We start from the raw sequence: 285,238 nt of genomic DNA, 5'->3' as shown, positions 1-285,238 counted from the left end.
ATAATAAAAATAATAATCATCATAATAAAAATTAGGAAAAAAAAAAAAAAGATTTGGTGAATTTTGAACTTGCTAGCAGGTAATTATGCTCTAATCCTGTTGGATCTTGTATCCAGCCTGGCAAGCTAAATTTCTCTCTGCTGCCTACAGCTTGAAGCCACCTTCTTGCCAGAGGATTTCCTGGGTAAAAGAATAATCAGGTGACCAGGCTATTTCAGAAAGCCACAGCACAGCAGGCCTGAAAGAAAAAGATAGTTTGGCAAACCGCTATCACAAGTTTTTATTGAAATTACATCTGAGTACTCTAACAAGGGACCACAGCATCATTAAAGCAAGTGCTGAGCAAATGAGACGCACCAAGACAATATCTGCTCTGAAAATAATCTTCACGATTCGGAATTTACATAAGTGGACAAGTGGTCTATAAAAGCTGGAGCTTGCAGTGCAATAGGATGTATATTTATACCCATACCAGCTAGCAACTCCAGAAACGGAGAGCATCGCAGACAGGGCCACAGTGGTGTCGGAGGTAGGTTTGTTGGTGTTTTGAGGATTCAGCACTAAAACTGGCTCAGTAAGATGCAAACTGGCTCTTTGAGGGTCCTGTCTGTCCCCATGTCTAGGCCTCTGCCTCAAAATGCATTTATTGAAGTCACCCATGGAAAAATAATCAAGCACTTTCCCACTGGACTCCTCAATGCAGCAGAAAATATCAAGCAAGCAAGAAACAGAGGAGCCCAGACTGTCAAAAGCAAGCAAGGCAGAAGTCTGACCCACAACGTGGGGCACTTACCCCCAACCAGACCTCTACCTTCCTCTGCTCCATACCCAAAACACGTGTCATGGTCCCCCAGGAGCTACTTGCTGACCCTCCCCAGCCAGCTTCAGCCTCGACAAGGCACCGAATCTTTAAACAGCGGGACCTCATTAACCTGATTCATTTTATCTGAACCAATTAAGGAGGGCTCACAGAAGTCATTTCTGTGGGAAAAGCGGCTAGGGCAGAGGTTTTTGCTGGGGAGTGCTTCTGTGGGAGCGTGTCCACCCCTCCCAGGGGTCTGGCAGAGCACAAACGTGAGCTCTCCCCTGTGAACCACGGCCACGACTTTGCTCTGCAGTACCTGTGCCACCAACACCGTTCCCTAAAGGAGACTGATGGAGGATGAGAAATAAAACACGGCAGGTTTTGGTACTAGTCCAGTGACCTTTTCTGGGAGGCTTTTGCTGGGACCAAGCAAGCCGTGGGGCAGCAGTAACCGACAGCACCTCAAACTGCAACGTTTGGTGCAAGGCCTTGTTGCTTCTTAGGCTTAAAATAGCTCCTGATCCCATCGTGGCAGCTTGTGAAATTAAACCGAAGCCACGAAGTGTCCACTTTTCTCTGCATCTCTGCTCTCAGAGGGTAGGGTATGATCCCAGGGGATAGCTCAGACCCCCACGGCTGCAGCTTTGTTTCGAGGCATGTGGCACCTCCCGAAACAGAACCCCCCACAAAAACCATTTCTAGGAAATCACCAAGGAATCGAGGGACAAAGGACAGAGGAGGTGAGATCATTTAGTAGAGGTAGACAGGTGGCTTTAGCCTCATAACCAAATAAGCCTCATAACCAAAACGCAGCACAAATGCTAGAAAAACTGCAATTCCAGAAGGGGCTTCAGGGCACCGTTCACTGTAACTTTCACCATTCTTGCTGAGAATCAGGTGTGCAGCTGCCCTGTCTGTCGAGTTAAAAGCTGCCTCCTGATTTTACATGATGCTGTCTAGAAGACATTATTGCATCTAAGTACATTCTCTTTCATCCACACGCATTTTCTCTGCAGCCATTATTTTTTCCTAACTCATCTTCTGCATTAACAACATCTCTGCCAGGTGCAATTGAAGTAATAATTCAATCTGAATTAGGTTCCAGGAAGGACTCGTGGACTGGGTCTCTGACGGGGCTTGGGAAATTGATTTATTGGCTTGCAACAGGCACTAAATTTTCCTTATAAACCACTGAGCATCTTCTTACAGGACGTGAATGGCTGGTGTCACAGCAGGCGCCGTTCATCTGATAAACATGATCGCTCTCAGAGTTGGACAGCAGAGGCATTTGGACAGGAATCAACAAGTCCGGTTATTTGTTGATTTTCTGAGCTCGGGCTGTGTGCTTTGGAGACAAAGTGTGAACAGGCAGAACCAGAACAGGCTTTTCTTATGGCCGAGGGACAGAAGAAGGATGAGGGGGGAAGGAAGGAAAAAAAAGTTAACTATCACCTCCTTTCACAAAATATTTATGAAGAATCCAGCTTAGGAGATGAGGCTTTGATATGTAGGTTGGAAAGTGCCCGCTTTACCTGGAGACTTGCAGATCCCCAATGTTTTACAGGTTCTGCTCAAAACTCAGCCGAAGCTATCTTTATTCATGATGAAGCTCATCAAAGAGAAGCGTGGGCAACCCGTCAGATAAACCGGAGTTTCCCTTTGAATATTTTGAATGTAAATATATAAAGCCAATTAAGTTTCATGGACCCATTTCCCAAACTGCCAGATAAACTGGCAGATATTGTTAGCCAGCTAAGCTTGAATGATGTGGCTTCCAATAACCAGATCTTCAGAAAAAGCTTTTATTGTAGGTAAGACAGCTTTTGCCGCTTGAGGTGAATTTGTTTTAATATGCAGAGTGGAAGCTTACTTCTAATACCTTATAATGCTGCTGAAAAATATGTTTTGGACAACTACGGAGTAAAGGTCTTATCTTCAGAGAGATGACGGGTTTAGTTGCTTAAAACTGGAAAAAATGAGCTTACTCCATTCTACGGAATTTGAGCAACAACAAAGCAAAAGAAGACGATAAATTTCCCTAATAAACAGCTCAAAAATGCTATCAGGTTTCAAAAAAATGAAATACGGTGAATGTTCATCCTTTAATGAGATACAACTATTTTGAGGGTAGTACTTCCATAACCAGATAGAAAACAAAAAGGATTTGAGAATATGTCTGTACTTGGTAGCTTCTTGAGTAACTTGTTCAACTCCCTTGGCTTCAACTTTTACCAGACATGTGCATTTAAAGAACTGATCAATCTCCTTCTGCAACATCACTCTATATTTTCATTTCATCTTAAATCAAAATTATCTTTCCCATTTTGCAATCAGGCTTTATTTTCATTTATCTGCTTAGAACTAAGGACATCAAGCTCCGAGGTCCTGCAGAGGTACAGCGCTCTTCTGCCCACGTTACCAGTGCTGATTTAGCGAGAAATCCAGTATCACGAGGACACGTTTGTCCTACTGGATTCAGCTCAGGAGCAGCAAAAGAGAACGTTTCTCTCTGAACTGGAGAAAAGTAGAAACAGAAAGAAGGCGAGTGCTCAGAGGGGAATGCCAGGAGCCACCTGCTCAGGAGAGGGGCTGAGTTTCGCGATGCAGTGGAAGAACTAAAGCAGCTTTCTGGCTTTTAGCTCTGCTTTACCGCACTTTGTCCACAGAGAGGACAAACCTCACATCTCTTATTTCGCGCATATCTCTAAATTAGTTGCAGCAGTTTTTCAACGGGGAACAGATTCTGCTGGGCTGGAAGGACACGGGCTCGCTTCAGCCAGGGAAAAGCCAGGCTGGTGGTGGGGCAGCTCCCAGCTCCCAGCTCCCTCCTGCAGCCCTGGGAGATGCTCCCCTCCCGGACAGACAGCAGAGCACATACAGACTGCTGACGGCCCAAGAGGGAAGAGACCTCTCCAGGCTCTAGATACAATTCAGGGTGCCCTCATGAGGCAGAAAAGAAAGGCTTCTGGAGGCGGTTTAACTGCTGGTTTCCTCTAGCCCGTTAAATTAGCTTCTGTTTTAATGTGCTTCCAAACCGTAAATACTAGTGCCATGGATAGCTCACACTGTGCATTGGTTGCTTTGAAAGACAGTGCAGTGTTTTGACTGGAAAAAATATATATACTTTATATTACGAATACGTCTAGAAATTTTGAAATAACAGGGAGAAAAGAAGAGAGAGAGAGAGAGAGTAAAGAAAGAAAAGAAAGAAAAAGAAAAAGAAAAAGAAAAAGAAAAAGAAAAAGAAAAAGAAAAAGAAAAAGAAAAAGAAAAAGAAAAAGAAAAAGAAAAAGAAAAAGAAAAAGAAAAAGAAAAAGAAAAAGAAAAAGAAAAAGAAAAAGAAAAAGAAAAAGAAAAAGAAAAAGAAAAAGAAAAAGAAAAAGAAAAAGAAAAAGAAAAAGAAAAAGAGAAAAAGAAAGAGAAAAAGAAAAAGAAAAAGAAAAAGAAAAAGAAAAAGAAAAAGAAAAAGAAAAAGAAAAAGAAAAAGAAAAAGAAAAAGAAAAAGAAAAAGAAAAAGAAAAAGAAAAAGAAAAAAAAAGAAAAAGAAAAAGAAAAAGAAAAAGAAAAAGAAAAAGAAAAAGAAAAAGAAAAAGAAAAAGAAAAAGAAAAAGAAAAAAAAAAAGAAAAAAAGAAAGAGATCAAAATTGTCATTCATTAACAAGAAATCCAGAAAAAATCCTTCTATGTGCTGTTTCTAGTCACTGGAAAACATGCACTGTGAACTTGTAAAATACCTGTCCATAGCTATTTACCTCTCTCTACATACACATATGTATATGTTGCTGTGAATGTTTAGGGGAAGATTCCCTGTTATCTCCTGGCCGCAATGGCACTTCCCCATCGCTTTCTGTTGCTGCAGGAATTAAAACCAATTGCAAGCCTTAGCACCAATTAGAGTTATCTCGAGCACTAATACAGTGCTTGCTCCTGCCAGTTTTTACGTGATGCAGGGATAATGTGCAACAGCCTCGCAGTTAAAGCATTTCGGTGTCTGTATCTCTATTCTATGTATTTCTGTATCTCTAAATGCTAATGATTTGAAAGGCACTTCAGATTCCTGAGCTATGTATTTCTTAGTATTTCATAGATTTCTCTTAAATATAAATGCCAGCTTAAACTTTCCTGGGTTTATAATTCTTGATTATGAAGTGCTTACTGAACTCTGTAATTTAATCTGCTTTTCCTGGTTTCTTTGCTGTGTTTTCTTATAAACAAGATCCTCGAAAGAACACCCAGGAAACTTCAGACTTCACCTAGGAAAGCCTGGCGACAGATCATTACCAGAACAAAGTCACCAGAGCAAACACCCGCACTGAATTAGACCCAAAAAAAAAATTATGAATATTAAGATTAACTATTTCTGAGAGTAAAAATTTCCACACCCCTCTTGTTTATTGTTAATGACTTGCAAGTCATTAAAAACCAACAGTGGTGAGTTCCCCATGGATGAGAGGAAAGTCAGGACAACACACCCAAGAGAGGGGAGGTCTCAGGCCAGACTCAGCAGATGAAACAGCACGCAGCGTGTAGAGGGGAGGAGCATTATGCCTCATTTTCTGCCCTCTCCAGCATTTTTGGGATAGTTCATAACGGGCTGATGGAGGGATAGTGACTGAGGGATAGTGACTGGTGGCATCGGCATGGAGGCAGGACTAAGGATGCCCACTGTTAGACGGGAGGACTGTGAACAACCAGACAGCAACCCAAGGAATTCCCGACCTTCCCACGCAGGCACTCACCCTTCTGCTGATCAGGCAGCTCTGCACAATGAAGGATTCCTCAGCACCGCGTGCGCTTGGACTCAAACGCCAGCTTTGGGAAGCAAGAAGAACGCCTAATCCTTCCGTTGGAAGGCCCTGAGCATAAAATAGGGTGAGCAGCCAAGGGCCACCTCAAAAGCAGGCATTGCCCATGAATTGTCACCGCTGAAGAGCAGTGGCTGCCTGCTCTCCTAGCGCGGCTTGGTGGGGAGCTCTGGAAACGTGTGGCAGTGAGTATGGGCACGTGCACACCGCGACCCCACAGCACGGAGCAGCACCCGGGGTGTTGTTCTCGGTGCCCCCAACAGCACGCGAGGATTTGTGCCTGGGGCAATGGGCCCGGCTAACAAAATACCCGGTCTCGGATTCCCTACGGCAGAACAAACGCAATGCAGGGGCTGTTGTAGGAAAATACATATATATTTAAAAATAAAAAGACAATTTTCAAAGCCTCCCGGTAAGAATAAGAGCTTTTTCAGGAGAGGATTTCTGACTTGGCTGGCTGGTGCACAGGGAGCACATCTGCAATCCTCAAGCCACAGCATTTAATATTAAAATGTCATTTTATTTATTCTTCCTCTGTGATATCAAAAATGGTAACTAGGCAACACCTCAACTGCGGAGTGGACTCTAAATCTCAAAACACTTAAATATGAGATCAAAGAGAAAAATGGCAAACTAATTTAAAACCCGTTCCCTCTGTTTAGTCCCGCCATAGGCAGTCTGCTGCCCTCACAGCCCCTGCACCATAATCTTTGTGTGCACAAGGGCTCTAAAACCCACAGAAAGTGCAGAAAAGTGAGGGAAAAAATGAGGAGATGTGGAAAAATTTGGAGATTCCAAACATGGATACCTCTTTTCTCTACAGTGAAACCGTTTAGCACACAGCACACAGAAATGCCGCCTGCAATACCTTGAACGTAGCTCCTAACATTTTCATTTAAGAAATGAGTTCCTTCCCACGAGTGGACAAGGTGGCTGGAGCAGATTTTGTTTGCTGAAACGTTGGGGACAAGTGCCCTTAACATGTTTTATTTAAAAATAAAAGGAAAATCAGCTAGCTGTATTTTCTGACAGCCCCAGAGATGTCTATGCTAGCTTATAAATCAGCTACTGTAAAAGCTGCTTGGATGGATGGATCAAAACTGGTGTGAATCTGAGAGTCCCCTGTGGCAGCCAGGACAGAAAAGGCAGCTGTGTGGAATAGCCAAATGGCCTTTGCAGGACTGATGAGTTTTTGACAAATTAAACCTCTTTCTTCATTTGGTCATCTCCTAACAGAGCAATATGCACGTCAGAGCGCTTACCGTTCATGCGACATTATGAACAAACAGTGCGGGTGGCAGCACAGAAACCACAAGCACAAGAGGACATTGATGCTCTACTAAGCAATAAATAATAAACAGGTGCTTATAAATTATTGCCACCCTTTGCTCATCAAAAAGCATTTAAGAGATGGATTTTCCTGTTAGTATTCTTGCAATGAAAACTGTATTTCCTATGTGTTCGTACAGTGTGCTAGTTTGCATCTGACTGAAAACACGGTGTTGACAAACACTGAAGTGCAGTGAGAAATGCAGAGGAGCTCGCGAGCATCTGAACAAGAAGTCTTCCCCAGGCGTTTTTAAAAACTGAGCTCACCCTTCACGCAATGACCGTGCCCAGCACTTAAAATGTCCACTGATAATTCACAAACGAAACGTGGTTTTTTCCCACTTATAGAGTTCAGGTTATCTGTTAAACCTTTAAAACACAGCTTTGCCAATTAAGATAGTCTTCACCTATCTTAATAGTGTGGATATACATACTATATGCTATAGTATATAGTAAATAGTATATATTTGTAAATACTACTTGCATTTACAAACAGTAAATACACAGTGGCCCTTTTGCAAAAAAGCTACTCTTTTGGTGCAGGCACGGAACTGCTCCTTGCAGGTACGTGTGAAAGCACAAAAATTGTGTCTGCTTCTGGATAACACACAAAATCGAGAAAGGAATTAAGTTCACTCAACAGTTCACAAACCTTTGGCCGCAGCACAAAGGTCAGCGGGGTGCTAAGAACAGCAGTAACTCTGCTCACGGCGAGGACGCTCCAAAAGCACTGAAGGCATCCATCCCTCCCAGACCCAGACGATGGCACGGAGAGGTGCAAGGGAAGGGCAACGTCAGGCAGCGAACGTCCCTGCCCTAAGCTTGATTCATTTTGATAGCTCGGTATGAGCGGATCTTGAAGAATTTCATTTATTTTTATTTGTTTATAAGCTGCTAAAAATGCAGCCATCATATTATCTCTGGGTACACGAGCACTGCACCACAAAAATTAACTTGCTGCCAAGTGCAATTTCCAATTAATAGCTCAAATATTAATTTAAGTCCATAATGCATGCACATATCATTTTAAACTTAGGGACAGAAGCATGTATAATTGAAAATCTTTAGTAATTTTCTAAAGAGTCCAATATCGGCACGGCGGATCCATTTGTTAGGTGAGTTGTCTCTGGGAGGCACAGCTCATATGATGAGGGATTTTAAGAGCTCTGGCAGCTCAGGCAGCTTTTTACCCTTTAAATTACTCGAGAGTGAAAAACGTGCAGCGAGTGCATGAGGCCGCTTCTCTGATCCCGCTCCGGAGCAGCAATGCGGAGGGGGAGGAAGGCCAGGGCGTTATCGGGGATAATGACCTGACGGGGGCATTCCTGCAGGCGCCACCAGCTGCGGTGCTGGGGCAGGGGTTTTCCAGCACCCGTCACAGAAGAAGGCGACTTCTGCCCTCCGCACTCAGCCACCTACCCTCCTTCAAGCAGGCTCGCTGGGAAACCTCGGAGCAGGTGAAACGTTGCTGGGACCGGGAGGGATTTCATCCCCCGGGAGGTGGGGAAGCCAAGGCTGGCAGGGCTGGGCGCTCAGCCCCTGCCCCAGGGTCCCTCGCACAAACCACAGAGGTGAGCAATACCCCAACGGGGTGCTGCCAAAACCCTCCTGCAGAAAGGAAAACCTTGCTGGAAAAAGGAAAAAGGAAAAGGGAAAAAGGAAAAAGGAAAAAGGAAAAAGGAAAAGGGAAAAAGGAAAAGGGAAAAAGGAAAAAGGAAAAAGGAAAAAGGGAAAGGGAAAAGGGAAAAAGGAAACCTTGCTGGAAAAGGTCAGGCTGCCCAGGCAGCCCACCAGCATCACATCTTTAGTTGGGCAGGGGAAAAATCTGGGACATTTCTGAGCTAACAGCAAACCCAGGCACACCACACCAAACCGACCCCGCTGCTGCAGTGGGTTGGAGTTGCACGAATTCCCTCTTCCCAGCTCCAGCAGCCTTCCTTGCTGGCTCCGGGCAGGACCGAGGCCACCACCCTCCCCTCCCGGAGACGCCGCTTTTTCCTTTGCACTGAAATCATAACTTTTAATGCATTAAACCGTTTATACGCAATTAAAACCACTAACCCTCAGAGCACAGGAGACAATTAAATTGTTTCTTTGCCATCCGTTAATGTAACGGGGTCTAAGCGTGGCATTGGTTTCAATCTACAGCTTGCAGCGGTAGATCTAAGAGGCACGTTTCCACCTCGCATGACAAACATTTATTTGAGAATATCTCATTTGCCTATTGTACTATGGGCCAATAAAAAGAACTATTTAAAAATAAATCCAGAGACAGAAACTCTTCTTTAATATCCCCGCATTTTCTCCCCATAAACATACACCACAAGCAAATGACTTTAACACATCCTCCTGTTGATTAAAAAATGATTTATACTGAATTACACCTTCAGGGTTGATTGGATGATGTGTTTAATCCCACTCCCTGCCCTCCTCCAGCCTAATAATACACAACATCACCTCTGTGATAACGCGATTACATTAATGGACCCAGTATTGACGCCGGGTTCGAGAGCAATCACTGTTAGAGGGCTCGTGCTTCCCAAGGAGATCGATATTTTTAATTTTGGCAAATGAGGAGCAGAGGAAAGTTAAGTCTTGGAAACAATACAGCGCTTCCTATGGGGAACGGTGTCCTGCAGACTGCTTCCCATGCGGGTATGAAAATTCCAGCACTGCAACAAATAATCCGTTATACCCTGTTCCTGTCTACCACGGAGAGAAATAGGCGACAAGTCGCTGGTTCATCCAAGTGTGCTACAGCTGTAATTATTCTCCGCCGTTAATTATTTGTACCTGCTGGTCGTGTGCCAGTGGGACAGGTCTGGCAAGAAGGCGCTGAGCCAAAACGCACCCCGGGCTGGATGCGGCCCTCCGGCCGCGTCGGTGCTGCTCAGCCTGGAGCAGAGCAGGGAGGGGTCAGCGTCCTGCTCCTGCTGGACACGACCAAAGCTTTGGGCGTGAGCTGTTATCGGCTTGTGCGGCACAGCGAGCGCTTCCCGTGTGGTGCACACCAAAAGCTGGGAGGTTTTCAGCTAAATAGGGAAAAAACAGAGAAAGTCAACCCTGTCCTAACGCAAGGACTCACAGACAAGCTGTCAGCACCCGTTACATCCCAGCGCTTTCCTGTATGCAGTGCTGATGAAGATGACAACGTTATACCTATTCCCTGCTCTGCTGTGATACACGCCCTCGCCACTTTGGATTTTGGAGATTGCCTGAGAAAAATGCGCTGATTTTGCTGCTGTGGTTTTTGGCCACCTCTAACCAGATCAATTTAAATCTTCTGGAACCACTTCATTGCCACAGCAGAAAAAAATAAATTAAATTAAATTAAATTAAATTAAAAAATAGAATAGAATAGAATAGAATAGAATAGAATAGAATAGAATAGAATAGAATAGAATAGAATAGAATAGAATAAAATAAAATAAAATAAAATAAAATAAAATAAAATAAAATAAAATAAAATAAAATAAAATAAAATGAGACAAGAAACTTCTAATCCAGACCTCCCACCTTTTTGATTTTCGGTGACACGTCCAGTTAGATGCAAACCCCCCCAGTGCCATAATTCGGGCCGAGGAAGCGGCCACCCCACCGGGAGGTAAGGCCAGTGGTTACATCGGTGTCACACGGCGCGATGCTGCTGTTCAGCACTGATGGAGCCCTGCACAGACAATGCTTTCAGAAATGCATGTAAAAAAGGCACCTCCGCTACAAACTACCCATCGGTATGTTTCTTTGATGGATCCCATTTTTACTTCCAATTAATTTCCTTGCAGTAATCTCATTAATTTGTTTATAAACCACTTTCTGTGCGCGTTTCCTACCAGCGTTCGCTGAAATGTCAGGCCTTTTGTTAAAACGTACTGAGTTATAGATAACCAGAAGTCTGCATTCTGAGACTGGCGAAATAATGAAAAATGACTGTTTTACGGTTTGGAAACCATGTAAACATCGTCGCGCTTTTATTGCTGGGATGGTGGTGTGGGGGAAGGGTGAGCCACTGAAGTCAATGCAATCTTTAATTTAAAGAGTATTTTTATGACGCTTTCTCTTAATCTTCTAAAGCTGTTTGCAGAGTATAAAAATATGTTTGCTATAGGGAAGTCTTTATAGTATCAGTGATAAAATACTCTTATGTGGGTTTTGCATCCGTTGCATCATTTGAATTTAGTAAACCTTGGTCCTTATGAGCAGAGCAATTATGACTATTATGATATTAAACTGGGAAAATATTCTGTTTAATGAACAGCGAAGAATTACAATGCATCACCGCCCTTGGGAAAAGCAATGTGCTCGGCTCACAAATAGCACTACCAGCCTCATTGACGCCAGATGTCCAATTTTCAGAAGTAGCTTCCTAAACTCTAAGTGCAGCGCCGAGGTTTCCGCTCCAGTGCAGCCTCCGGTGCGAGCAGAAACGGGCTCCTCACCCGGCAGAGAGCCTGAAAAATCAGCTGGGTGGTTATACCGCAGCCTCCTTCTGTCCAGTAATACCGAGTTGGGGATTTTTGCTCTGCTGAATAAAAGGAGACGAGACTTTCACCCAGCATCTGCATGGTCCCAGACCAGCTCCTGCCCTGCGTTTGCAGAAGCCACCTACTTCACCACCCCCAGTCCGGCCACCACCACTTCCAAACCGTCAGGGCTCCCACGTATCAAACGGCAAATTAAAGCAGGGACCTGCAAAATTCTCCTTACGTCTGGGCTTGCTAGAAGGGAGGGTGCGGGACAATGCACTGCCCAGCTCCTTCTTCCCAGTGCAGCCCAGAGCAAGGTGGAAATGCAGCCTCCCCTCCTGCACCTGTGCCCGGGAGGGAGGAGGATGTGGTGCAGCAAATACAGACCTATATATAAAAAAAATAGATCTGGGAAAGGACAATCCAAGCCCAGTGGGAAAGCTGCTTCTAAAAGCATTGGAAAGGTGTGTAAAAACTTTGTCCTCTAGACCTAAAGCACTGCAGGGACATGCTGGTTTCTTTTAAGTGCATTAAATAAATACTAAGAAATTCTTTCTCGGGATTTAGTCACTTTTTAAGTGTCCTTCTCGGAGTTTAAAAGGCGACGTAAGAGGACTCTGAACAGGGTCAGCTCGTCGGTACTGCTGAACCCTGTCCTTTGCCTCCCAAATTGTGCCTCACCCCAGCAGCAGGAGCCCGGTTCTGCCACCTTATTTCTCGCCCATGGCACCCTTCTGCCTCCTCCGCCCCACTTGAGTGAGCTCAGCCACAGGCTCTTTCTCGGTGTGGCGTCATCAGAAACCCAACGACGTGCCACAGCTCCCGATCCAACAAGAGGGAAAACGCAGGAGGAGTGCAGCAGGGAGCTGCTGCGGGAAGGGAGACCAACGGAGGACAAAGCCCGTCCCGCTGGGACTCCCCCCGGCCACACGGCTCAGAACTAGGAGGAATATTTCCCATCATCTTTGCAAATCGGCACTTCAGTCCGCCAGGTCCAAAGGGACCCTTCTTCCATGCTGGCTCAGCCCTACTGCGCTTGCCTGGAAGGAGGATGGATGCAATGTTATTGCCGGGGGAAATTATTCTCTGCAAACCACGCTAACTTCCACAGCCCGACGCGTGTATAAATCCCCCTGTGGGACCCTGAGCAACTCCAGCCTTGCACCCAGCAGCGCCCTGCAGGACTGAGCGGGCTGACGGCAGAAGCGAGGTGCCACACGGAGCGGAGCTGGTGGCTGGGACTGGTTTTGTGCTCCAGGGACAGCCCCAGCACCTTCAGGAAGCCCTGCAAGGTCAGCACGGCCACGCCGGGGATCATCCAACCCTTGCTTCCCCGGGGCACCTTTGCTTTCAGGTATTTCAGCAGCGTTTCTCACATCTTAGCCAATATCTAAGTAATGCAAATAATATATATATATATATGTTTTTTATTATTTTTATGGGGAGGAGAGGGACAAAAAATATGCGATTGTCTTGGGAGTGAGGCAATTGCAGGGGCTGAGAACTGAGTCTTCAACCCACAATTTTTGGACAATTGTACTTCTGAGCTTTTCTTAGCCACAGCGCATTGCTGGCTCAGGGTTGTCGCTTAGTACGAACCTTCAGATGCAGGGAGAGGCATATTCCTCTACGCATTTATCCTTTTGCAATGTTTATATAACCTATCACTGGGATATTTGCACGTTGGTCTCGTGGAAACCAAATAAAGTAGGTATAAAATGTCCGAAGCAGTCGATGCAGCAAGCCAACAAGGAAGCTGCCTAGCTGGCCGTGTCTATTCCGTTTTTCAGAGTTAGCAAAATACACATCAAAGATACTATCCTGGAGATAGGGAAGAAAAACAAAGGGGGGAGGAGGAGGAGGAGGAGGAGGAGGAGAGAAGGAGGAGGAGGAGGAGGAGAAGAAGGAGAAGAAGAAGAAGGAGAAGAAGGAGAAGAAGGAGAAGGAGGAGAAGAAGAAGAAGAAGAAGGAGAAGGAGAAGAAGAAGAAGACACTGCAAAAGCCATCTCTTAAAGGTGGTGCTTTCCCCCCAGTTCACCTATTTTATGCATCACTTTTCTTAATCCCACACACTTTACACGCCCACCCAGCTAAGCACTGCCTCCTTCGGTGGCAGGTTTCCACCGCGGCCGTGTTTCGTTAGTAATGGCCATGTAGGAACCGTGCAGCCCTGCATTAGGGTGGTGCCATCGCCTCACACGGAGCCTGCAGAGCCTCAGCGGTGCTCTGCCCGAACTTCTCCTGGCCTGGCCGCAGCTTTCTCTCCCCGGGTTTAGCTGCGGCAGCAGTTCTTCTAATTGACCAGCTGCCCGTGGCTAATTTGTTGTACTTTTGTTTAGCTTGGTGTGGTACAACTCTGGCTTTATATGGGCGGCGGGAACAAGCAATTCTTTCGGGTAGAACGAGAGATCTGTCACTGATGTGGGGACCTGGGCTGCAGCACAGGGATGGATGTGCAGGAGGCAGGCGACAGCAGGTGGCACAGGATGGCACGGGGGACCCACGGCTGCGCACAGATCACCGCAGCCAGCTAAAGAAAGGCACAGCTAAAGAAAGGCACGGCTAAAGAAATGCACAGCTAAAGAAATGCACAGCTGGAGCTGGGCAAGGCTGGCTTTGGGGTTAACCGAGAGAACAGCAGCTGCATTTCTGATGTTCTGAAATAGTACCTGACATGTACAGGGCACCACGTGTAGTAAACTGTGATGTGGTGTGGAGGCGAAAACCCATGAAGAAATAAAGGTACAAAAGCACTCCAGCAAACAGATGAAAACGGCCCCGTGTGGGCCCTGGGGTGAGGAAGAAGCCGTCAGTGGACGTCCTGTTCCTGCCCCAAGGACCCCCATGGGGACACCCGGCCAGCCCCAGGGTGAAGCCCCCGAGCACAGCACTCAGAGGAGCAGGGGGAGCACAGCGCCAGGAGAAGGGGCAGGACCAGCAGCGTGTGCCACTATTCTACCTGTATTAGTGTTGTATTACTGAACGGGTTTCTGCATAGATGCCTTCTTTCTGTAATAAATACATCCAGCCTAACAATGATGATTCTTGGGTTGGACTGCTAAGATTTCAATTTTTAAAAAAAAATGAATTCTTGACTGCACAGAAGGTGTGCTTCCTCTTGGGCTGTAACTGAGGTTTTAAGGGCAGAAGTACCGTTCCTGGAGCCCAACACACATTTCCCATGCTCTCAGCCAGCACTCACTGATTTATGCCCAGAAGCCATCGCCCTGCCCAGGCTCTGGGGTGCGTCCCCATGCTCGCGATGCTCTCGAAGCACGGGTTGGAGGTAGGTGTGATTTCCTGAAGGGCTTCCTCCTTGCACCATAGCGGGGCTTACAGAGGAGAGAGAATAACACAATTCACAGCACATAATTATGGTCAGCATCTATCAGTGACAAACGTATGGAATTCCAACAGCATTGACTCCCCATGCCTGTTCTGCTGAAATGAAATGCAAAAGTGGAAAGAAATTTCCGAGGCTGTCGGTGGGCCACCTCCAAACCCCACAACTCATTGCAGGGAACTTTTAACCAGGAAATCCCTGGTGGACAGCCAGGAAATAATGTGCTTAAACACAGAGCACGCACTGTGGTTGCTTGGGAATAAAGGGAGCCGCTTTATCTGAAACGTTACTCACAGCACAAGTGCAAAAGCAAACGCTTGCCTTATGATTTTAAGCAGGAAAATAAAAACCCATATGAACAGCCTTCATCCTGCACCTTGCTGCTGCTGCTGAGGCTCCCGTGTACCTGCGGGGTCCGCGGGTGCTTCTTACTAGAGAGGGTGCAAATGAGCTAACTACCACGTCTCACTGCCCGAGCAAACATTTGAGGGGGGGAATCAACCCAGAACCATTCCTGCTCGAACAAGCCAAAGGGTTTGCTCATCCAGGAAGACTCCCCTGTTCCCAAAACACGGAAAGCTGCTGATCCTTCACCTTCCAGAGTCTATAAATGCACCAGACGTAAGCACACCACTCTGTGATTAGAGCACTACTCCAAACACCGAAACAGAGACATGCCTCTATACCGATACTTGCACAGGATCAAATCCTGCTCTCAGATTACACCCAACCCTGATCGAACCACTCACATGAGGGGTACAGGTGCTCTAGCTACTAGCTAAGTGGAAGTGAGCGTGAGTCTTCGCATGCCCACACGTCTCCGAGCAGGTTTGTGTCAGTCCCCAAAATGTTACCGCCGCGCTCATCCGCACTGCAGGGCTGTGTGGGTGCTGGCTCCTCTTTGCACGGTGCTGCACCGCCAGACGGGCCCTTCTCAGTCTGGGGTTTTGTGATCTAAGCACAGCAACTTGCCTGCGCGGAGTGCCAGAGCACAAGAGGCAACAGACAACAGCAGGGCGAGGAAATGCAAGGAGACGACAGTGCAGCAGCAGTCGCATGGGTGGTGAGGCTCCGAGGACACCGGCTGTCTGCTGCTGCCAAGAGCTGATCAGCAACACGGCCAGGAAGAGCTTCAAAGAGGGGAAGATGTCCCAAAACAAGGGTAAGTTGCCTGGTGCTCTGCGTTGCATTCTGCCTGCAAATTGGTGAGCTGCAAAACAGAACCTTAAGGGAGAAAGAATGGTCTCTTTTGCTCCTGCAACTCAGTTAGACTGCTAGAAAATCCCACAGGTTGCTTCCTTCATGCTGCTCAGTCTTGGTTTCAGGTCCCTATCACCCATGGCTAAGCGGATGGATGTGGCCAGAGCCATGATGCTCCTCACCAGAGCCGTGCCAGATCAGAGCACAGCGAGCCAAAATCTCTCTCCAGAACAGGAGCAAAACAGAAATCGCCCTCAGAGATCTGGCTATGGAAAAGGTTGAATGGAGAAAACAGAGGGCGCTGTCTGGTCAATGGTGGAGAAGTCAAAAGTGACTTCAGAGGAGCCACAAAGCCAAGGAACAAGGATGAAGGAGAGAGGGGGCTGCTGGGCCAACAGGCACGTCAGGCAGAAATGAGCTAGAAAACGGTGGGGGGACAGGAAGAATTTCAAAGTTGTGCCTTTACAAAAATAAATCAATGAAACAAAAGCCATCGCTGACCTCTCCAGACTTCACAGATTGCACTGGAGCAGTCACACAGCTTAGATGGTCTGAGTGATCCAACAGCTCTTCAGGGAGCAGAGGGTGGGCTGTGCGCTGAGACGGGGACGGAGCCCTGCGGGTCCTGCTCCTGGGGACTTACCATCGGCTGCGAGCAGGGAACGCGGCTCAGGCACATTTTAGAGCTGCTCGAGTCCGTGTTCTCTAAGCAGAGGGCTATTTTTTAAATTTAATTATTCCTCAGCCTTTTTTTTCAGCTCTAATTAACATAACTAGGTTTTCTTCCCACTTAATCTCCTTTCTAAAAAGACTGGTTATCTCTGGAAGATGCCACTGGCCGTGGGATTCACCCAAATCCCCCATTATATTACTCTACACCCAGGTAAATTTAAACTTGATTATATTATACAAATGCAAGATAATCCTTATTTTCTTTCTGTGTTTACTTTGGGCTCCACCGCATTGACGGTATTTCCTCCTCCTGAATTTATTCTGAATTTGAGCCAGCAGGTTCCTGTGACTGAAGCGAGTCAATGAATTTCAGTCCGGAGTTTCTCTGCTGTGAATAGCAAATTTACCACAGAGTGGAGTTTTGGTGAAACCGAAGCTATTTTAAACTCAGGTCAAATTCATCAGAGAGCTCCGATTGCAAATTAGCCAAGAAAACATTCTTCTTGTTGAAACATTTGATTTAATTTTTAAGTGAAATGTATTTCAGCTGAGATTTGTTCAATGAACAGGCTTCAAGCACAGGAAAGGAAATTAAGATTATGCATTGGGAAGAATACTTTTAAATGGCAATCCAAACAAAACACTAGAGTAGCTTGAAAAGCTACGGAGTGTTCATCGCCGGAGATGCACTACACGTACAGGGTGGGACGAGACCTCCCGAGGTCTCTTCCAGCCTCCTTCCAGCACCAAAACCAATACTTGCAGTGAGATCTCATTCGTCCTGCGTCCCCGTGCAAAGTTCCCTTCTGTCAGGCTCCACAGTGTAAAACATCCTGATCTCCATGGGAGTTTTTAATACAAATAAACCCAATATGTCACTATTTTGATTAAAGACCACGGTCTAGAGAACCAGGATTACAAATTGACCTTAGGGTTGTTCATCCCTACCACCAGAAGTGCAGCACCTACAAAGCACCCAGCAGGACCTGGATGGTGAAACCAGGGGTGAATCCTCGCCGATTTCTTCTCTTCCAACCTACACGCAGGCAGGAGTCAAGGGTGCTCTCCCTGATAAGATCCGATGGAGCACATGTGGGAAACGATGAAGTGCAGAGGTTTAGCGTGGAGTCTGCTGCGATGGTGGATGCTCGTGGGTGCTCTGAGAGAGATTTGGATACAGCCCTCCTTTCCTGCAGACAACGTATCCGTCAGGCTCTCCATGCTTAACCAGATTTGGGCTGCTGCCTTTTGACATTCGAAGGAATGAGGCCTCGGGTACTTCCCTGTGGATGTTCCCAACCTGTAATTCATGGATTTTTTTGAGCTTCTTGCAAACAGAGCTGAAATGGTGATTACTTATCCCAGGTGGAATCTGGTGGCTCCCAGGTTGGCCCCTGGGGCCACAGCACCAGGAGGGACCAGGACAAGGACCCCGGTGCTCCCAAGGGGTGGAGCAGGGCGCTACCTTCCAGGAGGAAGATTCGGTGCAGTGCAACTAACCCAATGCCAAATGCTTTGCGCTTTTGGAAGGAATGTGCATTTTTTTCCATTTTTCACAGAGTAAAGCACATCAATGGAAGCATCTTCCAGTTTGGGGTTTATCCCTATCGTCCTTCATTTTCAAGAAAGGTTGCACAGGAAGACGGCAGCAAAGATGGATGCAAGTTCCCCTGATTACATATGTAGTCTGCACAAAGCCATTGTCCTCTGTAGTCAGAAGAAACCCAAAGAATTTTTTCAGCCACCAGTTTTTTCAGATGAAAAACTGCAGGTTCAGACGCACTGAAATGCTTTGAAAACACATATTATCTTCTCTGAAACTTCTGCCTGGGAGGAAAGGGCAGAGGAAAAAATAGCAATAATAGGGGAAGCGGAATGTGTTTCATCTTCCCATTTCTTGAACGAAACAATTTTGGGGTATAGCTTTCATTTGAAACAACTGTGAGCTTTGGGTTTCTTCAGATTTATTTTAAACAAATTGCCCTTGATTGCTGTTTATTATTTTAGCCCTTTAGGAAAACACCAGACATAAGAAGTGTGCTCCTCAGTCTCAGCTAAATTAGATGTTCCATTTAACCCAGCTTTTCTCCAAAGCCACCAACGGACTGCGAAATCAGCTATTCACACAGCTGGAGACACAGGATCCCCTGAACCACTTTAAAACGATGCCAAGCTCCCCCGACACTAGCCACGGAGCAGACCAAGGTGCAAACCCAAGACCTGGAGCTGGTGCCATGCCTCTGCCCCTCGGCTCCCCCAGCTCACGGGGCCGGGAACGGGCATCACTGCACAAGCTGACAGCAGGGAAATACGTGGGGGCAGCCCACACGCTTCTTAAAAGCAGCTTTGTTTTGTCATACAGCCCACAGAGCTCCAGGGGAACGTGGCTCAAGTTTGCTGGGAGTATGTATGGTCTCTGCTGAAAGCCATGCATCATCCTCCCTTCGGTTCATTATGCTCCTTCCAATCCCTTCCAAATCAACCTTTGCCTTGACACCAACCAAAGAGCTGCCAGTTGCTTGCTGTTGGTAAGCTGCAAACTCTCAGTGTAGTCTTTGCAGCACACTGACTTTTTTCCCACTTGGATGGGTTAGCAATAAAGATCTGTATTTTTAAGAAGTGGGGTTTTCTCATTCTGCTTGACAATTTTTCAAGTTTTTGCTGAAACTAAGAACAATTATAGGTTTCTGCCTTCTTGACAAAAAGACAGAAATTTTCAGGGAAAATACTTCCAGTAAGCTTTCCCCAGCGAGCCTCAATAGGCTGCATGAACACAGCAGCAGGGCACCTACAGCTGAAATGCAGAGGGGACAGCAGAGCTAGCATCCTTTCTAGCTGGCAAGTCACAACTGGGGTCAGCCCTTTAAAAACTGGTTGTTCTCTGAAATAACCTTGTGAACAGTAAACCCCCAGGCATGGACATACCCCTCTGTGATCCGATTTGTGTCCTGCCTGCCCCGCAGGAGGCAGCACTCCACGTGCAGCATGGTCACCGCACATCAAACCCCATCACCTCATCCCTTGTTGGCTCAGACGTGCCGGTAAAGGCTTAAATCCTCTTTGGACTGAAGCACCAAAATCCCATCCCACGTTAACTGCGTTTGGAAGTGCGTGCCCACGGAGGCAGAGGCTGGGTGACCGGGTGCATCCTGCTGCCACGGGGAGCACGGCGCAGACACAGGTGATGAGAGGAGGGGAGCAGGGAAAGGTGGCTTTGCTTGATCTGCTTTTGTCCCCAGTGAGCAGCTCAGAAATCTGCAGTTGGTATTTTTGCTCCAGGGTGTAAAGGAAAACAGTTGTCCGGGGTGTATAATAAAGACAAACAGTTGGGGGAAGGAAGGTAGCTTCTTGTAGGGTCCTGGCTACAGCAGTGTATCATCCCCAAAGCCTCACATGTCACGTTCTTCAAATATACCAGAGAATTTTCCCACTAAATTGCTTCGTGCTTTCAGTCTGTGAGTAATTTCAGACAAATGCCCCTGCTCCAACACCATCCCCAGCAGCTCACGAGGACGCCCTGCCTGTGATGGACCAGACCCCACACTTTCAGGGTCCCCTCCTTGCATTGCCTCCCCACGCGGTGGCTGCGGCATGCAGCGGCATGCAGAGTATCCCAAAACTCTCACAGGAAGACGTCTCTGTCTCCCTAGCTGTGCTGATTTCCTCCCTCTGTGGAAACATATTATTATCATCAAGCCATTCTTCTTTCTTTTTATTTTTTCAATTCAAGATTCCTCATGTAATGGAAAATACATGATTTCCCGTGAAGTCTATAAGCAACAGAGAAAAAGCAAAGCAGGGACCTGTTCCCTTTTCTTTTTTTCATCTTTCCAGTAGTAAAAGAACAAGGAAAAGATGCAAAACATGATGGAAAAGCAGAGGCATTGCTTTCCCCATTGCTCCACACTCTCTCTGTTTAGTACAACGGGATTTTTTAATCCCTTCCTTTTGTTCTAGAACAAGGGAAAAAAAAAAACGGGTAAGGAAGAGAGGGAAAAGCAAACTAAACCAGAAATGTGCTATAACAGAAACATCATTGTTCTCAAAAGTAGGAATAATGTTGTGCATGTAAATCAGCGCCAGACCATTCACATTATATCTTTGATGTTTTTGTTCCAAACTTTAAAACTGAGATCAAAAGTCCCAGCTATGGATGTTTTGACCAACACATTCCAAAGAGAGGACATTGTAATGAACTCCGAAGGGTTTGGGTGGTTAAGGTTTGCTGTCATGACCATTTACAACTAAATACAAGTTTTGTTCCTTCTAAAAGCCATGTCGGTCCCTCGGAAAGCCAGCTACGTAGCACCCCAGCGCCTTTCACCCTGAAAACCAGACCAAGGCACCACAGCAGGGTGAAGGCAGCCTGCCGCAGTGCTGGCAAGCACAAGGCACTCCCAGGAACGGATCCCCATTATCAGCAAAGCAGGGTCAACAAGGGGGAGCTGAAGGAATATTTCGTTGCCAATTTGTGAATGTGAAGCGGGGCCAGGGACCAGCGACGGGTCCCCAAGGCCTGGAGTTGCCCCGTTCCTGAGCATTAAACAGACATGCAGCACGCCCAAAAGGGAACCCTCTGTGAGCGGCTTCCTCTCCTTCTGCCTCAGCCCTTGCTATATACCTGCCCTCACCACCAACAAAAAAATGCAGCACGGATTGAGAATATATACGATGCCTTGATATATAAGCTGTTTGAGCAGAGCAGCTCTTTTAATTAAAAACGACTGCTTGCTTTAAGCACATTATTTTAATAGATTTGCTCAAGGTGTGGGGTGCTGCTTCTCAAAGTGCTGAGAAATACTGCATGTTCCCATTCCGCTGTCAGAAAACAAATTGATTTTATTTGTTCTTCTCTTAAACGAAACATAATTAAAGAGTGGGAATGTTCCCAGTCAAGGAAAAAGAAAAGAAAAAAAAACTTTCAATTAAAAAACAATCTACTTTATTAAGTTAAAATTCAATTTCAGGTTTTCATTACATGCAGCTGCATTGAAGTACAATGCCAATAGTCTGCATCTGCTCTGAGATATTTGGATGCTGCTTTGCTTTTGTAGATGTAAATTCCTTAAGCTTCAGAGGAAAAAGGGCAGACTTTGAAATGTAATTTTATCACCTAATCCATTCTGTGCTGTAACCTCTATCAGCAATTAATGACCTGAAACATAAAAGCAAAGTGATGAGCCCATAATGAATTAAACCTTATGATGACACTTTCATTATGGAGAACACTACATATATTTACTGCAGACCTTTTCCATTTGTTGGTAGTTGGTATTTTATCAAATTACGTTTAAACAGTACACGGGGCTGTACAGTACATTAGCTTTTCTTTCTTTTTTTCTTGTCTTAAATGCATTAATGCTTTGTGTGTGCATCTGTAGAGCATTTGGGAGAAGCACCGCTGAGTCTTTACCCTGGTTAGGAAGGTGGAGAGGACTCTGTTCCCCAGGTGAGGGTTTCTGGCAAGGAAGGACTGCTCAGTCCTGTCACCCTGCTCAAACTCCATGAGGGTGACATGAACACAGCTCACTGAGCATCTCCTGAGTACCTCAGCCCAAGCAATGTGTACACCCTGACCCCACCGCCTGCAGGAGCTCAGAGCTGGATGGGCTTCAAGAAACCAAAAATTGTTCTATCATTCTCAATTTCGCTGAAATTAGAGGAGTTTGCATGCATTTCTACGTAAAATGTAATCCTTTTTGACTTGCATCACAAAAAACTAAGCAGCACGTCAAAGATACCCCACAACTGGACTTGGTCAATGGAGGAAGGCAGCCTCCCAAAGCAACTCACCCCTGGGGCAGGGTAAAGTTTCACCCCTGGACGTGCCACCCCACTTCTGCCGACCACCAAATTGGGTGATGACAGGAGTTCCCAGGAGCCAGAGGCAGCTGTACGTTGGGTTAAGCAGGATGAGCATCTCCTCACTGACTCCCTACAACTCCCTGGCCGCAGGCACTACTCCAGCAAGCTACAGAGGATTAATCCCTTCCTAAGGGCCCATTCACACTGCTGTAAGTGGCTGTATTTTCCCTGACTTCTGAAGCCGAAGCTAAAGAATTCAGCTTGGTATGAAACGATCCGGAGGAGCTTCAGGAGGGCAGAGCAGGAGAAAAACCTTCAGGCTGTAACCCTGTACGTAGTTACAAGTGGAAGCCTCTACCAACCTTCCAGAAGCGTGCAGGTTGCTTCACACCCCAGCTGAAAGAGGAAAAGAGGGAGGCAAAGCTGGAACGAGATCATTTTGCACCGGTCTTTGCCAGAAGGGATGTTGGTAGGTGCCTGAGAGCAAAGCCGAAGCATCTGCAGTGACTGGGTGAAGGCAGCAGAGGCTGGAGCCACCTCCACAGCAACAAGGTCCTGCCACAATTCTGGTCCCAGGGGAACATCCCAACACTCCAGCTCTAAGCCAGGAGGCGCTTCCTACCCAAAAACTTCCCGTGGGGAAAAATTTCCCCACGTCTGCTTACAGGAGGGCTCTTTTGGCCGCTCCCAAGGCATTATGCAGGCTGCCAGCAGCCCGTGGCACGGCTCAAGCAGCGCAGTCCCTACGGGGCCATGGCTGCGGTTCCCAGTTCTCCAAGCTCCCACAGCAGGAAACCCAGCACAAAACCCCCATCTGCCCCAAATCACCCAGCACTGGGGACAGAAACCTCTCACGGCAGCTTTTTAAGAGGCACTACCACTAAGAAATAGAATATATATATATGTATATATATGTATATAATGTATATATAGTATCTATAAACATATTTGAGCATTCTTTTCTCCAAATTTCTGCTTAAAGCTTGCAGTACCACTGGGCTCCTGCAAACTACCTGACTGCAGGCTTTGGAGAAGCCACCAAAATGGCATGAAATGAGAGTGAAAGCACAGAGACCTGCATCAAATGCAGCTTTCAATTGAAGGAATAATTCAACCAAGAAAAAAAAATGCACGGTTTGGTCATGGGAGAGCTGAGAACTGCATTGGGATGGGATAGCACATGATAACTCTCAACTCTCCCCAGGGGAGAAGTCCTTAGGAATGATGGTAAGGGGCAAAACTAAGCAAAGCAGCTTGAAATAAAGCTATGAAAAGTTTAGGCTGATAGGGGAAAAACCATCTTCCTGGCAGAGATTTATTAGATTAAGGAACAAGCTCGTAAGGGAAGGAACTGCAGCACCACTGCTTGGGGTATTTAAAGTTCTGCTGCAGGAAAAAGAAGCAGCAGGGGGAAAGGCAGAGCTAAAAATGCAGAGCTGAAGAAACTAGGTAGGAAGCGGTCTGTTCGACTAATTCAGCCTCTTCTGGATGGGGAAAGCCCAGGAGCAGCCTGCAGCTTCCTTGCGTGGATTTATTATTGAAATGCATTCGATGAACAGGCCTTTCAGATCCACTGCCCTGTGGGTTGGTGCTGAGCATCCTGAGCAGAAGCCTTCCCTGTCCGGATCTCTGGTACCATCCCCAGCAAGCAGTGAAGAAGTTTGGAAGCTGTCGTCCTTGGTTGCCTATGTCCTTGAAAGGCCATCTCAGCAGCATCACAGCCCCCTCCCTCCCTCCCAAATTTTGCAAGCTCTCTCACAAGGCAGCCCCATAGCCCTTCCTTCTGCCTCCCCTGGGGCACGACGAACGGATTCGTCCCCAGACTCGCTGTAAAACCCAAAAGCCACGCACTGGGTTGGCTGCTTCCTGCCAGCGGTGCCTTTCGGGGGAGAGCTCCTCGCATTAATGATTTAGCCAGCCTCACTAAATGCATTGCCTTCTTGACATCGGCAGCATTAGCAATTCATTGCATTTCATTTTATGCTCTGTAGGGTGAAAGAATGCTGTTGTAAATTGAATTAATGCTTGGTTTTCCTTTGAAATAGTAATACCAAATAAATAATTTAGTCTATGCGCAGAGAGAAAAAAAGAGATAATAGGAAGAAATTGAAGTCAGTTCTAGTCTGCGTTACAAAAAGGGGTGCACACTTCAGCATTCCTAACCGTGAAAATGTTTTGTGGACTTAATTCCAAGGAATTAAAACTTTTGTCCACAGTAGAAATGTTGTGTTAAAGATATAAAAAGTTGATGCTGTTAAAGCAATGTACCATTTAGCCTTCAGTTACAGCATTGGGAAGACAGGAATATTGCTGTGCAGTGGACTGAAGAGAACTTGAATTAGTTCAGTCAATTAAGTCATGATTAATTTATGTTAGATCTTGTTCTCTTGAGTCTATAAAAACAAAGACTTTAGTTAACTGGCAGCATTTAGTTTAATAAAAGTAAAGTCTTTAAAGATGACTTCAGGAGGGAAAAAAAAACATTGCTGACAAAATCAATAGACAGCAAGATTCCTGTTTAATTTGTGTCAACGCAAGTTAAAACAACTTCAGAGACTAACACAAAAGGGACGCTCTCTTCAGCTGGAGAATCCGATTCTCCAGATCCTGATTAGCACAACTAAGCTAGCAGTTCCCCGGGAACGTGTGGCAAATGACAAATGCAGAAAGCTCCTGTGCAGGCTTTCCTTTCGCTGTTTCCCTGACTTTCCTGTTGGGCTGCCTGTGCCTGATTTAGGCAGAGGAGGAGGAGTTTCAGGACTAGCAAGATGACATTAACGCAACCCCAGCCCTGTACCGAGGTTAGGAGCACCCTAATGATCTCTCTGGTCTCTCTCTTTAGATACAGATGGCAATATCAAGGTAGATTTCAGCATCTCAGGTGAGGACACGGGGACTATCCAGGGGGAGGGCAGCTCAGACGCCAAGCCCTCTCTCCTCACTTACCCATCTCAGAGGTGGTTTGGAGAGCCACCAGAACTGTCCCTCTTCCTCCCAGCAGCCTAAATTTAAGTGACATGAGATCTCTGTGAACAGTTTTACACAACCATAGAAGTTTGATGCCAGCTGAAATCACAGAAATTGAACTCGCATGCATGCAGACCTCTAAAATCCTCCCCCCTGTAGCCCAACCAAGGTAGCAGCTGAGCAGGAGCCCTTCAGCGAGTCCTTTGCTGCGGTGGAGTTACTGCACGCCCTCCAGAAGCAGCCATTGCCACGAGATGCTCCATCGCTTGGATGTGTATCATTAAATATATTTCTACTTAACTGCTGTCATTGCTACCTCTGAACGGGACAGCAGCACGGGATTAAGTAAACTGAACAGTGATGAGTTTATGTCTGTGCTCCAGAAACCAAGGATTCAAGGCACAACTGGGGAGTTTTCATGGTTCCTGGTTAGGGTTCTGCCTCCCTCCTGAGAGCAGATGAAATATCTGCTCCCAAGGAAGAAATGAGGACAGAAGCATTCTCCAAGACATTTCCTGCACAAATGCTTGTGCCATCCCTTGTGGAGCCCAGGCTCGCAGCAGGAAGGCAGCCCCGTACCCCATACGCTCCCAGGCACAGAGGAAAGCACTCTCCATCTCCGTGACACCTCTCCTTCCAGCTGCTGGTGTGAATTTTATTTTTTTCCCAAAGTCAGCCAGCAAAAAATTATACAGTAGCTTAAACTGTAATTTTGCAGCAGTAACTGCAGCAATTTCCAGTGGCCCAGAAACTCAACCACCTTTTTTTGCACGGGACTGGCAGACTGGTCCGTGAGGTTGGATAGGTGCCTAAAGCAGCGCGAGGGCTGAAGAACCAAAGCAGGTGGAAGCGGCAAATTCTCCGGCTGAAGGACCTCCAGGATCAGGAGAGCAGCACAGTGCGCAACAAGCTTTGGCTGGCTCACAAGAACACGAACAAAAACACGGGCAGGAGCTCAAATGCGAGCTGCTGGAGAGAAGGAAACCTGCCAGCGGCAGAGCGAGGTGGGAAAGGAGTCGGCGAGGGCACGAGTGCCGAGACAGGCAGGAGGCTGGAGGAAAACCCCTGCCATCTGTCTCCAGCGGTGACCTCAGGTCTTGGCTTTGGTGAGAAAAGCCCCATTCCTGCATGAGGGCAGGAATTGCTTGCTTCGTCCCACGCCTGTGTCCTCCCAGCCTCCTGCCCATCATGCAGCGTCAGTGAAGGCTTGTGGGGTGCGCGCCAGAAGGACGGATTCAGCAGTCGCTGGCAGCCAGTCTGCTCCCGTAGCTCAGCCTTCGTTACCAGTGCCCTGAGGACACCAGCAGAGCTTCGTGGCCCTGGCCAGCCTCACTGGGACCCCAGCCAAGCACCCACTGCCCTGTTGTTCCTGGGCACCCAGGTGTGCCTGTGCCCAGCTCTGGCCCCTGCCTTCAGGACTGGACCTTCCCGGAGATATCCCTGTGCTGTAGGCAGCTTCCTTCCAGCCCCGTCTCCTCCGTTAGCACCACATCTCTCCACAACAAAGCCCGTGATTTATGCAGCATTGCACACCCCGCTGCTTCCTCAGCGGTTATTTTCCTTATCGCAGGGGAAGCGGCAGGCGTGCCGGGATGCACCTCCACCACCCGCCTCCTGTCTGCCCGGCACGGGTTGGATTCCTCGAGTAAAGGCCCCGAACGTCCTCTTGCTCCCCCTCCTCGTGTCAGCCCACACGGCGTTTGGCTATCAGCTTCAGAGCAGCCTGGAAGCGGTGTTCTCCTCTGCAGTATCTCCAGTAAATCATTAGCTGGTAAGAGGTTCATGACAGGTCGCCGCTATTCCAGCCGAGCGAGGGAGCAGCGAGAGCCTTCCCCATGGTCAGGGAGGGATGGAGAGCCGGGGCTGTCCCCACGCACACCGAGAGCTGCCACAGACCTGTTTGCACGGCCCCACAAATGCAAACAGTGCCTCCAGGCAGGGGAGGGATGAGGGAGGATTTCTGAGAGCGCTGAGTTGGCTTACAAACGTAAATTTGAGCAAAAAATCACCAGCTAAAGAATCCCGCGTTGTGTCCTGCCACGGAGGGGAAAAGGCAGAGATTTTCCACCCCGGAGCCGGGCCAGCTGGTGGACCCAAAGTTTGAGGTCAAAGAGGCTTTTAGGAAAAGGCTGGATGTTGGGAACCTCAGGAAAGCCACGAGCCCAAGGCCCAGGCATCCAAGCCCCAACCATTTGCAGTGCATTTGTTACCAGAACATATTTACTTGCTCTGTGCTGAAATCAATACTTCCCACACATGCCCACACAGCAGAATCTGTTTTTGTGAATAACTGTAAAGAAATACCAGCAAAAAAAAAAAATAGTGTTTTCTCCCCAAACATATTGCACAAATCATCCTTGTGTGCTTACACACCACCAAAGAGGGTTTACAAACAAATGTCAACACGTAGGGACTACTTTCTCCTGCTGAGCCTCCTGCATCGCTCATTCCTCATTAAGAAAAATTCCCCTTCCAAAGGGATGTGCCTGCAATGCAGGCTTTGGTCGTGTCCTGGAATATTTTGAGCTCCCCTGCAGCACCCCGTGTTCACACGCTCCTCAGCGCTCCAGGGAGTCTGAACACCGGGTGCTTCTGCTTCTGAGAAATTCAGATCTGCTCTTTCTGGGGTAGTTTGGTTAAAAATATCCCTTTGCTTCCTTAGGGCACCAGTGCTTTTCAATTTTATTGTAGAAATGCTTTGCACCCATGCAGAACTGGTGCAGGAGGAGAACGTGTTTGGCGCTGCACAGAACCCACCAAGGAGTTTGTTTCTTCTCCAAACATCGTTCTGCAACACGATATAACAAGGCAGACACTGGCAAAGAAACAGGATTTCACTCCCTTTTACAATTCCTTCTATTACAGGGCAATACCAGCCTCTCCTTTTGCACAGAGGCCAGCCTTGCCCCATTTGCTCACACCTCCTCTCTACCCAAAACAGACAGACACTGAGCAGCGAGACTGAAGAGCAATAAATGAGATTTAAAGGCCCAGACCCGTGGGAAGGGGTTGCTACCAAGCAGCAATGTGCCCAGTTACATCCAAAATACAACAGTGACCCCAAGGGCTTGCAGAGAGACCGATTCTCCACCACCAAGACGTATCACCGTGCCCCTGGTGCCCCGAGCACCAGCAGCAGCAACCTGTCTACAGCCCAGCCAGGAGCTCGAGCAGGGAAGCACTGGAAGTTTCCAGCAAAGGCTGATGTCAATCAGCTTCATTTGTAGCAAGGGAGCTATGCTAGCACCAAAGTTTGAAGGAGGTTTTTTCCTCTCTTTCCTCTCTTACCTCTCTTCTTTGCCTCTCAGTCCCAAATTGATACAGAATGGAAAATAATGGTTCTTGAGCCACCGTGTCTTGCAGGAATACATGCCTACTGTAACCAGTGCAGCAATCAACAAGCACTTTCCCAAACACCTCCCTGTCCCTCTGTTCACGTCTGCCGCCATCTCCACCGGTGGGGTTACCTGGCCCAGGAGGAGCTGTTCTGAGTCAGACCCAAGACCAAAACCATCTCAGCCAAAGCCTTGTCCTTGAAAACAGGCTCATACGAAACAGAGCTGTATGAAATGACCAGACAAAACACAGCAGGCAGGGAGTATTCCTGCTCCTGGCCACCTCCTCCCACAATACTCAATCGATATCCCTTATAATACATCTGAGGGCCATAATATTCCTCTCTCTCTCTCTCTCTCTATGCCTGTTGGTTTCATCTACCCAAAAAGACACTTGCAGAAGGATCTGGTCATCCCCCGACACCAGCCTGCACAAAGAGCATGGTCACGTTATTTCACACCGGCCTCCTCTCCGGGCCCCTGCTCTTCCTGCTCCGTTCGGTGCCACCACCCTTTTCCTCCTTCCAACCTTTTTCCTCCTTGCCTCTCACACCAGCCCTCGAATGAAGCCGTGATCTCTGCCTGTAGGAACAGCATGTGTGAAACAGCCTGCGAAAAGCGCAGAGAGGAGGCACCCACCAGGCCTCACGCTTACACTGACCTGCACATGCCCCAGGCAAGAACCAGGAGCTACACCTGGATGTCCCACAAAAGATCCACCTCCGCCTGAGGTGCCTTCTAGGTCCACCTCCTCCCAGCCTGGGGAAATGGGAACCTCTGGGACTTGCTTAATGGTAGCTTCAGGTACCTGCGGAGTAAGACCCACATAAGGTGCCTAGGATGAATCCTTGCCCGTTAATGATGCGAGAGGTTCATACATTTCCTATCAACGAGCCCTGGCCATGCTGAGTGTGTGTGGCCAGAGGGACAGCCTCCTTCATCCCAAATTCCTGCTTCTGGGTCAGGCCCTGAAAGAAGCAGCACGCAGGAGGGACGGTGTGAATTATGGGGTGAAGCTTCAGCAGCTACTTGTCCTACCACTTTTATCTTCCATAGAAAAGGCTGAGAGCAATTAGTAAAATCCAGGGCCTGCAGCTCGGTGTCACCTTGTAAGGACCCTCAGGTCTGCTGCAAGTGTCCCGGAGCTGCTGGCGCCTGCCTTGGGAGCAGGCTGCAGTGGTATCACACAGGTTTGCTGTTTCACAAGAGGACTGATGTGGCTCCATCTGTCCAGCAGGAAACGTGCCTGTGTTTGCCTCTTCGCAGAAATACCCGTGCAGACCGTTTATGCTTCGCTCGCTACTTTGCAGCGACTGAGCTCCCAAAGCTGCACAGGGTAATCTCATTGACAGCAGCAACTGACGGACGGGATTACGCTTAATGAAACTGTATGGGCTATTAAACAAAAGGAGTCTTCCAAAATAGGATTATTTCAGCTTCAGAAGTGCTATCTTGCTTTCTTCTTCTGCCTTACTAAGTAAGGAGCTCTTTATGAAACCCAGAGCTGTGCAGTACCTGGCTTCAGATGTCATTCAGAGCAGATGTCATTTGTAGCAGATTGCTCTTTTAGTTCAGGTAAAAGAATTGGAAAGGGATTTTATTTATTTATACGTTTTCTTTAGAATAAGAGAAAATATGCTGCTCTAGACTTGACTGAAAGAGTGGATTGTTAAAAGAATGTTACTTAAATTAAATAAATGCATCTAACAGCTTTAAGCCTGCACCTAGGTTTTAACAACTTCACAGGAACAATCTGACCTGAAAAAGTGAGTTAAAACCTCTGTCTATTAATGTCCAAGCTCTTGTCTGGGGCAGTATCAAAAGCCAGATGCCTGGAAAAAATTATAAAAATGCTGCAGTTGGCAAATGAGGAATAATCACTTTCCATATACATCCTCATCCAATATCCTAAGAGCAGAGAAATAGCCTTCACGAGCTATGCTAAATAGAGTATAGCGTATGCCAAATATGCAAAGGAAATTGTACTCAGGACTGCAATTTAAATTTTAATGAAGGATTTTTTGGAAAAATACATATTGCAAAGACAAAACATGAAATATTTACACAGAAGATTCAAACCTGAAACAGCAGGAGCTAATAGCCAGAAGGGGCTCTGGGTTTTAAATCTTTCCAGCAGGAAAGGAAAGGAGGTAGCGCAGGAAAATGTTCCTATCGCTTAATCTTATATATTTTGTAAATTTCCAGATACGTTCCACAATTATGAAACAAATCTGGGTATTTGTGGGAAGTGCAGATGAAATACTTTGCAAAACAGGAGTTGGCAGTGACCTTTTTGCAGTCTAAGAGCATCAGGGTTGCTCTCTGCCACACTGCAGGCGTGCTCCGTGATGATTAACGCACGGCGATGAACATGGTATCACTTCCTATATCGGTATCATCACATCACATCAAGTCATTGCAGCTAGCCCCGCTCCAAACAAGGAGCCATTATACAGCTGTACCAGATGCTCACCAACAGAAACATTTTCTGTGAAGGGTGATGTAAATAACAGGCGGTTCCGGATGCTGGCCCGCAGGGACCCAAAGGGCAAAACAAGGTGGGAATGAATGGGTCTGGGTTCCCCCCGTTCTGTAACAAGGAGCCCGTAACTGGCCTGACGGAGCAACACTCAGCGATCCCAAAAACCGCTCTATGGCACAATTAGGCATTGGCTGGGGGGAAAGAAAAAGGGAAAAAGAAAAAAAGAGTTCAAGGTTATATCACCTGTGATCAAGTGAGGGAACACTGGCGCTAAGCTCCTCATCTCTCCAAATGATTTCATCTCTGGGCATATTATAAAGTCTCCTACTCCATAAAAAAGATCTCTTTGCTCAGGCACAAATTAATGAAAATTAGACTCAGCGCCGTACATTACCGTTTCCCTTCTGAACAAAAAGAATTGTTTAAAGGGTTCCATTAGAAATGATTGGTTCCTCTGCGTGGTGGAGCTAACGTTTTTTGTGAAGCTAATAAATCAACATAATGATAATTTGACAAAGATTCAAGATATCTGTAAGACTTCCTAGAAATTAAAATCTATTCAATTGGGGGAGAAAATTAAGTTAGTGACCTAGGTACAGAAGGAGAATATTTCAGATATCTGTTCTTTAGTTTCCCTTAGTTCATTACTTTCTTTCATTGGTTCTTAACTCTTTGTTACAAAGCAAAGCAGGGCCACGTGCACAAATATCCTGGTGTGCATATATTAGCATGTATTTGTATGCTTGAGGATATGATTATGGTCAACCATAAAGAATTAAACCAATTACAGCTCATCCAAAGTTGGAAGGAAGGGAGGAAAGGAGGGGAAACGCAAGCCAAAACTAACTTGCAGCCATTTCATTCTCAACAAATAAGTCCCTTTCCACGAACGTGCCCATGTGGTTTTGAGAAACACATGCACAAAAAATGTGCTAAAAAAATTTCTGAAAATACAATCTAGTATTTGAACTGGTGGAGTTCATTTTCTCTAAATCCAGCCTATGGTTAAGCACAAGACCTACGCAATTCAGGTAAAACTCTTTCCATAAACACCAGAAAAAATCACTGGAAAATATACCATGATGCTTTCTTTCTTGCATTAGAAGAGTTCAGAACATAAGTTTTTCAGAACATAAATTTCCACTTAGATACCCAATAAGGTGATTTTTTTTTAGATTCATTGTTTGGACATGAAGCTGGAGTGCTTCTGGGCAGAAAAAGCAGAATGCTAATTCAACTGAAAAGAGCCTGGGATAAGAATAAAGGAAGGAGGACGCTGGAAGAAACCTTACCCAGAAGAAAGATGGCATTGGGCAAGGGCTGGAGCGAAGGCAGGGAAGAAGAGGGGTGTGGGGGATCCTTCTGTGTGGGGTGTGAGGACCGGAGAGCCAAGACATGCTGCCAGCCTGACCATACTCAAGCGTCCCTCAGCCTGGATGATTTCACTGCACATCTCCACGCTAGACCTTGTTACACGAAATCTCCAGCCACAGAGACTATGGATAAACTTCCCTGAGTGCTGCATGGCTGGGGAGAGGGAAAGCATTCTTCACAATCACTTTTTTTTTTCCAGATCATCTCCCCCCGGGGGGGGGGTCAGAGGAGCACTTCACCCCAACAAACCTCTGCTTCAGCACTCGGTCCTGCTCACTAATTAGCGCACATGATCAGCTTCTAGCCAAAAAGAGCTGCACACACAAACACAATACAGGAAGAGAAACCAGACATACATAAATTAGGACTAAATTCAGTGTTTTCCAGAGAAACAGGCAGAGTTTCCAGCCTCAGCTCCCCCTCAGATAAGGCTCATAAGCACTACACTCTTCTTACTCCCATCCCTCGCTGTTCGTGCATCTGGGTGTTCACAAGGCTTTGATATCTGTGACAAGCAATGCTCCCAATTATCAATGAATCTTTATCCTCAAGTGTAATTAACCTCACTATCCTTTCATTTACAGCACCACCAAAATGAGAGAGGGGCTGCTGGAGAGCAGTAGCAGAGGTCTGTGCCTGCCTGCGATCAAAGCACCCGGGGATGTTATTGCTCTGATTATTCTAAATACCGATCTGCCCTCCTAAAAGCGATTTCAAGTGAGGGGGTGGACACCAATATGAAAAGATTGCTAAAAATTGGGCTGTAGGTCCAGTTCACTAAGAGATGCAGAGCTACTGATATTCTGTCTCCTGCTAGGAGGAAGTCTAAGATTTTAACATTACATTTCCACTTAAATTGGAATATAAAGTCAGAATCGGAGCTTTGCAATGAAATAAAACACTCTGAAAACAGTTTGGTACTATTCTTATGCCTTCTCTCCTGATGAGGTCAGAACATTTCTTGTAGGTCAAAGCTTTAAAAGCTTCATTTCAATCTCCTTTTCGCCCTGACTTTATCGGTTTGACTTTAACATCACATAATGCCCAGCCTCCCTGAAGAGTTAAAGTGAAGTTGAAGCAGAAGATCCCGGCGATACCCTTAGGCCTTCTCACAGAGTAAGAATTTTAAGAACAGCGTCAGAAAATCCTTCACGAGGAAATCGCCTGCTCCTGGTGGTACCAGCCCCACGCACTTGCCTCCCCGGGCTCTTGAAAATTGGCTGCCACTAATGAGTTTACGGAAATCCCACTTTTTAATGCACTGCACCAAAACACAGTTTAGCAAAGAAAAATCACTTGTGCGAGGAGCAGATCTAAACAGAAACAATCAAATACTTCCCCTGTACTTAATAGCAGAGATGTCAACGCAATACTAACAAGGTTTTAGCACGGTGACAGAACTGCCACATTCTGGGGGCATTTACAGCAGCAACGCAGAGCTTGATTGCAATTAAACGTACTTAAAGTTATAAATTCTTGCTTCATGCATCCCCCAACTCTAAATTCGTTACAGGTGAAACTAAGCCTTCTCATCCCCGCTTTGCATATGGGAAACTGAGGCAGGTATAGTTAAAGCGCCAGGAGGCTGGAGGTCAGAGGAGAGCTGAGGTTTCCTGAGTCCTAGGTCAGATCTCTGCACAGCAGGAATCGTCTCGCCAGCTGGAAAGCAAGGCTTCCCATAAAGGGGAACCCGAAAGGGGCACTGCGTGATCCGCCGTGCAGAACAGCGAGCATCGGACTGAAAAACAAACAAAAGCTACTGAAGGCACAAGCGATAGCCAAACATTTCTGCACGTGGAGTGGGAAGGCTGCTCTCATGAGCCCAGCAGAACTCAGCCTGAGCCTCGGCAGAAAGTCACAACTCAGCTAACCACGATGGGGTGCTTCTTTTCCCCCTGTGCAGGGTGATATTTGGGAGCAATCACAGTGCCCCCCTCCTACGTTGCTTGGTCCTTCTTAGACGTCCATTCCTGCCTCGCTCCACGCCACAGATCCCCCTTTACCAGTCCTGCTCCTTTCAGCTCTCCCGACCCCTGCAGCCCCCTCAAGCCAGCTCCTCCAGGCTGCAACGAGCACCCCACGTTCACACCAGGGAGGTGCAGAGGGAGCCCGGGCTGTCCCGTGGGTGACAGAAAGACACCCAAGCAGCAATTACCGCACATCTTACAGCTTATTAATTATGGCTCATCTTGCACGGATATAACCACCTGCACAGGGCAGTGAAAAGACCAGTGCTAACATTTTTCAATAAGCTGTTTTAGGCTGTTATATCCGTTAGGCACGGATGCTTGTGTGGTGGGAGCCAGGCATGAGCACCCCAGCCCTCGCACCTGCGGCACAGGGAGGCAAGCGGCACTGGGAAAGCGCTTTGGTAGCCTGGTTTGCCCTGAGATGCTGGCGAGACTTCAGCTCAGGAGGCTGCCACCTTTAACACAGCGTTTTTATTCTTCACAACACCAGGAACCAGCCCATGACTGACTGGTGATCAGGAGAAGCAATTTGAAACCAAAACCAAACATCGCTCAAAATAAATCGGGTGGGTGGCTACAAACCCAAGGCTCTCCCTGGGCACTGTCAACGAGGACGCAGCTACAGGAGGCGAGCGCAGGAACTTCACTTACCGAAAGCCACGCAAGGGTGGCAGAGCACAGAGCTGCCTTGCAGGTAACGCAGCAAACGCAAGCATCCAAGGGACATGTTTCTAAGGGATCAGGGATCTGACTACGAGAAAACACGAGGGAAAAAGTAAAAGAAGCCCTGAGCTACAAGGCCGGCTGATGAATCATTCAAAAACTAGCTGCTAAAAGCCCAGAGGATTTGTTCACCTGCTGCTCCTGAGAGTTGTGTACTGATGTCACCTTGAACCCAGACGAAGCAAGCCACATTACGTAAGGAAAAAAAGAAAAAAGAAAACACCCTGAGCCTCATAGCTCCGTTCATGCCTTCACTTTTACCTTGTGACATCTAACACCGCAAACTGCCAGAGCCAGGCCCTGCTCCCCTGCAGCACCCCTGGGCGATGCTCAGCTTCCGCTGGCAGCAGCCAGCCCGTGGTGGAAGTCAGTGCTGGGCATCGAGCACCTGCATTTAAATGCACAAACCGAGAAGCGGCTGTCAGGTTAGAATAAAGTAATTTAAACTATATGGTAGCAGAGAAGCCTCTCTGTACTGTCTTGTCACTCTGCTTGTTAAAAATTAAAGTTATTTTTATTTCACAGACCACATATTTTATTGAAGCTGTCTGTACATGAGACTTGACCAATTCACAGGGGAATGGTCTTTTCTTCATTCCTTAAGTTAGAAAAAATAATAATAATTTAATCTTCTGACAAACAATGGGCAGCTAACAAAGGAGTTCACTTGTGGAGAGAAAAACTGTGTTGAAAGCTCTCCCTTCCCGTCTGTGCTGTTAGTCGGTACCATGACTCTGTGCGAGCACAGCTACAAATGAAGGGTGAGTGTGGGATCAGGGCACAAAAGGTTAATTAAAATGCTCCGAGAAGAACAAGGAAGATAATTGTAAAGCAATCCCAAAGAGCAGAACTACCTTTAGTTTTGCAGGGTTTTCTAAAGCTGCTGCTTGCTAAACGAAACGCTGGTTTCTGCATTGCCATAAATGCCATTTCATTGTTCCCATTGTTCCATTCACTGCAGGATTCGCTGCATTGCTACCTTTTTTCCATTCCAAATTTTGCTGGACTTTCTCTGAATTCCTTGCAATGCCTTTTGTTTTTTCCTCTTGTTTGGCTGAGTTTTGCGGATCTGAATCCCTACAGGGACTACGCCAGCCGCTCACTTTGTGTTTATGGCCACGTGCCTCCTACGAAGGACACTGGGCAGACTCTGAGATCCTCTTTCAAAAGCCCTAACCAGCTGTCATCTCCACGTTTCTCTTCTCCAGCTGATTCCCTTCCCTACCTCCAGACTCACAAACTCTCAGACAATCTGTTAGAAAATTGTCGCTTGCTCCTCTGCTGCACAGTGCCCACAACAGGAAGATGCCGCAGAGCTAAAAGTTTGTTGTGTTTTTTTTTTTTCTCCACTTTTTCCTTGTTGTTGTTGCTTTGGTTTTGGTTTAAATCTGTGCAGAAGCCCAGTGGCACCCTGGGCTCCCTGCTAACGATGATGCCGTGGGGCTCCCACCTCACCAGAACAGCGCAGGGAGGGCTCGCTCCATCCCCGCAGAAATCACGTTTGGAAGTTCATTTTGGATGGTCCTGAGCCTTAGTTTTGGCAACAGAGCACATGCCCTATCCAAATGAGCAGTCCCAAAAGAGAACCCTGATAAGTCTCAGGCACACAAAAATTAAACTGCTCAACAAGCCACCACTGAATATCTAGATTGAATAATTCCCGTTTCTCTTTCCTCATCACTTCAAGGGAACAGGCTGCCACTGCTCCTTCACACCTGCTCTTATTAGCAGCATGGAGGCTTACAAAATCCTCCAAGATGGTACTGTCTCTTATTCTCACTCAGTGAGGTTACTACAGAAATACAGATCCTAAATCTAAACTACAACCTGTGAGTTCCTGTTGGCATTTCCATGATTCTATCCCTTTTTTTCCTCAGCACAGTTCACAGAGTTGGGGAAAATAACGCCTGCATACAATGCTATTTGAGCTCAGACTTGGGGCAACAACTGCAGGAGAAGGTCATTTCCTACAGGTCTGGACTGAGCTAGCTTCATTTTATTGCCTTTAAGATAGGAACAGGCTTTGTTATTTTTTTTTTTTTCTTTTTAAACACAAAACCGCATGTTGTGATCAGTTATTAAGCAGGACCTTCCCACTGGGCCATGTGCAAGCAATGCTAAAAAAATCCCAATGATATCTAAAATCTCAGTGCCAGCCACATTCTATGGGCTGGGACAAATTCCTGCTACTAAATGAAAGCACCAGAGGTTCCCTCCTGGTCCACGTGAAGCGACAGGGACGCCCTGAACCTGGCTGCACAGAAGGCTCATGTGCCTTTGCTGCATCAGCCCAAAAGATGATTCCTTTTGCTATGCCAACAAATTGGTCTGGGAACTGTAGCAAAACCAGAAGTTAAAAATAATAATTTTTAAAAAAAGCTAAATACCATGTAAATGGTTCAGCTCCTGCTCTCCAGCAAAAAAAAAAAACAATATGCTGAAATAATTTCACCCAGCTGCATTCATTTTGGGTAGGAAAAAAATGCATGCTCTGACAGCTCTTTTTCTTTCTGATCTTCCCTGATCAATTCAAAACCTCTCAATCCTTACATCATCATTTTGAGCAGTTCATTGCATCCATCACCTATAGCATCAACCTGGGTATCACAAAAGATTTCCAAAACTTTATCAAAAGCAAGCCAACAAGTCAGGTATATCACAGGCATGGTCCCACACGAGGACAACTCAAAAATCGGCTTGGGCAAGGCGCTCAAGAGATTAAGACATTCTTTTCTGTTAGAGCCTCCCTTTTGTTCAGAAATCTGAAGCCTTTTCCAGGAGGTATTCCCCCTTTGCTCCAGTCTGCTGACTGGGACAACGGAGTCCCCAACAGCTTCTGTGCAGTAAAAGGAGCATTTGAAGATTATGGAATGAGTAGATTAGGAAGCCGTACCGATGTGTAGGCTGCATAACAGCTTCTAAACAATTCAGAAAGGTGAAGGTGGTACTTCTGAGGAGCGTGGTAACGTGGGTCTCTGTCAGTACATCCATCTCACCTCTTGCAGTAATATTTACCTCCCGTGGGTAAAGATGTCCTCATTCGGGTGTAGGGGGAAGGGGCCTGAAATATCTCCCCACACCTCCTCATTGATGGCCCGGTGATGACTTCTGTACGAGAGCGCAGCAATTCTTGCTGTTTGTTTGCCATTGTGCCTTTAGCACAGCATAATCTAGAGACGGGATAAACCAACCCAGGCAGATCAAGTAATCCGCGTGAGATCACGCAGCAAATTGGTACAAGCACTGGGATTAGGGCTGTTGTTCTCCCAGGCCCACTTCTAAGAACACCTGAACGTAGAGGCTCCAGAGCACGCAATGCTTTTAAGGGAGAGGGAAATAGCCATGGGTGTATTAATTCTTAAGCTTTCATATCTATTTCACATGAGATTTCCTCTCCTGAAAAAAAAGGTTCTGGCATTTTTTTTTTAATTTTTAAAATTTTTAAACTAACTGAAGTTGTGTTCCGTAATACCACAGTCACATCCATGGAGTATCAAAACATGCTACTCGCTCCATTATTGTCAGTTTTGTTTGTCTCATTTGTATGAAAATGTCCATAATGGACATATTTCCATAAATTAGTTGATATTGTGCTAACAAAAGGTTACAGATTGGCACAAATTAAAAGACTTATGCCTACAAAGTCTCAATTCATCTTGAAGTTTAATTATAAAAATTTATTGTTAACTTTCTGGTCTTTCCTTAGTAAATGCCCCAAGACAAGAAATAATTATCATAAAATGCAAACATGGCTCCCAGAGGTAACCAGCACAAGGGTAATTTATTGGCTAATAGGGTATCCTAGCATTTGGTATCATGCAAATCCTTCATCGTTATCGAGTTTTAATTTACACCTTTCATTTCCTTTTGCTCTACTAAATCCATTTCTGATGTTGAGTGTTATCTGTAATCACAATAATTGTACCTCTTTTTTTTTTTTTTTTCCTTTTTGGATATGTAACATTGGCAAGAAAATAGCTTATCACTTAAACACATGAAGGGTCCAGGTTTTGCAGTGCTTTCTGCAACTCAAAGCCATATTAAATGAGTTTCCACAAGTGAAATCTCTGTGGGCACTTTGATCTTCTTTATGTCAGGGTCTCTGCAGCTCACCAGTTCTCACCCCTCCTTCCTGCAGCCCCAAAATCACAGACTGTCAGCTCTCCTTCCCCTGGGGAAGGTACAAAATTCTCCCCTTGCCAACAGAATTAACCCCACCAAGGTGGGGGCCCCTTGGTGTTAGCTAGGGGACTCCCAAAACCCCAGACTTGCAACTGCCTGACTCAGCTCTATCCACACCTAAGGGCTGAAATGGGGGAGTAGGCGCACGAGCCATCACCTCAGCATGGAGCACCAAAGCCAAACAGACGGTCAGGGCTTTGCACCAGCTGATGGCACAGGCAGTTCCTCCTTCCCTTAGTTCTTCCCAGGGAATATTTGGAAGACAGGAATCAGGATGATACTTCAGCTTTAAATAGAAGAGTCAGCTGCTTCTTCCAGCATGTAGGGAACCTTGCAAAACCCTCACGAATTTGCACTGAGACAGGGATCCCATAAGAGCAAACGCTGCTCAGCATTATCATGGTTATATTCCTGCTGCTGCCAATATGTCACTCGTGAAGGCCTGAGCTTGCTTCACTCTTGGCACAAAATCCCTAAGAGAAACTGAGCTCCACCCTCGCTGCTCGTGGGACCTGCCCAAGCCACGCCGAGCTAGCTCACAAGCATCTGCAGGGGCTTCAGATCCAGCTACGCCACGGGCATAGGCTGCACACCAGATGTTATGGACCACGGAGGGCAGCCTTGCCAGTGCCCAGTCTCCAAAATCCTGCTTCCAGTTCACGAGCAGGTCAAGGAAATTCAGCTTGGAGACGAGACTGCCACCGACTCACCCCAGATCAGACATCCAGCATCTCCTGCTGCCACCTGAACCTCCAGGGAGCATCGGCCCAGAGAGAAATCAAATGCCCCTGATTTCAGATCTTCCTTTCAGAAGATATTCAGATATTTCTTTCCCAATACAAAACTAGTTTGGTTACGTAATTATTTCCAGTACTTGACCAGAAGTAACTGCAGATGGAAGTGGTACATGCTCACCATCAGCCATTTTCTAGCTTCAGTGCAGACACTTGGACCATATTGCTGTCAGCGCAGTTCCCTGCCCTGATCTTGTATCCCAATGAAGCATGCAATGTGCCAATTTATGTGTGATGGGCTGGTAGCTTCATAAGGAGCCACTGTGGTGTCTGAAACACCAGTGTGCGCACTGACACACCGTTCAAGGTGAGGTTTCCTTTCCATTTTCCCACCAAAGTAGAAGGAACACCCCCAGGAAGCCCTCTGGACTGTGCTCGCTGCATCCCCAGGGTGTTGGCCACGCGTCTTCCAGCCCACAGCAGACCAGGGCTGCCACACTTGCTGCTCAGACCTCTTGTAACAGCCGTCTTCAGCAAATGGCCACTACGAACCAGCTTTGTCGATCCTGCGGTCTCCCTCAGCTGAAGGTCATTTTACTACGTGTAGCAAAAAGAAACGTGGCCATGGTTTAATGTCAAGAATAGGGGTCAGGACTCCTGGATTTCTATTTCCAGCTCTCACAGAAATTCTGGGTGTGCCCTAAACAAAACATTTGTGCCTAGTTGTCTGAGTGCCCACACAGAGACGGGGAGACTTGCAGAGGCTCAGCACTTCTGAAAACCACAACCTTGCTTTGTGCCTCCAATAATCTGGGCAAGCACAGCACTGTGCTGCCTCAGCAGGAACAGAGCGCCTTTTCAAGGCTTGTAAAGCTCCAAGATCATCTTTAAGAAAAAGTGGCACAGAGCAGTCATGCTTACACACCATGCAACATCCTCAGGAGCCTCCTCACGGACCTTCACCCCCAGCTTTGCTCTCCAGCACCAGCCACAAAGCCTTGCCATAGCACAGGAGCTGCAGTCGTTGATGGTAACTTCAATTTTTCTTTTTTTCTGCTTACAAAGCTAGGCAAATGCTTTTTAATTGTGGATTAATATTCACATCGAGTGCCGAGTGCCTGGAATTCCTGGGTATGGCTTTTCTGGGCTGGCAGCGACAGCTCCATGACAGTGATTCACTCGGACACGGCTGAGCGTGCTGCCAGCAGCGCCCAAGTTCAGCTGCTGCTGATGCAGAAATGATTCACATTTCTGATGTTGCTGTCGGACAGAGGGATATAAACTTGTGCAGTAAGAGAACAAATCCTGTGAGTCATCCTTTTTTCTTTCTCTTAGAGACATTTGTTTAGTGCTCTTAACCTAATTGCACCTGTACTTCTACACGTAGCATTCGGAAAGACAGACGGAAGAGTTTTGCTCTCTGACGACTTCAGCCCTGCCCGCTGCTCCTCCCGTGGTGAGCTGGAAATGGCACGAGCACAAAACCTATAGGCATGGCAGCACCTTCACCTCAAACCGCGTACTTTCATCAGTTCTCTGTGCGTTTAATGACCTTATATTGCTTAATACTCAAAATCAAAGTATACTTCAGATTCTCAACATCTGTGGCATCTGTTCTAGACACCATCACACATAACTATATGGGGAAAAACAAAGTTCTTTTGTGACTGCCATAAAAACTAAAACCTCAGAAATTTCCACGGGGGCAAGTCAGGTAATTACACAGTTCGGAGAAGGTAGATGGGAAGGTGTAGGTGTACAGCACATCTGCACTGCACAGACCCATCCTGCTCCAATTTAGAGTGGTGCAGTCATGCTGCTCACATCACAGTTAGTGCCCAGCTCTGTGGTGACTGAAACCAACAGGCACCCTTGGAAACCCCCGTCTGTGTACGGCCTGATGCTCAGACCTCATGGTTTCTGCTTCCAGAAGTATTTAAGCCATGGGACTGATCCCTTGCACAGATGCACGGAGATGCTGGAAGCATAAAACACAGCCAATAAATCAAGGCAAAAGCAAACGAGCTAAAATGGCTCCTTTAGAAACTTTCTCCAGTCCTAAATTTCCATAACCTAGTGAGGAGGAATTCATGCCAGCACTTCCATTAAAAGAGATATAAACAAATTCTTGTTTGAGGCAGGTTTTCTCCTTTTACTCTTTCACCATGATCACTATTCATAGCCCACTTCTCACCTTCCAAGCACATTCATTCTCAGCTCTTCTTGTGATGTAAGCAATTATTAGTCTCATTTTATGGATGAGGAAAATGAGGTAGAGAGGTTAACTGATTCATCCATAGGCCTGGCACTATAGAAACATAGACAAAGATATAGAGAGATGTTTTACATTTATTAGTTTTAATATCCTCTCAATCCTGAAGAGTTGGACTTGGGATAATTAAGGCAACTGGCTTTAACAGGCAGCGATGTGCGAGGTAGAGAACCAAGGCAGTTCTTCAAAACCACTACAAAAACACTTCAAAAATAACTTTTATAACTTTTCTCTGCTGTACAGGCATGTACAGGATGGGGAGCTTTTTATCCCTGCCCATTTGGGATCACAGATCCAACCTGCGGGGTGCTCAGGAGCAGCCTCTGACAGGCTTTCCCCAGAGGACATGGGAAAGCCCGGTCCGGGCATGGAGCCCTGCAGGGAGGCATCTCCTGCACTTCTCAATGGCCAGAGTGCTCCCCAGAGCAACACTTGCGTGGTACTTGGAGATATCTCATCTAATAATCCCGTTAATTCATGTTGTCCTTTCGTGAACTGTATTGTGTCAGCTAAGCCTTGCCATCTGAAAATCATCATTTCCTGCATAATCCTGTGTGCGCGCACCATTACTGAACAGCACCTGGAGAACTTCTTAACTTCAGATTCTTAAAAACAATGTGGGTTTTAATGTAGAGATTCCCAGAAGAGCAATTGAACAGAGATAACTTTAAAAGAAATCAAACTAAATCATAAGCTAAAAGCAAGCTGGCTTCATGGCTAATTTTCTCCAGCTGCACCCACTGCATGAGAAAAAACTCATCGAAACCCTGGGACAAGACAATAGGGCTGCCTGGCTAACATCACACCATGAAGGTGGTTGGGCTTATGCATCCTTTGGGTCCTGATAATAACACAAGATCGCAGCAATATCCCAAAGCAAGAGATCCCCAGCTCCTAGTCCATCATTACCCCAGCATGTGCTGCCACACCAAGCCCTCGGTGAACACAGAAACACCCAGAAACCCAGGGATCCAGAGGGACATGACAGTTATCAGGCAGGCGGTAGGTTTAAAAATTATATATATATATATATAATATATATTTATTATTTATTTGCAAACATAGATAAACAGTAGAACTTGCTAAATGATCTTGGGGATGCCAAAAGTTTATACCCCTTCAAAGGTAAGCTGGGGGGGGGAGGCTCTCAGAGAACTGACCTGGATTGTTATTAAACACCGAGACACCAATCTTGGGCAAGTAAGTGCCCAAAAGCAAATTCCTGGAGTTCAAAATAGTACTTTGAGGACAAACACCTGTTTGTCTTATTCTCTTGTTCCCTGGACTCTGCTTTTGATCACTGCCAAAAACAGGACTCTGGGAAAGACACCGCCCACCACCACCAACCCCAATCAAACGTGGTCAGTCTCCTGCTTTTGTGCTACATTACGGAGTCAGTCTGCTGGTAAAACACACAAATGGGCAGCCAACACGTTTGCCACCCACATTGTATGGTTCAAGCAAGCTACCACTAGCAAAATCCTTAGTTGGAAGGGACCCGGGGATGGCCAGTGGTGGTCAAAACAAGTTTTATGAGCAAAGATACCAACAGCCCTAGGAATTACTGTTCTGGAAAAACACACAACCCATTTCACCTCCCCTCTTGAACCGCCTGCATGAGTAACTTCAACTTCTCGCATGTAAGAATAACTCAGCAACCATTCTTGCTTGAATAACTCACAGCATGCCCAGAGAAGCTTGCAGCCTGCCTCTTGTCCTTATATTCACAAGCGGAAGCCAAGCACATGCCTTTTTTGCCTCTTCTTAAGCACAGGAATGAAATACAGCCCTCATGTACAGGCAATAATAAGCTACTTGAACTCAGCAACAGCCTCCTGCTGTTCTCCAGACCTCTGAAGGGACTGGCACAGCACCCGGCTGAATGTCCACTGGTGCTATTAAATTATTTCTGTTAAATACCTCTATTCAAGCCCTTCAAAGGCAAAGTGCCTCTAATTGGACTGCACTGGGGTGCTTTAAACACACGGTCCTGGTGAGATCTGAAGCAATCCAAGCAGAAGGAGAACATCCTCCTCAGGGAGCTCGCGTAGGGAACCATCTCGCACCAGGTAGAGACTCAACATGACAAGAGACAGTATCTATTAAAAGTGGCCATTCTCGGCAAATCGTCTTGTGCGCTGTACTTTCATAACTGTGGGGTTTGAGACATTACCACCTAACTTCTCAACGCAAGCTCTGGAATAAATAAATTTCATGGTCCCTGCCCCGCAGCCTCTGGTCTAATGACCCAGAGGTCAGTGCTCCCTTGTATTTTGAAGGCATGGTTGCCGCCTGATAAGGATTCTGGTTCCCACTAATTGTCCCTTGTAATGAGCCTTCATGAAATGTAACTTCTTCAATGCTTTTCTCTGATCTGACGGACTTGGACAGTCCGACACTTGGCTCTGTGTCAGCATTTATTAGAATGCCCACTCTTATTTTAAAAGAGAAACACCCAAGCAAAGCAATAGCGATGTTCAAACACAAACACAACCGTGATGGAAATGGGTTGGAGCGAGTCTATGAGAATGCCAAATCGGGGCAGGTCCAGTTTTGAACAAGAGCAAAGCCCTTCTCCACCCCAGCAGAAACGCCTTTTCCTAGCCATTCCCACAGCTCACCCCATCTCTCCTAACAGATTCAGCCTGCAGTAGGCACAATGATGGCAGTGATGACCACACATCGCATTAATTGAGCGAGTTTCTCTCTCTGCCTGGCTGTGATGAGCACCTCCTCTGCATCTCCATCAATGCCTCGACCGACATCCCCTTTGCACCCCTCAGCACATCTGAACAAATATTTCATTTACCAGACAAATCAAAGAGCTTAATCCAGTGTCTGAGCACTAGATTAATTTTTCCTTTAATATATATTTTAACTGGAGTTCCAGGCCCAAGGCTAATGAGGTCTGCCAGGTTTTATCCGGGGCAGGAGGGCGGCACAGCTGCCGACAGGGAGCATTAGCCTGCCTGCTGCACTACACGACTGTCAAAGACCATATTTGCTTGATGCTTAAATTATTAATCCATTCTCTTCAGGTTTGTTATCAAATCATCTCAATTGTTTTGCAGTTTATTAAAAATGTCCTGCACATCTGGTCTAATCAGCCAGAAGAGAATCGCCCAATTTGACTGTCAATAGCAATCGCAGGCTATCAGCTTGGTAATCACAGCACTTTCTACCTCAGCAGCTCCCTTTAATCACTGCTGATGCAGAAGGACTCCCCCAAGTGCTACAGGCACAGAGCAAGCCATCACGCCACTCTCCATAGAGCCTTTTAGGGTGGAAAATGCAGCCCAGCAGATGGAGATCCATCACCATCAGCAGCGCCTTGGTTAAACGTCCACCCACACCTGCCTTCACACACCAACCCCAGCTCCGTTCCTGGGACACGGGGTATCAAGACTCATGGCATCGCCTTTCCTATACACCACAAAACCCCTAAAGTCTGGAATTTCAGGTGCTTACATGTAAATCCATGGAAGCCTCGCAAAGACAATGACCCAGGAAGGCACATACTAAGGATAAGCCATCCAAAGAAGTCGACAATTTCTTCCTGGTACCTGGCTGGCTGCTGGGGTTAGCCCCCAGCAACGGGCCATAGCCTGTACATGTCTTTTCTTCTCACCAGGGAGAACCTCATCTTTCGTGACATATTCTCAACCAGTTCCCAGACTTAAAATTTCCTCAATGCTTTGAAGAGTTGGCTTGTGTTAAATACAGGTATAAGGAGTTTGTCCTAGGAAAAGTGTAGGGGAACGTGGTCCTAAGGAAAGTATGGGGAAACGTGGTCCTAGGAAGAATATAGGGGAACGTGGTGCTCCTGCTTGTTGCACTGGTGTAGAAACAAAACCAAGTTACAGGACACACTGATCCACCTCCCTGCCGGAACCACGAGTGTGCTGCCCAAGTCTTACCCGTTAATCCAAGACCTTCTTAAAGCTTGAGAAAAGGAGTTATCTGAGAGAACTGAGGCAGAACTATTTAAAGATATTTGTTTTCCACATACATTATCGTTGTTGGCATATGCACAGCAGTTATTTTACAGCAGAATTAACTGAGACAACTCCGTGGCACAAACAGAATTAGGCATAGCAGGCACAAAAGCAGTCAGCTTCGGAGAAAGCAGGTGCAGGAGCTGCTCGCTCCCTGCGCTGTTGAAGGGCTACAACATCACAACAAGTCACTAAGTACCTGCAAGTCAGAAATGGTCCATTATTTTCAATGCACAATTTAATTCATTAAACACAGCGTTTCTCTTTCTGCTCTGCCATCATATGATGATGCTTTTAAGCACGATTGCTGTTTACAATTGTCCAGAAAGCCTGTTGCTCCCACACTCCACATTTCTCATTATTTTCCCTCCTGCAAGAGTGTCACTCGGTGGGCAGGTTATTCTTCCCCAGCTGCATATTTTGAGGAAGAGGATTTATGAAGTGCCAAAGACCGGCAATTATGAGCAATTGTAAGGATCTGTTCTAGATCTAAGGTATAATAAGAGCTGTAAAAATAGCCATAAAAACACACTCTGTGTGACACCTCCTGTGTTACTGAAAGGGCTTTTGCCTTCTGTGGCAGAAAACCTCACCTCCCCAGAGAGTATTTGCTCAGGCCACTGTAGCACAGCTCAGGGACTAAGGAGGGAGGTGACAGAGATGGCTTGGAGCAGTGGACAAAGAGCTGGTGTCACACTCGGTGAGTTTGAGCCAAGAGCTGGATGCCCATGAAGAGATACTGGAGAGAGAGGCAAGGACTTGACAGGAACAGAGAGACCAGTCTGGACTGCAGCAGGTTGGTGAAACATCAGCATCGAGAGATTTAACTTGTACTGGAGGAGTGGGTAATTCATGAAGTCACGATTGGAGATTGGCAACACAACTCTCTGAGAACACGGGAGAAATCTTGCAGATTCTGAGGCGTGTGAGGTAGGAAGCAGACCGGGAGCAGAAAGCGTCCTGAAAGTGAGGAAAACTTCTCAAGAAGCACAACAATCCCCAGGCCTTGTGGCCAGCCAGGATCTCCCAGTGCTAGCTGCTGTAGGAACACAAGGCAAAAATCTTGTGCTTTTAGGGTTTCCTCAAAGTTCCCTGCTGAGCTAGGCTAATGGACACACACACTGACCATTGCCAAAGGAGCCCTGTAAAAGCTATGTAAGTGTACTCCAAAGAAAATAGGAACGCTCTGACATCTATTATTATTTGGTGACTATTTAAATATATATACATATACATACATACATATATATCATGACTTTCAAAGCAAAACAGTGACTCAGGTGGCCAGAGTAGGTCCCAAACAAAAATTTGACAAAGAATTCAATTCAAAAGCCAATTATCTATGGGGCTATTCTGGATTTCTTCAGTTTCTTTGGCCTTCAGAGAAACTATGATTGTACAGCAAAGGACTCATAAATCAAAGTGAAGGTTGCAAGAACAAATACCTCTGTCCTCAGCATGTCACCTGAGTCATGGACAGCCAGGCTGGTGACAGAGACCAGACCCTATCAACTCGAGTCCTTTTAGGCATTATTCTTTGCAAATTATATCAGACATCCTAGGGGATTGTATGATGAGTAGCCTACCTCGGCAGGGTGCAGGGCTCTGACACAGGAGGTTATTTCCATGAATTTATCTTTTACGTGAAGCCAATTAATCATCCATTAAGAACTGCAGATGCATGCAAGTTGAAAGCACATAGAAAATACAATGGGCAATGCAGCCTTTAAAAGACCATAGGGAGAGCTGAGCTTTTCAGGGTTCTGAGAAATATCTTTTTTGGTGAGGGGTATTCAACACCGCACTGCCAATTTGGGGGATTTGGGGTGGGACAGCAACAGGACAGGGTAATTCTGCCCTGTGCCTGTCACGTGGTAGAAGCTAGTTCAACTCCCTATATCCAGGGCAGCAAATAAGTGCAGCCACTTAAACAAGAAAGAGTTATCAGTGTAGATGCTTTGCAGGATCCAAGGAGAAGTTTCCTCAAGGAGAAGTTTCCTAGTTCATTTTCAGTTAAGGATGGGTAAAGAGTCGTCATAGAATGGTTTAGGTTGCAAGGAACATTAAAGATCATCTAATTCCAGCTCCTTGCCATGGGCCCACTAGACCAGGCTGCCCCCAGCCCAGCCTTGAACACCCCCAGGGATGGGGCATCCACAGCTCCTCTGGGCAGCCTCAATACCCTCAGAGTAAAGAAATTCCTCCTTATATCTAATCTGAACCTACCTTTTTCAATTTAAAGCCATCACCCCTTGTCCTGTCACCACACCCCCTGACAGAGTCCCTCCCCAGCTGTCCTGCAGCCCCTTTAGGCACTGGCAGGCCACTGTGAGGTCTCCTGGAGCCTTCTCTTCTTCAGGCTGAACACCCCCAGCTCACTCAACTACAGAAGTTACATACCAGGATCGGTCAAAGCGTGAACCTGGTTTCTCTATAACCCTTACGGTTTCATAACAGCCACTTTGCAGAAACAGACTCATCATCCCACCCAAGCACATAAAGGTTCCAATAATGACAAGAAAACTCAAACCCTTAATCTCTTCCTCCTTCTCTTTGCTGCCCATCCTATCCCTACCAGGGCTGGAAGTCTGCAGGAGCAGAGATGGCAGTGTTTTGTGGCAGTCTGTCACTTTCTGCTAATCTTCCAGTGCTGAAAATCATTTTAAATCCATTCCTGTCTTTTTGCATTTGCATAACTGTCTAGAAAGAAAACTCTAAAAAGGCAGAGCCTGATTTAGTGTGAATGAACATGTCATAAAACATTTCCAACTCTGCAGCACTTATGTAAATCTTTCATGATTTAAAAGTTGCCAAGTTACCAATACTGTGAGTATTATGAAGTACTGGCCTTCATGCTCAGTGTATACAAAGAGACGATTTCAAGTTAGGCTTCCCTTCGCAGAAGTAATGTTTGTTTCCCCCAGAAAATAAAAATGTTATACATGGAAATTATTTGCATTCATCTTCAGTGCCAAAATACATTTTGGGAAGGTTGAAAAATGTGCTGACCGTTTTGGTGAAGAACAAGGATGTTTATCATGGCATTTTTCTGTTTGGAAGGGAGTTAAGGTAAAAAATGTTTTCTTTTGGTACATTTAGAACAATTTTAAAGCACACCTACATCTTCCTCTCCTGAGCACGCATGTGGGCCCGCAGTGCTGCTCTAACCCCTGTGGGCTGCCCAGTCCCAGCCTGAGGTCAACATCTGCCACCAGCCATTGCAAGAAGGACCTGAAGCTCTTTTGAACAGAAGACGTCAAAGGAAATCTGTCCACAAGCTGCAGTGCAACATCTGTGAACCCCAGCTTGGCCTCCCCTGTGTGCCAGGCTCACAACCCCGCTGAAGTGCTGCACAGTGTGGAGGAGCACCACGCTGCAAAGAAACCTGGCAGCAGGAAGGAGCTGGAAGTGGTCACATCGCCAGAGGAGCCCCCTGCATGGAGCTGCAGCTCCTAAGCACCCAGCAACCTTCACCCTGCAGCAGACCACAACACAGCCCAGTAGATATTGAAGTACTGGCACCAAGTGCTGCGACTACTGCAAAACACAACTATGCCTCAAACAGAGGCACCCACCCATGCTGGACATCACACATTGGGGCCATGCAGGCGCTACACAAGGTGAACAAGGGGATGTGCCTTACCTCACTCCCCAGAACAAAGCCATCTCTGCCCCCAAAAGCAAATAAAAGGGTGTTGACAAAGGAGCTCCCTTCCCACCCTTAGGCCAGGAGCAGCCCTTCCCCTAAAACAAGAGCCTTAGTCTTCTCCTCACAAATAGGGTGGCTCAATACGCTTTCCCCCACCCCATCACTGCCTGCACTTTTTTCCACTTTTCCAAGAACACACCTTTTTCCAGGCGTCCCTCACCTCAGAAGCTTGCTGCAGGATTTATTTATAAGAACGATTCTTTTCCCTCAAATTGGCAGAACACCTCTGGCAGAGAAGCTGGGAGATCTCAGAGACTGATTTCCCAGGGAGATTTCCCACAGTAAGACTACCTCTGCTCCTGAATAGAAGATGATCGCAGTCTCTAAAGTTTCTCTGAGCACTTGAAGCATGAGTGATAACGGACAGCTTTGCTTCACATGCCAGTGCAGCAATATCAGGGAAATCGCCATAGTCCCCTGTAAGAGAAAAATGCAAACTGCCAGCACAGTTTGTTTCCTTTAGCTCCCGAACGCTGTCAGCATAGGTCCATCAAACCCTATTACCAGCTCCTAACACAACCAACGGTACAGCCTCAGCATCCCCGCTCCTTGCGCAACGTGCATTAGGATGTGCAGAATCTCTGCTTTATGCCTCTGAAGATTTATTAGAGAGACAAGGTTTCCAGAAGGAAGCAGCACCTAGTATTTAATCAACTGGATGCAGCTGAAAGTGTAATGAGCACGCTCACAGGCCCAGAAGCTTCTTTTCAAGTGTGACACAGGCTGAAAAACCTCAAGCTAAGCACAGATTAGGAACAATTGCTCCAGGTTTGAGTTAATTATATAAACCAATTAGGCAATCTAAGGGGAAAATGCACCTGTAACATAGTACAGAAATGGCGAGCACCTTTACTGCAGTACCGGGAAAGGCAAGAAGTTAGCATACATGATGCTGAAAGAGCTCACAGTGGGGGGGAAAAAACTGTCTTGAAGTCAGTATCTCACTTGAATTTAGGACGTTTTATATTCAGAGCTATAAATTTTTACCTCTCCGGATGCCTTTAGAAGGTTTTATAGCTCTACTTTGAAGAATAAGCTGCAAGTTCAAGTGTTTGTCTTTCTCCTGTAGGTATTCCCACTGGACTGGGGTCATCAGGAGGTTTACTTCAGCTCCTATCACACCATATTCCAGCACTGCACTGAATGAAGTCTATCACCAACCCCTGGGAACAACAGGAACCCAGCTGGCCACACCATGGTGCCGGAGCACAGAGCGGGGCGCTCCTTGCCCCTTCCAGCACCCCCTGTCTGTGGGCATAAGTGCTCAGCTGGGAATAGCCATGAGTTCGTTTCCTACATGAACACTTGCCTCAAATCAGTGCCGTTTAAATATAACCTGCAATGCATTTGTTCCACCTGCCATCAATCTCAGAAAGTTCTGTGAAATTCTCCAGAGATTCCTCTTTAATAAGTTTATTGACTTTATGCCAGAAGCACACCAAAAACAGAGAACGGGGTCTATTTAAGTGAGACAGATTTCACGGCAGAGCAGCTAAAAATAAAACCCAGAATATGAAACAAAAATGTTTTCAGCGTAAAGGAGTAGGCTCACCGTAAACATTTTTGAAGGAAGATCCTCTTCACAGCCAGCACTCCTCCTGTCACCCAGGCAGCACGGAGCGGGCTGCGGTTCAGCCCTACGAGGGATGCTCTGCTCCTTATGAGCAATGCAGAGTACTCCGAGAATGTAGTCAGCAGCAGCAGCTGCTCCTTTTACTCCAACAACATCTACTCCCTGGATAGACCATGGATACCCTACCCCTGAAGTGCAGGGCTGTCTCGTAGAGAAGCCATCCTTATGCTTTTTGACAACATTGCATTACTCACTTTAAAAACAAGGAGGTTGATGCAACATGTAGGCAACCGCTTCTGCATGCACAGCCAGAACTTTGTTTCCCCCACCAACCCAACAGGGGATGCATTACTTACGCACATTTCCTACAGCATCACAGCAAACCATGTCCTCCTGCTGCCCAATAAAATGGGAGCTCCACAAATGAGCAACCTGCTAGGATCCTGTTCTCCCATTCAGGTGCTGTTTCTCAGAATTAACGACATCGCATCTTAGGGCCAAACAGCACAGCAGTTACCAGCAGGGACAGAGAGACAGGCAGGAGCACAGCAAGAGCAAACAGTCACTTAATCTTTGTTTCGTTGGTAACCCTGGGTTAAAAAGACAACAAATATCAGGTTCATGCAGGCAAAGGCAGCCTCAGGCATGTGCCACCTGCGTCCCCAGCACACCTGTGCTTCTAAGCACATAGCAGCGCTGTTAGTGCTCGCTGCGTGCTCACCCCATCCCCTCACACCAACGGGATCCAGGCTGAGCCCATCCGGCTGGGGGCAGGCAGGACAGACAGACTGCACTGCCCTGAGGAGGTGCCAGCAATCCTTCTCCACGGCCTCTGGCTTGTCACTGACTGGAAAACACAGAGGTTTAGACATTGGGTTCAACAGCACAGGCTCAGCATTTCCCTCTCCTTTCCGAGAAGGAATCGGTGCACCCCTTCTGGTGCAATGGAGAAAAAAATGCAAAAGAATTCAGTAGAACTGTGAAAGGACAGATGCTAACAACTCATTTTCTTTTGCAGCTCGCAAAAGCCAGTGCAAGATCAGCAATTATATGTGCTGGCTTCAAGACAGCCGAGCACTGCACCGAGCTGGCCCCACAGCGCTCTTCCCCCCTCTCAGAGGCAGCGGGTGGCAAAGCTGAGCACCCCGAGTACCTGATCCCAGCCCGCTGGGCCTCCAAAGCTCCACAGATGCTTTTCGAGGTCTCTCCCTGCCCTCATCTCGTCCAGACTCCAGCTGCTGTCAGCTCTCTTCCTCCAGCATTCCCTCGCTGCTGCCCCCACCGCCACATTTGCTCCCCCCAGACACCTTGCAGCCACCCCAATAACCACTGGCACTTCCCAGCTCCCAAACATCCCCATTTCCACCTCAAAATCTCTTTTGCAACCATGATAAGTTTAGCTTTGCTGCCCAAAAAATCTTAAGTGGACAAAACCGGATTTCCTGAGGCAGGGAGGAAAGCTTGAGCTGACTCTAAGCATCCTATCAGATATTGTATCATATACCATCGGATTGCCAAAACAGGAGCGAGCTGGGTTTTGGATACCCACAGATATGAATTAGTATGGTACTGGTGTGTGTTACAACAATGCAGCTTCATACACAGAATTCACCAAAGGTTTGAGTTACCTGCCTTGACTGAGAACCGCAAAGGAGAAAAAAATGAAGCCTGCTTCCAGCCAAAGGGCAATAACCCACGGCTGTACTTTCAGAACAGGGCGATTTCCCGTTATATCACATTACTGTGGCTGCATGCTGAGACATGTCACGTTATATTAAAAACAACAAAACCTGCAATCTGTTTCCAGACCAGACATCAATAAAAACAACCGTAACAATCAGCACTCTGGGTACCTGTGAGAAAATTGATAATTTAGTACCTCCAAAGAGCTCTTTCCATTAGAAAGACACCAGTAAAAACAAAACCAAACGGAATCCTCCAAACGTGCTCACTTCAGAGCTTTATGCAGCACACAGGGACGAGAAAAACCAAATGGATCTGGAAACGGGGCTGCCCCCTTGTGCCCTGTAATGGGGAGGACAGGCAAAGGGAATTGGGTCTGCAGTGACAAAGGCACCTAGAAAACTAGCCCAGGTTCGGACACAGCTTTACCCACGCCTAAACACAAGGGAAGACGACACTTGTTCTTCGGCTGGATTAGTTCCCAAATCAGAAATTAAGTTTCCCGCTCAGCAACTCACTGTTTTGTGGCCCGTTTGCTGCTTGACTCACTGCAGACACCTCCAGTGGAGCTACCTGGATGCCAGCTGCCTTCCAGCAAAGAGCTGTAACGGACCAACACGGCCACGTGCAGAGGTGCAATATGGCACTAGTGCCTGAAGGGGGAAAAAAAAGAAAAAAACAACTTTAATCCCAAGCCACACTGGTGAATGATGCTGTGGACAGTCCCCTGCCTACTGGCACCTACCTCAAGAGGACAAGAACACAAAGACAGAGGACGCCCATCCAATTTGCTGCTGTGTGAGGTATGATCTACAGCCTACTTGAATTAGTACAGTTCTTTGGAAGAAATATAACCAAAAAGCAATGATGGTGATGCTGGTTGCCATCTCCTGCCAACTGGCCTTCCCATCCCAAAACTTAACCTTACCCCTTTCAAAGAAGTGCAGCTGAAAACACTGGGACTTTTCACACCCTTAGCATGCTCCAGCCTCATAAGTCTTTGATATGCAGCACTGGTAAAGTTCAATATCTAGTTGTAGAAGTGTTTCTGCAAGGCAAGCTAACCACGCCTCCACACTCTGCTCTCTTCGCATGACATTGCGAGGGGAGAGCTGAAACCCAGACCACGAACAAGAAGTTATCCCCAGTAAGGTGAGGGAAGGTTTCCCTCCAGCACCCTTAGCTCTGATACCTTGAGGAAAGCAGCCTCCTGCTGCAAGCACAAGCTCTCCTCCAAACCCTTGGGCTCGAGGCTCACCGACTCAGCCCTTTCAATGACTAGCACATGAGCTACCCCGAGATAACACCGGGGTAGCCAAAACCCAGCTCGCCTCCCTCTGGAGCAGGTACCTGTGGTCAGGAAGGGTTGCTCCTTTGGCTAATGGCTCGCCGAGTCCTGTTGGAGCAACTAATCCAAGGCCACATTTGTGCTAATAGCCCTAACCCCGGACACAGGTTTAATTTGTTTAATGTTAAATTTAGGGCTTCGGGGGCCTCTATAATGAATTTCATTAAACAGAAAAATTCTATGATGTAGTATTTTATGATTAATTAACTGTGCATAAAAATGGTAATTATAATTATGCTCATAATTCCACACTCTCATGTCATTATCATAATAATTGATCAAAATGTTTTACCCCACAAGCATTTTTAAAACTGCAGCGCAAGAGCAGAACCTCTCAAGCCCGCACTAAACACAGCTCTCGCAGGCAATCCCCAGATACCGTCTCTTCATCCCAGGACTTCTAACACAGAAGCCTTTTGAACAGCCATGACAACTTCACCAAAAAAAGCTGTTTGTTATGACGGGTAGGGAGAAAGGGAGATGAAAGTCCATTTGTAGATGGAAAAAGCCTGCTTCTGATCAGGACGCAGTCGAGGAACAGACTGCAGTTTCACTTTGAAAATGGCCAGGTGCCCTACTTTTCTGCTTTCTGTGCGTGGCTTCTGATCACAGGCTGCATCAAAAGCACCTATTGCCTGGTTTTGAAGATAATGGAGATTAGACAAGGGAGATCAAACAGATTAGATAGGCAGCTGAATAATTATCCCCCTACCTTTAGGGTTGCATCACATCACAGCCAGGGATTGGAAAAATGCTTTGAAAAAGAGGTGGAAAAGTATTACTGACCTAAACTGCCATAGCTGTAGCCCAGGAATAGAGGGATTAGACAACTGCCTGTAGCAGCCAGAACCCGAATCTCCCCATTTCAGCTATCTGCTCCAAGCCACATAAGAGATAGTGTTCTTGAATGGCTCAGCTGCCTCTGTTTTGGTCCTGACTCTCCTCAACACTTCTTGAGGAGTTCTGATCATGCCAGCCTTTGCCTGTGACATTCCTTACCTCTGCTGGCATCTCTACTGCCTTTCTGGATGATTTTGCTTAGAAAACAATAATATTCTCCAGCATCTTTCCCATGGCTACAGTGGCATGGGTCAACCATTCCCTAATTTCTACCAGAACTCTGGTCACACAAATGGGGGACGTTGTATTCACTGGCTTTAATAATCCACAACAGGCATCAGCCTTCTGGAATACCCCAAACATGGCCAGAAAATAGGACGTTTTCACGTCCCGGCAGCCACAGCTTGTTAGGGCCACACAGAGCTTTAACTGCGCGTTTTGCAGCCAGTGTGATTGTCACTTCAGCAAATCCCTTGCTGCAGAGACAGCAAAGCAAGTTTTGAAAGCCTGCAAGTACCAGCAAAACCTAGAGTCTTCCAAAACTGACATCACAGAGCACATTTCTTTTTTCCTCCTCACCATGTCTAGTTTGCTTTTCTACATTCCTCTCCCTTCAAGAATCTGCTTTTCCTCTGTGAGAGCTTTTTACCTCTGATCATTCCCACAGCCAGCTGTGCCAGCCTCCTGGTTTCTTCATCTCCCTGCGTCTTTCCGCTTCTCCAAGCAGTCTTTTAGGATTACCCAAACATCCTGAGAGCTCAGCGTGACAGGGATGCTCTCCATCACGCCGGTCACTCTTGCAGCACCCCTCCAGATCACACGCATTGCTCCCTCTCCCGCTGGCTTCCAGCAGGCTCTCAGGTCACTGTACGATGCTGCAGCTGTCCCCAGAGCACGGCTGCCTGCCCCACAGAGAGCATCGGTGTCGGTGTGGCAATCGTTCTTGCTGCCTTCAACGCGTGGACGAGGTTTTTGGGGTAAGTACAGCCCTGGGATTCCTGTGGAGAGATTGTTGATGATGTCAGCACAGAAAAGGCTCCTTCGTGTTCCCCACCAGCCACACGTCACACTCCCTCATCCCCAGCAGAGGCCAAGGCACGGGGTCCGTTTGTGTCACCTCTTGGCACGGGAAAGGAGCAAGTCCCCTTCCCAATGCTAAGGTGATTGAGGGACCCCCCGGCAGGCTCTGGCTGTCTGTGGATAGGTCCAATTTATTTCTTACCTTCAGTTCAGCTCGAACAGGGAACTGTTAACCACCTCTGTAGAACAGAGGCTCAGACACACACCACCACCCATGCTCACCGTGCCATGATCCAGGCAGAGTTTTGGTGAAGTGCTTTTCAGGAGCGAGCAAGCTCATGGTTCTGGATATTGGACACCAAAAGGAGCCTGTTTCTCAGCGAGTGGATGGGTTACTGCAAGCCCTCACCACCGGCAGATTTATCGGTTCTTCTCATATCAACTTCTTCCTGTACTTCTGACCTTAACTTCCCCCAGTGCAGCGTTCATCTTTTCAAAAATAGCTCCTAGACGCTTATGTGAGCATCCCAGTTAATTCCAGTTAATTAGTTCCTTCCATCTACACTGAGCACTCCCAAAAATCAGCTTTCCCCACTGAGGATACCCTTGGTAAATGGATGGAAACAACTCCCACCAGCAATGTTTTCAGTCAGCCTTAAAAGATGGAGCAGCAAGATGCGCCTGGGGAACTGGGGGACTGTGTCTGCACTGCTGCGACGTTGTGAGGCTTCCTGCAATTCCAGGCGGTGTCAACTCAGCACTAAGAAGGCCACTTCAAGTGCCACCTAGCCTGGCACAGCCCCTCTGACCCTTCCACCTCTGCCCCCGCTGCCTCTCGGGGACCTGCACGAGGCAGTGGATCAACAAGCAAATCTTGCTGCCCTAGAGCACATCTGGATACTTTCCAGAACTAAAATATCTTCAAATGCACGGGGACTGCAGCAGAAAGCCAGTGCACCTACCCGGCCCAGACTTCCTTATCCCTGCAGAGCAATAACCTGGCTTGCACTAACAGTTTTCTCCGCAGAGAACCAAGTGGGATGGCTGGCTGTAAAGCAACAGCAACAACTTCGATCTCAGCTCATCCAGTGCTTCCCAATTACAACTTGGGTGACGCAGGTGCACAGGAACTCACAGGACAGCTGACAACAGTCTCCTGCCCAACACAGTTTGGCAGCTATGGCCATAAAGCCCTCGGATATTTGGATGAATAAGGAAGCAGCTGGGCAGCAAGAGCTGCCCCTGAGCTGCCAGCCAGGACAGGACACCCTCTCCTTCCCTTCCACACAGGAGAGACTCAAGGACTTACCCAGAGCTCCACTGCTCCGTCCCAGAACAATTCTCTCTAGGTGTCTGAGGCCTTGTTATCCCTACGAAGCTTCGTGAAGCAAACACCTGTGGCGGGCTGCATGGGACAAGACATTAATCACTCACTAGGAGGAACAGGAATACCTGTCAAGTGCATTGCAAGGGACTAGGGCATGCTGAGATGATCAGTCAGTAGCAGCAGCACACGCTGGAGCTGTGCTCCACACGCGCATCTGGCTATTGCAAACCTCCAAGAGCCGTCAGATTTCAAGAGCCGCTCTGCAAACTGATCCCAGCCTCCATTCAAGAGCATTCAGCAATTTGCTAATATTTTGTGTGGCAAAGCTCCCTGCTCTGCATGCTCACTACAAGTTCTGAAGTGTGAAATATAGAAGTATACTTAAAAAATACAGTTAATACAGAAATATGGGGCAGTTGAATAGGACTGAAGATTGAATAGGACTGAAGAACAACCAGTATCAAGCTGAAGAGAGCAGTTTCACTCCAGTAAATATAGGCTAGAATAGATTTCTGCTTGCATAACAGGAGAGAAATCCAACTTGCAGATCTATGAAGATCTTCATAATGCTCATACATCCACCGCACAGCCAAAAAGGAGCAAAGACCTTCTACTGGCTGTTTTAATCAATAAAGACTTCTTGGTTCCCAAAGACTTGCTCAGGGCACACCTAGTGTTACCACAACTTTGGCAGGACTGAACAGTCCCACATATCCCCAAGCAATGCACAAGTGGAGAAAGCTGCAGCATCTTTTCCCTCTTTCCTGAGCTGCCCTTGTCAAGCCCAAAGCCCAGAGTCAGAACTCTATCCAGGGATCTCAGCAAAATGGGTTTGTTTCCTGGCAAAAACAAAGTTTGCCTCTTCCACATCACCACTTGATCATCATATGCGTAAGGTCTTCCTGGGGCTGGACTTCTCCCCAGTCTTTTAGAGCTGCTGAACCCTTTCAGCATCACCTAATTCGTCTGGAAGCCTTATGCCAAGCGTCCAACCCAGTGTTTTGGGTGGCTGTTTGGGCAGGAGGAGACACTCACTCTAGTTTCTATACCAATAAACATCGAAGAAATTAACACTGATCAAGTTTAAACAATTCCTTCTGCCAGTGGTTCATTCAAGGCACTGAATTCCTCAGGATAACAGGACTAGGAAAGGAGGAATGGGCCCTTCTGCACATCGAGTCACTGCCCGTGAAGGGCAAAGCTGTCTCCTACATATTCTGGGCACCAAGATGAGCATGAGGGAGGGAAGGCACTCAGACAACCCAGAGCATCTCTGGCAGATAAATGTTAATCCAAGTTATTGGACTCCTGGTAATGCTCAGCCTGTCTGCAGTTGACAGGTCTAATTTCTGTTAATGTCTCACAGCCATAGCTCTGGAGGGTATTTAAGGAACTAGGAGCTGAAAGCCAACCCTCCTCCAACACAGAGCTAATTTTAGACATGAGAAGCCGTAAGTGAGGTGCCCGACACAGATGGAAGATGCCCCAGAAGCTCGGTGAGGTACCAGACGGGAGGGAGGGGACAGAGGCTGCACATCAAGACCAACGCACACAGCGTCCTCAGCAGGCTTTGGTGGATGTTTGTAGGACAGACCCTACACACAGCTATCCTGCACTGCGTATGGACTCAATACCATCACCTTGGGCTTCTCTCACCCCTGACACCAACCTGACACAATGACTGTGCTCAGAGCCGGCAATTCCTCGTGCCTGCACGGTTCTTGGCACAGCCGCTGCTGGCCTGGAAGGGGCACCAGCAGGCAGGTGACTTCTGCACACGTGTCTGGGACATCACGAGCTGTAGCCTTACTCAGGCTCAAACAAAAACACGTTTGTCCTTCAAAATGAGAAGGCCACACACTTCCGCGCAGTCTATTCCAATTAAACAGCAACATGCTCAGAGGCTGTGGAGGAAGTCGTGTTGTAAGTCTGGATTTTGCATTGTAAGGGATCTCAGCCTCCTTATTCTGATAAAAACCGTCCGCTACCTTTCCTTTTTAAAGGCACCCTCAAAATGTAAACTAAAATATATCCATCTACAACACAAAACACTAGGAAGGGATTCCCTAATTTCAGGGAAGCTTCTGAAATACCTTCTCTACCTTCCTCACTCCTGAAGGCAAAAGAAACGCAGATGAAACAATGCATGTTGTATGTCGAAGTCTGTTTTGTTGGCTGCCCCATTCAGCTACACAGAGGGGTGCAATAGGGCCGTACAATTGACATATAGCTTGGCACCCAGCTGTAGGCATCCTGCAGCAAGGGAAGGTGCAACCATTTCTCATCAAGATACAGAAGACACCCTACTTCAGACTCGCTCCATCCATACAGAACTCTGTACCAGCTCTTTTTGGACATACGGTAGGTATACAGTTACATGACCTGGAAAAAAAAATCCTCCTTGTTGCCCAAACCACCATGAATACTACTTATAACCTCCCTGAGATGAACAGAGCCCTTGCTTCAAGGGCATTAGGTCTGAAAGCCATCCTGGACCACAGCCACAAACTGTCCAGGACTTCACATCCCCTGAGAAGCTGAAAACAAATGAAGAAACCTCAAACATGCCTTTTTTTTTTTTTTGCTTTGGGTTACTCACACAGATCTGTGCATTAAGTCAAGTCCCATCTAACACATGCACACTCATCACTGCTGCTGCATTCATCCAGCTGCCAGCATTTCAAGCCATGGAAAAGATGATAAACCTCAGTCAAGCCTTGATCACATTACAGTTTAATTGGCTTGATTTGGTTTACTTTTGGAAATTTTTGATTACTTTCACTAAGAGAACATTAAGCAGGGGCCAGATCAATCCTTAGCCCTGGTATTACTCAGAGAGGTAGCACAGGATGACGGTTTGCAGGCTGCGAGAGCATCTCTGCTCAGAGCAGGCACCGATGCCAGATGCTGGTGCTCCCAGGGGATGTGAGGGAGCGGATGACTGGGTTTGTGTAATCACTGTGGGTTTGATTCTGTTCAAAAGGGATTTATGTATATCCTTCAGTTAATGTACTCCTTAAATGGGCAGAGGCTTGATAGCTGGGCAACAGCACCATCTCTGCTGGTAACCAAAATCAAACACTAGATATTTGTTTGAGAAGTGCTTGAACTTTAAGAAACCTCTGAGAGATTTTGGCTGCATCATTAAGCAGCAGGACACTGCCTCTGCTTCTGCCTTGCATACAGGAGAGCTGGCCAGGGGAGACCATCAGAGAGGACCTCAGCAACTCAGGTCCGTGTGTCCCAGATCAAAGGAAGTGCCATATTTCAGTTGAATACCTGTTTGGGTTCCCAACAAGATATTGAGATGCCCTGAAGTCTTACCTCCACCTCATTTTAGCTATAAACCTCCACAAGCGTTTCTTTTGCTTTTCAGTACAAAGCAAAGCCTCAACAACCTCATAACATCACTGATAGAGAAAAACAATATGCATTTAAAACTGAGTGATTTGGGCATAAGAACAAGTGGTCTGAAAGCGCCTGTAAATATAGTTAATCTGGAAATTAAAGTTTTTAGCCATCAAAGCAGAGATGCTGCAACAGCCTCCCTGAAGAGCAGTAGAGTCTAAACCTACAGTCCGATGTTTTTCTGAAAGGGATTATGTGCCAGTCTCCTTGGCAGAGCTACTGGAGTCAGTGACCCAGAATAGATGGATGTTCCCATGACTTCCCTTCAAATCTCTCCCAGGTTCCCAACAACCCCAGGCCCAGTAACTGCGCTAAGGCTGCCATCAGCCCTACACAGTACATATAGATAGATGTACACCTTATATCCAAGCAGAAACCACATCCAGTATTACCATCCACTTTTCCGGTGCCTAAAGGGGGATATATCTCAGCTGTAGCTACTTTTTCCCCCACTATGTACTGAGGGAGCACTGGGAACTCAGCCCATGTGTGCACTCTAAACTGCAACCTCCTCTACAGCCAAGAGTCCATTGCTAGTATCCAAACGTTTTGGGACATTTCTGTTCTCCCCAAGGAGTCTGCAGGTCATAGGCCTGCAAATGTTAAATGCAACTAGTCGTTTTCATGGGAAGTGCAGAAATCCTGAGGCAGGTGTTAAAAACTTTGGATCCGTGATTAAGCGAATAGGGTTGTGCGATGTATTTTTGTTAGTCTAGAAAACAGGAGCCTTCCTTCAAAATCTATTTGCATAGTGTCTTCTATGATTCACTTCCAAATGTCTTTAATATGAGCTAAAAGAAGTTATTTGAACACTCCCAAAACTCACAAAGGCTGTGCAGAAGGGCACAGTGGGCACCTACTTGGAAATAATTATGCCTCTACAATATTCTTCTTTCTCACCAAGCTGTCAAAGGAGTAAAAACATGCACTTACAGAACTCAAAGGCATGGGAAAACATCACCCACCACCTCACAGTGGTGTTCAGCTGGGTCAGGTCATGCACAGCAAATCACTCCATGCTTCTTAAGTGTCCTTGAAGGAAAGGGCACACAAAACAAGATCAGGCTCATCAAGATCTTCTGTCCGACCTGGAATTCAAAACTGGTAGGAAAAGCTTATTCCGTTTCCTTGAGGGCAACTGTTCTCATAGCATGATCACCAGCTATTTCCCCAAGAAGGAAACGTATTTTAAATAACGCATTATTTGAAGTAGACAACTAAAAATTTCCCTGCTGTTTTCCTTCCTGCAGTGCTCCAGAGGAAAGGAGCATGCATTTAAGGGGGTGACGGACCTGAGAGCCCCCCATTTGCAGACTGCAAGAGCAGCAGACCCTGGACCTTCCCCTCCTGCACAGCAGTAACAGGAGCTGGACTTTTTCTGTTCCTCCCTCTCAAGTGAAGAGCCAGAATCACTTCCCCCTTCAGAGCCTGCCTTAGCTGGCAATATTATGGCTTTGACATATTATTACCCACTGTAGAGGCACAGCGTGGTGAATATGCCTGAAAACTGAGCTGTCTAGACAGTCTAGTCAGAGAGACAACGATTCCAAAGGGAAGGGCTATAAACACTCTTATCCTAGAAGAAGCCATTACTGCAGAAATAAACCCATTCCATATAAATTGGGCCCAATTCTAAACCATCTTACGCTCCAAACGGCAAAGCTCTTCAGCCTGTGAGTAATATCATCCCTATTCAGGAAGCACTGAAACAAAGCACTCGGAACAAAGCCACTTTGGCGGCTCCACCGCAGAAAAGCTGTTCCCTGCTATTCCCTGGTGGCGCTCCCCTCTCCACGGAGGGGCTCTGCACATTCGGCTGAGCTGCAGGAAGCACTCTCAGGACACAAATGCGCAAGCAAGACGATGCACGTGGATTGTTCCGGCTGCTTTCAGGGAGTTAGCATAGAAGAGTGGTGCATCAAACCCCAGGGCTGCTGCAGGTCAGTGCTGCACATCTAACGCCACTTGCGCCAAACGCTGCCCACAAGAGCGTCCTCAGCATTAGCAAGAGCTGTCCTTGGGTGCAACGGAAGGTTTTCCCTCCAGAACCTGCACAAAGTAGGAAAGCACGTATTCAGAGCTACTGAGTATTTATTGCTCGTAAACGACTGGGAGATCTGACTGAATCCCACTTTCCAGAGCACAAATCTGGTACATCAGTAGACTTCATTTTACTAGCACGCCATTTGGATTTTAATGAGCCAAATCTCAGGCGTTAGCTTCTGGAAATGTATATGAAGTCATTACGTGCATGGATTCTACATGGAGGCACTGAAGTTCACCAGCCACAGTAAAGCAAATTGCTGTTTGCACTGCTTGGCCTCCAGCAGTGGTAAGACTGACGTGTGGTGAACGTGAGGAGCACCCTGTCCTCAGCCACTTGGGACTTCCCAGAACTGAGGTTGTACCATTTCAGGACACTTTCTCATACCTTTCAGGCACAGACTAGTAATCACATTCTGGAGAAGCTATCTCCTGTACTGGGATTGTGCTGTGTGTTCCTAGCTCCAGAAGGGTCAAAAGCGTTAGCTTCAAAGTGTGGTAGGTGGATAGAAAGTTGGGAATCACAAAATGTTGTTCTCATGAGATCATTTCACCACGGGCAAAGGTTGTTGTTCATTGAGATGAATGCTCTGACTTCTCTCCTGTTGCTGTTCAACTGCTTCACAGAGCCATCGGTCCTTTGAGCCTACCACAAAACAGAGAATGTTTTTTGAGATGTTTTTTTTTTGAATTCTCAATTTTTTAAAGACATTTGAGCACCCGCTTCCTGCAGCAGCACAAAGACATTCACCGTTTGAAACAGCACCTAAACCTACTGCAAGAAGCTGTATTTCACAAAAGGCTTATTGGACATTTCCTTTTCATCAGCAAGATGCAGTTATCTCATGCCTTCTTATGGGTACCAAAGGCAGAAGGTGGCTAAAAAAGGAGTTGAGAGACAAGCGACTACTACATTAACTGGGAAATGAGGACATCGCATAAGAAACTAAGAGACCCGTGGGACAAAGACAAGTATGCGTGGGAAACCAGCAGAGAGAATGGGAGAGGGTGACACACCAGATAAGACAAGGAATGGAGGGGGGAGAAAAGCTTTGAAATGACTTGGAAGTGAAGATGGGATGTTCAGAAATGCGAGGCAAAGAGGCTGCAGCAGAAGAGCTCATTAATATTGTCACGGGGAATGGGCAAAGGCATCACAAGAAGCGGGTCTGGCAGGAGAGGAACACATCAGAGCAGCCAAGACATGGTAGTGGGGGGGAATGGTGGTAAGGAAAACAGAGAAAGAGAGGATGGACTTAGAGATATGATGGGATGAGATCAGATCTGGATCTTCTGGATGGGAAAGCAGGAAAGAGCATATGACGTCAAATCAAATGAGGAATGCAAGGGGAAAACAGGATGCAACATTTGGCTGAGCTCAGTGCACCCTTCGGTGGCATTTCCAGGAAAGTATCGGGGTGTGCTGTAAGAACAGAGAGCTCGCTAAGGAAAGTAAACAAGTGCTTGACACAAGAACTTAGTTATGGGGAGGATCAGAGGTCCCTCAAGGACAGGGTTAAAGAGAAAACAGTGGGCAAAGGGTGTCATGTGCTAATGTGTGTGTAGATGAATAGACAGATGTGTGCCTGTACATACAGATGCCTATATATAAGAAGCTTTATAGATGTAAAATCTTGAAGCCAGTGAAGCTGGAAGGAATTTTGCAATCAAGTCAGCAAGGTCAGGATCTTCCTCATCTGGGTGAGGCATGAGATTGTTTCCTTCTCCAGGGCACCTCCAAAAGAGAATTAATCTACCTAAAGACCACCTGTGGGACAACACTTCTTTGAAGGCCAGCACCAGGTAAGATCTTCCAGCCCCGTGTTCCCAAGAACAGCCCTGCACCAAGCACACACAGCCCTTCTGTGCACCTTCACCCCGCAGCTCCTGCTGGTTTGCTGTGTTGGCTGGAGGCGTTGGCTCCACGCACTCTGCCCGCACCCACCTCCAGGCCAGCAGGATCACACTGGCCATGGTCACATCCTCTTTTCCTCTCTCAGCTCTTTTGGCTCCTCCTCTTACTCTCTTACTTTCATATTCTTTGATGGATCTGTGCTTACTGCAACCCATCAGCCCCATTCAGAGAGCTGCTACAAGCTACAATTTGAAGATCTCTCTTTACGTTGCACAGTAAGAAAGATCGAGTGCGAAGGCAAGGACAAGCAGTTTCAGGCAACGTGGCATTTCCTAACAGCCCAGCCACTCAGCAGAGGAAGGCAGGAGCAGTCATCTCCACTGGCATGGCAGCCTTCAAGGGGGCTTCCTTCTTGTTAGGATCTCTTTGTGAAGCTACCTATGGAAGTGAACCTTTTTTAAGCCCCTCCAGGGGAATGAAACCTATTATGCTGATAACTCCGACTGAGAATTGGTAATGAATATCCGTCAGCATTTAGTAGGCAAAAAAATAAAGGTGTTCCTGGGTCATATTTGCAACCTTCACCAATCTTCTGCGATTAGCATGAAAAGCTCCTGCGTTTCTGCTGTGCGGGGATGAGGCAGCCAGGCGGGCTGCTCCACACAAAGCCCCGGCACCACTCCGGGGCTCCCAGGATGACACAGAAATACCATGCAGACCTATTTGGTGAACAGATATTCTTAAAAAGAAATTTCATTTGTCATCATTGAATAAAAATGAAGTCTCCAGAGGCCATGGAACATAATAGGCAATATTTAGAAATTGAGGCTGAAAATTAAGGCTGTCTTGCGGAAATTATTTCTGCATGAGTTTAACGTATATCTTCATGAAACTTAATGTCACCTGTAAGGACATTCAGTGACTCGATTTTGTTATTATTTACAGCCCATTATCTAAAGTACAACACATAATAGCTCCATACAGACTATGAGTATTTAGCAGTAGTCAATGAATAAAACTGTCAGCTCGCCGTACCTTACCGGCATCGGTGTCTTCACAGAGTAATGGGACATCGCGAGGTACGAAAACATCAAGCTTCATTATCCAAAAGGAGAATGCTTTGAAGTCAGCAAGTGATAAAATGAGAAGTACGATGGTATAAATAACCCTGCTTAATAGTACCATCATAAAACACACCAGCCTAATTAGCACCACCTGCCAGTCCCGCCTGAGCAGCAGCAATGCCGCACACTGGGGCTGAGCTCCGGGGATCGAGCAAGGCCAGAAGCGAGTGAGCTTTGTTTCACGCACAGCACATCTGCTCTACTATCATCACGCTTCTAGCCAACGTGATATTTTGAACCTTTATTCCCTGCCCTTGGCTGATAACATCTCTAGTTTGTTCCTTTCCCTGTTGCACCCTGCAGTCTGATCCTTTTCCAACCCTTTATCTCTAGTGGAGAGTCCCCACATCTCCCAGTCCCTGTGTAGATATGTATGTACACACAAACTCCTCCATTCAACCCCTTTCACATCTTGCTCTATGTACAGTTGTCTTCGCTCACCTGCCCTGTAAAGCTCCAATGTTCAGAAAACCCAAGCAGTAGGCTTACTTAAGTGGCAAAACCCAGAAAACAGAGAGGACAATCCATGACAAGCCTGATCCAGAGCCCAGGCAGACCAGAAGGAAGCTTTGCAGCAGAAGCACACAGAAAGCATGGCTTTTGCCCTCTCAGACATTATCCACAAGCTCCTAGAATTGGGCTTGAAGATGATGGAAACTCCTTGCGGGAGATAAAGCAGTGCAGAGCCAATGTCTCCATGCTGCTGAAGTTGGGCAGGACATGCAGCTGTCTGCAAGTGGGAACTCACTTCCACTCCTTCAACATTTTTCCCTCTAACTCATTACAGCTCCTACCTACAGGCAGAAAGACATCTTGAAAGAACAAGGGTGACAACAGATAGACAGCCACAGCACTTCAGTTCAACAGATGAATTTGGGTGCTTCAAGAATAAAAAAGCTTGCTCACACCTAAACTTTAGGTGGAAACTGCACCTTCCCTTCAACAACTACCTGTACTTGCTATCATGGCTTTTTTTTTTTTTTTCCTTTTTTTGAAGTGGCATGCACCAAGGCTTCCCCTGAATGGTTCACACACTGCTCTCCTCAGTGGGTTCCATTTAACAAAGTATGGGAGAAACCTCCTCTTAAACATTATATTGTTCATTTGGGGTTGCAGATCTATTCAAATCAGTTACTGCATTGCCTTTCAGTCTAAACCAAGAGGTTTCTCAGGTAATTTGTTTCACACATGGGAAAGGAAAGAGCAAACAGTGAGCTCTTCTTGAATCCGGGATCTTCCATAGAAATGAAATCTTCCTCCATTTCACTGGAAAATGCAGCACGTCTCACTTAGACCCTGCTTCCAATCATTATTCTATAATTCTATAACAGTTTGTCCCACTAGTCCTGGCCAGCAGAGAAGCTGAAAGAGAATTTAACCCGTTGTCACTTAATACAAGAATAAATCTGCCCAAGATTATATACACACAACCATCCTTTAAAAGAACCAAATTGGCACTTTCTCTGAGCAGCTGATGCATCAAGCTGCAGACCCCCAAACACAAAACTCAAACATGAATCCCTAGTGCTTCCAAAATGAAGAATAGAGACAAACTGTGGTGTTTATGGGAAAGCTCATAAAAATTTTATACACCTTCCCTCCTTCCCCCATGCCCTCAGGTGGCACAGATCAACATCTTTCTTGATAAAAAAGACCTACCTAGAGCAGCTGAAAAACTAGCCTGGTAGTGCCTTCCCTCTTTTGTTTTAGATTGTGTGGTTTATTCATCGGGGAGGGAAGGGGTTTCAGTCCATAGGCATATAATTGTTTTGCTTGCACATGCTCTTATTCTGTAATTTCTAGATCCATTCAAGCATCCCACTTCTGTGTTACCAAGGATTTGCATTCAATGTGGGGAAAAAAAGTTGTCACAGCGCTGAATAGTTTAATCAGATCATGATTTTGCTATGCCTACTGGCTCCTCAAAATTAAATCACTATTATATGCTCACTTACTAACTAAAAGAAAGAAAAAAATTTTTTTCAAGAAAATTTAAAGGATGTATTTTGAAACTATTAGAGAATTGAACTTGAATTTACTAAAACATCAGTAAGAATATGATAAATACTTTCAGGTCAAAGAAAAGAAATGGAAGAGAAAGAAGAACAGAGGCTTGGCCCCTTGCAAGGTGAAGGTGGTGACCACAGTCACAACAGCCCCCAGCCTTAGATCCAGTGAGTCAGTCATTATTACACTGTTTCCTCCAAATTAAGGAAAAAAAACCTAAATTCCAGGCTCTGTTCGTGGCGATTTCTGTTGCCTACTTCTTCTCCTACCCAAAACACTTTCCTCCTCCCTGAGCTACCAGGAATTCGGGGTACAGGCATGCTGTCGGTTTCCATCCTACCTGCAGGAAGCAGCCTCTGCTTGAGGTCTTGCTTTTTTCATCAGAGGTTTCAATCCCTACAGACAACCCAAAACAATATGCACAGCCGTATGCTCAGCTGAAATGCGATTCTTCACTTATTAACTCAGGGTCAGCAGAAGAGACCAGGCACGCACAAGCTCACCAGGTGTTTTTGCAGCAGTGACGGTTATCCCCATCCTGGGCACAGGGGCTCAGCTCCACGCAGGCAGAGGGACTTGGACGAGCATCTGCAATACCTGAGCAACTTTTGCTGCTAAAATACTGTGGGAAGGGATTTCTCCTTTGGCCACTTGCTAGCTTCAGTGTTCTTGATCCTTTATTAATAGCTTTTAATCTTCACAAAACAAAGCTTATACATATATATGTATAAATCTTTTGCTTGGAAGGATTATGTGAAATAAATCCTCTTTTTTCCCCTCAAGTTATTTAAAGGAAAAGAGAGGATCTAAATTAGTTTGTTCCTAAAGCTGATCATGATAGATTCCATCTGTTTTGATATTAAAAGCACTGCACATGAGCAGCAAGCTCTCATTTGCGCTTACTGCGTGCATTACAATCGAGGGTGCCGCACACATACACAAGACACTGCTCATAATCCTAGGCCTATTTCCACAAAGCAGACCTACTCAAAAAAAAAGCATTAAGTGAACCACAGACTATCACTCCACTGAAATCTTGTGCTTCAGGACTCGACCTTACAAAAAAAAAGATACGCACACACACCCTGACAACATTTTAATAGCTGCAAATGTCTGCCTTAAGCAGTCCCGGATCCCAAGCCTAAGCACAGGAGACAAACCCAGAGCTGAGCAAGATGGAGCAGAGCAGGTGAAAAATAAAGCACCTGGTCCATGGAGACACCCGCTGAAGCAAGGAAGATGCTACAGAGAAGTTAAAGTTCAGCAGCCCTAAACACAGGACCAGAGACTTCTGCCACACTAATTTGACAGACTCAGAGCCCTGCGAAACTCCAGGCTTCACTCTGTATCAGCATTTTCTAGCTCTATGGCTGGTTTATAACCAAAAGCAACGCATGATTGGTGTGTGTAATTAGTCATGGTCACAGCAAGATAGTCCCATAGATACATCAAGATTGCAAACATATGTTGGAACAACTGATTAAAAGCAGCCACTGTAATGCCTCCACTTGAGGCTGCATGTAACCAATTATCTCTTTAGTAAATAGCACTTGTTTTAAGCTGTATTTTTTCCTTAGCATTTTCATTTTGCTGCATATTTGCCAAGCCGTAAGTGATAAAAATGTAATGGTAGCTGCTCATTAATCCTAAAGAATGGGACACGCATCGTACGGCCTGGCATCACTCGAAGCACTAATTAAGGGAAGGACTGTTTGGGATGTACCACGTGCTTTTCTCTCTGGCACCTTCCTGAAAACCATTCAGCTGTTTTCACCCAATGCTCACGTTGAGCATTTCAGAGCCACTGGGCCAGGAGCCATCGATGCAAATTGGTGCAGCACCCACGAAGCTCTGCCAGCATGCGCCAGGGGAGGATGCAGCCCTTTGCTTTCCCTCTGACTAGCATCCAGGAGAGAGGAAATGTTTAACTCCAGAGAAAGAAGATTTAATGATTTGTCAGAAGAGCCATTCCAGCTGGTAAAAGTTCCTATCACATATTTATGCCTAGAAGGGTGACAGCAGAGAAACCTTAATGCATGCATTTCTTGTCCTCCTTACACCAGCCTGAAGTAAATGACAGCATTTAAAACTTCAGACTGATAGAAGAAAATGCAGTGTCCATTAATGAAATTTAACTTCTATATCAGCACAGCTGTCACCCAGATTTTTATCTATATACATGGAGAGAGCGCATTAAGTGCTGCCGGTCATGTGCGTGGAGTCGACCACCTCCAAAGCTATCGGTGAGGCTGGATTTTCTGCCAGTGTTTCTATAAATTCCTCATTTCCAGCAAGTCTATATCAGACAGCTTCCTGACCTGTGTGTGTCCCAATAAAACTGTCGCCTGCACTCTAGGATTTAAAACCTCTTCCGTTTCCTCTATGGCATTTGATATACAATGGTTGTTTACTGTTCACATTAAATCTGTTCCAGGGAGTGAGAAAATAATGCCCTTTGAGGTACAGCCGTGTTCACACCACCTCTGTTCCCCTTATGAAAGCACTGATCCCAATTGCGTGAATTCAGTTTACCTCGGTATCAGATTCGATAAATATTTTGTAGCTGAACTCCGAATGCAGCAGGTGTTCCTGCGAGCTGAGGGGGCTGATGAACAGGGCACACCAGCCCTAAAGGATGGCCACGCAGAGATCCTTAGGCTGTCCCATTAGTAATTCACAGCTTATTAGATTGCCAAATTGTGGTGGCATCAAGTCTGCAGCAAAAGCTGAGTCTTACAGAGACAATGGTTGTGTCATAAAAATGATCAATGAAAATTAGTATTAGACCATGAAAATTGCATCTCACAATGGCTCAAGTGTTTTAAATTCCGTTTGGTTAACAGGCAACATCGCACTGCTATAAATGCATAACAGAAATGCATTTCCAGTCGGACCCTTAGCACCAAGGCTTTAAATCTTCGTAACATTTATTTGACGTTGAGCCTGATAAGCAGCAGCACAATCACCAAGGTGGGGTCAGCGCTCTCCTCTGCTCCATTTGAGGTCATTACCAACGACACAAGCAAAGTTTCAGACCTACGCTTTGCTGCTGTTTCCTTCCTGCACATTGATGTTGCACTGAAACCAGCTGAGGTTTCCCCAATTCACGACTCAGACACAGGATTTTCTTATCAAGTCCATAATGATTACAGCATATTGTATGTGACTCCGCTGTTTTAACCTATTCTTTATTTCAAGAATGCCACAAGTAAGCACTCACTTGAACAAAACACAAACATGATTTTTAATCTGTATTACTAAAATCATTTTGTGAATTGCCTTTCCAATATCTTTTTTTTTTTCGGTTAGAAAGCTATTTTTCCCTACCTGGATCATACAATTATAGAAGCTGTAAAATAACATATGCTTCTACAAGCAACATTTAAGCGTTCGTGTTGTCCTTACCAGGAAACCTGGTATTTAACATTTTTTTAAAACTCCAGAACCACAGTTAAGTGAACAGTCAGTACAACATTAATAATTCATATCTCAGTCAAGTCCTGTTTTGGGGGCTTTAATTTAATTAAAGCACTCTAAGTTTTATCATATAACAGAGACATATAAGCATAAAATTGTTCATGAAGCATAAAAGCAAAGTGTTTGTGAGCCCTATACTCCATTACGTTATATATCTCTCCTACCAGCTCCTACCTTTCATCTGCTATGGTTTCCCAACAAGCTTGCTAAAAAAAGAAGTATCCGATGCATGTATCATTCCCCACATAATAGGTCCCAATTTTGACAGGACTCATGCAATCTAAGTAATGGATGCGTTTCATAATTGTCCTCGTCACAATTAGATAAAACTGTACTCCAGGAGGCTCTCACCGAGCAGGTGCATTAGGCTCTGGGAAAGCATTTCAGAAGCAATCACAACAGCTCGTGTGGTACAGATCCATTTGTCAACTTGAATTCTTGAAATTAAAAGACATCACTTGCAGGACAAGATGCTGAGTCTTAACTGTTGTGTTATCTATTCCTATCAGCAGGATTGCTTCCACCCAATCATTCAAGCAAGTTAATGCCCCAGTCGCTTTCAGTGACATATTTCACAGACTTTGGGTCAAGCATGTTCCTGGGACCCTTCCTGGCACAAGTCTCCAAGGAGAAACACACACATGTACTTATGAAAAACTGCAATAGATGCCTTGCATCAGTTTTGCATGGGTACTTAATTATTACTAAGTTTAAAAAACACACAAAATTAGTTTTTATCCCTCCAATATTTTCTTGCCAAAATCCAATTTTCAGGATGGTATCCCTACCAAAAAACAAGGGGTTGGGTTTTTTTTGTTTGACTGTTTTTTTCGTTTTTGTGGATTTTTTTTTGGTTGGGGCTATTGTTTTGTGGTTTTTTTTTTTATACATAGACAGCAGATAAAACCCTGCTATTACACTGAGTGTCCTCTAAAAATCTACCCCAAGGTAAAACACATCGAGTAGTAACAGCAAATATAGCCTCCACATGTTCAAAAAGGATGTTGCCTAGTTTGCTAGCATAGGAATAGCCAGATTGACCCACTGTATATTCCGATTTTACTCGATATTGATGTATTTTGTGTGATAAGACCATTGGCACAGTTTTTTGCTCTCTGGATATGTTATGAGGAGATCATTCTGCCGACCTGTAGGTTACTGACACTTTGTGCCTACCATTGACATTCCCTAAAGAAAACCCCCCCAAAAAATGCGTACAGAAAAATCTGCTTTGGGAAACAGATCCAAGTTCTGCCTTAATTTATAAGGGTACTACCAAGTATCAAGGTACCAGAGGGAGTGCAGGGAAAGGAATAATTGAGCCCTTGTGTCTTTTTACCTTTGAATGCTCCAAGGTCATCTGCTCCATCCTTTCTCTGCCCCATCCATCATTGCTAGCTCATAGTGTTTATCAGCAATTAGCCTGTCATGACATTACACTGCAATAATATATGCTACTGTGAGGAGAATATTTTGAGCCAAGCTCAGATTTCCTACTTAAAAGCTGAAGAATAACCTCAAAACCAAAGTTACAAGACTTGCCTAATCTTTTTTCCCCCGTCCGTAGGTCATCCCAAAGAAGATACCAAGAAAATCCCACACCTTTCATTTAACTTTATATCCCATCTGTTTTTGCTCAATATTGTGTGAGAGCTTTGAAGAATTCAGTTCACAAGTGAAACACATCACAAACTGTGTAGTGGAATTAACAAGAAAGAGCCAAACAACTGTCTTTGACAAAAGCACTGACCATGTCCACCCTCCCCAGGTCCCACATTGGCTGTGACTAGTTGGTATTCTTCTTTCCAGACAAGAACTATTCTTCCACTGCCTTAAGTGTCTTTGTTATGCAGTATCAGCCCCTCTGGCACCTCCTTGGGTGCAAGTTCATGACAGGGGCAACCTTCCAGCCATATCTGGATGTAGGGCATGAGGAAACTGTCTCAAGTTGTGCCTGGGAAGTTTATATTGGATATTAAGAAGAATTTCTTCATGGAGAGGGTTGTCAAGCATTGCAATGAGACACCAAGGAATTGACGGGGTCCCCTCCCTAGAGATATTTAAGAGAGGTGTGGATGTGGCACTAAGGGACAAGTCCCCACTGGGACTCAGTAGGTGAGGTCAACAGTTGAACTTGATCTTGAAGGTCTTTTCCAACCTAAATCATTCCCTGATTGTTCAAGTGAATCTCAGCCCTTCAGTGGGAGGCACTTCCAGAGTGCCAGATGTTGTCGTTGCAAAGGAAATCAGCCCCTCTTTGGTGGCTATGACACCTAGGCAGTCGCTTACATCCTGTATAATCCTTCCCAGTGTTCAGAAAACAAAAACGAAAGCAACATTGCTGTCCCAAGGCTTTCTGCCAGTACTTAACAGGGAAGTATGATTGCACTGACTGTGCCTCACTCACAGCTTGTCTTTCACACAGATCAAGCCCAGTCCCTTTGTTAGAGGTGTACAAAGACTAACTTCTTGGCTCCTGTAAAGAGGTTCTCTGGCCTCCTATGAAAACAAGCAGTTGTACTAAGACGTCTGACTTAGCATTAAAACAACTTTAAACAGCTGGTTTGATGTGGGAGTAGCTTCCTACTGCTCCTTAGATTTACTAATGGAATATATACAAATATACAAGACATTGTTAGTGTATGCAATGGCAATGTAATAAACACGTTCAATGCCTCTTGTCCAAGCTGAACAGGGAACTTCAGAGCCCACCTGAGTGTCAGATGCACTTTTCTTTTTCAGCTCTGTTGTCACAGAGCTGAGTGAGCATCAGGCAGCCACCACGGAAAAGATGCCCTCCTCTAAGAGGTGCTCTCTGGGACACACACAGAGCTGGACAGAATAAGTAGTGACAGTCCCTGGTAGCACGGCCTCGACATCCTGCCACAGGGGGAACCTGAATCCTCCACTGAAGGGGTATGTTCAGCTCTCCTTTGCTCTGAGAGAAGGACCCCCTATAATTATGTTCCCAGTTCTTTGAGGCTAGTAATGCCTCTGCTTACTCACCACCCAGCTGTTACCTTCTTTTCTTTATCTCCTGTTTTGTTCAGGAACTTGAATTACTCAGTGGCAGCTAATCTTCTCCCTTCTTGTTTTGCTCTGGGCTCAGTCATAGGTTACTCACGCTAACTGTTGCTTGGCTCAATTATATCCCAGTCAGCTCATGGACCCAATTTAGTGAGAAAAATGAGCCTCTAATAAGAGAGAGAAAAAACTTTGCTGATAATGTCTAGGGAGAACACATAAGGAGGGGAGAAGCTTCAGAGAAAAAAAAGATGTGGTAGGCTTTGATGCATTTTTTAAAGTGATGCTGTAAACCTCCATTGGTGCAAAATGCCATGGTACCTGTGATATTTATGGAACTTACAGAACAGGTAAGATGTATCTCAATTTCACATGACCAACAGTTACACTTCTAACTTCGCTGCTCTTCCTCACTCTTGGAGTTCAAAGCCAGTCACTAGCAAGAGGTGATTTATCTGATTTACCTTAGACGTCAGCTGGAAGAGATGATGAATCACTCTTTGAAGACAACTGTTCTACTCCATCGACTGTAAATGGACCCAAGGTGACTAGCCTACGTAGAGACACTTAAAACCTACCTAAGGAAGGGTGAGTGAATCCCACTCCATACAAGGATTTGGCTCTATTCAGAGAAATTGCGTCAGGAGCTCCAGGGGTGAGAACATCATCTTCTCCACACTCAACAGACAAATAGTCATGAGCTTTTAAAGTGAGTCTACCCTGCTGAGGTATGGAGATGCACTTCATTTGCACATCTGCGTAACTGCATTTCACATTGTCTCCTTCCCCTATTGCCAAAGGGGCACAGAAATTACGTCTGTTCCCTGTGGCAGGATCTGGGTCTGGTTTGAAACGATGAAAACAACTGCCAGCAAGGAAGAGAGACCTAAACACATTTTAGAAAGTCTTTTAAAGAAATCTTGTCAGCTTGGACTACTCCCAAAATATTCACAATCATTTTTGTCCTCAGAAGTGCTTTTAATAGAAAGGGAATGTGATTCTTTCTATAGGAATATGATGGAACGTGGTTGCAGTGACTATTAGACCACCACCTCCAGATGGACCATCGTGGTGCTTTTCAGAGGGTATTGCCACACAGCAGTGGAAAGCCAGGCTTGCTCATACCAAGTCCTCCAGTGTCCATGCTTACTATTAACATAGCTGAATTGACAACACTCAGCCCTTCTTTACTTTGGGGGTTCAGCCTCCGCTTTTTATTTAAGTGAGCCCAGGTGCAAGGTGGGTGTCACTGCCTTTGCTAGAGTACATCTGAAGCCTCTCTAGAAAGGACTACCAGACCACACGGCATGTCTGCTGCTAACTGGGGCCTCAACACTGCCCTGGCCATGACTAACCAGCACAAGCCACCCCAGCAAGTAAGCATGAGTTGACACGTGTATCTGGGGCACTCCAACCTACCAGCATGCTCCAGAGCTGGAGGAAAGGCCACCTCCCACTGCAGGCTTGGGGAGCACACTCCCCAAGCACACAAAGAATGTTGTTCAATGGGCACTGTAGGTACCTCTCAAGAAAAATGTCCTTCATCTGTCTGAAAGGACAATAGATACCAATAAAACTGAGTTCACCTGCGCAAAACGCAATTCCACTTCATGAGGCTCAGGCACAACTGACCTGAGCTTGTTAAGCTGAGTTCAAGAAGCACTTGGGCAGCACCCTCAGAAATATGGTTTGATTTTTAAGGTGGTCCAGGTGGTCCTCTGTGGAACCAGGAGCTGTGCTCAGTGATCCTTGTGGATCCCTTCCAACTCAGGACATTCTATAATTCTAAATTACCATATAGCTACTGAGTTGGTGTGATTTTCCTTTATAAGCAGCCTTGACCAACACTACATGAAAACCAATGCTGTTGAGCTTATCCTGCAGTGACAACGAAGTGGTATTATTTTGATTTTGCTGCACAGTAAGAGCACGTATATAGCCTGCTACCACACCTCAGCTGATGTTTGGTGACAGGTTACAGTATACTAAGAACGCTTACATTAATACACTGAGAACATGACATGCATCCCAGCATCCTGAGGGAACTGGCTGATGTCGTTGCCAAGACACTCTCCATCATATTTGAAAAGTCCTGGCAGTCAGGTAAAGCCCCTGATGACTAGAAAAAGGAAACATCACCTCCATCTTGACAAAGAAAAACCCAGTGAACTACAAACCAGTGAGCTTCACCTTTGTGCCTGGAAAGATCATGGAACAAATCCTCCTGGAAGCAACATCAAGGCACATGCAGCTCAAGGAAGTGATCAGAGATGGCCACTGTGGCTTCACCAGGGGCAATCGTGCCTGACCAATCTGGTGACCTTCTATGACTGAGCGACTGCATCAGTTGACAGGGGGGAAAAAAAATCAATGTCACCTGCCAAGACTTCAACCAGGGCCCATTATCCCCTCCACTTCTCACTCAGGATCTACTTAGATCCAGGCAGACGAGACCACTCAGGTGTCTACAATACAGCCTTTCTGTACAGTTCCTTCCAGGATCAGCTCAGAGCAGAGCACAGAGCTCCGTGTCGCAAGCAGATTCCCACCTGAGGAGATGCAAAGAATGAGAAGTGTGGCTCCAAACAAGGTTATTTACATCGCACAACAGGAGGCGGGGACATGAACTCTCCAGAAATGTTGAAAAATAGATCTGATTCTGGGCATTGTAGTGCCCCACCAACAGTGACCTCAATCAAAATCAAATAAGTAAGATTTCACACAGCTGCTGGTGTTACTTCTACTTTACCATGTCATTACTACCTGGCCTGCAGCCTACAAGAAAAATCCCTCTGCTGTGAGCTCCCAGGGAGCAAAGAGTTAAGAAGATTATCTCCAAAAAAACCTAAAAAGCTTTCCTGAAATGGAAAACCAGTAGGGTTTGCATGGTCACTAGCCATAAAGTGGCAAGTCTGGTAGAAAAATAGCTGAATCCAATACAAATGCTCCCCACGTTCCCCATCAGTTGGTGCTCTGCGCTGACAAGAGATGGCCCCGAGGTCCCCTTACAGCCCATATGAGGCATGCTTTGCCTACCACACATTAAGGGATGCCCTTCTTCTGCTGTGAGGCAGCTGAAGACAGCTGCTGGATCGTGACTTATCCCAGAAGCGACCCCAAGTAGAGACAAGGAGAGACAGAGCTGAACCCGAAGGAAGGAGAAAGCTTGTTGGCTGGGTAGATGTGGTGGTTTCGGCCTAACTCCTCCACACTGCTCTCACTCCCCCTCCTCAAAGGAGCTGTGGGAAACAATATGATAGAAAAGGGCTCACGAGTTGAGATAAGGACACGGAGATCACTCACCAGTTACAGTCATGAGCAAAACTGACTCAGTGTAGGGAGAATCTGGAGTTGTGGTCAGTCCAAAACACTTCATCTCCCTCACGGTCCCTCTCAGCCCCTGCTCCACGCAGTCTCTCCCTCACAAGATGCCGGCCTTCCCCAACTGAGCCTGTGGGGGCCACCTAGAGGCAGCAGCTCCTCAAGAACTGCTCCCACACGGCTCCGTCCCACGGGGTCCATCCCCCAGGAGCAAACTGCTCCAGCACGGGGCCCCCACGGGCGGCAGCTCCCCCCAGACCCCTGCTCCTGCGTGGGCTCCTCTCCACGGGCTGCAGCTCCGGCCCGGGGCCTGCTCCCGCGGGGGCTCTCCATGGGCCGCAGCCTCCTCCAGGCCACATCCACCTGCTCCACCGGGGGCTCCTCCACGGGCTGCAGCGTGGAGATCTGCTCCGTGTGGGACCCATGGGCTGCAGGGGGACAGCCTGCTCCACCAGGGGCCTCTCCACAGGCCGCAGGGGAACTTGTGCTGTGTGCCTGGAGCACCTCCTGCCGCACTGCCCTTGGGGGCTGCAGGGCTGCTTCTCTCACATTTCTCACTCCTACCTCCCAGCTTCTGTAGCACAGTTTTTACCCTTTCTGACATCTGCCCTCCCAGAGATGCAACCAGCTTTGCCCATAGCTTGGCTCTGGCCAGCAGCAGGTCCCTTTTGGACCTGGCTCTGATCTGGGGCAGCTGCTGGGCTCTGCTCACAGAGGCCATCCCTACAGCCCCCCTGCAACTAAGCCCTTGCCATGTAAACCCAGCACAGCAGAATTATCTGCCAAAACCAGTCCCGCTGAAGCATCAGTGTTACAGGTTTTGTCAGTCTCCTCCCCACCCCATGAGTCACTCCTGTGTTAGACAGAAGTTTCCAATTGCTCTTGGGATTAACATTACTCTTTATAATTCAGCAGACACAGCAGGAAGACGTACAAACCCTCCTCTGAACTCTGAGAGTTGGAGAAGAATTGCTAAAAATTTATAAATAATAGAGCAGTCCTAGAAGAAGAATACTACCAAGAGAAATTTGTCTTTTGGCAAAGTGCATTAGTCATCCAGGGGCAGTACCCTTGTGGAGAAGCACACAACACCATGAGGATGGAAGTGTTACAAACACTAGCCCCAGCTTGTATGTGATAGTTAACATGGTCTGTAAAACACAGAAGACACGCAGAAGATGCAATTCAACTGCCCTAAAAGAAACATCACAGGAATAATATAGAGAAAAACATTTTATCAGGCTGAATTAAATACTCTGCAGTACTGAACACCTTCCACACCATCTGGAAGAAAGACCTCTGAGCACATAAATGCAAGATTAACAGAGTTTCCTCTGTTGTTTTCCAGGCCACAAGAAAAAACAGCCTTTAAGCTAGTTATTATCCCGTGTCTTTTACCCAGCTCAGGCAAACACAAGTAGCATTTAATGCCCTGCATTTCAGTTCAGCTGGTGCAAGTCCCTAAATCAGCTTGCAGACAGACTCCAGAGGAGCTTTACTCTCACATTTGTCCTGACTTCACCATGCGCACATAGGAGCCAAAGTTGTATCTCCCATCTCCAGCTCACATTAGGAAATCCAGGTTCTTTGCTTTCTACAGCACACATCTGCCAAGCAGGTCTGGTTATGCCATTAAGTAATATATCAGCAGAAGGATGGCCTTTTGCTCAGAGTTCACACAAATACATCATTAAAGCTCCAGGGATCAGAAAGCTGCTTTTCTGATGATGTATTAATATAATACATCATCAGGATGTGATTTGGACCTGATGAGTTATTGGAATATATCATTTTAGGGATGCATCACTTTCCAGCAGGCCCTGGCAAGTCCAAAAGCAGCACAAATAACATTTTAAAAGATTTCCTTTAAAATATATATAAATGAGATGTGCGTTAATGAGAGCAAACTTAGAGTCAATAACATGCCTGAGGATCCACATGCCTTTTTTTTTGTTCCATATTAAGCATCAGCATATATCAGCTTTTTTCTGGTATTAGGTCAACAGGAGACTAGTGTGATTTGATCTGCTTTTGTTAATACCCAACCTGGCCTTGCCATTGCAGATGCTGAGCATAGACTTGGTTACAAACATGCAAAGGGCATCTTTAGTTTCTAACCATCATGTCTTCAGAGAGCTCAGCTATGAAAGAATGTTGGTGGTGGTTCAGCATGTCTTATTACTCATTTTTATTTCTCTAATTAAGCCCCCCTCTCTGGGCCATTACCTGGTAACACAGCAGCACCCAGCTGCTCACTGCTGTACTGCCAGATGCTGGCTGGTCTGAAACAGGAGATGTCAAACAGCCAATGGACACCTGATGTTATATTATATTCTTGGCCCAGGTCTAAGTGACAGATATCAGAAAATCTGTTCTGGATAGGGCAATGGCCAGTCTTCCAGATGCTGAAGCCCTCACTAATCACCCAAGCTGCAGAGGGTTATCTGACGGGACCCAGCTATATGGCATTGCTGTTCAGATGGGACAGGGGTGGTTGGGCTGCTGGAATGCAAAAGTAGTCAACCAGAGGAGAAGCTGGTGGCAGGAGAGGGGGATTTTTATTATTGCAGTTCTTGCTTAAGTCACAGCCCCCTCAACTCTCTCTGCAGCCAAGGTGGAAGTTCTCCATCTGATTCTGGTTGGGGTTGATGTGCCTTAAGAGGCTGGGGAAGTTCCCACGATCCCAGGACTCCCAAAGGATGGGTAAATCCCGTGGCCTGCCTGGTCCTGGACACCACTGCAGGGTTGGGAGCATATGTGGGGGAAACAAGATGCAGCTGATAGGCATAATCAGCTGTGGCCACGTTGTGCCAGTGCTCCAAATACTGCCAAGATACAGATAATAATCAAGGAAGAGGTAAGAATGCAGAAAGTGTTCTGATAAGCCATTTTGTGAAATAAACCATTCTAAAATAAATTTTAAAAGCCACAAAGGACAGATACCAAAGCTTCATGACAGAAAGTGGAGTTTGCTACCTACTAGTTCCAGTTCTCCCAGCACAGACCCTATTGCCATCTGCATCCCTGAGTACCATAAACAGAAATTTCTGTCCAAACTTTTGATGACCAGTTCTCCATTTGAAGCTGCCTCCAAAAATCAAGGGAGCTACAGATATCTGCTCCACTCTTCATTTCAGTTTGATACCAGCCTTTAATTGCATTTATAGATGTGATGTGAGCCATAGAGGCATTCATGGCATTCCAGCTCAACACACAATCTCTCAAGCACTTCATTATTACTACTATTGAAATTAGAGTGAAACAATTTTAATTTTCAAGACTTGGAATATTCACATTGTATTTCTGTCTTAAGCCCATTCCAACTCAACATCATTAGTTGCTTATTTAGTCATTATTATTGGAGCTGATAACCATAAACACATATTAAATGGGTTGACAAAGAGCGTGTATAGTATTATAAGTCTGCCAAGGCTGAGCTTGTTTTCTTAATTTTGAGCCATCACTGCAAGTGTGTGAAACTGGAGCTGATTTCTAAGTTTTTATTTTCATAATAGGTTAAAATTTATGTTGCTCAATGACTTAATACACAGGCAGAGGAGAGGGAATATTGCCTGTATTACAAAGCAGCTTTCCTAACGAATCTCCTATTGTCATGTAGGACATGCTGGCACTTGCAAGCACAACATCCACAGCTCTGTAATTAAGTTCCTTCTCCAATGCAACAAAGCAAAACACCCATTCATACAGCTGAGTATGGCAATAGTTAGCAATCATCGCTACGAGGCTGTGCAAAATGCAGTCTGATGCTCTAGCCATACCTTTGGCAAAAAGATATTCCACCATCCATTGCAATTAGAGTGACCATTAAGAAGTAGAAAGTCATCAAGAACCAAGAAGAGACAATGATCTCCCCATAGCAGATCAGTTCACCAAAGGGTGAATGTGAGGAGCCAATTAAATGCACAGGAGACAATTATTCTTCCAGTTCAAGTCAATATATCCTCATCTTTGTTAATGGAAAGTACTTTAGCCTGAAATCCAGGAATGCAGCAGTCAGCAGCACTGCTCTCCTACCAAGTCAGACAAAAATTAGCGGCTTAATAGTGCACAGCCGCTGGTGGCAGCAGACGGATGTAATTTATTGCCCACTCTGCTCTCACTGTTTCTCCAATGATAGTAGTGCAGCTGAGCCCTCTCCTTCCTATCCTGTACTGGATCATTTCAATACCAGAAGAATTAAAGCTGCTGATGGCACCACACAGTCAATGACATCGACAGGGTACTGATATACTCGGGGAGCACAGCATCTAATTAAGTTGCCAAATGATCTAATTTTTCTTTTTGTTTCTTTTCTCTGCAACCTAGACTCTGCTTCTCATTAAGGAAGAGTTACCTCCACCTTTGTTTGGGTCTTACCACGCACCTTCCAAGGCAATTCCTAAGCAAACCAGCAGCTGCAAAACAAAGGTGTGAGAGAAACTTCTCCCCAAAGCTTCTGGGGGGAACTGACCCCTGCAGGCAGGAGCAGACAGCCCCAGGCAGAGCAAGGGCCACCATCACACACCCAGGATGAAGGCAGAACTGTTCGGCCCAGAAACAGCATCCCCCAAATGCACCTTTTCCAATTTGCATGGCCAACAGCATCTCTGAAGAGCACTGCAAGATGCATCACACCCCTCCGTGTCAGCACCAGCTCTGCTGCTGGGTAGGGACACAGACACCTCCAGTGACACTTCCAGCTGTGCTCCAGCCAGCCCTGCCATCAGCATCATCCCTAGAGGGGGATGATCTGACCTTCCAACATGCTGCTGGGCACAAAGTCCTGCAGCAACTTTTTCCCAGCAGAAAAGTTTAAAAAAAAAGTGCTGTACAAAGAAAACACAAGATAGTACTGTCAGAAGAACCAGCATCCCTTCTTCTGAGGTTCCTCGTTTTTAAGCGGCATAAATATTTCAAAATAAGTACTGAAAAATAGATCAATGATAAGAGATATACCTTAATACAAGCATTTTTTCCACTGATAATGTATTATCACTGAAATAATATTCTTTTCCTGTAAGGTATTTTAGTTTTCCATTGACAACAAAGGCAAATTTCAAAGTTCTTCCTTCCCCAAAAGATCCCTTTCACAAAGCTGCTCCTCTGCTCTCTGCACAGCTGCACTGTAAGTCCCCAAACTTCCCTTATAACGAAGCACTGCTCACCTTCAGGAACTGATGTTCTGCTATGTAAAACTAGTGGAAATCACAATAGCCACAGCTATGCCTTGTGTTTAGGAATCAAGCAGTCACACCTCAGGTGATTCTAGCTCAGTCAAGAGATTTCAGTGATTACTCTCAACGGGTTAGAGCAGAATTGGCAAAGCTGAGACAGGGTGGGAGAAAGCAACTGGAAGAGCCCAGGATAATCTACAGACCCAAAGCTGTCATAAAGCCACACCAGCCATCCCATCCTCCCTCGAAAGCATATTGAAAGCAACGCAGCTGAGACACAAGGAGGCTGCAACACAGAGGAAGGCACTTTACTGAGCCCGAGAGCTATTCAGCTTGCTAAAAACACAGACTGTAATAAAGAAATACAGCACCGATACATCGGATCATACCTAGATACAGCACGCAACTGTTTCAAACAAGTATCTGGTACAGTTATAAGGCTCTGCTTTAGAAAGTGTTGAGTGCCCTTGTTTCATAGGATTGAGGAGTGCTTTTGCAGAGGGCATGCTGTGAGAGTAGGAGGCTGCCACGTGTAACGGAGCAGCCTGCTGCTGGGGGTGATCTGCTGCGTTACCGGACCTTGGATGGGGGAAGAAAACAAAAAGCACTTCGTGTCTCCCTCAAAACCATGAAGCCTTCATAAGGAAAACATCCATTTGAGAAGCCCAGGTGATAAAACACTGGGGGTTTGTGCCGTGAGGTTGTTATCGCACACAAAATGAAGACTTGCACAAATACCCATTGTGGGGTGGGTGGGGTGGATGGAAAGGAGTTACAGCTGAGCTCAAAAGAGGATTTGTGTAAGCTGATGACTCTGACTAGGAAATATCTCCAAGGCCAAGCAATTTTATAATCTCACATTTATAGCCTCAAATCTTATCCAAGCAAACAAGAAGTTAATCTCAAGAACAGGGGAAGCCACATGATAAGGGTATTTCTGGAGCCATACCTGCCAGAAGCAGGAACGGGGACAAGAGATGGCTGCTTCACATCTCAGCCCAAGAAAAGACTCTTTTTCCTCTCCTAGTACACTGGCCCAGACACCTATCTGCAACCAAGCTGTGCAAAAAAGTCATCAAGAAGGGGATGAAATTCAGTGCCATCCCCTACACTGATTTAAGGTTGCCTTGCCTAAGCTGTGCTCTCTGATTTTTGCTCCATCACAGAACAGAGAACTTGACACACTGCTCTTTAAACAAATCTCTTCCCTGCAGCAAACACTTACCTTGTGTAGGTTCCTATAAAATCTCTCCTCTGTCTTTTGCTATCTTCAGCTCTCCAGTACACCTCTCCCTCATTCGTTACCTGGTAATATATCCAGTATTATCCTAGCAATAAGATCCAGCTGCAACAAATGCTTGTCTGTGAGTCACCAATCCATCTCTATAACTCACCATCAGCCAGAACAGGCCAGCATCCTTCTAAATAATTGAGGCCCACCTGAGGGGCATGGACTTGCCCTTAACCACGGCAGCTGGAGTCAGTCTGCCACATATTTAAAAAAAAAAAACTCTCCAAAAGAAACATCTTGACAATAGATGCTACTGATGGCCACAGTTTATACACAACAACAAGAACACCACAATGCATTTTCCCCTGAAAGAGGAGGGCTGCTCTCAGGAATGTTTCGCGTGGGATTGCATTAGAGCAGAAGCCAAACCCTGGTATCTTTATTCTGGCAGCAGGAAAAGTTTCATGGCTGCTTATGATGTTCCAGCACTCTGCCTAGGTCTTCCCAGTTGTAAATAAGGATAATAAAGGCGGCATCCTTTGTCAAGTGCTCAGGCAATGACAGGTGAAAAGGGACTAGGCAGGAATCATCACTGACAAAAACAGAATGTGTTCATAGCTAGGCAAGACCTGGGCTCTGGCACTTAAAGCAATGCTGAAAGCAAGGGACTGCAGCTCTCAGCACCAAACAGCACTTCCCAACAGATGGGGAGTTCCTGCCATGCCAGGGAATTTGGGGTTTAGACAATTCCCGCAGTCATACAAGAGATAGCTAAGAAGATATAGCAAGTTCACATAGGGATCAAACATCTAATTTTATCTTGTCCTCAGATAAAAAGCAACACTGAGAAAATTGCTGAGATTTGTTTGGCAAGGAAATCTATGTTCTCATTCAAGCCTACAATTGCAGCCCTGTTACAAGACAAAATAGAACAGATATGCTAGAAAAAAAGAAATAGATCCCCTTGAATGTGCTTATCAAATCCTTTTTCACAAGACATCTTCATATTCCACACAATATTACACTTGTCCACGTTTAACCCATATACTGGTAGCTTGCGCTTCTGTACCAAGTCACTTGAAACAACACTTGAAGAGGAGCCTTCAGACAACTTGCAAAAGCTTGAATTCAAGCAGCTCCCAATAAAGACGACATTACAGTGCGGAGCCACAAGACAACATTATCCCCCAACTTACAGGCTCAAAGAGATGCAATGAAGTTATTATCACAGTCAGACCCTGGTCTGTGTTCAAAACTCTGGAAGTACACAGCTCAAGGAAAGCACAGCACGGCACCCAGAATGAAACCATGGTCACAGAAGGAGCCTTTTGCCCTTCCTGCAAGGACAGGGCAGCACCCAGAGGTGCAGAGGGTCACCAAGCAATGAGGGATATCCCCTGCATCCCCCCCACATCAGCACAGCATCCAACATCTTCACACAGAGCCCACAGCAGCACTCCAGGACAACAGCATCAAAGCTACAAGCACCTCTGAATAGAGGGTCCCAAAATGGATTTATCAGAATACTAGCACTGATAATTATCACTTAAAACAAAGACACGCTAAGCCACTGAGTCAACCACAGCACACATACAAAAGGTTTATAAATCTGTATTTTCCTACCACATGTCCCTGCAGAGGAGATTCTTGCTTGTAGGTTGGGTCTCACCATCTCTGCAGGTCCCCAAGATGTAGCAAAAGCTGCTCAGACTTAACTTTCCCCAAACACAGGCTACATTCCCACTCCCAGCAACCGGCAGGAGCTAACAGCTCACCCACCTGCCCTGAGATGGCACAAAGAAGCCCAGGTAGGGAAAGCCCCCACCTGCAGCCCAGCAGGACACATCCCAGCCACAACAAATCACCATCAGAGAGGAAAGCCCTGAAACCAATTTATACTCTCCCAGAGGGCTTTTGTGAGTCATTACAAGCCCATGTTGTAGCTGCAAATGCCCTGTAGGACATTTTCCCCTGGTATCACCAAACAGGTGGTCTTATGGGCTTAACAGGGGTACGCTATGTCATGATCTGAGTTCACAATCACCTACAGATATTAAGAAACTGGAGTAATACAGCACTTGTGTTTCTTTTTTGGTCTTTTATCACAAGAATACAGATTTCCCCCGTGTGTACTTTTCTGTGTGGTGTGCATGTTCCAGGTAAAAGAATATGAATTAATCAAAAAAAAAAAAGCACAGCAGCTTCTAAAGCTAGCAGCCTGAGCTAACAGCCTGCACTTTGGCTCTGCCCAGGCCATGACACAACACATAACTGGTTTATTCCACAGGCTTATTCGCTGTCATTTTCTCTCTTTATAGGCTGCTCTTTTCTTACCAAAGTGCTAAACATGATTTTTGTGCTCTGATGATGCTCTTTTCCCTGCTTTCCCATGCTTAATTCCCTGTTATATCTAAAGAGAGTCTCAGAGAACAGCAAATAGTGAAGAAGTATAAGTACTCCAGCCCAAAAAGCATTACTACAGGATTTATTGCTGCTCAAGTGAGAAAGCTGGTAATGATACTGAAAGCTCTCTGCACCTTGTGGCCCCTTCACTCCTACTAGCCGTGTCCTCATATATTTTTTTGCTGGTTTTAAACAGCACATTTTAGCATCCAAGCAGCTCTGTTGTTTTAAATGCATCAGGTATCAAAATACAGAAATCATAATTGGTGGCAAATTATATCACTCTCTCCTACTTCTTGACTTTCTTCTCCAGCATTTAATAGTAACTAATGAAATATAGATATTTGCCCCGTGGCAATTGGCACTTTCTGACATGTTGTCTCCTCTCAATTTGTTAAACCATGAAGGTCCTGCAGATCATTGAACCATTTTTATTATTTTGTCTTGTGTGAGATTTTTCCTCTGTACTTTCAGTGGTGTGCTCAAGAATAAGCTTTGATATTTTAGAACAAATACAAAGTGTCAATAATGAACTCTTGGCACTTACCAGCTGCGTGGTGCAGATATGTCAGTACCTATCTGCATTGAGAAAAGGGGATCGTTCCCGTACCTTATATTTAAATAATTAGCATGTCCAACTTCATAAAAGAGAGGCAGAGCTCTCCCTGGGTTCCTGACAACTGCAGGAAGACAAGCAGATAGCTTAGGTTTAAAAACCTGGAGGTGGGGCTAATTAAAGCAAAAAGGAAACTATGTGTTTAATTTTTTTTATTATAACCTAGCCCTTCCTAAGAAAAGAACGCCAACTGCATCAATCCAGCATGCTCCTCCTTAAAACCAGACTGACACAAACGGTGATAGAAAAAGGAGTGCAAATATCTAGGAAGACCGGATTAGGGAGAAACTCAAGCAGGCTGGCTACAATTTAAAGTAATTCTCTGTGCTTTGGATGCTTTCGAAAACTCACACGCCTGCACCGTGTTCAGAAATATCCATTTCAGCTCTCAGAGGCTGACTGATGGACATGTGAAGGAGGAGTCCCTGGGAGAGCGGCTTTCTCCATCACTACATGGTCACGCCTGTAGCAGCAAAGAGTCAAAAAATCTAAAATTCTTTCAATTTCACAAACGTTGCAAACCGATTGATTTATATAGGGAAAAAAAAATCATTTTGGTGAAGAATAAAACACACAAACAAATTGCTAGGGAAATAAAAAGCAACGTTTCTGACAGACATTTTGATAAAATCTTGTGAGCAATTAAGAGATTCTTTAAGCGTTTCTTAGAAAGCAACTTGTGTGTAATTAGAAAAGTCTGACATTTTTCCAAATTTCCTCCTCAAGAGACTGAGGCCAAAGTTTTCTGATCACCAGCTGGGGGAATATGCAACTTAGAAGGAGACTTTGGCTGTAGATCTTATGCCTGTGCTTCCCCGCTGCTGCTTCGCCGATAAAGCCTGAGGAAGGACGAACCAAGGACACCGTGACCTGGTCCCACCATTCCCAGGACCCTCCCAACGGCTCCGAAGGGGGCCATGGCACTGGGTTCACAGGCCAGGGAAAATCTGACTCCCGAAGAGGGCTCTCAACGAGCCATGGAGCCGCAGGAAAGGGATGAGAGGCTCCTCGGATGCCACGTGCAGATGCAGGCAAAGCCAGCAGCAACAAAACATCCAAACATCCTCACCTGGGAGCCCCCTCCAGCAGCACCCGGCCGTTATTGCTGGAGTAATGAGATTTCTTCCCAAAAGAGGAAAATGACTTGTCAGCTTTGGCCTGACAATATCTGTTTAGTTCCACAGTGAATATAAGTCACTTCAGGGATATCAGCAAGAATGTCATTTTCTGACAATGCACACTAAGAACAATCATTTCAATTACTGACGGAAAGGCTGCTGCCATCTAGAACCAGATGTCAGTCTGCCAGGGTACAAATTGGCTTTCTTTGACACGATAATTACAACTGGTTCAATAAAGCATCAACACAGGCTAGCAAATGGTGTGTTGAGCACAGGTCAACACTGCCCTGCTCAGGATCATCCTGTTTAGAAAAACTCCGGTGATTTCTGTTGTCATACTGCTTTGCTAAGGAGCAGATTCACCTAGTGGCTTTGAAGGCTTGAACTGCCCGTGCTGGCAGAGAGGCACCATGGCAGGATGGTTTGGGGTGTGTTTGCTCTGGGACTGGTCCCCTGGGTCAGGGGCTGCGTTGGTCAGGGCACACAACGTTGGGACAGTGACCCGCTGATGAAGCGTTTCATGGATGGGTTTGCTCATGTGCTACCTTAGACGTCTAAAGGCTGACTTTTAAGCCAAACCACTTGTGTCCATTTCCTCTGTGGTCAAACACGTGAGATACCTCAAAAAAAAAATATCATTTTTCCAAGATGCCTCTTAGCACAGGAAAATATTAATATTGTTGGGCTTGAGTGTAACTCAGATAACACCATTTTGTGCTTAACAACTTCATTTTGCATGAGAAGGTCATGTGCTGCGGTCTCTTACTCTCCCATTTAATCAGCAACACAAAGGAAGGTAGATTAAATCAGACCTTTGATTACCGTGGATGGGATGCTGTAAACAAACAAGCACAAAACAGGGCCACATACTGCTGTGGTGCATAGGCTGCCAAGCAAGAGGCACAGGAGATCCAGATACAGAATTTCCTCAGAGGAGAAGTTAAACAGAAGAGGAAACATAAACTAGCTTTAATTGGAACCCTACACAATAAAGATATTTACATGTGGTCAGTAAGATGGTACTGATATTGCAGTTTGGAAGGAGAAAGAAAAACACAGAATGAGAAGCTGAGCACAAGCAAGCCAAACTATCCCAAACACTGCAGGAATGCCCCTTGTCTGGAAACTGGGAGCCTAGCCAGGGCATCAGGGACAAGGAGCTGTCCATGCCGTGTGTGAATTTGACTTAATCCAGTTGTAAACCAGTGTGTCCCATATAGCCAACATGATCAGGGCTCCTAGTAGTGTTTTCTGTGCACGCATCTACAGCTGTTGGTACAGCAAGGAACCACCTTTGAGTGAGTCATTGCAACGTCTCCCGCTGGAGATCCCAGTGCAGACACGACATGGAAGGAGTGTTCCCCCGACTGGCAAAATTAGATGAGCTATAACCTGCCCCCATGTCAGTTTTTGTTAGATATGAATTGCACCATTGCTCTATCCTTATCAGATCGGTGCTGCTTAAGAGTCCCAGGGATCTCATCCACCTTTGCCTTAATGTCCAACAGAGCTATAAGAAGCTTTGTGCAAAATTTTGAGAAAACTTTCTCTGCCCACACTTACCCCACTCAGAGCCCAGGCACTGCATAGCCATGCAAGACTGACTCTGTGTGCACACTGATTTGCTTGTAGGCATCTTCACTTCAGGCTCGAACAGATATTTAGTCCCCCAAAATGACTCACAAACACAATGACAAACTACAAATCATCCCACGCTCAGTGTATGGGATGCCGTCACTTCCATTACATCTATCTGCACGCTCACGAATCAGATCCTAGGAAAACTCTGTCAGCGGGGATAAAGTACTTGTAGAGACCTTAAATCTTCATTAAATGAGTTATACTGAAAGATATTATATATTTATATAATACATAACACATAATACACAGTATATAGTATATATATTTATATAATAATTTAATTTATATTATGTTATGTTGTGTTATGTTATATTATATCATATTGTTATATATTATTAATATGGTTTATATAATATATATAATGATACATATTATATTGAAATATATTTATATATCATACAAATGAATTAAGAAACCCCCATCCCGGCTGTACCCAGACGCAGTTCTTGTTTTCCCCGTTCTCCCTCGGGACACAGCAGGCAGGTGCAGCAGCAGCGAGGCTCCCTGTGCTGAGTGCTGTGGGGCTGAGGAGCCCACCCGGCCGCCCAGGGCTCCCCGGCACCGCTCCGTGCACCACCGCCTTCACGCCTGCACCCGGCACGTCCTCGGGAGGAGGCGGACGTGTTTCATCTGTCTGCACGGGGTGCCTCGTTTGAATCACAATCCACCCCGAGACAAGTTTTGTATTCAAAGATTTGCTCACAACTGGATTTTTTTTAAGATCTATTATTTGGATCAAGCCAGTCGGCGCTTCTTTAATGTTTCTCCACCACGGTCGGCTGCTGTATCCATTAGTTACACCAAGACAAAAATATAAATGGATGCGGTAGCAGAAATCATTTTACACAGCCAAATCTTTTTACATAAACACGTTCCCCACACCCAGGTGGATTTGCTCTGAAGATATTAGACAGCTCCTTTCACAGATGTTTCTGGAAGCCGGGAATTGCGGGTCTCTATAGCACCTTTTGAGGAGCAGGTTCATTATTTTTCAAAAAAAAAAAAAAAAAAAGCCCTATGTTTGTGTCTATACGTGTGTGTCTATGTGAAGGAACAATTTATCTGGATGACTAAAATTCCAATATGAGTTGACAAAGGATTGACTGCTTGTATATTTAAAACCATGACAACTCTGACATTTTATACGCTTTTTTGCTCCAGGCATAAGATAATTTACATTACAATTTTAATATTTTGAGAAATGAAGGCCCGAGAGGTTTTCCTGCTCAATTATTTTGTTCAAAGTATCTTGGAAAAAAACTTGATAGGCTCTGATCGTATTTCTTCACGAAGATCAAGCTCCTGTTTTGTAAAGACAATGCAACAAACTTTGTTCTTGACTCCTGGTGCAATTCCCCACCTTCTTAATGACTGGTGGGGCTGAAATGAATATTCCTACCTCGTCTGGCCCAGCAGATATTATCTTGATGAGAAATTCAGCAGTTCTGAACTACAGCATGCAGGAGATATGTTTCCTGCAGAGCTTGCAGGAGCCGTAACCTCTCCCAGGGTCGGCTTGCTCGCAGGTCCCTGCAGCAGCAGATGCGATGAGCTTCGTCCCCAGGGGTGTCTCTGGCATGACCTCACTCAATGCACGAGTAAATATACAGCTCAGAAAGAGCTGTTCCACGTAAGTCTTGTGAGCGTCACTTTTTCTCGTTTCTGCTGTGACACTGCAGAGCTGCTGACCCGTACGAGGGTGCAGCTGGGCCGCATGTGGAGGGAGCAAGGAGTGCACAGAAGAGAAGGGTTTGCGAGGCCTGGAGGATCCGCTTCCCCGGGCTCTGCCTTTCCCTCACAACACAACCACTCCACGTCCTGTAGCACGGGGCCTCCTGTGGCTGTGCCCGCCCTTCTTGCTGGCCCCTGGCAGGAATGGGGTGCTGGGTTTTCATCTGACCCATTATAGACATTTCTGTATATAAAACATATTTCTGGATGCTGAATTGGAGTGCTTAAAGGCAGCTTGGGATACCTCCATCGTGCGCTATAAACACGGGGTGCAGACATATGCCCATGGGGTTCAGTGGGGCTGGGACCTCCATCACAGCTGCAGTAGTGCAGAGCAGGATGTGGAAACCGCGTCACACCCTGCAGCTTCAGTGCATGTTCAGTGTTGCATTTTAAATTCGTCGTTTGGTTTGTTTTCAATAATTACTGCAGATTTCAGAAGGACGCACCTACAGGTTTGCTGCATCTGCTGCAAAACCTGCAGCGGGCTGTTCTTGCTCTGGGTTTGTGTTCTATGTTTCTATAGATAAGGGCGGATGTGAAAACAATGTAAGATGCTGTACCAGAAATAAACACGTATTTAGAAAACACTGCTGGCATTGTGAACGGATATAGGAAAAAACAGACCCAGCCTAACCTCTTGGAGTGCATTAGTTTTAGCTGCTGTGATGCCAGACTCAGAAGCCTGCTGAGTGCTAAGGCTTCTGGTTACTTATTAAATTATAAAAGGTCTGAAAAAGGAGTTGAACCGAACATCAGAAAATAGCGCTGAAATAATGGATCAAGGACTTGCTGCACGGGTTCATTTATGATGAAAGCCAAAAGGCAGTGGGCAATTCTGTCATATGCATGGATCTCAAGAACATCCAAAAAAGGACATTTTTCACCTGGCACTGATGAAAAGGAATGGGAGCAAAGACTGGAATAAAATAATTCTCTAAATAGAAGGCTACAGATGTATTGTGGCTGATAGCAAGAGAGAATTTTCATAGTCTACATCACAAATAGAATAAATGGGGATGCTCCTGCTCGTGACACCCTCCTGTCCCATCCTCCTCTCCTGGGCCACCTCCCAGGTGGGTGCTGCCTTCTGCATCAGCGTCACCAGGACTCCCAGGGTGGGAGGCCGTGTACGGCACCATTCAACACATCCAAGTAAAACAGGCACCCCTGAAATGAGCCAGTGACCTAAAAAGCAGTTTGAAACCCCAGCGATACCTGCCTCAAGCAACAAAAAGCAGATGAAATAAGAAACGAAATATTCGAGAAGCACCGCGAGTGCACGACCTAGCCAGTGCGCTCTGAAGGCAGCAGCTCAGCGAGAAAATCCATCACCTTGGGTCTCCGCTGGAGCAAGAGCAGACAAGCAAGTTGAATGGCAGCAGCTAGAAATCGCTCCCTGAGAGCCACCCACCCTCTGTCCATAGCAGCCTGGTCCCAAACCCAGGGAACGGCACCGCAGCTTTGGGGCTTCACCATGGAAATGGCAACCACACGTCAGGCGGTGAGATACGAGCACGGTCCCCAAAACCCCAGGCGCACGCTGGCTGTGAAGACACAGCAAAACTCCTCTGTGGGCACTGTGATTCCTGAAGTGCTTCCAAAATTATGATCCAAACCTGGAACGCAGCCCAGGCAATTACTGGGGCAGACACCTCGGCGTGGAGACTCCTGCCTGACAGAGCCCGAGTGCAAAATAAGCAAGAATAAAAAGAAGTGTGTGTGTTAAACAATTACGACCGGAGAAAAAAGTCTGGCATAGGAACTTGAATATTAGCAGAAAGGACACCAAAAAAAAAAAGCATTAAAGAAGCTATAAATAGGTGAAAATAGCAAGAAGGCTGAACCTGTCCATAACACAGTTATCTCAGCTGAATGCTGGAAGTGGCATCTGCAGGCCTGAAGTTGCTAAACGTGTGCAAGTCTCTCACACTGGTAGCCCAATTTTCCTAGCACCAGAAGAGACAGTTTATGCTGAATACTGAAATAGATCAGCTACTGCCAATGGCCTGCAGAGACGATCCAAGGTCTTGACCAACATTGTGACTCAGCATCACTTGCAGACGCGATTTCTGGCACCGAGACTGTTGTGAATCTGACCTGGGCTGAACGTGACCAAGCTCCTGTCCTTGGGGTCTTCTGGTGCCCTGCGGATACATCTATCAGCCACAGTGAGGCAGTGGGCACCACCACGTACGGTGAAATATTTCCTTTTCCTGCCTCTGTCCTACCTCCTGCTGTGTGGTGGGAACACCCTGCTGCGGTCAGGGAGCAAGGTGTGTGCGTGGAAATACGCACACTCAACAAATGACTTAAGGCACCAGCTTATCTGCAGCAAAGCTCCCAAAATGTAGATGTTCGGCGTTCCCTGGGGTGCTGTGGTGAGCAGGATGTTTCCCTCCACCTTTGGAGTGGACAGGGACGGTGGCATGGTCACCCCTGCAAAGGGAGAGACCCGAGGGAAAACGGTGGTCTGGGCCAGGCTCTGGTAATACAGAGTAAAAACTCCACAGGAAAAAAAAATAATAGAGACAGAAATGAAGAAAAAAAAAAAAAAGCAGAAGCGAATTAAATGAATGCAACTTTAGTGGATTCTCATGCAGTCATTATTTCTGTGGCAAGCTGTGTTGGATCGCATGCCACATTTCACATCTACAAACCGTCCCGGGAGGGACAAAGCACTCTGGGCCCCTCACACAACCCCTGGAGCAGCCAAGCCCACGGCTGCAGTATGTCCCTGCAGCACGACAGCTTGGGATATCTAGCTCAGGTCCTCTTCCCTGGGAAAGCCAAGTTCCTGCAGGGAAGAAGGTCTGGAATAAGCACATCACCTCCAAAAAATGGAAAAGTCTGATTTAGGAAGAAATTGGGAAAAAAAGTATCTCACCACGATTCTCTATTTTGCTGGCACTGCTTCTAAGGAAAGCACTGCAATGCTGTGGGGAAAAAAAAAAAAAGAAAAAAAAAAGAAAAAAAAGTTTGGATATTTTAATATCAGCCCTCCAGATTTGTGAGCTTCCCAGGTGAGATCCTTGGAAATGGTCAGGTCCGTGCAGTGTGCTTTGGATTCTTTCTTAACCTGCACATGGGAATGGATGTGTGCTTTCCAGAAATGATAATCACATTGAAGGATGAGCAAGGACTGCACGTAAAAGCCCCATTTTCCAAGGCACTGCACTGTTTATGGAGGTCTCAGAAAGCAGGAGGAAGCTGGGAGCTGTCGGAAGGCAGGGATCGTGCAGGTTCTGGTGGGAAGTCAGGTTGAAAAATGAAAAGGAAACTTCAGGAAAGAGACGAGAAATTGTCTTTGTGGGAACGTGTAGAGCCGCAGCTATCACTGAACGCCTTGTGGGTAACAGAGTTCGGCTGGGCTCTGTTCGAAGCCCTTTTTTATTTTCTATATAAATGAGCTAGACCTACACTTCCAGAGCGTTAATTTGCATTTTTATGGGGATGAAGCCATTCTGTATGCCAGTGGGCCTTCTCCAAATAGCGCTCCGGTTACTTTTTAAAAGGCGTTTAACATAATGAAGGGTAGACTGCTGAATATTAAGCCACAGAATTTAGCGAAGGAAATGTCAGAGAGTGTGTTTCATCTAGATGCATTAAAAACGGCAAGCAGCATCACATCCGTTCCTTATCAAACGCAACGCATGCAGCTTGCTGTTCAAATGCCCAGAAGACGCAGCCAGGTTTCCAAATTTCAGCCCTGCAGCGCCCGGGTGTACTGACGTCCTCTCCGAGCAACAGCTCGCCAGCTCCAGAGACCTCCTCAGAAACAAAAGTGTTTAGAGATGGACAAGCAAAAAGGAGAAGGATGGGGACACCACAGGGCTGTGCGCGTGGACTCTCTCAGCAGGTGACTTTTTGGGGAAGAAGCAGCTGGGGGCCGCCCTTTGCTCAGACACAGCTCACTGCCTGCAAGGGGTAAGGCTGACCTTAAACCTAACCCTGCAAACCCCGTTGGGGACACTGCAGTCCTACAACGAGGACAGCTCCTTGCCATGCAAAGTCCTGGCATCAGTGGGCTCCTCCCCCGGCCACAGCCCTGCCTCGGGCAGCAGAAAGTGAGCCCAGGGCCTCCAGAGGTGTTTCGTTCAGGCACCCCCAGTGAACAGCCTGATATACATACGTACATGTAATGTGCAGCAATATCTCAGCAAGCTAATTGTCTATAAAACCGGGGACTAGTTCACAGCTTTTATATTTATATTGCTATTGCTCTTCTAACTTTTGATCTCTTTAAATAAAAAGTAGTTACTAAAGCCCTCAAGAAAAAAAAAATAAACAGCACACATAAAATGCCCTCACGTTTCTATAATGTGGAAAAAAAATGTTTTAAAGGATTGATAGTCAGTATTCTGGTCAAAACAGGGCTCTGAGTTAATGGGTGACATGAGACAACAGTTTCCCAGTGTTCAAATCCAAACAAACTGGAATGCAGTTACTGCACCCATCGGCTCCTGTTTCCAGTAGACAGTGCAAATCGGATGGTCGCATCTTCCTCAGCGCTCTCAAATACATTTCCATCAATTTCAGCAGAACTGGTCCGGGTTTACTCCAGGAGACAAAGCCCAAACCAACGGGCTGCCATTTCTGCCACGTACCCCGTCAGGATTTCAAACCTGGTGAACAAAAGGGGGATGGGATGGGATGGGATGGGATGGGATGGGATGGGATGGGATGGGATGGGATGGGATGGGATGGGATGGGATGGGATGGGATGGGATGGGATGGGATGAACAAAAGGCAGCCAGGTGCTGCCCGCCAGAGCTGCAAGTGACAGCAGGGGATGGGATTTGGTAGCCAAATATTGGCTGCAGAACCACCTTCAGAGGGTGCAGAGCAGTCTGGCAGGGGCAGCAGGGTTTGATCGGTTCGCCCGTGCCAGAGCATGCCAAAACGCCTCCAGCAAACAGGTTGTAATATCCACATACGGCTCCGTTCTTCTGAATTAGCATTGCAGATGATTCTGCACAGAGTTGAGCTGGGCAACACCTGCTTCTGGTAAGCGCTGGAGGAGCACGAGCGCCTCGCAGGGAGAAACCCAGCCCTAGCAGCGGGACGGGGTGGGGTCCGCAAAACCCCATGGTTAGCAGGTACCCAGTGCCTGCTGCCGGTGCCAGGGATCGACATCCTCCTCTCGGCAGACCTTATAAAGAAAGTCTGAGCTCTTATAAAATTGCCAGGGAGTTTTTGCAGAGGTTTTCTTACTGTTCTTGCTTTGGGTTGGTTATTAGCGAATTGCAGAATTTGGACTGCTGCACAAGGCAAGTTTGGGAGGGGTGAGGAGGGTGCCAGCAGGAGCCAGGCAGGGATCGAGCTTTGAGGCTGACTCAGCGCCCCAAAACACAGAGCACATCGCACCAAGCGCACGTCAGCAGCAAACTGGGTGAGTTCCCTGCAGTTTGCACTGGGTTTTCTGCAAGAGGGGCTCGGATCCACGACTCAGCAGAGCAGCTCTGGGCCAAGTGCTCAACACCCAGCTGAGCAGCAGGCACACGGATGTGCAATGCCGAGGTGAAAAGTGATGCTCAGTGTATACAGTAGGGGTGAAAAGCTTACTGGCTCTAATTTGATGTGCTTTGCACTTCCGCTTCTGTGAAATACGGGAACTTTATAGTGAACAGAGCAGATGGGTGGATAAAGGCCATCCCAGGCTGCCCAAAGCAGCATGGATGTGGTGGTGTCATGGCTCTGCCTGGCGGCCCTTCCCACGGCCTGGCTCACCCTAAATTCTGCTCACACCAAATCTCTTTAAAGAAAAGCCTGATCAGCATCACTGGCCATGCAGCAGGTTGTGGCATAGCGCAGGAGCCCAGGCTGGCCAAGGGATGGAGAGGAGGGCAGCAACCTGGTGAAGGGCGTCTGCTTAAGGCGCATCCTCCCTGCAGCCCCGATCCCAGTCAGTTCCAGGAGAGCAGGAGGAGAAGCACTGATGCACAGTGTTAACGTCAGGCACCGCCAAGCCTTGGGAAGCTCCCCAGCCACCAGAAGCAGGGCTCTGGGAGCTGCGGGAGGATGGGGACCGAGGCCTTCCAGGACGATGCCATCGTGAAGGAGCCGGGGCACTGCCGAAGCACCGCAGAGCGCTGCCTCTCCCCGCATTTCGGCATGCTGCTCATCTAGTTCTTTCTCCCACTGCAGATCAATGAGCACTGTGTTTGCTGCTCTGATGTGTTAATTTCTAGAAAACGGACACAAGTCCATTTAATTTAAACTCCAGACTTGGTGGATAACTTCTCCACTAGAACAGAGGAAGGAACGGGAACAAAACAGGAAGCTTCTGGGGGCCCAAAGGTTGTTTGTTTATCTTTGAACTTTGTGCCAAAACAACAAAACACAATTATCCTAATTTCTGCATGCAATTTCCAGCATTGTAAATCCTTTATGTAAGAATACATCAAAACCCTTCTGCCTGCCAATCCCCTCTGTTGCTAAGGAACAGGCAGGCAGAAACCCTGAGCTGGGAGACTTGAAAGTCCTCATTAAAAGGCTTTGTGCATCACTACCAGTAAAATGCTAATTCGGTAAGGCTGATTGATACCCCCGTGTTATCAAGTTCCAGCAAGGAGGGAACCGCTCGGGCTCACCTTCAGTCACTGTTGCTAACAGCAAAAAAAAAAAAAAAAAAAGAAATGGTTCTCACTTAAGCAACTGGAAGCATTTGAAACCTAAAAAGCAAGCAAAGATCTCAAGTTCTTTGTACCTCGTTTCTGCCCATCGTGCACAAGGCTTGGGCAATTATTTACATACGCTTTAAATTCACTTAGCAATCCAGGCTGCATCACTTAATTAAAATGTTTCCAGTTGTATAATCATAGGACATCCTTTTAAGCATCCTAGCAGGCTGATCAGCACTGGCTCGGAAGGAAAGCTGCTGATCCGGACAGAAACTTTCCGCCAAGCCCACATCTCCTTCCTCCAGGACTCCCAGTCTCAACTGGGGTGTAAATTAATGCTCTTAAGCCATTATTAACTTTCATTTCAGTCTCCCATCTCTCTCATAGCTCCTGGAACAGGGCTCTGCGAGCACTGACGGTATTGCCATGTTCTAGGAAGCAATATTTTAGCTTCTTTGCCAAACCTCAGTCTCCATTTTAAACCTAGACTACAGACTTGAATTGCTGTGCTTTTAAAGCAAAAAAACATACATGCATCAAGGAAATACTATTTAAAATCAATCACTTTGCACTGCAGATAAGGGAGGTGCAGGACCAGCCTTTCCATGCATACTTAAGGAAAAGAAAATTTATCCTGAGTACTTCTATAAGGGACATTTTTTCCACTTGAAAAATAAAGGAGCAGCTGGTTTTGGATCTGTTTGGAAATGACAGCTATCTGTTTTCCACTGCCTGGGCTGGAGGTGAGCATGGCAAGCCCTGCCCGTGCCACCACCCGACCATGGGCCGTCAGTGACATTGCAGTCCCAGCCACGGAGACACCCCCCGGGAGCAATCCTGAGCTTTGCATTGCCACCAAACAGGAACAGCACTGACTTCCCAACAGACTTTGTAAATGCTTTAACTTCCTCTTTAAAAAAGAAAACTGTTGTTGCTGGGAAAACACAGGGAATAAAGAGGAACTCAGTTATGTCCGTATTTAAAACAAGGGACACATTTTCAAATACATCAGCACCTCAAATGCTTCCCAGTAATGGCCCGTGGTTTGCAGAGGGAGCTTGTTAAGAAGTGGTGGAGACGGGGGGCTTTCACTGCTGCTGTATGGTGTGGGAGACATTCAGGTGTAGGGTGCCAAAACCGCTTAGGGGTTGCAGGGCACAGGACAGTGCCCATCACCCCATCCTCTTAAGACAGGGAGTCACCATCACCCCGCGGCCCCCCAGGAGCAGCAGCAGCAAATCAATGCCGGACGATGTGCGACTGACTGGTCATCCGCTTATTAGTTCGTAAAGCTCAATTAGGAGGAGAACTCTGTGCAGTTTAAATGAAGCTACAACAACACGGTTAATGCACGGGGAGGTTAGAAAGGATTGACCCAGAAATGAATTCCCAACAGCCGGGGCTCCACACCAACACTAAATGGAGGGATGTGGTGGGGGGAGGAAACCAGCACACCCTGGGAGCTCAGAGACATTTTCACACTGATGGCATAAAGAATTTCACCAAAACACCACCAAACAACCCATAATTCTCTGTCATGCACCAAGCAGCGGAAGGCATTTTTTGAACTCAGCTCGAATGAATCCATGCTTTGGGAGGGGGGATTGCTGGCTGCCGACCTGAGCTGAGAACTGAGGCGGTGCCACCATGTCCTGGGGCATGCCAGGGACCTTCCTGATGCAGGGAGGCAGACCTGTGGCAAAGCCGCTGGAACACACTTTTCCCGGCTCACAGTTTCACCTGGGGAGTCTTCTGGTGAGCTTTTCCCCACTTTGCCTACAGCAAATGAAGCCAACTTGCAGCTCCCAGTCTGGGTAATGAGAGGACACGCGTCCGACCTCTCTCCCTTCCCAGCCCCACACGGAGGAGCACGACCTGAGTTCTGAGCACAGCCCTGCCATGAGGCAGCATGTGCTTCGTTTTCATATAAACAGCTGTGCCAGGCTCTGGCCAGCGGCTGGGATGGGATAACTTTCCTGGAGGACACACAGGGTGACCCTGCACCCTCCTCCCTGCACGCCTGCACAGAGCCCAGCACGGGCTGCCCTGCATCCACTACTATCCTGCTGCTTCCAACCCCCAAATCGCATTAAAAGAAGATGGGCAGAAATCAGAAAAGGAGAAAATATTCACAGAAGTCCCAAGCCCAGCAGCCTCTCCCTTCCCCGCAGTGGCACCGTGCTGCAGCGGTGCCCAGCCGGTGCCCCAGCCTCCTCGACCCAAAACCCCGCAGCAGTGCCCGTGGAGGGGAAGGAGCCTTGGCCTCGCGCTGCCTGCCATCACACGGCTCCAAACTGTTAAGGTTTATTAATATTTCTATTTACTCTGGATTTTTCCATCATCAGTTCATGCAAAAAGATTAATATTTACCTTGGTGTAAAACCCAGAAAGCCGTTTACACAGCTCTTAATGCACAGCAATAGTTCAGCTGGGAACTCTGATCTCGGGTGCTGTGCATATATGTCTGGGCTGTTCTCCATACAACCAGTGACAGTCACTTGAGAGGAACAATAAAATAAGGAGAGGCAAATATTACCAGCCAATGCAGTCGTCTGCCAGAGCTGCAAGTGCCACAGAGCAAATTGCTTGTTAGCAGCACACACAAAAGGGGGGGTTATCTGAGGCAATTAAACAACAGAAGTTGTGCAGCTTGGGGCCTCAAAATATGTTTAATTAAATGTTTTTATAAGGATAAGGGAAAAATCAGGTCAAGCAAACATAGGCACAATTCAGAACAGTTGCCAGATTTCTGGAGTTGCTCGCTGTCCCACTTTCTGCCAGCTTAGACTTTTTGAACAGTTCTTGGGGTTTTCGGTCATGGGGAGAAAATGAGGGAGCTCAACTCCTTTTGTTGTCCTTAAACTAATATGTGGTTTTGAAAACACTGTTTGCAGCAGAAAAGTTGGAAACCAGCAGGAATTTGTCCACTTGATAAGTTTTTATGGACTCTCAGGACCTGGCAAGAGCCCCCCCGGGACCCTGCCTGGGGCAGACATCTCGCAGACAACTCCCTGGGGTCTGCCACCAGGGAGATTTCTGTCCTGGGGAAGCCACCGCCAGGTCCCTCGACCTGCAGTTGTGCCAAGCTGCACCTTTCAGGGAGCCAGCGTGCATCCTGCTTTGATTTTTAAGGCTCCAGGTGATGATGCTTGTATCACTTCCCCTATAAAGCGATGTGTTTGATTAATTACTCTCACTTTTTAACAGTTGGCTCTTAAAGCCAGGTTCATTTTATCTGTATCTATCAATAATCAGGTTCATTTTATCCATATCTATCGATAATCTTCAGCCTCCACCTACTGGGGTGTGCTACGTTCCTCCTGTCTAAACGAAGGAGCAACTGCGTTAGATGTGAAGCTGCAATACAATGTCATCAGTGTACATCCCTGCTGATGAAGCTGTTGCACTTTGCCACAGCATTTCCCTTCACGATGGCACCGGGAAGCCCTTGTACCCAGCAAGGAAATGTGAGCACTTCTGGAAGCTGCAGTGCGGTTCATGCACAGGCACCCCATAAACATATGAAAAATATATGAATATAAACAAAATTTAGTGCACTTATCCAAACAGGGACAATTCAGTCTAACAAAAATATAGTGATTTGTCCAAACTTCCACAAAAAAGTCATGTTTGCTGAACTGCGGCCATCAAGGGGCTGTCTTATAAATGCTGAAGCCCAGCTAGCTCGCAGTCCCCACAGCTATCTACCCTCACTGCCTCAGTTGAAAACAAAATCATATAGCAGAGTATAAAATGTGAATGTTAGAAGGAGATTAAACATACCCATTAACCAGTCCAAAACCCCAGGAAATAAATGTCTGCCTGTCCCCTAGCCACAGTGACCCTGAATGAATCGGATCCAAAGACTAAAACTGGCTGATGCACAAGGTCCTCGAGGGACTGTGCCCTCCCTCCCCCACAACCCCAAACTGGGCGAGTTCAGCTCTCACCATTATCAGCACCTTCCTTTCTGATATATCCCAGAGAAAAAACATCCCGTCATCCCAAGCAGACCCAAGCATCAGATCTGAATTCCCTTCACATTTCCCTCCCTAAGTCAGCTCTGTGAACCTAGGAATTAAGAAACAGACTTTGGGAAAGAAATGCAAGTCTCAAAAAAGCCGTATGGTTTCACTAACAAGCGGTGGGAGGAATTAAATATTCTGACCCTAATCCTTGCTCCGTACCTCTTTTCCTCAGGAGCAGAGTCACGGGGCTGATCCTAGCCTGCACAACCAAGCTGGACCCCTCACAGCAACCCTCGAGGTTCCCCCAGCCTCACTGGAGCCCTTCCAGCATTTACTGGTGTTTCGGAGCAGCCAGGGAAGTTTGCAAAAATTAATGTCATAGGAAGATAATCCTTCACCTCGCGTGAGTATCTTGGCTTCAAACCCAAATCATATATAACACAGTCCCTGTAAATAGATCCTCTGGTTTTAAATCCAGGTACTGTAAAACCAAGAGGTGCATGGAATGAAGTTACTTTACAGCACTGGCTGAATAAAGGTTTGAGAAGGGACTTGGCTATATCTAAAGTCTGCCTGACACTCTTTGTGGAAGAGAAGTTATGGCAACAGCCACAGAAGCGGCTCGTGATGCATTTGATACTGAGTTAGATAGCAAATTAATATTTCCCCACTTTTCAGAAATTTAGCCTGCTGCCATAGTCAGTCTTGCTTCAACTGTAAAGCTGACTCAGGCATTTACTTTCTTCCAATGCAATATATATTTCAGTTTTCCTACTTGAATAGTTATGTATCTCAATAGTAAAACTCGGGGAATTTATGGTTTATTTTAAAAGCCCATGTAGAATAAGGCAACAGTCCAGAGCCACAAAGCTTTATTTAGCTAGCTATAGCTTTATTTCCTAGCTATTAAGAAGTCATTCATTACACTCAGCATTATTCTAACATATAGATTTTTCACTAACCTATTCGCAGAGTTGCTCTGGAGCCTGAATTTCAAGATGAAATCAAGCAATGAGAAAAGGATGCTTCTCCAACAGTCACGCAACATATCTGAGAAATGCCCTGGGATCATATTGCATTTCCCAAAAAGCCTGTTCCTCACCCAGCTGTGAGTGGTCATGACTTAGCAAGCCTAAAACCCCATTTCCCAGCTGGAGCAGCTTGCAGGAGGAAAACAATTTGGGGAGCACTGAGGACGGTGGCTGCGTGCAGCGAGACCTGGGTGCTCATGGGTTGGGTTTGCTCTTGGAAAAGGAATATAAAATGAAATGACCTGCTCCCAGAGGTGGGCAGTCTTCAAAGACACCTGAGCATCTTCCTAAAGAGTGTAACTCCTCTTTGCTACAAGTTCAGCAGAGGTTACTGCCAACATGCAGAGAAGTGTGATTATTTAGCAATTGCAAGCATTTTTCACCCTCAGCGCTATTTATCAGTGTCATCTTCTTAATCCTCGTGGCATAAATATTCCCGGTTTATTCATGGGAAGCTGACACAGTGCAGTTGTGAACACACTCTGCGTGAAGCAGAGTCTGGAGGAACACCAGCACCAACCCCTGGCCACACTGACTCCCGGGGGGCTGACTTTTCCTTTACTCGTGAATTAGGAAACAGTCACTTGAGAACAAAGAAATGGAAGAAACTGGGGATGGGGGGGATCAACATTCTGTCTCAGGTTTTCATTTTCAGCCTGAATATTTTTATCAGCTTCACTAAAACACTTTTGCCCAACTTTAACGATAACAAAAGCTGACGTCTATCAGCTATCAAGCCTCATAAACCACTGTTAGAGCATATCCTATGTAAAATCCCGGCCTTTGTTAACTTACAGGCACTCCCAATCTTTTGTAAACCTTCTCTCAGGTGCACAGGTAAGACCACGTAGCCAAAAGAGATATCATCCTGGAGAGGACAGCGTCTCCCCTCTTGCAGGACATTCAGCAGGGCTCCTGAATAAAAAGAGGAAAATCAAATCAGAATAAGGCTACAGTGATTTTAACAGGGCTATAAAGGGACACTGTACGGAGCCTTAATCACCGCACCATGAGTCAGAGCACTGTCTTTAATCTGAGTTTAAGTGTCTATAGCTTGATATATCTCTTGGAGAGCATGCCAAGTGAGTGACCACACAAAAGCAGCCCTGAGCTTATGGTTGTCTTATGGTGAGGTTCAACAGGAGCAGAGAAGAAATTTAAATCTTATTATGCGAGATGAGTATTCATCATATTAAATTTAGTAATAAAGAAAGAACTCAATAATATTCTCACAGGCTGGCTTTCAGGTTGGCTAGTTAATGGATTATTAGATGTTTTTTATAGCTAGTGGAAGATCTGCCAAAAGCATGTGGATTGTTATATCTGCATAAGATGAATGTTTAGTGTCAGTTAAACTTTCATATAGATTATGTAAGACGTAAACCCTTGGGTAATACACAGTTAGGCATGTTAGCACAAAAAAAAAGAAAAGAGGAAAGAAAGGGAAAAAAAAAATGTTTCTTCTGATAATAGCTCTAAATTCCCAATATTTAAAAGCACCATCACCTGTGGGGCAATGACTTTGCTGTTTAAACATTCCCAAATGTACATTTCCACCTTAAAGCTCCTGTGCTGGGCCCCAAAGACTGCAGATGTATACCAACAGCAAAGCACTACCAGCCCAGCTGAACTAATGCATTTGTCTCCTGAAATTTGGCATGAAAATGGATCATTGATGTAAGAGGGAGAGACAGGAAAATTACAGGTTTTCAATGACACTTTTCACAATGGCTTTCTAATCCACCATGCAGTCTTTTCAGCCCGAAAGCCGTAAAGTCCATTTAGCTGGAATGGGAGCATTAAATCCTTAATTTTACAGGGAAGCTGTGATCGGATCAAAATATCATGTTTGAACAGAACTTTTAAATTATGTACTTGAACTGGTCGATTTGTTTAATAAAGGTTGCTCAGCACCGAGAACACGGGTTTGGAGACGTGATGAAGGTGAATTTCTGACAGTGGTGCGGAGTGGGCTGCTGCCGAGCATCCCGCGAGCCACCGGCTGCAGGAAACTCACGCTTATTAAAATGGCTCAAGTGACACACTAATTACTTAGGCAAATTTGAAGAGCAAGCAAGCTAAGGCTGGCGCTAGTTCCCACACTTGGCCCACATGGCAAGCACATGTCCCACAGCTGTGCACCCCACTGTCACACGCCGTGCAAGCCCACGTTCCCCAGCTCCAGCAGGTTCCACAGCAAACACTCAACCATTGAGATCCCACTTCAACCCAGTTTTATCCCATACTTATGCATCCCAAAATTGGGATGTCCAGACCCACACGATTCAGGAGTTAGTTTTCACATTTTCCAAAAGGGAGTCAACAGTATGGTCTCAGTAGTGCAGAAGTTCAGGGAAAACGTGGGTTTGTTTTTCATCCTTTGTTCTTCCCCCCTTTAATCCACGTTGCACCTCCTTTCAGGACCACACGACCCACATGTTCAGTAACGTACCCAGAGGACCAAATTACCAGCTGTGCACAAAAAAGCAGCAGGCTACCAAGCAGTAGGTGGAAAATTATTCATCAAAAGTAGCTGGCAGTTGCTTTCAAATAACAAATGAGCACACGCAAGTTATCAAACCTGTGAGGCAGCTGTTTCCAAAAAAACAAAAGAGCATGCAGAAGTTCTCTGATCAGAAAGGACCCTGGGAAACCATTGCAATAAGTCATTCAAATGCATACAAGGGTTGCTCTGTGTTATTAAGTGCGTGCGGTGTGTAGCATATCCAGCCAGCAACCAGTGGTTGGAGCCCAAGCTCCAGCATCACTGTCACGCTATGCGTAATTTAAAGACTTTTCACACTTTCAATCTTATGCGGCGGTTCGGAGCCCCCGCATTTGTGCTTTTGAGCCAGATTTGTTCAGTGCTGTGTGATTTACTGGGCTTAGCCACTGAGACACTAACTCAGGATCTCAGAGCAGCAGTGCATGTCATGCCGTGTTTTGTGTCCAGGAATGCGAGTGTGAGGCAAAAGAGGGCTACAAAGCCCAGGTGTCTGCATCTGGTTTGGGACAGGATTCCTGTTCAGCCAACTCTGTGCAAAGCACTAGGTCCTCAGGCACCAAAGAGATCGTTTAGTACAAGCACTACATGGCAGAAGGAAAGAAAACCCTTCTTGGGGGACTTCTTTAAAGACCATATTGAAGATTAATCCATCCTTTTTCAAGGGAGAAGAGAAATGGATTCCCTGGACCTGAAGATTTAGCTTTGCTTCCACACAGCCAGGCAAAGCTTTATTTAAGCAATAAAACATGGCCAGTGTTTGTGCCTTTAGCACTTAATCCATCACTCAGGGGAACCTCTTCCCTGTAAAGACCAGCTCTGAACCTCCCCAGAAAGCAGCACTGGATAAGAAACATCCATACTCAGAAGGTTTCATCCCCATGCATTGGGACACTTTCCCTGGGGAGAGCAAAATACAGCTTTGAATCAAATGCACTCCTTGTGCCCAAAAATGGCTAAGAGCATTTAAAGACAAAAATAACATTTATAAAGTTAAAATAAATAAATAAACCTATACAAATGACTCCTGCTTGTCTGGACTTTTAACAGAGAGCTGCTGTCATGGTGTTCATTTGTTTCCTTGCTTCCAGAGGAGAACAAGGTAGATTAGAGACACAAAGTGGAGGTGACTGTTGAGACTGAACAGCAGGAAAACAATTTTCTCTCCTTCCAAACCTTCCTAAACATAACTCCTGAAATCTCCCTTCAGTTGCCGTTCATTTCGATGTGATGTGGGGAAGGTTGAGCAGGTTCAGGGACCTCTCCTGATCGAGGGCAGTTATGGAGTCCCAAATCTCCTTCCCTGCTTTCTAACTTTCCCATGTTCAAGGTAAGCTGCACCAACATGAAGCTTCCCAGTGATTCCCCCCAGTGCCCAGAGCAACTGTACCTCTAGTAAAAGGAAAAAGCAGCTGCCTTCCCTTCTCCCAAGTGGAGAAAAATCACCCTATTTCTGCTGTGTTAGAGACCGGGACCTCTGAATTATCCTACAGCAGCGGAACAATTAGCTAAACCAACACAGGCAGCAGGAGGTTTGGCATATTACAAACATCGCTCCAACAGCTAATGAAATGACTGCAAATGCAAAATTTTTCCATGATCTGAAAACTACAGCTGCATGAACCCATACATAGAGAATCTATATATAAAAGGCCTGAAGCAGATTAATAATGCAAGAATTTGCCTACTAACAGAGCACAATATATATATATATATATAATAAAACATTGAAATATGCACCCTGGGACAACCTGAGAGAGCTATTAAGTGGCAGAGTTCGTCCAGCCCTATTTCTGACCTTCCTTCTCTGCCTACCGGCCAGAGAAACCTGCGCAGTCATGCAGGAAAGGGCTGTATCCAGGTTAAAAACAAGGGCTTGTCTACACAAAGGAGCCATCCCAAGACAGCAAGGATATGAAGCTAAAGCACAAAATTATTGCAGCTCATTTTGCCAAGCAACAGGCTAACGCCTCCCCGCCCGCGCAGCACGCAGACGCGTTATGCGTTACCTGGGATTAGTCACTGCAAGCAGAGCAGGAGCTCTTCGTCCGGGCGGTGTGCTCGGATATAGAACATTACCCAAGACTGATGGAAGACAATTCCCTGTCCTGAACGTGTTGATGGCCTAATATGTCACACAAGCTCTCCTTTCGAGCAACCTCGTGGAGTTTCCCTTATCCGCGCTGACACATCCATAATGGCCCTGTTCTGCTAGAAAAGCCATCAGAGGAAGGAGGTTGAGCCCGGGGTGTTTTACAGCCGGCAGAAGGCGAAGCCACAGCTCAGTTACACCAGGTGTGATGAGCTATCACCTCTCCCTGGCTCCTCCGTCCCTGCTCGTGCTAGCAGGATCCACAAAATTAAAGGGGATAAAGAGAAGCAGCCGCTGCTTGTGAACCCCTTTTGCAGCCAGAAGCACCACGCAGACAACTTACCCGCTTCCTCCTGCAGCCGAATTCGGATCTGCGCATCATTAGCAGTTTCCTCTCTTCCTGGAAGAGGGAATCAGATATTGCCTTCAATTTTCTAACACTTGCAATCACTGTGTGTGTCCCACACGTACTGGCTCATCCGCTGGCCCAGCAGCCTGGTATTGCAAGTGCTGGCATGCCCTTCGACGGTGCAGCAGAGGTCCACCTTCTAAACCAATAAACCCAAGAAAGGAGGTTTTCCTTAGGCACAAGTAGCATTGAAGTGCTGCAGCACTGCTCTGAGGGAAGTGGGAGCTCCAACACTAAGTTTTTTCTCACCCAATCTGTCATTGATCAGGATCAGTCCAGGATATTTTCTTGGAACATCGCGACGGGTCAGGGACCTCTCTTCTTTCTGCCAGGGGCAGATTTCACTGTGTTCCTCACTATAAACTGTATTTCACGTACTTCTACATTGCTGTCCCACCAATCCAGCTCAGGACATCCCCTCCTCTACAGCTATGACAGCTCAGGTACTGTGGCTGTGCCGTGGGAGCCAGCCTACGTGACTGCCTCACACTCTGGGTCTTTTCTTCAAAGCTGTGACCTTGCTGGCCAACCCAGCCCTTCTGCAGGACCTTGTATTTCTCCTTAAAAAAGATTGACCTGTTTTTCAGACCATTTCTCTCATTTTTCTTATCCATATAGTCTATCCCTGTACAGTCTATCCCTATATATATCCCTATAACATATGCCTCTAGCAAAGGTTTATAATGCATGGAGTTAAGCCTTTCTATTTCTTCATCTTGCTTCAAAATTTCTCGGAGCTACCAGACCCAGGGGAGGCCTCTTGGGACCTCCAGTTACTACATTCACCCCGCTTGATAGTGAAACATCAGTAAGGAAACTGAGGACCCACTTTGAGGCAATCTCCACCCACCTCACAACTAGCTTTGCCCCATTGTCTACCGCAAGACTTCTTCAATCTTCCTGAATATCAAATTGTTTAATACCTTCAGAATAGGACACAGAGGGAAAAGGCTGTGCCCCCCACCTCCTCACCCCATCAATCTCATTTTCTTTCATCATAAATATGATCTGTTCTTATTTAAAATGACTTTGACATGAAATGTTTATTTTCTCTCAATGTGCTGCCTTCAAAAGCTTTAAAAACACAATTTCCACTTTTATTACATTGCCTCCCTTCATAATTCCCGCGGAGATGGAAAATACCCAGGATTAGCACTTTCCTGAGTGTTTGTGTGGGAGGAGAGGGTCTGCGTGAATCCATGAAACCTCCTTGGCAGCAGGATGGGGAGATCACGCTTGAGTTCATTTGGCCCTGGGGCCACAGCAGGAGGAAAACTGAGGAGCCGAAGGATTGTTCTTCCTCCCAGCCCTCAGGTACTCCAATCCTGTACAGGTGTCCGGGCTGATCCCATCTGCAGAGCTCAGAAACCAAAGGAAAGGGTGCTCAGGTTATGAAACCACGGAGCTCCTGAAGATAAAATAACCACTAGGTCTGTCCAAGAGACAATCAAAATTATTGCATTCGACTGAGCTCAGTGGCCACTTCTCTCCTGGGAGAACGTGTTTGCTGTGCTCCCCCTGAGCTCCCCCAGCCCAAAGAGCCCCCACTACGAGCTAGCGGGGCCAAAAAGAGAAGAGGAGGACCCCAGGCCATCCGAGGTCAGTCCTTGATGCTCTCTCCTCCACCCTTCCCCACCTGCTCTCTTTTGCCTACGAAGTGGTCTTGCAGCACAGAAAATGAATTTAGTGCCATGACAGAAAACGCTATTTATTAATTTCTGCATCTGTGCTCTTATCATATTGAGTTACTTATTTTTAGGACACTTCTGATTCTCCTACACGGCAGGTAGATTATTATTATCTCCATATGTAATTGCAGCAAATGCTCATTCATCAATACCATGCTGGACAGAAATTTCCTGATGAAGCCCTGTTTTAGATGGCACCTGGGATTCTGAACGACTGTGGGACAAACCTAATTAACCCCTTAGCAAGCAGGACCCACATGCTTTAAAACTGAAAATCACTTTTTTAGGTAAGACCATTTTAATGGTGGAAGCTTGCAAGTTGTGATGAAAGACCCAAACACAACCCTCGTCCACATCTTGATGCCGTTATAGGAAGCAAAGCTTGGCATACACATTTAATATTTTTAAGTCAGAGAGTTGACCAGTGCTGCTAGAAAATACCAGATGGGGTAGGTTTTTACCTGAAAGCTATTTGATGACGCTGAAAACACACACAGGAGTCTTATGTTGGTTTGGTAAGTATGGGATGTCTGGAAGTGTTGTGTGTGTCACATGCAACTGGAGATTTTGGGGCCATGGCAGTAACAGAGCACAGGCTGATGTTCCTGCAGCAGGCACACGTCTGAGGTTTTTCCTCTCTTGCCCTCTTTGTTTCCACATTAGTGCATGCTGGCTCCTGCTGCTTGTCCTCCCCACACGTGGCTGGTCCCCGGTTCACAGCCAAAGCCCCCGCTGATGCTCCTGGCCAGGTCTTGGCCGGGTCTACCGCTGCCCAGGCTCCTTCCAGACATCCCAGGGATGCTCCAGGCCACAATACCTTCAGTATAATAAATCCATTTGGGTTTGTGGCCAAGACAAGGAGCATTTTCACCCCAGTCTGCATGGTACAAAGAAGAAAGTTCTTCTGCACCCATTTTGCACGCCGAAGGCAGACACCCCAACGTGTGCAAGCTTGCACAAGAAGCCTGCGACAACCAGGCTCTGTGCTCAGCCCTGACAGCTGCCTCCTGCTTTTACCACATGATGGCCCACCTTCTCCAGGGGAAAGCGCACGATAAACACAGGTTTCTTTCAAAACCAAAGACCTTTTGCCTCAGTCATTTAACAAACTGGCAGCTAAATGCAGTCACACACATCAGGGCGTAAGTGGTTTACTGTTGTTACAGCTGGTTTTCAGCAAACAAAGTACACTTTATTAGAGCCAAAAAGGAAAATGAAGCTGTGTTAGAAAAGCAACCAAATGTTTGCTTGATTTTCTTTAAAGAACAGTCATTGTGGCCGAGCAGTAATTTCTTATCCAGCTAATGATCCCTATTTTTGGCCACAAGCTTGCCTGTCTCCCATCAGATGGAGACAGGATTTAACTTGCAGCAGAGCAAAAGTCCAATTGCCACTTTAGAGCTGCTATTAAAAAGGGATATGTATTCCAGCACAGTGTCAGCCAGTTAGTGAAGTTGTGTTGCATTTTGTATGAGCAGAAGGCAGTTTCACAGTGGTTCGTGTTCAACAGTGCTATAGGCAGCGTTGAGATGCTTGGGCCATACACAGAGACTCTCCAGTCACGTCTATCGCAGTACTAAATCAACCACAAAGAAGGCAAAAAAGCTGCAAGTATTAAGGATCAGAGTTAGGAATCAGTAACAAAAACAAACAGGCTCATGGGTTTGAGGAATATTTTTGGGGATTTGATTAATTGACTATAATAAGAGGGAAATTGGGACACAGGGAGCAAAGGGAAGGAACCATATCTGTGGAAGAATTAAAGTGCCATTGCAGGACCCAGAGACAGAGCTGAACTGCTCAGACACGTTGTCCCCATCTGGACACTGACAGGGCTGCTGGTTGTGGTGGTGAAGGCATGCACAACTTTCGAAGACAGAGAGCAATGGCACTGCAAGGAGATGAGTCCGAATTCACCCACGTAGCATAAACAAGCCCAGGTTCAGAATATATGCATCAGTTCCCAACAAGAGCAGTAGGAACTGGAGTTTTATGCAGTTTACTCTTTTGACACAATCACACAATGATTCATTTAGTGTGCATTACCTAATACAAATTACTGCAAAGTTCTGATTCATTGATCTAGACAAAGAAATGAAAGAGCTGAGCCGTAGGAAGAGATGTACAGTCATTTGTCCTCTGCAGAGCAGTGACATTAGTGTACCCATTAGGTATAGATGTAGAAAATAAAAGTGATGGACAGACGAGGGTGAAGAAAGAGCTCCAAGCAACACATTAATTGCAAGCCCTAGCAAAATACAGGTCATTGTTAGTGCACAAAAGCTATCAATCTGGACGAGCTGGTATAAATCAATGTTGTGTCATTGATTTCAATGGAGATGTGGCATCTCTGGCCAGCTGGCTGAGAGCATGGCGAGTCTGCACCTTTCAGGGGTCTTCTTCAGCTGACAAAACAGGGTAAGCAGAGAAGTGAAAGTGCTTTGCCCAGATCCCAAACTCAGCCACAAGCCTGAATCCTGGCAGCAGCAGCACATCTTTACTGGGGTAAGTCTTCAGGACCAGAGCAAGAGAAGACGGAGATCCAGGGGAGCAGGGGAGAGCAGTCAGTGCCTAGTGCTGGACCTCTGAAACGCCAGCGCCCAGACCTCTCGAAAGAAATGGAGTTGGAATAAGAAAGGCATTAGAAAGCGTGTGATGTTCCTCGTTCTGCCGAGCAGGAACCCTCCCTACCTCGCCTCTGCAGGACGCGTGATTCGTCACCAGCATGTTTTCTCTACCTTCACACCCTCTTGTATTTCCAAAAAATAATATTTTAATGCAACCTTTACGATTTTAATCAGAGTGGAGATTTCACATAGGCCATCCCAAGGGCTGTTAACAAAGGTTCGAGAAAGAAAAGAAGGATAGACTCCCTTGTCAAAGGGCCTGGCTGTTTGCTCCTGTTTTCTCCTAAGACACATAGAGCTGTCAGGACTGTGACCTTCTCAACAGACTGGTGATTCCTAATGACTGCAGTGTGAGCAGCAAAGCTGAAGGAGTGATGGATAGGCCGTGTCACAGATTTTAAAGTGTTCTTCATTTTTATTGGAGGACGGGGGTCAGATCAATACACCTCTGTAGTCCATTCTCCTCGTGATTTCAAAGGGTTTCAATTGAAACTCACAACAGACAGCTGTAAAAGCACAAGCTAAATACACTTGGAGAAACAGGTTACTTACCCATACACTCATGGAAGCCAAGTACCAAAATAAGGTGTCACAGTGATGGAGTGTGTGCAAGACAGTTTTCATTCGCCTTGAAGAACGCCCTTCAGAAAAACACTAATACTCCCATGATCACTGAAGTTGAGCACTTCTGTGTCTCTTGGCCTTCTCTCCGTGTTAAGGAAATAACTATGAAAAACAACCCAAGCAAGGGAGCTAATAATTATACCATCGCAGGGTATTGATTGTTTGTATCTGTGGAAGGAACCACAATGAGCTGCAGTAGCTCTCTGAATGAGGTACTGCTTAGGTCTTAGGAGGGGAGCCGGCTGGGGTTTCCATGTCCTTCTCCACATTCTCAGGAAATGATGCATCAGAAGTTAGTGAAACACTGCTGTAAGTTAATAACAGGGTCTTCTCCACACCCCACTACTGTCTCGTTCCACTCAATAAAGAAAAAGAGCAGAAAATATAAGGACAAAAACAGCAGCTGTCAGATGTTCCTGAGACACCATAATTATGAAAATATTATTTCGTGTTTTGCAATAGTATTTTCCACAAGAGAGACACTTGCTCAGAGCTTTAAAGTCTCATCATATTACAAGAATTTGTGATCGTGAGGCACTCCAGTAGATAGATGAATAAATACAACCCTCCATAACTTTACATCTTAAATATCTTTCTTGGCTCCTCTCTTATGTAGCTATGGAACATTAGAAGGGGAGCATCATTACACACAGAAAAGCACCTACACAACACAGCCATTTGTGCTGTGCCTCTTCCTTATCATTTCTCTTTTGTGACATCCAGAGATGTCTGTTAGGCACAGAAAACACTATCCTCCATTACCCAACAAATGAAAATACCAATGACTTTTAAATTACAACCAGAACACAGGGAAGAGTCAGAAAAAGCTTGTTTAGGCTAGCTGACAGCCCATTTGTCCTTCTCCAAATACGCCACGCTGCCCACACGGAGCACAGGAAGGCAAATAACAGACTAATGGCACCTAAAAAACATGCGGGACTGGTGCACACCACGGGTGCAGTGCTCTGAAGGAGACCTGAAATCCCCCTGAACTGGGGGCCTCCACCCGACCCGAGGGCCAGGCAACGTGGTCCATGTGCCAACACCACACCACTGCATCCAAGCGTCCTGGATCTGCAACAAGGCCTGAATAAATAAACCTCAGTTTGCTAGGCCGGAAAAGGAGGCTGATGGCAGAAGCAATGAAGATATTTGGACAAGGACACATCTACGTGGCCAGGGACTGGCAGTCCACAAGCCAGTAGGATGCAAACAAAATCATTCCTGAAGATCACCCCCAAACCTCCAAAAGCAGATTCAAAACTGATATTCCACAAGAAACTGTCCAGAAAGGGCAGGGGGGGCACCCCGGGGCCAGCTGCTCCTCTTGGTTGTGGGTGCACCCACAGATGGAGCCCAGGTGGAGCCTCTTCTCATCAGCTGTGCCAGGCCTATTTGTGGCAAGAGGCAAAAATGGCAAGATAATGAGAGGAGCACAATTAGAAATAATTAGACGAGTGGGAAATCCGTTCCCAGCCAATTAATGGTAAGAGACAAGGACTGCACGATAAAAAGTCAAGGCCATATTTAACTGTTCTCAGCTCATCCTGCTTCCAGTAGCAAGAAAGCGAAGGAACAAATTGTTTTTTCATTAAAAATAATTGGATAATAAGTATCGTAGCAGCCGTGGGAACCCGAGAGAGGAATTGGACTCACATTCCTCTGGACAGCACAAAAAATTGTCCTGAAGTGGCTCTTTCCACAGCACGGGGAAGGGGTGCTTGGAGCAGAGGGATTCCTGCACCTACCCCTGCCCACAGCTGCCTGCAGAAGGTGGGCACAGGTCCCACAGCGATGGGAAGTTGACCCTACTGGCTTGTGTAATAAAGCTGTAAAAAGATGGCCAGCCTGGTGGCAAAATGCTCACATCGATCACATCCCTGGGAACTGTGCAAACATATGTTTGGTGAAAGACTCCTGCAGCGTGGAAATTTCTTCAGGCTTTTTTATGGGAGTTGCATCCATCCGTTCGGTGCCCAGCACAGCCTCGTGGATTGCCAGGTGTCCGATCACACGAAAAAAAAAAAAACTCTGGTATCATTGGGTAAAGCTGCCTCAAAATGGCTTGACGTGGGTGTCTGCATGGCATTCATCATCACAACAGAAGAAGCCAATGTTTTTGTCAAAGTACCCAAGCATCTCACTGGATAATTCACAAGTGGAAACAGAGACCAAATTCATCAAATAAATTGTCTATGAGGGACAGTTTCCCCTGAGCATGGGTAGGAAAAGTTGCTGGAAACGGAATAAACTGTTCGCATCTCACTTTAAGATGTGAAACGTGAGCTGACAACACTGTGATTTATGGAGAAACAAGGCTTATTTAGGGACAGATCGGTACACAGGAGCTGTGCCAGCAGAGGTGAAAGCAAGGGACTCGGCTCTGCTCATCATCAAATTGCAAGGGCTAATATTCTGTAAGTCCAAGAGATAGGCAATGACCTTCCCCTTCAGAGTCTAAAATTGTTTCTGGGTTGAGCCTTTTAAAAACAAAAGGTATATTTTCATCCGAGTACAAAATGTCCAAGATCTTATCTACAACCTAGTAATTCACTGGGAGAAAACTTGGGTGAAAAGATTTAAGAGCACTGCTTGCCATGTACGAGCCTGCGCTTACAAATACTCATTTAGGAGCTCAGAGTTCACCTTGACCTAGAATATATAACAACGATAACAAGACATTAAATACGAGGCTGCTCCAGCACACAATGCAGCATGTTTCTCCCTTGGATGAGTGTGTTGAATAAAGATACGTCAAACCATCCCACTTACATGACATATTCCTGAAAATTATGGCTGTTTCCTGAATTCGCTAACTTCTCCTCCAAGCTAAGGCTGTGCCATGAATATGGATCTGGTGAGATCTGACCAGAGGGACCAGACTTTTCTGGGATAACAGAGGGGACAAGATGCCCACGAGAATGTTAGCAGTGCGATCGCCTCATATATTTTGTGCCAACCTGTTGTATTAACCAGCAGTTTCTTCGCCCGTGTGGGTTATTCCCAGCTGTGGACACGGTGCCTCGACATCACTGAGGCAAAGAAACCACATCAAGCAGTCGGGTCCCTCACGGGGCTCTGTGTCCCTCTGGCCTGGAAATACTCCAGCCTAGGTGTGTGGTGGTGAGCTGTGATTTTAGTGTCAGTGCCAGAGGAGAGCCTCAGGGTCACAAATCCCAGCTGGTCCCCAGGTCACAAATCCCAGCTGAGGCTTCTTCCAGCTACGGAGCTTCAGATTTGTCTTGGCTAAGGCTATTTGGAACAGGAGGAACATTTAGATGCCATAAAACTTCCCTAGAGGAAACATGATCCTGAGCATCTACACAGCTGGGCATCACCTTCACACCATAAAGCTCTGGACTGGCACTGGCACCGGCCTCCTAGCGAGGTGGTTGGTGCCCCACGCCTGTCAGTGTTCAGGAGATGTTTGGACAATGTCCTCATTACTATGCACTAATTTTTGGTTAGCGCTGAAGAGGTCAGGCAGTTGGACTAGATGATCTTTGAGGGTCCCTTCACACTGAACTATTCTGTTCTGTTCTGTTCTATTCTATTTTACCCTAAAAATGCTGTCCTGCCTGGCTGAAGCACAGTTCTGCAGCAGATGCAGGTGTCTCAGGTGGCCTTTAAGGAGGGAAGGAGAGGAGCATTGAAGCAGCCTCTGGCTCCTCAGGGGTGGGAGTCAAAAATCCTGTTGCTGGCTCTTTATGTTTGTCTGCTGTTGCAAAACTCGCAGTATGAATTTAAAACTTCATGTTAGCCCCAAATCTGCTTGCTGCGGCGGTGGTGATCCCAGCCTCCCCCCTGTCCTGTTCTCTGCAGCTTCAGTTCTTCTTCTTCTGCCCAAGAAACATTATGGTAGGACAAGCGTAAATCTTGTTCTGGCTTCAGAGAGGGGATTTCTCTTTGAGCTGGAGCCTGCGAAGCACTACGTCAGGGTGGATGGCAAGATATCAACGCTGGTACGTCAACATTGTGGTGGAAGAGTGATGGAGGAGTTGACACTGTCACACACCATGATGAGTCAGGGCGGGGTGGTTCAAAATCAGTGGGGAAATATATATATATATATATATATTCACAGACAATGAGCAGCGTATATAAACTAGAGAATGTCATGGTGCTCCTGGTAAGATGGGGAGGTTGTGTGGCATCTCAAAGTGCCGGGGGCAGAAAATAGATTTGGCCATAGGACATCGTGCCACCAGGTAGTTAATGTGCTTTGTGGCCCCAGAGTTTGGTGGCAGGCTCCCACGGTGGCCTGTCCTGGGACATTTACGGGATACACTCCTGCAAGGTGGTCTTTCTTTGTCCTGTCCAGACCCCAGTACTCTTTTTCCACCTCTCAAGTGAGAGGAGGATGGAAGATCTCACACTCAGATATTTACAAACTTTCTGGGAAACTGTATCACTGTTTCTGGTTCCTTAATCACTTAAGTAGTGACAAGAGTTAATGGTCCCTGATGCTTTCCTAGCAAATGTTCCTTGACATGCCATTTTCTGCACATCTCAATGATAGATGGGGAGCAAGAAGTCACTTTATGACAACCCTTCTCAATTATTTAATAAGTCAGATGCTAATAACTTGGGGGAGTCCACTAGAGAAGTAATAGAATAAATGCAGTTTCTCTTTTATTCTGCAAATAGCTAGAGAGGAAAGTGGATTGTCCTCTTTCCGATTGCCTGCCAGGTGGGGCACTGGGACGGTGGCTTTCTGTATTCCTGTCTCCATAGTTCTGGTAGTTTTTTGAACCACAAGTAGTTTTTTGAACCACAAGTGAAAGCAGTAAATGAAAATAAGGATGCTTATGTACAGCAGTGTCACCACTTCTTGCATTGCAAACATACATGCTTATGCATGTTAGAGAAAGTAGGCTGCGATTTATGCTGCTCTCGGTCCCATACATCTGTAGCATCCCTCCCTATCTCTTGAAAGGAACACCAAGCTGAGCATGCCAAATGCAGAGAACATAAATCTGAGTGCAAGGGAAAGCCACTTGCACAAAGCCAAGGACACTTCAGCTGGCTCCTGATGCCAGCCCCAAAGCCAGTTGCTGCCCAGCCTTCCTCTGCCTATTTAGCAAATAGGAGCAGGAGCTGGGAATGCTAAATGGTTAATCCAGACTGTTTGTTGAAGATATGTCTCCACAAATGTTATACCATCTGGTGCTCTGTGCAAGCTGGAGGAGTGGGTGCTGTATTTTCATAACAATACGCCCTTCTACTCTCGCTGATTAATAACATGAAGCTATTTTGTCTTTGTTCTTTTGTATTTTAAAATATTTGTATGAAGTCTTCTCAATGTGAAATCCAGTAATTATCTTAAGAGCTGAGTCAATAGGTTCTTTGGGCAGAGAAATTACACATTCAACTGAACAGTAAAAAGCTCAATGGGAAGCATCTCCACACCAGCCCCAAGATCACTGAAGTCCTTTTCCACCCTGGTTCTATTATTCCCATGAGCCTTTTACCAGATGCTGTCTGGGAGTAAGAGGGGCTGAATGCAATCATTGAGGAGCTGCTACAGGAAAAGGATTGCATGGCTGGCTCGCCTCCACCTGAAGTCACGGGATGCTGGGTTACACCACCCCAATGCCCACCCTAAGGCCAGGGTCACATCAGAGCAAGGTGGGTGCACTGCCTGCAGCCCCCGCCTTGAATCTGCTCCAGGAGGGACAGTGGAGACCCACAGCCCTGCACCTCCTGCCCTGACATCCCCTTTTCCATTCAACTGGGGTGAGCTGCTGCAAAGCCTGGGGCAGGAAGGGAGGTGAAAATGTCTGCCTTGAGCCTCCTCCGTGGGGTGGTGGCCACGGACTTGCTCTCCCATGAAAGGGACATTTAGGGAACAACACAGGGGGACAAGCTTCAAAGCAAACAACGTGCATGCTCCCAAGTCAGGAGAAGTCCATAGTCCACCAGTGGTCCCCAAGCCTGCACAGGAACAAAAGCTCCTGAATTATCTATTTGTTTATTTATTTATTAAAAAATAAAAAAGGGGGAAAAAAAAGGTTAAAAATAAAAGGTCATTCCTAATATGAACTGAACTGAGAGCCAATCTATGTAATGCTGTATGTTTGCAAGTGTGCTAATGCCAGCCCCTCTTTAGCTATCAATAAATCCGAAACAGAGATTTAAACCTAACCGCAGACACTCTGCTGTCAAAGGCACAGTCCTTCTTTTATTTAACATTGGGAAGATCCAACTCATCCAGGCAGAACCTTTCTGGTTCCAGAAATGAGCAGCTTGTGAACAGGGAGCATGGTTAAAAATGTGCAACCGGAAGGGAGATGATTTAAATAGTGCAGTTTGTAACGGATACAGTTAATAGGCAATTTCTCATCAAGATAAAGTCCCTAGAAAACTTTTTTTTCCCCCCTGCAGGAAGCTTTATGACACCAAGCAGCTCCAGTTCTGTGCTGGAAGACCCAGTGAAATGCTTCCACCCTTCCACGTGGTGCCCATCGTATTTAAAGCAGTGGGAGGAAATCACGACAGCACAGCACATCCAGCATCGGGTTTGGTTGATTTCTGTCCCCAAAAACGCCCCTACCTGCCTCCCAGCAGCCACCTGCAGAACTTTCCCCTCATTTCAGAGTTTGGCTTCCCTTCTCCCTCTTTTACCTGCTGTGTCCATGACAAAGTTCCCAAGTACAAACGAAGTGACCCCAATCGAGCAATAAAGAAACAAATCCTGCACCAGCTATTTCCTATCTGACAGTTGGTATGCGAATGCTTCACTGGCTTTACTGTTTAGCCATGAAACCTTCATCATAAGTGTCATTTGGCTTTAACTTTGCAATAAGGTAATTATAGCACCATGCTTATTAAAAACAGACTCCATCACAGCCGACGTTGACTGATGTTGGTTGGAGTTCGAACTTGACAGCCAAGTAGGATGAGCAAGTGCATCGGGGTGCTAACGACGTTATATTGCAAATGCTGTTTATTTTCTGTCAGCTCTAAACTATGCAGTAAATAACACATTATAAAAAAAGGAGATCCAGAAATAACATTAGGTTAAAATGGAACCATCAATTATCCCCCTTCTTCAGCGTTTGGAAGATTTCTTTCCCTTTTTTTTTTTCTTAATTTTTCTTTTTTTATCTTGAAGCATTTGTGCAGGGTTTTTTTCTTTATTCATTAATTGCTTTCTTCTGACTCCTCTGTTCTGCTTCAGTGCCCATAAATCAATGTAAAAAAGATAAAATGCTACTATTATGAAATGAGTGTAAAACAGTATTTAAATAAATTTCCTTTCGCACACAGAGCCAAATATTTCTCTCCACCTTGGCTCCCAAAACATCCGCTCCTGCTGAGAATGAGCCCAGTTTTCCTACCCCAAAGCAGACCTGGGCTCTTAAAACCCTCCCGGAGCAGTGTGCCAGAGGGCAAGCCCCCAGTCCTGTGAGCCATTTTCTCCTAGCACCCAAAAGGAGACTGCAGCACCCGCTTTCACCAACACCAAATACTCAACATACAGCGATGGTCACAGCTCCTTCACCCACCCCTGCAGCTGCACACAGCAGTGCTGGCATGGTCCGCCTGGCAGCCCAGAATATTCCTTATTGGAAAAGTGGGCATTTCCAAAAATCAGCTCTTTCCCAGGAGGGTGTTTGGAGCTGGAGTTTTTTTTGTGATTTTAAATTATGAGTTTTTCACTTTTTAACAGTTCCCATCTGGGAGAAGCTGGGGCATGAGCAGGGGAACTAAGAAGGAGCAGTGAAACACCTTCCCTTCTTCCCCAGGCATCCAGAAAGAGAAAAATGAAACTAATTAAAAAAAAAAAAAATCAAACTTGGTATTTGTTCTCAGAGTTTCATACGAAAGTGTTTGAAGGCTTTGCAAATTAAATCAGGCGGGGTGGGGGGCCCTATTTGGGCAGTGGGACAGAAGTTGGTTTTAGTGAGGCTGAGCCAGAAAATTTGCATTTTACAGGACCAGTGCTGGAAGCATGGGACAGCTTTACAAAGATCTTAGAACAAGTATGAGATTTCCCAGCTGTCCCCCTCTGAGGGACAGAGGCTGGTGTTGTGTGGAGACCCATGGTTTGGGGTGGCTTCTGAAGATCAACGTCCACCTCTCAGACAGAGGAACTGAGTTCCGTGGACTGTCTTCAACACAACCAGGAGCACTTTGTACACTCCTCTCAACTGGGTTAAAGGGTTGTGACACTGGCAGAGAAACACCAGGAAAAACGCACTTGTCACTGGAGTGAGCTCTGCACGGAAATCCTTGCAAGTGCTGGGATGAGCAGTGGGCATTTTCACCCATCTGAATGTCTTTGGAACCTCACTGATGCCAGTAATATTTTATTTAAGCAAAAGCATTTCACTAACACTGGCATGCCCTATTCCACCACTGCCAAAATGATTTGATTTCTCCTAAGTATTTAATTTTTTTAATATTAAATTTTAATTTTTGAAAAATTAAATACATTTTCTAAGGAAAAAAATAATCCAATTTGAAATAAATAATTCTGTCCCCTAAAGCATCCCTAAAACAGATGGGTTCCTGGAACTTGTGCCAAAAAGCTTAATTTTTACTCCATTTCATTTCAGAATGGAATTATTTAAAGCAGCAGAATTTCTTGGAAAACAGTTTTGTCATTGCCAGCCTAGTGTAAACTAAGTGCCAGCTGATCGCAGTGTCATTTATAGACCCAATCCCTGCCCCTTGAAGATCTCTCCCGCTTGTAGATCAAGATCAAAGGGCCAAGGGTGCTAAATATTCATCACAAAAAGTTTATTCGCATGGGAAGTACAGCCCAGCAAGTATTCAACATTACCCAGCAGCTTTCTTCAAGATAAAACAATCGGGGGGTGAGGAGGGGAATTCTTTGCTGTTAACAATACAGTGCAGAAGGTCAAGAAGAAATCCAGCTGCAAATTACCCAAGTGACCATGAAATGTGCCCTCTTCAAGTCCCCATTCCTGCGAGTGGCTCGCCATCCTCCCCCTCCGCTCGCTCTGTTATTTAAGATGAATCCAGGCAAAGTTAATGTCGAGCTCTCTGACCTTTTGGGGCAGGAGATGGGGAATAGTTAGGCTGGTGTCTGACACGCAGTCAGCTCTAATCAGAATAAATTACTGCTTCTCATCTGAAGCATTCTTCTGGCAGCTTCTAAGGGCCAGGTATTATTTTAATTCAGCTTAATTTGCCACGGACAGAACATGGGATGAGAGAGGTGTCAGATCATCTCAAAGCTCACTCTGCACTCACGGGTTTCATGGCCACGACACCAGGCACAAGGCTTGGTCCCAATAAGTGCGAAAGGGTTTTCGTTGAAAATCTGTTTTGGGGAAACTTTTGTTGTTTCCTGGAAAACTGTTGGCTTTAAAACCTACTTCTTACAAAAGTGTTTTTGAAGATATATTTTTCTTAATGTTAGAAACATCTCAAAGTACTAATTGATGAAGGAAATTATTTTGAAATTTTTATCCCATTAAAGTAGGTCAAGTTAAGACTTGGAAACCAAATACAGGAGCTCTTCAGCTGTCTCTGTATTGATTCTTTCATGAAATACTTCAACATAAAATATAGAGGATACTCTAGAATTTGTTGTTTCAATGCATCTCAGCAGCCAGTGAAGCAGAGCACTCAGCTGCTCGTGTGATTTCCCATGATAGACCATGTCCTATCTGGGCAATCCTGACTCACCATCAAGAGAAGTAGTACAAACAGGAAAAAAAATGTTTTGTTTTTTTTTTCTGAAATAATTTTCAAAATGATGTTTTATACTTTTTTTTTTGTGGGGAGATTAAGCCTGATTTCATTTCAGCTCAGAACTGGAACAGCTGTTGGGTTGTCGGCATCTCATGTGACATAGAAATACAGACGCATGAGTCCTGACCAAAATCCAAGCTACCTGTTAGCAAAAACATCCCTAAAAGCACCTACTCTGAAAGGTGACTCCAGAAAATGGTTTGTTTCTCATTCAGCTCACACAGGAACATAACATACTCCTCGCAACACCAGGGAGTTGTTTGTTGGTCCATCAGAGCCACTAACCAAAAGGATGCCTGGGCTGAGTCTTCTTCATTCTTGACAATTCCTCTCCCACATGCCTTTTTTTTTTTTTTAATTTCTGACAGCCCCAAAATTGGATCCACCACATCATCTCTCCATCCTCTTTATGTAAAGTTGCTTAAAAACTTTGCTCATTTTTCCTCATAGAGAAATGATAAAATACCAATCACTGAAAGCAGCACGCACAATTGTGCAATCTACTCCTCCTTGTCTTCAGAGACACTTAACATCTATGAATTCTTAACCAGGAGCTAACTCTTCATTCATCAAATTCATCAATCATTTCAGTTGATACAAAATATTTTACACGAGTATATTTCCATATTCTCTCTGACTGAATTATTTTAAGAAATTATTTGAGCTGCCTACTAATGCCTTTCTTTTAAGGAAGAAAATCCCACCACTTGTAAGAAAAGTCCTTTTCCTTCCTGAATTAGACTACGCTGGATTATTTCTGGAGCTGCACTGCTAAAGGAGACATGCAGCCCAGTCAGAGCATCGCTCAGATAATTGCAGAAGGGCCAGCTCAAAGGCACGCAGGAGTCCACATCCCACCCATGTGGATATCACCTATTAAAAATCTCCATTCACCTTTCCTTTCCACTATCCTGTTACACACCCTTTCAAAGCTATTATGATAACCTCCAGCCTGGGACCAAAATCTGTGTATGTTCTTACGCAAGCAGTTTACATCTCCTACAGGCCATTAGTTTCTGTATATTTAACTTGAAAACCACCCCGTCGTTTGGATCCAATTCCGTTCATTAAAATCTCATTTCACCTTCAAAACTGCCAAAACTTCTTGCAGTGGAGACCTGGGATCCTTCCCATCACTGATCAGAATTTACAGAAGTACTGCAAAACCTTCTTCCATTAGGGTTGTAAAGCAGTAATTCAGTATTTCTACCCAACTTGTATTTAAAAATATGGAAGCAATTGAGAATGTTTTCAAACTCCTACTTCAAATATTTGAAAGTAATATTCATAGATCATCTCCCTTTTCTCTCATGCAATTACGTTAGCACTGTCTAGGGAATATTCTTGATCTATCGTGTTTTAGATCATGAGAATTTCTATATAACTGCTGTTGTTTGCATTTATTCATCAAAAGAATAGAGTTCAGAAAGTGTTTATATTTTCTCCTTGTTAACTCTGGCCTTAAAGAATACATCTGAAATTCCTTTTTCTGCAGGCAATAATGCCACATATCTTCCACTGTCCCCATCACCTGTCCGCTCTGCGAGGTGATTAACTCTATGATCACTATAAAAATGTTTTATTTAGTGGATAATTGTAAGTACTGGTATCTACCATTTCTAAATCTCTTGCTTTATTATCCTTGTTCAAGAAGGTCTTAATATTTAAGTGATTTACTGATCACTTAAAATGCCAGCCTACCCATTAGAAGGTACATTTCACTATGCATTGCCTAATTTTATAGTACATTATTTCTTTATAAACAGACACATTACTCTGAAGCATTAATTAAACCTCTTTGCCCATTATGAATTCCATTTGGAAGACAACAACGTAACCAACGGCTCGTCCTGATGGATGGGTCTGAGACTCCACTTTTGGCTCACACCAAAGAGCTTCCCGAAGAGTGGTGCTACTGGGGAACATTACGCCATGGAAAGCAGTGATTTGTGGAAAGAAAGTTTAATGAATAATACATGGCATTTGCACTTCAGCAACCCAGTTTGCTAAACTATTTTGCATCAATAACCCGGTACTAAAAGGCTCTGTTTATTATTGCAAGCCTCTAAGGCTTTTTGAAATAGAATTACATCAGCCACATTTATAATACTTAAAGTTTGAAGCAAACTGCAGCTTGTTACATCACTGGAGAGAGTCCTCTCCCAGAAACGTCTTCTGAACACATCTCTAGAGAAACTTTGAGGCTTTTCATGTTTCCAGCACACAAGACATTTAGTGCAAAGTTGGACAGGAGTGGTCCATCCACCATCTCCTTACTTTTTTCTCCTGGATTGGAAGTCCTCAGGGCACTAACACTCAGGATGAAGGAAGACTACCCCAGAAAACCATCAGTAAGCACAGCCTGTCTCCTCATTAGGCCTTCTACATGAGATTAATTCAACCTTCCCTTCCCCTCCCCTCCTAGCACCATCACCCCTGTTACCACCAACACTCACAGAGTTTCTTGCAACACAGGTACCCATCCCACAGGCTCAGCCCATTTCCAACATCTGTGGGCTCCCAAGGCTGGAGGCAATCCCAGACTTCATGCCTTACTGCTCCCAACAGCGCAATGCCATCTTGCCCTGGAGCATCCCCCCTTCTGATCTTCTCCAAGAGAGATAGCCTGATTTAGGAGATGGCCTGCAAAGAAATAAAAATCCAGTTCTCATTACTGGCTCTTGGGTGTTTCAGTCTTTACATATTTTCTTCTCAGGTGTGCATATCCTGAGTTATTTTCTCGGACAGCCCCCTCCTGCATCACTTCAGAGGCCACGACAGCCACTGCACGATTCGAGGATTCGAGCATTCAGGACAGCATCGTGCCCTGCTGCATCTTAACATCCCCATCAGGAAGTCAACATTTACCTACAGTAACACTGCAGGTGTATGCATGGTTTTTCCCTATATTTAGGACGGGAAATAACCATGGTTTCTCAGGTACCACTGTGTGGAGCTGACTGGGAAATGATTTAATGGTGCCCATTATAACTGAAAAAAGCCAAAAAGCTATTAAAGGTTGTAGGAGAAGTGCTGTCACAGCTGGAGGACTCTTGGCTGAGCTGAACCAAAGGCCACCCCACAGGGACTCGATTTGTGACGAGCACAGATAATGCCAGGAACAGCCGCACATGCACCAGAGGCAGAGCAAAGCTTGACTTTGACTCATCGGAAACTCAACCACCGCGCTGGGCACCTCACCCTGTGCCCGCAGAAAGCAGCCCAGAGGGCTCCCAGTTAGCAAAGCCACCTCTCAGCTACACCCAGAGCTCCATGCAGACCTGGAGGAAACACAAAATGCATTAAAAGACGAAGGCAATGCAAGCGGGCTGGCAGCTCACGTTGCTTGCCAGCTATCGGCGTGCTCCAGAAGAAACGAGCTGACAGAGAAGGATGTGCTGGCAGGGCTTGATGCAGACCTCAGAGGAGGTGGCTGAACTTCTCACAGATTTACGTCTCGCACACGGACAGTGGGCAGAAGCACGTGCATGGAGCGCACAGAAGCCATCCCACCGCCTTCCCCACCATCCTCACTGCCCTGGGTCTGGGTGCGAGATCACCAGCTGACGGGTATTCACAAATGAACTCTCTTAACACGGAAATCCCCCCAGGGGCAAAGGGAACTCATTTGGATTCAACAGGAGAGCGATGAGAACAGCTGCAGAAAGCGATGGCTCGGGAGGGAGCTGGAGGCTTGGAACAGAGATAACGCCGGGGGACATTCGTCTTCTGGCGATGAGAGGAAGACACAGGGGAGCAGCGCCAGGCTTCTGCAGAGGTGGACAGAGCTGCTCCAGTGCTCCCCAGCCCTCCCACAGCACCCCAACTGGTCAGACCCACACCAACCAGTCCTACCAGCACCCCAAGGCTTCCTCCAACCTCCCAGTGTGTACAACCATGTCAAAACAATCCAAGTGGAATAAAACTCCCCTCTTGTTTTCAGGCTTTATGTTTACAATGCAAAAAAAACTCCACAAATTGCAGCCCTCTTTCATCAGTTACATAATTACTCTGCTGCTGCTGCTAATTAGCAACCGACTGTAAGCATAACTTTTATCCCAGAAGCCGTCCCCTGTTCGGAGCAGGGCTGAAGGCACAACTCAGCACCACACTGGCGCTCAGACCGGGGCGCTGAGCAGCCCTGCGGACACATCAGCTGGCTGCTGCCCTTCCCATATTCAGAAGCTGTTACAGGGGCGAGCCAAGAGAAACACAGAGCAATGTTCGATAGAAAATTAGGAGGAAAAGCAAACGCTTCGGAAAAACCCGCTCAGCTGCACAAAAAAGCTTACCTGGGCCAAACAGTGACAAATTGCTCTCCCCACTGTCAGACCTGGAGACCTTTTCAGCAGAGATAGAGGAACACGCTGAGAAATGCCAAGTTACGCTCAGCAGAAAGATCTGGGACTGATGCAATTAAATCCCTAAAGGTCTAAGGGTAAACACAGCCGCAGTAATGAAGGGGGACATCGGACTCCAGATAATTAGATGTTCATTTTGGTGCCAAGGGGATCAGAGTCCAGAAGCAGAAACCAGGATCCTGCCTGCAGCCAGCAAAGGGAAGGGCAGTGGGGAATGGAGCAAAGCGATGGCGAGGACGGGGCCAGCCTCACCCCCAAAACACCCGGCTCCAAGAGGCACCACAGGGAACGGAGGGCAGGTGGGAGGAGGTCTGCAGGGACCTCACACCATGGAGCAGGAGCAATGTTTGAGGGGAAACGACAGAAATACCACAAAAGCCATGCGGCATCATACCTCCAGTCGGCACACAGGGAAGAGCACAATTCCCCGCAGCACACTGCGAGCAGCTGCGGAAAACTGGGGATGTGGAGGAGTTTTCTCATTCCCAGCGACAGATGTCAGAGGTTGCAGTAATGCATGGAAGACGGACAGCTTAAGAAGGCATTTAGCAGAGGTGAGGGACAGGAACATCACTGTAATTGGATATTTCAGTCACAGGTGCATAGCCCCGGAATTTCCTGAGCTATTCCTTCCAAAGCTCAACATAATTACAAAGTGTAGGCATTGTTTGCTACAATAATAATAATAATAATAAAATGCAGATCCCTGGTATTTGGATGGTGACATCGCCTGAGCATCCTGAATTACCCTTTTCCTTAGGCTCAATGCCACGACTGTACCCTGGGTTTCAAAGTGAACTCCAAAACAGATTTAACTTCATCACCATCAGAAGCTGGGGGCTTCTTCATTGTGCAAGAATATAAGACAACTGTATTTTCCTTTCAATGGGGGAAAAAAAAGGCAATGGGCACTGCTGGATTTGGAACAAGTTTCCAAGGAGATTTTTCCATCGCTACATGAAGGGGCTCTGCCAGCCATTGCCTGCAGTGCCCGAACCTACAGCACATCGATAGCATCTCCTTCCCAGATAAATAAAAGTTAAAAATATGTAAAAATTAAGAAGATACTATTAAGAGAGGACAGCTTCCACTGCAAATGGGCATTTTAATTGAAATGATGAAAAACCAAACAGAAAAAAAAATGTATGGATCAAAGTCACTGAAGAGTAGTCATTAGTGACCACTTCAGGGAAAGCAAGTCATCAAATCACCCCTTTCTTCCCCCTCAAAAAAGCAATCTTGGGCAAATGGGGATTTTCCTCCCCGAGCACCCGCCGGCACCGCTGAGCAGGGGGCGCAGAGCAGGCACCGACCTCTACCAGCTGCCTGCCGATTCTTCCAAAGGCCCCAGCCTTCAGGAGCATCCACTGCCTTCAGAGGGGCCTTGAGCATCAAGTGTGCTGCAGAGAGCGGCCGTGGGGCAACGCCAGAGCTCACTCAGAGCTGGGGCACACCCGCAGCCCTTACACCCGGCCCTTATCAAGTGTGCCAGCCACGATTTACAAAGTCGCGTCACTCCCTGCTGCGGCCTCCTCTCAGAGGGTGCGCGGCCACAAGACGGACCTTCCCGAGCCGGCAGCGAGGTCGAGGTGAAACACCCTGAAACACCAGCAGAAAGGCGATGGTTTTCTCCTCTTTAAGAATTCAGCATCTAGAAACGTGCGTGGAAAGGGAGCGCTCGCAGCAAGGCTCCCGGTCTATACTTAGACTAATTACTTGCATCTTAACTACTTTGCAAACCCACAGAGAGAACCAAGTTAACTATTTCCCCGTCTGAGGCTTTATTTTATTAATGAAAGCACTGCCAGAAGAATGACATGTTTGTTTTAATGATCCTGTTCCCCTAATTTACGCAGCGCAGTCACTCAGGCCCTGTGTAGATTTGCAGATCAGCAAATGAACCTTGTTAGTGTGTATGTGCGGCTCACGCGGGCAAAAACACTAACTAGCTTGATTTGCTGATCAGCAGATTTGCGAGATATTTAAATGCCTGTACAGCTCTAATTCATTAAAGCAAATCTAATGATTTTCCTATCATCATTTTCACACCACCCCTTACCCCCCTACAGAAACGGTGGCTCAGTAACGTGACAGCTCTGCCAACACAGAGCCATGGGACAAAGACTTCAGCCTGCAGCACAGCAGTAATCCTGCAGCACCTGCACCCTGTCAGAAGCACCAAGAGGCAAACACGGGTCCCACACGTAGCTCAGCCCCACCAGCATCCGCCAACTACCACAGGAAGGCTGAGCATCAGCTCTTGAGGATGCATCGCCCAGTTTATACACTCCTTTCTACTCTATTCCTTGCATACTCTGCTCAATGCTCTGTGCAAGCTAGTTCTCCTCCATCAAACCTCTAAACTTATATTTTTGACTGTGAGCATGCAGCTTCCTTCAAGTACACAGCCCCAGGTGGTAATCTCAGCCCTCCACTTTTGTCCCAGGTATATATCTATCACCTACATTGTGTGAGCAGGGGGGGTGGGGGACAGGACCCAGAGCCTTGCAGAGCTCCAGCAACCTCACTTCAAGAGGCAGAACCTGGTGAAAAGGTAAGAACTCCATTAGGGAAAGCTGCAACTTCCCAAACAGGCAGGCAGCAAACCTGCACAGAGAGAAGCGGTGCCAGTCGGAGCAGCAGCAGTTGGGAAGGGTTTTTTCTTCCCCAGAAAACAAACAAACAAAAAATTAAAAACACAGACACTGAAGATATGGCTAATCAATACGAAAAGATTTTCCTGAAATTGTGATTACATTTTCTTTTGCTGTGACGCGTCCCACTCTTTTCATGATTTATTTCCTGGAACAGTGAAAAGTTTTGACCATGGGGAAAGCATTCCCCGCATCCAGAGCTCTCCTCCGAAAGCATTGCTTTTTAGCCAACATGAGCAAAAAATAGCGACGCAGTCTCACCTCGTGGAGCTCCACACAAACACTGCCTGAGGCTGCCCAGCACAGCAGCTCCATCCCAGCGCAAGAGGACTGTGCTCTTAGAAGGCACACAACCGTCCCATCCCTCCTGCTTTCCCCCAGCTTGCTCACAAGCTCTCCTGCCCCTCCCAGGCTGCCTGTGCCAGGCTCAGCCTCCCCAGGTCCTCACCTCCACCCCAAAGGACTCGTGTCCAAGGCCAGTGCTCACACTCACACTGGGCATTTCCCCAGGCTGCTCCAGAGTCTGGAGAAACCAAAGCCAAATCCCCTCCCCAGCCATTGGCGGGTGCTCCATTTGGCAGATATCTGGGCAAACCAGATGGATAAGTACCCGTAAAGGACACTTAGCTCAGCCCCGGCATTAGCAGCTATACCTTGCACACAGATGGCATCTGAGCGGGCTTATTTGCAAAAGCACACAGGAATCGGCCCTGCACGGAGCAGGCTGGGTTTTGGGGACCACTGAAGCCATGAGTGAAACCCAAGCCCCAGGTTCACATACACACTGGAGCAAATATACAACAACAGGATCTGTGTTAGTGCCTTCAGGTGGGCTGAACACCTGTCCTTGCCCTGCCTCGCCCACCTTTCCCTTCCCACCTTCCCTTTCCTCACCCTTCCCTTCACCCTAATTCCATTCTACTGGATCCGCACGGACATCCCTTCTGCAAACCTTACCCAAGCGCATGCACAGTTAGGACGGAAAATAGTTGTGCAGGTCCCGAGGAAAAGAAAAAAATTCCCAGTCCCCAGAGAGAAAGACTATTCATGCACAAAGTGCACAAAGTGTTCTGGTTACCACGGGGTTCATCAGCCCCTGACGTGGCATATCGGCAGGGACAGTGGTGTGGGCACTTCTCGGAGTCATTTCACAGATCCCACATCCCTGGTTGGTCCACAAGGAGTGGGCACTGCGCAGGAATTAAAGCAGAGCTTAAGGAAAGGAAAAACACCCACCAGCAGGCACCAGAAGCAAGCAGTGCCTGCACAGGACACTGCCAGGCTTTAGGTCCGACCCAAACGACCAGCACTTCTCGCACTTGTTTTGAAGCAAGCCTTCAAGTGAGCAGCAGCAATACAGCTGCTCGCACGTCACTGCTGTGAAATGCATTAAGCCATTTGATTTAATAAATGATGCAACTACAATTATACATATTAAACATGACTGGCCGGTGTACAGCCAGCTCCCAAGCAGCGTGTTTCAGAAAAGCTGCTCTGTCAGCGTACGCCGGGCGAGATGAATTAACCAGACACACCGAGTGCTTCTGCGGGGAAAAGCAGACGAGGCACGTTCACGTGTCCGTCTCTATTAACTCAGCCCCTGCTTGGATTTCTGCCTTTGTGCCAGGAAATGGGATTCCTGCAAGGGAAGGCACAGAGCACATCGCCGACAGACACGGGTCTTCCAGCGCATATACCTCGCTCATACAATGCACATTGCTAACAGAAAGTCTTGTGGCATCCCTCCACCAGCACTGCGCTTGGTCCTTTTAGGTACTGAAAGGCAAGAGATGCCACATGGATAAGTGTAAATGTAACGAGGGACTGAAAATGCACTCTCCTGTTCCTGCCCCAAATATCATATCTAAATGAACAAAAGATTTTTTTTTTTAATGTCCTGAATTTTGCAAAGATACAGATAGGTAGGTATAGAGCACAAACCCCCATGAACAAATGCACCAGCCTCCTGCAGAAGCAAACTAGAGATAAACAAAAAAACTCGTGCTATAGACTTGCACCGGCCCCTTGCCACGTGCTTGCTGTCGCTGGGTGCGTGACCGCTGTCCTAGTGGTCAGAAGTGATCGGGGTGATTGTGATGGTCAGTGGGAAATGGTCTAAACCCCGAGTGGGCCAGCTCAGCTTGCGTGGCTTTAAGGAACATTTGGCTCTTCCACAGCCCACCTCTTCCTCCCCTGGGTCAGTTCCTCTCGCTTGACCCAATGATTTCAACTTCTGAGCCACAAGTCCAACAGAGAAGGAGCCCCAGAGCTTGTTCCTTCCTATAGCCCAGGAGAACCCACCCGGTCAGTGCGTGGAGACTTCTCCCAAAGCAGAGGCCAAACAAGCAGATGCTCCCTTGCCTTCGAAATAAACAGCACTAAAATGCCAGCAGCTTGGGTTGCCCTGTTTGCTCAGCGTTTGGTTTTGTCTCGTGCTCCATCTGGGTCCCTTGCGCTGCTCCCAAGAGGCACTCTGTGTCGACATGTTATATTTGGGCATGGGGAAAAAAAATAAAAATGAGCCGCCTCTCTGGAATTCCTTCGTTTGCCATTTTATCATCTTTAAGAGCACCTACTTCCAGATGGAAATGCAGACTGGCATGAACTGCGAGCCTTCCCTGCTGCCTTCTGTTCACTCCTGCTTTGCCAGGAGAGATTATGTCCCTGGACAAGCTGGAGCTTCACACCCGCAGCAGACAGCCCCATTGAATCACTCCTTCCCGGGCTCATTTTAGCCATTTGCATTAACTTTTGGCATTTGTTTACAAGCCCATGGTCTGGGTCTGACAGATCTATATTTACCAGACTACATTAGGATGCAGTCGGATTATTTCTTTTTAAATGGAGAAATAGGGTATTAAGAATCACTTTAAACAAGTGCCTTGACAAAAATGTCATTGCACTTCTCTGCAAGGGACTCAGTGCCATCCCCTCGTGGCAGCGCTGCCACTTTGCAGAGTTCTGAAACCAGCTGCGCCCGCTCCAACTTCACCCCGGTGCCCCCAATCCCAGTAATTACTGCTGCAGATCTCCCTGTCCGCCAGCACGCTGTGCAAAATGAAAAATATATTTCTGCCTCCCAGCCCAAAGCTTCCTCGCTAGCAGCCAGCAGCACAAATCCTCATTGTGGAGCGGCGCAGAGCCAACGCGCACCGAGCGCTGCAGCACCGCGCGCAAATGAGGGACGGAGCTAACTCGATTTTAACAGCACTGGACTGAGAAGCCCAAATCTAAAAAAAGGTAAAATAGACAGAGAAGGATAGCCAGTTGTCATGGCAACAGCGAGATATGAAAGCAAGAGCTGATGGAACCTTTACAGTTATTTAAATGCTTATTATAACATTATGCAAAACGGATGAGTAAAGAAAGCGGAGAGGTTAACGTACTTATAAGAAAAACAGTCATCGTAGGATGAGCAAGGTAACAATTTATAAGTCAAAAATAAGGCCTTGTTTAAATAGAGACATTTGAAATAATGATATAATTATGCCCTCTTAAATTAAGAAGGGAAATTTGTTTTGAAGAGTAGAGGAAGGAGGGGATTCTTGTTGGGCCACAGCGCTGGGTGCTAAACCACAAGTCCTCCTCCAGCATTTGCCTTTCATGGCCCTCAGCCCCAGAGGGATGGCTCGGGGCGAGGCAGAGCCATTGCACCTTTTTTCCTCCTCTTCCTCATCAGCCTCGCCGTAGGGCTTTAGTTTTGCAGCAGCTCCATTTGGGTTCCTACTTCTCCCCCCAGAGCACGCTGTGCTCTGAGCAGTGACACAGCATGAGCACAGGTCCCATCATGGCAAAGCAGAGATTTGGGGCCAGGACCTCCTCTGAAACTCATTTTGTGCAGAACCAAGATATTGCCACACACGGGCAAAGGCAAATCAAGGCGTGTCAGAACGAGCTCAGCACCCACAGAAACCTGCTATGTCCCCCTGTTTTCCTGGTCACCCACCCCCTGTATGAGCTCCACAGGCCCTAATGTCCACCTCTCATAGGGCCAGAAGGATTTATTACCCTTCTTCCTGGGAAGAAAGGAAAGAGATTCTTGTGACTTACCCCTGTGGCCCCCATAATTCACCCAGAGCCTGGATCGGGCCAGCCTGGTGGGGACTTTCTTCTGGCGAGGCAGGCAGGAGCTGAGCAGTGTAAATCCCAACACATCTGTGCCCGGGTCTTCAGGCTCGGCTCCTTCCTACAGTCATTTGTCAAGCGCTTTTCATCTGAAACATGATTCTGGGATTCAATTACTTTATAAAGTCAATATTTTAGGTCACAGCTTATGCATCAACAAAGACATCTCCTGGGATTCGAGCTTAGCGCGATGCAGCTCAAAGTAATGTTCCCTGCACTGCTCCAGCTAAAAAGTCAATAAGGTGCGTTTGTTCCCCCCACATTTCACTCTCAGAGGCTGCAAAATTATTGTTCACTTTCATAAATTTAAAGCATCAAGAAGGAGCAAGCATTCCTGGCCGCATTATTTCCAAGGAGATAAAAGAGGATTGCTCCCCTGCTTCCTCTCCACGTTCTTGGCAGGTTTTCACTCCCGCTGAGCTAATAAACAGGCTCCGGTCAAAAGATTTGCTCAGGATGGGTTTGCCCACGGGAAGGGTCAAAGCAAGGTCTGGAGCATCACCAAGCCCCCGCGCTGAGATGAATTTCTGGTATCAGAGGTGGATTTTCAGCACTGGAGAATCACCAAGCACCCAGCCCATGGCCTCAGTCTGAACCCCCCAGCAAGGCAGAGCCCCACCTGCACCCTCTGTTAGCTGAGGCGTCCCAGGAACATGCAGAGGGGCCAAAGATAACCCAGGGTTGGAGACAACGAAAACCTGAAGAGTTTGGGCACAGGGGAGAGGAAGGCGCCCTGCTGAAGACCAAACCTTGCACAAGGAACCAGAGCATGGCACAAAGCAGAGGTGTTAACGAGGGGAAAATATCAGGATAAGCTGGTCGCAAACACCTTCAGGCTGGAAACCAAGGGAAGGTTGCTAATAAACTAAAGGAGAAAGGCTAGGAGAGCTCTTTTGGTGAAGGGGTAGGAGAGAGGGAGGACATCTGCCTGGTTTTTGGGTGGCTCTGGATGGATTAAGGAAGGTGGCGGGCACAGCCCTGCAGCAACAGCAGAGGACAGGAGCTGGAGCCTCCCGCCCCCTGCTCCACTATTGCAGCTTTGTCACCAAGCAGTACAAATATAACTCCTCAGGATGTTAATTAAATGCTTCAGGCAGTCTAGGAATAAAAGTTCCACATTTCATTTAGGATGGGGGCTCTGTTCCTCCTTGTTACAAAACTTAGCTCGATATTAAAGACTTCAAATTATTTTTTCCCCCCTGAAATCATCCAAACAGTAAATTTTGAGTCTTTGTTTAACAGGCTATCTATTGATCTTTGCCAAGGCCACAGCACTTCATAAATCTCCACTGAAGCCAGAAAAGCATCAAAAAAAAAAAAAAAGGAGGGGATTAGAAGTTAATGCAATTCAGATTGCTTTCTGAGAAATACTTTCAAGCCCAGAAGCATATTTTCAGCAAACAGACCCCAAGGAAGCCTTCCTGCTCAGCACTCACCAAGGCCACAATGCTCAAGAAGACCCAGGAGCACGACTGCACCCATTGCAAGCTCGGGGCTGGTTTTCAGCTGGCCCCCACCACCCCTGCCCTCCTGCCTTCAGGCTCAGTAGGGAGCAAAAACGTGGTAAAGGTGCCTTTATGCCCTCAGAAAGAGGAAGAGCTTTCACCACCAATATTCATCAGGAATGTTCAATTTGAGCTCCTTAGAAAGGGAGAACTGCTAATTAGCTTAACAGCTAATGAGGATTACCCAGCCTGGGCACCTTACTGGGTTTGCTCCAGCTGGGGCTGGGGCTGAGCCCCCTCCTGGTGCTGAGCAGAGCTCTGAGGGTGGTCGAGGGAGGTGATCACCCACCCAGGGCATCCCCCCAAAACTACCCCAGCCCCAAATCAGCCCCAGCAGGAAGAGATGGAAATCCTCAGGCCCTGCAATGGGTCTTTGTACAGGTTTTCAGACATGCTTTAGTAGCTTGTTATCACCAAACAACCATGGAAGACTATTCAATTAACAGAAGTTAGTAAAATGATAAGACCAAACAGCAGCAGCACCATGTTTAACACCAGATAGCACAAACACCCTCCTTTGACACTCCTTACCCATTGATAAGGTTTGATAAAGCTGTTAGCTTCACAGGCATTTTCTGGCAAATGAGCCATAAAATAGGAGAGTTTAAGTACTATCCCTAAATGGCAAACCTTCCAATTATGCTCGAAGAAAAATTACTACATCCTGCTAATTATAGCATCCATGGCTTGGGTTTGTTTGAAGAGAAGCTCACTTCATTTAAAACAAATACCAGTTTTGAAAGCAAGATGGGGGTGCGGGGAGAGAAGAAGGGAAATGGGAGATGAGAGACCTGGCATGCCTGAAGCGACCACGTGCGATGGGAACGTGCTGCAGCCAGTGCGGGGCACTGTATCCATCCCGCTGGGACAGCCCCATCTCCAGCACCCCCTTTAAACTGGTCCAGAGCTGGCAGCCAGCCTCCCGAATTACCTCCGGGATGCAGCACATCCTCACAGCTCCACCCGCATCCCAAAGCCGGGGGTTCTCCACCCGCTGCATCTTCGCGATGGGTCCCGCAGCCAGCAGGGCGGTGGCAGCAGCAGCGCGATGTCCCACGTGTGCCAGGATCTGTCACGGTTTGGGGGATGCTCTTCTCCTGCCCTGTGGTCCCTGCTGCCATGGGTAAGAGGAGACGTGCAGGTGGAGGCAGATGGAGTCGTGTGTCTGCAGGTGGAGGACGCCCCTCGGCTGCATTCCCCACCCGGGGCAGGGGTTCTGCAGGACAAGGGTGGGCTTCCCCTGGCGTGACGTGACAGAGGCAGCAGGAAGAGTCTTTGGGGTTAATTCTCATTAGAAGAATTAATTTAAAAATAAAACATTCTTTTGAAAACACCCAAGATTTCAGTGAGAAGAAGCAGCGAAGGGGAAAAGAGCAGCAGGAGTAGGTGCGAGACCCACTGCTGCCGATAACAGCGCTACAGCATGACCACGCCGGGCTGAACCAAGACAGGGTTTTGGTTTCTCTTGTTGGTTTCTCTTTCTCCCGTGTCCTGCCCCACGTTAGCCCAGGCTGCAGGGAAGCAGAGAACGTTGTGCCATTCACCAAACGATCGCATTCACCGCGACTCGGTGCCTTCTTTTCAACAGCATCGAGGCCTCTGGCCCTTCGCTGCCGCATTCGTGCAAAGCTTGTGGACCACCAAGGTGCCAGGAACAGCTGCAGGCTTGACAGAGGAGAGGTGAGCAGCGTATGCTTGAAAAGGACCGGTTTCATGAAACATATAAAACGTCATTCTGGGGCAACATGCTGGCTCTTTTTGGTTACCAACAGTTGCACTTTGTCAAGAGGTCAGAGGAGGGCCTGTGCTGGGCTTTGCTCCTTCCTTCCTTTTACTCCTGCACAGGGGCATGGGGACGAGGCACACGGGGGAAGAAGGGAGTTGGGTGCGAATCGCCAACAGACTGAGAAAAGCACAGGTGAAACACGAGCAGCAAACCTTCTTTCATATTACTTTTAAGTAAAAAGCTTAGAAGGAAATTTTTAACCTGTTTCATTGCACTTTAACCCGAACTGCAAGCACAGCGCTGCCTCCTCTGCTTATAAGCACTGTTTTTGTATTTATGGAACAAGGAGGGCGACCCCCCCAGTGGGGGCAGACACCCACAGGACCCCTCAGCACCCGTACGGGACCAGCAGCCGCCGGGCCAGCTCCCTCCGTGCGGGTTTGCGGGATGGAGGCGGGTGCCGTAGGGAGCACCCAGCCCCGGCGGCTCATGGAGCAGATCTCTGGGCGCTGTCAGCTTGGCTGCGAACCCAAAAGCACCGCTTTTTGCAAGGATCCCACAAAAGGCTCTGTTTTGACTGGCAGTCCTGCCTGCGAACTCCTTTGCCCAACGCCGAAACCAAAACACGCAAGGCGTGCAAACAGATGAAGAGAAACAGTTCTGAGATGGGCAGGGATGAATATTCATGGCAATATTTTGGTTGCATCCAGACTATCTTTATAGCACTCCAAGGCTGGAGCTCTAAACAGTGACAGCAAGAAGAAGCCCAATTAGCATGAGATAGTAATTAAGGATGGAAATAGAGTAGACGCTCTAATGCTGGCTGGAGGGCACCAGTGACCCCCTGCCCATCCCAGTGCCTACCCCAGCCCCCTAAGCTCAGTATTTCCCTCTGCTTGCACAAATGGAAACAGAGCCTGGCAAGCTTAATGCACAGACAGGTGCCTGAATCCTGACACGGGGATGTTTGTAAGGGAAAAAATCGAGGGCTTTGCTGGTAGCCAGCCCCTTCTGCTCGGTCAGCAGCAAACACTGCGGCTCCCTGGTACCTGAAAGGGTCCGAAGCAATGCTCAGAAGTGGTTTACCTGAACAGCACCTGCAGATCCCTCAGCTGGGTGCTCAATTAACTGGTGGGCACGCGAATGCCAGGTTTTTGTGCCTGCACGGCGAGCAGAGCGCACAAACGTGAGGTTTGGATGGGCTGTTAAGAGAGACGGATTAAAAACTGGGGCTATAGGATTGATCAACAGAAATGAGGAGGTAGTGGGGTGGCGGAGAGACTTCTGAGGGCCCCGTGCCAGGGTCTGCCTCCCCAGATCGGGGCATTCCCACGGCACATCGCCCACGCTCGCTACTGCTGCAGATGCCTCACGTTGTGGTTGTGTGCAGCCTGTCGGGTCACACCACAGAAATTCCCTCAAGCCTCACCGTAACAGCTTCTAAAACGAAAGGCCAAAAAAAAAAACAACCTGCCTTAGGTCGGTGAACAGAGGAGCTGTCTCAGCAGACTACCTGCAGCGCAGAGCAGCCGCGTCTGGAGGCAGCCGCACATCCCCGGGTGCAAGCACGGCCGTCCCCAAACTCCCTGGGATTTTCCGTGTGGGCAAAACGTGGGCTGAACAGGATCAGGAGCTAAATCCCACTAAAAAAAGGCACTAAATATTTTAATATCTATCCAACCCGCTGAGCCAAGTGACAGGTCTCCGGTATAAATGCGTTGCCCTCGTGATAAAAGTGGTCATACTTTCTTCTAGGATTTTCAGAACCCTTTCACACCAGATATGTCACAGAAAGACTGGCTATTTTGAAAGCACTGGAAGTGCAGGCTGCTGATTTTTAATATGCATTGCATTTTATGGCTCAGCTACCAGGTTAATATGCAGTGTCAAGGATTTCAATGGGACTATATTTATAAGCATCATTAATTCATATGAGTTCATAATAATCCCATAATATGGAATTAGCAGTATTCTGCTTTATCCAAGGTGCTATTAAGATATATATCATGCAAAGACCAAGGCTGTTCCGCAAAGCAAAAATACAAAGGCAAAACAATTCCAGCAGCATGTTATTAGTAGATACTGAAGTGTTAAAGAAGACAAGCTCGCTGAGCAGAGGTGGAAGCTGCATCTCCTCTGCTTTCCTGCCTCACCACCGCTGCACAAAGAGGAACACAACCCAGATCTCCACCCTCAACACCAAGCCCGGGCAGGGCTCAGCCCACGTTGTCCCTGTGCCATTCAGCTGGGTCCCCAAGGGCACCTGGCAGGGGTGGGAGACCTGGGCAGCTTCCCAGAGCCTGCAGAACAGGCGCCAGCCCCGCTCAGGATTGCATTAGTTATATAACATCATTCAGCTGGGAGCAAAAGCCCTCCAGAACACGTTATTTCTTAACCACTGTTATATACTCTGAGAGGGAAGCATTCAGGAGGAATTAGGAAAAAAGCAGATAAATGAGCAGGGAATTCAGGACTGGGCTCCTGGGACTGCAAGTGGAAAAAACCCACAGCGCTCACTGTAAAACCTGCTGAAGACGACTGCAGTCGGCTTTGCTCCTCTAGCCCCAGGAAAGAGATTTCCTGGGACTGCTTCGCAGTTGCTCAGTTTGGGAACAGCTCGAGAGAGGACGCCCAGCATCGCCTCTGGTCCCGACAGCAGCCTGCAAGCTTTGCTGAGCATCATCGAGCAAAGCCCCTGCGAACACCAGCGCTCACAAACCACGCTTGTACTTTTTTTTTTTCCATAAAATTGTTGAATAAAAAGCAGAAAGGGGAAGCGAAATATTTCACCTACAAAGTGTAGAAAAAAAAGCCCTGTGTGGATGAACCTGCATCCAAAATGTCAGCGATTTCCCACGTGGGGTGGCCACAGGACCGCTGCAGCACTGCGCCCGCCGACCACCAGCGTGGCAGCCCCTGGGGTGCCCCTGGATCCAGACAATTTGCCAAGTCTGGGAGAAAACCCACCTCCAGCCCTGCAACAAACCAGCACACAGATCAAAACCTTCCTCTTCGGCTTTTGAGAATTTGATGGAAAGAAATAATTTCCTTTGATGGAGGCAGGGAGCGGAGAGCTCAGCCCCGTGCCACACCGATGTCCTGGGCAACTTGCTGAGCATCCTGGGCTTGACACTAAACTCTCCCCTCCTAAAACCTCCCTCCCCACCTTGGTTTTTGGTTTGGGGTTTTTGTTTGGTTTTGTTTTACCTCCAAACATGTTGCTACAGCAACCCCAGCACTTTAGCAGCACTCAGAGGAAAATCCAGCTCCGATTCGGCTGCTCCATGGAAACGCCTCTCAGCATCCCCTCGCGCCGTGTTGGGCTCCACACCAGTGGGGACGAGACCGGGGTGAGAGGTGCTGCAGGGGTACCATTGGCATTGGGGAGCACCCCAAAAGCCCCTTGAGACGATCACAGCCTCTGCAACACAGCCGCGAGGGTAAAAGTGTGGGTGTGCAGGAGCAGGAGCATCACGTTGGCCATGGTGCACGCCCTAAGAGGCTCCTGTTGGAAACAGTTCCCTGGTTTATTGAAATTTTAACGCTTGGTGGAGTAGCTGCCTAACCCAGCAGGACACACAGGGCTGGGTTCTGGCAATCGCATATAAATCCCACTTATCATGCCCCAAGAATTTGTCCTGTAGTGTGTGCCACACACCTGCCACATCTTTGGAGCATGTGACAGTGGTTTATGAGCTCTTCGGGGACCAGCTGGCGCACAGGGCCATTAGAAGGCCACTTGAACTGCTGTTACACAGCAAAATCATCGATTTTGTGATGTCTTTGGGTATTCAAGTGATGGAAAGGAGAGGTGGGCTCTGCATCCCACTGTGCCCAGCAGTGCACAAGAAGATGCCCACCGGCATTGCGCACACCCACGCTGCCACAGCCATCTGAGGGACAGCCAGCAGCAAACTGGTAAAAACGGCCAAAACAGACATTTCCAAGAAAATTAATGTGTTGATTAATGTGCGTGCTGAAGTAGCCACCTCTCAGCCCTGCGCTGCGGTCACGGCACTTTCCTGAAAGAGCAAACCCTTTGCCTCCAAAGGGCTCTCCGATGCTGTGGATGGAAAAGAAAACCCCAAAATAATCTGAGCACGCCTCGTGGAGGTCTCTCCCATGGCAGTGCTGCTCCTCGCAGCCGGCACAGTCACGGTGGTGGGGTGACCTCAGGCTCTGCCATGGCACCTTTTATATACCTCAGTTCAATACCCCCTAAAGGTTTCCTTGGCCAAAGTTGGCGAATACTCCCAGCAAAATACTCAAGTGCTTAAAAAAATGGAGTTCTTCCTCTTGATTTTGCATGATTTCGTTTGTTCTGTCCTCAAAGATTTCCCTCTCCCAGCTTTCTGCTTTTTCCCAGGAGGGCAGGGCTCGCCCCCGGCCCCACCACACTGGGTTCTCCTCTCTTCTTCCCCAGCTGCCCCGCTCACATCTCGATATATTTCTCCTCCATCTCGCTAACAAGCAGATTTTCAGCCTGGTGGAATTTAAGATAAAATTAATATATTGGCAGATATCCACAGCAGCCTCTCAGGTGTTCATATTGAAAATTATTATTTTCAACAGTTCATGGCTCATTTCTTTAAAATTAAAATTAGTGTTGTGGCAGCCGGGGATAATTTCCCAGATGCCTGCACGGAGCAGAGCACAGACCTGGATGACGTGAGGAACGAGGCTCTGCTGCCCTCGGACGTGTCCAGCCTCGGGGTGTCCCACGTCCACGCCACCGAGGGGTGACCCTGAAAAGGATTTGCCCTAAAAGCTGCACTATAGCAACGCAGCGCTTACAAAAAAGTGTAATCTGGTAGAAAATGTTGCACAGGACAGAACCGGGACCAGCAGGTGCGTGCACGACATCCCAGTTGCACAGGATGGGGGTATTTAGGGAAAGTACGTGGGTAAATGGAGCAGACCCCACCCTACAGGCAGTGTTTGGGTTTGCATGGGGAAGGGTGGCATCCACTGGGTGACCCAGCCGTGGTGACGAGGACACTACCCGTGTTTGCTGCTCTTTGGGGATAAAACTTGTGTTTGGGTGGCCACGGGGCTCTAATTTAATTTGGCTTTAATTTGTGCCTGTGCAAGAGCAGTTGCCCCATCTCCATCATGCTGTGCTGCATGGCCACCGTGTCCTGCCACCTCCTGCCACCTCCTGCCACCTCCTGCCACCTCCTGCCACCTCCCAGCACACCAAGGGTCCCCACACAGCACCGGGCACTGCACAACCTGTGGTCCCAGAGGAGAACTGAGGACCCTGCTGTCCCCTCCTGCTCTCAGCCACCCAGCCCGGAGGAAACGGAGGCAGCGGGGACTGTGGGACAGCCTGGGGACAGAGGGACCCCAGCGGGTGTTTCCCTGGTGCTGAGCAAGGCACGGGGCCACGCAGCACTGAAGCATCCTTACGCACGGTAAATTACTGGGAAACATTAATAAACAGCTCCATCTACTGACATCCTCACCTCCAAAATCCAGACCCCGTGGGAGCATCCTGTGCCACCAGCCACATCCTGCCAGGGCTGAGCCAGCCCCAGGTGACATCCCAGGCACAGCCCCACACAGCCCATGGGTCCGGGAGCACCCCTGCAGCGTTCCCAGGGGAGAGCAGCGGTGTTTTAGGGGGGGAATTAAAATCAGCCCCACCAGCCCACCTCTCCCCAGGCAGCTCGGCACCCACTGTGGGCAGCAGGCATCCAAAGGCACCTGTGAAATATAAAGGCACCAAAACAGAGCCGAAAAAAAAAGTTTTGCGGGATCCTCATCCTTCTGCAACAAAAATACTTACGTGTTTCAGCGCGCCCTCCTGACACGGCTCCACCAGCGTTCCCTCTGATTTTCAGTTAATTGACATTAATTACATCTCTTTTCATCTCATTGAGTGAAATGCAATCTCTCTTTAATATTGTATTTCAGCCAAGCAGATGAGTATGCATTTGATTTGAGAGTGGTAACAAGCAAAGGGGTTTAAAGGAGGGACGTGAGCTCTTGAGCAGGTCTCATGACATCCTCCAGGAATCCCCTTCCGACGTGCCTATGGAATGAAGCCCACTCAAAAACCTTCAAAAAAAGACCAAAGCCCTTAGAAAAAGAGCCCAGTGGTGAGATGCCATCCAAGAGATGCCCAGTGCTCCCTGACTGCACCTCTGTAGGCAAAATGGGCTCGTCGCCCTTCTCATCCATGTCACCAACATCACCAATGCCACCAGCACAAACAGATTTCCCACTTTAGCTACTTATGGTAAGATGAACAGAGATGCATGAGAATCATGCTAAAACCCCGACAGAAGCATTTGGAGCTAATTATCACCTTATAATCCCTGCCAAAAGACCCACGGGGACAGGCTGAATCCACAGGGCTGGGAAGTTCCAAGCAGGGGAAGCCTCCTGGTGCCCCCAGCCAGCATCATCCCCTGCGGGGCTGGGACCCCGTCAGCAGATGCTCTTTCCCAAACCAAAACTCGCTGTTCTGACCACAAAAACTGGGCTTTGAGGCCGGGATGAAGCTGGAAATAATGCCCGTGCTCCTGCAGGATCTGGGGGCCGTGCGGCGGCACAGGGCTGGATTCGCAGCTGAGCTGATCACAGCCAGCACCGAGCACAAAAACGTTCCTCATGCAACTTTAACCTCACTGCACAAACTTAGTTTCATTTCCTTGTTAAAGTTTTATGCCTTCCTGGGAGGTGGGGGGGGGATCTGTCAGCACTGCCGGCATTTTTTATTTGTGTTTCCGCTCTCAACAGATAAATCAGCTTTTATCGCCTTCCTGGTTACCCAACAGCCTCACGAAAGCAGAGGCAGGAGACAGAAAGGGCTGGTGGAGGGTCTCTGGCCACAAGGGATTGAGGTCCCACTGCTCGAAGCGTGTGGGCACAGCCCGGCAGGATGGAGAGCAGTGAGGAGGGCTCCTTCTCCTCTCCTCTCCGATGTGACCACATGCACGCAGTGGCTTTGGGTTTGCAGAGCAGGCTGAATAACTCACCCGTGGTGATAACCCCCTGCTGCAGGCCGTAAATAGGAGATTTTCCTGCATCCCTGTGCAGGGCTGGGATGGGTCGGGTTCAGCCTGTGAGCACAGCCCTGCATTAGCCCGACGCAGTGCACCCCAAGGACCAGGAACAGAGGCAGAGGTCCTGGGGCCACAGGCACAAATGTCCCTGTTTGGTGCACCCAGAGTCACCCCAAGGGACAAGACGTGGGACACGACGTCATGAGAAATTACATCTCTTCCCTTGGGAAAGAAGCAAATCAAATGAAAACAGGAGCTAAAAGCTTCTGCTGATGCATCTGCAGGAAACCTCAGCTTGGCTGAGGTTTCTTTTGCTCAGCTTTCACCCAGCCAAAGGGAAGGAGGAAATATCAAGCCCACCCGCGGGTTAAGTTAACATTAAACCCTCAAGGCTTTTGACCCATGTAATGCCCAGATGTGACTTCAGTTCCCTTACAGCAAGAGCTGGGACGGACCCCAGACGAGATGGTGGTACCCGGGGTGCAGGTCCTGGGATTGTTGTGGAAGAGCTGGGCTCCAACAACAGAGACCCTGGGCTAAAATGCAAAGAAAATGAAAATAACAAAATAAAAAAATAAAATAAAAGATATGCAGCCAAACAGTAACGCATCTTTTCAGCAAGGGCTGTCATGGACCACCTGAAATTCCATTTGCCGTTTCTCTCTATGAATAACATCTTCAGGCAGATGCTCTGTTATTAAGGGATGATTTTTTTTTTTTTACCATTGCATGGAGTAGCTGTTTGTTTAAATATATAAATAGCCACCACCTCTGTCGGGGCTCCCAGGGCCACTTGGGTGCCAACTTCTGCTCCCGTGTGAGCGACCTGCCCTGGTTTCCTCCCCACCCGCAGGTGCTGCCTCCTTGTCCTCCATCCCCCCTCCTTCTCCCTTCTCCCACTGATGCACGAGTTTCCCTGAAAAAGTTTAATGCCAGGCTGCACCAGGAGTTATTGCTCTCTGGATCCAAAGGGGCCTTGCTGGGCACCAATCCTCCCCCTCACCAAGGGGGTGTTTGGGGTGCTGGGTCGGGCTGTGAGCAGCCCCGAAAGGCTCGCAGGGATTCGCCGCACGGGGCTGGGGCTTTCAGCAGGGACAGTTTGGGAAGTGATGGGGAGAGCAGGGCAATGAACATCTCCCTGACGGCACATCTGCAACAGCAGCGGAGGCATTTTCTCCCCGTGCCACAAGCCCTGCAGCCGTTAATGACTGAAAGAGCCACTTCCTATAATCAGATTTCCATAGGTGAAATGAATTTAGGCAGGCTGCGGCAAGTGATTACAGGGACTTAATGACGGTCTCTTTCTGCGCCCGTGAGGCTGCTCGGGGAAAGCTGCATCCCGTGACCTCAGTGAGAGGCAGGCACGGCGCAACTCCGTATACTTGCAGGCAGTGAGGGGAATGGACTGCTGGCAGGTTTAATGCACCCACAGCCCCTTACGGGCACGAGCAGCGGGAGACAGCGGTGCTGGGAGGGAGATGGTGCTGTGTGGGGAAACCTCTGCCCCCCCCAGAACATCCACATGTCCCCCTGCCACCGCCCAGGCAGGCAATGGCATTTATTCATCCTCACTCAAATCTACTTGCTTTGCTCCAGCCTCACCCCTAGTCCCCCTGGGGCACGGGATGCTCTTTCCCTCGCCCCCACCAACCCTCCTGTTCTTAGAAATGCCCTTTGCTGGTGCAGATTTGGTGGTTTGCCGCCTGTCCGCGGGGAGCTGGGTTTGATGGAGTATCCCTTTTTTTCAGTCTCCCTCTGCAAGCAGCTCTTGAGAAGAAATAAAACACCGCAGCCCCAGTGTTTTATGGATGTCACAGCTTTAATATTCCTTTCAAAACAGGCTGCGGACATGAGAGGCCAGTTTGTCAATCCAGCCATCGCCCGGGGCTAAGCCGCTAATTCTGCTGCGTGGCTGAGGCTTGCAGCGAACAAGCTGCTCTTCCAAGGCCAAAAACTTTCCTACCTCAGCATGGGGCTGCAGGCACAGCCCTCTCTGATCCTGGAACACCGTCACCCTCCTTATCTCACCTGGAGCTCGTAGTCCCCTTCGTGTGCATCACGTCACCCAGCGCATCTCCCCAGTAGTGGTACCCAACTTGCCAGAGCCCCTTCTGCCAAAACCCATCCTCGGGGGCTGCCTCGGGGGCTTTCAGAGGTATCAGATGAATGAAACCGAGTGTCCCAGGCTCTGCAGCGAGCACGGGGCTCTGTTAATCAAGAGCGATGCACAAAATATGGATGACACCCTAGCAGGTTGCTTACCCCAAAAATTCACAAGGGCAAACAAGCAGGTTCTCACCAGTGTCAGGGCTGATCCCAGGCAAGAACATGAGAGCACACCAGGCTCTGCCAGAGATGTCCACCCCTAAAAACCCTCGATAACAGCAGTTTCTCCCATTTATTTTCAGTGTTGGCTGAGCTCATCCCATGCACAGCTTTGGGTTGCAAAACTTATTAAATAACTCATGTTTTCTCTGTTCGTGTTGGCACTTGCTCTTCCGTGCAGTTTCCCTGTCTAATAAGGGCTTTGCAAACACTTCAGCCTTTCCTGCGGAGGAGCACTGCTCAGAGGTCTCTCTCCTCTGCTCGGCCAGCTGTCCTCATAGCACGTGGAAATGTAATACCTCCAGTGAGCTCCGCTTTTCTGCCAAATAAGATAGGAATTGGGCAGCAAGTTGAAGAATTAAGGGAAAAGTCAGCAATTTTTATTTCATTTTCTCAGGAATTCAAGCTAGGAAGTACAGCCCAACCCACCAAAGTCCTTGGGGAGAGCAAACATCTGTCCTTGTTAAATACCTCTGGGGTGGGGACCCAACTGCCTCCCCAGGCAGCCCGCTCCATGAGTTTTCATGCAAACAATCCTCTCTGGTTTTACCTCGAAATCACTTGTCTTGGAGAATCAGGATAGACCCCAGGCAGCTTTAACACACAGGCTAAATTTCTGTTCTGACGTTCACATTTTTACGCCATTCAAGCCAGAAAATAAAATTATTCCCATCCTAAACCAGATGTTCCAGCTGAAAAGCAAGGCATGATCACTGGCCTCTGATGCTTAGCACGAGCACTAAACCAGCCAAAAGCACATCCTCATGAAATACATCAGCCCGGTCCTACTTCTAAGGGCTCAGGTCCAGCGCCAACCCCAAACCGTGGTGAGTTTACAGCCGCACCTGGAAGCAGCCCCAATACGTCAGCTGTGCAAGAAAGGGGGGATTTTCCTTCTGCCAAAGAACTCTGAACAAAAATAGAGGTAAACAGCTCCTTGGTGAGCACTGAAAACAGCTTCAGCTCCAGAAGCATCCAGCTCACAGATGCACCACCTTGAAAGGTGAGCATTTCCAGCAAGGTCTAATGAAAAACGGTGCTGGTTTATTTGGTATATCACGAGCCGTATCTCCCCGCTGTTCCCCGAGTGCCGGCTTTAGCAGGTACAACCCTATCTGTAAAATCTTCAAACATTGCCTCCGGGCAAGAAGTTAATCTTCTTTTCCTTTGTTGATAATATTTTTCCGTGGGTTATATCTGTTAAAATGTAACTTGCACTCCCCAGATCGGAGGACGGGCTTCACGACAAGGAAGAACCTTGTGCTGGGACACGGATGTGGTTCCCCATCGCTCACCCCAGCGATGGCAGCCATGGGTACCGCATGTAACGTCTCTAAACATGATGAAGTTTCATTGTTCATTAAAACTTCTGCAATGAGGCGTCCCCAGAGCGATCAAATAATTGCTTTTAAAAGCACTGCATCTTTATGATGCTTTAATGTGATGCTTTAAATGATTGTTGGGAGATGAATCGAGTGCACGGGGGCAGTGGATTTCCGCATTGTGAACAGTATGATGCTGTAAATGTTGGAAAAAATGGACAGATCCATAGGGCTGAAGATCAAGAAGAGCTCATCCAATTCCCTGGCCACAATCTATTTCATCATATCATTCCCATGATGTCTGACCTGACTTGATAACCTTCGAGGCATTTCTTTCCTTTGTTAGTACAACTGCATAAATACTTTGTGTTTATGTACTTTATGTAATAATATTTGTATTTTGTATTTATGTATATTATGTAATTTATGTATTTATGTATATTATGTAATACTCTGTACAACTTTGTTAGTACAACTGCATAAATAAAATCAGCAGTGCAGAACAAACTTCAAACCCTGATTCCTGTGTCTACACCAGATATAGCACGTGGCTCTTCCAAAGGAGCTCACACCCGCCAGGGCACCCAGCCCAGGTCCCCCTCTCCAGCTCTGCTCGCTGGTCCTTTCCCCGCATTTATGAGCTGACTGTTGCTGCTGGACCAAAAAAAAAAAAAAAATCTGTTACTGACAACCTTCTGGTTTTCTCAGAACATTTTTTAGGTAGTTTATTCCCACATCGGTTTTCCCATCTGGTTTGTCATCTCCCGGTTGATGCTGGCTCAGCACAACCATCCTCATCTGTGCTGCTTCCAGCACGCCTGGAGACAGCTTCCCCCGGTGCCCTTTGCTCTCCATTTCAGCCTTTCAAATTGTGTTTGCATCATTCTTTTATCCTGATTTTTAGTAATCAAGCTTATTGTCTACTTCATATATGCATCTTTTTTGACTAAGACCAATGAAGATTTCTTCGAGCAGTTGTCCATATTCCTCAGCACCTTCCCCAGAATGTCCCACCTGCCATTCCCCACAGATGCTACACTTTGTCTCCTGGAAAGACATCATTTTTAGTTCAGGCTCTTCTTTCTTTCATTCCACAGGGACTTTCAGTCAACTGGCTTTTCATCTTATTTAAGCCAGCTCACCCCTTCCAGCTAGGCAAAGTCCACAAGCTCACTTTTTTCCAAACCCTTATTCCACCTCCTATTATATGCATTAAAATAAATATAATAATTATTATAATTATTATTATAATAAATAAATAAATAAATCCAGTTTCTAACCACTCGCAGTTCTGGTATTTCTCAGCTGGCACCCTACCACATAGGGGTTTGCACCAACTGGATCTGTGATGGTTTGCTGTTTGTGTTTCCCCAAAAACACAAGACATGGAGACTCCTGAACTAGCACATGTCCATCAGCTGTATGAGTTGTGTATAACACAATAAAAAGAGAACTGAAGCTGCTGCTTGTTCAGAAATAAAAAACCCTAGTGCCATGGATCAGCAACACAAGATCGTAGCTACCATAGTAGCACATACGGGTAAAAAAAAAAAAGAAAAAAGGGCCAGTGGTCCAACAGCCTTCTTGACCAAGAGGTGTCCCCTAACCATGGTGCCTCATTACCGTGCCAGAAGACCACAGCGCTGGGGCCCTTTCACTCTGCTTTAGGAGGCACCACCTTCTGCTCAAGGAGTCCGAGCAGTGAACGCTTTGTCCTGGGAGCAGCTCACAGGCACGTCGGAAGCCGCGTGGATCCTGGAGCCTCTTGTGCGCAACAAACAACAACTTTCAATACCTCTTGTTCAAAATCAACAGCCAAGCTTCAAAACTCAGCCATGTCCTTTTGGGTTATCATTGTGCTTCAAATACTGCCAGGGCAGTCGACTTCTAGACTTCAACGTCTAGACGGAGAGATGGCTTCTGCTCAGCCTGGGTTATTTTGGATGCTGCATTTTGGCCAAGGATCTACGTTGTGTTCTCTTTGCTCGCCGTGGGGATGCGATAGCCCAGGCACGCAGCCAGCACAGTCATGCCCTAGCATCACATCTTGACATCCCCCTGGAGGGGACAGCACATCCTATCGCCGTGGGCTCTCATTTCGGAGTTCACAGGAGCCAAGTGCCCATCTCAGGTCTGCCCGTGCTCGTCACTGCGGGAAATCTGAAGACTCATTGCCTCTTCTCCACTGGGAGAGAGCCTGCCCCTGAGAGCATGGGCAAAGGAAAAGGCAGCCAGCGCAGCGGCTGACAGAATAACTAGCTGGAGAGACAACTAAGTGGACAACTTTAAGATGTATAAATTATCATCACTTGCCCCAGTGCAGTTCTAAAAAAAAAAAAAATCAATCTTTATAGTTGGAAAATGTCAGTAGCTTATTTAATTTATGACAAAAGCAAAGACAAGAGGAGAATAGCATAGAAGATTACACTTGCTGAGTGCGATGCTCTCCTGTAATGTAATGAAATGAGTTAAGAGCAAAGTGAATTAGTGCTACAGGCTGACCTCATCCCACTAATCCCGGAGCAGTAAGAAATGAAAGGTTGCATTCGCCAGCTTGGTTTTCAAGGTCAGCGAGGAACAAAGTGTCCGGTCTCCTCTCCCTCTGATTTTAGCATTAACCGAGCAGCTGGCTCTGATCCTTGTCATTTATCCTAATAAGGAGAGCGTCGGGTGTCATTGGTAGGTGGGTAACTCCTTTGGGAGCGAGGAGGGCATGAGAACAAGGGGCATCACACCAACTTCCACACTCCAGCACATGGTTGTACCTCGACACATGGTTCTTTGCACCCAGAGATCGATGGGACCGCAGCAAACGGTGGCTCACCCCGACGCATCCTGGCTGCAATGCTCTTGGACTGATCCTGAGGTGGCCACCATCCACCCTGCTCTCAGCTCCTAAATGATTCCTATCTCCCTCTTGTGCCTTGGCTCAGGAAAGCTGAGGATGCTTTAAACTGAGTTTTGTCCCAAAACTGCCACTTTGACGGTGGCAGGCAGCCACCTGCTGCGCTGGCTCTGCAGCAGTGAGCTCGTCCTGGGCACGGAGCGGTGGCACGAGGCTAAAGGAGCACGAGGATGGGTACCGCGGCTCTTCTGGGGACATAAATTCACTGCATCAGGCTGCTGTGGGCCTTGATGGGGCCAGAGCTGGAGAAGCTTTCTCACAGAGAAACACTGAAGTATGTGGCATTGTCTGCTGGAGGACAGACACCCCGATGGAGGCTGAGCTGCAGGGAACAGGGCAGAGGCAGCAGCTCGCTCCACAAGGCACACGGAGGAGCCGCTCTTCTCCCATGTTCACAACCATAACTATCGATCTTGTTGAGTTACGCCTGAGCTGCGATTGAAGAGGAAGAGAAGAGGGGGAAATCATTCCAAAGTCAGTGAGAGCACTGCTTCTGAGGAAGAAAACCACCGGACCCACTGAGCAGAGCCACGTCCTCCCAGAACGTGCAACAGCATCAGGTTCTCGACGGGATTAGGCAGGGTAAATCACCAGCAGGTGTGGTCCCATTTACAGCTGATGGGGACCAGGCACTGACCCCCAGCCCTGAACGCTCCCCATTCATCCCACAGATCCAAAGAAGTGTCCCTGGAAAAAAACTGGTGGGAGCAGAGCCCAGGACGAGCATTCCTGCAAGTAGGGACATCTTGCTCTGCTAACAGAGCCCACGTCTGAGCCTGCTTTAAGCAGGACATGGGGTCAGGTTTGGGTAGGAGGCCTGCCAGATCTGCTGGCACTTTGCCCCAAAGAAAGGCCACCAAAATCTTCAGGCCCAGCTGGGTTTGGAGGCTGTGTCCTCCTCCTTGAAGAAGGAAATGGGTGGCTGGCCAAACTCCCAGCAGGAAACCAGTGGCTTCAGTGCAGCTAAGATTTAATTTAATGGCAAAACTCATTATGTGAAGGAGGCTAGAGCCCCAGGCAGCCATCATTTGAACTACAAAGTGCAAATAACTTTTATTATCAGGGGCTTTGCTTGGCTTGGATGAGCAATCAGGCCTCTATGCCCTTTGGAAACTTCTTAAATCCCCAGATGTCTGCAGCTAATCCCATGGGATCGCCAGCACAACTCTTCAAAGCCTGAGACAATGCAAACTGCTAATGCCTGAGCATGCCTGGAGAAATTCAGAGGCTTCACTGAGAAGCCTCTCAAGGAGCTCAGCTAATCCGTACCCATCTGCTGTCAGTGGGTCCAAAGGCCGTGGAGATTTGCAGTAAGACCTCCTGCCACACTCGGACCATTGCAAGAGCTCAGGACATGGAAGGAGGTTACCTTGGCTCCGCTGCTTTGTGTGAGTACAGCCTGGACAACGTGAAAGTGTCCAGGGACACCTTGTGTCATGAAGACCAAGGGCAAAGTAAAGTCAGACCTCAGCAGGCAAAGCGTGATGTGCATCCTGGCTGGAGGCAAGGCAAAGAAGTCCAGACACAATTTTCCCTAAAACAAAAGTTTTAAGCCCAATCTTCACATTACAACACAACTCCCTTGTGCAGACCAGTGAGAAGTGGGGTTTGAAAATTTTTGGTAGAGCTTCTGCCCCAAAAATGCTTCTTTTGCTCACTACCTGTCCGAGCAGCCCTGACCTTTGGCAATGTGAGGTTTCAGGCTGCAGCTCTAGAAATGCCACCGCTGCTTCTCCTTCACAGGTTTCCATTAATCATTTCCTCCCTTCACATGTGCCATAATCAACGGGGACAAGTCCACCATCCCTCTAACTGATTCCTATTACTCCTCATTACACCCTTTGTTCCCTCCTCGGCTCCCCGTGTGCCATGAGATGCTGAGCCCCCCGCCGGAGCCGTCCTTCGACTGTCTCTGCAGGGACAGCCCGAGCTGGGCCATCAATTAGCCGGAGCCAGACTGCTGGCTCGGATACCTTCTCAGAGCAGCCTTAATTTTGATTAATATCTCTTCACGACTTCGAAACCATATAGGCATGATTCTCTACCCAGCCATGCTTGTTAAAACCATAAATCAATCTCTACCCATCCCTCTAGATGCGCCGAGACCTTTCCTGCTGCAACTGCGGAGAGTTATTTACTGGGTCCGCTCCATCCCTCTGCGGAGAATAAATCCACCCACCAAAGCCAGAAGGCCAGAAACGTGTGCTTATTTTAGAGTAATTAAAAGTTGCCTCCTGTGGACAGCAGGCCTGTGAACAGCTCTATTGCTGCCGCCGCGGCTGGGAGCGAGCGCAGCAGAGCCCGTGTGCTTCCCCGGTCCGCTGCTCGCCCCGGCACCCCCAGCCTCAGTCATCAGTCCCTGGAGGGGCACACGCACACGTGTGAGTGCACACACGCACTTATTTGTGTCATAGGGGTCACAGCTTCAGGCACCAGGCAGCTCGGGTCACCCAAAGGCAGGTGTCACAGCTCACGGCCTCGTTTCAGAGCACCACATCCCTCTGGTTTACGGCGTCCGGATACTCAAAGCCCTGCCCGGTTCCACCCACACGATCCCGGAGCAACTCTCAGCCCTCTGGGAGGAAAGCACTGGGGAAATAACATTTCCTTCTGTATTTTTTCTTATATTCTCTTTTCCTTCACCCCAGCACGGGTGTGGGGGTCCCCTCCTCACTTCAGTCACCCAGCGGACTCTCAGCCGGCAGCGTAGGGAAAAGCTTTTAGGGTGGAAACCTGCAAGTGGGAGAGAGCTCATCGTTTTGCTGTGTATTGTGACCCACAACACCGGCAGGGTTAAGATAAAACGACACTGCTCTGTAATAAAAGATCCAAGGGTGACTTGTCAGTTCTCCCCTCCTTATCCCAGAAATGGGGGTTTCAGCCAAGTCCTCGATCTGTCCTCAAGCCAGAGAAGGCCGGGTTTGTGTTGCAGCGGGACTGATACAGAGGACAAACGTTAGGACATTAGGACAAACCCTGATTTCCTCCCACAGCCCCACAGCAAGGGGACTTGGTAAGCCACAAAGCCCCATGCCAATGGGATTCACCTACAGTCACCTGCAGGGGGGATGTGTTTCTGGATGTGTGATCCTAAAATATGCCCTCCTTTCCTGCTGATTGTATTTTAGTTATTAATTGTATTAATAAGCTTGTTATTATAAGTTGTATTAATTAGCTGTAACTTCATGTATCACCTCACATAGGGGAAACGTCACCATGTGCATGAGAGCATTCAAGTCCAAACCAAATGCTCCCCAAAAATACAGAAATGTGCAAATCCCCACAAAACCCACCGTAAGTGAGACCCACACGGCTGTGTCCAAGAACACCCAGACCTGTGGGACCCACCTTGTCCCACAGAGTTTTTGGGAAGGACAAGACACAGGAGGTGGCCCAAATCCAAGCAAGCCCAGCACAGCGCCAAGTCCTTCAGCTGGGACAGATGCTTCAGAGCAAGGAGCTGGGCATTGATTTTGTGCCACCACCCTTACATCGAGCACTGGGAGAGAGCAGGGGAAACATAACCAAGTTTTACAGCCGATGCGAGCGCAGCAGTGCTGCAGACAAGATGCTGTAAACTCCGGGTATAACTCCAGGGGATTTTCTGCTCTTCCGAGCCACAGACCATCTATTTGCCGGGGTTTGTATAGTGCTTGCCTGGGGTATACACAATCAAAGCAGTGATAAACAACGCCTGCACATGCACAAAAAGATTTATGTCTGTGTTCCTAGATCCTCAAGAAAAACAGCTGAGCAAGGAGCTGCCCTGAGCAAAGCTGCGCCCCAGGCAGGGGCTGGGTTTCGCCCGCTGCTCCGAGCAGGGTCACGTTTATCGTTGTTGCACCAGAGTTAGCAGAAAAGCGAGAAGTAATTAAGCCATCAGAAGGCACCGCAGACACGGCAGGATCCCAGGTGTTTGGTTAGGAAGGGATTTCTGCAGTGTGTGTGAAATCCTAGTTAAAATTCACACATTTCCTACACTAAGTCCCAGCTCTGCAGATGGGTATTGCAGGCACAGAAGGATGATGGAGACGTGCAGGACAGAGTGCAGCACAGAGGCACTGAATAAGCAAAACCCTTACTGCAAAGCACAAACCTGGCCAGCAGGCAGGATTTTGGCTGCGTGTTTGTACCCACACAGGATCACCACCGCCTTCAGCCAGGCAGCCGGCGCTGCAGAGGGAGAGCACGGGCAGCTTCAGCCTCTCGCAGGATGCAAGATAAGGCAAAATTCATTTTGTAAACAGGGAATAACCACATTGCTCAGCCCTGCCCAGCACCACGGGTAGCTGGGTTTGGTGGTCGCATCCTGGGGACCTCACCGGGGTGGGACAGACAGGGCACTTCAGTGGGGCAGCAGCAGCTGATGGCCACTGCCTCTGTCCCCAGGGGCACAGCTCTGGCTGGAAAATCACAGGTGGGGGCACAAATGTCGTGAGCACAGGGCGATGCCCTGTGATTTTTGGCAGCTCCTCTGCTGACCACCACCCTGGGACAGGCGGCACCACGTGCTGCCCACCCCAGTGCCACCAGCCCAGCAGGCAGGTTTCCCTTTAGGGTGTGTAAAACCCTCTGCTCCCCAAGCCACCAGCACAGCCCCACGCAGAGCACCCACGATCCCTCAAGACACAAATACAACTTCCAACCTCTCGTGCTTGGGGACTCACCCTGTTTAAAAGTCTCCTGGGCTTTAAAGCAGCGAGGCAGTGAGACACGGAGTTAACTCAGCACGATGTTATTTAAGACAATGTTGAGCATTTGGGGCAGTGAAGTGCTATTCTACCTGACCTGGCCTCAAAACAACCAAGATATTTGGGAACAGCGGCAGCAGCTCTGTTGCATTTGGACCTGGCACGCCGATAGTCAGTGCCATTAAAGGACATAAATATACAGAGGCTATTTGAACTGAAATTATAATAATAAAACACTGCTCAGCCAGCCAATGTCTGGAATACAGTAAAAATCCTGCTGGCGGGGAAGATGTCAATTTGATTTTTAAGTTTGTTTAAAGCAGTTTTAACACTAAACAAGTAAACATTTATAACTGAATAAATAGTTTTCAGTTTAGTCAAGGAGCATTCAGTGGATGTTGGCATAAATATTCAGTTATGGAAATTATTTGATTGAAATAGATTTTACATGCCATAAATAAACATTGTCTGCGACGAACACGCACTCCCAACAAGCAGCGCGAATTAGAGAGCCACTGATGCCTAATGCTGGTCTTTGAGATTGTTTTATTTAGAAGCACTTCTGCTCGCCGTGCCGCGAGCCAGATCCCATCTGGCCGGCCTTTTCCAGGCCTTTGTCTCGCCATGCCACGAAGTGCTCAGAGCAGGGACGTGGTGGGGGTGCTGTACCCCATGGCACAGGGGCTCCTCCAGGCACTGGGATGGGGCAGGGGCAGCAGAGGAACCAAAATCCATAAACCAAGGGCCGTCGGTACCCGAGTGTCACTGCAGAGCATGCCTGCGGGGTCAGCCTGCTTGGTGTTGGCCATCTGCAGAAATCAGGGTGGGAAATGTGTGCGTTTTACCCAAATCTGCTGGGGCTATGGCTGAGCGCTGGTGTAGGAGCGATGCTCGCCCCTAAGTAGAGAGCATGCAGAAGAGCAACATCCTAGCACTTAAGCACATTAAGTGACACACAGGTGGGAGCTGAGACTTTATCAAAATCTATTTATGAACGAATGGTCCCAAATTCAGGAGTGGTGCTGGCCCAGACAGGCACCCCTCTGCACAACCTCTTGCAGTGACAAATGAGCTCAGGAGAAAGACAGCGACGACCCGACTGGGGATAAAGCGTGCTTCCTTGCTTTGGGTAGGTTTTTAACCTTCCTCTCCAAAATGACAGCAAGTGCAGGACCAGAGCACGAGGCTGGCAGCGAAGCACTTGTATATGTTTTGGTTTTGTGAAGCGATCCTGCCCAGGTATCAGTGAGATCAGGTTCATCCTGGAAACCAGGTCAGCTGGCTGCAGACAAAAACGGAAGGGAAAAAAAAAAAAAAAAAAGAGAAAAAGACAAGAATTGAAAACTCGGTTCTGATGTCACAGTAAGAAAAGAAGAGAGTTTCTGGCCACCCTTGGCAGCCAGGCTGTGCAAAGCTGCCGCAGCAGCGATACCGCGGGCTGACTGTGCCATCTAGCTTCTGCACCCAGGCACGGGCGGCTGCGCTGCGCTCGCTGCAGTGACCACTCCATCCATGGTGTGTGGGGCTGCAGACCCCCAGCTCCCTCCTGGTCTGGCAGATGGACAGGACACGGGGCAGGACCCTGCCGCTGGGTGCCCTGCTCGTGGTGGTCAGCTCCTGCTGGACCTGGCATCCCTGCGCGCCTTTCCTGGTCGACCCCTGTGCCATCTCCCCGTGTCCACCAGACCTGGGAGCCCATGGTGCTGAACGTCACATGAAGCACACTTTTGGAGCAGCGGTTCCCACCCTGAGCCTGCTCGACATGACCTCAGCCAAACACCCCATTCCTTTGCAAAAATCCCCAAAACTCCCCGGCCCCTTTCCCCCTGCCTGTGGGGGCAGTGGCTCAGCGCACTCCGCTCCGAGCATCACCTGCAGCCCACGTGTGCCGGAACAAACTGCTCCTGCAGAAATTCAGGAATGTCACTTTTGGGAATACCTACAGCCCTGGGCAAGCTGCTGTCCTCGTCCCAACAGGGTGCACCTGGCGTTCTTCCCACCATAGTAGTGCATCTTTAATCACCAGCAGAAGAGGAAGGTTCAGCCGTTTCTAATAAGAAAGCCATCACTCCATTAAAGTGAAAATGCCGCTGACCTGTCAGGTCGGGATCTCTGCAGCTCTCTGGTGGCCTCTGCTGACACCAGAGCATCCCCCAGATCTCCGCGCACACAGGGCAAGGAATTGGATCCAGCCGAGGTGACAGGGAGTCCCTTGCCAGGCCTGGCACTCATCCCAAGATGCTGCAAACAAGACAACAGCCCGAAGAACACCCCCGGCCTGTTCCCACATCCACCCACCACCACAAAACTGGTCTGTTGGTTGAAGACCAGCTCCACACGCGGGCTGGGAATCCATGCAGGAGGGCATCGAGGCACACAGGCTTCCACAGCACCTGTGCTGCTGCGGCCGGCCTGAAGGAATTGCACTGCTTCCTACCCAAGCATACCAAGCAGATTCATTTTTTCTAGCCTCAGGGCAAGTTCGAAAGATGGTGTTCTACCTAAACCTTTGCAAATTCCTCTCGGAGCCTCTGGTAATCACAGATTTTATCTGGTGCGTAATCCAGCGCAATTTAGTGTTTCTTCCTACAGTCCAAACCCCACATAAACTGTATTTCAGCAATTAGAGGTTCATCTCTTTCAAAGTAAAGGTATCAGTGTCTCCTGTGTGGCTTCAAATAGGCAACATTATTTCCCCACAGAAAAACACATATTAGTTGTTTGCTATTAAAGCAGAGTCCTTGAAGAGTACTTTGATTTTGCCTGTTCTTTAGGGGAATCAGCAGCTCTTTATAAATCATTTTGCTTCCAAATAAATTTGAGCTTCACATCTGTGCGCCTGCAGAGCCCGTAACCATCAGCTTTAGGAAGAAAAAAAAAAAATGCAATTTTCACAATGAGCTCATGAAATTCAAGGTTTTGGCACCTAGTGTTCTCTGTATATTGGGCAATAAATACCTAGCTAAGGCAGAAGTAAGGTAAAGAGGTGTTGCAGTTCCTACTACACCACCTACCCACTAGACTTAAAAGATGGGAGCAGTAGAACAGGAAAATGGCAGGACCGTTTAAGGCGTTTACAAAATTACCAAGTGACAATTTAGGTGTTTTAATGTGTGCAGAGTAATTCAAAAACATCTTTCACTTTTGTTTTCACGTAGGAAGCTCCTTTTCAATTGGATTCCTTAGCTATTTGGTACGGAGCGTTTTTATTACGATTTTCCATCACGCAGCTAACCCTGAGCACTGGGCTGCCGGGCCCAGAGCCCCGGCATAACTCAGTGCTGTGCCCCACCACCCACACAGGGCAGAGAAAAGAGGTGCCCAAGGGCATCTCAGCGCCTGGAGGGAGCTTTGCTCAGCGGACAGGGGCTGATCCACAGCTGCCAAACGGACTTGAGTGTCTCTCTGCAGCTCTGAGCTCTCAGACTTGCACCTTGGCCGGTACCATTTTGCATCTTCACCTATACCGCGTTTGACTGAAATTTTACACTATGTCAGGTGCGTATGACATGATGACGGAATTAAAACGAGAAGCATCTTTCACAGTAAGAAGAGATGTGTCTGGATACGCAGCCCCAGCGGCTGGCAATGTCAGTAAATTTTCTTTAACATCATTCCTTGGCAGAGGTTTGGTGTCAGGGTGCTGCTCCATCACCATGCGGAGGGGTTCGTGCCCCGGGACGTGGTCAGGTTGGTAACTGCTTTGAATGGACCATGTCGGCCCAAAGCAACCTGCTGAGAAAGCAGCTTTTACACCACAGCTCCCAGCTGGGGGCCCAAGAGCAGAGGCCACTAACAGCAGCAAAGCTGGCCGTTTTCTTGCTTTCTTGAAACAGAACAAATCTAAGATCGTAGCATTAGCTAAAATAACGTTTAACAAAAGACTTACCCTTCCAATGAGTCCCCTTGACATAAGAAATTCAGTAATCGGTTAGAAAAAAACAGCTAGCGGTTTCTGATTATCAGAGCCACGTTGAAGCCAAACAAATGCACCCCGTAGGATTCACCTATGTCTTAGCTGAAACTGGAAAATCAATCACCAGAGGAACTTCTTTTTTTAGCATACAAACTGAGCTTTACACTGGGAAGTTTCCAGCCCAGACCCTGGGATTTCATCATTCCTAGCTCAAAGAGCAGGATGAGCCCCGCAGCACGCTCTGGCTGTTCCTTGTCCACCCAACCCAGGCCTTCAGCAGCAGAGCTGAGCCATCAGAGCCTGCAGGGTGACCCAGGACCCACATCCCTGTGTTGTAGGATCTGCAAAAAGGAACTGCTCGCTCCTATTTCAGCGCTCTTCTTGCCCCACACTGCCTCAAGGCTCCCCCATCTCTGGGTCTCCACTTTGACCGCTCTCAGGACTCTTCCTGCCCCCCCAGCCCTTCCCAGCTTATGGTTACAGCTACCTTTCAATTTTTCTATCAGGCCTTAACTATTAATTGATCTTGGTTAGTATCCCTCATCTACCCATTCCTCCCGTCATTCGCTGAAGGTTTAGTCCCCTTGCAATGAAGATAATTCTTCAGATAATAGCAATACCTTCTTCTGGGGAACAAATGTGCTAACCCAGCTGGTTGCTTTAACTCACTTTTGGTGTTACTTGCCAAGTATTGAAGCAAGTTTCAAACTAGTTTCAGATAATTCCTAAACCACTGGCACCGACTAACCATTGCAGCACATGCTGCTGTGCCAGTTTAACTGGACAGTTAGGAAAAAAGTAAACAAGCTCCACGCTGCTGCTGGTGCCAGCCTGCAGCTTCACCCCCACAGCCCTTCAGCTTTTGCTGTAAACACGCCTGAGATCCCTGCGCAGCTTCCCGCAGGTTCCTCGTGGGAAGTTTGACATTAAAGCTCACCGAAGGCCACCAGCTGTGACACCAGGCATGCCTGTTTGCTTGACAGGTCCGTGCTGAGCTCATCCCCGCACCATCTATCAGATTTCTCTGTGCTTCCATCGCTGCAGAAACCTGAAGAGGAGCTGTGACAGGACGCAGCCACGCTTCAGCTCCGAGAGGTACTCACAGAGGATAAGGATCCGGGTACACTGCCCTGTGCACCTCAGGAGCGAGGCTTTAACACATGGAATAGATGCTCCAGCCACCGGCACTAAAATTTGTTCCCACTCCCCCCCAAACCATACCCTACTTTGTTCCATGTCATTTAATAGCCACTAGACTAAAAAAAAAAAAAAGGCAAGGATTCCCAAACTAAATTCAGAGCACCCAATAGCAAGTGCTCCATTTGCCATTTCAGGTATAATTAGACTTGACTGGTCAGTAATCTCATGCAAAGTAACTTCAGGAGCAATGGTTAAAAAAACAACCTGGATAGGACAGCCCCAACAGACGCTTTTAATCCCCTTAAAGGTAAATAAAAGGCGTAACTGCAGGCCTCTGACATGCCTGAGCGCTCCTTAGCCCAACAATATCAGAATCTTCAGGTGGCTGGATACTTCAGAACACACCAGATGAAGCAAAAAATGTGTGGATCCAACCATATATAAGCCCCTATTAACTCAGCTCCTTAATTCAGTGTGAGGATGCTCAGCCCAGCAAGTATCTGCCCTGCCCACAGGCTATTTCTGGCTCAAGACCTACCCACTGTTACCCCTCTGCTGCTGTTCTGATGGTAACTGTTAATTCCCCGCTGCTTCCCACACCCTGAAGCCTTAGACCTTTTATGATAGTGGCACTCAGGCAGTTACAGCTCTGCACCGCAGTACCAAATCATGAGCCCTTGGTGCACAGCATGCCAACCTGTCACCCCGGGAACCCCAGTGGTGCTGCCAGCAGCCTGCTGGACCATTCGCTCACTCACCAGTCATTTCAAGTGGCCCATACCACAGCCCCCTTGCAAATCTGAGCAGAGGCAAGTTTTTTCTAGAGAGGGGAACCCTACCCTCACCAAACATTGTGTATGAACAGTGATAATAAATTTTTGGTATAATCCGTAGCATTTACATGACTCAAGGACACCCCTCCACTTCTAAATTACCTAGATGGGGTACACATAAGTGTTCCCACTGCATGTAAGAGAACGTACCAACCCAAAGCAGTGGTGCACTACCCAAAGAGCACATGGATTTAAGAGTAAATTGGCAGAGGGAGTCACTAAGCAGCTAAGAGCAGGCAGGCTGCTGCCTCCGGGCTCAAAGACAGGAGCATCAGCACTCTTGAGACCGCATGGTTTTGTGGGGGTAAAGTCAGGACACCAGTGCAGGATCATACAGGCCTGTCCCCAGTACAGTACCTCCAGAAGAGACCCGGTAACAGAACACAAGGCATTATAACTGTCACAGAAATCAAGTGCACACACATTAGATGGGCAAGGAGACCATTTATTGAGTAAAGCTGCGCTGAGATGCTGCAGGTGGATCAGGGAGGCCCGGGTAAGCCGCAGGAGCATCTGGCGTCAGCCGCATCCTCCCAGCGCTCAATCCAGCTACGAGAGGACAAGAAAGGCGTGAGACATCAGCGGGAAAAGGCACACAATCCCCTCTCCGCCCAGCCCCAGCGCTCACCTTGATGAAGCCGATGTCCTTGGCGTACTGGCGGAAGCACTGCCGGCACATGTTCAGCCCGTATTTACGGATCAGGCCGTGGCGGTTGGAGCACACGCGGCTGTGAGGGGAAGAGAGAGCGAGAAAGCAGTCAGGGCGCGTAATGGCGGCGGAGGGCGGGGAGGAAGGGAAGGAGGGGGGCAGATACAGGGGCCCGAGGACCCCAGCCACCCGCGGACGCGCTCTGACCAGGACCGCGATCCCTGCCCGAACTTCCTGGGGTGGCTCCAGTAGAGCTGCTGGTGCCCCATGCTGCCCGCTGCGCGCCCGCCTGGCAGAGGAAGATGGCGGCGGGCGCCTGCGCTAATCAACCCCGCGCCGCCTCCCGGCGTGCCCCGCGCCTCCTCCCCCCTCTCACTCCCCCCCTCACGAAATGGCGGCGGGCGCCTGCGCAGAGAGCGCCCCGCTCCCCCCCTCCCCTCCCGGGCGTGACGTCAGCGGCAGGCAGGAGTGGAGTAGCGGCGGCGCAGGGCAGCGGTGGCCGGGCGCGGTGGCGCACGCCTGTAGTCCCAGCTGCTCGGGAGGCTGAGCCCGCCGGATCGCTTGAGCCCAGGAGTTCTGGGCTGCAGTGCGCTATGCCGAGCGGGCGTCCGCGCTAAGGCCGGCATCAATATGGTGAGCCCCGGGGAGCCGGGGCACACCAGGTTGCCTAAGGAGGGGTGAACCGGCCCAGGTCGGAAACGGAGCAGGTCAAAACTCCCGTGCCGGTCAGTAGCGGGATCGCGCCTGTGAATAGCCACTGCAGCGTAGCCTGGGCAACACAGAGAGACGCGGGCTCCCTTTTGCCTCCCCCACAGGCAATATTTTGCCCCGGGAGCCCCCCGAAAGCTGCCAGAAGCCCCCCGAGCACCGGCGCCCACACCGCCTCCTGCTGGACGTGCACGGACATGGCACCGCCAACCGCAGCGCCGCCGCCCGGAGGAGGCGCTGCGGTTGGCGAATGAGTGTTTAATCTGAGGGAAGAATTTCTTCGGAAGAAATTCATCGCAAGGAAGCCGGAGCCGGCACTAGAACGCAGGTGGCAGGCGGCAGCCAGGTTGGAGGAGGAAGCCCGGAGGAAGTTATCTGGCCCTCCACTGAGGTGGTGTTTGGTCACTGCCGTTGCTGCAGGGCAGAGCTTGATGGAGCATGTCGCCTCACTCCCGTGTCCTCAGCTCCCTCATGTCCCCTCACGCCCACCGTGTGCCCAGCTCCCCCCACATACCCTCACACCCACCATGTCCTCCGTTCCCCACCTCCCCTCACACCTGCCAGGTCCCCAGTTCCCTCCATGTCCTCTCACAACTCCCATGTCCTCAGTTCCCTCTATGTCCCCTCACACCCGCTGTCCCCCAGCTCCTCCGCACCCCCTCACACCTGCCATGTTCTCAGTTCCCTGCCTCCCCTCACACCCACCACATCCCCTGCTCCATCCACGTCCCATCACGCTCTCCATGCCCCCAGCTCACCCGTGTCCCCTCACACCCCTCAGGTCCCTCCATGTCCCCTCACACCTGCCATGCCCCCAGCTCCCCCCACGTCCCCTCACACCCATGTCCTCCGTTCCCCATCTCCCCTCACGTGTGCCAGGTCCCCAGTTCCATGTCCCCTCACACCCACTGTGCAACCAGCTCCCCCATGCCCCTTCAATACCCCCCAGCTCCCGCTGTGTCCCCTCACACTTGCTACGTCCCCTGTTCCATCCAAGTCCCCTCACACCCACTGTGAACCCCGCTCACCCGTGCCCTCTCACCCCTGCCGTGTCCCCAGCTCCCCCATGCCCCTTCACACCCCCAGCTCCCTCCATGTACCCTCACACTCACTGTCCCCAGTTTCCTCCATGTCCCCCACACCCACTGTCCCCTCAGCTCCTCCGCACCTCCTCACACCTGCCATGTTCTCAGTTCCCTGCTTCCCCTCACACCCACCACATCCCCTGCTCCATCCACGTCCCATCACACTCGCTATGTACCCAGCTCCCCCGTGTCCCCTCACACCCGCTGTCCCCCAGCTCCTCTGCACCCCCTCACACCTGCCATGTCCTCAGTTCCCTGCCTCCCCTCACACCCGCCACATCCCCTGCTCCATCCACGTCCCATCACGCTCTCCATGCCCCCAGCTCCCCCGTGTCCCCTCACACCCCTCAGTTCCCTCCATGTCCCCTCCATGTCCCCTCACACCTGCCATGTCCCCAGCTCCCCCCACGTCCCCTCACACCCACCGCGTCCTCCGTTCCCCATCTCCCCTCACACCTGCCATGTCCCCAGCTCCCCCACGTCCCCTCACACCCCCAGCTCCCTCCGTGTCCCCTCACACCGCCGTCCCCTCAGCTCCCCCCCGTCCCCCCTCACCCCGGCCGCGCCGGCCGCCACCCGCAGGCGGCGCCCGCTCCCGGTGCCGCCGCTGCGCTCCCCGCCGTGCCGGTAACGCCTCCCTCCCGTCCCTCCCTTCCTTTCCTTTCCCTTCCCGCCCGGGAGCCTTTCCGCCCGCTCTCCCCAGGGCCGGCAGGACGGCGGCGATGCGGCTGCAGTGCGAGGTGGAGGTGGTCAGCCGGCTCCTGCCCTCCTGCGGGCTGCGGGGCCGCGGCCGCGGCACCAGGGCGCTGCTGTCGCTCGGCCGCCCGCCCGGCGGGGCTCGGGGCGGCTCCGTGTACCTCATGGTGTGCACGGCGCGGGACCGGGGCGGCGCTCGCTACAAGGTGCGGGGCTCGGTTCCCCTCCCTCGGTCCCCTTCCCTCCTCCTCCTCCTCCTCCTCCTTCCCTCGTCCCGCCGCTGAGCGCCCGCTGTCCCCCCGCAGGTGCAGGAGAACGTCGAGCGGTTCTTCACCCGCTTCGTGGAGGAGGGCAAGGCCACCGTGCGCCTCCGGGAGCCCGCCGTGGATATCTGCCTCAGCAAGGTGGGTGCGGGACGGACACGGACCCGGCCCCGGCCCCGGCTGGGGCAGAAGGGGCAGCGCAGGGCCCCCAGCCCTGGGAAGCTGCGCCCTGCTGGGCCCTGTCCTGATCCTCCTTCCTTCTGCCCCTGTGGGAGAAACTGGAGGGGTAGGAAAGCCCCCTCTTCCCATTAGGTCCCATGCCTGTTAGTTCTCGTGCCTTTATTGTGAGAGAAACTTTTCACCTGCCTCATCCCGCTTCTTGGGCTCTGGCTGCAGGTCCTGTGGAGCAGGGAATTGCCCAAGTCTTCCTGATTAAAAACTGGGGAATGTGCTCGTGTTGGGGGCACGCAGCGTGCCCGCTGCCGTTCCCAAGCTGGGACGCATTCGGTGGGTCAGCAGTACGGTCACCGCCGGGCCTTGGTGCCTAGCCGAAAGCAGAACTCACCAACGTGTCCACGGCCGGTTCAAGGGGCACCTGGAAGATGTAAACATGTTTTTATTGATGCTGAACCCATCCCCCCAAAACCACCACGTTAGCATTTAGTATTTATGCTGTTGTTTGTTTTACGTAGCTGTTTCACTAATCTTTATTAGCCTCGTTGCAGAAAAGGAAAGCAGGACAGATTTTCAAAACCTTGGAGTTAGGCTGTGTAAATAAAAGCTAAAAGGATTGATTTATTACTTGGAAAATCATTCTGACTTTCTGTTTCAGCTGTGATTCTTTGACCTGAAGGAGATCAGTCAATAACTTCATGGTGTTGTACTGAGCAGCAATAATCATCACTGATTAAGCTTCTTTCTCCCAAGTAAAATGTTTTCTCAGAGGGGCTGAGGTGAGAGGCACGGGGTCTGTCCAAACTGCAGCTCCAGCAGGCACTGCCCCCAGTCTTGCCAGAGCGGAGCAGAGCTCAGGGCGGGCTGCAAGGTCTGCCTGAGAAACCAGGTAAATGAGTCCACGCTTGGGACTGTGGCTTCCTGGAAAGAAAACAAATATGACCCGACAAGAAAGAAAAAACACTTGTTTTACTGGAATTAAGACCAACGAGTGAATATAAGTAGGTATATATATAAGTGGTAGCCTGAGATTTTGCAGCTAGTGGCACGGTGGTGTGATAATCTGGAAATACTTTGTGTGGGAGTGAAGGACGTGGTGGTACAGAAAGCGGCCTCAGTCTGATGAGGAGAGTGGTTCACATTGCAGGGTCAAATATAAAAGAAGTAGTACTTATCTAAATTCAATAAAATTAATTTTTTCTTGCCAGAGGCAAACATGTGCAGCAAAAAAAAGTCACGCACGTTGCATTAGATCTAAAACATTCTTGTTTTACATCCTCTGAGCATTTCTACTGGAGTGTGAAAAGTTGGACAGTTTCTCAGAACAAAGGTACGAAAGCAGGCCTGGTGTAAGAGGATCTACTAGCGGTATAAAACTAGAGAGGAGAAAGCCTGTGTCTTAGTGCTGCAAGACCTGATTTAGAGCATTTATAGGGCCTGTAAGAAAACTGCGTGCCACTGCAGGGAATAATTTCATTAAGAACTAAATCCGTTGTTTTCTTTATGGTAATGATGTTGTTAGGCTGAAAAGAATGTCTCTGCAGAATCTAATGAAGCAGGAGTTGGAATTTTGACCTTGTACAAAGCTCATCACAGCTGCTCCAAGGAAGCTAGATCCTCGCTTCCCACGTTGCACACAAGGCTCACCCTCATACTGTCAAGCTCCAGGAAAAAATACACTAAATTCTTCCAAAGCTAGTGATTCTGTATGTCCCTCCTTAAATGCTCTGAATCTGGAAACCCAATTTAAGATGGTTGGTTATTTTTCTATTTCTATCATTTTCTATCTCTGTTAGTCTTTTATAATTTTATTACAGAAAGGCTTCTGAACTCTCAGGACAGACAAAAGCTTTGTAGAACAAGATATTTCCAGGTACGACTGTGCTGACTGCATACAACTACAGCGTAACCCGCACTCTTTGTGCTCTGCCAGGTGGTGTGATTTGCTGTGTTCAGCCCCATCAAAAACTAAGTTGAGAAACAGCAGTCTGGAGCGTTTAACCCTGGAGCAAAAATACTAAAGTCGCTGTGCTTCGTTGGTTTGTTTGTTTGTTTATTTTTCCCTTCAGCAGGCCTGTGCCTGCTGCACTGCATGCAAGGTCTGAAATCTGTGTAATCTCAGATCGCCTCGTCATCTTTCGTTTAACTCTGGACTTGTAAGGCAGAGCAAATTAATTTATTTTTCTGTCTTTTCCGTGGTCAAGAGTTCAGACTTGTGGCGGAAAATTGCTTCCTGAGCGCTTCCAGCTAATTCTTCGCTTTTTTTCACATATTTGTCTTAGAATTTTTCTCAACATATTCTTACAGGTTTACAGATACATTACCTTTATGTAGGTATTACAGCGGAAATTTGTTTTAAGGATCTGGAACACAAACTACTCTTATTTTCAAGTCACATTAACGGTACAGTCGGCACTCCTGGATAACAAAGGCTTTTGCTGTGCAATTTCCCCATCCCTGGAGGATTTCACACCAGGAGTTAAGAGAACACATGTGCATGGGAAAATTGAGAAGACCGGTAATTAGGGTAGCAATGCAGTCAAATGCGTTTGACCTTTTTTTGCCTTTATTTGTATCGCGTGAACATCTAGAAGTCTCCGGGATCGTCGCTCTGTTGTGCCGCACCCTGAGGAATTCGGTGTGGAGGGAGCAGGCTTCAGGTGCACAAGTGGGGTCCCAAGGCACGAGCGAGTTGCAGCTGGGAGCGGAGGGAGCGCAAACCTCTGAACTCTCAGTGCTGCGCCCTAACTCGCACGTTTGTTCTTCCCTGCAGTGAATGAGATGAACTGGGGCTGCACACGTGCATCATTTTTTTTTATTTCAGAATTTCCTGTGTAGCTTAATGCCTGTCAGCTGCGTGCTGGCTTGAGAAGAGGCTTGCTAGAGAGCTTAGAAATGTTTGTTCACCTAGCGTTCCTAAAAGTCAGTGTCAGCACAACAAATGTATCACAGCTTTGCTGGTCTGTTTAAAACGGAGCTTATCTGATACCGCATTAATTTGACTGGGTCCCCTTACCGGCATTTTATAGTGTCCCACCTAAAGCAAAGCTGCTCTCTTATTTGCAAGAAGGGCTGCGAATAATTATCCTCTCGTTTGATGCTGGCACAGCCAAGCAGTGCTGCCTGTGGCCAGAAGCACTCGCTGAACCTGCCTTGAAGCTTTCCACCTTGCTTTACGTCAAATTCAACCTCAGCTTCCACCCTTAGCAGCTTTCAGAAGTAAATGCGTCAGACTTTAGGTCCCTGCTTTGCCTCTGTGTTTTCATTAACTGCCCTTTGGTCACGGTGCAGGCTAGGAACATCGCAGCGCGCCAGGCTCTTTTTCTGTACTTTGCATTCAGCTGTGAGGTCTGTGCTTTGTTCCTTTTCGGAGTGACACCACGGTTTGTTCGATCTGGATTATTCAGGGAGGTCGTAACTTCTCGTTCAGACTGCGTGCTGTTTGTTCTTAAATACCGCAAACAGCGCATGAACCGAACGAGCCTGAATTGTTTCCCTCTCCAGTTTCGCTGCCCTGCTGAGTTAGTGTCTCCTGATACGTGCACAAAATAGTTCAGAAAGTTGTAGTACAGATAAGTGCAAGAATAATAAACTTGTGATTCCACGCTTATGTTTTTCTGTAGGCAAATGCCAGCAATTTAAAGAATTTCCTTTCAGCTGTGAGACTGGCTCACCAAGGGACCAACATCAGCGCTCTCCCGCTCTCAGCTCTGGTACCAGCGAAGACTTCAGAAGTTGAAAAGCCTAAAACAAAAATGATCATAACTTCCAAAAGGGACTACCCGCTCACCAAGAACTTCCCTTATTCCCTCGAACATCTCCAGGCCTCGTACTGCAAGCTTGCTCGGATCGACACGCGTGTGCTTTGCTTGAAGAAGCTCCGAAAACTCGACCTGAGTCATAACCACATTAAGCAGCTGCCCGCTACCATCGGTGACCTGGTCTTCCTTCAGGAGCTCAATTTGCACGACAATCACCTGGAGTCCTTCAGCAGCGCCCTGTGCAACTCCACCCTTCAGAAATCTCTCCAGTTCTTGGACCTCAGCCAAAACAAAATTAAAGCGCTTCCCATTCAGTTCTGCCAGCTGCGAGGACTTGTTAATTTGAAGCTGGATGACAATGAGCTGATCAGGTTGCCATTCAAGATCGGCCAGTTAGATCATCTGCGCTTTCTGTCGGCAGCTCGAAACAAACTTCCTTTCTTGCCCAGTGATTTTAGGAAACTCTGTCTTGAGAACTTGGATCTCTTTGGGAATCCTTTTGAACAGCCTAATCCTCTGGTTCCCAACATACAGCTGAAAATACCATTGACTTTATTAGAGTGTGCTGCGAGAGCTACCATAAATTACAGGTAAGAGTAGCATGGTGGGCACGCGTTTCGCCTACTCTGTCTCAAAGCTGTCAAGTCTAAATTTCCCTTGATTTGTTTTTTCCTGTTAGTGGCAATTGCTCTTCATGAAGTTAGAGCTGCGTTGAATCCCACTTGCAGTTTAATCCCGTTATTATACAGGGTAACACAGGTTCCTGTAGTGAAGTGGTGACGTGGAAGCATGTGGGGAAAGCTGTAGATGAAATGTTTTTTATCCCCAAAGTGGAGGCACTGTAAGGGAATATTCTTGTCCAACCATGGGTAAAAGAGAATCGGCCCTGTAAGCCTGAACCGCTTCCAGCTCTTTAGAGTTAGGAGCTCACAGTACAGTGGGTTTTGTGGCACGGATCGTGTTTTGTGTTGGGCTCTAGCTTGGAAAGTGCTCTCAAACACGGTTGCCCTTCACCTTGTGCCGACACCGAAGGGCACTAGAGCCCCGTGGGAGGTCCGTGAGCCTGTAGCTGCCCCTTCCCGTGTGAGATCAGTGCTGGCAAGAGCTGCCCTCCACTACGCACCGTGGGGCTACAGACGTGGATCCGACTGCTTCGAACGGCACCCGGCACGAGCTGAGAGGTGTTAGCAAGGTGCTGCAGGACGGCTGCTCAACCACTGGGCCTCCTCCTGCCTTCGCTTTCCTCGAGCTGTTCGTTCCCGTCGGCGCCGGAGCGAGGACGTTCTGTCTTAGGCAGAGAAGCCCAGCTGGGAGGTAGTTTTAAAACTATTTAACACCAGGTCAGCATCATCTTCGCCAGGCTGCTGCCTGTGACAGGGTTTTCTCCTCTCTCCTCGCACCGCTCTGCCCACGTGCCTCTGCCTGTGATTCTTCCGGTAGCATCTGGTGCTACTCCCACCTTGTTTTTCTGGGTGGAAAAGGGAGCAAGAAGATGGAAGAGAGTCACGGGTACGGAAAGGTGGTGAGAGACAGCCGGGAAGTCCTCATAACTGCGTTCCTTGCCAATGCCTGCCTTGGGGATGGGGAGTGCCCCATAATCCCGGGTTAATTGCTCACAGGTCAGTGCTAAAGGTGTCCACAGGCATGCAGGGCACGCCCTGGAAACGAGCTGAGCAACCAAGCGCTCAGGCGCAAATCTCACCCACCCCTGACCTTGGTGGTGGTAAGGGTGCAAACTCCACGCTTCCTTATATAAACTGCAGGGGTTTTGCAGTTTCTGCTTTCTGCTCCAGGAGTCTCGGTAGGACGAGGGGCTCCCCGTGCCCATGGGCCCGTGGTCCTCAGGTGACAGCGCTGGTCAGAGCAGGCCTGGCGCTGCAGCCACCCGCTGACACCGAGACTTCCAGGCATCCCCGCAGAGTAGCGCTTGGGGTCAGGAGGGTGGTTTGGGGTACTCGCTCCAGGGGGTTCTTAGCTGTCGTGGATTTGCTGGGCGTGAGGGATTACACACGCACACACACACACAGACACCCCAGACCTTGTCTGCCGTTAACAAAGAACAAGAAATGGGAGTGACGATAGGCTGTAAAAACCTTGCGAAGGGAAGAAAACTGAGGGAAGACACGAAAGCGAACGCTTGGAAATGAATCGTAGTGGCATTCTGAGCAAGCGCCAGAGCTGGGGTTACGTACGTCCCGACCAGAAGACAGGAAGTGCTGAAATTGAGATGGTGACAAAAACAGAACCACAGGAGCCTCAGCTATGTGAGTGATGGCATGGAGAAGGCATTGGGGACGTGTAGGTGTAGCCTGGGTGTGAGTCACTCCTATTCCGCGAGTCTCGAGTGACGGCTGGGCACCGGTGGTTTCCACAGCTGGCAGGTAACAAAGCACTGCGGGGAAATTCCTCGCGCTGTACCCCAAACGCTGCCACTCGGCTGCGGATTTAAACAGAAGCGATTCCTGTTCTTGTCATCGAATGCCACTGAGACGGTGGAGGAAAAGAGCAGTACACGGGAGAACCCGAATTCATCATCGGCGGTGCGATGCTGCTGCACAAAGGCTCTCTGTGTGCACACGGTGCTTGTGCCGCTGCCGCTTCTCCGTGTCGGAGCGGCGAGTAAATCGCGGTGCCCGGGCAGACCGGGGCTGAGCGTGGTGGTCTTCCCGGCTAACGCGCGGGAAGGGCAAGTGCTCACCTGTCTTTTTTCTCAATCCTCTTTTTAATTCCCTCTTTCTGTCCAATTCCCTGGCACTGCCACGTGGGCTGCTGTGACCTGTGGGAATTCCCTGCTCTTGTTGGAGCGTTTTCTGGAGGTCAGATCCACGGTACCCAGGGGTGGTTGCCCGTTTTAGATGTGGGAAAGGTTTTTCTGACCGCTGCGTACGGCGCGTGTCACTGTCCGAGGGGGTTAACTGTGCAGTGAATTCACTTCTTACTCCTCTCGCCCAACAGACTCCCTTACGGTTGCCACCTCCTTCCCTCTCACCTCTGCGAAGACCTGGAGGTGGCTAAGACGTGCCAGTGCGGGGCCGCCTGCCTGAGCAGCTTCGTCCAGATCACGGTGACCATGAACCTGCACCACGTAGCTCACACCGTGGTCCTGGTGGACAACATGGGAGGCACGGAAGCGCCCATCGTCTGCTACTTCTGCTCCCTAGACTGCTATTCCGAGTTCCTGGACGACGTGTACCTGCAGGGCAGCTGCGACTACTGACGGGGCGGGGGCTCTGCCCCGTGCGGGGGGGACCCGGTGCTCGCCTCCCGCCCGCTTCGGTGCCGCGGCTGCAGCCCGCAGGTGCCGGCCTGGCGGGGAGGGAGCGCTGCCCGTCCGCCGCCGGGATTTCTGTGCTTGGAATAAAAAGAAAGGTGCTCGGCTTCAACCCTCCCGGTGTCCGCGTCCTTGTGCTTTGGCCGGGGGGGGGGGGGACCTGGGGGCGTCCTAGGACCGGGGTTGCCCAGGACCGGCGTGTCCCGGGGCCGCTCCTCGACGTCCCCACCGGCCCCAGGATCCCCGGGGGCGTTGGGCACCGGGAGCCCCGCGCTGCGTGCGTTCGGTGCCCGGTGCCCCCGGCGGTGCCGGTGCCGCCTCCCGGCGGAAGCGGCTCAGCAAATGGCGCCGGCGGCGGCCAATGAGGAGGCTCCGGCGGCGGGCCCGGCCGGGCGCCCTATGGCGGGCGGCGACGTGGGCGAGGGGGGCGGTGGCGGCGGCGCGCGCGGCCAGCGGGAGAGGAGGAGGAGGCGGCGGCGGCGGCGGCGGCGGCCGCCGGCGGCGGGAGGCGGAGGAGGATGAGGCTGCGGATCTACAAGCGCAAGGTGCTGCTGCTGGCGCTGGCGCTGGCGGCCTGCGCGCTGGTGCTGTGGAGCGGCGGGCGGCGGAGGCAGCAGCGGGGCGGCACCGGGGAACCGCCGCGGGCGAGCGAGCCGCCGCCGCCTCCTCCTCCGCCGCCGCCGCGCCGCCCCGCCGCCAACGCCTCGGCCTCGGCCGCCGCCGCCGCCGTCCCCCAGCTCGTGCCGCTGCCCGCCGACAACGGGACGCGGAGCTACCGCTCGCTCGTCTACCGGCTCAACTTCGACCAGCCGCTGAGCAACGCGGGGCGCTTCCCGGCCCGGGCCCCCGGTGCCGGTGCCGCCGACGTGGTGCTGGTGGTGCAGGTGCACGATCGCGCCGAGCACCTGCGGCTGCTGCTCGAGTCGCTGCGGCGGGCGGCGGGCGTGGAGAACGTGCTGCTGGTGCTGAGCCACGACCTGTGGGCCGAGGAGCTGAACCGGCTGGCGGCCGGCGTGGACTTCTGCCCGGTGCTGCAGGTCTTCTTCCCCTTCAGCATCCAGCTCTACCCCCGCGAGTTCCCCGGGCACGACCCCCGCGACTGCCCCCGCGACGTGGGCAAGGCGGCGGCCCTGCGGCTGGGCTGCATCAACGCCGAGTACCCCGACTCCTTCGGGCACTACCGCGAGGCCCGCTTCTCGCAGACCAAGCACCACTGGTGGTGGAAGCTGCACTTCGTCTGGGAGCGGGTGCGGGCGCTGCGCGAGCACGCCGGGCCCGTCGTCTTCCTGGAGGAGGACCACTACCTGGCGCCCGACTTCTACCACGTCCTCAAAAAGCTGTGGGCGCTGCGCGAGCGCGAGTGCCCCGAGTGCCAGATCGTCTCGCTGGGCACCTACGGCCCCGTGCGCGGCGGCTTCGCCGGCCGCGCCGACAAGGTGGAGATGAAGACGTGGAAGTCCACCGAGCACAACATGGGCATGGCCTTCGGCAGAGACACCTACCAGAAGCTCATCGAGTGCACGGACGCCTTCTGCACCTACGATGACTACAACTGGGACTGGACTCTGCAGCACTTGACTGTCTCCTGTCTTCCAAAGTTCTGGAAAGTGCTGGTCCCCGAAATCCCCAGGATTTTCCACACGGGGGACTGTGGCATGCACCACAAGAAATCCTGCAGACCGTCCACCCAGAGTGCCAAAATCGACTCTCTCTTGAACAGCAACCGACAGTACCTGTTCCCCGAAGCCATGAGTATCAGTAAAAGGTACTCCATGGCACCCCTGTCCCCCCACGTGAAAAACGGAGGCTGGGGGGACATTCGGGACCACGAACTCTGTAAGAGTTACCGCAGACTTCAGTGAGGATCGCGCTCGCAGCCTTTTTCTTTCTGAATTGCTCCATACTGTCTTTTACAGGCACACACATGTATAAAAGCATTTATGGGTTGGTTTCTGCTTTAATATGAATAAACGTTCTTGTAAAAGGCGTCCCACGATGGTCATCTTTCATGTTCGGCCACCAGCCTTTGGAGACGGGCAGCTTGCTGCCGCTGGGCCGCTCGGAGCAGCCTCGACACCCGTGCGCAGAAGGCGGCCGTCGCTGTCTTACTGGGAGGAGGAGGAGGAAACTCTTATTTAAGTGCATCTCTCCGGGTGCTCACAGTGCGTGGTTTTTGTTCCTTTTTCCCCCCGCCGTGTCCGACGCGCCCTCGGCGCAGCGTGGAAGGGGCAGCGCGTGGTGAGGAGCGAGCGGACTGAGCCTCCCCGCGGCCCTCGGTACCTGCGTCCCGGTTGGTTTGCGATGTGTTGATGAATATATGAAGGAAAAAAAAAAATCATTGTTTTTACTACAATGTAGATAAATATATACGATTTTTTTAGTTCTGCCAAAATAAAATCCGGTTGTTTTGTAATACCAGAGGAGTTCTTGATTATCCCGAAAAGCTCACGTCACCTGGTGTTGCTAGAAAGCCAGGACTGGGGCGGGAGGGTGCAGGAGGGTGGGTGTCCTTAGTCTGGAGAGCTGAACAGATGCCATCAGCCGTTCCAGGAGTGTGCATTTAACTTTATTACATTTTTAATGATGCTTACTAATTGAGTTAGAGTAGAGACACAAGTGTGTGATACCCGCACACTCTCATTTGCAACAACAAAAAAAAAAAATTGCACTTCCAGATTAGTGAGCCGCGTAAGGTGACCGGTGACAATTCTGCTGTGTGCTGGAAACGCGCCGAAGTGGGGGCTGACAGCCACGAGTAGCAGAGCAGCGCCGTTCCTTAACAGCGAGCACTTATTGGCCTGTTTTAAGTGTAACGGTACATCTGCTTTGATGGCACTTCACTGTAAAGCACAACTGGCAGCAGGAGCACATAAGGAGCTTTTTGTGGAACAGGAGAGTGTCAGCAGAAGCAAACATTCAGCTAAGGTGACAGACGAACAGGTAGATTTTATGCTGAGAGATTTAGAGGGAGAAAAAAAAAAAAAAACCTTCCTTTTTTAATTAGCTAACAGGGGTTGGCGTTCTTATGACTCCAGCAATCACAGTTACTAATTGAATGGAGGACTTGCAGCAAGGCTTCCCTTTTACCAGCATTTGTCACCTACTTTATGGGTTGTGAATGTATCAGTTAAACGTTCATTTGAGAGAGCGCCAGGGTTTGTGAAATACTTTAAATAGCATGCAGATGTTTATTTTGAATGTGCCATGATAAAACATTTTGTGCCTTTTTTTTAAGGGGTAATTTTACTGCCAAGATTTTGTACGAGCTTTGGTAATTGCTACATTTTCATAGTTTCACAAAGTCAGGGCTGAGGCTGAAAAGAGCTGTGCCAGTTGTGTCAGCCCCTTAGTACCTCCCACGAGGAGTTGCACAACTGCGTGACAGAATTGATCTGGGTTAAACTTAACCCAGCGAAACACCCACCCTCGTTCAGCTGGAGCCCCGTTGCACTGGCACAAATGCTTTTGGCTTCCGCTGAACTTGTAGAAGTATCACGTACGCTGCATACCCCCCGTCCCTGCCAGCACTTGCCTTTAACAGAGCAATGTAGGAGAGATTCCAGAGCAGCTGTGAAACAAGTAAAAAAAAAAAAAATTCTTCTAAGGTACATTTTGTACAACTCAAAACAAAAATCCAGAAGTTGTGTCAGAAAGACTGAGAACGGGAACCGAAAGTTTATTATAGATATGTTCTTTTGGTTATCACACTTCAGAGACACGAACCAGTAAACAGCACACTGAAGCTGACAGAACTGAAAAGTGAATCTAAGCTGGATGAAACGAATCCGTTTTACAAATTGTAAATACTTAGTAAATACAGATGCAACAAGACAGGATGTTTTTGTTGTGCAATTGAATTTGTTCACTTGACAGACTGGGGTATGTTTGGATGCTGCATAACTGAAGTAATATACCAGGGTGGCATACATAGTATAAATGATGATTATTTCTAGGAGACTAATTAGAACTTCTCCATGTAATTAGAAATTTCATTTGATTGCTAAAAATCAGTGGCGGCCTAATCCTGCGATTATCACAAAATGAAGGGTTTGAAAAAAATGATGAATACCGCTCATTTCTAGGTGGACTAAATACAGCAGTTCCTGAGGGAGCCGTTAGGAGGAGGATATATACAAATAACCTGTGTAATTTAGCAAGAGATTAAGAAAGTTAAATAAATAATAAAGATGCATTGTCTTCCAGGAGCTTAGACTCATCTTCAGCTGCATCATTCTTGTCAGTAAAACTATTTCAGCTCATACATATAATTAAACTCAGACCTACTAACTTGAAAAATTATTAACGACTCAAGTATTCGAAGTTGACGTGTAAACAGAACGGTTTCAGTAGCAGCCTGTTTTCTACTTTTAGCCCTGAAGTCCTAAACCAGCGCATGAAAGTCCCAGTAAGCAACAAACAACAGAAGGAAATCCTGAAACAATCACACTAGTCCAGTTCATACAGCAAAGAGTTCTGAAACGTGACCGCGCAGCGCGTGGTGTGATCCCTGGTGAGCTGCACGCTCCCATCCTGCGTGCTCACCTCTCGGAGGAGCGGGGAGGCCGGTCTGCTGCCCGAGCTGCGCGGCGTCCCACGGGCCGGCTCAGCGTCTGCAGCTGCTTCCTCCCCTTCCATTTTCGCCTGCCCTTCCAGCAGAAGGCCCGCTTGTTTTTCAGATGCTGAGGACGCAGCCGTTTCGCCTACTGTGAGAGCACAGTCTAAATCTGGTTCGTTGCTCCTAGATCTGCCAGGAACTGCTGAGCTGGTGTCAGAAGGTTCGTGCTGCAAACAATGGTGTGAACTACAATCTCCTTTTCCTATTGTTTCAGCTGGTACAGGAGACACAGAAGTTTTGCTGGTTTCTGTAGCACGTTCTTCAACTGTGTCAGCTGCAGTACAGTTTGTTTGTGTCTTGGTTTGGAAGGAGTCATCATTGGTCTTTTCAGCAGGATCTCCTTCTGAGCTGTTCGCTAGTTGTTCTTTTTCATCACGTTCAGTATGGGCTGCTTCCTGCGGCTGCTGAGGAAATAAATCGTTTTAAATTCGAAACCAACCATGCACACAAAACTGCTGTAACAACAGGCCCGGACACTTGTTCCTCCAACGTCTGCCACCACAAAGCAGTCAGTGTGGTGCCGAGGGTTTCCTGATCCTGCGAACGCGCGTGGGAACAAGTGGCAGGGAGGCTGCTCCCTTCCCAAAGGTTTCCTCTGCAGTAGGAAATGCTGCGGGGCAGCTGCCGCGGTCGCAGCATGTATCGCAAGGAACCGGGGGCAGGGGTGAGAAAAGGCCAGTCACCACACCCAGGCCCTTGTTTTCTGTAACTCAGGGGATAAAAATCAGTCAAAGGCTCTAAACCTTCATTGCGAGAAGCGTGAGTTAACCTTACAGGTAAGGAAATTACAGTCTTGTTGTATGAGAAAGCAGTATCTGGTGTGTGAGCTGTCCCTCTCAGTCAGCCTAAGTGGGTTTAATCGAGGAATTGTTCCTGTTTGCCTCAGGAGAGCACGAACTGCGAGACCTGCTGCTGCCTAGGTAGCAGTTACCCAATTCCACTGCTGAAGCAGTCGCTAGCTAACAAAAAGTGGCAGGTGAGCCGTCCATCCCCAGCAGTGGGCAGCCAGGGTCAGGCGGGCTATGCCCAGGAGCAGCTGAATTCGGGGATTCACGGCCCTGCATTGCTCTCACTTCCCCAGCCCCTCCTGACCCCAAAGCCACCGCTCAGAGCGCCAAGACACGGCAGAAATGTACCAGGAAGTCCTCGGCGCTGCGTGGTTCTCCCACGGGGAAGCGGGAATCGTTTAAGCTATCTCACTTTCCCCTCCTTAGGTACCAAAACATCCTCCTTAGCTCTCCAACAATCCGGATTTTGAATTTTTATGCAGTCCACACAAGCTACAAAAGTTAAATCTGTCAGGTATCTCTGGAGGCTCTGCCGTTAGGGTGAACTCCGGTCCCCCAGCCAAGTTACTGCAGTCACGTGCCTCATCTGAGCTTGCTTTCCAAGAAGTCGTCTGCACGTTAACTCTATCTGCCATCTCCAGCCCACGGCCACAGAAGTAACCCCACTGTCCCTGCATATTATCTTTCCTTCAAGAGGAGGTTTAAGTGAATTTCTGGGGCAATGTCTATCAAGAAATCCGTGGATTTGGGGGCTCTACCTCAAGTTTTCCTATTTACAAAACTAATCTTGTTTTCTTCTGACAAACAGAAGGAAGAAAAACTGTGATGGTCGTGCCCCTGTGCAATTAAATCCTAAATAAGAAAAAAAAAATCAAAAACAGAAGATGAAGAGCCAAAAGAGCTAATTTCTTTTCTAATACTGGTAGAAATTTTCCAAACGATTTTTGACAAGTTCTTGAAGCTTCGCCTTTCAGTTTCCTACCTTGCAGAGGGAGGTCACTTTAATCCTGGGACAGACTTCAGAAACAGACCCCCCTGTATCCCTTACATAGAGAGGTGACTGAGGAAGAAGGGCAGCCTTCTTCCTTGCCTTAAACATTACAAGCTGTGATTTTGAGACCAGAGTTTAAGATGAACAGTCCCGTGTTTAACTCTCTGCACAACAGGAAACCACCAAGTATTCAAACACTTGGACTGAACAGAGATAACGAGACCCCATTCTTCGCAGACAAAATCCTCAAGGTTTTCTCTATCTTTGTGATAAGGCAAAGAGAGTGTGAAACACTGGCAGCAACTGAGCACCCTCTGTCCATTTTAATGCGCCCCTTCTGTCTCACGCTGTGCAGGCAGCTTCTTGGCCTCTCCTTCCTGCCCCTGCCCATGGCAGGGGGGTGGAATTAGAGGATCTTTAAGGTCCCTTCCAACCCAAACCCTTCTGCTCTACGATTCCATGACCCCAGGCCCCTGCGAGTACACTCAGCTCCGGTCACCAGACTCTACCCTGAAAGGTGTCTGTGCAAAAAGTGGCGTGCTTTAACCACAGGCTCCGGTACATGGACCCAAATTTTTGTATACGTGAAGGACATGGGGTATTCACTCATTTAGTTCCATTTTAAGAAAATTCTGGTTCTGTTCTAAAGACATCTGCCATGATTTGTTTGCAGCACGTTGTCATCAGCTCTGACCTGGAAGCACTTGGGGTCCCTCTAAGTGGGGGGACACTAAGTAACTACTTGGTCATTTTTTTCTTTCAATACCAGTGAGAGATTTAGTGTGTGGATGCCACTGTATATTCCTGCCAGGAGAAAGCACTGTTTTCAATGATTCTGTCATGGCTTTCCATCTTTCCAATGAAATACTGGACATTTCGATCCCTTGGTCACATCAAATGGCAGAAGCATGAACCCATTTCTAAAAGCTGGCGTTTATACTTACAGATGCACCGTTCTCCCTGGTTTTCCCTGCTATATCAAGACAAAGCAGGAACAAAGCTGCTCCGGTCAGATTTGATATTATCTGGCTGAAGTACACAAATCCATCGGTGATACATACGACTGCCAGCGATCCTTACCTTCAGCCTGATCTCACTTCTGTCCTCTGTAACATCAAGCACTTCAATTAACGGTTGACTTTCCAGTTCTGCCTCTGCGCAAAAGGAAGGGCATAGAACAGTGTCTAGGAATCCATCAACGTTTTCTTCACTGACAAACAATCTCTCCTAAAGAAAAAGGAAGAATAGGTTATGTTCTTGTTGTGCTATACTTGAGTGCCACTGGAGCAAGAAACCCTCTCAAAACAACGCTAGGACCCCGATTCACAAAGCGGTTTTCACACCTCGCTCACTTCTAGATAGACCCAACGTTGGACATTCAGAAGTGACGAGGTGAAACAAATTTGGACAGCAGTGCTTAGCTCATTTTGATTAAGAGTACGGATCCTCACTATACACGGAGATAAAATAAACTTTTATCTTCTCTCTTCGATACATGATTAATATACAGATCTAGGTTCCCTCCGAGGAATGATTCACACCAGCGCTGTTCTGCTGTCCTCACCCACCTTAACGCCAGGAAGGCCTCAAGCATTTATGGATTTCTTTCAGTGTCTTACTTTAGGAAAATGTAAACACTTCAGGCTTCAAGATCAGACCTTCTAAAGCACAAGCTATGAAACATGCATGACAATATCTGTTTCACATCCACCTGAGAAGGTTTCTCAGATCTCCACTTAGGCAAGAGTAAACACCGGTAGGAGAAAACAGAGAGGTACCACAATTACAGACAGTCTGGGGCGCGTTTTGAGGCCCTTAATGTGCCGTTCTGAAACAGCACGAAACATGTTGCTACAGGTTTTAAGATTTAAATCACTTACAGGTAATTAATGGTCCTAGAATATATCCTGGAGGAGCGTTTCATAAGAATGACAGAGCTCGCCCTGTCCTTATATTCTTCCGAAAACATCTGCTCTAGGCTGTGGGTACGGACGGACTTCACAGTAAAAATGCTCTGACTTGGGACTATTCTTATGCCCTGAGAATTACCTTTCCCATTTAACAACTGTTTCGTTGGAAACAGTAGGAAAAAGTTGCAAACCATCTACTTTAAGTCATATTTTTAAATTTCTCGTTCCCGTTCCACCCTCTCGTCAACCCAACACAAGTTAAATTCAATTATCACTGACATCTTGCAGGCTGAGAAGCAAAAAGGCAATTCTGCACATTTTTGGCCCCCTACGGATGTAGCCTTATGCACAGTCAGATGCTGCGCGGTTCCTACGGTACAAAATTTAACTGTTATCTTAAAAAAAAAAAAACTGCATGGGAAAAATAAAATAGCTTCCTATTTTTTTCGCCATTTAAATTAGAAATCACAATATGGGAAGTCGTAACGTATCTAGCGCTGGTTTTCAAAAGCACGGGATTAAATACATTTTCTATCCAGGATTACAATCCAGGCAACCATCCAACAGCGGGTGCAGGCGCTCCGTGAGGAGGCTGAACTACAGCCCGGTTCCCTGACAGAAAACCCTCCCGTAACGGAGATGCATCTCATGTTGTCGTGTACGGAGCCCCCGAAGTATTTATTCCCCCCCTGTTCCTTCCTTTCTCTCCTGCCAGAGAGCCCCGCTGGTGCGCTGGGGTCACAGCAGCATCCTGCAGAGTTCAGAAGGTGTCAGGGTAAAGGAACGAGGCGTGCAGCACAGGCACAAACTCCCACCCTTCGGGACCTGCATCATCAGCACGGCCTTGGGCAGCACAGGGGACTCAGAGGGAAAACGTGTTTTTTTTTTCTCCCTCTGAACCTGTATTTTTTTTTTTGTCTAGCGAGAGCATAAGCCTTTTATAAAAGGATTCTTACTGCGCGTTTGTGCTCCTAACAACAGCGGTACCCGATCTGTAAGCCACGCAACAACAAAACCAAATCCCGGGTGTAGGAATCCAGAGAGGAGACGCTTTAAATGACAACAGTTCTGCTGTGTCTAAACACAGCAAACCACATCCTCGGGTCGCATTGTCTGACCTGACTTCCACCGGCCGGTCCCTCGCAGAAGCTGCGGAGCCGCTGCCCGGTACAGCCCTGGCCGAGCAGCGGCACAGGGGGCAGAAACGGCATCACGGGGGCACTCGGGAAAGGGCAGGAGATGTGAGCAGACCCGAGAGGACCCCTCTGAGTAACCGTGAGGGTCGGGAAGTTGCGGCTGGAGCCACCTCTGCAGCCGGGGCCGGGAGTGCCAACACCGGAGCGAGCGGGGGCTCGGCGGCAGGGAGCACCAGGCACGGCGTTACCCTTCAGCAACGAGACCCACCGCTTATTTTTTCTGATTCAAGGCAAAATAACTGGTTTTCTTCACAGGAAATACTGTTAACAACACAGAACGGAAGGCCTGCTGATCCGTACTCTAGCCAAGGATAGGAGGGAGCTGCCTGAGATGACGCCTGCACCATTTTAATCACCACGAGCCACTTTCACCAGGTGTAGCACCAGCGTGGCAACGTATTCCCCGAGCCGCACGCTCACATTTCAAGGAAGTATTTAAAACATCGTCACCAGTGGCCTGTCATGAATCAAAACGCCATGTGCTGTACACGCAAGCAATGCCGTTTGTTACCGAGACAATGACTGCCATTAGCGTGTTCAGACAACCAGCAACCGCAATTCGAACTTTGCATTCACAGCGAGCATATGCCGAGGCGTTTATATTACTGCAGATGTTATCAAAGCACAGAGTTTGGCAAAAAGCAACCGGGGAATTTATTTAAAGCCTGTTTGCTCTGGCTCGCAAGAGCAGCAGAGGAGAGGCCTCCAGAGATGATTTCAATGACCCTGTGAAGTAATGATTTGGTTTTAAACAGTTTGTTTCCTGGTATTTATGACGGGCCGGTAGCAACTTAGACTCACACGTGGTTTTCCCCAGGCACACAGTCTTCTGCTGCTTGGTCCGGGCTCATTTGTCCCTGCCGCCAACCCGAGGCCGAACGGACACGTAGGTCAGCAGGGACGGCCCTGCCTCGCAGCACAGCGCTCGCGCGGCAGCACAACCCCGCAGCCCGGTGCAGGTCCCCCCCGCCGCCCCGAGTACCTGGCTCTGCGTCACGTTACACAAACCCATCGCCGGCCTCGCGGCAGGACAGACCTCAGGCTTGCATCACCCGCACGCCTGCTGTAGCGAGGGGCTGATTCCAACGAGAGAAGGGACTCGGACCTACCGCCCCGCCAGCCCTCGGCCTGCACAGTCCCACTGCAAACCAGCTCGGCACAGGGCTCTGGAGGTCGTGGAGAACAGAATTACTGAGCTGGGGGTGAAAATTTTTACAAGGTGCCCATGACTGGCAAGATTAAACGGCTCAAAAGATGCTTTCATGTGCTTAATCAATAGGTTAATAACGTTTCCTGACACAACTGCTCTGCGTAAGTACATTATTCCCATAATGGGCCTAGCAATTAAAGGCTATTCAGAAATAAGATTGTTTTATAGCAGAAGAAAACTATGATTTTTAAGTTAGAGAGGTTACATTGGAAAAAAGATCAAATAAGTCTGTTCTGTTCTCCTTTTCCAACCTCCTCTGGCCCCCCAAAAAACTTGCCAAGAGTCCTGAAACGCTGAGCGCACAATTAAATGAACCAAAAATAAACTTCTGTAAGATTAAGCAGAACAGTCTCAGTTTCTAGCATCACCTTCTAAGAAGTGATCCCTAACCAAAGTGTATTAACTCTTCACAGTAGTTCAAAAACTGGAAACCGTAACACGGATTGAAGAATTGAAAGAAAGCACGTAACACAACTCAAAACGGCTTGGAAGTGAGGACAGAAGCAGAGCGAGCAGGAGTGCTTCTGATCTCGCAGCCAGCTGGGATCCAGCACCTCCGTTAGGATCTGCAAGTGCCCTTCAGGAGCACACCGCAGCATCCGCTCTGCTCTCCGGTACAGGTTCCTTCCTGAAGGTCAGGGGCTTAAAACGGAAAGGTATCTTACGCTTCCCAGCACAACTCCGTAGGCTGCACGCTCGGTTGCTTCTGGAACCAAGACAGCTCCTCCACAAGAGCCCCGACCCCGGGATCACCGGCCACGAGGAGGGCCCCAGCACAGGCCCGGGGGTGCACCCACGGGAGCACCCCCAGCCCACGCTGCCGGCGCTGGGAGCAGCGAGCCCCAGCAGCCACACCTCGCACGCTGCTGCCTTCTCCTCCAGGGAAAGCGTGGCCTCCCTGCAGCGCCCGCCGGGGCCGCGTCGTGGGGCACGCCGTCACCTGCACCGCCTGCAACAGGTCCGAGGGCACCGACAGGACGAATACCACGTCTAACGAGATAACAAGAGGGATTAGTTAGAAAGAGTTCAGACTCGGGTCCCTCCGTTACACAGACAGCTAGAAATAGTACTCTTCTCGTGATTTTTCTGCACACGGGTCACAGCCGCGGAGGAGCTGCCCCACAGCATTCCTGCTGTCGAAGCAGGAGGCCCAAGTCCAGGGGTTAGACACGTGGCACTCGATGTGCAGCAGGCTTACCAGGGGTTACAGCGCTTCAGCGGTATTTACCAGCTCCTTTCTAAAGGAAAAAGCAACAAGAGCTTGGAAAGGATCTCCTTCACCGGCTCTGGTGGCCATGCCAAGCAGCGTTTTATGTTCTGCAACATGCCCACCTAAAACCTTCTCCACGAAGACATCGGCGTTCCCCCAGAAGTTAAACACGGCTTTTGTATCGCCGCACAGCTCCCTTTTGGGTATCTCTGTTAGGTAATCCCCACAAACAACACCGCTCATGCTTAGTTCAAACCATGAGCTAATCAGGAATGTTTACTGTAACGTTTTTCATTCCGTAACCGTTAAAAATAAATAAATCTCAGTCCGTAGCAAAGCAGAGGAAACAGTGCTCCCCCCTGTTCTCTGCAGGGGTTCGCTTCCTCAGCAGTCACCTCACCATGAGTTAAATCTTAATATTCTCCATCACGTTACGTGGGCTTTTATTACAAGAGGCCTGTTGGTTTGGGATTTGTTTTCCTTCGTGAGCAAAGAAGAGATTCTACATTGTACAGTAATGGGATAAAAAAAAAGCAAATTTCTTTTTCTGGGGTGCCCCAGCCAGACCCCCAGAGCAGGACAGCGAGGGCGTCCTCCGAACAAAGTCCCCGAGCATGCCGAGGAGGGCAGGGATGGTGTGGGTCAGCACAAGCGGGAATTCCTACGTTACCCAATGTTTTCTAGTCACGTGAAAATGGGCACACATGACTCTTTTGGGGTCATGCAGAATTAATTATTTACCAAACATGTTTCACGTGCCAAGAACGGAGACTCCAAGCCTCAGTAGCTGCGACGCACCCACCAGAAAACAGGCTTTTATTCCTGTTCAGAACCAAGCGTGTAGCCCCAGGAGACCAAACACAAGATGACGGTGCTTCACGGAGGCACGATTTCAGCCATTTCCCAACTCCAGCTCCGCCGTGAACCAGGACGTTCCGGGACGCGCTGTTCTCAGAAACCTTGCCTGGCAGGCTTACAGCTTTTATTAATGGTTATTTAACTCTCAGCCGTTCTTTTTCACAATATACTGCGCAGGCTCTCTTTCTTAAAATGAAAGGGAATTCTCTGATGCAGGAGGTTCCTTGGCCTGAGCTCCCAGGATTTAAACAAGTGGAAGCAAAAGGTGCGGAAGGACCAGATAAGGGATAAGGGAGGGAGCACGGCTGGCAGGTGGTGATTCTGGCAGCTTCCCCAGGTCACGGGTCTCTATTCCCCTGAAAAAACAGGGCCTGGAGTGACTCACAGAGAGATCAACGCTTTGGGGTCTGCCGCTGGTACAGCGATTGAACACGACGGCCAGTGACAAAAGATAACTTTTAAGCCCTTGAAATACAAATGACCCTGTTCCATCAAGTCCAAAGTTACGAAATTTCTACCTTTACAGGATTTCTGCTCACCGTGACGAGCGTGAAGAGACAGCACGGCTTGGCCAAGAGGCAAAACTACTCAGAAAGAAAAAGCAGCAATGGCTGCAACCGCTGACTAAAAGGTTACGGCGCGGAGTCAGCGGAGCGCTATGCGTTGTACGGGGAAGTGGTAAAACCCAGAGGACACTAAGAGCTACCAAAGGAAGGAATACTGGCAACGACACATTCAAGGTCTGGGGGGTGGAGGACTGTTGCACTGTAAAGATTTGCTGAAAATAAGCACTTGCTTTAGCTGGGGTGAGGATCCAGACTGCTCAGCATCTATGGAAACTGCGCTCTAAATATATCGTCTTTCAGCACAGGGATTCAAACGTATCTGACTTCACAAAAGGAAAACCGGTCCTTGAAATTGTGTTTCAAGAACGTTGTCTTAAGCGCAAGCTCGACTCATTCCTCTACCATTATCTGTATCAGTCCAATTTCCGAGGAGAAAAGAGGGCAGCACGATAACAGGAACACGACGATCACGCAAGGCAGGGCTGTGCAATTACCGGCCCCGTTATCGCGCACGTTGATCTGGCAGAGGCACACGGGCAATAAAAACCGAGCAAGAGACGCTGCACAACATCACAGTCCGGGGACAGGGCTGCCGAAGAGATGCATTCTGCTCGTGCAGAGAACAATTATCGTAACACGTTTTCCTGGCTGTTGGGCGCATTAACGGGAGTCGATTACACGGGTAGCCAACAGGGCTTTGTAGCAGCCGCTGCGGCAAGCGCCGCCGCTGAGCCGGGCAGATTTCTGCCATAACCAAGCCAGCAAGGAGCCCGCTCCTAGCAGCCTGGAAAACAGAAACCCTTGGTCTCCAGTAAGAAGCAGCTTCCCAGGAGACAGCAGAACAGGCATTTCCTACCCGTAAAAAACACCGGCCTCTTCGTGAGCTATCCTCTGGCTACGCTGCTGTGGGGAAGCAACTACAAAGAAGAGGGCAGCAGCACAACTGGGAGGTAAAGGACAAAATTCCTGCTCACCTAGGCCACCAAAAGCTGCCTAAAGCGATTAAACAGGGCACTGCTGCTGTGCATATTCCAGAAACACTCTCTTCTGTGACTGATGCAACTCCTCGCAGGTCTCAACGCAGAGAACGTAGCTCTGATTTATAGGAATGGATTCAAAGAAAAAATACCAGCGATTACGGCAGACAAATTGGAGAAATCAACATAAGGAGAAGAGAAACGACCACAAGCAAATTGTTAATGGACAGAAGATGGCAAATAATAGTAGCTCTAATTAAATATTAATTTTTCTCACTTCTCTCTGAATGAATGCAGCTATCTGTGCTGGCACAGGCACTTCTGGGAAATAGCACAGTTAAAAAAAAGCAAACAGAACAAATGACTTCAGATTATTTCAACTGCTTCAATTTGCAGGCTTGTATCCAAAAGGACTGCACCCCAGAAGAAATCAATCTTTTTTACTCTGCTGCATGAATGAATGGCTGGGAGGCCTATGACTAATTCCAAGTCTCCTCCTCCTACTACTCCATCCAAAACATTTGGCAATATATAATAAATTCAGGCCACTGAAAGATTTTTTTGTCACAAAAAGGTAATATTGACTAAAATCCCACTACTGGCTAGCCTTTTAACGCCTTTCAATAGAATGATGTTCCCCCAGTCATAATAATGAATACACGCACCAAGCAGCGTAACAATTAGACTGAGATCAAAGCGTGCAAACATGTCAATCAACCACGGTACTAAAGACACACTTCAAGCAGAATCTCCTGTTCCCAAACTGAGTTTTCAGTAATAACCCCACAGTCACAGAAAGCTGCTTTTTCACTAAAAAAAAAAAATAGATCTTTGCTACAACCACTTACAATGACAAAACAGAGTATCGCAGCAGTGTGTCCCAACCGCTGTATCCTCACCACTTTACTGGTTCTGCCAAACTCCCTGAAAAACTAAGCAGGCTGTGAGATACTCCAGTAGAAGACTGCTAAACCTGCGTTTAGGCCTGTTTGCCATAAAACAATGAGCAAGCTGCCTGACGTGCACCGTGGCACACGATGAAAGAGATGGAAATCCAGACGACGTGAAAAAGTGGGTAAAATGCCTGTAGTGCCTGTCCCTCCCTTCTACACCTACAAAGAGAAGGGCCAGCAGTCTGCATGACGGCTTGCTTGACGCAATTTGACATTGTGTCAGCACCCAGTACTTGGTCACACCGATTAACATTAGTGCCAAATGTTTTGTGGTCCCACTTGCACAGACTCGCAAGCTCCTGCTTTGGTAAAAGTCAAGGAAATGCACTGCAAACAGTTTCGTGTGGGTGGTTCTCAAGAAATCCATCATCTCCGATACGCACCCAAACCGATGAGCTCCTCCTTCAGAGGAGTTCACAGAAAAGGTGTGCAGCCTACTAAATGGGAAATAAAATACGAAGATTCAGCTGTACGTATACTCGTTGGATAATTATATCTCCTCCAGAATCATACAGTATTTTCTAATTGTAGGGACAGAGCAATTAAGGTACCCCAAACCATCATCCCACTGGATATACTTTGTCTGCTAGTTTTGTGGACTTGCACTCCCATGGTTTGTGATCCAAACTGCAAAGGGTTTTGTTGTTCTAAAACAAAGATCAACTGAAAATCACTGGGCCAAAAAGTTACATAAGAATTATGCAGCCTTAATCCCTGCTCACGATACGTTCTTTGAAGCACTGAGCTTCAAGAACAACGTAGTTCTCCACAAAACTTGTGTCGGTGTTTCTTCACAGCAGGAGTGCCACAGCGTGAGCATCTTTTTGGGGAGACTGCCAGCTCTCAGTTAGCAGTGTCAGCCAGATGCAGCAGATGTGCCACGCTCCTCCCATCACACGGAGCATCCTCTGCCTAACAACCCATAAAATAATAAGACACCTAAACTAGAATCATATTGGGATTTGTAAGAAGAGGGGATGAAGAACTAGGCCAGCAAAATGGCAATCAGCAGCTGTCTGTTCACAGCTGCTGGCTGCAGTATCACCCTGCTTGAACCAGCAGGTGTTCCTGCAATGTAAACAGAAATCCTGTCCTGAAAGGCAGACAGGTATACTCCCCTCACACACCTGCACTTCAGTGAATTGTATGCACGTATGTACCTCTGATGTATTATAAACACCTCCTTTCTTCATGCACACAGGCGGGCATGAGCCAGATGGTCATTTACAGGGCCTTAAAGACTAAAGCTAAGGACACAGCACAGGCCCTGTTTTTACTCGTTATCAGCACTTCCCTTAGAAAAAACATCAGCTCAGGAAGCAGCTCCAAGGACACAGTTATCAGCTCCGTGACATGACCTCCGTGCTGCCGGTACAAGACCGCTGCTAACTGTGTCGTTGCACTGACGTCTGGTCACAGCTCTCGGAGGGAAGCGATTTCCGTCATCACCAGCTTCTTCCGAGCTGGGACCGATAACCTAACAGCTCCTGGAGATCTCATTTATCAACAACTCCAAAAGCGGGAGCTGCGTGCTCGAGCGAGGCTGTGACACGGCTGGGAGCAGGATGAGCAACCTGCCATGAGGGCTGTTACCTGCAGAGCGGAGGCGTCAAGGCCGAAGCAGAATTTCTCCCAGGGCCCGTCGCTCCCAGGGGCCTTGGCGAGCCCGATGGCAGCGTTGTGGGCGCTCACACTGACGCTGGTCTCGGGGGCTGCCAGCCTGTTTGCGGGAGGAAACCTCAGGAACAGGGCGTAGGCAGCGGTGGCACTGGAGAAGCGGAGGCTGTAGTGGTTCGTGCCCACGTCCCCCCGGAGGCTGTGGGGCTGGATGCCGGGCACGGGCAGCAGCAGGGTGAGGGAGGCCTCATCCTGGCGGCAGCGGAAGGGAGGGCACAGGGCAGGCTCGGGGCTGCCGCGGCCCCGGGGCAGAGCCATGTCGCCGGGGCCGTCCTCAGCCGCCGGCGGGGCTGGGCGCGGGGGGGAGCCCCCAGCGAGGCCGCCGGGCTCGGCCGGCTCGGGGCTGGCGGGGGAAGCGGCCCCGGAGCGGGGGGGATCCCCGGGGGGGTCGGGGGGCTCCTCGCTGCTCCACGTGCTGCAGGAGGAAGGAGGAGGGGAAGAAGAAGGAGGAGGAGGAGGAGAAGGAGGAGGAGCAGCAGCCCCGCCGCCGCCGCCCCCCTCAGCCGCCGGCTCCCCGCCGGGGCCGGGCTCCTGCAGCCGCTCCCCGCCGTCCCCGTGCGGCTGCCGGGGGCCGGTGGGCGGCACGACGGGCAGCGTGACCAGCAGCCGCCGCTCGGCCTTGTTGAACTCGGCCCGGCCGCGGCTCTCGTCCACGGCGTAGGGCAGGCGGAGGCGGAGGCGGTAGGAGGGCCGCTGCGAGTCGAGGCGCAGCTCCCGCGGGCGGACCTCGAGCACGGCCTGGGCGGCGGAGCCGAGCAGCGGCAGCTCCACCGTCACCACCAGCTCCCGGGGCACCGGGCTGGGCGCCGAGTCGCGGCAGCAGCGGTAGTCCTGCAGCTCCACGTAGGAGCGCTGCCGGAGGCTCCAGCGAGGCGTGGTGGGGCCGGTTTCACGGGGCGGGGGGGCGGGAGGGTCGGGGACGGGAACGGGGACTGGGAAAGGAGGCAGCGGGCAGCCGGTGTCGGCGGGAGGCGGCGTTGCGCCGCCGGGCAGCGGGGTGCGGATGACGGGAGCCTGCGGGACGCCCTTGTAGGCGGCCCCGCGGAGGACGGCGGCGTTGGTGCGGTCGAGCTGCACGGCGAAGCGGCGCTCCACGGCCTCCAGCGCCGTGTCGCTGAGCAGGCGGCGGAAGCGGGGGCTGCGGGCGGCCAGGCGCAGCGCCGCCGGGTGGAAAACCACGTCGTAAACCAGGCGGCGGCGGCCGCCCCGGCCCAGCTCCTCGCGGCCCGGCGCCAGGCTGTAGGGCAGGGCCCAGCGGTGACCGCCGGGCTCGGCGCGGGCCTGCGGGCGGTCGACGTGCGGGTTGCTGCAGACGTTGAGGTAGCAGCGGCGGGAGCCGGCCTGGCTGGTGCGCAGCACGTAGCCGGGGGTCGGGTGGATGAAGCGCACCTCCACGCCGCGCTCCCGTTCCAGCGCCGTCACCTCCTCCTCGTACAGCCGCCGCTGCTCGGGGTCGGCCAGCTCGGCCGCGTACTCGGCGAACAGCTCGCGGAAGCGCGGCTCGCGGAAGGCCTGCCGCAGCCGCTCCGCTTCCTCGGCGCTGAGCTCCAGCTGCTCCGGCCGCCCTTCGGCCGCCATCGCCCCGCGGCCCGGCCCGGCCCGGCCCGGCCGCACGGGTCGCCGTGGAGACGCCAAACAAGATGGCGGCCCCCGCCCGTTGCTGTGGTGATGCTAAACAAGATGGCGGCGGCGGGCACCTGCGGCCGGTTGCCGTGAGGGCGCCGTGGTGGTTGGTGTCTCCATGCCTTCCCCCCCCTTGTTTTCCTCAGTGCCTCGGCCCGACCCGGGGTGTAAAAGGCGGCAGCTCTCCGTTGTAAGGCAAACCATGTGCATGTATGTAATATATAGATATATATGATACATATATAGATATAAGCACTGCCTGGCCCTGAGTTCCCCACCTTTCTGATTGCTCCTGCAGTAGGATTTCCAGAAAGCACTCCCCAGAAATGTCAAAGGATCCTGTCCTTGTTCCCTTTACACCTCTCCTCACCCTGGCTGCCTAACATTCTTATCCGCTGGCTATACTGCCAGCAGTAATCAGTGCCTCACAACTCTTCCTTAGACGTTTCCTGTCCAAAGAAAAATCCTAGCCCACATTTCCTGTATTTGCTGCAAATAGCTATCGGTTAAGAACAGCATGGTGAAAACCAAAGTTCTCCTTATCTTTTAAGTTCCTTTTTAAAAGACAGGTATTTTCTATCTGCTATACATGCGTTGCTTCCTCCAGTTGCCTTCATTTATTACATTGTGGCAATTCATCTTCGTTGTGACTCCACATTTTATCTAAGCCAACACCAGAATATTTTCCTGTAAAAATTTATTGGCGTACAAAACAAGCCATTTTTGGCTTTGACATTCGTTATGAACAGTCTGTAATACATTATAAAATCAGTCCATCTAAAATGAGTGCTACGGTTGACTTCACAAAGACTCCATCCCTTTTTTGTAGTCTTGTAGAAAATCAGAGCCCCTGAAGCTTGCTGAAAATACCAAACAAAAACAATATTTAGTGTTAAAAAGAATCACCATAAATAACATATTATTCTATTTCTTGATCTGTGAAAAAAATCATAATGTTTTAAACTATTTAAAGACCTGAAGCATCTCATGATATTTTCTACATTCAAATAAAGGTTATATGAGGTCTATCTTAGCAATTCCCTTACGTGGAGAATTATACAATCCTATTTGAGAGAAAGCTTCCGCAACAAGATATGAAATTGAATCAGAGAGACAGAGAAGGTAAATTTGCAGTTCCTGTTTGGTTATTTCAAACATGCACATTTTCATCACTGTTGTAAGCCCTTTGATACTTTTTTGGTGTTGAAGCTGGCCTTTTTTCCGGTTGTTGAAAGATCACAATTGGGATGAATAAGCACAGATGTAAAATACATGAAATCAACGCATGAAAAGTGGCTTTTGAGTTTGATTATGATCATAAAATGAACCATGAATTGTTCATAAGTGCAATTAACCTATGCAATAAGCATCATCTCCAGAAACAGATTAAATCTGTTTCCCAACTGGGTCTCAGTTATTAAAAATCATATAGTACAATCTATCTTTCTATTTAGTTTTGGATCATGCTTCTTATCACTGTTACTTGACTGTAATTTCTGAATTTATTATTTTAATTCTAGGCATCTGGATTTCTTACACTAAGTACAAAGCACAAGTTATGTTAACTGCTAAAACATTCACTCTCTTTACAGTTGATTTTCTGTATTCTTCCTGATAATTGGAAAGTCAGCAAATAAAAAGATGCTTTCTTTTAAATGAGGAACTGAATATATTTACCTGTCTTCAACTGTCTTGTTGGAGGGGTAGAATACCTTGAATGAAAACCCACTTCTTGGAAATGAACCCTGTAAATAAAAATACACCGCACTTGTGTAAGCGTACCACTGTACAGATGGTAAGAGACACACTTAAATGTAACTGCATCCCCTTTGGCACCTGACCAGTCATTTTCATGATATTTAAATTCATCCATTCGGTAAATTAAAGGTTGTTTATACAAATCCAGCACATTCTAATTTTGGTAAAGCATAAGGAAGTCTTACAGGATTTATACAAAGACAGTCGGTGTTGGTGACAGTGAACGGGTCGTATTTATCCGCAATGACAAGCATATCTGGCAGAGGATACACCCTGAGGGAGTAGTCGTAGGCCCAGTACACAGGGCTAACGTACAGCGGAAGTGGTGTCAGGTGTCCTTGTGATAATATAGTCTTTACAAACTGCAAGACAAACACAGATAGATAGTTTGAATCATTTTCTACAAGTCAAATGTATTTCTGCAGATGCTAATGCTCTGTTAATAAAGAGGTTTTTAACACAGAAATATTTTTTATGCATCTCACTCCCTCTCATTGTTACGATTTCTATAGTAAAGCAGTGACTCCACTACAGCAGCTAGCTCAAAAGATCTCAAGATCAAGATCTCAAAACTATTACATCAATCAGACTCTCCAAAAAAAATGCAAAATCTGCTTACTTGTTTCTCCAGCCCAAGAAATACCAGCACTGCCATAATTTTGGGGTACAATTTTTTCGTTCCTCCCCCCTGCCCTCCTCCAGACTTTCCTTGCAAGTCCAGTTAACCAGAAGACCCACACTTAAACAGTCTTTACCCCGAACTTGTGCCTTTGATTGCCATATAGTATCTTTTCCCTTGACCATTCTTATGGTAGCTGCCCTGCTCTAGACACTAGCTGACTAGCTGCCTCCTTTGTAGTTCCCATTTTCATCTGGCAGAATTCAGCCAGGGCATTTTGGTTCCCACAGCCCTCCACTCAAGCCCCTTGAAAGCTTTTATTATGTTTCATCAACCATGTAGCTGCGGTTAGGATCTGTTTTCCCCAAAGGCCTAAAATCACTACGGCAACTAGGTGAGAGGGGCTGCTGTTAAAAGAAAATGATGTACAAAGCATAGGCCCAGCCATTCCACTAATACTATATGAGGCTTAAAGACACTACTAATTCAATCTCATGTTAGTAACGCAATTTCCCACTCATTCACTGATGGCATAATTAAGAAATTAATGACAGGCAGAAAAGGCAGAGAAACAAAAGTACGCAATAACAAGCCAATACTCCTATTTGCAGAAAGTGTTATAGCACATAATTCGATGTTTCCTTCATGACTCCTTCTCTTCCAAGCAGAAGCATACTTCCCTGTATGAGTGCAGGGAAATGAAGATTTATAGTGTACACACACATAGGCAAAAATGCACACAAAAAACAGGTGCATCGGTGCCCACAGTGGGATTCTTTGTGCTCACAAAGAATCTGCGCACTGTTCTGATGGAGAGAAGGAAGAATTAACAGGAAGTTTCCAAGTCAAACAAACAAGAAAAAAAAAACTGTAAAATAAATAGAAGCAAACTCCATCCATCACTGCAATGAGCCAGTATTGTCCGGATCTTTCTCATTCAATTATATCAGTAAGTCCCATCAACTCCTGCTGTGCATTCATTAACTAGAATCATAACTCAGAGTGCTGTGTCGATGTATCAAAAGCAGGATTAAGACTTCAAGTAAAAAGGCAGGGGAAGCAGGTGACCTTTTGGAAAAGTGACATGCTGCTCTCCTGCAAATGTCACTGGTTAATTGATCAAATCTTAAAAAGGTAATTTGTATTAAGCTTTGCATTTAGGAATCAATGTTTTGTGGTACAACATTCGTGGCTGGTGCATAGACACCAACAGTCATCTGCAAGGAAGTTCTGAGTTCAAGGGCACCTGCAAAGGGACAGCCAGAATGACTCGATGTCATCAATCAGTATCCTGGTTTCGGTTATTTTTCTGTCAAGATGTACATGAAATTAATAATAATAACTGTATAGATCCCTCTTTACAATTCTTTTAGCAAATTTAGTTACTCTTACAAAATATCAGGAGTATGCAGATCAGAGTACACCAAACACAAACCTTCTGATCAAAAAAAAAAAGTCAAGCTCTTAGCAAAAAGTGTTGAACAAAACTCAACTCACATGGTTGGGAATATCCATGTTGCTGTTAGGGAAGCGGACACAGTTCCTGCACATTTTGTTTACCAAATCTTCACGAAAGATAATTATTTCTTGGGTGCAATACTGAATCCTAAATGGAAAACATTAATGAAATTAAACAAATTATGATGAAAAACTAGAAGATGGAAAGTTGTATTATGAAGTCAATCTTATTCTAATACAGCAAAAAGTACATTTCAATTAAAACAATACCTTCCCATCTTCCCTTCATTACACCTCCAGATTCAGAAAAAACGTGATGCTTTTGAGCAGGTCATTATACTCAGTTATTAAACTTCTGGCAGTACGTCCAAACCATCTTGTTCAGGATAGTTTCAGCAGTAATTTATTTACGCATTACTGTATTTAAAACTAGTTACAATTAATGCAAGTAAGGAATTATCTTAATTTAAAAATACTAAGGCCATTACATCTGCACATGAACTAGTCATCCGGTATAAATAAATAAATAAATAAATAAATAAAATACCAGTAAATTAGACTGTTACCTGCAAGGATTTGTGGTGAAAACTGAAAATGGCACTAGCTGCCTGAATTCCTCAGTAATAATTTCAGCCAGGGGAGGTCTGAAATAAACAGCAACAGGTGTATCAGCCAAGACTCTTACCTTCCTTAACGATTCAATTCAAAGTTTCAAAAACTGAAAAACAAGCACACTGACCGTGGTAAAATAGAACCGGGACCAGGATCTTCAGGGCCAGGAATAAACACAAATCGACTACTGCAAAAAGACCAGCATAGTGCTTTTATATAAAAGAACCCCACAAGAATCTAAACATTGGTTACATACTTGTATACATGCGCTACTTCACAGATGTATGCAAATAACCTGTTCTGGGACAGACTTGACAGTTCCTACTGTTGAAGACCTCCTCTCGTTCCTTATGAAGAACATAAATCACCGCTGAGACAGAAGATGCATATCCACCCCTCACTAAAGTGGAACAACTCTTAAAAACTGCTCACCATTACAGAAAGGATAAGCCTGGCTGCCTCCCTGTTTTAATTTCTTTCATATGTTCTAATCTCTGTAGAAAGATTTAGTTCTCCCAGGCCTGGAATGCAGCTTCCACTGAGCAGGGACACAGGAAGGGATAAATAAAAGACCTCTTTCCACAACTGTGTTGTTTCAGTTAGCTCTCAAACTAGCAGCCATGGAGAACCGTGTAGGCAAGAACAGGAAAGCAGAAATGAGATGCCTCCATGTACGCAGTGTTTCAGATGACATTTTCTGGGGCTGGTACAGAAAGCCCGGGTCTGCTGGTAGCAGCATCGAGACCTAAACATCAGTTTATAAAACAGCACTGCATGGGCAGAACCCTGCTGATTTCAAGGGAATTCCAGAGGAAAAAGGGGCTTGCCCACGCAGTGCTTTTGAGGAACCGCGGGCCATGCTTAATGATGTGGAAAATGTTCCAGAGAGAGGTAGTTTAACCTCTGCTCGTTCAATAGCAGACTCCATGACCAAGCTACTCTAGATAGATTGAGAGCTTTACTCTGCTCCCAAAACAATCTTACAGGCCTGTTACCTGATCACAGCAGGCTCACAATAACTGGAGGACAGGGTATCTGTTAGTTTCTTAAAGTAATTAAAGCAAAGCTTTTCACATAATAAGCACATTTCCCTTTTTCATAGCACTTTGCTGCGTACCTTTTATGAATGCTGGGATATTCACAAATTATATCTGCAAGAGCCTTCAAAGAACCTAGAGTCAGAAGAAAAATATCTATGATACAGCACCTGGTTAGACAACAAACACGCAGTGTATGAAACACACAGTATATGAATCACCTGTACACTTCCGCACACCAAAAATGTGTCACTTAGAAAATATGTGATTCTTTTCTGCTCTCATGAATTGTTTTACCATCATAATTTTAATTTAAAGCACATGTCTGACTGCAAAGAATTCCTTACCTTTCAGTGACTGAATTTGGTTTTTTCCATATGGTGCAGACGAAAAATTTCCACAGAAGAAAAAGCAGGTTGGAGGTGCAGAGGAATAACCTGGGAAAACAGAGAATCTGTGAGTATAACATCCATCCCCTCCGCTACCCTTCATCAGTCAGCCCACAGTGTATTTCATGAAAGGCAAAAACCAAAACAGCATTTGAAGCTCTGCTGCTATTAATACCCCAAACTATTTTCTCAATACAGGCTTTCATTATTTACAGACCTGGTTCCAACAACACTGGTTGTGTGTATCCAACTAACTGCTGACCCAGTCACATAATTACACAAAGTACAACTGTAATAAATAACGCAATTTAACAACACACTCTTCCCTTCAAGAGAAAAATAGCATGTAAGTAAGAAGCAATGGATTACTATTAACCTCCATGCACCATTCCGATTCAAGGGCTCTACTAATATTTAATTCCCTCTTTAGCATTATGAAGCAACAGTGACTGCAATTGCCTGAGCTTTTTAAGAATCTAATGAATTCTCACCGTATCACTAATCACACAGAAGCACATGCTTTATAGCAAAGTCTATGATTCTATGACTGAAGAAAAAAAGCCTTTGCAAACTCTAAAACAAAAATAAAACATCTACTCAGGCATTCGTCTCATGTTCCAGGTTACCCTCCAGCTCCCTAGCCTTCAGAACCAGACTTGCCTTTCCCTCACTGCTTTACAATCCAGTCGGTAAATACAACAGAATTGCTTATACCAGAGAAATGGCTCATCAGGATTTTTCCTTGCTATTCCTCTCAGCTATTATTTTTAGTTCATAATTATGAAGCTCATTACTTGTCTATTAAAAAAAAAAATATCTGAAATTAGTAAATGCAATGTACGCATCTTTGCCAGTTTAATACATTAACCTCACTGACCAAAGTCCCTTCATTACTTCAGCATCTGAAGTCTTAGGTCAGGTTCAGTCTGGTTCAAGGCTTTTGCCAACTTTCATCCAGACACAGAACTGGTTTCCTAACTTCAAAGTTAACTTCCTACCTTCTCACTAGATATTGTGATAACGTGTCCAGTTTTCTGTAAGTGACTAGCAGTTTGCCACCCTTCATTTTACATTGCTTGTTTTTTAAAGCAGACAGCCTCTCACGTTTCCACCCTACCTAAGGCAGACAGGACAAGCTGTTCCAAAAGTGTTCTGGATTACAAAGAAGCAATTCACAGATCTCACAGATGCTTGCTATCCAAATGTTGTCATCATTACCAATGTAATGATGCGTACAAGAAACAGTTCATATTTTGAGACTAACCGACATTTTCTCCTCGGTAAAAACCAGAAAGCATTCAAGAGTGAGTGCTCATCTCTGATGAAGGAAAATGTTTTCCTTAAACTAAGGCTAGGAAGAGTTCTCATGAACATTCTTGTCACAGCACATAAAATGGCTACTGTCCAAAACAATATTGGTACTAAGTGATTTACGAAAAGGAAGTGACAGCTTGCAAAAATATAATACAATCCAATTTTTAAATCTGTTAGAAAAAGATCCAAAAGAAATAGAATAGCAACCATGCAATGCAAATAGCTATCACTAAAATTGCAGGGAGACTTCACTGGTTTTAGGCTTGGGTTTAAAGGGGAATGAATAAAAAAAAAACGCAACAGTTGGGTTTATTCTGGCTTTCTCAGAATTTAAGTTCACCAAAACCACACAATATGGTAGTAACAGAACTCTTGAAAATAGTTGCTCTATGTTTTCCTTGAAAAGAATACTTTTGAAAAATGGTACCAGAACCACTGTTTCACAAAAGAGCACCTTTAGATCACAGTTTGACAACGAAGCTGGCCTAACGCTTAGCAGCTCGTACCCAGAGCGGGCTTGCTGTCAGTAGTAGGCTGTCCAGCCTCCCCTGCATGGGCAGCGATGCTCACGTGAGCGACAACATGATGAAAAGTTCAGGAAGCCAAAGCAGCATAAAACTAACTCTCCAACAAAGGCAACGAGTTTCCCCCAGGCATATTCCCCGTACTGGCTCACCAGGGGGTCAGAGCTTCCAGCCCATGCCAGGGAGGCGACTGAGGGCCAGGCAGCCAGCAGACATCGGCGCCACCCAGCAATGCTGCTCAGCTCTAAGGGAGATGGTAAAAACTCTCTAAAATAAGGCTCCGAACCAAAGCCGTCACCACCTACCTGAAAACATCATATGCAGCTTTTCTAGTACTTCTGCTTGGTCCAGCCATACATCAGAGAGAAATACAAACATGGCATCTTCATTTTCGTCCTCCAGCTGCTTTAGTTTCGCAGAAGCCTTTACTGAAGCTGAGGAAGGCCCTCCAAAGAAGTTTATATTTCCATAGAAGGCTCTACAATATTAAAATACTGAAGTTAATTCTGTTTTCTTCCCAAGTCATTACTAGTTTTGATTATGGCTCACTTGAACCATTTTAATTATTATTATTATGAGAGGTAGCTCAGACGGTATCAATGATCATTTTGTTTTTCAGAAAGAAAACAAGGAAGAGAAATGGCAGTCACCTAAATCTGAGGCACGGGTGCTGCCCTGCCATGATTTTACAGATCATCTCAGGGTAATATTTATCCTGGCTTCTCTCCCACATCCATTCCTTGAGCAACAAGGAGTTTCTTATTTGCGTGTATTAGCCATCTCCTTCGCAACTGAGAAGGGTTTAGATCTCACCTGTTATTAACATGCAGAACCCCATGGCCTTTGGAGGGGTTTTTCTGCTCACATGATAGGCTTTAGTACTGGCCCAAGCAGACCTGCAAGTCCCAGAACTGCCTCCTTATTTATTATTTATTTGGGAACATTTGGGGAGGGGAAATAATAGCATACTTCAACATCACAGAGGTTATAATAACGCGCTTACTTGGAAACCCACAACACAACACAAAGTCAGAGTGAGGCTGCCGAAAGTCAGCTTCATACCTAGTGGTAGCAGACGGCTCAGTAGGCGGAAATCCAAAAGCGTTCACGTGGAAAACCTCATCTTCATACCAACCTAAGACATTTTTAAACAACAAAATAACCTTTAGTTTTTCTAACAACATCATGTCCTAGACATTAGTCAGACGGTTGGCAGCTGTGCTGCATAGCTAGTCCCAGGCTCCATCAATCCCTCTTGTGACAGCACCAGTCCCCGCGCTGTGCAGCGGTGAACCAGAGCAGGGAACTATCCGGCTGAAAAACAGGCTGAGCAAGAAACCAACTCCTTTTTACCCCGGTCATTTCTCTGAATGGACTTGCTGCCCAGCCACAGAAACGACCTTCTCAACCCAACTGAGTAAGAATAAGAATGTAGGGGAACAGGAATCAGTTTTAGTGGCCCGGCCCCTGAAGAGTCTACATCAAACTGCACCCTTTCTTGAGGGGAGCTGTCATATCTTAAAAGAACAGAAGTAACAGGGTGATTCTTGTCCCCACTTGCTATTGACTTCCACTTAGTTTATTTTATAAATTGTAAGCATAAATGCATTAACAGAAAATAAACTGGGGTTATGTGTATCGCACAGAGTAATATCCTACCAATGGCAACGTCCATCGTTGCACGGGAACATGTTTAAGGCTCCAGAACTGCAAGCACTTACACTGCCTTTATGAGAAGCCTCTGAAGGACTGAGGCTTTGCCAACAGCAAGCAGCATTTCCATGTTGTTAACTCATACTGCTTGGTTATTTTAGTCCGTCTTCCTGATCTAGTCACATCTTTTCCAAGCATGTTGTAGACATGTTAACTAAGGCCGATCCCCAACACTGCCACAGATGCTCTCATCCCACTGATGTGACTGAAAACCACAGAATTTCACAGAGCTCTGCCTCCAGAGCCCACAAGATAGCAGGAAAGGCTTAGGGCCAAAATTCTCAGTCATAAACTTAGCTCATGGTCAAGCCTCACCATCATGAGACTTATCTTTTTAGCCAGATCTAGCAAGTATCTAACTGCAGCAACAGCCACGTGCAGAATAATTTATTCCAAGTTAAAAAAAAAAAAAAAGAGTCTGCTTTACCTTCTGCCAAAACAAAGCATGATTCAGTATATAAACCACTGTGGAACTGGTGCAGAGAGGTTAAGAAACATATTTTTCTTAGATCTGGACTCGTAGGCTAGCTCGTTAGCCAAAGTTTGCTTTCCAGCTGGTGTAATACGTTTGGACTCCACTGGAAGTTCAGAGGCTGCCTGCAGAGCCCGGTGATCACCTGGCAGCTGAACAGGTAAGCTCATAAGCAGAACAGAAACCTTCCACTAGGAGGAATACTAACCTTGTCCTAAAAGTCTTTGAAAGGGCACTGAGCTGCAGCAGCCACGTAATTTGCAAAAGAAAGAAAGTGACAGAGCTGCAACTCTCTATACATAATTTTTAACGGTCAATATTGGTTTGTTATTCTAATTGAAATTCTCCAGATCTGCGGGAAATTTATTCAACTCTTACATCACAGATAAAGGATATTGCTTTACTGAGGTCTAGCTGGACGACTCCTGTAGGATCTTCTAGGAAATACTTTCCCTAAAAAACAGGATTCATTAATGAAGCAAAGTATATCCAAACATATAAACGCTTCAGCCAGAAGCACCTATAAGCCAACATTTATTAGCAGTTTAGCAAAGTTTAATATCTTAAGTTTAGAGCGCAGGGGCAGAACTAAAAACAATGTAGGTTATAGGAAGGGTATCATAGCAGCTCCCCTCAGATATGCTGCAGTTTTGATCGCTGGGGCACCCCTCCCCTATAATTACTGGCCAATGCAATGGCAAACCCACACACAGTGATTTGAGGCTCCAGCACTCCAATAAGGAGCACGCTTAGAAAATATAAGCCTCTTTTTGGGGAATGAATCTTGCACCGATACTGACTTAGACAGCAGGATAAAGCGGTAAGACATTTAAGCCTTCTCATTTTCTAATATATTACAGCGCTGAATGGATGGTGACCCAGATATTCCCCAGTGAACAGCAACCTACCTCCTTGAGCTGAGTGATCATCCCGAGGACAATCACTTCCCCCACCTTCGATGTATTGCCCAACAGGGTTTCTATTGTTTTAAGCTGGAACCAAAGGCAAAGAATCATGTAAGAATTAAATCCAACTCTCCATACAGCTATTCTAAAGCAAGCAAGACAAAGCACCAGGCAGCATAAATTCCCACACAAATACACAAACAAGCTAGGACAGAATTCAGACTAATTAGAAAATCAGGGACATGTTTCTGATTGTTGAATGTGGCAGAGTCTAGGGAAATATTTCCAATGATGGCCGCTAGCATAAAGAAGTGCTTAGCAAGTAAGTATTTGTTATTTTGCTTACAAGTGGCTTAAAACTGGAAAGAACAAGTGATAATTTCTGCTTTTGCATATGAACGTCAACTGCAGTAAATGGATCTTCATTGGGATCCAGACTGAACCACAGGGCCAGGTTGTGCCCACACAGCACTGCTGATTACTTTTATTGAGGAACCTCAGAGGGACGACAGAATACCCCAGGGTAACAGCAGTGATACCGCGTACATGCTGCCTGTGGGTTCTGGACAAACTTCGTTTGGTCTGTCAAGCTGCAGTTAAGAGAGACAAACCTCCTGGAACACCAGCACAAACAACGCGCTCGCCACCGCTGGCAGGGAGGACAGCAAGCTGTCAAGAAAGAAAGATGCCTACACAGCCTGGATGGAGACTCAGCTAAGGGCAGTTGTTCTTTTCTACACGATGGTACACTGAACAAAGAAAAACAGGCAAGCTGGTCAAAGAAAAAGCTTTTATTTGGCGCCCAGAGACACACACGTGATTTTTTTAAAAATGTATAATAATTATATAACATGGGGAGAGCATTTAATATGAGAAAACTGAAATGGGAACAGAACAGACTCAAGTCATGACCTTACTCAACTGTAGGTTTGTGACTTTAGTGCTGACAAAAGAAAAAAGCAAGAAAAATGTTCCCAAGCGCAAAGAAGCAAAGCGCTGTAAGCTGAACAGGTAATGTATTTCCACCTCAGGAAGCCGGATCTCTCGTGCATTTCATAGCTGCTTTTGAGTAGCTTAGTCATCATGCTGATCTAAGCCAAATAACTGCGTTTTTGACACACAGGCTAAAAATGATAGGAAAAAAAACTCATTCTCATTGATTACCCATACTGGATGTAAAAATAAGGTGTCACTGGAGAAGTATTACTGCGTTAAAGTGTAACACCAAGCACAGCTCCCTTCGCAAGAAAAGCAAACAGATTTTTTACCTGGAATTTGCTCCTACTGTCATCAGGATGAACAACAACTGCTGCGGGTGTAAACAACTCATGTCTGTGAATCCTCTGCAGAAAGCAAAATTGAAGTAATCCAGTTTTTTAAAAAATGTGCATAGTCAAAAAGCCAGTTCATTACAACCACCATACAAAATACTTTCTAAAGTTCTCTTACTCTGTTTTACCCAGCAACATTTGATTTGTTGAGCACAACCAGTTCTTTCGACAAAAATTTGCTTCTAAGAAATAGATTATCAGTACAACGAGACAATAAAACTAAGCTCAAAAAGCAACAGTGCACCTGTAACGGTTTTAAAAGTGATTCCTGACCATCTGGAAGAAAGGGGCGAGAGAGCAAAGAAGACTCTACGAAATGCTAGCTACGTGGAAAAGAGCAGGTTCTATCTTCAGAGCAGGGCCTATTGAAAGCAGACTTTTTAAACTAATAGGAGCAAACTACACGAAAAATAAACTGCAGAGAACATGAAGAAAACACGTTGTAGAAATTTTCACGTCTTTCCATGTCTTTCATGCAGTCCAAACACCTCCCCTTGGAACAAGCCCACCGCTACCAGCCCATGTAACACATGCAGCAGTTAGTGCCAGCAGCCTTCACCCACAGTGACCCAAACCCTCACTTTTCTGGAAGTCAGAAAGGAGCAAACGTGACAACCAAACACAAAGCCTGTACACAGAGCCTACGTGAAACTGTCAGACAAAGAGGTGCCAACAGCACAACATGGTCTAGGAAACAAGCAGGCTTCAGGACATCCCCGCTTGACACCTCCAGGTGCTGTTCACAGAACCCAACCTGAGTGTGCCAGCACCAACAGGCTTCACCAACCCTGAGCACTGCTTGTAGGAACTAAACCCTCTTTAGCTAATGGTTAACCAACCATCCAGGGCAGAGGTTCCCAAATTGCAGTACACACGCTCCCAGAGGCAGCAAATCCCCTCAAGACAGAGCATTGCTGGTATTTCGGTGTATGTGACGCTGTGCATGCACCTCCCTACGGTCCGAAGGACGAGCAGGTCACGCAGGCTGCCCGTGGGGTGGCACCGGCAAGAAGCCAGCTCGCTGCCTGCCTGCGTCCCGGTGCTGCGCCTACACCTGGAGCCAGGGCCAGGCAGCTCTCTCTGCACAGCTCCTGCCAGCACGGAGCATGATCCGTGCAGCGGAGCAGCTAAAGCAGGCAGCTGGTAAGCAATTAACAGGACCTCTGGTCAGCCACTCACAGCGCCAGCCCGTGCTGCTTGTGCTGGGCTGCAGGAGAGAGGCAAAGCACGACACAGAGTACGCGGGTGGGTAACGGGGGGACTGGACCCATTTCTGGGGTGAATGGACGGAAGGAAAGAACGGGGCTGAGCTCGGGCTCTGAGGGGTGCCCAGGCAGCAGTGCTGAGGGGCTGACTCCTGGCTGTGTGCACGGACTGCTCCAGGGCCACCACCCACGGATGCTGCCACCACCTGCGACTAGCGGCGCAGCGGTGCCAAGCGAGTCCTGCCGGGGAACGCTGGAGTTGCCCACAACAGAGGACGCGACGCATGCGCCACCACGAGATGACAAGGGGTGCCTGGCTCCGACTGAGCGTTTTGAAAAGTGGAAAATGAGTAACTGAAATAAGCCGGCAGCAAACTTCAGTGCTTCAAGGAGAGGCTGAACCTGAGCTTCACGGGGTTTGGGGTTCGTATTATCTCAACAAGCGCTACGTACAATGACACGCTAATCAGACCCAGCACAGAGCCAGCCTACACGGGAGACAAGAGCGAGACACAATCTCCTGTGGGAACACACAATCTACTCTTATGATGCTAAAATGCAGAAACACAAGCGCCGGTCATGCTGTATGGTGTCAGTGGAATAGCCTGATAAAATTTAGTACAGATCTTGTTCTTACTCAGATTTTATTTAACCTGGAGCTCACAGCAGCGCCTCAGGCCAAAGCACTGCTGTATATACAAGTATGAACCCAAACAACAGCATTTTGCCCATGTATTCTGTTGAACAAAGCAAAACTGTTTCTCACCTGTTGTAAGATGGAGTAGCGCTCACGAAACAACTCTGCTTTATCTCTGGCAGATCCAAATAAGTTTGGTGCAGGCAAGTTGGTCATTGACAGACTGCAAGAAGTTTAACAAAATCAAGATTAAAAAACATACATTCCTCACGCACAAATGACTTATTGATCTCAAAGGTGTGGGAGGCTGCAGAAGTCATAACACTACTGCATAATATATTTAGTCAATGCCTAAGATTTCTGCTAGGGACCCTGTGTTCTGCATTCTGAAGGCTACCTCAGTTTAATTTCCCTCTTACTCACAGTCCTTGAGACCTATCTTTCAATCCGAATGGGACCCTGCAGAAATCAGTTCTTTAAAAACAGTTAAGTCTACTAAGTGGCCATGAACAAGAATATTTTCTTCCTGTTGGTTAGCAGATTGTCTTCATGGAGTTCTCTGCTTCCAACAGCCTGGAAAGCTAGAAAGTGGCACTGGAGTTAACCTCCTGCTGCAAACACACTGAATGTTGGGGCTGGACCAGCAGAATCACGAACCGAGACTAGAAAAGGAGTTGCACTTTACGTGAATGTCACTGTAATGCCTCACAACGAGTATCACTACGCGTTCTGCAGCTAACCACCCTTCAAGCTTCATAAGAGCACAGCCTCCTTTTGGCTCAGCAGTCTGGGCTGCTTGCTGTTCAATGTAAATTCTTTAGCTAGCAGAGCATTTACAGCCAATTCCTGCAGCTACTTCTTTCTTTCTCCACCCTGGGGGATCACTCCTCTTTTTTTCTTTTTTAAGCTCTCTTCAGAAATTCCTCTTGAGCTTCAGATGTTGCAAGCTACAGTCTAGGGAATAAATACAGGCAACAGACAGGCCAAATTTATTGAATAAAAATAAAACAGCCAAATACAGAAAGGAAAAAAAAAAAACACTTCATCTAGTGATGCCCTTAGCCTTACGGTCTCTTTTACTCGTTAGGTGGCATTAACACGGTCTGAACACTTTTGCTGTCTGATAAACGCCCAAGCTTCAGAGGCAGGAAGATCACAGGCAGCACAGAATACACTACCACAGAAGATACAGATGGCCATTTCAACTTCATCCTGGGCGAGGAGAAACCCAGTGGCACATTTATTTATGAGACAGCATTTACCATTGTCTCTGAAAAGCCAGTTGGGCTCTAAGAAACAGAATTATCTTATTTTCTCACACAAGCTTGAGATGAGTGAACCCCAGAGGGGAAGATTAGAAAACAGACTTTCAAACACAGCAAACAAGAACTCTTTCTTAAAACAAGAAGCAGTTGGAACTTAAAATATGCAACACTTACGGTAGAAACCTCTTTCTTTCTGAATTGTAAACATAGCGTGGAATATCAAAGGCCCCGATAATGTTGAAAACGTTTTCTCTGAAATGACAATACATTTATAGCGTTATCTTAGGTGGAACTTACAAATGCTACGGAAAGAAACCAACTGAACAAAACTACATTCATTTTGTTCTCCATCACCCTGTGTTAGCACCATCTCTCCCACTCCACTCTACCTGTTGGCTACTACAGCATCTTCTAATTCAAAAAAAGGGAACTCTTCAGACGTTTATTTAGAAGTGTCAGAGGGATAAATCACTTTGCATTGTCATCCTCTGGTATCTTTCTGGACAGCAGAAGAGCTTTGGCATGGTTAAAACGAATAGTTTTAAACATGCACGATCTCCGAACTATTCATCAAGCTGATACATCCCATTATATTCACTGGAGCAGCTCTCTTCTCTGATGCCTCCCATTTTACTGTAAGTGCATCAAATTCATCAGAATAGATAACAAATAGCCCATGAACTTTTGCTAAGGCTTACAAGCACAGGACAACCACCACTGCCTATCAGGCAATGATATCGTAGGCTTCAGATTGCATTTCTTACAAAACTCTGCCCTCAGGCTTTCTGCACCATAATTCAAGAGAGTTTTACAGGCTGGTCCTGTGGTCTGTGAACTGTTCCCTCCAAGACTCTGCACTAAGAATGTGTGCAGACGGGAGCGAAAAATGCATTTAGGTATGTAAAGCGACGAGGGAGAAATGCATTTAAGTATGTGAAGTGACATAAGAAAAAGTCCCACTCAAGCTATCTGCATTGCAAAGGTGCCAATGCCTAGGAGAAAAGTCAAAAAAAAAATTTGCTCCATACTGAGGCACCGTGGGATCACAGGATCTGACATGCCCAATAAACCATTTATTTTCATGATTTGCATTACAATGCCAGCACACAGAGTAAACACTAAAGAAAACACATTCATCACAATCACAAATAAAATTCTCAAAAGCACAAGTAATTGCTCTCTGCTTTGTTATCACAGAGTGAAAATCAAGCAAAACAGCCCTGCTATACAAAAACAAAAAGCAACAAAAAGCAGCACCCTGGAGGAAGGTTTTCCAAGTGCTTTCAGAAAAGAGCTATCTTAGAAAGGTTGCAAAAATAACCTCATTTCATTTTCATCTACAGAAAAGAAAACAAAGAAATGAACAGAGGTAACAAGTTCTCTTAAATCCTAAGTATCCGTTTATTTTATTGGTTAATATTCAACCTGTGTCACACGTAACACATAACCGTATAATTTTAATTCCAGAATCTCAGCATTATATTTAGAATCCCCTAGAGGCCTATCCATGAGAACAAATCTTCTAAGAAGGAACATTACTAACCTTCAAAGGCAGCATCAGGGAAAGCACAGAGCAATTACTGCACGTGTGGCACTGCAGAAAATGCCTGACATTTATTTCCCAGCAAGAAATAACTCCCATAAACATCAAATTAAAAAATGTCACCGTACATTGTTTCGTCTAATGCCTGGCTACATTCTTGGACAGCTGCTTCCACCGTGGATAGTTCAATCATATTAGTTGACACTGAAAAGAAAAATTCCAAGGATTAAAACCGCAGCCTATGGAAAACGGTAAGGAAGTAAGTAGGTCTCAAATATTTTACCAAAAGGGTGCAGTATTCTTAGAGGAATGAGCTCCACAAATAAGCATATTTTCAATAATGTAATGACACCACTTTCTCTCTGCAAACGGATCTCTTCATATTCTTACCAGAAGGATGCATCTCTAGCTAAAAAATAACCCACACACATATTGTGCCCGCCATTAATTCACTAAACACGGAGAACAAGACAATTATAGTTTATGCAAAGCTGCCAAATATACTACAAATGTGTTACATGAGAGCTTTCACATTCTGGAGGTTAATTTTGTTCCAGAACATTATCACACAGATTGCTGTCATAAATAAGTATTCAAACAGCTTAACACAATCTTGGAGACAGGCACGTTGTTGTCTTCATGGATGTTAAACTGATAATTGAAATTCAAAAACATTTCTAAACACCAATGTTTTCCTGAACTTGAAGGGGAATCCAACGCATGGATTCACAAAAGGGCTTGGTCAGCGCTGCCAAGCCTCACTGCTGAGCTCTGGGAGAAGAAATCAGCGCACGAACCCAGCACCCGAGTTCCCTTTTCGGGGCACGCAACATAAAATCACAACTCCTGGAAGGCAGTGCTCAACAGCACAGCATGAGGGGCACCAAGTGAGCTGGCAGAACTGCAGGGGATAGATAGCACCGTGTCTGAACTGCAGTCTCAAGCAACTCCTGGACAGCAGCTGGACTACACTGGAATTTATTGCACAAAACAGCACCTTGCACAGAGAGCATTGCTAGCAAGTACACTAACTGCATGTGCTACATTGGCCCTAGAGTTTATTGCACTGATTGAAATTTGTTCAAAAATGTGGATGCGTTAATTTGTACCCGCAGGCTTCATGCTAGATGAGGAGCAGCTCTCCAAAGTGGTTTTGCTCCCCGTTTGATCAGCTCTGACGTATTTTGCCAAGGCTAGTGTGAGAACACAAAGCGTAACTTCTGTAGTGGGTGCTCCAGTTAAACGACATGTAAAGCAAGCAAATACTCGCCCTTGATTTTACGTGGTCAATAGGAGAGGCTGGGAAAGTTTCCAGAACTCACGTAAGGCCTAATACTCATTTTAGATCACGTTTATATGGATTTGAACGTCCTCAGTCAAAGGCTGGAAGTGGGCTCACGTTTCCTGGTTTTCATGAGCTCACATCAGTAAAAGCCTGTATATTTTAGGCACCTCCTTCAGCCATGTTCTTTAACTAAAGATGCTACAACTCCCACTTTGGTGGTCCAGGATCAGGGAAGCTGGATCTGTGTGCCTCAGGACACAGTGTCCCAGTTAAGCAGGAGGCAGTACCCCAACGAGATGCTGCTGCCAAGGTGACGGAGTTTCAGGCATGCTCAGACCCACAGGGGTTGTGGGAACTTTACCAGCAAAAGCTCAACTCTTACAGCTTCAAGTATTTATGGAATTTTCCAGGAGTTTTCTGCATTGCACTTCTGGACTTAGCCATTTGTGGAATGTGATGCAGTTCACACACCAAGCAGGTACGGCTTCCCCAGCACCACCGTGCGCCAACTGCTATCAGCACCTTCTGCCCGGTGTTACTACCACACGATCAGGCCGGCACAACAGAACATCACCGTCTGCCTTAAGGCTTCAGAGAACGTGCAGGTGCTGGTTAAACTCCCTCCGTAGTTGGTTTAAGTTACCGTGCTGGACTACTGCACTGGTGCACTTGCACCTGCCACTCCATCTGGACGCGAGGGCAGCGACCTCTGAATGAAGGGAGGTGACCGTGCCCTTCCTGCAGTCGCGGCGAGGCTCCAAAGGTTACAGCTGTCAACACCTCTAACCCTTCTCTGGACTTGGACTACTTTAAACCAAGTCAATTAATTTCTTGCTATATATTTAATATTTAAAATCACGGTTTCACATGCAAAGATGTCCACGGTGTCCAGCTCGGTGGTCTCAGTAGCTGACACTGAAGAATTTCGCTACTTTTGGAAAAGTCAGGAGGTACCAAGGTGCCAACTTTTTGAATGGCAAAATTATACTATCCTTTGCTGACATCAGTATTCACTGATAACTTCAGTATTTAAAAAAACAAAATGACAACAAATACATTTATCTTGATCAACACGGTGTGACCAGAATGACACTGTAGTGCATTAAGCTGCCAGTAACTCTCTGTCTAAATAACATCACAATTGCAAGATAAACTTAGCAAGATTAAGAAAAATATGTTACTTACAAGGCTGCTTTTCAACAGCATCGATGACCTTTTCAATTACATCTTCAAGCTCTACTTCACTGAGGGACTGAAGAGCTTCGGTAAGATACTTCATAGCTTCCCTAATTTCAACGAAGAAAATTAGCTCAAAAAGCAATTAATACTAAATAAAGTTCATACAAATGGTGCCAATTTTTGCAGATGTGCACATAAGCACTAAATGCCTTGTGATTAAAAACGTAGAAATAATCAGTGCTACGTAATACAGTCAGACACAAAATTCACCAGGACTGAAAACACTGAGCGTAGGAAGCAGGTACAGAGAACTTTGTTTTCATGTCCAAACGGACCTCGGAGGGCTCGTGGTCCAGCCTCCTGCTCCGAGCAGCGCTAACTGCACGGGCCGCTCATGTTGTGCACAGCCCTGCTCAGGTTCTGCACGCCTCCAAGGATGGAGATGTCACAGCCTCCCTGGGCCCTGTCTTAGCGTTTAACTACTCTTGATTGTGAACGTTTTTTTTCATGGCATTATAGAAAAGCCCAAGGAAGACTGGGATTTGATTCCCCTGAGCCCTCCCATCCTGAGGCTGAACAAACCCAAATCCTTCACCTTTTTTCCACAGGTCAGGTTCTCCGACCCTCTCATCATCTTGGTGGTCCTCCACTAGACCCTCTCCAACTTTTTAATCTCTTGAACCGAGGGGACTAAAACTGGACAAGTGGGATTTATTTTGTTGTAAGCTGCGCTTGCTGCCTCTCCCCCTTTCCCTGTGCACCAGCCCCTCTTTCTCCCCAAGCCCCCTTTGGGCAGCTGAACACCGCCACCTCAGAATCACAGAATCACCTAGGTTGGAAGAGACCTCCAAGATCACTCAGCCCAACCTCTGACCTAACACTAACAAGTCCTCCGCTAAACCATATCACTGAGCTCTACACGTATCACTAAGCTCCTCCGGCTTCCCCACGCACCTCGAGCCCCTGCGCCTCACCGCCCCAACTGTCCTCACTCCACCTGCTCCACTTCACCAGTACCCCAATATCGGAGTTATTTTCATCCGAAACAACATGAGAATTAAAAATCCACTTCCTCCCTCATCCTTAGACTACACTCTGGCCGTTAAAGATAACGATTTTCTTATTACCATCATCTGTCACCCCATCGGAGGTGGCATTTGGTTGACAGCCTGACCTTCCTGACGTCTCTGCTCATGTAACGGTGCAAGCCAGGGGCTCTGAACTCGAACCCCTCACTACTGCACTTGCCAGGACCTTGTCCCATCATGCCAGGAATAAACGAGAACTCATATTAAGCATAACTGTGAAAGGAAAAATAAAGGCAGTGGAGTCCCAGGCGCTGCTCTGCCACCTTCCCCTGCAAGCAGCACGCTCTCTCCCTTCACTGCAGCCTGGCGCACGTTACCACGGCCCCTCGGGCATCCTGAAATACCACTTCGGGAGACCCAAACCCGTGACTGCGGCCCGGGACGAGGCCCCGAGGGCTGCCACAGGCGAACAAGGGCCCCAGCACCGGCAGGGCGGGCGCCGAGGCCTGCCCCCGCCGAGCCCCGGGCGGCGCTGCGCGGGCAGCCCGAGGAGCTGCCGAGGTGGGCCCGGGCCGTGCCGCCGGCCCCCGAGAGCCTCCCCCCGCCGCCGCCCCGCTACTCACGCCCGCAGCAGGAGCCCCCGCACCCGGAACGCGGTGCCCAAGCGGCGCCGCAGCCGCTCCGGCTCCATGGCGGCCGCGCAGCCCCGGCCCCGGCACGGCCCCGCCGCGGGGGGCGCTACCGCGACATGGCCGCCCCCCGAGCGGGCTGGCCGGGCTGCTGCGGGTCCCGCGGCCCCCTCACAGGATGGCACTGGGTGGGTTTCCCCCGGTTTCCCCCGTTCTGCCTTTCTTCTCGGTCCGAGCAGGTTTTACCAGGTCTGGGTGGCGGCCCTCAGCAGCCTGCGGGCATTGCCCGCTGTAGGGCACCTCTGATACGGCCGCCTCGCCTTTAGCTGCTCCTCTGGATGTGGGGAGGCCGTACACCGTGATCCTGGTCCGTATCGTGCTGTAACTGCCCCACCTGAATGTCAAGTTTACTAGGACAAATGTCGGCTGCCTCAAGGTTTAGGATATGGTAAACTCTTAGTTCTTTGGTCCATCGCCCCACAACACTGACTGCCCATGGTCCGGCACGGTTAGACATAGGTTCCCCTCCAGTTGGCCCTGTCTTGGGCAACAAGCATACGGCTGTCCCCACAGCTAACTTTACACTCACACTAACTTTACATTTAACCAGGGAATTAACCCCACACACGATTTTTCCTTTGGGCCTAAGCAGTTGAAGTCTGTTGCAGCATACCAAATCCTGGTATAGAGCACAATAAATACGCTGCACCTCTTACAGTTCCAGTCTTGTGGGGCAGCTGCCTTCTCTCCAGCCAAAAAATGATTGTTACTTCATTGAAATATTCTCAAGCCCATCCGTCAAAGTACAGCTTTGTTCCACAGAATGCTCAAAAAGTAACTCTGAAAGTTCCTTGATCAAAAGACTGTAGGGATATAAAACCAGATAAAAAATATCAGCCTATTTTATATAGTCCATTCTTGACTGCGTCATTTATAATCAGTCCTCCTCATCTGGAGGAAGCTTATGGGTGAAGCTGAATCTATCTACTCCCTTTAGACATAAAACTACCATCTGACAGGTTTCAGCTATTTTGGCAGGAAATACGATTCATTTTTTCATTCTAGGCATGCAGTTAGGTGTGAATTATGAACCCTTACGTAAGTTTTCCTATTTGCTAAAATTACTGCTTTTTCTCCTTTAAAAAAATCTAATTTGTCAATCAGCTCATGTCTCACCTGAAGAAGGAAGGTAACCCTCTTCTAACAAAAGCAATTCTTTTAAGATACATGACCAGAACAAGAATATAAAGCATACTCCTGTGGCACCCTGCAGTACTTGGGGTTCTGTTAGGTTGCCTGGTGCCTCCCACCAGAGATATAAAAGTATTCCAGCGTGAGCTTTAGAATTCTGTTCCACTGAGCCATCTGTCTTGTGCTCTGGAAGCCATGCCCAGCTCTTCATCCCCACTGCTTTTTATGTCCTTTATCTGCGATGACTTTCTTGGACATCAGCACTACAGTGTCAGCGCGCGTGGCTTGGGAGCAGAGAGCTGGCTGAGACAGGGTAATGGTTTAAGATCAGACAGCACATCCACCTCGTGCCAAAGGTGAATTGATGGAATTGTTTTGTTACACCAAGCACGGTAGATAGCTCATCGTTCATGTCTGTCGCTGCTCCGCTGGCAAAAGCCACGGGCTGCTGACTTCGCACTGCTCCCAGGTTTCTGAGAGATCACGTTGTAGCTCTACTTGACCTATAGATTATATAGATACAGTTTGGAAAAAAAGAAAAATCTTAACTCTTTCAAATGTTTATTCCTATGTTTTAAACATCATCCTAATGTGTCATAATTACATTTCATTTTGATGTTAGCAGTCACTGACAGGAATAGTTAACATTTTCCCTTCTAGATCAGAGGGAACGTATGTCTCACTTTCATGTCCTTTTACAGACGTTAGAAGTGCTCAGTTCTCAGAAGCTCTGTTCTTCCTGAAGAGCTGTACCTGCTTCATTTTGAATTCCACTTGTTCCAAATTGATCCATACTTCAGTTGGAACTCACTGGGTTGTCGGTCTAACAGTGTAAGAGCTAGAATAGGAGCGTAAGAGGCTATTGCCTTTCCCAGTCTGCTGTTTAAGGCTAGGTGAATATATAGGAAAAATTATATATTGGTGGGGACAGCAGGGAGTGGAGAGCCCTTAAATAAAGACAAATGTGTGGTTTGACATGAGAGATGAGCTGCTGGGATCTCAACGTCACCTTTATTCTGTCAGTTACCCACAGCTCAGCACCAGCCCCAAAACACAAGCCCTGAGTGCCGGCTCTGGGATTTGCCACACCGTTTGTAGCCCCACTTTATCTGCTCCCAGGCTGCAGGTCAGAAGACGGCATTCACAGGATAATTCTCTCTTGAGGTCAAGAGTTCGAACTCCTACACAATTGTTTTAATTATCAGCCACTGTTTCATAGGTGCAGTTTCTGCCAGGAGCACGACACATCTTCTAACCAGCAGACAGTGCTGCGGTTGTCCTAAACCACCTGCCATGTGGAGCTCTGTTTGCCGACCCCCCTCTGCCTTCTGCTCTTGCCCTGGGTCTGCGTTCAGGTGTCCTCTATTTTCAGTGCTTTTCCCCTTCTCTCGTAGCCCTTATCGATAGGCTCCTACACGGTTTACCAGGCCTCCAACCTCACGCTTATAATTCAGCGTGCCTCACTGGACGGACACCACACGTTCTGCCCCACAGCAGCCTCTTCTGAGCCTCATTACCCCCCCCCAGACCCCTCCCAGCACCGACCAACCCCTCAGGACACCCCTAGGCACCCACCCCCCCCCGGGGCAGGGGGCGGCGGCGCGGGCAGCCCGGTGCCGCCCCACACTTTGGACCCTCCTCGCTTCCCGTCCGCCTGCGGGCAGCGAGCGGCGGCGAGCCGCAGCCTCTCCCGGAGGAGGCGGTGTGGGGCGGCGAGCGGCGAGGCAGGCAGGCGGCTCCCTCCTCCTCCTCCTCCTCCCCCTAAGATGGCGGCAGACCCCGCGGAGCGCTTCTGCGTGGCCGAGGAGCGGAGCGGCCACTGCGCCGTGGTGGACGGGAACTTTCTCTACGTTTGGGGGGGATACGTGGTAAGGCGGCCGAGGGCGAGCGGGGAAGGGCGGAGGGAAGGTGCAGGCGGCAGCGAGGGGACGCCAGAAGCGGGGCGGGAGGCAGCGAGCCCCCACACGGGGGCTGAGGGGGGTGTCGAGCCGGGCCCCCCCCCCCGCCATGCCCGGCCCGGCCCTACCCTGCCGCCCCCCCGCAGCCCCCCCCCCGGCAGCGCTGTTTACCTCAGCGCGGCCGCTGATTGGCCGGCGGCGTGGCGCGCGCGCCGCGGGGGCGGGCGTTTCAAACGGCGGGGGCCGCGGCCCCAACGTCCGCGCTGAGGGGATGGCGGCGGGGCGGGGGCGCTCCTGCCCTCACCGCTCCGTCCCCTCACGGAGCGCTCCTGGAGCTGCCCCCCCCTCTGCCCTGCCCCGTGGCCGTGGGCTCAGGCAGCGGTCCGGGCCGAATGCTTTTTAGGGTGACAGCTGTAATTGGTGGCTGTGTCTCACCCTGACGTAATTCGTGCTCTCGAGTCCCTGCGTTTTTGGTGTGTTAGTAGGTGTCTGACGGAAAGGTGTCTGGTGTCTGTCATCAAATGATCCCTACCAGTAAATTCTTCTCTTAGTTCTCAATTAATTCAGTCTTAAACTACAAATGGTACTACACTATGCACAGCCAGTTCATTTAATCCACAGTGTCTGCACGTTGGCCATAAAATGTGAAAGTCATTATGCTTAGTCTTACTCTAGTTTAAATCATGTTTCTATTACGTTTTCAGTTTTTATCTCCATTTTTTTTTCAGTATTTATTTTTTTGTGGGTTAAAGTAAGCTTTTAAGATGTGCAAAACGTCTCCTGTTATCAAGCAGAGTTCCAGCTGGAATATCCTGGGTTTGAACTTTAAAAGAGATGGTGTGTCCTGAGCGTATGCAATAGCAGAGGGAAGGAGGCTCTTAGGGCTCTCAGGTACCGCTGCCCGATTGCCTCTTGTCTCTCCTGAAGTGCATTGCGGTTTGGTTTCTGGAAATTAGAATGTTCTTTTTTGGAACTAAGATGTTGGGCTTAAAAGATGGGGCAGAGCCAAGCAGCTTGTGCGAGTTGAAGAGTTCCTTTAGTCCCAAGCTGGATTCGTTTGACCTGAAAGGAGCTGTGCTGCTGGTGACTGCTGCAAGGCTGAAAATACAGACAAACCCCGTGTGCTGAAATAGGAGCCCTGAGCCGTGCTAGGAAGCCAGGCAGCAGCTTTGACTGCCAGGTTGTACTGGGTCTGGCTGGGGTGTTAACTTACCCTGGCACAGCCCTTCTTGCCCAATACCAAACTGAAATTGAGGAACCTGTAAAGTATCCTGTAAGCCACTTCTACAGCTTTCCTTCCCTTTGGGGTCTTTGCTAGGTGGTGTTTCCTGTGACTGCGAGGCATGTAAAGATTTGAATACCTGTCTTACGGTGTCAGGAAGTTAAGCACCTCCAGAATAAGCATAAATAAATAAATGTGAATGACCTGTAATGCACAGAAAGATCTAAAGTTCTTTTCTGGCCTTAAATTCAATAATAGTCTATAGCTATGCAAAGCCTAAACCACTGGAAATACTCAGTAGTTCTGTGCCATAGCCTTTAGAAACTAAAATTGGGTTGACTACTGTAGTATTTTCAAAGGCTTTCTAATGAAGGATTATAGGTTCCTGGCATGGTGTGTTCAGTTTTGCAGATAAAACTACTAAACACATACACAAAGTGTATTTACCTGTGTACTGTGAAAATCAGTAAGTTAATGTTTAAGCAGCACTTTACAAAGCCAAATCACTTTACGTTTTTACATGTCATAATGCTGAATGGTGGACTCCCACCCAGCTAACTGATTCTTGGTATCAGTGTTTTTACTCCAGGCTGGTTCTCTAGCAAGTACTTGGCTTCTTACCACTGTTGGTTTTAGATTAAGTTTAGTGGACTTTTGCACTTTCTGAAGCCTGCAAGCTGCATGTAATGGTAGCACCTACCTTATGAAAGGTACCTGGTAAGATAAACTAGAGCAAATGAATTGCTTGCTTGCCTAATTGGCACCTCTCAAATTGAGAAGGCGGTAATAAAGGCAAGTAATCAATATCAGTAATAAATAATTAAACTTCAGTTTTGTATATAACTGCTTTTCCTCACATTGATTTCACTTTTATCTCTGCTTTTCCTTTCTTTACCTAGTTACCATCTCTGGCTGCTTATTCCCTTACAGCATTTCCTTTCTTTCTAAGGCTAAGACAATAACAGCACAGTTGTCACCCTGCTGGAGTTCTGCAATTGCATTCCTTCAGACTTCTTTTTCCTTTTTGTTTTTCTTCCTCATCGTTATTTCCCATATTATTTTTTATTTTTTATATAGCCTCTTTCATAGCTCTGTTTTTCACAGAGGAATTAGGCTCCTCCTGATGTCCCTAACCACCTGCACGAGGGTGCCGAGAGGACGGAGCCAGGCCCAGAGGCCCCTCCCAGTTTAAAGTATCTCCCAAACCAAAAGATAATGCTTTCAGAATATCGAAATGCTTATCTCCCTACCTCTAATTTACTAATACACCAAATTTAATTTCCTTTTAAGGCACAGTGATTATAAAAAATAGTGATTAAATCTACTATTAACAATCAGCAAAGCACAATGACATGAGGAAACACCTGGCACAGCATTTTGAATAGCTTCAAAAAATAAAAACATATATTTTGAACTTCAAGTATAAAATGTAAAATATTAAAATTACTGAGCTGCCTGCTCATAAAGGTAATGATCAGAGCAAGAGTGTGGAGTATGACTTATGCTCTGGTAAGATTATCTCCTTAAGAGTATTCAGAGTTGCTAAGTAACATGATTTGGTATTCATTTAAAAATGTATGGTGTATAATGCATAATTGATTTAACATTTGCAATTTTTTTTTCCATTTTAGTCGATTGAAGAAAATGAAGTGTATTTGCCTAATGATGAGCTCTGGATCTATGAAATGGATAGTGGGTTATGGTAAGTTAAATTATTTATATTCGATTGATAAATAAAGCTGATATTTGCAGAGGTTACAATTAGCTGCTGTGTAAAGATTTCCTTCGGTTCCATGAGCTATTGGTCATGTTCCTTGGCATTTACGTAGCAAATGTTTAATATGAAGACTGAAAAACAAGCATACGTACTTGGAAATTGCTCTAGGAAACGTTAAGTTCGTAAGTATAATTGTGTTTTTTTTCCTGACAGATGTTTGAAATGGCCATCTCAGGGCTCTGTTGTTAGAATAAGTGCGTTTTACTTGTGCTTAGTTCTCCGTATATTAAATACTCCTTTTAACATTAAACAGTGGGTATTTGGGTTGTTGATCTATTTACAATTATATATATTTGTGCTATTATTTAATTGCGTATTTGTAAAAGTAATTCATAACTATACAAATCTTGCACATTGCTAGCAATTTAATCTTTGTTTTATATTTACTGTGTTTACACGTTGTATGGGGGGAGAGATTAACAATGCTTCTGTTTTAAGTTTTCCTGTAGTTTCTATTACAGTAATTGTCTTCAGCCTAGTAAAGTAGTATTCGTTTGGATTCATATGTGTTTTCTGCCAGCTGTCTTTCTAATCTCCCAACTGTTCATGTGTTCCTTGCATATCCATAGTTAAGAGATTTCTTTCGTACCCATATTAAAAGCAACATTTCGAAATTGAGGAAAAAGGGGAGGAGGACTAGATCAGGAAGGTGTCTCATATTATGTATGAAATTCCTTATCTGTTTTGAAAACATTTTGCCTACAGTTAGCTGTGCGGTTCTAGCAAGACTTCCATTAGTGTTTTGTTGTTTTTGGTGGTTTGGGTTTTTAAGATTGTAACCTCACTGAGACTGTCTTCTGATGTCCCTTTCTTTTGGTGAAAGGGTTGGCTAAAGCAACCTCATACCCTTTCTTGTTCTTAACCCCCTGATGTCCCTGTATCGGTTGTACTGGTACAGCTGTCTATATGGTCACGTAGGAAATTGGATCAGGAAAGTGATCTGAGTTAAATATAACCTTTCTTTTTTCAGAGCTATTTTTAACATGGATCAGTTCTTGAACTCATTCACTTACAGCACAAACAGTTGTAAGCATACAGCAGAACACACAGTCTGACGCAGGAATGAGCAGGAGCAGAGAAGGGGAAGGTGGTTTTGCCTGTGGCAGTGCTGATGCCAGAACAAAGGTATTTGGAAGCAGAGCCGTGACCTGCTGTTTGTTAGCACAGTAAGGACAGGTTACACATGCATCATTCGCATCTGGTGATTAAGGACACAAAAAGCTTTTCCTTTTAAAGGCTGCTTCCAGTTCTTTTAGGTTGGGATAAGGTCAAGCGTCAGAACTGAAAGCTGTAACAATCCTTCTACATGGTCACCAGTGCCAGAAGCTGAAGGCATCGGGTCTAAGTGCAGGTGCATCGATGAAGGGGATGAATGGAAGTGACTGCTTCAGGAAGTCTGGTGACATTACACCTAGCAGAGAGAAGAAAATCTGGAGCTAGGCTTTGAAGGTGGGAGACTGGGCTAGAGACCCGGGTGGAGAGCTGAAAAGAAGTAATGGGAGTGACATGGGAAGGAAACTTTGACCAGAAACTGTGGGGTGAAAGCAGCTGAGACTTCGGCAGCAAAGCTGGAGAACAGAGTTGGAGTGTCAGCACTGGGAGGCTGGGATCTGGCTGGTATATCTCCAGAAAACGAAGGTGTGGAGACAAGGTGTAAATGCTAAGCAAATCACGTGTCCCCTGTCTGTGTATCTGAGAGAGGGAGGTGTAGGTCCCCGTCTTCTGCAGAAATGTGAGCTTCTAGCAAAGCAGTTCTCAACGTGGAGTAATGATGCTAAGCACAGGCGTGGCCTGGTGCTCAGCCTTGGGAGTTTGGCAGAAAGTGACGTCGGTCAGCCACTTGCATGGCGCTTCCGACCGCGTGGCATTAGGATTTGCACCGTGGAAATCACTGCCTTGTACGTGCGGCTAGCAAGGAGAAGGTCGGGACTGCTGATGGTGGCTGAAGAACGGAGCGCTCATTGCTGTAGCTGGCATTATTGGAGCTTTTTTATGGTGCTAAATGCAGTGCAAAAGGCAGTTTTAGAAGTGACGTGTGACGTAGTACCAACATCAGTGAGTACTTCTGACCTTTATTTCTACTTGGGTTATTTCTAACTTAACAGCATTACTATATTCTCATTTCAGGAGTTTTTGGAGTTATTGTTAATAGTATTTCCAGTTTTTGAGTAACTAGACTTTTAGCCCTAATAAAGCTTTTTAACGTGAGATACTTCATAAATGTATGCGCAGTGTTCAAGCGAAAGTACTCTTCTACCACAGGAGCCTGACTTAATAAATCAGCTATAGTTTCTTCTTCTAGTTATGGCCAAAATATCGCAACTGTATTTTTAGCTTTAAGTGCAAAACTTATTTATACCTCTATTTTGGGTTTATTAATTTTAGCGTGGTTGGAAACAGCATTATAACACTTAACGTATGTGCTAAATTGCAGGACAATGCACCTGATGGAAGGAGAGCTACCTACCTCCATGTCAGGAAGCTGTGGAGCAAGCATTAACGGGAAGCTGTACATTTTTGGTGGATTTGATGATAAAGGATACAGTAATCGGGTATTGTATTCTTTTGTTTTCTTTCACAACATGTTGTATTTGAATGAATAGTAATGCTGACCCTATTTTCAGAAATAAGGAGAAATTTAAGGAAAATCTCTTAGTTTTGTAGACAAAGCGTACTTTAAACTGACCAAAAAAAGTTCAATTTCTGTTTTAATGTTCAACTCCATGTATTTTTCTGGGAATTTTTGTTGTGTCGTAGCTTCAGAACTAGGCTCAGTATGTGAAACTTTTTATTTCTAAGAATTGCCAGTGTTTTCCTAATGACTTCTAAAAAAAATTTATCAGCCATAATTGAAATTGATCTCATATATCCCTTTGGTGATTACCTTTCTTAGATGGTCAAGCAGTAATTAAAGTTAAAATATAGCTACCGGATTTCATGGTAACCAAAGACTGAAGTAGCGAAGTCGTAAGTACGCTATCGTCTAGTGTCAGCGATGTCAGGCTTCAGACGAGAAAATAACTGAACTGGAGCTTGCCGTCACATCTGTTCAGCACTCCATTCACAAACACTGCTGATTTCTGCGTAGGCGTTCTGTTCAGGTTAGGCAGAGCTACTGGTAGTTGGGAGAAGTGAAGGAGCAGGGTATTACTACACAGGTCTGACAGAGGGAAGGCAAGGAAACTGCCTGCTGATTCTCACGTTTTAACTCTGTTTTGGTGGTGAATCGGACTCTTCCCATATGCTGCTATGTATCGTAAATTTCACTGACAGTTCCTTTTTTTTTTAAAAGGAAGTAAGTAGCATATTCTGGGGGAGGTGGGTGGTTCTTTTTGTTGCTGAATTGTGCCAGATTCTTCAATACCATTTATATTGAGAACGCTGTTGTTTTTTTTTTTTTTTTCTTTTAAGCTGTATTATGTTAATTTGCGAACAAGAAATGGAACCTATAGGTGGAAAAAAATCACAAATTTTAAAGGCCAACCTCCTACACCACGTGACAAGCTTTCCTGCTGGGTGTATAAGGACAGGTAACACATTAGGAATATTTAATATGTGTTGATTGCAGAGAGGCAGTACTATAAAGTGAGGAGTACACAGGTTTGTGATTCATGAAACTTTAATTTTTAGCTCGACTTGCTATGGGATTTTGTGCAACTTTCTTAACTTTGTACCAGAGTTTTTTCACATGTAAGCTGAATTAATGGTAAGTATAAGGCTGTTTTGGGAGAGAGTTAGGAAATTCAAAGCATTCCAGAAACTTCTACTGAGACTTGAGGTAAAACTTGTTATGCACATATTATCCGTTCTTAATTTTAACGCACAACAAAAAAATCAGTATGGAAATGACATTGAATTTCTGTTGCGTTGTGTAACCATTAATTATTTCAGGCAATAAAATATATTTAGTATATTTTTAGTATATTTTATTTTTTTATATTATATATTTTTAGTATATTTTATTTTTCTAGTATATTTTTCAAAGCATACAAATACTAACAATTACATGGACATTTCAGTGAGCATTTTTACATTATAAGAGCCAAGTCAGGTTAGGTAAGTGCTGTAAAAGTTAGTGAAGATATTTAGAAAAAAAGCTTAATCAGTGTACCAAGATCACGTATTTTAGGTGGCAGAGTGTAACCAGCACAACCTTTTCATTTAACAAGAGTATTTGGAGACAAATATGCACCTTTGCAGAAGTATACCTTAAAAATTCACAAGGTGTGAGTTTGCAGATCAGGATGTCTTGGTGTATTGCACGATGCTTTCAGTAACTCTGTTTCCCCAGGAATGTGTCTGGAATGACCTGCACCATGCCATCATTTCCTAAATTGCCTTCTCCCGAGATCACTAGCAGCTATACCAAATATCCTCAAATGTTGAAGTTAAACAAAACTTTAGGAACCGTTACTTACGGATGGCCATTTCATGGGTGGAATATTAGGCTGGGAGGTGTGTAACGATACTTGCAATGCAATGTGTTCAGTAGCACTTAGTTGAAAGAATCTCTTTATAAGCTTACAGAAAGCAAGAGAGAAAGATCTTGTGAGTCATAGCCAGTGAGCTGACCCTTGGGAACATTCGTTGAAGAAAGATGAATACAGCAGGCTAACAAATGTTGTAGAAGCATAGGGATGTCACTGTCTTGTGTGTAATGCATCATTTTGACTCATGTCTGAAAATGACTGTGGTGAGCTTGGGGATGGAGGAATATAAAACAAGAGCTTTGAGGTATCTTGCAGCTTCCGCCTTACTTAGGAGGACTTCTGTCAGGCACATTGAGGAGTGTAACAGTACTACCTTCATGTTGGTAAGGTTTTCTGTATGATTAGATGCAATATGAAATAATTTGTATTATAGTACAGTAGGTAAAGCAGTATTTGAGGCTAATTATTACAGTTAATTAATTTGAATTTTATTTTAAAAACAGCTAACAACTTTTTTTTGTTGGTGTTTTAGGCTAATATATTTTGGTGGCTATGGCTGTAGGAAGCATAATGAGCTGAGTGATTGTTTTGATGTCCACGATGCGTTTTGGGTAAGAGATTTGCTACAATTCAGAGTGTTTTGTCCTTTCTTGTCAAAGCATGATCTTTTATACTATGCTCAGTAGGTACGAAGATCTGCCTGATTTTCTTTTATTTGTAGAATCATGAGAGATGTAAACTTGAGTCTTCTACTTTGATTTGGAATTTCAGGTGTTGCGTATTTCTGGGAGGTGTTGGGTGTTCAGTGTATTCGAAGTGCTAGACTTTGAATGCAGTGAAACAAAATGCTGTCAGAGGAAAAACAAAGGCAGTATTTTAAATCTGAAGACCCTTTTTTAAACACGGAACTCCCAGAAGATTTTAGAATTGCTTTTCTTGAAGTAACAGAAGGGAACTTACAGCTTCACAACTCTAACGGACAAGCACTCTCGGTTAATTTCCTTAATTTGTTAACCAGAGTAAATGCCATATGCTTTAAGATGCCTGGATTAGCTAGTTTCCTATAATGAATCCTTACTAGAAAGAAGGAGGCTGATTAGAGTGTCTGTTCATGCAAATTAATAGATACTCATTCAAGGGAGTCCAGACCCTTAACATCAAATGTTAAATATTGACTTACAAGAAATGTATTACCTTGTACAATCTAAGCATTCAATTCTTAGTATGTTGTGGCACGATATAGGCTTTGCCTACTCCAGTGACTGATTTTGGAGCCCAAAGCCCATTTTCAAAAGTGTCATCATCCCTCTCCATCCCTCCTGAATGCTGCTGACCTCCAACTAGACCTGAGTTGCTCTATCACTTTGAAAATGTTAGCATGTTTCTTTTAATAAAATTCTGTATTTTAGTTTATTTTCTGTTTTGATAGATCACTTCTAGGTTTGTACCCTTTAACAAGCACAGAAGATGTTAAAATAATATTTTTAATTTTTTAACTCCTCTTTCAGGAAGGACAGATATTCTGGGGATGGCATAATGATGTTCACGTTTTTGATACAAACACACAAACTTGGTCTCAACCAGCAATTCGAGTGAGTGTTCTTTAAGTCTTATTTTTTGAGACAATTGGGACCTTACTGCATTTTGAATAGTTACTGAGCTCTAGAAATTCATGTTGGGTCAAGGAATTTGAATATGCTTACTTTTTTTAGCTTCTAACATTGCACAGGAGGACACTCGATGCATCTGAAATGTGGAGAATTCAAGATTGATGTCATGCCTTTTTTTCTCTACAGGATGTAGACTGGTGTTTGTTCTGTAATGTGGTTCTGAGGCAAAAAATAAAGTAAGCTTCAGAGAGGTATTTGAAATCTGGATAGATCAGAAGGTGATACAGTATTCTGTATCTAGGTCAGGCTTTGTATTTAGGTTTTAAAACACATGTTGGGAGTATGAAATTCCCATCAGCTCTCTGTTAGTGCGAAGCCAAGGCACTGGCATGCTCCACAAAACCATTCAGCGTGACTCCCAGAGCGGTGCTGAGGAGCAGGGTGAGGAGGCGTTTCAGCAGCTCCTCGCAAAGCCCCCGTGGGCCCTGCTGAATGCGTTCTGCAGGCTGGTCGGGTATCCCTGTGGGCCTTGCCAGGGTGCCAGGTCAGGAAGAATTTCTTGGCTGGAGCATGGCCATTGACCTGTGGCACATCTCACCTAGCAAAGGCCTCCTGGAGCTAAGCGAAGGTCTGTGGGCAGCGTGTGGTACAAACGTACGCGTGGTTTTAATGGTGCCAAGCTGAAGTTGACCAGTGCCATCCACCTGTTTTGGTATGAAGCTATTTGGTTGACGGCAGCTGTGCGTGTTAATCTGCAACATTGATGAGCTATCACAGGTAACTGGGAGTTAACCAGATGAGAGATTACTTGTGGATTACCTCCTCCCTTCCCACCTCTTTCCTTCTTCATAAAGCTGGTAGCTCAGTGTGAATGATGGCACATCAAGTTGAGAGAGCAATAGCGGTCTTGAACCCTAGTCTCTCTTGGTTCACCATTCAGTTCTCACAGACTATAAAAAAACAAAAGGCAAAGAGAGAGAAAAAAACTTTCCATATTGTTAGTTTAGGCCTTCAGTCTTTATTTGTGAAGTAAAGATGTATGTTTATTGTGATGTATGTTTAATATGCTCATTATTTGCATGTTGTGTATATGCAGTTGCTATATTCCCTTCAAGGGCTAATGTTGAAAAATCTTTTAAACAAGTATCTCCTAGTCATGCAATCTTGTTAGAATAAACAGACCAGATATTATTCAGCAATACATTACTTTAATAGCCTTCCAAAGGAGCATGTGTACTCAGTTTCCAGGTAAAATAGCAATGCACACGTCTTTATGTACTGACATTAAACGTGATAGTGTAGTATAGAGCTTCATAAAATCCTGGGGAGCTTCTTACAGAAGAACTCAGTAGAGCTGTATTGCAGTGAGGTCTGACACTGTTTTATGCTGTTTATAGGCTGTTCTAAAACTCCTACAAAATTAAATGCAAAAAACGAAATTACCATTAAAAAGTAAAAGCCAGTTTTCCTAGCTTTATTTCTGACTTACCCAGGGAAGATTTTTTAGCATGTGGCTGTCGCATGTTGCATCACAGTTCAAGATCTGATCTCCAGAGATTTTTAGTACCAATTCCTGACAGTTTGTGCTTTGGAAAAATAAAGCGGCACAGGACATATCAACAACAACTGATGTGTTATTTTAATTTTATGCTTAGGAATTAAAGATAAATTAATCAAATTTCACTTGAATGAAGCCTTGATGTCTTAGACCAAGAGGGAATACATTAAACATCAGCAACTGAGGAAACTCGATTAAAGATTCCTTAGCAATTATGTGTATCTTCTAATGTCTGTGGAGTTTTGGACGTGACTATAAATTATTTCCTTTTAAAACTGTAGATCTGTCAGCATACTGATGCATGTTGGCCTTAACTTTGCAGTCTCTATGTTACTGATGTGCCTTTAAGTCCTTGGCTGACACTTTGATGATGTTCTGAAATATCATTTATTGGTTCTTTCAGGGTGGAGATCCGCCTCAGCCTCGAGCAGCTCATACATGTGCGGTGCTGGGAAATAAAGGTTACATCTTCGGAGGACGAGTGCTGGTTAGTGTTTGATTAAAACATTTTATAGGTGGTAGTTTTGTAGGTGTTATTTTTGTTTGGCTTTGTTTTGCTTTTCTAACAGCAAATTATTTTTGCAGTAGAAGAAAATCCAAAGTGTTTTTGGCCTAACTGATATGTTTAGTAGTGGTGAATCCAGGATGCTTTCTTTCATTCCTGTGTACCTTAGAAAAAGAAGATTCTGTCTTTCTGTCTCTAGTATTTATGATGAAGCATACGCTGTCCCCAAAAGGGAAAGGGAAAAACAGATGAGAGGTAAATTTACATGTTTATAAATCAACAAAAATGGTTGACCTGTGTGTAACATCTGTAGGAGATGCTTCTTTGAGAGTGGAGCAAAAGCAAGCCCGATGATAGATCAGGTTTTTATAAATGGTGAGATGCTAGCATCCTGTGCTTAGTACAGCTTTGCAGGTTTACAGATCACTGAATGAAATGGTAGCAAGAAGTAAATACAAATAGGATTTTAGCTTCTGCTTTGTTTTTCTTTTTTTTGCCTAAAGAAAGGGGAAATGTGTAAGAACATACACGCTTCTCACCTCCTGATTTTTACCTTCTGGGAAAGTGAATCTTAGAATAGCAGGTTTGATACAGTATTTTAGATTTATAATTGCAACGTGGGGTCCCAAAAGGTAGGAAACAGCAGACTTCAGTTGGCTTTATAATTTAAACTTTTGTCATTTTTTGCAAAGAAGTATTTGAAATACACTTGTGGAAGAGCAGCATGTGATTATAATGTCTGGATACAAAGCCAGCGTCTCCGTACGTTGGGGCTGGTACAGGGAGCTGCAGCATGTTACCTGATAGCACAGGCTCCTGCAGCCACCCGTCACTTCAGTCCCGTTAAGCCTCTTCTCTGCTCTCTGAGTGCCAGTTTCACGGTCTCAGTCTTTACCTTCAGCATGTTCTGTGACCTTGATAAAGAATATGTGAAGCATCCTGTAGAGATTGCTCTTGACAGCTCTTTTCTGTGCATCTCATACAGGCTGTTGACCACGAGAGTAAGGCTTGTGAGTACTTTCCTGATAACTGATCCAGGACTGTACCATTTAGTACACCATTGGAGGATCTTAAATCTGTTGCCTTGTAGGTAATCATCAAGGGCATAAGATCTGCATCATATGTAATCAGTGCATATTTAAAGCAAGAATAGATTCTTGCTATGTAATCTTAACTCTTTATTTATTTATTTAACTTTTCTAGCTCTTTTTAACCTAAAAAGGAAAAGCGAAAAAGTCATAGGTATCATCTTATGGTTGTCTGTGCCTAGCAAACTTGAAGTCATCACTGGAAACTTGGGAGATACCAAAACCTCATCATTCAGTTTTTATAGCGTTGGTTAGAGGAAGTTTTATCCTTGTTCTTCTGTGCTGAAGCATTAAATAAATGTAAGAATTTAAACCTGAGGCAGCAATCCAATATAAAATAAATAAAAATATATATATATATATACCTACTTGTGTCTGAAAATAAGACTGGTAGGTAGTAGGTAATCTGAACTAGAGCAGGCTCCACCCATCAGCTGTAATTTTTTTTTCTGGTATAGTTTTGTTATGGGGTGGAAAACATACCAACTCTTCTTAGAAGTGTTGCAAAAGCATAGGTAAGATAATATTTTTGTATGACTTCGTATGAGCTGGAATTTATGAGGAATGCAAGAAGCAGATTCTATAAGGCAAGTAAAAAAAAACCCCTTCTAATTTAAGTTACTGTGTACTCCTCCATATTTTTAAAAATTGTTATGGTTTTAGCCTTTTTTTTTAACCTACAACTGATTTGTAGCCTTTAATCATATTCAGCTAGCCGATGAGACTTTGATTTCTACTTCTACTGCTATGAAAGTAACAGTGAAGACGCTTTTGAAAGCACTCAGTGCTCTGTTTCTGTAGCTTTCTTATATGAAAAAGGAGTTAACTGTTGGTTGGAAATGTCCTACAATGAACATACACCAACTTCATCTTAGAATCTGCCATAACCTAAACCTTGTATTCTTAAGGTATTATGCTTTTTTCTGTATCCAAGTTCCCCGTTTTTTAAGCTCTACTACAAAAGCTCTACAGTGGTGCAACCTTCTTCTCAGGGAAAGTCTACAGTTCTGTTACAAAATGGCTTACTCCTGCTTGCTCAGACAGAAACCAGACGCACAGATCGAGGCAGGTTGAGAATGCGCACACGAGCAAATATCCAGCCAGTTACTCAGTTTGAATTGCCTCCCACAGCTGCAGGAAAAGTTTTTGCCTAAGTAAAGTTTTACCTTTTCAGAGCATTCAGAGAAGGAAGCCACCAAATTTGTTCCTGTTTATCCTTACCAGTCTGCACCGTGTCACGTTGCCCTTGGTACGGGCTCACAACCTCGGGGTTATTGCTAAAGCCCCACCTCGGGCTGCGACAATTGCACACGGTAGCTTCCAGAGCTGTAGGTTTGGACAAACATATTTGCAAACAACTAAGGAGATAAATGGATAGTGGAAACGACTGAAAAAGTATCTGGTCTTAATCAAATCCTGTGTGTCAGGGTGAGCCACGCTGGGCTAAGCGAGCTCTGTGCTTGTGCTGTAGACGTGCTGTTTGATGGCTGCTGTGTAAATGAACTCTTGCTAACCACAGCTGACCCGAATCCTGCCCCTCATTTAGCAAGCCCACAGATGTGAGAGGGAGAGAAACCGAACGTGAAGAACTAAATGTGCAGCTCAGGACCTCCTGGCCTACCATTTATTTCTGAACGCTTCCTCAGCCTTCAAAGCCTCGCTCCCGCTGGCTTGCTGTGAGCGAGGGCTGTCTGTGTGGTGCAGACGTCTTCACACCACAACAGAACAGCGCTGAATGTTGTGTCCAACCGGTCAGGGTTGCTGCACGGTGCCTGTTGCAATTGAAGCGCTTTGTAACCCAAGCCATGATTCCCATGCAGCCTCTGCTACCTGCATGTGAAATTATTAGTAAAACTGGAGCTCACCCGTGATTCCTCCGCTGTGCTGTTGCATGATTAGATGTGCCCTAAGAGGACGTGCCCTCTGCCTTCTAGTTAATCATGTCTGTTTGACAACAGGATTCAGAAATACAAGAAGGCTCTGAGCTGGAAAGGTTTTTCTCTTCCTCGGGTAGCATCTGCTTCCTTGATAACCACTTGCTAAATTTCAGTGAAACCACTTGGGAACAATATGAGAGAAGAGTGAAATTTTGGAAAGCTGTATTTAGCTTTGTAGGAGAGCAGCAAGTGTAGTTTTCACCTTAGTGATACTCAGTTATTGATTCACTTTCTATCCTAGAAAAAAAAAGGAAGGAGAGTTACAGAGGTTAGGGAGCATTCAGTGGGGCCTGAGGAGTTAATGTAAGTCATGAAGCAGGAAGGGAAGCTAAAGACATCAGAAAAGGATTGCATTTCCTGACAACAAGAGTAATTCCTCCCCAGAGGATGAAGTCTTGCTTTTCTCCACAAATTAAGGAGCAAATACGGGGTTGCTCTGCTCCTCCTTCTCCTTCTAGTTCACCATAATACAAATCTTCCCAGGGAAAAGGCTCTACAAGGAACCAGAAAGGGCCAGGAAGTGTCATGAGGCTTCTCCTATTCATCTTTCTGGGAGGAAAGGGCACCTTTTTCCAAAGTTGGAGCTAGAGCTGGTAAAAGAAGATGATGATGGTGATGATCAAAATCAATTGTACCAGGAATCATTTGAAAACAGGCTCAGAAGTGTTATGTGGACTCTGTTCCTCCAGGTAAGCCCCTGACAAACAGAAATGGGAGAAAGTGGGAAGGAAGGAAAGTTAGTCCAAAAGTTGATGCAAGTCTCATGTTTAAGTGGAAAGCTTTCGTGTAAAGAATGATGAAGTAATAACACAAAGTCTTTTCAGCAGCTCTTCACGCATCTGATGCTTTAATGTATGCATGTTTATATTTCTTTTTATCCTTCCTGTCACTGAAGATAAGAAGATAGATTGAACTGCAGTCCTTCGACAAAGATTTGAGTTTGTAATAGCTGTTTGCTTGTAAATCTGAGACTGGAGAGCTGCGCAGAGCAGTGATCTGTAAATATGTCACCCGTAATGCCTTTCATCACGCCAGAAAGCTGGTCCCGAGACAAAGCGGATCCTGGTTAATGTTTGCTGGGCTGCGAATAAATGAACATGCCATAGATAAGAAAGATGTCTAAGGAGTCCTTGCGGCTCAAACGGAAATGCAAACCCTCTTACAAGGCTTAGTGCTTTCAAGCCAGCTAAGAATCAATGTAGGATCATCAGCTAAATTATTAAATATAGTAGGTAGCGTTTATGGTTACAGGAGAAACTGCAAGCAAATTGTGCATGTGGCAAGTGACGATAACCTGACCGGGCGCTTTACAGCTTCCCAAATAAGGGCTGGGTAGAAAGGCATTTTCATTTGTTAAAGCGATGTTAGAGGGCTGAACCTGAGGCAGAAATGTCTAACTGATGCCGAGTTGTGAATTCAAAATGAGGTTGGTGTAATTTCTCATCTGTCAGTCTGTTGAAATATTAGCATGTAAAGATGATAACACATTGATTTCCCAGGGACCAAGGAACTGAAAACTACTCCATCTTCTGCCTAATGCCTAGCTTTGTAAAGAGAGGAAAGTCAGCTAGGAGGTCTTGAACAGCATCTTCTTGAAACCCTGATTTCCAACGTAACAGCAACTTTCTTTCCTCCCTGTCTTTAATCAATGTCGCCTGTATTGAAGTGTGTTACTCCTAGATGATGAAATGTTTGCGGTTCTGGGGGCCAGGATGCTGTTTCTTTTTCCCACCCTATCCCCAAGTGTCTGGCTGTGTACAGGTGCAGCGGAAGATACTCAGTAACCGCATTTTGCTTTCTGCATGTATGATTTGTTCCTCGTTTCCTTCAAAGCAACCTGAAGGAGCGGGGAACTGAATAGACTTGTCATGGAAGGCAGATCAATCCACTAGCTGTCAGCTGGACCATATTTTATTGTTACATTCACCCTCTTACGGGAGTAAAGTTTCTCAGGCAATGCACAAAAGCACTCACGTTCTGCTTTTCTTTAGCCTGCTGCCGTCTCTGAAGGCATTTCTCAAAATGCCAGTTAACAGCATCTTCCCTAGGACAGAAACGGGCTAGCACATATGTGATCAGAGGAGGCCACAGCTATCCTGAAATCCTTGCTGTTCCCTGAAATACACCGAGAGACCTTCCACAGCTCAGCTTTGGAAGTCTCTCAAACTCACTAACTGGCTGAGTTCTCAGGGACAAAGCTACTCCTATTCTGACTTAAATGACAAGTCTAGTTTCTGCCTCAAAGGATCTGCAAGCTGGAGAAAGGCTTATTCTAATAGATCTATGGACTACCCTAGGAGAAAAGAAATTGTAAGGTAAGGCAAGCTATATTTCCCTACTTCTCAGATACTGTGTAGTAGTACCAAGAGGAATCACAAATATCAGCCAAGCGTACTGCAAGCCGTTGAAAGTATTGCTACCATCTAAAGCAAATAAATTTTCATATATTCTCTCCCCCCTGCCATGTTTCCAAGGCAATTACTTTCTTCACCTCAAAACACAGGCACATATGCAAGTGTATTGATTTCCCATTCTTCTTACTGATATATTTTATGATTTCTATGGCAAATACTAAAGGGTCATGGAACCTTAATGTTGCTAGTATTAACTTTCCAAAAGGGCTTGCCATTCAGAAAAGACAGGTGTAATGAACTTCTTGAGGAATGTCACGTACTGAGTACGCTATTTATTAACATATTCCAAGAAATTAGTGAGCAGGCAGCCAGGAGAATGCAGAGTTATGATCAGAATGCAAATAAAAATGAGAGAAACTATGTGTAGAGTATTGAAATGAGCAATTCTGCAATTACCTACTGCAGGTTTCGTGGATTGAAATTCAGTACGTTTCCAGGAACTGAATATCACAGTTCTTCAGTATTAAACTACTATAAAAGAGTAGAACTGGCCCCATAGTGCCATTGTGTTACTAGGAATATTCCTGACAGGTTATTTTCAGTCGCCTGTTTTCTTTGTTGCTTTTTTTTTTTTAAGAAGTGTTTTTTCATGTGCTGCATAGTACAGAGTTGTTTTAAGGCATAAGGGTACAGTTTTCTTTAAATTATTTTTACTTAAATACTCTGTCCTATGAAGGCCTCACTTAAATACTTTGTACATTGTTTGCTTAATATAACACAACTGGGATTTTATTTTTTATTTTTAGCAAACTAGAATGAACGATTTGCACTGCCTGAATTTAGACACGTGGACTTGGTCTGGAAGGTAGGTTGCCCTCTCTAATGCTTAGAGTTGAATGTAGCAGATTGAAACATGCTGTTAAATAGTTCCAATTTTAATTTTGTATTTTTTCCAAGAGGAAAATGGGAGTTTGGGGACTTAAGCAGCTGTTACACTGTGATTTCGATTGAATTTAATTTGATAGGGGTTACTATGCTTTTTCTGTTCTGCACCAAAGCATTGTTAATGCTATTTTAAGCACAGCATGTAGTGATTTAACATGCTAATTTCCAAGACTGGTACATTTATCCATACGGAATTTTAGGTTTGATGTCTTTCTTAATACTTTTTTTTTTCTGTATCTGTATATTGCTCACTGTGGTCCAGATTGAGGAAAGATCTTTTTTTTTTCGCCTCTTAAGCATCTTTATTTAGGTAAAATAAATCACCTAAATATTTCAATTTTAAACTAAATCAGGTGTTAGTGTACTTTTTCAGGTTTGCTTGTATACATTTATGGTAGCGCTCGCTACACGTGTAGAGTCAGTGGCTGTATTGTTAGCTGATAGACAAACCAGAAGACGAGCAGAAACCAGGGGGTGATGATCACTGTTCTGTTCCTGTCCTCAAGGTAACCTAGTAGTAATTTCACAAAAGACCCTGAAAAACAACTTCCATGAGTATGTGTCAATACTGATCCTGCCCCAGAGCTTCACACACCTATGTTGGGCATCTTTCTTACCTGTGACTTGCTGAGCAGTCGTGCACCGAGCGTGTTTCTCTGCCTTCTGAATCAAATGCAGAAGGAGGGAGCAATCCTCCACCTATTCCTTCCAACTGCTAACGGCAGCAGGATGAGGAAGTCTCACAAAAACTTCTCTCTGGAGGTTTCTTTCATTAGCACTTGGGACTAACTAAGCAGTTTGATTTCCCTTTTTCTTTGCTGGTTGTTTTTAAATGAATAAGATGCTGCCTACATGATAGCACTGTCCCACTTAGACTGCAAACTTCGCCTCCGAGTGGATCGGTAATTCCAGTTACTGGATGTAACTGCTTCCTTTTTTTTTTTGGTTGTGGCACGAGCCATTGCCGTTTGACATGCTTTGTATTGCATTAAAAAAAGAAAGCCATGACAGTTGAGTGACAGGTCAACAAGAGGAGTTTCAGGCCTTGAAGGAGATGCGTCGGTGTTGAAGTTCTAAGTCCTAGTCAGCCGTATGAAAGTTTGTATCTATCATATTGCTATCTATTCACATTTTTACTCCTGTTTATAGGCTGCCTTTGCACAAATCGCTTTGAAAATGATTTCTGGCCACATGCTTCCTTTTATAGAGTCAATAGTGGTGGCTGTGTTCGAAATTGAGCATTGGTGGGGATCATCTCCAATACAAAGAACTGGGTCCCAAAAGTTTCACACTGTGTAGAATAAGACAGTGCAGATAAACAGGGTGTATTTTTTTTCTCTCCTTTTGTTTTTCTGTCTCCAAAGAATTATACTCTGTAGGTTGGCTTGGATGAAACTTATATAGCAAAGAAATACTAGCTGAGACCAGTGAAGTTATGTATTAAGATTTTGAAATAAACCAAATCACTTCATATCCTTTGAGCTTCAGGAATAGTCTTGAATAGTTCTCATCAGACAATCCATTTCCAGCTAAAAGCTGCCTCTTAAAAGCCCAGCATTGCACAAGTGGGGAAATTCCTTCAGACTTTTTTGCTATTAGTGTGAATATTTTCTGCTGTAGGTGCTTCTTGCAACAGCCTTTGCCTTTCTTAAGCTATAGCTTCAAACTCCTCTGATGTGATGACTAATGAACAATTGGGCAAGTTGCAAGCTATTTGATCTTGATAACAGAATTACCTCAGCCATTCTGCAGCTGCAGAAAGGCTGTTTTGGACTGCCCGTGTGAATTATCACCAGACGAGGGTCAAACATTTTATACAGATTTACAAATTTGGCTCTCTGAATGCCGCCGGTGTTTGAGGTTCTGTTGTAAAATCCAGAGCTCCCAGCAAGGAGGAGTTGATTTGCACAGCACAACAAATCCACTTGTTGAATATCCTCTCCTAAAAACAGAAATACCAAATGCCGTGATGATTTTATTTAAAGCCCCCTGGCTTTTCATTAACTGGTGTGCTGTAATGATCCATCATACGCCCATTTCACCAGGCTGTTTTCCCAAGCAGTCATATCAAGTTTTTTCTTCTTCATCTCTATGCAGATTTCTCAAGGAATTGCATCACATTAACCTATTAATCCAGAAATATCTTCCAGCATGGAGATGCAATATTGTCTTTTCAAGCTCCGTATACTAACTGTTAAGCTTCTTTCAAAATACTCTTGCATTACATAGATACAGCTTTTACTCACCGATTTACCAACCAGCACAGCAAGCAGGCTGTAAGCTGGGGGCCAGACCTCTCCTAGAGATAATTGTCATTACAAAAGAATTGGAGGAAATGAGCCCACCTTGCAGTCACCTCTCAGGTTTGTCATCAGACCTCCCTGATACTATTTTCAAAATCTTAACCAAATATACCCAATGTTCACGCTGCCAGGTGCTTACACAAATGCAGCATCTGCGAAATGTGTTGAGTCCCACCCAGGAGGGTACAGCCCATGTGTACTTTGCATTGCTGGCCTCCGCTGTGCTGCTGTTCCCTTTTTCATCCCCTTCTGCTTGTTCAGCCGTGGGTGCTAGTCAGGCACTGGGGAAAGTTGGCAGCACATTGCTTTGTCCTTCCTCAGCCTTTTTAAGTGCTGATGTACTGCTGCTGTGTGGGGGAGGCCAGGGTTTTGGGGAAGGGGTCTCAGGAACGAGCCATCAGGTAGAGGTGGAGGAGGAGAAGACTTCTTCCACCACCCAGAAGTTACATCGTCTCCCCTGAGCTCCACCAACCTGTTAACTGAAATGTTCAGTATTACGTTATTTCTGTTACTGGGATAATTCGTCGTATCAGTTGTGTGAAAGATTCAAATGCTCTCACCCATCAGTTTCTGGTACATGTTTTTCTAAACATCAAAGTCTGTTGTATCTTGGCAGTCTGCCTCTTTTGCCAATTTCATAAGTGTCTTATACAAGCGTTGTGCGAAGCGGGCACTTAAACATCGTCGACTTGGCTCCAACTTTCATGCCAAATTTAGTAGGACAGTTTTGCAATCAGTGTTTAATTAGCTGTGATTCTTTAGTCTTTGCTTCCAGATGGAGAACTGCTTAACAGTCACCAGTAGTGAAATTCCTCTAACAGCTGCAGCTGCCTGTGTTATTCACCCCAGGCTCCCTCTGTGCTCAGTTAAGAGAAATAGGCACTTCTCGGGCATGAGGTGACTGCTGCTAAGGTAGACATCTGAAAAAAAAAATCACAAGAGCACAAGTTGTGCTCTTCAGGGACCTGTTTCTCTTCATTGATTGTAAAGAAAATACTGATTGCCGCCTCTGCTGTCTCTCTTCTGCCGCGTTCACATTATAGATTGAGCACACATCTGTGCACGTTATATCAACCCCTATTCAGCAAAGTGGGGAAAAAACAAGTAACTGGTTCTTGGAGATACAATCTGTGTGAACTGTAGAAAAACCCTTTCTTCACCACTTAGGGACAGTCTCCAACTAAGAGTCTGACCCCGCAAGAGAGCTGATAGGCGTTCATAGCTGCTCTTTTCCTTATCTTTCCAAAATCAGGACGTACCAAGTGTGCAATGGCCTACATTCCGTGTGTCTTAAGTTTTTTACTTTTACAAAAGAAGTTGCCTCTTTGGTTAGATCAAGATATTACGTGGTCTGATGCCCTCTGGAGGTCCTCAGTTTTCTCTGCTAACTCTTGGGATCCGTCTGAGACAGCTGTACACCGAAGTGCCCAAACTGAGATGGTGTGAATTCAGGCCACCCACTATATCCACCCCTAATGTCCACGTTCTTTATTGTTCACGTTCCCATCTCAAGCATATGGAATTGTGTAGCTAAACTGAAATCCATAGATAAAATCTGGAAGAACTACGTTTTTGTAATGTGAGCAGAATCTTAGAATAGTGAACCCACCCCTGTTTTGTGCTTAGGTATTGCCCTTTTTACTAACATTTTTCTCAAGGTTTGGATGGCCTCGCTTCTTGAGGGTAAATTCAGACTGTTTAAATGCAGCTTTTCCACTGGGAAAATATCCAAGCTTGTTCAAAGACAAACTAAATTAACTACTGATTTTTTTGGCAGGTTCATTTTCAGCATTCTTTGAAATTTTGTTTTTGTTTATTTCTTTCACCAAGAATTAATATCAGTGGAGAGAAACCAAAAGATCGATCATGGCACACATTGACTCCAATAGGAGATGACAGACTCTTTCTTTTTGGTGGACTGAGTTCTGATAATGTTCCTTTAAGTAAGTAATTGTAAAATAAAGATTCTATTGTATGCTTTAGCGCTAACTTATATTACTGTGCATATTTGTTGTCTTTCCAAAAACTGTTTAGACTATTTAAATCTTTTTACAGAATTTTCATGATGCTTGAGTATTTATTGAGCCATTTTACTTTTTAAAGAAGTGTAGGAACACATTGTGCAGTACAATGATAACATTTGATGATCAGTCTTTCATCAAATTGTCCGTGATTTGAAAGGATAAAGGCAAGAGTTCCTCACATTCAGATAAGAGCAGAAGAAAATTTTTGATCTTGTTACAAATTGCAGTTAGAAGATTCAAATAATAATGTTGACATAATGTAAATTTCTGGATGAATCACGTCCACAAAAAATTAGATGGGAAGTAAGGTAGTCTTAGTGTACTGTATTTCCTTTCTAAAAAAGACAATCTTTTCATGACAAAATATGAAAATAGCTTTGAGTGTCACAGATAAATTCCATTGGGAGGGGACAGTTTTCAAAGGGACATTGACCTGCTTTCAAAGGAACATCGATCTGCTTTCTCATACATTCCATTGGGAGGGGACAGTTTTCAAAGGGACATTGACCTGCTTTCAAAGGGACATCGACCTGCTTTCTTAATATACCAAAAAGAAAAAAAATCTGTGTGTTTTAATTCCAGATTTCAATGCAGCAAGCTTTTTGTAACTGAATGGTTAAGTTAAATTGCAAAGGTTGAAAAGATTGACTGATGTTTTTGTTATCTTAATATAGTGTCTTCTTAGAACACAAAGCTTTTGTATAAATAAAAAGAGAAGGTAATGCTTTGTCCAAGGAAAAAATACTAATATATGTTCTTATTTATAGGTGATGGCTGGATTCACAGTATTACAACAAACGGATGGAAACAACTTACCCATTTGCCTAAGAGTAGGCCTAGGTATACAAAAATAACACTGAAATTTAGACATTTAAAGTTAAGGAATTCTAAATTAAAAAACAGTGTTTTTAAACTACATTATAGAAATAATTTACTAAATGAATGTGGCACCATTGAACAGTTTGCACTGTTTCCTTATGTGCCTTCATACCAGATAAGACATTATTACTTTCTGTGTTTATTACAGTTGATGCATGCTTTCATTATGGTGATTATTTGCATTAAGATATTCTGATGAAGGATCTGGGTGTCCAGTTAACCTGGTGTTATATATCCAAATGATTTTTATATAAGAAAATGTATATGGTTTAACTTTCGAGGAATTTAATAACCAAAGAGAATTACGAAAGTTAATTAATGTTAATACATTTTTAGAAACATGCAGAAGACGACAATGAAAATGTTGATGCACCTTTTGGGAATTAGAAATAGCTGTTGTTTTTTTTCTCTGAGCAGAAGCAACTAATTATGATTACAGTTTTGCAAACCTGAATTTAGTACTAAACTACAGTAGCTAGATTTAAGCAGCACAGTATATGGAGTTTTTTTTATTTCGGGAACTTAACTGCCAGCCAAAAAGACCTTTCTCCAGGATGCATATGGCTGTAAGGTCTCTTCCAGACTATAATCCCCTTTCCTTTCCAGCTTAAGAGTACAGAAAAAGATTATTTCTGTCTTAAAAAAAATAAGTTGCATGTTCTAAACCTGGGCATTATTTGAAAGCTGCCATTAAAAACAGATGCCTGCTGTATCAGAGTACAGCCTTTATTTTTATCCCAGTCTTTGCAGCATTCTCTGTATTATTATGTGAATACTGTTCAGATGAATGGTTGTATATAGAAAATATTCAGTTTTTCATGGAGTTCACTCTTTATATTCATCCAGGTACTCTCAGCACAACTTCTTGTCATTCTTTTAGCATAGTGTATGATTTTAGTCTGACATTTGTATGCTTCTTGCCTTATGTTCTGTTTTCTATTACTGAAATATCCTCATGTCATTGAATTTTCTTCCCATTTTATTCTATTCTAGGGTGTTCTTAAATATAGCAGCCACTGTTAGACCAAGATTTCTGCTTTTGTATATTTCAAACTATTTCAAGCCCAAATAAACTCATACCTTAGCTTCACAAAATATTTTCTTTGTATGATCAGTGAACTGACAAGTGAAACTGATGCTTTCTTAAATAACGAAGCACATCGTTAGCAGTCCCAACTCATACCTGTCTTCCTGTTCAGTTCTTTATGTGGATGGTTTCCTAAAAGTTAACTGCTGAAGTGGACTGCCTCCTCCCAGATGTTTAAGTTTTATTGGTGCCCCACGGAAAAGGACTGGGAAGGGGCAGGATGTGCTCTTCCTACAGGCAGCACGCCAGGGACCTGCAGCTCAGCCCTTACTCTGCAGTTACACTGGGATACCATTTGTGCCTCAGGTGGCGGTGGCACCTGCCTTGAGAGCCCCAGGTGGCTTACAGGCAGTTCGAGGGCAGATCCCACAGTGGGCTACAAAGGATAACCTCCATTTGGCCCTGCTGGCAGGAGGCTGCTGTGCAAGCCCCCTGCCTTGCTGCTGCAGGAGCACAAAAAGGGATCCCCACGCTGACGCTGCTAACTTGGCTGGGGACTAAACCACACGCACAGCCCTGGCCCTCCTAGAGAACGGAGCTGTTGGGTTATGTGCTGATGCCAGTCGGCTCCCTCAGGTCCTGATGTATCTTGTTCTCTGCCGTCTTTAGCTTTTGGTGTGCGGTTTGGTAGGCTGAGGTCAGGTGCCTTGCATTAACCTAAGTCTTTAATGCAGTAAATGCCCCCCCCCCCCAACACCACTGCCTTTTTAAAGGAAGATACCTCAATAACATTTTTTCAGGAAGTCCTGGAAATACAGGTAAAAGGAGCCATACCAAAAAAGGAGCCATACCAAAAAAGGAGCCATACCAAAAGCCTGTCTATATACTGAATTAGTTTGAAGGAATGTGAAGTACTTAGTTGTACCATAATTATGTCCCTACATTTGCACAGGATTACTGCAGGATCTCTGCAGGTGAAAAGGGTTTAAATCAGTTCTATTGTTCACATGCCTTTAACAGTAGGACTTAATATGTAATGGCAACAATACTTAGATATGTACTTATTTCATATATTTCTGTTATAAAAATACGCTATGTATCATACACGCATTAGTATATTTTCCTGACACTTCTGCAAAATTGATTCTCTCCTTATTTCTGTAAAGAACAATTCCTTTAATTTCCTTCAGCCTCCTCTTTTAGGTATTTCTGTTAAATCGTTTTCCAGGTTATAGACCTGTGATTCTGTATTGGTGGAAAATATTTTTCTTTTTGTCCATACATCGTACTTCAGAAAGTATTTTGCATGCCAGCTTGATATACAGAACAAAATGTGTGTTTAATGTACAAATTCTTAGTGTTTTCATTACAATGTAATTCTCTTATTCTATATTCTAGTTAGAAGAGCTGTATAAAAAGGTTACGTCGATTCAGTTTCTGTATAATTTAAATAACATGCTTTATTAGAATGTTTAGGTGATAAGTTAGAGCAGCTGTGAGAGGACATAAACTCTTGTCAGTCTGTAGAAAAAAGCATCAGGTTGCAAGCTAGGATGTCAACAAAATCAAGGCAGGAAAGGCTTCCCAGTGTTCTTCGGTGACGAAGTCCAGGCCAGAGTTTTCCTAATGCAGATAAGGCAGAGACAGATCTATCTCCAGGTATGAGGAAGAGAAAAGGTGGGATACAGTTTAGCTTAAGGAGAACAGTGAATAATAACTGAAATGAATGGAGTAAGAAAGTGAGAGCGTTTACTTCTGCATGAAAGTTGTAGCTGTGTGTATTTTTTTGGTTAAGTAAACGTAAAGGGCCAGAGCTTTGGTGATAATCATTTTGTGATACTCACTTCAGTGGTGATACACCAGTAGAAAAGGAACAGACTTTGATCTGCTAGCAATAAATCAAGCAAGGTGTAGCTACTGAAGCAGAATCATTGTTCTGGCAAGATTATATAAATCGGGGGTTTGGGTTTTATTATTTCTTGTACAATCTGCTTTTGTATGTACAATACAAATGACTTGTGGGCATGATGTAAGTAATTGGTGCACAGAAAATGATCCCCATGAGTCTTCAGGGTTAGAATGAAACTGACACAAGGTAATTGGTATTGTGAAGCTCTCGTCCTAGTGTTCGGGGCAACAGTCAGTGCTAAAAATCCTGCAATCTTAAAGCCAATAGAATTATAATTATGAATTAAAGAAACAGTGGATTTTTTTTAAAGGCTGGTTTTGGCAAAAGCTTGCTTTCTTAACTTTTCCACTGTAACATTTTTTTGAGCTACTGATAAATAAGGCAAGGTATATATAGCTATAATACAGATAAGTCAAATGGTGACTGGTCTGTATGAAATGTAACCATTCACCAAAACTGTCGTGAGATGGACAGTCACATTGCTCTCTCCTTTTATATTGTTAAAGAATTGAATATTATCATTCTAATGTATTATTTTCAGATTTGAGAACCTTTGAAATAACTTCTTGGTTTTCTAAAAAGTAGGGGTTACATTAGAGTACTTTGTGCACGTACGTCTGCCTCTTTCCCATGCACATTTGGAAGCAATCAACCTATCTTAGTAACTGGACAAATTAGAAACCTCAGAGATGCTTCACAACATAATCTTTGCAAATAAATGGTCAAACGGAAAAGAGAGACTCTTGTAATTGCTTCACTCCAGTGAGGCTTAGTGCTTACTAGCAAAGACTGGGAGGTGTTCCTTGAGATACAAATTGATAAAGAACAGCCTGTATTGTTTCTGCACCTCACAGAGCAACTTGTAAAACAAATTATTTAAACTTGTAAAATTCTTCTGGGTAAATAGTGTGAGATAATAAGACTTCAAGTCTCTGTGCTCAAGTAGTGGAATCATAGGGTTTAGGAAATGTGACCTTTCGATTTTAATTAAAAGGATCATATATCCTCATAACAGAAAAGTTTTTTGAAAAGAAACTTGAATATGAGGAATGTAGGAAAGTCTGTGTGAAGTAATTAATACACGAATAAACTTACTGCTCCACTGAAACCCCTTAAAATATATAGTTCTTAGAATTGTTTTGCTGATAACACACATCTGCTTCTTGTTATTTAGTCACTAACCCTATTTACAATTTTATTGCTAGATTGTGGCATACAGCCTGCCTTGGAAAAGAAGGAGAGGTGATGGTGTTTGGTGGAAGCAAAGATGACTTGCATTTCATGGACACGGTCAGTAAACTGAATAATGAAATCCTAGCACTACAATAATTAGAACTGAAAGGAAGTTAATACAATTGTTGATATTACTGGATTCTTTCATATCACATGCTGTTGTGAATATGTGACTTCAGGTGTTCCTGAGAAGCAATTTAGGAGGGGTTTTCTTGCCTCTGTTAAGGTCATAAAAAGAATTTGCTATTCAGATTCTTACAAAATAATTATTTAAATATCCACAGTTATAAATTATGTAGGTGGTAATAAATGTTACATTAATCCAGAAAGTAGCAGTATTTCTGAGATAAGATGTTTGTCATTTTCATGCTTGTTTTCCTCTCTCTTTATCAGGGTCATTGCAGTGACTTGTTGATATTTCAGACTCAACCTTACTCGCTTCTCAGGTGAGTTGAGGCTATCAGTACAGGCAGTCTAGGGTAAATTGTTGTAGCACTATGCTTTTTTATTCACAGGTTTTAACCATTTAATCCCACGTAGGCAGGTAAACTATAAAATTACCTTCTCAGTAAATATTTGAAACATGCAGTGTATGACAATCCATAGCAGTTTAAACATGGGTATTGCATAATACTCCCTCCTGCACATGCATGCACAACACATGTACTGACCATCACAAGAAGCTTTTATTCAATGGTATTTTTTGTCTTTAGGTTATAGACCTCTTACTTAAATCTTTTTTTTTTTCTTTTCCTCTCCCTCTTTTTCAGGTTGTGTCTTGACTGCATTGGTAAAAACGCAGCCCTCTTAAAAAATCAAATACCTTGCTTGCCATCCAAACTTCTGCAGCAGGTGCTGAAAAAAATAACCTTCTGGGCTGCAGTTAACCACCGGCAAGAGAAAAAGGCTGAAACTGAACGACAATGTCAACTAAACACCACATGAACAATGGCAACGAAACTGTTGAACACTGGTTTATTTACACTGTACAGCAAAGTCTTTTGTTAGTGAACTTTACTAATGCTACAGAGCAACAGTATGTTAAGCTGAGTTTCTAAGTGAAGTTTGAGAACAAAGAAATCCTTTTTATGGAAGTCTTTTGTTTTCTGCATTATAGGAAACTGAGAAAACTTGATTTGTATATATTGTTAACTTCTGCTGTTGTGGTCTTAATGAGACGTCCATACAACTTGTTCTTTTTGAAGGTGACATGCCATAAAAATGTTTTCAGTTGACCAAAATGTGGCTTAAGTCTAAAAACTTACTAGAGCCTTATCACATCAGCCTTTCTGAAAAAAAAATTAGTTTAATGCCATCTTTGGAAGACTCACACTTGTCCATCCTGAAGAAGGTAACTGATCTGTTAACACCACCAGATCTTATTATTTGATTCCACTGAACTCTGTCATCTGAGTACATAGTCAAATGACAGAGCTGAACATCGTACCCAGCGTATGAAAGTTGATAAGCTGACTGTGGGACTTGAAGAGCACTGTAATGAGCAGCGTTACAGTTTGCATAGGAAAGCTCACATGCTGCTCATAATGTGGTTTTACTATGTTTCTGTAATCAACGAGTCCTTTTTGAAATAGGTTGTATATTGTATTTTGGATGTGTAAAGTTTATATTTAATTCTTGTTTAAAAAAATGCTTATTTATTGTTTAAAGAAAAGCATATGTAGTACTTGCTATTTTTCTGTTTAAAATACCCAGTTACACAGTGTGCACAGGAGCACAGTCATTAAAATTTTATAGAGTTGGAGACCACTTTTGAGTAGTTTTTGACATTTTTACGATCCGCAAAACCTGTTTAATCGGGGGGGGGGGAGGGGGGAGGAGTCTTTCGGGCAAACTTATATCAGAAAAGGCAAGTTTTGTGACTGGGTGTTGGAAGAGAGGCGGAATCTTGTACGTGCTGAAACTGACGCGTACTTAGTGTTAGTTTGGGTGTTGGGGGGGTCTGTAAAATCCCGGTATGTCGGCCGACAGGGCTTTCTCGTGACAGAGAAACGCCTTCAAGCCGCTTTCCGTGAGGGGGGCCGGCGGGGCAGGGCCCTGAGGGCGGCGGGGCCTGCGCGGCCCGTGACGGGCCCGTGGCGGGCGGAGCGGAGCCTGCGCGGCGCTGGCGGAAGCGGCCCCGGCGGATGCTGGCGCTGCGCGGCCCGCCCAGGTGAGGCCGCGGGGGCCGGGGGGCAGCGCCGGGCGGGCTCGGCCCCGAGGTAACGGGGGCCGGGGGGGCTGCGGGGGCCCGGGGGGAGCCCTGCGCGCCGGGGAGGACCTGAGGGAGCCGGGGGGGGCCTCGTTTGCAGCGGCTGGGGAGGTGCGGAGGGGGCCCGGGGGGGGCTCTGCCTGAGAGGGGCTTCGGTGTAAAGGCGGAGCTGGAGGCAGAGCTCTGAGGTGTGTGCCTTGGGGGTTCTGGGTGTCAGGGTGTGCCTACGTAGGCGTCCGTAAAAAAGATAAGATGGAGACCTTGGTGTAAATAGGCGGCTGAAACCCTCATAAATTGCGCGCAAGTCAGGGCTCCCCGCCCGAAGCGCCGCTGGCTGAGGGGGCAGCCTCCACCCGGAGCTCCCTGGGAGAGGCACCACACAACGCAGCTGCTTTTCTTCTCCTCTCCTGTTTGTCCCTGTTGTTTCTGAAAGCCCCGCACCGTGTGTTATTCTGTGCACGTAGCACCCTGTCGACATGGCTGATGACAACGAGGACCTGCAGGCCGACGAGGAGCTCCCGGCTCCGGCTGAGGACAGCTTCGAGCAGCTGGAGAACGACAGCCCCGCGGAGCGCAGCGGGCACGTGGCCGTCACCGACGGGCGCTGCATGTACGTCTGGGGAGGCTACAAGGTACGTGGCTGTCACCGACGGGCGCTGCATGTACGTCTGGGGAGGCTACAAGGTACGTGGCTGTCACCGACGGGCGCTGCATGTACGTCTGGGGAGGCTACAAGGTACGTGGCTGTCACCGACGGGCGCTGCATGTACGTCTGGGGAGGCTACAAGGTACGTGGCTGTCACCGACGGGCGCTGCATGTACGTCTGGGGAGGCTACAAGGTACGTGGCCGTCACCGACGGGCGCTGCATGTACGTCTGGGGAGGCTATAAGGTACGTGGCCGTCACCGACGGGCGCTGCACGTACGTCTGGGGAGGCTACAAGGTACGTGGCTGTCACCGACGGGCGCTGCACGTACGTCTGGGGAGGCTACAAGGTACGCCGCTCTCCTCTGAAGCGAGCTGCCTGCCGCCTGTGGTGCTGGTAATTGGGCCCCGTTAGTTTGGAAATGAATCTGTAAAATCATCCCTCCTCTGGAGAAAAAATAAATGCATTTAACAAATTAGAATAGGGCATTTAAGAGGTTCGAGTTACTGAAATAATCATGAGCGTTAAATACAGATCTTGGCACGCAGATAACTTTTGTGGGACGCTGAGCGTCGTGTGCCTTCCTTAACTCGTGCCTCTGTTGGAAGAGGAGGAAATGCTGTCTGATTTGAAGTGCGCACCATGCAAAGTGGTGCTTTTATGCCCACCATTGTCAGCACAGCTATGTGTTGCACATTAACGAGCACAAGTTGGTTGTTTAGCTTAAGAGGGGCGTAGAGCAAGTAGAACCAAGCCGTTCTACGGTTTTGACAGGAATGAAAATTGTTTGACAGCAAATTCAGTAGATAAACTGTAGCTCAAGACAAAGCTTTTGGTGTATTGTTCTGCTTTTCATGGAGGGGATGGGGGATTTAAAAAGAAAACTGGTTCATTTGTGCACCATGTCTATCCTCTTTGGGATACAAACGGAGGTTTAGCTTCTGTTTGTCCCAGTGTCTGGCTCTGCTGGGAGTTTGTGTGGTCCCCAGCAGAAGCTAAAATGATCTAACACCTGCTCTCCTGGGTGAGAGGTGCAGGACTGCAGCAGGCACTGCTCCTGCTGCTTTCTCAGATTGGATCTCTGAGGGCTTTTAAACATTCACGGGAGTCTAATTCAAGCATCCTTCTTTTTCTTTTGCTTTTTCTTTTTCTTTTCTGAACTGTTCTGCAGAATGCCCAAGTTAGGGGATTTTATGACTTCTATCTGCCTAGAGATGAAATATGGATCTACAACATGGAAACTGGAAGATGGTACAGTAAATAATTAACTTAATAATTTTTGCCTTATGGGAAAAAAAAGAGAAGTTCTTAAATTGGTACAGAAACCATGCTGAGGGGCTGTGAACAGAGAGAGAATTTCCTGATCTCTTTATTCCCACGTAGCAGACTGTTGCATAAATGTGTGCAGTGTTTCCAGGGTTGTTAGGTATTTTGTTTTTTTTTACCATGTGGAAAAAAAAGTATATTTTCACAGGGGTGAGGTAGGTGAGGTGGGAGAGACAGCTCAGGCAGCCCGTACAGGAAAATGTAATCAACAGCCCAAAGTGTTTTGGGATATCTGGTATAGGATATAGCACCTGAAAATTGTACATGTACCCCTCACTGGTGAAGAGTGCGTTGAGGGTACCTTATGTTTTTGTTCCTTGTCCTTTTAAGGAGTTGTTTTTAAATATTTATGCCGCCAAAGAAACTACTGTGTCTTCTTAGACCAGTAGGAACCTGGAAGTGGTGTGAAACCTGCGTGCCTGACGGTACAAGAGAAGGGAATACAGTGCTCCGATTCTGTTCCTAGCTGGGGCCTTGCTCTGTGAGACCTGGCCCCCTCGGTGCTTTGGAGAAAACACAGCTTCAGCACTGCCTGCAGCCACCAGAGTGGTTGAGGAGAGCCTTGAGCAGGGGTTGGAAGCTTTTCTTTGTGTTTATAAGCATTAGAAAAAAAGTAGCAAAATAGAAGCCCTCAGTTTAGACAGGTGCAGCCTCTTTGCCTGGGGATCTTTCTGGGATATTGAACATGAAAATCACACCAAACTCCTGAACTGGGCAGACGGGATTCCACCCCCAGAAAACACGCGTTAATTAAGTTGACCTTTCCCCACGCCACCCCTTCATCATACCTGCCAAGTGCTGTAAATTGTTAAAGTGCCTGGGTCTGAAAAACTCCTAACTGAAGGGTCCGCAGGGACTTGGCCTAATTAAAACCATACTGGTAGAGTTATAAAATTCCACTGCAGAGAAACTTGTTATTGTTTGGTTTGATCGGATATAATATTTTAAACTGTGCTTTCAGGAAGAAGAGTAAAACAGAAGGAGATGTTCCGCCTTCCATGTCTGGAAGTTGTGCAGTGTGCGTAGACAGAGTGGTGTACCTGTTCGGAGGACATCACGCGCGGGGCAACACAAACAAGGTCAGTAATTTCATAAACTCGTCCTCACAAAGAAGTTTCTGGTCGTTAGCTTTGGTCCCATTTTGTAGGAGATAGAGGTGGACTTTTCAGTTAATTACTATCCGTCCAAAACAAGAAATGTGTCACAACAAATCACAAAAGCATTTTCTTCTGAATCACTGGACAGGTTGAATCCTGTTTCAGAGCTTAAATGTCAATAGCCAGGGATGCTGAACATGTATCTAGTCACCGTGTCCTCCACGGCTTCTGCAGAATAATCTTTTCACCAACTGGCAAGCAGATAACCAGCTTTTTCATGCTGTCAGCAGCTTAGCAAACTAATTGAAGCCATGTTCTTTTTGTGCTTGCCAGAGAGATTTTGACTAACAAAATACGGTGCTTAGCACTTGAATCTTTTTTTTTTCCATGCAAGTGATTAGCTGGCACGCTTTTATCAGTCTAGCTGTTAGTTTCTCTGCAACAGGTCAGCTAACCTGACGTTTGGAAAACAAGTTAGCCTTCGGCTCTGCATCATTTCACATGATGGTTGTGCCCCCGTTGCTTTCCACCACCGAAGGAGCACCGTGACCTGGTACTTGGTTGGGTGGCGGTTGCTCTAGAGCAGCTCACCCCGTAAATTGTGTTGGGGTGGTGCTTGGGAGTTTGCTTCCTCTGAAACCTGGCAATTTCCAGAGGTCACTGAAACACTATCGGCAGGTGATTTGTAAATGCTTTGAAGTGTTACTCACTCTTCTCTGGAGTACCGGAAAATATTTTGGTGTTCTGAAAGTGGGGTTTAAATTAAATTATATTAAATTAAATTTTGGTCTCACTCTTAAATATAAACTGAAAATAACCTGCTGCAATACTTGTAAACAGTCTGAACCAAACAGAATTTATTAAGTGTGAGTTGCTTCCTTCCTGCTGGTGGTATTCTGACCCTTCAGGTAGCTTATATGTGTGTGTGCCAGCCATCTCTCTCCATGTAAAACAATACAACACACAGAGAAGGGATGAGGCCATAAAAACATTTTATTTTTTATTTATTTTTTATTTTTTTTTAATTACGAGACAATTGCTACATTGTGCACACCTTCATTTTATCCTGTTTCAGCTTCTGGATGGTACCAGTCAATGTTGACGGTCCTGTGACTTTTGTAAAAGAAAGTTTGGGGCTTAAGTCTGCAAAAAGACAAGGATCTTTAGATCCATATTTTGTTCCAAACGTTGTCAGTAGTCTGTGCAGCTAGGAAAAGAACTTTTATAGTGTTTCTGTACCAATACATGCTAACTAAAAGTAATTATTTTAACATCAGTCAGACTTAAGCTTTAAGCTAACTGTGTGGGTAAAAAAAATCTTTTTATTTTCTACAGTTCTACATGTTAAATTCCAGATCCACGGACAAAGTGCTGCAGTGGGTCAGAGTAGAGTGTCAGGGGGTCCCCCCTTCATCAAAGGACAAACTTGGCGTTTGGGTTTACAAAAACAAGTAAGGCTCCAGCAATGAAGTCAGCACAGCTGTCCTTGCGTGTGTGTTTGCTTTAATCACTCTTAGCCTTGTCATTGTTGTGTCTTTTTGTTTAAACAAGGGCTGCAGAAAGATTTCTTGCCTGCAGCACATACGTGCTTCAGGAAGATGCTGGATTTGTTCCCCAGCCAGCCTTTTAAAGCTGCTCTGTCCCTTAACTGTTGATAAATGGAAAACCTCACTCCCAGTTTGGGTATGTGTAAGCTGCAAAGTATCTGGGTGAGTCACAAGCCAAAATGCGGGCTCCTGACAGGCAAATCTGCCACGGTGCGTTCTCAGTACATCAGTGGTTCCTTGCATCGGCGTTGTTCCCCCTGGCAATTGCATCTGGATTTATTCTCCCAGAAGCCTGCTCTAGGATTCCTGGTACACGCAGAAGGCAATCTTTTGGCTGTGCCTTGTGGGGCAGCTTGTGTGTCTGATAGTTCAGGAGCAGGAAGCCATTTTAATCAAAAACCACATGTGACTTTTTCAGCGCCGCACAAGCTTAATTCTGGGTGTTTTGTGCCGGTTGCGCAAAACCAGAATGCATCGGATGATCTGCTGGCGATGTTATCTGACTTAGTGTGCTGGAGTAGTGTCCCAGAGATGCCAGAAGGCCTTTTGGCATCGCGAACCTTGGAAAAGATGAGGAGGACGAGGAGGAGGCGTCGGAGCCAGATGAGCTGACACGCAAAGCATTGCCTTGCAGCCTCCCCCCCCGCTCAGTTAGTGTCGTGCTGGTCCCCACCGCAGGGAGCTGCGCGATGAGATTGCCGCAGCCTCCTGGTGCCGGGGGACAGGCTGAGCAGTGCCCCTGCTGTGGTGGCTTCCCCCTTCCACAAGCGCCCCGCACCCAGCGCTCAGCAGGCCGGGGGCAGAAGGGGATCGTCTCGGGGCAGGCGGGAGCTTTTGGCTCTCTCCTTGGGCTCAGGGCCGGCTTCTCAGGGGCTTCCCAGCTTCCAGAGAACAGGACCCGAAAATGAGCGGGCGACAGCTCGCATGGCCAGACCCGTGTCCTGTGGGAGGGCTGGAAGGGCCGCTCCCCACGGAGCGGGGCTCTGCAGGCTGTGAGCGGGCACGTGGTGCTGCTGCTGGGGCTGAGCTCTGCTGTGAGCAGGCGGTGGTCGGGGCTTCTACTTCTTGTTCGCAGCCGGCAGGGCTCTGAGGCTCAGCCTCACGGCGTGCCGGGGCTCTGCAGGCTTTTGCTTGCAACCTTTTTACTGCCTCACCTGGGCAGCGCAGGCACCGCCCTCCTGCTAGCGCGGCTGGGCTCGCTACGTTGGCTCTGGCTCTGCTGCGGTGGGGGGAATGAAGTGCGGGATGTGCCCCGTGTCCTCGTGCAACGTGGCAGGTGCCCGCGCCGCTTGGTGCGTCCTGGGGAGGGAAAGCTTGCTGCTACAGCCTTAGCAAGACGGAGCTGTGGGTGCCGAGTTAGTAACTTCATACTTCGGGACGACTTTCTGGCAATCCGTTCCTAGTCAGTGCTGAAACCCAAACATCAACGTAAATCACGCTTTCACAAGGTGACGGGAAAGTAAAAGCAGCTGCGGGAGTGCTCCCAGGAACTGTCCTTCAGGCTTTGAGACAAAGCACGAGTACAGTGAGCAGAGCCTTTCCCCAGGAACCCGAAACCTTCGCAGGCAGCTCCAGTGGCTGTGGGTGTCTGCGGGCATTGTGCCCCGCGTGGCCGCCCTGCCCTGCCCAGCCCAGCGCACGCAGGCAGCACGTCTCCATCCCCATGCTTCTTCCAGGAGTGTCTGTGAGCATTTTGGGATCAGGGAGAGCGAGCAGCCGGCCTGGGAAGGGTGGAGGCAGGAACCGTCAGGAGCAGACCCCCGGAGCTGCCCCGTGAGAGCCCCAGGAACGCAGGCTGGAGCGCGGTGAGCAGGCAGCGGGCCTGGCAGCTTCGCAGTTGGAACCGGAGCAAAACTTGGAAGCCTGGGGCCTGGAAAGCACCTACAGAGGGATGTACTGGGGGTGGCAGGGTCGATTAGGCAAGAAACAGGGCCCACGCCTGGAAAACTTGCACTGTTGACATATTGGAAGCAATGAACTCAAAGGTGCTTCCCTGGTTTTCCTGACTTCTGTTTGAGCCCAGCCTTTACAGGGCTTTAATTTGTCGCACCAAGTGGGGTAGTATTTCTAACAGACCTTCTTGCTTGTTTTGTTTCAGGCTAATATTTTTTGGAGGCTATGGTTATTTTCCTGAAGGGAAGCAACGAGGAACTTTTGAATTCGATGAAACTTCTTTTTGGGTAAGTTAACTTTTCCCACCTTTGCGCAATTCCTGTTTAACCTCTAATATTCCATTAGTGCTTGTTAAAACTTGCTTCTTATCAAATATTATTAAATATTTTTAAAGAATTCAGGTCTTCCAAGAGGGTGGAATGACCACGTGCATGTTCTGGACACTGAAACTTTTACCTGGAGCCAGCCTATAACGACGGTAATTACTCTTCTTACGCCGGTTGTTTTAAGTTACAGCCCCTCGGGAACGTGGGCGCTGTGTGCCGTTTCTCCTCTCGCTTCCCCTGAAAATACACATGGCTCTCCTAGGCCGGGGTTCACCGATTTAACTTGTTTTAATTAGAAGAGGTTGCTGATAAAAGCGGCCTTGCTGCGTGACATTAGCAGCAGGCTGTCCCAGCACGGTGGCTGGGGGCCGCAGATGTCCCGGTGCTTGCTGTGCCCTCAGCTAACCCGCAGGATGAAACGGGCTCATCCTGTCGTATCCTGCCCGCTGCGGGGTCCCGCCTCTAGCTGCTATCTCCCAGGCATTATTTTAGAAGATATGGCTAACTGTACCCAAGCAAGAAGCATGTAAGTTCACCCGATTGTATTTTATTATTTTATTTTACTTTCCTGCTCCACCCTGCACCTTTGTTGATATGTCTCCAGCCTTTAACTGCCAAGCGAGCAGTTGTCTGGTGCTCCGTGGTGCTGCCTCCGTCAGGGTATACAAACCAGTCCCTGAGTGTCAGGAGGTAACAGAGTTCCTTCTTTGTGGAAGAGCTCCCTGAAATGCCTGGTGCCGGCTGGCGGGAGGACACGAGACGTGCCTCGCGGGGTCACGAGATGGGGTGCTGGAACAAGGGGACTGTGTGGAGCTGATCTTCTCACTCTGGTGCTTGCGAAGTTTGTTTGCACGTTGGATGAATCCCGGTCTGCTGACAGAGCTGCTGCGTAGCTGCAGCTGGGTGCTCTGCGTCTGCAGCGCCGCAGGCTGCTGCTGCTCCTGGCACAGGCAGGGAGGAAACAGGCCCCGGGAGGAAACCTGGCCAAGAGCTGAAGCTTAGGGCTGTGTGACCTGGGCTCTCCTCCCTTCTCACGCTTCCCGAGCGAGCTGTCTTAATCCCCCGTACCTTGCTTATTTGCCAGCAAAGCGTGACTGATAACTTCTCTCCTCTGCATGGGTTCCGGGGGGTGTCATTAGCTGTGTTTGCAGCCTTCCTGCAAGGCGTCTGTGGGAAAGGGCTGTTAAGAGAGGGGTTTAAAACACTGTCAGTAGGACTTGCTTGGAAACGTCCACGAAAAATAAAAATTCCCTGCTTGCCTGCTCCGTGGCAGTCCTGAGACCGTTTAAACCAAATTTAAATAATTTGTTTCACAGAATCACAGAATGGGTCAGGTTGGGAAAGACCTTCGGGATCACCGCATCCAGCCATCAACCTGACCTCCCGAGTCCCACCACTAAGCCCTGTCCCTCAGCGCCACGTCCACGCGTCTCTGAAATACCTCCGGGGTGGGGACCCGGACTGGGCAGCCCCTTCTCTTCACGCTCGGTGAAGAAATTCTGCCTCATGTCCAGTCCAAACCTTCTTGGGCACAACTTGACACAGCTATTGAATGCTCATTTACGTTATTTACCTGGCCCTATCCTCTCCAAAAATGAGAAACTTGCCTTTTGTTTTGCTTTTTTAATTTTTTTTTTTTTTGGCTCTTCATCATTTTTCCCCTTGGGTTGCTTTCTTTCATGCTTCAGTAGCGTTGTTCTCCTGGGGAGCTCAGGAAAACAAAACGTCTGCTTCCCTGTCATCCTCGCTGCAACGTGACAGTTCGGTGCGTTGCGCTTGGGTGCTGGATCGTGGGCGAAGCAAAACACTGTTATGGCAAATAGACACCATGTGGAGCGTCCCAGGAGGACTCAGGAACAGGCGAGTGGAGTGGTACTGCTACAGAATGGGAAGAAATTAAATTTGAGTTAAACAACTCCTTGCTCAAATTACTGAAGAATTGCCTTGTCTTAATGCAGAAGGATCTCAATTATTTCAGAAGAATCATTTACAAAAAAAATAATACTGTCTGATTCATCGTATCACTGATTCATCGTATCACTGTCTTGTTTATAGCCTGAGGTCCTCTGTGACTGTCTGAGCCCTCATCTAAAAGCCAAATTTGTACCTTGATGCATAAAAAGAAAAAAATATTTTTTAATGAGTTTTCTGATCTTCCATCCAGCGGAAAAAACAAGTTTCTGAATGCAAAATGACCTGCTGGATGTTTTTTCACTCCCTGTTCCTTGTTGACCTTAAATGTGACTGTAGTTCAGCCTCTCACCTCCTTGGGTGGCTGACCTGTGGGACCCTCTCCCTCTACCTCTGTGTGTGTGTGTGAGCGAGCTCCTCGCTTTACTCGACCCACTGCAGGTTCCTATTAGAGTGACTTTGCCTTTCTTTTGTTATTGTATCAAATTTAACCTTCTTCTTTCCCTTTTTTCTGTCCCCAGGGTAAAACTCCGTCCCCACGAGCAGCCCATGCCTGTGCTACAGTTGGGAACAGAGGCTACGTGTTCGGTGGCAGATACAGAGTAAGTCCCAGCGCGGTTTACCAGTGTGCTACCGGAGCACAGATGGAGAATTTCAACCGCAGTCTGCTTTATTGTAGGAGTCCCGAATGAACGACCTTTACTATCTGAATTTGGATACGTGGGAGTGGAATGAAATGTAGGTACTAAAACTTGAGTTCTTTTGTGTGTAAAGCAATATGAAGATGTCATTTTTATTCCCTTCTAATCAATCCAATGAAACTTAGTAAACGCCACTAAGTGCGTAAACTCAAACGGAGTTGAGCCTCCTGACTTTGCTGTCAGCATTTTCCAAGTACTGATATGAGCAAAACTCTTTTACCGTGTGTAAAGTAATAAACTCCCTGGCGGGTCATGAACTGTGCACGGTATGAAGTTGCATAGTTCAAATACCTGAAAAACAATGACCGGGAAAGAAGAGCAGTATTTTATCGTAGCACATCTGTAATTTATGGTGCTTTTATTGAAATACAGAATCACGCAAGGCATTTGCCCGGTCGGCCGATCGTGGCATTCTTTAACACCGATTTCCTCAGATCATCTCTTTCTCTTTGGAGGATTCACCACAGACAAGCAGCCATTGAGTAAGTCATTCCAGAAGGGTTTTGTGTTGTCTTTGTGTTCTTAAATAGTTGTGCACAGAGGCCTGAGTTATTGCCTAGTCACCGTAAATTCTTTTCACATTCCTTCCACGTACTTGTGATCCAGCTCCTTATGGTCACCAGCTAAACTGGCAGAGGAGGAGTCGCTGAGTGTGTTGAGACTCTGCTATTTATGGGACTTAGGCTGCTCTAAAAATGTATCTAATGCAAATTGCAATTAGTAAGAGCTTTATCATTCTCCATCTTTCCCTCCTGTCTTCATTCCTATAAACCACTGTTAAACTCCTGTTTTCAACTCCTGTTTTCAAATAGACAGCCCAAAATTTTGTAGGGTTTTACCTGCAAAACTTGCCTTAAGAACAAAAATAGACTGTGTTATACCAGAGCGTGTGTTTACTGTGGCAACCATGAAAGAACTGATATAATACTGTTTGTATTTGGGGTTTTGCTTGTTTTCAGGTGATGCTTGGATTTATTGTATCAGCAAGAATGAGTGGGTACAGTTTGAGCATAACTATTCTGAAAAACCAAGGTACGATACACGCTTTCTTGGAAACATACACAAAAAAGAAGTGAGGAAGCTTTTCACATTGGCTGTGAGAGAGAGGCCACGCATTCCTCTTCACAGCACTCATCTTTCTTAACACTACAATACCTTGTATTAGCAGTTCCTGCCCCAGGAACGCTGATGGACTGAATCTGTGCACAAAATGGGAGATTAACGCCACCGTACTGGTGCGGGAGGCAGCATATAGCTCAGTGCTTTGTGAAACAGCCGGAAACACGGGGATTGAGGGCTTGGTATGCTCTGGGTGGGCTCTGAGTGCCAGCACAAGAGCTAACCAGCACCCGTGTGTTCCTGCTGTGCCACCAAACACGCGTTGCTTTGCGCATCCTCACTAGCGGCTGGCCCCATGCACACCCAGAATGTTTTTGTCTTCCGTAAAGACCTGCTGAACAAATTAAAGGTGATGACCAGCAATTTAAAAGCATCAAAACTACCGTGATGCACGCGTGTGGCATCAAAACCACCCGTGTCCTGTGAGTTAACGCCATCCCTCTTGTCTGGGGAAATACTTTGGTTTGAGGTTAAGTGACTCGGAGCAGCGATACTTCCTGGTCTGCCCCTTTGGCCCCGCTCGTGCTGTGTGGGGCCGAGGAGAGGTCTGTTGTGCTGGGCACTCACCAGCTGAGCTGCCCCCCACTTGCCTTCCCTGCTCCGGAGCAGCAGGCAGCGATACATCGGTGCTCAGCGCATGCCGAGCTCAGTTGTTGGCACAAGTCTTGGAGAGCGGTGCAGGATCTGACGGGTTGTGTCCCGTCAGTCTTTTGGCTCGAGCGGGAGGTGAAAACACAGCTTGTGCAAGCAGATCCTTGCAGCCATCCTCCAGCAGCGCTGGGACCGTGGGTCCCGCACGTGCCTGCGCTTGCAGGAGGCCTCACAGCCCTGCTCTGAGCAGGGCAGCCCGCACAGCCCGTGGTTTACGGGCCAGGACGTTTTCTCTGAGCATAAACTCCTGTTGAATTGGTCAGCTCTGCAGCGCAGTGGCGGAAAGGCAGACTGGCACGTGTTAATGTCACGTACAAATGCCAAACGTGGGGTTTTGGGTGGGGTTGGGTTTCTGTGTAACGCAGCGCTGTCCTGTTTGCAGGTTGTGGCACACCGCTTGTGCAAGCGAAGAGGGAGAGGTGATCGTCTTTGGGGGCTGTGCCAACAACTTACTTGCCCATTCTAAAGCCGTAAGTTTATGTCGAGCTTTTTCCCTTCCTGTGCAGCCCGGCCCTTCCTGAAAGGAGCTGTGATTTCTTAGCGCTCCTGCAGGTTTGAAATGCTTGCAGTCAGCAGCGCGCGGTACTGAGGCCTGGCAGAGGTGCATAAACAAAGCTCCGAGGGGAAATGTTTTGCTGCTTTTCTAGAAAACATGTCATTATTCAAACAAACCGTGACTTGCTGTCCCTCACGCTTGTGTTTCGCTTGGAGCCTGTTCTTATCTCCTAGCTGTTTCTTTAGCTTTGCCCTGTGCCTCTCACCAGGAAGTTTTTGGGGAGCCCCTCCCAAAGCAATTTCTTCAGTGATGCCTCCAGGGAGGGCTGGTGAGCACGGGGCTGGACAGCGAGGGACGGGGTAGCACCGCAGGCCGTAAAATCCCCCCTTGGCTAGCAGGGGCACAGCGGCAGCACCTTCTGGTGGGAGGAGCTGTGGGCATCAGGTGGAGCCCGCAGGTGGCAAACAGGAGTGGTGCAATACTCGGTGCTCCGTGCCACGTGGTGCTGGCACTGCGCTGCCAGGATGGGAGCTGACATGAAATCATTTAACAACATGCCCACGTTCCCCTTCAGCCCTTTGTATAAAAGGGCCCTTGATCTGGTTTTTAACCCAGCTGTAGTTCCCTGAGTGCTGGTAACCACACGCGCTGTAGGATTTGGCGAGCAAGTCCCTAGTCAGCTTGTCTGCTGCCTCTGTGGCTTACGTGAACTCTTGCTGTTTGCCAGGGTTCCCTTGTGCATGACCCTTGGCTTTTCTGGCTGCTGCTGCAATATGTGACTCTACATAATCAAACTGCTTCTCTCCCCCTCCAGGCTCACAGTAATGAAATACTCGTCTTTTCTCTACAGCCAAGATCTCTTGTAAGGTAAGAAGGCAAGGCTTCAACGTTAAACGGCTGTGTCCCCTTCTAAACCAACCCGTGCAGGATTAGTGCCAGAGCTGTTCCTTAGGTTGCTAAAATACTCAATAACATTTCTTCCCCTGAAGAAAGATGAAACCACAGCAGCCAAGTACGAGGCTAGAGTGAGATTCCTTTCAGGTGTATGCATTCGGTGCTGACGATAACAAGCCCTAACTAACTAGCTGTAAATAATTAGCTTAGTTTGCAGGACTTGTTCAAATCCATGTTAACAACAGCTGCGTGTTCCTTCTCCCCAAGGCTGTGCCTCGAAGCAGTCATTTGCTTTAAGGAGATGTTGGCCAGCTCCTGGAATTGCCTCCCCAAGCACTTGCTGCACAGCGTCAATCAGCGGTTTGGAAGCAACAACACCTCAGGCTCCTAAGCCCTCTGCACTGACGTCTCCGCACAGGCAGTGCATGGATGAGCAATCCTGAGCTGCAGTAATTGTACCGAGTGTGGCAAGCGTTAACCCTGTATAGATTAAATAGCTGTACTGTAGGTAGCTGCTTCCTGCCTTTGCGTTGCATGTGAATGGCCTAGAGAGAACCTATTTTTGTGTAAAGATGTTTGCAATAAATGTATTTAATGCAAGTGGAGGTGTATCCTGTGCTTAAGCTTCAACTAGTTCTGGGTTTGTCCACCTTGGAGTACTTGTGAGGGCCAGCCCCAAGCAGGGAGATGAGGCGTGCATGTGTAGGGGTATTTTTGTGGAGTCCCGGTCCAGGACCTGCGGACTCCAGTGGTCGTGCAGGCGGTACAGAGGCACAGCACGGCCATGGAAGAGGAGTGTTGCTTTAGTCTAGGCTGAAGAGTGCTGTGATGGGCACGTCCTGTTTTAGTCTACAGCATTAGGACACTGCTTAACATACTTTTTGCCACAACCAATTAAGGTCAGAGAAATAGGATTTGAAAATTGTACATTATCGGCGTTGATAAACTGTTGTAAACCTTCAGCTGTTAAAGCACCACTACTCTGCTTGTTTCTAGTTTGTTCTTTGAAACTCTCTATGTTGTGGAACTTCAATTGTGAACCTTAGGTAGCAGATATTCTGCCCTGAGAAGTGTAACTAAAAGTTGCTTGAGCCTTTTATCAGCTGTGTCAGTAACCCCGTGGAGCTCACCCGCAAGTGGACCAGCCTGAGCCCCGGAGGACTCCAGCAGGGTGAAGGAGCGCTGCGAGCAGCTGTGCAGTAGGTCGGTGCCTGCCTCGGGCAGCTCAGGTCCAGCTATCAGCAGCCCCAGCAGGGGACAGCTGGGACAAGGAACAGGCTGTGCTGCTGCGGGGAAGGGGTTAAATCATGTTTAAGCTGTCCTCAAAAAAAAAATTAATCAATAAACAACTGACTTCTAGAACGAAACAATTCCCGTACTGGAGTGTTGTGCTGATTTCTTTTATAAGCTTTAGCTGCGGCTTCAGGAAGTGCTGAGGGTGGTGCAGAGAACGAGCGCCAAGATGCACTTTCAGAGCTCTGGGGGATGCTGATACAGCAAACGCAGCTTTATTTTGACTCAGGCTCCAGCTCTTCCTGCAGGCTGCTCTCTTCCACAGGGGTGAGGATTACACAGCACCGTGAGGCTGTGCTGCTGGGAGCAGGTAAATGGCTACAGCTGGAATTGTGTGGTTTTTTTAATCTCCTGACAACTGAGGGTATGTTTTGGGAAAAAACATGCTTCTGTCTTTTCTCAAGTAAAGCATTCTGCCCTGAACCTCTCCTACTTCCACTAGGACCCCCCCCCCAGTCCAGATTAGGAAGAAACAGACCATCACAGGGCTTTGCTGCAGTGAATTAAGGCATGCCTTTGCCCAGAACCATAGGGGAAGAACACTCAGCTCCCAAATTCAAAGCATTAGAGAAGAGACACCTCGACAGCACATCACTGACCCAACGCCAGCAATTTACTTGCGCATTTCTATGCTATTTATCTCAATGAGTTGTCAGAGTCCCTCTAACCCACAACGGAGGAACTGGTCCACATCTGCTTACTGCCACGGAAGCTAAATTCAGTCACGTCAACAGCGGTCGGGGTGGCTCTGTCTCTTCCCAGGCTGAAGGTGCTGGGTCCTGCCTGCACAGCAGCACCGGTTGGGTGCTGAGCCCTCCAGCACCACATCACTTCTTCTTCCTGGTCAGCAGGTTGGGCGCGGAGACCTTCACTTTACCAGGAATATTTCTTGACAAGTCCGTATCCTACAAAACGTAAAGATGAGAAATTGGACGTAACAGCAGTGCTTCTACAACTACCTTCCTTACCCCTGCGAGCGTTTCTGAGTCAGGTGGCGCAGACCGACGTGCCCGTTTCTGCTGCCTTTCCCCTCAGAGACCACAAGGCTGACATCAGGCTTCTGGGCGCTCCCCCCAGTTTATTGATGTAAAACTTTTATGGGTTTCTGTGCAGCTTCCACCCCTCAGCTCCATTAGGATGGGGTGGCTGAGTCAGCAAGTCCCTGGACAGCGCCTGTTTGCCTCAAGCTCGTTAACCATTAATTGTGTTTCCTCTAGCAGAGTTCCGTGAAAAGTCAGCGTTAGGTCTGCTGCTTTTCAGTATTTCCGATCAGTAAAACATTAAAGGCCAGCGGCAGCTGTCACAGAACAGCCTGGGCTGCCCAGTAACCTGCAGTCGTGGACTGGAGCTGAGAAACCCGCCCCTGGGGACCGGCAGCCAGGAGGGGCAGTGGGCAGCGGCTGGCAGAGCCACCAGAGCAGAGCAAAGCAGCCTCCCTCCCTGCCTGCAGGTACTGGAGCGTTGCAGGCTGGCAGCACCGAGTTAAAAAGGGGACAGAAGATGGTAAGAGAGCAGAAAAATGCAGCTGTCAGGCTCCTGGGTGGGAGAACGGCTGCCTGAGCAAACAGCCAACACGGTCACCGGGCAGGGGGAGGCAAAACCTGCCCCGAGGGGCACAGCAGGACGCTGCGTGCAAGGCTGGGAGAGCGCCCAGTGCTACCCTGGAGGACTTTTAGGAAGATGAGGGTTTTGTCAGACATTATTGGGATCAACAGACACAATAAAGAAACCTGAGGCCCAGCGAGGCTCAATCAATTCCTAAGGATTCTTCCCAGCCTAAGCAGCACCGAGCAAGCACTGTGGTGAAAAAGGAGCAGCTTCTTATGAAGCATTTACCCCCCAAAGCGGCACCAGTGGACATTTTTCTGCTGCTGTTACACAAGAGAAAGCATGTAAAGAAAGCAGTCACCTTGACGCTGCGGAACAGATCCTTTTCTCTTGCAGTAGCTTCTTTGGACTGCATAAAATTATGCAAGGCGATCTTTGCAGCTGTAAAACCACAGGGAAGACTTAAAACTCTAAAAACGTTCTGGTTTCAACAGGTAAAGCACCGAGAAGGACTGAACTGCTTTAAGCCGTTACCTTTTCCTTTCTTTTGGGTGCCCGGCGTGAGCTTGACTTTGTACCTTTGAAAAGAAGAGGGGTCGGTAAGTCGGACGGCAGGCGCCCCTCTCCCAGCTGCCATCAGCCCTTTCCCCCAGGAGGCGCCGCGACCTACTTGTAGTTTGTCATCGCCGTGTAGGGAGCGCAGATGGGCACGGCGAAGAGCAGAACGTCCTCGGGGTGCGGCTGCCCTGTCAGGGAGTCCAGCAAAGCCACGGCTTCCTGGAGGGGCAGAGGGGCTTCTGTGGCAGCAGGGAGCAGCACCCGCGCCCGACCCAACCTCTGCCACCGGCTGGAGGGTCGCCCCTTCCAGCTCTGCTACAGGAGCAGCTGTAATTACCCCGTGTCACAGCTATGGGGCTGCCAGGATGAACTAACTTTAGGTTTATCACCTTCACTGGCAATTAATTACCAAGCCATGGCTCGTTACTGACCATCTTTGATTACTAATATCACATCTTAGTGATCTTAGTTTTAAATGACCCAAAGGGGACCCCCAAACGCAGTTACATCTTCACGAGGTCACCAAAAGCTTCCCCCTGCAGCCAACCGTTATCCTCCTCAATTAAAAGATTTGAAGAAATGAACTTATTTCCAGCCTTGGGCAACACCCCCAGCCTGTAATTACAGAGCACTCCGAAGCAATTTTATGCGTGAACGACCTCCTAACCCCAGCTGCCCGACGTCACCCTGTGTCCTCCAGCCCAGCGCCACCCTGCTGGGGGTGCAAAAGGCCGTCAGAGGCGAAGACGGGGACAATCTCCAACCCAGCCAGTCCCTCGTTTCCATAGGGGATGCACGTGATGAGCAGCGTGAGAAATAAAAAGATATGAGCAAGCTGGGTTCAAACAGTTTGGGGACGAAGGGGCCTTAAATCAGCAGAACCAAACCCTTCCGAGGGGCTCAGGGTGTGAATCTCCATGCCAGCCCCAGGCGTGCCTCTGGTCCAGCTCACTAGAGCGGGGCCCTCCAGCTTCGAGCAGGACCAAGCCCCCCCTCCTCAGCACGTTCGGGAGGTTCAGATGAGAGCGTTTACCTCAACTCCTGGCTGATCCTGCTCTTGCTCATCCTGTATACACAGAAAAGGAGACAGAGCTGAAATGAGCACACAACTGATTCTTTCTCCCCAAGTCCCTGGAGAAAATAAGTTCTTTTAGCAGCAGTACACAGAAAGCCAAATTTTCACCGCAAAGACAGTTCAACTTATTTGAAAGCGAAGGTAAAAAGAGCGGTTTCACGTAGGTGGGGGGAGGACTATTTCTTTCTAAACTAATTAGCTTGGCACATGCCAAACTGGGAGGAGAGAGATGGGCTGTGATTCAGATACTGACTCACAACAACAGATCTGGAGAGCTCTGTTACACTTCTGCTGCACCGGGTGGGAGGATCGATTGAACTGGATCCTCAGCAGCCTGGCGAGGTGCTCCCGAGGCCTCGTTTCGGCTGTGCTGGGAACACGGCACGCACACAGACTGCTGCAGACACATGGCAGGAGAGGAGAGGCCAGCACGCTGCTCACCTTCTCGTCCTGCTGCTCCTCCAGAGCTGGGTCCTGGGCCTCATGCAGCAGGACTCCTCCTGGGAGCATCTCCTTACCGCCGCCAGCACCACGGTGTCCAGACTTGGGTTTCTGCTGTTGCTTTTTCACCGTATCTTCTTTCGTCTTCCCCTTTTTCCCTTTTTTCCCCTTCTCCTCCTTGTTTGACCCTGCAGACTGTGGTCATGCACAAGAGGTGGTTAGAGCCAGTGCCCCGAGTGCACCGAGGGGGAGGCAGAGCTCCCCTCACTCACCCCCAGCAGCTTCATGATGAGCTCCCGGTCCTCCTCGTCCTGGTCCTTGTACTTCTCCTTCATCTTCTTCATTTTACTCTGGAGAAGAAAAGGCAACAGCTTTAGAAACAAAGGCTTTTGAAGGGCCTTGCACCCACCAAGGACCAGATGCTGTCCCCACACGAACGCTCCTTCCAGGTCTCCCAAAGCTCTTTCAGAGCAGATCACCAGTGACCGAGGGACTGGGGATTCGGTGAGAAGAGCACAGGATATTCAGTGCTAACAGCCCAGCACCAGCACCCTGAAACCACCGGGAGCTCCTCCAAGAGTCTACAGCTCTCAGGCAGCCAGGGACCGCTGAGAGAAACCCGGAATTTCTCCCTGTGCGGGAGATAAGCCCACACTTCACGTGGTAACAGCTCAGCTTACGGGCAATGCCGCTCCCTGCCTACCTTCTGGCCCCGCTTGACGGGCTGAGGGGCTGGCACGCCCTTGGTGGTGTTGGGAGCAGGGGGACGCTGCGGCTCCGTCTCCTTCTGCTTCTCTTCGGGCGGCTCCAAGTTCTCGGAGTCATTCTGCTGCTTTTTTTTCTTCATTTCTCTAAGGGAAACAAGCACTTGATGCACCACCTCGTTATGACAAGGGCGGCTGCTGCTCTGCCAGCGTTAGCAGCCCGCATCCCAGCCACGGGGAACCTGAGGCACATCCACGGCAAATCCCCCTCAGTAAAACCTCAGGCAACAGTTCCCAGCCAGCGCTCCCAAAGGACAGGAGCGTCCCCGGGCGACGGCACCCCGCTGAGCCCCCTTCCTCCTCCCAGCTCCTGCTCTCCCCCCGGTGCTGGTGAGTCAGCCAGACCAGGCTGCTCTCCACGAGGGGCACCCACGCTTGCTGGAGAAAAACATTTCACAGCCTCCTCCTCAGAGACGGCAGCAACGCCAAGCTGAAAAGCTTCCCTGCTGTTCAGGCTCTCCGTAGAGAGGCTTAGCTGCTGGGGCAGGAACCCCCACACGCAAACAATCGTCTCCAAAGCTTCCCAACCCCCTCGGCTGCTGGCTGACCGCTGACGGCTGCGGGTTTCCAGGTTTCCTGACGACAAAGAACAGACTGACCCCACATCCCACTCACGGCCCTCCCTGGGGAGGAGGAAATGAGGAGGAGGCGTTCACCTCACCCCGAACGCAGAGGCTCTCACCTCCTCTCCTTGGCAGAGAGATGCCTTCGCCCCTGGGCCTTGCCGTCGCTCTAAGGAGTGAAACACAGTTAGAGCCTACAACATTCAGCAGCCGCTGACGCTGACTCTTGCCAGACACCTGGACTGGGACCTTACCGGGTTGGGTTCTTCCTCTTTAGGGACAGTTTTCTGCAGGGATCTGTGGGGAGATCAAAACGGAGCTCGTCAGTGGATGAAGAGCAGCTCAACGCTGCCGGCACCGCCGTCAGCCAGGCTGGTTACGTCGCTTTCAGCTTTCTAGTTCTTGAAACTTCCAGCAAAAGGGCAGCGATACCAGGATGCGGCTGACAAAGCAAGTCCTCAGATCCCTGCCAGCTTGCCTCGAAGCACACACAAAACGCAGGCACGTACGTAGCACGCACCAAACGGACACCCTGACGTTCAGCTCCCCGTGCGCACAGCCCAGACGGGCCACGGTGTTCCCTGGAAGAGCTGCCCGCTTCCACCCGCTCGATCGCTTTGCCTTACACCCTCTGAGGAGTCCCATTTCCAGAGGCATCGGGGAGCTGAGCTCATCTCACAGCCGCACAGAGCAGTAATTCAGCAGCAGCTCGGCAAAGCAGCCAACGGCTCGGTTTCTTGGGGCTGAACAGCAATTCAGAGGAAAAAAAAAAAAAAACAAAACAGGGGCAGCCATCTCCTGAGGAGCCAAATCACTGCGTGGGCAGTCACGGGATGCTGGGGCCAGAACGGGGACTAACAACCAGCGACCAAGGAGCCAGACACCCCCAGGGAGGGAGCAGGCAGCTGGGTGTGCGCTTCGGGAAGGGGGGTCCACAGCAAGCAGCCCACAAAGCAGAGTCCTTCAGCAGGAAATGGCACGCAGCACGGCTGTATGACCACGGCACAGGGTTACTGCCCTGCGCCCTGACAGCCTGCATCAAAAGAAGCGATGGCAACTCATCACGGCCCTGGTCTCGGCAGCATTTTAACGGTATGGAGATTCTCCGAAGGGCCCACGCTGCTGAGAAACACAGCTACTTCTTCACTTACCTTTGAGACTGAAGGTGCGACAGGTCGATTGTTGTGTCTGGGTAATCTACCTCTTCCTCTTTCACTTCACTCTTCGGCTCTGGATGTTCCTCTCCATCCTCAGATTCACCATCGTCCTCTTCGGAGTCACCCTCCGGCACCGCAGGGGTGTTTGCTCTGCCCTGGTCAAGGTCAGCAACGCCCTCATCACGATTATTCTCGGACACGGCTTCCACATCTTCTGGTGCTTCCTCACACTCCGCTTTTTCTTCGTCACTGCTGCTGTCCCCTCCTTCTACGGTGCACAGGTGAGGAAAACACAGCTGACGTTACAAGTGCCTGAGGCAGCCAGGGCTGCTTGTCAGCAGCGCACGCAGAACCCGCGTCACACCCACCGTACCTAACAGCTCCACTTCCTCGGACACCAGCTCACCGGCACCGCTGGAAACCGTTTCGAGATCCTCATCCTGTACTTTGACCTTCCTCTCTTCTCGGTGCCTCCAAACGCAGCTTTCATCCACCTGCCAACGGGGGCACCTCTGCGTTAGGCCAGTACCAGCTCCGATAAGGCTTGCCGGCCCATGCAGAGCACACCTGACTCAGCTTTGTGCTCTCCCTTTGAACGCTTCCCGCAGTTCCAAGGGCAAGAAAACTAAACTGGCACCTTTAAACCCGAGTCTGACAGCCTGGAAAGCACAGCTTGTGAGGAGGCAGCTGCACAGCCAGCAGGCTCTCCCTAAACACGTTTCAAACAGAGCTGATATAAAAATCCAGCAGAGACAGTAAAGTTTGCTAGTTTGTAACAGGGGCTGTTTGCTTTAAATCAAGGCAGGGAAAAATGGAAATATGAGAAGAATAATTTTCAGCAAGTAGCATTTTATGGGATCTGTCCCAGTGAGGATAAAAAAAATCGCTGGGAACATACTCATAAGCGAGAACTAGAATTTAAGTCTCCCACAGCTCAAAACAAACTGCAAAAGCCAGCAGGACCTGCACAGAGGAAGCAGTACCTTAAACAAGAAGCTGAAGCCCATCATCAGATAGGAAGGTGGAAGAAAATTCTTCTTCCCTGAAAAACAAAGGCAGATTCCCATGAAGAGGTTTAACGGCAATGTTAAACAACGTATTTTCAAAAATCCTTGTTATTAGAGGCTTTAAGGCTACCAGAAATTACACCAAGGCCTGTTCCAGCTCTTGGATGACAACAGGAGAAACACTCAGCTAGCGATCTGCTGTCCGGGGCCCCAGCTCGCAGATGCTGCTGCAGCCACCCGACGTTCCTTACAAACTGCTCGGGACGCATTTTGAGAAGATCGGGATCTGCTGGCTGCCACAGAGAGGGGGGCAGCTCAGCTGACTGCCTGCCACCGCAGGACAGCACAGCATCTTCAGGCAAAAATGGGTGCCCCACCCCTGGGGGTGCCCAAGGCCAGGCTGGATGGGGCTGGGGGCAGCCTGGGCTGGGGGCAGGGGGCCCTGCACATGGCGGGGGCTGGGATTAGGTGGGGTTTAAGTCTCTGCCAACCCAGACCAGCCTGTGATTCTATGAAAACGCCTAATGTCAAAGCCACACTGTTCCTTTGTGTCTCACCTCGGATCATGAAGCTCCCAGTGGTCAGGTACTCTCCTGTAGGTGCAGTTTTAGAAACCTAAAAAAGCACAATAGAGATATTATAACAAGTGTCTGTAAGAGAAGACCAGCATTGTGCAATAACAGCACTAACAAGAGCAACGTTCAAGCAAGCCACATTTTTAACTTATGGGAACAGCTCTGTAGGAGGACTCTGTATCCATGGGCTTCCTTCTGCCCTTTGCAGGATATTTTCCTAAGAGATGTTTCAGTTCAGTCACACAACGATTTTACAAGCCCTGGGTGAGGAACCGGGCTAGACAGGCAGTAAGAACACAGAAAGCACCCTGACCTTCAGTTTAACGTAATCTCTCTACCCTTATGGTTGAGTTGCTTGGAAGCAGACTGAGACCATGGCTAAGCACAAGCTAGAAGCACAACTGAAAAAAAACGAAAGTTTCTTTTTGATAAAAGGGCTTCCTCTCTGGTAGCAAGAAGCCAAGCTTGCAATATTTCTTGTCACGGTCACATCACGTCCGAGGTTACTCCTCCAACCCTGCCCTACGCGCAGCAGAGCCAGGGAGAACTCACAAGGACTGGAATCAGGGAACAGGAGTTGCATCCCCCTCCACCAGTTCCCCCCCCAGAGACACTTCACCTGCAGTCCCACACCACTTCCTTCAGGTGTTCCACCCGCAAAGGCCACGCGCAGGCGTCCTCACCTGGTTGTGGGAGACCCACCAAGCACTGGTGACAACCCGGGCATCCCAGGCAGCGCTGTAACACAAGGCCATCGTGCCTGCTTCCGTCAGGGTCCGCGGAGGAATCGGTTCACCTACGACAGTCACACCCAACATATCAGTGAATGCAGCTACGTCTACAACAGATGAGGCTCCCCGACTTCCACATGCCCCCTGATCCAGCACCTGTCCTTCCCAGGGGCACGTGGCTAAGCTGGACGGACCTGGGGGCGGCGGTTGAGAAGAAACTCAACACAAGACACCGTGTGCTTGCAGCCCAGAAACCACCCGTGTCCTGGGCAGCCCCAAAAGCAGCGCGGCCAGCAGGGCGAGGGAGGGAGGGAGCAGAGCGGGTCCCCTCTGCTCTGCTCTCGTGAGACCCCACCTGGAGCCCTGCACCCAGCTCTGGGGCCAGAGGGAGTCAGGGAGCGTGGTGATAGGACAAGTGGGAATGGCTTTAAACCGAAAGAGGGTAGGTTTATATATTAGATATAAGGTTATAGGTTTTTATATTACATATAAGAAGGAAATTCTTTGCTGTGAGGGTGGTGAGGCACTGGAACAGTCTGCCCAGAGAAGCTGGGGATGCCCCAACCCCTGGAATTTTTCAAGGCCAGGCTGGATGGGGCTAGGGGCAGTCTAATGCAGTCTAATGCAGTCTAATGCAGCTAGGGGCAGTCTTCTGCAGGGCAAGCAGGCGATCAGGCCCAGTCAGCATGGGTTTATGAAAGGCAGGTCCTGCTTGACGAACCTGATCTCCTTCTATGACCAAGTGACGCGCTTGGTGGATGAGGGAAAGGCTGTGGACGTGGTCTACCTTGACCTTAGTAAGGCTTTTGACACCGTTCCCCACAACATTCTCCTCAAGAAACTGGCTGCTCAGGGCTTGGACTGGCGTACGCTTCGCTGGGTTAGAAACTGGCTGGATGGCCGGGCCCAGAGAGTTGTGGTGAATGGAGTCAAATCTGGTTGGAGGCCGGTCACTAGTGGTGTCCCCCAGGGCTCGGTACTGGGGCCGGTCCTCTTTAATATCTTTATTGATGATCTGGATGAGGGCGTCCAGTGCACCCTCAGTAAGTTTGCAGATGACACCAAGCTAAGTGCGTGTGTCGATCTGCTCGAGGGCAGGAAGGCTCTGCAGGAGGATCTGGATAGGCTGGAGCGATGGGCTGAGGTCAACTGCATGAAGTTCAACAAGGCCAAGTGCCGGGTCCTGCACCTGGGCTGCAACAACCCCAAGCAGAGCTACAGGCTGGGAGATGAGTGGCTGGAAAGCTGCCTGGCCGAGAGGGACCTGGGAGTATTGGTTGATAGTCGGCTGAATATGAGCCAGCAGTGTGCTCAGGTGGCCAAGAAGGCCAACGGCATCCTGGCCTGTATAAGAAGCAGTGTGGCCAGCAGGTCGAGGGAAGTGATTGTGCCCCTGTACTCGGCTCTGGTGAGGCCGCACCTCGAGTACTGTGTTCAGTTTTGGGCCCCTCGCTACAGGAAGGACATGGACGTGCTCGAGCGAGTCCAGAGAAGGGCGACCAAGCTTGTGAGGGGTCTGGAGAACAAGTCTTACGAGGAGCGGCTGAGGGAGCTGGGCTTGTTCAGCCTGGAGAAGAGGAGGCTCAGGGGCGACCTCATCGCTCTCTACAGTTACCTGAAAGGAAGCTGTAGAGAGGTGGGGGTTGGTCTATTCTCCCACGTGCCTGGTGACAGGACGAGGGGGAATGGGCGAAAGTTGCGACAGGGGAGTTTTAGGTTGGATGTTAGGAAGTACTTCTTTACCGAAAGGGTTATTAAGCATTGGAACGGGCTGCCCAGGGAGGTGGTGGAGTCATCATCCCTGGAGGTCTTTAAAAGACGTTTAGATGTAGAGCTTAGCGATATGGTTTAGTGGAGTACTTAGTGTTAGGTCGGAGGTTGGACTCGATGATCTTGAGGTCTCTTCCAACCTAGAGAAATCTGTGAATCTGTAATTTAGTGGGAGGTGTCCATGCCCAAGGCAGGGGGGTTGAAAGTAGGTGATCTTTCAGGTCCCTTCCAACCCAAACCATTCTATGACAGGCAGCATCAACAGCTGCTCTTCAAAACTCCCCAGCAGAAGCTGAAGCTCTGCCACTGCTCCTTCCTCAGCTCCGCAAGGGAGCGGGAACTGCGCTGCTCACAGCACAAGGCCGATTTTTGCCACCTCCCGGGACTGGGGCACAGGCAGGTTTGCACAGCCGGTCTCCCACGAGAGCCATGCCGAGGCATTAACGCTTCCCTGCTGAGATCTGCACCCTCCACCAGCACCTGAACTGTTCATGCCACCTATGAGAGTCTCAGCGGGTCTCCAGTCCCTGGGGCCAGCAGCAAGCACTTGCCCCAAAAACCTCCGCCAGTGCCTACTGCCTGTCTGCGAGCCCACCACATCCATCGCTCCTTCCCTCCAGGAGCGCAGCTGAGCAGACACAAGCAGCCACTCAGGGCTGGGAAGCATCTGCAGTTGGTAACAACTTGATTTTGGAGGGACTGACGCCCCTCACATCCCAACTGAGCCACCTGCTGGAGCTGGGTGCTGCAGCACGGGGCGAAGGCAGCTCGCAGGGCTGGAAGCAGACACGCAGTGAGGACTCCACCAGCCTGCAGTGCCCCGAGGCTCCTCCGAGCCCCTGCATCCACCCCACAACGTACCTGTCGGGTTCTTGATCACACAGCTCGTGGCTCCATGGAGGTCGGCGTGCACGTATATGTCCCCTGGAAAAGAAGTGACTCGAATCAGTCACGTACGGGGTAACTCCACGGGTCACTAGAGCTAAGGCAAGGGCTTTTTAGCTTTATGTCTGGGAATTGCCAAGGCAATGGTGTTTTACAGAGTCCACACTCTTTCAACTCTGGTTTGTGTTCCTATGATTTTCTGGTTTGCATTTTAGCAAAACTGCACCCCTAGGTCTTGAGATGGGCACAGTGTAACAACATAGACTCCTAGGTGTTTTGCCACTCCAGGGTCTCAACCTCGTGCAAAAACCGATGTGATAATGTTGTTAAAGATAATTTTTTTTATAAGAGCTGGGGGCAGTTTCAGGGGGAAACAGCCCTTTTGTCTGCAAGGAGCAGGATGGGAAGAGGACGTGGAAGTCTTTTAGTCCACCCTGGTTGTCCCAGGCAGGATCAGCTCCTTTGCTCCTTAACTGACTCTTACCCTGCGGCACTGGAGGGTCCACTCGCCCCCAGCCCTCCAGCGACAACTGACACACAGCCTCCAGGACTCACCACCACCAAAGCCCCCCTCACCTAAGGCTCAAGCTGAGAACAAACCAGACAAACCTTGCCGCGTCGTTCTCGTGCAACCGGAACACAAGACAGAAAGCTGACACGCCCCATTAATCGTGCTCACCTGGTTTCAGATAGCGCTTTACAATTATCTCATTCTGCTGCTGATCTCTCCCAGCAATAACAAGGTAATTCTCAGAACTGACGAACCACAGGAACTTCTCAAACCTGCCAAATTACATCAGTTGGGAAAAAAAAACACAATGGGCTAGCAGAATGACACAAAAAATACCTCTCTAACAAAGTCTGAGAATACGCAACTTGGTATCTACTACTTATAAACGACACTGCAAATAGTTTCATGACCATTGGCATGCCCCTGGCATAAAAACAAGACCTGGTACAAATATAACATCACTGCCAACGGTATTTTGAGATGAAATAAATACTTTCACCGCAAAGTCCAGCTGCCTCCTATTTATTTTAGTAATTTACTTATTAGACTATAAAAATCTTTGTTGAAACATTTTTTGATCTACTGTTTCTATTTCACAGATGCCGAGCTGCCGGGAAGCATCAGTAAAGTTCCCTATTTTTACTGAGCCCATCTTCCTAGCTGTGTTAAAAGCCAGAAACTCAGCTAAATTTTAAGTCCGGGTCCACTGAAAGGAACTTTCCCGGATAAAGGCTCTTAGGGGATCAAGCCAGCAACTTAAAGGAGCAACTGGAAAGAGACTCGATACGAAGTGCAGAGTTTAGCTCCACTTCTCAGTTAGTGAAGTCAGCCCAATGCAGCTGTTTTAAATTCGCGCACGCTCACAACACATCAGACAATGACAACGAAACTGTACTTGCCAGTAGACCTTCCTGGCTTTCTGAATGGTGGTAACCGTCTGAACTTCCTTCAGCGTCTGCTTCGTCTTCTTCTCAGCTGATTTGAATGCCTATTTAGACAGAAAGCACGACCTCAATCTGCCAGCATAGGAATCCTGAAACTGCTAACCAAACAGCAGGAAAGACGGTAAAAGTTTCTCTACATTTTTTTATTCAGAGTGCAGGCTCCCCATGCTGCTATTCACAAGCCTACGTTCCCTTGAGGCACAAGTGAGAGTGCATCTAAAATCTTCACAAATCTCTGCCCCACATCAGCGGCCCCTCAGATTATCACCTATCTGATCATCCGGATTTCCACTGGTTTTCCACTCCTACCTCTGCAATTTGTGGTTTGTCAGTACCTCCGCCGAGCAACTATCTTAAGTGATCGTAATGCTAACAAAATAATACAGCAGAGGTCTTTAATCCTCAATACAGTCACCTTAAGAACTTAACAACAAAACAACCTTGTTTTGTTTTTTTTCCCTCCACCTTTCACATCTCACTGGACTACCTCAACTACATCAGGATTTTCCACTTCTCAGTGACAGGGACTTTGCTTTTAAATATCATCTAAAAAAAAAAAAAAAAAAAATACCTTTTCTGCAGCTTCTACTGTCTTCTGTGTTTTCTTAGCTGCGTGCCTTTTGTGATCATAGTACCTGCAAGAGAGAAGCTTGTTTATGATTTAACATGCTGGGATTTCCAATATTTTTAGAACGTATTGCTCAGGGTTCTTTACATTTGTTCTAAAGTTCAGTTCTAACAAATTTTTTTTTGGCTCAGATCTTTAGTTCAGCCTTTAACTGAGAAAAGCAGCCACACGATGCAACTTCCCTTCTGAGACTGAAGGAACACAGTGTTTGCACTACTGTGCGACAAGAAGTAGCCGCTCTGTGTCACTGTGCAGAACCGTACTTAAAATTAAAGTGCTGCAATAGCTAGAGACTAGCCACAACGCTGAGATAATAGTTTTGGACCAGGAAAACATACATCCGAGAACCCAGGGCATCTACCCACTTCCATTTCTAATGTTTATTTTTAAAAAGCTATGCACAGAGCCTTTCCTATGACGTTATCACCAACAACTGAAGGCATGCAGAAAACTCCTGCTAGCAGAGCACACGCTCGCTGTAAGCCTTACTTTTTGGCATTGGCATACGCAGACAAACTGAGGTCAACATCGACTAGTGACGGTTTGTTTTTCTGAGGCTTCTTCAACTGCTTGTTTTTATTTTTCTTCTTTTTCCCCTTTGGTTCTTCAGTTTCTTCTTTCACTAAATCAGCATCCTCCTCCTCTTCTTCCTCTTCAGATAACACATACGGGTTCCTAAAAAAATGACATCATGTGATTAAGATAAGAGAACCAGTAAATTTTTTAACCGTAGTGCAACGCGTTTTTACTTCTAGTCTCTCATGAAGACTGGAAACGGCCTAAAGAACCCTTTTCACTAAAAAAACGTTTTCATCATGCAGCCACAGGAAGGCCCCAGGACGCAGTGCAAGCAGGTTTGTATCTTAGAGTAAAGCAGAGTGTGGGGAAAAAAGGAAACAAAGGCACGAAATAAAGAGTTCGCGTTTCCCAATCCAAGGAAGCGACACTTTCCAAGGCAACTTTTTCTATCAAAAGATACACATCCATACTATCAATCTAGAGAAAAGGCCAGACTTAAAACAAAGAACAAGTCTGAAGATCTTCTTCCATGAAGTAAAGAAACGCACGACATTATGCCTGATCACCACGTGAAAAGAGAGCAGTTACGCTGTCACACTGACTCAGCGAACAGCACAGCAGTGCACTGGTTTAAAACCTTAAAAAAAAAATAAAATAAAAGGATCAGAACTGCAGAATCTCAGCATGGTTGAGGTTGGAAGGGACCTCTGGAGGTCACCTGGGCCGACCTCCCTGCTCAAGCAGGGCCCAAAATACCTGTGCCACTGTTTTTAAGCAGTTACGCTGAGCACACATTAGATGGATTTGTATTTGCTTCTCACCAGTACATTAAATCTTGCTCTACCTGGCTACGCTAAGTCTGCGTAGCAGAAGGCAGTGGAGGAGCATAAAATAATGTGCTTCATAAAAGGAAACACATCGCCACAGTCTCCTGTACTACAGAAGCATGATTCAAAACTGGGGGACTGACTGAGCTGATCAGCGCAGCGATCGCTACCTGCCAATGAGACCGACAGATGTCACAGCTGCAAACGCAGAACTCGCTCCTGAAAGCGAGTTTTCTTCATATACCAACATTTTTGAAAATGAGGTAATTAAAAATTCGTAAATTAACTTTGCAACATTACAGCTTTCATGCCCGAAGTTCTAGCTATAAAAAAGAAATTCTAACTTCTTTTTTTAAATCTCCAGAATCATGACAAAGTGTCAAATGTGGTTTTTAAAAACACTCCAGATACTATCTCACCGCCCGCTCTCTCATCAGGACTTCCACAAGAGCGAGCATCAAACCTTGCAGCTCACAAGAGCTGCAGTCTTGAACTATCATGCTTTCAGCGGACTGCTTCTACCATCAAAAGGGGCAGGATCTCATATGAATTTTAGATGGAAGCAGAATAAAACGTACACAGTTAACTGCTGAGCGATACAATGGTGTTTGGGACCTATACTGCTGCTTTTAGGACACCTTACAATATTTTAGGACATAGTCAGCCAGACTCTAAAAATACCAAAACAAAAGCTATTACAGTAACTGAATTATTATTTTTGAAAGCAAAAAAGAAAGCCCACTAAACTAGGCTCTCTTCACAATGCTGTTAAGAAAACTTCAGTAACAATTCAGTAAAGAAAAGTTTTCTTCAGTAAAGAAAACTTCGGTAACAATTCCTAAGCTAAAAAGACGGTGGATGTGCAACTCCCAGCACGCAGTCAGTCCTACTTGTACTCAGTACGTGTGCTCTGCAATGTACTCACCTCAGCAGCATCGTGATGTGATTTGTCTGAAGCTTTAATTCTTTGATTGCACTTGCAACAGGGTCCCCCTGTGCCTGAGCTTCCTTAACGATCGCTCCGATCTCTGTCCAGTCTATCTGGTTGGCCAGCGCGCTGCGGACCACCTGGATGGCTCGGTCAACGATCTCCAAGTTCATCTCTATAAGTTCTCCTTTTATCTTATCCACTTCCTTAAGGTAAGAAAGAAATTTACACCCAATGAAGCTAAACACATAGGAGGCAATATTAAAAAAAATAATAGTAGTAATTAATATCGAGACAAAATTCAAAAATGGCACAGAAGTGATCACAAGGCAACAGCCAACTTGTGTCTTGCAAGCAGAGCCACACAAGCCAACTTTGGCAAGAGAGGCACAGAGCATTTTTGTAGAGGAGTAGAGACCCACTGGGCAAAAGCCCAGGCTCCCTGAGGGGCCACGGGGCGCTCACTGGCAGCGGAAGGCTTCGCTGTGGGTTCTAACGCTGGCCATAGCAATCGTGACCAGCAGGTACATCTCTTAAAGAAACATTTTGCATCTTTGTTAAAAAAATCCCAGTCTTACCTGAGCTTGCTGAAGAGCCTCTAGTCTGTTCTCGTGATCCCTACGGACATTTTCAAGTTTCTTCAATGCTTGTTTTTCCTTTCAAAGGCAAGTAAAATGGAAAAATATTATATATTTATGTGACATCATATCGCCTCATCATCTAATCCCTGTGAGACACTCGATACAGCATTCCAACAAGGAAAAACACAACAGCATAAGAGACACAAAGTTTACAAAACACTGTTGTTACTTCAACTTTGAATACAAGTAATTGCTGCACTATACAGTTCGAAATCCACCCCCCGACCATCATTCCGTAACACAAGCAAGTAAACACCACCTTCCCCACCCCAAGCTACAGAAACCAAGTGCCCTAAGGAAGCATTTGAAGCTCCGAGAGCCACCCCAGCTGTTCCGCCCCGGGTGAGAGCATACCTGCTGCAAGGCTTTCAGATCAATTTTCTGTCCCTCTAGCTTGGAGTAGAATTCGTCTGCTGCCTACAAGAGAAAATTATTTTTAAAAATCTCCAAGTTGCATCGACCGATACCAGCAACAAGCAGGCAGAGGAGGTTTTCCCCAAGAGAGCTGACCGCAAAGCACTCAGAGGAGACATGCTAAAACGGGGTTCGATAACTTCCTCCATTTTACCTTTGCATGAGATGATTTCAGCACTCTAGGTTGTCTCACGACAAACTGTGGGCTATACACAACAGAAAACAGCTGGCCAACCTGGACCCTCATTTTTTGTTAAGAAATGATTAAAAGGAACCTGCTGTTTCATACAGCGTGCAGCCATTTTATCTGCAGAGCAATTCTAGACCTGTCCGCCCTGAATCCCTGCTGCTTCAATAGGTCAGTTCAAAAAAAAACCAGTACTGAAATCCTAGAAACTATGCCTAAGAACCGTCCCTGATGGGATGCTCCCGTTGCCAAACACTGATTAAAACAAACGGAGAGGAAGGTTTTAAGGCTGCTTAGGCCATCAGTGCTGTGAAGGAGATGACAGAAGTTCAGCCAGGAAGCAGGGCAGGGAAGTAACACGGGACCTCTGAAGACCAAGGTTAGGAACCACACGCAGTTACTGATTCCAGATAATGTTAACAAGTCGAGGACCAGGAAGGACAACACTCAAGGAAACGCTAAACCAGATGCCTCGGGCTTTCAAAGGGGTCGCTGCGATGACTGCTCGCCTCCGGTGAGAGCTCAGCATCTGAACTCTCCACTAACAAAGCGTTTGGCTGTCACCAGTCCTGGTCAACAGCTTGGCATGTTCCATACGTGCCCGAATTCAGCGCCACATGCCATCATTTCAGCTACAGGACCTACTAACCAAGCCAGCAAAGACAGCACCGCTCAACAGCGGCCTAAAGGCCCTATTTTACTTGGCCTTTTATGCGTAAAACTTTTATCCATAAAATTAATCACCTCTTCCAAGGTCTGTGTTTTCATTAACAACTTTTGCACTGCTTTTTAATTACTCTTTTTAGCATCAGTCAATTAAAGCACTTAAGTACAGCATCAGCAAAAGCACTGTACCTTATTGAATGAGTCAAATTCCAAGTACGGACATTTTGAATGTTGAGAAAACAAGAAAGGATGAAATTCCTCATATCTGTAAAATACACATTCGATATTATCACCTGAAAACTAATTTATGTTATGCAGACTAGTAAAAAAGGAAATAAACACTTCAGATATTTACGTGTAGATATCTTCTGCGGGTTTATCTGGTTCCAGGCTTGGCTTTTTCTCCTTTTTCTGGATAATGTAACCCTAAAGGAATGCATAAATATGACATCAGCATTTGTCTTTGAAAAGGATCCCCCTTATCTTGGCAAAACAGCAAGCTTCAGGTGCTAACCTACTGATCAGCACGAGACAGTATTTCACGCTAGCTGGGAGACTTTATGGCAAAAGTAACATGACAATGTGACATTTTATTGCCCCAAAAAAGGTGAACTTATCTTAGGAACCTCAGAACTGCCCAAGCTGAGTGGTGCAGTCGATACACCAGAAGGATGGGATGCCATCCAAAGGGACCTGGACAAGCTTGAGAAGTGGGCCCGCGTGAACCCAATGAGGTTCAACAAATCCAAGGGCAAGGTGCTGCGCCTGGGTCAGGGCAATCCCAGACGTGAGGACAGGCTGGGAGAAGAACTCACTGAGAGCAGCCCCGCAGAGAGAGAGACTTGGGGGTTCTGGGGGATGAAAAGCTCAACATGAGCCAGCCGTGCACACTTGCAGCCCAGAAAGGCAACCGAGTCCTGGGCTGTATCAGAAGAGGGGTGGGCAGCAGGGGAGGGAGGGGATTGTCCCCCTCTGCTCTGCCCTCGTGAGGCCCCACCTGGAGCCCTGCGTCCAGGTCTGGGGCCCCCAGCACAAGGAGGATGTGGGACTGTTAGAGCGGGTCCAGAGGAGGGCCACTAAGATGATCAGAGGGCTGCAGCACCTCTGCCGTGAAGAAAGGCTGAGAGAGCCGGAGAGGTTCAGCCTGGAGAAGAGAAGGCTCCGGGGAGACCTCACTGCAGCCTTCCAGTACTTAGAGGGGGCTTATAAAAAAGACGGAGAGGGACTTCTTACTCAGACAGATGTCCTAACGATAGGACAAGGGGGAACGGTTTTAAACTAAAAGAGGGGAGATTTGGATTAGAGGTTAGGAGGAAATTCTTCCCTCAGAGGGCAGTGAGGCACTGGCACAGGCTGCCCAGAGAAGCTGTGGCTGCCCAATCAAGGTGTTCAAGGCCAGGCTGGATGGGGCCCTGGGCAACCTGATCTAGTGGGATGTGTCCCTGCCCATGGCGGAGGGGTTGGAACTGGGGGGTCTTTGAGATCCCTTCCAACCCCAGCCGTTCTGTGAATCTACCCTACAGCCTAACACACAAATGCAGGGCTGGCACACAGAACAGCGTTATCTACCATCAGAGAACAAGTGCAGTTCTCACAGGACCTACATCAACTGCTCATAAATTATTTAATTGCTGTACATTCTGTGCAAGGATTTTTTATTACCCAACACCACCTGGAACACAAGCTCCCAGAACAAGACCTGAAGCTGATAACCCCAGAACAGGCACGCTGTGAACACTAACTGCCCACTAGTTTAATTCTGCAGCTCCTGCCTGACTGATAACCAAGTTGCCCAGCTGAGCCCTACCTTTCCGCTGAAGTCATCCGTTAGGGCCATATATTCTTCCGCTTTTTCCAAAGCACTACGTACTTTTTCAATATTTTCTAAAGAGAGAGGGGGGAGGAGAGGAATATTTTAAGACACCTAGAACAGAAAGATATCGTTACGTAAACCTAGCACAACAGCAAATCAAAAGACCCAGGCATCAGCTCTTCTAAGTGCCTGGAGCAACCTGTCCAACCTAACCACGTCCACAGGAAGCTCCAGCTATGGCACGGCCTTGTCAGATATCCTAAGGGTAGGATTCCAGTATGGCTCAAAAATAAAACTGCAGATATCCTTCATCCTGTTTTTGGTAATTGTTTCAGTAATTGCTTTAGCAATTGCTTCAGCAATTACTGTTCATTTTAAACAGGAGCCTCAGTATACATTTTATTTTGGGGAGTTTGTTGTTTATTTTCTTTATATATATATTTCTTTATATATATATATATTTCTTTATATATATATATATATATATATTTCCTTATATATATATATATATATATATGCACTTTTAAGACATTTCAAGTTCCATGAAGAAAGACCATATGAATGTTAGCAGTTTACAAAATAAAACTGCAGAGAAAAGCATAAACCAGTAGCTATAAGCTGTTTGTTATAAAGTCGATCTATTACAGCACCGTAAAGCAGCGGAAAGTAAAAAATCTGTTTATATTTGCCGTAAATCAAAGGACATAAGAGAAATAAGACTACAGAAAAAATCTATTCTGACTTTAAAATTTTGCAATAAATTTAAAGCCGCTACTTTATCAAATCCCCACCATGCCTGTTATAGCTAAAGGAAGACTTTGATGCCAACTCCTCCCTATAGAATTCTTGTAAAATATCCCTTTACATAGCCAAAGTTCACCTGATGTTCAAGGTAGTGTCTCATAAAACCACTGACACTATCGGACGAGTCTAATGTTCTGTTTCAAGAGTTTTAATATGAACAAGGTTGGTCTCAACCTAAAAACATTACAGCATATAACCATGTGGTCAGAACTACAGGTTTAAGGATTACTCATCTCTTTGAAAAGAATACTACCCAGACATGAAAATGACCAAATACATGCAGCCTCTAAAACACTATTTTCTACGTACCTTTATTTTCCAGATTTTGATCTATTTTGACAGAACCAGAAAATCCAGCTTCTATAAGGCAGTGCTCGATGAGAGTGGCTCCATAAGCTACAAAAATAAAAAAACTCTTTTATAGAGGTGATTCTCCATGAAAACTGTATTCACATTAAAATCATAAGAAGAGTTTCAACAAGCTACGGCCAGGAAACTACAGTCATAATCCTTGGAGAGACTGGGGAGAGCAAGGGCATTGTGGTCCTGAATTCAGAAGGCAGGATCTATGGCAGGCACGTTATCAGGGCTCTCACAGTGGCCCTCAGAAACACTCGCTGGTGGGCAGAGCTGACAGGTCTCAGCTTATGGCGGTGAGCTTTTACACACTTAGGGATGCTTAGGTTCATCTGGAACTGGAAAAGATCGAGGACTGAGTGAGGATATACAGGAAGGCTGGGCTTCGTGTCGGCCCAAACAAAATGAAGCCTTTAAAAATTTAAAAGAAGGTAGGAAAGGAACTGAAGAGCGTAGGAAACCCAGTAAGGGTGGAAAACCACCTGGTCTGGGACAAGGCAGTACAAAGGGTGAAGTCATACAGACCGTGTAGCTTCAAGGAAAGAAGTGGGAAAAAGCTGTCAAAGCCAAACGTGAAACTTGAGTGACAGCGGAAACAGATGGAGCCCCACTTGAACAGGGCGTAGAGAAACAGCAAATGAAAACAGATAAAAGATCCTCCTCTAACATGCTTTAAGACAAAGAAACAAGCTGGGCCCCTGGAAAACCACCTCTAACTGAGGACAGGCAAAGTAGAAATGAGGAAAGACGACAATCACTGGGACAATGCAGCACCAAGCTTAGGATGATGCAGGTGGCCTCAGAGAAGGTGAGCAGGACCTCGGCATCCAGACAAATTAACAAAATAACCACATGAAAATAAATAAATAAATAAACAGCGGTCACAGGGGAATGAAAGCCGAGGCCTACACCAGTGGCAGGCCTGCTGGTCACCCCAGCGTGCAGTGGGACAGCCAAGAGATTGTGAAGGCAGGACACAGGACAGCCAAGTCAGACTTCCACCACCCAGTCTGCCTAGACGGATGCCACATCAGGGTATGAGGCTGACACGAACATTTCAGACATCATTAGGAACTGTTTCGTGGCATAGGTAGTCAGAGAGCTTCTCTCGTTAACCCACAGTCTGATTCAAATACCACCGTTAAAGAGCTACAGTGACAAAGCGTACTTGAATTCAACATCCACGCTAGCACAAACTGGTCTTGAAACTATTCTGTTGTAAATTCTTCTTAGCCTAAAGCCTAAAACCAGTCGAGCTTTGTACTCGATACAGAAGAGACAGCACAGCTCTGCATTTTGCCTAACAAATCTACAAGACAGTTAAAAAGACTTGGGAGGCCAAACAGATACGGCCTATTCGGATTTCCAGAGTTAGCAAAGCTCATCCCAAAGCTCTCAGAGAGGAGAAGCTGCCACCAGGTTACATTTCTGCTTGGGAGCAAGAACAGGTGGCTCTGTGCAACACAAGCTCCGCTGTCGCTGAACACAAAAGCGCCAAGCTGTGTGTTGGGAACTTTTGGGAAAGGAATGGTGAGCGGAATGAGGGACACCACGCCACAGCATGAATCTGTGGTGCTCTGCCGCTTTGAACGTTAGGTACGCTTTTAGCTACCCTGTTTCAAAACAGGTAGAGCTAGAAGAGGCGCAGAGAAGGACAAGTATCAGCAAAGGCTTGGAACAGATTCTGTACAGGGAAAGAGTCTGAAGGCTAAACAGTAAGAGCTGGTTGGCCTAGAAATGACCAGGACATAAAACGAGTGGTGCAAAATTCGTAAATAGCAGCTGTTCGCCTTCTCTTCAAATGCCATACTAGAGCACCAAGTAAAATTGAAGAGATCAGTTTCAAAAAAATAATAACAAAAAAAAGGAGATGGCTTTTCATGCGGTCTGAAAGCAAGTGGCAGTCCTCACCACAGGACACTGCAGAAGTTCATACAGGCTCAAAAAGAGATCGGGTAAACGCATGGAAGAAAAATCCAACCCAAGCTATTAAATGCAAGGATGCCTGCTGGTCAGTGCTGTCTAGAAGTCTCTAAAACATGTAAGTACTGGGATTGAGAGGCTGTTCTGGGAAAATCACGGTTTCTGTTAGGGTACAGGCTAATGACTGGGCTGCAGGCCCCGGCCTGACTTTAAGCTGACTGAATAAGATGTGAGGAAATGGAAAACACAACATCAGAAACCCCTGCACACAGGAGTCACCAGCGTGGGAAGCGCACTAAGTTACGTGGACTCCCGGAGGGATGGTCGGGCTTCACAGGTGGTTAAGGAAGGGGTGTGAGAAGAGGCCAAGCTCATGGAAGGGAACAATCACAGACCTTTTAGAGAGCGGAGCCTTGCCAGGCCTGAGTAACCAGATCAGTAACGCTGTAAGGCCAAGGCTACCTAGACCACAGCACCAGATTTGAGTCCAGATATCACAAAACCGGGACCAGTGGGAGAAAGCAGTTGGCAGCAGGCTGTTATTTAGGAGAAGGCCAAGGCGGAGAAAGAGAGGAACAAAGGTGGTGAAAAGGAGAATCAAGAAACGGGGAAAGCAATACTTAGGTCTGCAAGTCACAGCCTTTAAGCTGTTCAGTGTGCCTGCCAGGCACCCTGCACTTGATCGGCAGTGCCAAATCAGCAGAATAAAATAAACTTGTCCTCACCATGTCATACCAGTCACATCTATTCTGTGCTCAGGAGAACTGGGGCACAGGGTGCTCTGCCTGCCTACCAGAGAACACCCAGACGGACAGAGCGAGCGTGCTGGTTTTACCACAGCAGTACTGGTTGCAGGACTGGCAACCCCCAGCCACTTCCTAGCGCCCTTGCCCTGCCTGTATGTTTAACGCCTCCTGTTCAGTACCACCAAAGACAGGACGCTGGGCAAAACGCATCACATCAAAGCTCCAACAGAGCTGTTCTCAGGCCTTCATCCCTGCAGGATCGCAGCAAGGCTCATTGTGCAGCTTGCTTTGAATAATAAAAAAATAAATAAATCTGTTTTCAAAGGCTTCTTTTTCTGTTGTTTTCCAAACATCCATAAAAGCAGGCTGTCATCAACAACCTCAACAAAATAAAGACTGCTTGAAGTTATTCAAATTTTCAGCATCATCCAAACAGAACAGACATCGCCCCCATTTCATTTCCAAGTGAAACAGAATTACTTACGAAGATGCGGGTTAAGAACCCTCTTCAGCTGCTCCCCTTTGGGTGCGTTTGATATTATTTCGGTTAACCTGCAAAAGATAATGGAGAGTTGCCATTCCAAAGGACAACGGGTTTTAAGATCCCGTTGTATTGCTTAGAAGCAGCAGAACATTTTCAGTATTAGAAGAAATACAAAACAGCTGCAGTACGTGAAAAGACCGCCCACAGATACAGTACTTTTCACAAAGTAATTGGGGTTTATTTCAAAACACACCACCTAAAAGCAGCTACCTTTCCACGGTCGGCAGAGGCGCAGGTGCTTTTGCGCTGTCGACTGGGTACCGCTCCCGAACCGCAAACCGGACATCATCTGCCTCATCCGTGCGAAATCGCAGAATGTTCAAGATGAGGTATTCGTGGTCTGTCAGGACGATGTTGCCCTGCAAGAAACACCACGGGGGACCATCAGCCAAGGCCGTGCTCAAGCGCTTGCTTACAGGGAACGCGCGTGGAGCCTCGCACTCACCCTGTCGTACAGCTCGATGATCAGGTGGTAAGCAGCCTCGTTGCTTCCAAACTGGAAGTCCACGATTCTGTCTATGCCCAGCTGCTTCACGCTGACCAGTCTTCGGGTCTTCAAATGCTTACGGCACTGCCAATAGCAGAGAGAACATCCGTGAGACGGTGCAAAGAGCCCTGCTTGTGACGTTTTATACTGAAATATATTTGTTGGTTTTCTAAGCTATTGATCCCCCCTACAACACCGACCGCTTCTTTCTGAATACAGACACTGGAAAGGTGAAAATCTCAGTCTCACTAATACAAAGATAAGGCAGCTCTTAGCAAAAATAATACCACCTTGATATTTACAGGTAATACAATTGTTCCAGGTTCTTACATTAAGTGATTTTTGCCATTAAAACTGCTATTTGTTCAGCCGTTATTCAAAGCGAGGTCATCTATGTCACCTCAACAAGTGAGCAGCTAGTTTGTAGTCCAGAGAGTTTGTACTGCAAGGAGACCCAGGATTAACCCCGCATCAACAAAGGACACAGAAAGCCTCCCAAGAGAGTCTCTGGGGAGCCATTTCAATGAGGCCACATCCAGAGGTGGCAGGCTACGCAGACCTGACCTGTGTGAGTCAGCCCTCGGGCTGCATCCCCGCAGACCTACCTACAGGAATGCAGCCCAACAGCGTGCAGCAGGATCTGAACCCTCTAAGTCTGACAGAGCGAACAGAGGGTCTCTATTAACGTAGTGTGCTGTGCCCAGGACCTACGCATTTGGACAATCCAACCAGAATGACGAGGACTTCACTGCAGTAAATTCTGAAAGGTCTGGGTGGCACCGAAAACATTCAGCAGGTTAACACTAGTCTTCCTAAATGTACACGCTCATTGTTTTGGGCACAGAGCATCAACGACGTGATCCTAGAGCCACACGTGCTCCTTCCTCACCTTCAGTCACCTGCCCAATTAGGATCCACCAAACAAACTCTTTTAGTATTTTCTTCTGTCTCCAAGGACAGCACACTAATGTTGCTTTCTTTAACCAGCTTTCTTTTCAAAACGAAACTGCACGTTGGCTTACCTTCATTGCAAAGCTGGATGGCATCATGTTTTTTGGCCACTCGAACTCCGTCGTGTGAATCCGTATTCCAGACTCAACCAGCAGCGTGGCCTTGCAGTCGGGTCTGTTAACAAAACAAAGATTTACCGCTTGGTACCTGAGCAGCCACCTCATGCCACACACCAGGCTGCACTGGGACGAGACCACAGCACCACAGCCAGGAGCGCACCACCCACAGAAAACACCAAAGCCAGAGGAATCCATCAAACAGTGCCGCAGCCACACTGACAGCAAAAGGATGCCCGCGTGTAAAGTTTATAGACAAAGGGCCAAGCAAAGTGGTTTTGAAGTCAGAAATTCCCCAGAGCAACTGGAGGCAAGGAGGTGATGCTGGGCCCAGGTGAGACACAGTGCAGCGGACAGGCTGGGGACAGCAGTGTGCCATCTCCCCCACCTGGCCTGGGCGCTGCTATCGCCCCAGAACTGAGGCTCTGCACTCCTAAACGCCTCTCCTACTTCCCCACAGAAAGAAATGGGGACGGTTGTGTGCTTTTACAGAAAATCCTGGGGCCTTCTGTACCTTTCCTGCAGCATTTTGCTTGTTTCCCAACTGTACGTATGCTATCCCCAGGGACTTCCAAAGTAAAAGTTACCGTGTTTTAGCAGAAAATGACAGGATTCCACTGGAAATTGATCAGGAAAGCCAAACACCTGTCAGCAGCAATGCCGTACGTGCAAAAAAGTGCAGTTACAGTAACCAGGTAAGGGAAGGCACAGCAATTCTTACTTCTGCAGGCGGATGAGATACGTCTTGTTGTCCACATCGTAAACATTGCTCACTCTCATTCCCAGCAAGCTGCCAAAAAAACAAACAAACAAAAAAAGGGGGCACGTTTAGAAGAGCACACAAACCACACCAACTCCCCGTGACGCTAAACGTGCAGGCGGCCGAGCGCACCAGAGGCAGAGCCAGGAGGCAGGGCTGGGGGCGCAGGCTGCCCGGGCAGGGGCTCCGGGTCCCGCACAGCGGTCCCGGTGCGGTCCCGGTGCCGTGTCCCCCCCCCCCCCCGGTGCCGTACCCGCGGCGGAGCTCGGCGAGCAGCGCCCGGATGTCGATGGTGCCGAAGCGGCCCTTCATGGCTCCGCCGCCGCCGGCCCGGCCCGGCCCGGTGCGCATGCGCCGCCGCCGCCTCAGCTACGGGTGGCGGCCGAGCCCCGGCGCTGCGCCCCGGGGAAAACGGCGCGGGCGGGCCCGGCAAAAAAAAAAAAAAAAAAAAAAAGGAGCCCGCGTCTCTCTGTGTTGCCCAGGCTACACTGCAGTGGCTATTCACGGGCGCGATCCCGCTACTGACCGGCACGGGAGTTTTGACCTGCTCCGTTTCCGACCTGGGCCGGTTCACCCCTCCTTAGGCAACCTGGTGTGCCCCGGCTCCCCGGGGCTCACCATATTGATGCCGGCCTTAGCGCGGACGCCCGCTCGGCATAGCGCACTGCAGCCCAGAACTCCTGGGCTCAAGCGATCCGGCGGGCTCAGCCTCCCGAGCAGCTGGGACTACAGGCGTGCGCCACCGCGCCCGGCCACCGCTGCCCCGCGTTCCTCTCAGCCTCGAGGGGAAAACTGTGCCTCCAGACCCCGGGCTGTCCGCAGCACGGCGTCCTCTCCCCCACAGGCTTCCCAAAGATCCGCTTGTTAATCCACATATTGTCTCCCAGAAGCTCAGCTGTCAGCCAAATAGAATCACAGAACTTTAATAAGTTGGAAAAGCCCTCCAAGATCATCTGGTCCAACCACCCCCTTACCACCAATGTCACCCACTAAAGCACCACGTCCAACCTTTCCTTGAACACCCCCAGGGATGGTGACTCCACCACCTCCCTGGGCAACCCGTCCCAACGCCTGACTGCTCTTTCTGAGCAGAAATGTCTCCTCATTTCCCACCTGAACCTCCCCCGGCACAGCTTGGGGCCATTCCCTCTAGCCCTATCACTAGTTACCTGTGAGAAGAGGCCGACCCCCAGCTCCCCACAGCTTCCTTTCAGGTAGTGAAGACTGGAAGGACCCCAAACTCTCACAGGGAAAATACAAACAAAAACAAACAAAAAAATGTTTGGAGTGATAGCTCTAAAAACAGAAAAAACAGTGATACGCCATTTTCCAGTCTGCCCCCCCAGCAACGAGCTGGCTGCACTCCCCGGGCTCTGCT

The 285,238-nt window shown here is 47.2% G+C and overlaps 8 protein-coding genes and 1 long non-coding RNA gene across 15 annotated transcripts; 4 read left to right on the top strand and 5 right to left on the bottom strand.

The window, feature by feature from the left end:
• Positions 1-125,106: 125,106 nt before the first annotated feature.
• On the bottom strand, positions 125,107-136,181 carry LOC308195389. Its single transcript, XR_013951453.1, has 3 exons — positions 136,000-136,181; positions 134,489-134,652; positions 125,107-126,066 (listed from the first exon to the last, which is right to left on the bottom strand). It is a non-coding gene; the product is annotated as an uncharacterized lncRNA (long non-coding RNA).
• Positions 136,182-162,360: 26,179 nt separating this feature from the next.
• Positions 162,361-162,953, bottom strand: RPS29 (ribosomal protein S29). Its single transcript, XM_080592725.1, has 3 exons — positions 162,793-162,953; positions 162,565-162,664; positions 162,361-162,485 (listed from the first exon to the last, which is right to left on the bottom strand). The coding sequence occupies exons 1-3, from the start codon at positions 162,852-162,854 to the stop codon at positions 162,477-162,479; spliced, it is 171 nt and encodes a 56-aa protein (XP_080448851.1). The 5' UTR covers positions 162,855-162,953; the 3' UTR covers positions 162,361-162,476.
• Positions 162,954-165,033: 2,080 nt separating this feature from the next.
• LRR1 (leucine rich repeat protein 1) lies at positions 165,034-172,655 on the top strand. Its single transcript, XM_080592712.1, has 4 exons — positions 165,034-165,280; positions 165,380-165,478; positions 169,135-169,862; positions 172,228-172,655. Exons 1-4 carry the CDS (start codon positions 165,101-165,103, stop codon positions 172,487-172,489), a joined length of 1,269 nt encoding a protein of 422 aa, XP_080448838.1. The 5' UTR covers positions 165,034-165,100; the 3' UTR covers positions 172,490-172,655.
• Positions 172,656-172,985: 330 nt separating this feature from the next.
• MGAT2 (alpha-1,6-mannosyl-glycoprotein 2-beta-N-acetylglucosaminyltransferase) lies at positions 172,986-174,531 on the top strand. Its single transcript, XM_080592703.1, has one exon. It carries the CDS (start codon positions 173,062-173,064, stop codon positions 174,403-174,405), a length of 1,344 nt encoding a protein of 447 aa, XP_080448829.1. The 5' UTR covers positions 172,986-173,061; the 3' UTR covers positions 174,406-174,531.
• A 1,652-nt stretch (positions 174,532-176,183) lies between these two features.
• Positions 176,184-191,650, bottom strand: DNAAF2 (dynein axonemal assembly factor 2). Its single transcript, XM_080592692.1, has 3 exons — positions 189,411-191,650; positions 180,018-180,164; positions 176,184-177,559 (listed from the first exon to the last, which is right to left on the bottom strand). The coding sequence occupies exons 1-3, from the start codon at positions 191,070-191,072 to the stop codon at positions 176,990-176,992; spliced, it is 2,379 nt and encodes a 792-aa protein (XP_080448818.1). The 5' UTR covers positions 191,073-191,650; the 3' UTR covers positions 176,184-176,989.
• A 149-nt stretch (positions 191,651-191,799) lies between these two features.
• Positions 191,800-212,166, bottom strand: POLE2 (DNA polymerase epsilon 2, accessory subunit). Of its 2 annotated transcripts, XM_080592700.1 has the most exons (20): positions 212,015-212,105; positions 211,491-211,664; positions 210,370-210,470; positions 208,028-208,103; positions 206,531-206,608; positions 205,221-205,314; positions 203,187-203,261; positions 201,922-202,005; positions 201,410-201,466; positions 200,969-201,017; positions 199,891-199,963; positions 199,134-199,306; positions 196,949-197,038; positions 196,682-196,736; positions 195,692-195,751; positions 195,519-195,596; positions 194,992-195,100; positions 193,061-193,237; positions 192,795-192,862; positions 191,800-191,977 (listed from the first exon to the last, which is right to left on the bottom strand). In XM_080592700.1, the coding sequence occupies exons 3-20, from the start codon at positions 210,461-210,463 to the stop codon at positions 191,959-191,961; spliced, it is 1,509 nt and encodes a 502-aa protein (XP_080448826.1). In that variant the 5' UTR covers positions 210,464-210,470; positions 211,491-211,664; positions 212,015-212,105; the 3' UTR covers positions 191,800-191,958. The 2 variants fall into 2 exon arrangements, with proteins under 2 accessions (XP_080448826.1, XP_080448825.1); XM_080592699.1 differs by lacking the exon at positions 211,491-211,664 and having other exon boundaries at positions 212,015-212,166.
• Positions 212,167-214,718: 2,552 nt separating this feature from the next.
• Positions 214,719-243,677, top strand: KLHDC1 (kelch domain containing 1). The gene is made up of 13 exons (XM_080592714.1): positions 214,719-215,079; positions 217,963-218,033; positions 220,543-220,660; positions 221,520-221,638; positions 223,071-223,149; positions 224,047-224,130; positions 226,110-226,193; positions 232,397-232,455; positions 236,669-236,781; positions 237,630-237,702; positions 241,883-241,967; positions 242,304-242,356; positions 242,681-243,677. The coding sequence occupies exons 1-13, from the start codon at positions 214,978-214,980 to the stop codon at positions 242,853-242,855; spliced, it is 1,215 nt and encodes a 404-aa protein (XP_080448840.1). The 5' UTR covers positions 214,719-214,977; the 3' UTR covers positions 242,856-243,677.
• Positions 243,678-243,792: 115 nt separating this feature from the next.
• Positions 243,793-258,094, top strand: KLHDC2 (kelch domain containing 2). Of its 5 annotated transcripts, none has more exons than XM_080592711.1 (14): positions 243,793-243,818; positions 244,553-244,751; positions 245,938-246,017; positions 247,054-247,171; positions 248,525-248,640; positions 250,835-250,916; positions 251,024-251,107; positions 253,388-253,468; positions 253,546-253,604; positions 253,940-254,049; positions 254,527-254,599; positions 255,720-255,807; positions 256,648-256,700; positions 256,995-258,094. In XM_080592711.1, the coding sequence occupies exons 2-14, from the start codon at positions 244,596-244,598 to the stop codon at positions 257,116-257,118; spliced, it is 1,224 nt and encodes a 407-aa protein (XP_080448837.1). In that variant the 5' UTR covers positions 243,793-243,818; positions 244,553-244,595; the 3' UTR covers positions 257,119-258,094. The 5 variants fall into 5 exon arrangements, with proteins under 5 accessions (XP_080448837.1, XP_080448835.1, XP_080448833.1 ...); XM_080592709.1 differs by lacking the exon at positions 243,793-243,818 and adding an exon at positions 244,036-244,129 and having other exon boundaries at positions 244,584-244,751; XM_080592710.1 differs by lacking the exon at positions 243,793-243,818 and adding an exon at positions 244,042-244,080 and having other exon boundaries at positions 244,584-244,751.
• A 510-nt stretch (positions 258,095-258,604) lies between these two features.
• On the bottom strand, positions 258,605-284,253 carry NEMF (nuclear export mediator factor). 2 transcript variants are annotated; one of them, XM_080592666.1, is made up of 33 exons: positions 284,114-284,253; positions 283,822-283,890; positions 283,056-283,158; positions 281,992-282,117; positions 281,757-281,905; positions 281,487-281,554; positions 278,286-278,372; positions 277,167-277,243; positions 275,715-275,785; positions 275,549-275,624; positions 274,447-274,509; positions 274,030-274,107; positions 273,449-273,657; positions 271,667-271,852; positions 271,121-271,184; positions 270,505-270,593; positions 269,774-269,877; positions 269,071-269,133; positions 266,392-266,504; positions 265,691-265,748; positions 265,110-265,168; positions 264,500-264,620; positions 264,121-264,394; positions 263,224-263,266; positions 263,089-263,138; positions 262,346-262,493; positions 261,915-261,992; positions 261,643-261,837; positions 261,160-261,192; positions 260,239-260,345; positions 260,103-260,146; positions 259,930-260,009; positions 258,605-258,925 (listed from the first exon to the last, which is right to left on the bottom strand). In XM_080592666.1, the coding sequence occupies exons 1-33, from the start codon at positions 284,209-284,211 to the stop codon at positions 258,848-258,850; spliced, it is 3,261 nt and encodes a 1,086-aa protein (XP_080448792.1). In that variant the 5' UTR covers positions 284,212-284,253; the 3' UTR covers positions 258,605-258,847. The 2 variants fall into 2 exon arrangements, 1 of the variants encoding a protein (XP_080448792.1); XR_013951445.1 differs by lacking the exon at positions 261,160-261,192 and having other exon boundaries at positions 260,239-260,365; positions 261,634-261,837.
• Between the last annotated feature and the right edge of the window lie 985 nt (positions 284,254-285,238).

Source organism: Anser brachyrhynchus (assembly GCF_964034855.1).
Source record: "Anser brachyrhynchus genome assembly, chromosome: 5".
NCBI classification, from domain to species: domain Eukaryota; kingdom Metazoa; phylum Chordata; class Aves; order Anseriformes; family Anatidae; genus Anser; species Anser brachyrhynchus.
This window is presented reverse-complemented; position numbering and strand designations above follow the sequence as displayed.

Coding starts and splice junctions, on each gene's coding strand:
- LRR1 (XM_080592712.1), top strand. CDS start 165,101: ATGCGGCTGCAGTGCGAGGTGGAGGTGGTCAGCCGGCTCCTGCCCTCC. Junction 165,479..169,134: donor TGGATATCTGCCTCAGCAAG/GTGGGTGCGGGA, acceptor GTTTTTCTGTAG/GCAAATGCCAGCAATTTAAA. Junction 169,863..172,227: donor AGAGCTACCATAAATTACAG/GTAAGAGTAGCA, acceptor CTCGCCCAACAG/ACTCCCTTACGGTTGCCACC.
- POLE2 (XM_080592699.1), bottom strand. CDS start 212,082: ATGGAGCCGGAGCGGCTGCGGCGCCGCTTGGGCACCGCGTTCCGGGTG. Junction 202,006..203,186: donor ACAGTAGGAGCAAATTCCAG/GTAAAAAATCTG, acceptor CTTTGGTTCCAG/CTTAAAACAATAGAAACCCT. Junction 195,597..195,691: donor CCCGGTTCTATTTTACCACG/GTCAGTGTGCTT, acceptor TGTTTATTTCAG/ACCTCCCCTGGCTGAAATTA.
- KLHDC1 (XM_080592714.1), top strand. CDS start 214,978: ATGGCGGCAGACCCCGCGGAGCGCTTCTGCGTGGCCGAGGAGCGGAGC. Junction 232,456..236,668: donor ACGTGGACTTGGTCTGGAAG/GTAGGTTGCCCT, acceptor TCTTTCACCAAG/AATTAATATCAGTGGAGAGA. Junction 237,703..241,882: donor TTGCCTAAGAGTAGGCCTAG/GTATACAAAAAT, acceptor TTTTATTGCTAG/ATTGTGGCATACAGCCTGCC.
- KLHDC2 (XM_080592707.1), top strand. CDS start 244,596: ATGGCTGATGACAACGAGGACCTGCAGGCCGACGAGGAGCTCCCGGCT. Junction 244,752..245,937: donor ACGTCTGGGGAGGCTACAAG/GTACGTGGCTGT, acceptor ACTGTTCTGCAG/AATGCCCAAGTTAGGGGATT. Junction 247,172..248,524: donor CGCGGGGCAACACAAACAAG/GTCAGTAATTTC, acceptor TATTTTCTACAG/TTCTACATGTTAAATTCCAG.
- MGAT2 (XM_080592703.1), top strand. CDS start 173,062: ATGAGGCTGCGGATCTACAAGCGCAAGGTGCTGCTGCTGGCGCTGGCG.
- RPS29 (XM_080592725.1), bottom strand. CDS start 162,854: ATGGGGCACCAGCAGCTCTACTGGAGCCACCCCAGGAAGTTCGGGCAG. Junction 162,665..162,792: donor GGGCAGGGATCGCGGTCCTG/GTCAGAGCGCGT, acceptor TTCCCCTCACAG/CCGCGTGTGCTCCAACCGCC.
- NEMF (XM_080592666.1), bottom strand. CDS start 284,211: ATGCGCACCGGGCCGGGCCGGGCCGGCGGCGGCGGAGCCATGAAGGGC. Junction 275,786..277,166: donor CGGATGACTTCAGCGGAAAG/GTAGGGCTCAGC, acceptor GCATTCCTTTAG/GGTTACATTATCCAGAAAAA. Junction 265,749..266,391: donor GGTGGGTCTCCCACAACCAG/GTGAGGACGCCT, acceptor GTGCTTTTTTAG/GTTTCTAAAACTGCACCTAC.
- DNAAF2 (XM_080592692.1), bottom strand. CDS start 191,072: ATGGCGGCCGAAGGGCGGCCGGAGCAGCTGGAGCTCAGCGCCGAGGAA. Junction 180,165..189,410: donor TTGACGCCTCCGCTCTGCAG/GTAACAGCCCTC, acceptor CTTTTTCTTTAG/GAGAGATTGTTTGTCAGTGA. Junction 177,560..180,017: donor GAAGTGAGATCAGGCTGAAG/GTAAGGATCGCT, acceptor TTTCCTCAGCAG/CCGCAGGAAGCAGCCCATAC.